Raw genomic sequence first — 284,479 nt, 5'->3', positions numbered from 1 at the left:
GTTTGAATGGTAGTCTTCTAATGCCTTTTTTCCACTGTTCTTGATAAGGTGTCGATGGTTCAATCTTTATGTCCCATGGTGCCAATGTATCTCCTAGTGGCCATATATCTGCTGGAATAATTCTATTTACCTGGCACAAATATTTTTGTAAATCCTTATAATTATAAGGATTTGAACTAACCTCTGAAAAATATGTTTTATGTATCCAGGCACTAGGGAATGACCCTAATTGTGTTACTGGACCATTCTGCATAAAATACTGAGGCTTGTAAAAAATAATCACAATATATTGTGCCCTGATATCTTTGAGCTGTTCTTTCATGATCATGTCAATCCATTGTTCTAAAGGATAAAACCATTTAAAGAAAATGGCTAAAATTTTCATCTCTAGACTAATTTCATCTTGAGCATCCATAGTCAGAAAATAAAAGATCTTCAATGAAGAATTCTACCCCAATATGAAACAGGTGTGTCAAATACCACATCATCCATTTTAATTCGTCAGGAAATTCAGTGAATTAAATTTTAAGTTGATGAATGAATGGATATTCTGGATGAAGTCCTAATGGTTTAAGACATAGTCTGCCAAAATCTCGAAAGATACTAAGCTGGTAAGAAAGCATCATATTTCTGACCTTTTTGTGGAATCTCTTTTCCATGATTAAACTCAACACTTCTGGAGGATGTTCTGGGTGTGAATTTGAAAGGTAAGGTATAGAAAAAGAAGAATGTGAGGGCTGAGTTTTCTTGGATTTTGATGATGAAGGCTTTATCATGAAATTTTCAGAGGGTCTTGATAAAATATCAGCAAGAATATTGGTTTTCCTTTTAATGTGTTTAACATCAAAAGAATATTTGGAAAACCATTCTGACCATCTGAGTAGTTGAGGGTGTGAATTTCAGAAAAAAGAAGATCTTTAACTTTCTAAAATCATTCAGAAAGAGAAAAATCAAGTGCGGAAAAGACTGATCCTTCTACTGCCCCACTAGAAAAAAGAAGCATTTCAGAAAAAAAGAATATCTTTAACTCTCCAAAATCATTCAGAAAGAGAAAATCCAAATAGAGATTTTTAAATAAGAAAAGGTCTTCCAGAGGAACTAAATCAACCCGCTGTTATATCTGCAATCAGAAAAAACATTTTGCAAAATCATGCCCCAATAATAAAAAAAGAGTAAAAATGATCCAGCAGATACAACAAGAATCTAGGATAAAGATCGGCAAAGATGATGATCTTGAGTCTCTATTTTCGATTGATGAGAAGCCAAATGAGCAGTCACTATGTGCAATTCAAACTCTTGAATACAGTGACTCTGAGTTATCATCAAGTGAGATATACATGATGCAGTCCTAGATACTCTTAACAACCTAGGTTTCTGTTGCCCATATTCCAGTCTCAATCTACCTTGATAAATACAGTAAGCCTATTAATGTTATTACTTTTATTGATACTGGAGCAGCAGCAACAATCATGAATCCAGAAATTTTGCCACCAGAATGGTGGAAACCACACCTTCGCTACTTTAACTTTGCAGTAGACAAAGTATTTGCAACATATTTGGTGAGCAAACCCATCAAAATTTAGTTTTTCTCAAGATGTGCTGTGACTACAACAGTTTTAGGGTCAAAACTCTCAGGTAAAGATCTTGTTGTTGGTTTTGATCTCTATACAAAAGCCAAACAATTAAGAATTTTGCCTGAAGGACTAAGGTATAAACAAATGTTTAAACCTTTTGTCCAATCCCTAAATTATTTATAGTCCACTCAGAAAATATCCAAGAAGTTGTTGAAGAATTGAAGGAAAGATCTTGTGCAGACTCTCATTCAGAATTTCTTCAGAAATGTGAAAATCAATTATGAAAAATTTTGAATTTTTTTATCAAACTTTCTTTTAAAAAGAATGAAGATATCAATCCTACCAGAGCTAGTCACACTGGAATGAATCCAGAACATCAGAAACTAGCAGAAGAAGAATGTCAGCAGTTGCAACAATAAGGATTGATTAAAGTTTCAAATTCACAATGGGCATGTAAAGCTTTTTATGTCAACAAGAGATCAGAACAAGCAAGAGGAAAGTTGAGGCTAGTAATTAATTATCAGCCTCTTAATTATTTTCTTCAAGATGATAAATTTCCTTTGCCCAACAGAAATTCGCTATTCTTCAGTCAAGCAAAGGAAAAAGTTTTCTCTAAGTTTGATATGAAAGCAGGATTTTGGCAGTTGGGCATAAATCCAGAAGACAGGCTTAAGACGAGTTTTTGCATTCTAAATAAACATTTTCAATGGACATTAATGCCTTGTGGGATTAAAACTGCTCTATCACTGTTTCAAAAGGCCATGATAAATATTTTTCAGCCTATTATGGATCAAGCCATGATTTATATAGATGATATCCTTCTTTATAGCCCAGAACAAGAACAACATGCTAACATTTTGGCTCGATTCAAGCAGATGGTCCTTTAATATAAAATCATGCTCTCAGAAAGGAAAATACAGATCGATAGAGAATAAACAGAATTTATTGGTATGAACATTAAAGATGGAAAATATCAGCCTGACAAACATATTCTAGAATAACTGCAAAAATTTCCAGATGAAAGTCTATCCAAGAAGCAAGTTCAACAATTTTTAGGAATTGTAAATTATCTCAGAGATTTTATTCCAAAAATTTCTAAATTTACAAATCCTTTAAGAAAAATGTTGAAAAAAGATTCTTCTCCATGAAATGTTAGACAAACCCAAGCGGTCAAAAAGTTGAAAAAAGAGTTACAGAATTTGCCACCTTTACAGATTCCATCAGAAGGCAAAAGAATCTTGTAGACAGATGCAAGTGATAAATACTGGGGAGCTGTACTTTTTGAAGAAAGAAATGGTAAAAGACAACTGTGTGGCTATAAAAGTGGAAAATTCACCAATGCTGAAATCCGTTACCACTCCACTTTTAAAGAAATCCTTGCAGTAAAGAAAGATATATCTAAATTTGAATTTCATCTTATTGGAAATCACTTTCTTGTTGAAATGGACATGTCCTCATTTCCTAAAATGCTAAAATTCAAACAAAAGGATATACCCCACCCTCAACTGCTCAGATGGTCAGAATGGTTTTCCTTTTGAATCATCAATGATTTTGACACCTGTTTGGGTGGAAAAGGACTTTCTTTTTTCTATATTTTCTTCTTCAACAGGTCTTTTCCCTAAAGCCTTTTCTTTTTTGCATTTTTTTCTTCTGCCTCCTTTCTTTCTGTTTCTTTCTGAGCCTTGATCTGTAAAAATAGATCATAAGTACTGGATTTTTTCTTTTCTTTAGGAGGAGGGAAAATTATACTTTGAGTTCCGAATGATAGAGATGTATCCAACTGTCTTATTGAAGAAAATAGTTCAATACCATTCATAGAAGTATCAAGAGGTGGTATCTTTCCTGTTTCTTGTAATATACGGATCTGTTCTTTGAGATTTTGCATTTCCTTTTCTCTCTGTGCAAGGTGAGAGAAAAAAACCTTATCCTGGCGCGGAAGGTTCACTGGCGACTTCCTTTAGTCTTTTTTGGAAAAGCTGAATAAGATCTTTAATCATCTTTGAATTTTCATCAACTCTGGTTTCAACTTTGGACACTTTTGAATCAATTTGATTGACTTTCAAGTCTATTTTTTTCAAAACAGAATTTTGAGCCAAAGCATTTTCTTTCTGCCAGTTGAAAGTAACATGTGCCGCCACTATTTTGGTTGGTTTTCCTTCTGGATTTGCTTGTAACTTTGAAAGAATTTTTGGAGCATTAATATACTCTTTGTTAGAAAAATTTTCAAGAGGAAGAAAGTCTTGATCATAAGAAGATGCTACTGGCTGATACATGCATACTTCTTAACTTATCTGAGATGGAGTTGAAATCTGAGCTTCTTGGGAGCAAGATTGAATTTGATTTTGTTTTTGAACCCATTTATTGATCCTTTTATAACATGGATGCTTTAAAGGCTTGACCAACCATTTTTGTTGGTCTTGAGGATTTTTCTTTGGTGGTGGAGGAGGTGTGGAAAAATGTTGCTTAGCTTTTGGCATTTTTTTCGGCTTATCAATAGAATAATCAACAAGATAGACAAATTTTCCATTATCCTCTCCCAGAGGACCAATATTTGGATCACCATTTATCCACCGTTTGTAAAACTCATACTGTGTTGATTTCTTATGAGATTTTTTATTGTGAGGCTTGTAAGCTTCATTATCCATGCCTGTAACCCATTCTTCAAATTTTAGCTCATAGCACAGTTCACAAGAACACATAAAATCCCATGGACAATGTCCTGTAATAGGATCTTTAAAATAATATAATGGTTTTCCATCTGCTTGAAAACTCTCTATAAGAGCTGACTCTGGTCCTGGACTTCCAGGTTGAAAAGGTTGCATCATCAACTATGTTAGGAAGATTGGTGGTGTAGCCTGATATCTTAGATGACTGTGATCAAATCGAACTTCACTGGTTCCATCTGATTTGGTGATGATCTGACTTTTGGTTGATCTGGTAGGTTGATCATGCTGATGGATTTGCTCATAATTTGTTACCCACTTTTTCTGGCAAAAGTTTCAACAACTCTTGCTTGGGTATTTGTTTTGGTACATGCACACAGTGAGGTTCTTCTATACTATTGACAGTAATGAAAAGGGAATCTTCAGAACCATGGTATGACAGCTTAAAGGTGTGATCCTGAACCCTATACACTATCTGATAGTGAAGGGTCGTTGTTACTGCTGATTCGACCATTTCAGCACCAATAATCTGGATCTGAACTCTTAAGGCATTCAACAAATTTGGATCTTAAAGGGACATATTAAAATTAGGAAATAAAGTTACCATCACCATTCCTAAACTTAGAGTGGCTTCAACTGTACTAATACAGTTCTATATAAAGTTATTTTGTAAGAGAACGTGAGAATTAATTGACGAAATAAATTATTATCGCGGGAGTTGCTTTCTTAACGATGATATATCTTTACACCACGTTTGGTTGGGTGTAATGGGTATGCCATTATAGCCCTATTCTATGGGCCCCACCTATTTCGTCGTTTGGTTGGGTGTAATGCCCTATTACGGGCTTATTACATTACGCCCCTATTCCTAAAATCTGTTGCTTTCTATTCCCGAAGGAAAGCTCAGTTTTGCTTCCATTTTGGTTCTCCTGATTTCATCTGCCCTGTTTTACCCTCCCAACCCGAAAGCCACATCCACCCTCTCCCTCTCAACATCAAACAGAACCTCCCCTTACATTTTCCTTTATTTTCCTTCTTTATTACAAGTGCAAAAGAAATCTGAGTCAGATTTGTTCTTGAAGGTAACTGCAAAAAAAACTGGAGGACCGACCACACCAAGTGAGTTTTTCTCAGATCTGATAACTCCCCATCTTTTTCCCGTAATGAATCAATTCAATTAATAATTTTGAGGCCCGACAATTTTTCTGCTTGTTTATTGTTAAAGCTCTAGGAAAATCGAAGAGGCCTCATCGTTTTCGAGCAGGAACTAGGTCTCTTCAAGAGATTCGGAAATACCAGAAGACCTCAAATCTACTCGTTTCTACTGCCAGCTTCATCAGAGAAGTGAGCACTCTTCCTCATCTTCTTTATGTTTTTGGTGTTCCAACTCTTCATTTTTCTTGAAATTTTCGTGTTTGACATGTTTTTAGACATGGGTTCGGGGTATCAAACATTTATACCTGAATCTGAGCAAGATAGCTTTGATGTGTCTGTGATAATATTTTGTATGTTTTATGTAGATTTTCTGAATAGTCTTTCTATTTTTAGTTGCAACATATTCTTGCTTGATTTTGGATATTCCGTGGACTTTGTTGTTCGGTTCTTGATTGGCGTCAACTTCGTTTGCAGTAATTCTTAATTTTTAGTTTATGCACATATGCGATACAGAACAGTTGCTGCAGTATATGTAACTGTAATATTATTATGGTAAATTGAGATTAAAATAAGCTCTAGTGGCTATGAGTGCATGAGTTATGGTTGAATTTGATTAAATGAGGCATCTTATTAAATTTTTATATTTGACTCTATAATTTTACAATTAGCTGATATTAACATCTCTATAGTGACTTATCCAAATCATCTCTGCGCGAATTATGCAGCACCTTTCAACTAAAACTAGTATTGATTTTTATAAAACTTACCGATTTTCAGTATTAAACTTATAGAGTAGTTTAGGGTGAAAATTTAGGATGGGAATCAGCCTATCAGGATATGGAGACTAATCTAGCATTATTGTACAGGGGTTTGCTAGTGAGAGTAAGAAAAAGAGAGAGGTTTAATTTTGTTGGCATTTTGCCAATATTTTTCGGTGAATATTTTTTGTCCTTATTTCACCCTTTTCTTTTTCCTGCTATCTTTCTTTGCTCCACGATGTGAAAGGGGAGGTTTGATTTCTACAAAATTGTTGTGGCTGCCATGCAAAATTAGTATCATCACTTAAGCTTTGTTTTGTTGTATGCAAGTCTTATAGTTTATTAAGAGTGTTTGAAAAATGAGAAAGTTACATTAAAAAAAATAAAAGAGAGTAGAAAAAGAAGGGTAGGAAATTAGGAATGGGGGAGGAGGTTGTTGAAAGGGTCAAGGCCAACAACAACCAACAAGATGGGTGTGTCGGATTAATGGATCCCACAAATCACAACCAAGATTTGTTATTGAGAGAGGAACTGTGATGTATGATTATATTTTGGTTAAGGGAATTGGAGGGAACTATGATAATTATTATTAATTTATATATGTAAGTCGTCTTGTTTAATTTTTTGTGTTTTTAGAAATCAAGCTTTTCCCTCTTCTTAGTTTACTGTTTGTATGAATATCTGCTCCCACTTTAACTACAAAAGTAAACTAAAGCAAAAAGTAATGCTGGGATTTTCTTTCCTTTTACAATACTCTATAAGTTCTCCTATCCGTTCTGTTAATAAGGAATACCTGGTTGTATATAATCTGAAACTACAACTTTTGGGATAAGAAAATCCATAAATTTGAATGTGTTCTATTTTGATGTTGTCAATATTTCTATCAGAAGCAAATGTTCTGTCATCCAACTTTAATTCTAGTTTATTCTTGTGCTTTTCCTTTGCTGCATGGAACTTAAGTAGGTTATAATTTTTAATAGGTACATTTTATCATTTCGAGGGAGTCTTGAACCTCCATGGAACTTTTCTATTCTGCAGATAGAGCCAATCCCAAGTGGAAATCTGCCTCCTGGTTTTGATCCTATTGAAGGTTGCAAGCGTATCAGAAAGGAAAATGTATTATTTTCAAGATTTTCCCTCTTCTTTTTTTTCCCTTTATGAAGCTGTGAGGGTGCACTATAATGAATATTTTATATGGAGCTTTAATTCTCTGCCTCTGGAAGGTACCTTTTTTTGAAGCAATGTAGGAATGGGATAGCAATGTAGGGTGTTGGATTTATTTTTTCTTAATCAATTTATATATATATGATTTTGATAGAGTGATAAAGTGATAGATGTTGCTCCCTTGAGGAGTTATATCGACCATGATGAGTATTTAAGGGATCATGGGCTCAATTACGATACTTCATCATTTAGCTCAAGTTTCGGTGTCTATGAGAACTATATGTTCTTCTTTTTTATAGTTTACTCCATAGTAATGTTTTTCTTTATATTTTGCCAGTGGTGATGTAATAAGTTGATTTTTATTGGTATTGAAAAATTTGAATTTGGGATCAAATTTCTTAAGTTGAGCTAGTTCGAAAATTTTAATCGAGCAATTACAAGACCTGTACGAAATTATAGGATCAAACCACTAGTGATTACTTAGATGAGTCGTTAGATATAATACAATGAATAAATTGTAAGGTGATTAAAATTTAAGGAATTAATTAGAAATATTTTATTAAAAATAAAACTAATTAAATGTGTATATTCATATACAACGCATTAATTAAAAATATTTTAAATAATTAAATTTAAAAATATTATTTTAATAATATTACATATATATCAACTTTTGAACCATTATAAATTAAACCCAATCCAATCATGAGTAAATAAAATAAAATAAAATTGGATCATTAGATATAATCAAGTAAACAACTTGATTAAAAACAATTATTCAATATATTAGTGGTAAAAATTTTCAAATCCACATTGAAGTTGAGAAACTATCACTTTATTCTTAATTTTCATTTAAAATAAAAATAAATAATGAGACACATGTTGATTTCATAATTTTGGTTGTAGTACCAAATAATAATCCTAATTAAAATTAACTAAAATGCTGGATAAATTCCTTGTATAATAGATTTTTTAAAAATATTTTAGCATTTTAAGAAGTTTAAATGAAGTTTTGGGTGTCTCAAGTTGAGTTCCAAATCGAGCTTAAGTACTAATTATTCATTGTTATTATGATTGAAAGTGCTTTTAAAAATTGTTTAAAGGAAAATGTGGTTTGTTAATGTTAAATTTGTAACATTGTTGTCAAAAATACGGTTAAATGTTAAAATGTTCTTCTTAGAGATGATAGTGCAAAGTAAAAGATAGTTAAGTTACATGAGATTTAAATAATTTAATACAATGATACACGAGATATAAATTTTAAATATTCTTTAAGTAATTAATATAAATTGTTTATAAAATTAATGAAACACATATCCATATAAAGAAATGAAATTTAAGTTGCAAAGATAATTTTAATTTCTATTTTTTGCTTCGTAAAGATTCTAAATTTGTATTGTTCATTTTTCTTTGATAGTGTGTTATTGCTTCCTATTGAAGCGGCTTGTTTGATTGCTTCCTCCACCCACAGTTGAACGTCTTCTTTTCACACAATCATTGTAAGTTCTTTGGCAATTAAATCATTTAATTTTATTTTACTGTTATTGAAATTATGATTGGAGAAATGTGACACTTTTACTACGATTTGACAATATGGAACACATTAATATCTTGCAAGAATGGCTCAAATCGCCTTTAATTGCACAAAGTGTGAGGCGAAAAGAATTGGTATTGCATTGACAATATGGTTGCAAATCTGTAGAATTGCGAGTTGGTTCTTGCTTACATTGGGTGCCAGCCATAGCCTACATACTTATAGACCAAGGATTAGGTCCTATATTTTAGATTTTTATGCACAACGGGATTATGTGAAAAGGCTTATATATGCTAGTGATGAAACCTGTATTGAACAAGTTAGGATGAATATATTTGCCTTTTTTAAACTATGTGAGATGTTACAAACGTTAGGGGGATTGAAGTCGTCAAGGAACATGCTTCTTCATGAGCAAGTGACAATGTTTTTACATATCATTTCCCATCACTTTAAAAATCGAGTTATCAAGCATCACTTCAATAGGTCCGGGGAAACTGTTAGCAGATCATTTCATAGTGTTTTAAATGCTGTCATATGCTTACAAGATGTGTTATTTAAAAAGGCAGAGCCAATTACAGCTAATTCTTCAGACACAAGGTGGAAATGGTTTAAGGTATTGGACTGAGTTTTATATATAGCTTGTACATAATTTAGTTGATTTAGATTTAAATTTAGTATCCTAACTCAAGATTTTATAACATGTGATATAGAATTATTTAGGTGCTCTTGATGGAACCCACATCAAGATTAGGGTTCCAACAGTTGATAAACCTAGATATCGAAAGCGAAAAGGTGACATAGCAACAAATATGCTAGGTGTTTGTAAACCTGATATGCAATTTGTTTATGTTCTTCCTAGTTGGGAAGGTTCTGTTGTTGATGGATGAGTTCTTCGAGATGCCATTAGTAGGAGACATGGACTAAAAGTTCCTCATGGTAAAGTGGATAGTTAGAGGACTTTGAATTATTTATTAAGATCAAACTTTTTTTGGGACTCTTAATCATTTTAAAAAAAGTTTTTTTATAGGTTGTTATTATCTAGTTGATGCTGGATACACAAATTGTGAGGGATTTCATACACCTTTTAGAGGACAACGATATCATTTGACTGAGTGGCATCAGGGTTCTCAGCCAAGTACTCCGCAAGAATTTTTTAATATGAAACATGCCTCAACACGTAATGTTATTGAAAGATGCTTTGGGTTATTAAAACTTAGATGGGGAATACTTAGGAGTCCATCATTCTATCCTGTAAGGGTGCATAATAGATACATTATTGCATGTTGTTTGCTCCATAATTTTATTCGAACCCATATGAGTATTGATCCTATTGAAGCGGAGGTGGGAGAAGGATTACCTAGTAATGTGGTAGATGACGATGAACCGAATATTTTTAAATATTCATCCATCGGATGCTTGGGCTATTTGGAGGATGGAACTAGCCAACCAAATGTTCAATGAATGGCAAGCATCTAGAAATTAGTTAGGTTTAGGGACAAAATGAGTTTGAGTTAATTTGTTTATGTTATTTTATGTATCTATTTTGTGAAACTTTGGTGGTGTTTGAATTGTTTTTTTTATTGTACTAAACTTGTTAAATTATAATTTAATTTCTTTTCATTCATCATGTGTTATAATTTTATACAGTGTTGAGCTTTTGATTCATGATATTGAACTTAATTTCAATTTTATAAAGTGTTCACCTTTTGATTCATGATATTAAACTTAATTTTAATTTATTTTTTTCTTAAGATGATTATGTCAGGTGTTTCAGAATCAAATGTTTCTTCCCAAGCTTCTCGAGGAACAAAAAGGAAATGGGTTCTAGAAGAAGATGCAACATTGGTTTCATGCATGGTGGACTTGCACAATGTTGGAACATTTAATGCTGATACGGGGTTCAAAGCCAGTTATTTAAACGAGTTGGAAAAAATGTTAGAAAATGTTTTACCCAATGCAATGTTGAAGGCTAGACCTAATATTGAATCGAGGATTAGGTTACTAAAAAGGAATTGGTCAATCGTGTATGACATGCTTAATGGCCAAAACAATAGCGGTTTTGGTTGGGATGAGCATAGCCAGCTCGTTGTTGCTGAAGATGCGTTTTAGGACTCTTATTTAAATGTAAGAATTATTTCAAGTCTTTATTATCTTATTTTTACCAAACTTATAACTAATATGATTTCCTCATTTTTATAGAATCATAAAGAAGCCGGGTCAATTCAGACATCGTAGTTTCCCTTACTACGACCAACTTACTGCCATCTACGCACGAGATCGAGCGACTGGTAAAGATGCTCAAACAGCCGCTGATGTTATTGAAGAAATAAATGTTCAGGATGTACCTACTACAGATGTTAATGAAGAAAGAAACGAATTTTATGATCATGAGTGATGTCTCTTTGGATGACATGGATATTTACGCTCTCGAGCGCAACAGATAGAAACCAAGGGGGTTCCTCATCTTCAAAGAAGAAAAAGAAGAATTCTGATGCAAGTGATAATATTTCTTCTTCATTTCATGATGCTGCCACTTTATTGGCGGAAAACATGCGGGCCATTGGCGAACAAATCAGTAGGAGTATTGCCTCCGATGTGGTAGTTCAACAGAAGTCAGAAGAATTCCAGATCATCCAAGAAAAAGCTACAAATTTATATCCAACCTTATGTGAAATAGAATGTTTAACTGTGGATGAGCGGTATCGAGCTTTGAGTAAAATTCAAGATCATCCAACTCAAATGCTCATTTTCTTTAGTTTACCTTCTGATGTGCGGTTGGTATGGGTCAGAAGATTTCTTGCTGACCATTAAAAATCATGGTTCTCTTGATGATATTTTCGTAACTTTTTATGTTTGTAATATTTGGGATGGTATGTCACTACAATTTTCAAATTTTTTGATGTTGTAAAATTGTATAACATATGAATTATGATGTAGAATTTCATTTTCATCTAACCTTTTGTTAATATATGAAAATTATGTTTATGCAAAATATAATTATCAAGTTATTTATTACTGCTAATATTTTTTATTGTAGAATAATTAAATTATTTGTTTCACTAATGATATTTTAGCACATTAAATATGTATTGCGTTTAAAAATAATAAAGTAGATTATAAAATATATTTAATAATTATTTTAAATTATATTTTATAGTATTATATATTATGATTTTAGTAAATTCATATAAGAATATTTAATATTAAGAATTTTATTAAATTACATATTTTAATTAAAATATATTTAATAATAATTATTTTAAATTATATTTTATAGTATTATATATTATGATTTTAGTAAATTCATATAAGAATATTTATTATTAAGAATTTTATTAAATTATATATTTTAATTAAAATATATTTAATAATAATTATTTTAAATGTGATTAAATTATTTATTATTGATATTAATTATCTTATTAAAATTTGATAACAACAACAATAATCATTTACCTAAAAAATTTTTGCTAAGGGTATTATAGTCATTTTAGTTTTTTCCCTTATGCTATTACAACTTCATTCCATTCAACTAAACACAAGAATACTATTACAGTTCTATTTCATTCTATTCAACCAAACAAAAGGATTACCTATTATGCCTCTGTTTCATTACACCTTTAATCCATTGCAGCGAACCAAACGTGCTCTTAGATGTAATGTAAGCAGTTACATTATTATTTATTTTAAAAATGATAGTTAAATTACAAAGTTGTTATATATTTATATATATATTTTTGAAAGAAAACTCTAAAATTGAGATAATTTTCGTGGCAGTGCATGAACCGCAGACGTCGAACTTGACATCCTGTCCCCTCGTCTCGTGCTGCTTAGCCCGAGAGGCCGATATTAGTGCATGACTTCGTATCTGACCCAAAGGCCACGTACCGGTTGCCCATGCTACGCTGGCGCAATGCCATCCACTTTTTCATACTTGGTGGTACGGATGCAACCGGGGAAAACTGGCAGGCGGCGAAGTCACACGTCAAAAGAGGGTCCCACGTGGCATATCTGGAGGCGCTTTTACGGACTTAACCTCACAGAATGGGAACTTGTGGCTGAGATTTGAAGTGAATGGTAAGAAGCAAAGCAAACAAGTTGAAAAAAAATAGAGAAAAAGCGCAAAGGTGGGCTACACCTAAATGAGCCACTAAATTACTGCCAATTGGCAGCATCCTGTTGCCTCTCTCATTTCTGTTTACTGTTCACCGTTCATTCTCTTTCTCAGCCAGCTCAAATGAATTCTTTCGCAAGGTTGAATTTCATTTCCCACTCGTACATTCCGATTCTTCCTAATTACTCTTTTTATCTTTGCATCAAAACAAAATTGAACTCGCCCAATTTCCTTTTTTTTTTTTAAGAAAATAATTCCACAGGAAATTGTAGTGGCTGAGATTTCTCCTTACTCCTCCCCAAACTGTTGTTTCTGGTGTTTTAGGTCTCACCAGAAACGAGCCAGCTTTCATCTTCAGCTTTATTTCTTCACTCTCTTCTAAATATTTTATCCATTAAAAAAACTGTTTTCAGATGTCGATTCCGATCTCTTCATTGCCGGAAAATATGATTTCGCTAACAGGTCCTTGTTGAACTCTTTCTCTCATGCGTGATCGTTGCTTCCAGAATTATCGTCTTCCATGGCTATCTCTCAAGGTATTTCCACCGCATTTTCAGGATTTCTTTCTTTATTTTCCGTTTGGTTGCCACCTAAAATAATTTGCTTTGTTAAAAACTCTGCTCACCTGAGTTTAAGTTTATGTTCCTTATACGCAGTTGAGCAGAGTGACAAAAGAAAAAGTGTTTGATTTCCCCCCCCCCTCTGGCAACCAAATAGAAGGTAAAGGATCTTTTTTTTCCTCAAATTTATTTATGTTTTTGGTTGCTAAAACGGCAAAGTTTTGCATTTACCGGAAGGATGTATGTGCAAGTGTCTCGTTAATTACTAATCAAAGTTTTTTTTCCTCTCATTTCTCGAAAGGTTTTGGCGTCTACGGGTTCGTTTTGGTGAGGATTCTGAGTAAAGGAATTTTCTTTTAATCTTTGGGAGAAGCCGTTTCTTCTCTTTGTTACGGTGGATGTCCTTTATTTATTTGTTTGTTATTTTCCAGAGATTTAACTTTAGTTCAAAGTTTACTATGTGATTATAAATAAAGTAGTTCAGTCTGTTTATTAATTATTATGATTATGAATGATGAGGAAGTAAAATTAATTGGAATGAAAAAAAAAACCAGAGACGGATATCTATCGATTGTTGTTGGCTTTTGTGTTTTGCAGCAGTAAATAGCTATCATCAGGTTTTTTGGAGTTCAAAATCGGCATTGCTATTTATAGTTTTGGATGTCGAAATAAATGAAAGGAGTTTCGCGATTTACCCGTTGCTCGTTACAGAGGATTTGAAGCAGCGGTAGAGCTCCCAGGTCCTGTAAATGGACGCATACTCCTCCGGAGAAGAACTTTTAATTAAGGTATTAATTATCAAATGAGGAAACTGTTTTCTATTTCTTTTAAATTATGCAATTTGAAATTGTAAAAAAATTGGAGTTCTTATTGTTACAACCTCAATTATTTAATTAATTTTCGTTTTGAATGGTAGACTAGGAAGCCTTATACTATTACAAAACAACGTGAACGATGGACTGAGGAGGAGCATAATAGGTTCCTAGAGGCCTTGAAGCTCTATGGACGAGCTTGGCAACGCATTGAAGGTTTTCACTTGTTCTTCCATCTTATTATTTCTTTTTGTTGGTGGGTGGAGGTGGAAGATACAGAAATATTTCAACTGCTGGATTGGAGCTAAAATTTGTTAGTACTTAGTAGTTCCATATGAAATGCTTTAGTAATTTACTGTTGTCTTAACTAAATATCTGTTTTTTCTCTCATTTCTGTTTACTTGGTGATTCGCAGAACACATAGGAACTAAGACTGCTGTCCAGATCAGGAGTCATGCTCAAAAATTCTTCTCTAAGGTCATTTGGTGCCTTCTTGCTTATGCTTATATCCAATGTATTTTTCTGCTTCTTAACTCTTGTTTCTGCTATAAGTATATGAAATGTTGATCCCTCAACTGTTGGGAATATTATGGTTACTCTCTACTTTATAGTTCATATTGTTTTTAACACTTACTTGCAACCAAGAGAATATTATAGAGGTTCCCCTGGCACATCTGAATAACATATTGAGGAGAAAGAGTTGAACCTAATACATGTAAATACTCAATAGCTTTCTGTTAAAACATTAGTTCTGTAACAGTGATCAGATTTATAGCCAATTATGCGAACAAGCACTTCTATCATATCTAGAAAAGGCAGCAACCTTGATACTAATTTTATAACCAAAGTAATTTTGCTACCACATTTAGGTGAAGCCTTTCCCCTCTCTAGAAAGATGCTTTGTTGTTCTGGAGATGTCGGCTACTTCACTTCCATTTATTTGGGTATGAAAACAGTGATCAGATGTGTGCATGGAAGGTTTTATCTTCATAGGAGTCTGATCTGTGAGAAAATAAAGGAGCGTGGCTCCATTTTTCTCCATTGTTTTAAATGGTTACTTCCTTGTTGGAATTTCATTTTATGCACCAGGCATTCACTTGTCTGTTCACTTTTTGAACTTGCTGATGTAATTTTACACTTAATCTACCATAACAGAGGATTTGGATTTAATATATATGGGTTTTTGGCATATAAAAGTCACGTAGCGACATATAGCCTGAATTATTATAGAGAATGAAGTACACCCATTTTGAGGTTGTAAGGAGAGAATTTGGGCTGACCCGAACTAAGGCTGCATCAGGGCTAGATTATGCCAAAGTTTTGACTCTGCTTCAACTTGAATTTTTCAACATCCATGGACAGTGATTGTCAATTACTGTTTCCTTCATAATCAGCTCTATGAAAATCGAACTTATTCATCCTGAACTTAAACTGTGATTCCTAAGAAACCACTGGTAATTTTCTTCCATCTATACGTAGACTGATCCTCTCGCTCCCCTATATTTATGCCATTTTAAAGCTTTCTCCTAATAAAAATTGGGGGCTGGTTTAGCCAAGCAGTTAATTTAGTCAATGATTGTGCATGTATGTTCAATTGTGGCCTTTTTGTATGTCTGCTACAGTCAAAATGTTATATCGTGTAGGATCCTTTTGAGAGAATTCAATGTGGATTTTAAGGACTGAAAACTGTAAATAACTCTTAAAAGGTGGCTTATGGAATGAGCTTACCTGATTTGAAAGCTGAAATTGTGTGTATACTTTCTTAGGTGAGGGTAGGAAAAACTGTCACAAAATTGTCTGATGTATGTAAAACAGGCCATATTGACAGCAAGTGTATAAAATTTTGCGTTAACCTCATGTAAGAGTTATAAGTAGATGTTACAGAAATTTTTCATGGACTTCTAGTTTCCTGATAATGCTTAGTATTATTCTAGTCAGATTATATTTTTTTTATTCATATTAGAAAAACAACTTTGTCTCCTTATCTAAATTAATTCCAGAGAAAATAAATGGCACCATCAATGACTAGAAACATTTTACTTCTCCATTTTCATTTGAGTTGAGACTGCTAACAAATATTCCATTCTCAGCTGGAGAAGGAAGCACTTACTAAGGGCATTCCAACTGGTCAAGCTCTTGATATAGAAATTCCACCTCCACGTCCTAAAAGAAAACCGAGAAACCCTTACCCTCGGAAAATGAGTGCTGCTACCTCTGTGCAGATGGGAGCAAAGGATGGAAAATCTGAAACTCCAGTATCTTCTTTGCATTGCAAACAGGCTTTCAACTTGGAGAAAGAACCACTCCCAGAGGTTAATTTCAGTTCCTCGTATACCTCACTTATCTAATGCATGTCCTTTGTTATGTTCCACATATTGTCTAATCTTAATATGTTCCTTTTTCTGCCAGAGATCTAGCAGAGATGAAAAATCTTCAAATCTGAAAGAAATTCTAGATGATAATTGCTCTGAGGTTTTTACCCTTCTCCATGAAGCAAACTGCTCCTCCATGTCTTCTGTGAACAAGAATTTTATACCAACATCAACAGTGCTTAGAAATTCTTGCCCTCTTAGGGAGTTTGTACCTTCAGTAAAGGAGGTAGTAAATCATGATAAATATGAATTCTATCCTATGTCATTCTTGAACTTTAAAAAATTTATGAGGCTTATAAACTTGATGTCTTACAGACAATTAATAAAGATACAAGTAAGCCTTCAAACTTGGAGAATTCTTGCACTTCATATGAGAAACCAGCTCAAGTTCAGAGAAAAGATGATATGGACGGTGCTATATGTACAGATGAGATGCAAGCCACTCATAATAATCCTCAACATGTTGCTGTGCATGTCCTCGATGGAAGCCCAGGAACATGTGCTCCAAATCCTTCCATGGATATAACTTTTCAGGATTCTATATTTCACCCTATGGGTGATATTCATGGACAAGTTAACCTGTTTGCAAATCCAGCGGCATCTGCTACCACTGCACATCAGAATAATGCACCAAGATCAACTCATCAGGCGTTTCCAACGTTTCATACTCCCTTTATGCATCTTCAGCCCAATCAAGAGGACTACCGATCATTTCTACACGTCTCTTCCGCTTTTTCAAGTCTCGTTGTATCTACTTTATTACAGAATCCAGCTGCTCATGCTGCAGCAAGCTTTGCAGCTACATTTTGGCCATATGCAAATGTTCAAAATTCTGATGATTCTCCTGCTTGTGACCAGGAAGGTTTTCCTTCTAGACAAATGAACTCTGCTACAGGTATGGCTGCAATTGCAGCTGCCACTGCTTGGTGGGCTGCGCATGGACTGCTTTCCGTATGTGCTCCTCTGCAGACTGGCTGTACTTGTGCTCCTGCATCCACTGCTACAGTAACTCCTATGGAGAATGGTGAAGCTCCGGCTGCAAAGATGGAAAGAAAAATGTATGCTGGTCAAGATCCATCTATGCAGGATCAACGGTTGGACCCTCAATATGCTGAAGCTATGCAATGTCAACGATCAGCATCTAAATCACCTACATCATCATCAGACCGTGAAGAGAGTGGTGAGGCAAAAGCAAATACTGAAGTGAAAGCAACTGCAGTAACTGAGCCTCAAGATCCAAATAAAACAAAGAATGGAAAACAAGTTGACCGATCTTCATGTGGTTCCAATACACCTTCTTCTAGCGACGTGGAGATGGATGTATTAGAAAAGAACAAGGAAGACAAGGAACAAAAGGAAGATTCGAAGGCAGCTGATGCAAATCATCCACAAGTTGAATGTAGCAATCGCCGTGGCAGAAGCAGTACCAACCTGAGTGATTCTTGGAAGGAGGTATCTGAAGGGGTGAGTTGATGTGTGTGTTTTTTTCATGCAGCTTTAATTTTGTTTTCATTCCATTTTTATTGTGATATTGTTACATTTGTGGATCCACTACTATTCGGTAGCTATGTTTGTTTTTGTCAGGGCCGACTGGCTTTTCAAGCTCTCTTCTCCAGAGAAGTACTACCACAAAGCTTTTCTCCTCCTCATGACAGAGAGAATACGGAGAAGCAAAAGGGAAGTGTAGGTGCAGATGAGCAAAATCCAGATCAGAATAATGGAGAGACATCAGTTTTACACTTCTCCAGCGAGGCATGCCGATCTTGTTCTGATAATCAAGGAGTCGAGAAAAAAGCGTTGTCAAAAGCTAAGAACATTGTGGACGAGAGCTTGCTGACGATTGGGCTAGGACATGAAAAGCTTAAGGCCCGTCAAACAGGATTTAAACCTTACAAAAGGTGTTCTGTGGAGGCCAAGGAAAGCAGAGTGATGAACACAGGCAGTCAAGGTGAAGAGAAAGATCCCAAGAGGATACGCTTGGAAGGGGAAGCACTGACTTGAATTACACTATTGCATCCAATCAACAAAGGAAAATTCTGTTTGCTGCTTGTGATCTCTAATTTTCCCCGTGTCTGATTTACTATCATGTTTAAATTTAAGACTTGCAGCTCACTAGACCTTATGTCAAAGTGTGTGTACTATATGTCTATATTGGCTTAATCACTTTCCTGGACAATGCAGTTGTAGTTAAAAACTCCTTTGAAATAGACTTAGATAAGAAGCTTTAAGTATTGAATGGCCCTTGCTTTGGGTTCTTTTCAGCATATATACGCCCTTGTGTTTACTATTCTACTCTGGTGATCTTATTCACTATAACGTTTTAGATGCATTGAAACGGCAAAATGAAAAGTAAAGGTTTGCTTGCCTGCCTTACGGTTGCAGCCTGCAGGACATCCACTGGTTTGTAGAAACTATTTAACTGCTCTTTTGCTTTTTTTATTTTGTTCTTCCTAGTCTTAACTAGATTTTTTTTGGGTGCAAAAGAGGTCCTGCCATGAGAAATCAGTGAAAGGTGATATTGATGCTGCTATTCATGCTCAAGATCAACTGGATGTTTGGGTGCGCTATTCTTGAAACTTGATTATATGGTTCTTTATATTCTACTTTTGGAATCAATTCAGTTCTTATCTCCTTGTTTCCATTGATGAAATCCAGACAGTGCACGAAATGTGGAGTAGGCGAGTGACATTTTCGACATAATGAAAAAATGTCACCTGATGCTATACAGGTCTGCATATCCCTCATCCTTTTATTCTTGTGGAGAATGATTTCGATTTATCCAATTTATTTCAGGTACACGATTTCTCCACTGCAATTTAATTTCAGAAGACATGGGTTACTGGGTTGAGTCTGCCCCAACAATTTGAGACAGGTTCTATCCTTTATCAACATCTGATAGTGGCTCCAACAATAATTGAAAGAATTATATCCATTTATGGAAAACATGACTGTACAGGTTACATTTCTATTCAAATTTACAGTCCATCAAGAGAGAGAATACTATTATTTACATCAAACTCCTATGGAACATAAGATCATTTTGTTCGATTGCCAGTATTTGTTAATATAATTTTTTTTTTCTGTACATTAGATATATCAAGTTCAAGTCTATTCATAGAAAGACATCATTTAGTATTGCCCATTATATACTCGTAAGACCCAGCTCAAAACTTGCTGCAGTTTTGAAAATACTTTTTTACACAAGCAGAGCACTTTCATTTGGTGTGGAAGTCTGCAGACAGCTTAGGAAACGGTGCTGATGTTAGAAACTGAGATTGATGAGTCTGCAAGTTGTTAATGTATGCCTGAATTCGCTTCTTATTGGCAGGAGTCAACGAAAATGGCGGGTTCAATGGAAGACTTGCCGCCTCTCCTACAATAAATGAAAGTAAAACCATTGCTTTAGAGTACAATGCCGCAGCACTACCTTTGTTCCGCATATACTCATCTACCTAAAACAAGTTCATAAAAGATCAAGAAAAAGAAAGCATTTATGTTAGTCACAACTACAAAGGGTAAGTAAATAAATTATGACGTTAATGCAAGTTACTCACAGCGCCATTTGTCCCGATCGTGAGTGCGGTTTGATATATTATTTCCATGGCATCAGGCATCTGTGCTGTAGCTGAAATTATTTGACCAATCAAAACCCCAATTAAGAGAAAGTTATAAACAAAGTGTTATTTCATATTGACAATCTAACCATCCATATCTCGAAGATGACATGACAACTTCTCGGCACGATCATAAGCAACGATAAATCCTTGCTCTGCCCAGATGCAAGCAGATGAAGGCTTGTTTAAATCTACATTGTCACCTGAATTTGGAGCCAAGTCTGCGCTACTCTGAATAGTGGTAGTAGGTTGATTGCCTGAATTGCTTCCAGGTGATTCATTGTCTGGAGCAGAGGTTTTCCAAGAGCTACAGATCTGAAGAGCTTTCTTCCATATAGCCAAGACAACAAGTTCAACTGAAAATGATTCTACAAATAGTCCTGCATTATACTGCACCCAACTGATGTTAGAGAGATGTTTCACTCAATGCAATAATCTGCAACAACAGACATGCAGATGTTTTTTCCTGAAAAAACTAACAGGCTTTGACTCGGCCATAAATGGAACTCACATCCTAAAATATAACGAGTATTAGTTAACTGTTTATAGCAATCCAATGTTTCTAAACGGAAGCATTTAAAAATTTCACCAAACAGAAAAGCAGGCTTTTCCGAAAGTTGAGCGGCAAGTTCGAATAGCCAGATCATCTATGACCTAGATAAGGACAGATATAACTGGGGAGCTACTACTTCACTATTCTTCTATAACTGACAAAATTTCTGCTACTAGAAATACAATATCCATTTCTTCTAGGTCATGCAATTGCCTGTCTACAACAGATAGGCTGTACTTATTCAGAAGAAAACAATAAAAGATCACCTTTCCTTGAGCTATTTCTGCAATAGCCCGTGCATACTGATGCAATAACTGCAGCCTAGTTGAGGGATGCAATATGTTAAGTCTCTGTACTTCCCTTAGCATAGCTGATTCAGATGATGTTTGCACATCCAATCCCTGAAACTGTGGAGATTTTGCAGAAGCGGCAGAACTTTCAGCGGTCTCCTTTTCCAGAGAAACTGCTGGTTCCTGGTCACTCTTCTTTGCTTGGCACTTCAAAGTTGAATAATCTTGGAGGGACGTCTCAAGGTAATAAGAGAAAGTCTCCATCGATGTGGAATGAGAATTGACGAGAACGTATTCCTTCTCAATACCTTCCAATGAGTCAGCTACTGGCCATAGAAGGGAAAAATGAGGAATTAGAAGGATAGAAAGAAAAGAAAAGACAATGATTAAAAGAAAAGAAAAGAGCATAGTGGGAACATTGTCTAGCAGAAGAATGCACCTCTGAGCTGAGCTGGTGAACACTGGTTATCAACAGATTTTCCTTTGCTATCACATACAGTAAGAGCCACTGCCCCAAGAGCACCTTTGACACTGGATGAACACTCGTACTCCTTTGTTTGTGATACCGTACCACATTCAAATGAACTAACTGATTTCTGATTTATGCTAGATATGTTTATGACATCCCGATAAGGTAATGGAGATTTATTCTCAGAGGCAGAAGAATCAAACTGCTCAACCATTGCTTCTGATTGAAGACGTGATGAGTCCAGCTCAAGGCCCACCTTTTTGCTACAGATAATGATACAATAAACTTAATCCAAGCTGCTTTGCCTGCTAGACAACTTTACATAAAGGAATTTGAAACAAGTAGCATCAAAAGCACCAAAAGCACCAAAAGCACCAAAAGAGGATTTTACCTTCTCTCACCAAGGAACTTGTGATCGAAAAATTCCCTGAATGTCAGTCGCTCAACTGCAAATTGAAGTTAAATTTTAGATTGCAGGATTTACAAGTACTGCAAGTAAACTAAAGATCCCAAATATTTGCAAACTGCAGGCATAATTATTGGTACCATATAACCCAAAATCAAGACTGTTAGTAACCAGTACCCGGATCATGTCGTAACAGACTTCTGCAGAGATTAACACAATCAGGATGTAATTTTTCCAGGGCTCCTTCTGGAAACTGCAATTCAGTGGACCTCAATATATTCTGGAACAGCTGCATACAGAAGAGAATCACAATGAATATTTATGAAGCATTTAAGCTTTGATAATAAGCCAAATAGATCATCCTACACATAAACCTGTAGTTGATTATTGCCATCAAATGGTGGCTTCCCAGTGACCAGTTGAAATAAGATTGCCCCAACACTCCACAAATCAGCCTGCATTGATCATTACAGCCAAGTAAAAGCTAGCTAAAGAAAAATAAATGGAGGTGGGTGGACTGGAGGGAGTAAAATCCATGCAGTTCTTTCACCTTTGCATCATACTTCTTATTCTGAATAATCTCAGGTGCCATGTACAATGGTGAACCACATAGTGTATCAGCCAAGTTTTCAGGTGTCAAGGATCTGCAAAACAAGGTATATCAACAGCTTTCTATGAACAACTTTGATCCCTGTGTCAAAATGTTATATAGTTATCTAAACCATAACTTGTTTGAATCATTTTGGGTCATGACAAGAGAATACGACTGACAGATGTTCCATGGAAGTCGGAACACATGTTTCTAGATAGCCTAACTTTTCTAATTTTAAAAAAATGAGAAGAGAAAAAAGATCTCTTCCTTACAAGCATCAAAAGCAAAAAAGAAACAGATTAAATTATACTGCATGTTGCAAAATGAAGCCATATCCATGAACTAAGCATTGTGCCAACTAGAAGGCGGCCAATTAAAGTGTTCACCTTGCAAAACCAAAATCTCCTATCTTCAATTGCGGAGTTGATCCTTTAGTTAACAGTAAGTTCTGCAAAGTTACAATAAATTTAAAAGAAATAAATGATCTAGTATTCATCACATACAAACTACAGAGGTTAGCTGCCAGTTAATTACGAAATAGATCTACTAACATACAACAAGACAGAATGCATTGCAGTGTCCTATAAAACAAGAATGCCTGCATTTCTTTAAACATGACCCGTACTACTGAGAAAATCAACATCCTACTAAACATACAAAGAATTAAACTAAGATATTGAAGCACCATACCTGCGGCTTTAAATCCCGATGAATAAGGTGTTTTTCTTGAAGAACTTGCAATCCTGCAGCTGCACAAGATAGTCCACCGATCAGGGCATTCCAGATTTTTCTGAATAAGCTAAATAGAAACGAATGTAAGCAAAGAAAATTGGGGATATGAGGAAACAATGGGCTCCAGTTTGGCATCATATCCATTTGACTAACAAAGCAATTAAGAATATCTTACTGTAAATCACACGTGAAACAATAATAGCTATATAAATTGCAAATCAATTGCCTTAACTATCAAACATTTAATTTAAAAGCCGTTACTACTTAAGAAGCAAAAGTTTGTGCTGTAACTGTTGTCATGAGGTTTCCCAACAAAAACCCACATGCAATATCCAACTAGAATTATAAGTTTAAAACAAAAACAACCCAATCATCAAATTTGTATTTAATAACTGTTACTACCATCAATGAGGTTCAAAGAAGCAATTGTCTAAAGATTCTAAAAGAATTTCAAAACAGAGTACCCAATTGCCTCATAAGATGCCTGGCAACTTCCTCCGATACTTTTCCATATCTTTGAATATAAGCAGCGAGATCCCCTCCATCGCAATATTCCAACACTAGAAATATCCTATCTTCAGTCTGCCACAGCATTACTTACGCATTAATCAGTCATAAAATAATTCAAATTTCCAAAGGAAATAGAAAAAGTGGGTATATCAAAAATATTTTTTTTGAAAAAAAGAAAGACCTCAATGGCTTCAAAAAGTTGGATGATATTGGGGTGATTAATAGTGCTGAGAATGGATATCTCCTTGAGCAGACTTTCACTGACTTTGGAGCTCAGGAGTTTCTTATCAATCTCTTTAACTGCGACTTCCAACCCATGTTGTCGATGCCTTGACCTCCAAACCACCGCGAATGAACCCGACCCGATTCTTGGACCCAGAATATAGTCTCCGACTAGTCGGACCTGGCCAGGACCCGGTCCCCCGTAATCCACCCTCGTCGTCATCATCAACGACCAACCAGTTGACTTGCTCCCTTTACTGGGTTTTTGTTCCTTGAGTTGAAAACATCATCGTGTCTTGTCTTTTAGCCTTTTATTCCCCAATACCAGAATTGCCCAATTTATCTAAAAACAAAAGAAAATACAAGGAAAAGGGAAGACGAGCAGGGAGACAGAGAGAGAGAAAATAGGGTTGGTTTATTGGACCATTTTGTCTATTTCTTCTTTTTGCTTTTATTGAATTATTTTTGTGTGGAAACGACGCCGATGTATAGTAGTAGAAGAGTTTTGGTTTGGTTGGATTTGCACTTGGACTTTAAGTTAAAGCTAAGTAGGATTGATATTTTTGTATTTTCATTATTTTTTTATGTATTTATAAAATTTTATCACAATTCTACTTTACTATTTTCTCTAAATTTATAATGTTTATGGTTATTTTAAATAATTTGATCTAATTTAACATACAAAACAAGTGTTTCGTTCTATTTAATACCAAAATACCGAGCCATTAGTCATTTAAGATATTTTAATATGTTTTCTTATATATGAATTTAAATTGAAATATTGTTAATCCAATCACTTGAAAGCCGAGTTAATGGGTTAATCAATTAATTAAATTTGTACTCTTTTTATGTTTGTTTTTAATTTGTAGAAGTTTAGAAGAAGGTAATTTTATTTTGATAAACTCTATCTATCATTTATAAAATAACAATTGTTTCACTTTTGTTAAATTTTATTTTTGTTATAAATATTTTATTATAAAGTGGATGTTTATTAGGATAAAAATTTGATATATTTTAGGACTCTAACGTTCATTAGAAGTAGAATCATATATAAACACAACTCACACATTATCATAGTTTGCCTCATAACTATTTACACAGAATTCGCATATAATTATCTTCCAAGTCAAATACAGTGATAGTTAGCACATTCAAGTAATCATATATGCCTAATAAGACCTAAATACATTCACCAAGTATTCAAGTATAACAATGTCAATTCTGTTAAACAAATGCTTCTTTCGTTGCTTGCTGCATTTCCAACAAACACATATATGTATATGATAGCCATTCAAAATCCAAGCCATATTCATGACCAAGAATATCATAATTCGACATCTCATAACATCATGTTTTCATGCAAAATTGTAGCTACAAATATCATTTGGATTTTATTCAAGACATCGCATTAAGCTATCACTCAACCATCACATATTGAAAATTTGGCCACCATACACACTTATATACATAACATGTATACATCCAAAATCAAGTGCCACATATGCTCAAATTCATGAGCAATCAAAATGACACATGTGTAATACGACTCCTGTATACATGCCACATAACTAAGATCGAAACGATTAAAAATCTATCGAGTTAGAAGCTAGATAGTGTGGACTTCAATTTGATTCGACCGATGCGTTCCACAAAAGACAAATACAAGACAAGAAACATAAATGAGTAAGCATTACGAGTGCTTAGTAAGTTCATACGAGCTAGAATAGTAAACTCACCTCAAATCACAACTAACATAATGAATTAGCTAACCATACGACTTTTCTGTCAACACATCTCATAGCAGTAAGGTGAGTTCATCATATACAATTTTACAACATTTCAATACGTACAATACATTTCCAAATACAATACATAATATCAATCAGATATTTTCCGTTTTACAATAATTATATAGCCTGATGAACTACAATAAATAGATATGGATATGCGAGGTAACCACCAAAAACACACTAAATTACTTGTTCAAGCGATAACTTCAAAACACACCTGAGCACCGAAGTGCTAAGTGTAACAGCCCGTTTTCAGTAAAATCAGAACAGTGGTTTCGGGACCACAAATCCGAGTCAAAAAGAAAAATATTTTAATATTAGTACATGGTATGCATTATGATAGAAATAACGTATGAAAATTTTATTAATAAAATTTTACCGATTACATGTCTAATTTAATAAAGGACTAAATTGCATAAAATGCAAAAGTTGAGCTTTAGTAGCTATAAGTATCAAATAACTATGGAATTCAAAATTTGAGGTCCTTATATAGCAAATAGACCATTAAGAGGAGTTAGTAGATAAGTTTGATGAATCATCCATGGAAAATTAGAAAAGAAAAGGACTAAATTGAAAATTAAAATAATTAAATATGATAATAAACTAATATCATCTTATTTCATCATCTTCCCAAATTAAAATACATGGAAACCCTAGCTAAGAGAAAAGAACTCAAGCAATCTTACTTGGCTTAATTAGGTATGTTTTCTTGTCCGCTTTTTAGTAATTTTATATTTCCTGACCATAATAACTTAATCTAGCTATTTTAGGGATTAATTTGCAAAGTTATCAAAGTATTAAAGTTTTTCCATGGAAGAATATGAAAGAAGTATGAATTTTATGGTATAAATGGAAAGGTTGTTAATAGATAAGCAATTTTGTAAAGGAAATTTTCATGAAATTGTGATTTAGGGACTAAATTGAAAAGATGTAAAATTTGTAGAAAAATTCTAATTTTTGTGAAATACATGGACTGTTATTGTTATATAAAAAATTTGGCTAGGCTTAGAATAAGGGTTAAGTTGCATGAAATTTATTTTCCGAGCCTAGGGACGAAATTGGAATTAATCAAAAGTATAGGGGTAAAAATGGTACTTTTGCCTAAGATGTGGATTGGATTGAATTGAATATGAAATGTATTAAATTGATGTTAAATTCGTTTATATAGATACGGAAAGATCAAATAAGGAGTTAGATTGAGGAAAAAAAAGTGTCGGATTAGTAGGTTTTTGTACACGAGAAAGTGTTGAGGTAAGTTCGTGTAACTAAATTGTATATTTACGTGATATGCTTGATTTATATGTATGTGATTTGTATAATTGTTAAGTATGAAAATAAATCACATATCCGACAATGTCCGACAAGAAATAAATCTCGTTTGAACAAATGAAATTAGATGGATACAAGGTTCCCAGAGTGGTTGTGGTTCTGCATATGTTGCGAACACACCATAGCTCGTAAGAGCATCCCGTTATAGCTCACATGAGCATCCCGATATAAGCTCTCTTGAGTTTTCTGATACATGGTTCTTTTAAACTTCCCGTTTATATGCTCTTATAAGCATTCTGATCAGTAGTGATCCTGCATGTGTTGCGGACACACCGCAGCTCTTATGAGCGTCCCGATATATGACTACCCAGAGTTTCTCAATTAAAAGCTCTTTCATAAGCTTCCTGATAATAGCTCTACAGATTTACCTGTTAAGCTCGCATGAGCTTTCTGATTTAAGATCTTATGTGCTTCGTGTTATTAAGCCAGGATAAGCTTCCTGTTACAAGCTCACATAAGCTTTCTGTTATTTTCCTTGGAAGAGCTTCCTGTTTAAATGCTCAATGAGCATTCCTGAATATGAATTGATGGAAAAATAGTATGTACACTTTGTGTGTACTAACCATGTATCTATCGATATTATAAGTGGTTCAACGGGTAAAGTTATGATAAATGATAATAATGAATTTGTGATGAAAGATTAAGGACAAATATTTGACTACAAGAACATAACTTGCATATGAAGTTTGTATACAAGATATAGGAAGTGTATGGAAATGATATTTGCTTGATATACTAAAGCATAAATTGGTTGTTACTTGAATGTGGAATTTGCTTGATGACCTTGTTCATCCATGATTAAGGGTTATTATATATAATTACTTGACTAACATGATGCGGATATATGTTTAGGGTAATGATCAACTTGCTTGAATATATTATGTGTATTTACCTTTAATACATTTGAATGGTAAGTTAATTCCTATTATACGAACTTACTAAGTATTTAAATGCTTACTCTGTTTTATTTCCTCTGTTTTATAGTAACCCGGAAGCTCGTTAAGGTTGGAAGCTAGTCGGGCCACATCACACTATCAATCACCCTTTTTCGGTATATTTATTAAATTAACTTTAATATAATGACATGTATAGGTTAATTTAGCCATTGATGGCATGTAATATTTAGTTGTGATTAGCCATTTGGATGGCTTATATTTGATACATTTTGATACATAATAGTATATGGTATTATCATGGTTGATATGTGTTTTGCTATAGTTGATTTATAGATAACTAATAAGCAAATTGTTAAGCATGGATATTTGAATATATAAGATAATATGATATGTAATAGACTTGGTTTTGGCTTGATTTGTATATTTTTTGTTGACTTGGGAATGTGTTAAAATGTCATTGTAGGTGGAAGACAAATTGGGTGAGAAAAGTGGCCTTGAAAATGGTCTATTTTTGTCCACACAGGCAGAGACATGGGAGTGTGTCTCAGCCGTGTGTGACACGCGGCCTAGCATATGGGCGTGTGATCTGGCCGTGTGTCTCTTACATATTTAAAATTTCAAAACAAAATGCTCAGGTATTTTCACACGAGTAAAGACACGGGCGTGTGTCTCAGCTGTGTGTGGCACACGGCCTGGCACACGAGCGTGTGACATGGCCGTGTAGCCCTTGCACCTAATTAATATAAATTAAAATGTTCACACCGCCTAGCACACAGGCATGTGACTTGGTAGTGTGACCCAAGTCAGTAACCACCCTAATTTGGACACGGGCTGAAACACGGTCGTATGTTCCTATTTCGAATGTCCACACAGCCTGAGACACTAGCGTGTCTCTTGACCGTGTGAGCTACACGGCCTGACCACACAGGTGCGTGTACTCTGCATATAGGAAAAATATTGAAACTTTGTGAAAATTTCTCTGAGTACCGAATTAGTCCCGACTAATTTCTATTACATATTTTGGGCCTCGATGGCTCATATAAGGGACAATTTATGATTGATTTCTGATATAAATGATATAAAATATCTGTATTTGATCTGTTTATTCTGGTAATACTCCATAACCCTGTTCTGATGACGGATATAGGTTAGAGGTGTTACATTTATTGGTATCAGAGCTACGGTTTAGTCGATTCTCAGGCTAACTTAGTGTATACGAGTCTAGATATACTTGTCATTATATAATATGTGATAGTGTGATATCTCCTAACCATTTTAAATATGTTTTTCATATAGCAATGTCATCCAACTGAGCTGAATCTGAAGAAACTGAGAGCAATGCTCAAGCTTCAGTACAAAGAGCATCATATAGTAGTAGAAAGCCCGTATCTGAGGGCCGAGGAGGAAAGGCAGAAGAAGTCTTCTTCCAAATGATGAATGAATGGTTTACAGAATTTGTAAGAACAAATCTGGTTGTACAATAACCTCCACCCCTTTTGTTTCTCAACCGGTTCCTGATATGCCACAAGGCACAAAACTTGTTAAAACTGGTAAGCCTCCTGTAGATAAAATCCATAAGTATGGAGCTGAAGAATTCCAAGCAACAGCTGAAGATGATCTTAAAAGAGCTGAGTTTTGGTTAGAAAACACTATCAGAGTTCTTGACGAATTATCTTCTACACCAGCTGAATGTCTAAAATGTGTTGTATCTTTGTTAAAAGACTCAACCTACGAGTGGTGGAACACGTTAATTTCTGTTGTACCAAAAGAATAGGTTACTTGGGAATTTTTCCAAATTGAATTAAAAAATAAGTTTATTAGCCAAAGATCCCTTGATCAGAAATGGAAGGAATTTTTAGAACTTAAATAAGAGAATATGACTGTATTTGAGTATGAAAGAGAATTTGTTCGACTGAGTAAATATGCTAGAGAATGTGTCTCGACTGAAATTGTAATGTGCAAGTGGTTTGAAGAAGATTTAAATGAAGACATGAAATTATTAGTTGAGATTCTTGAATTAAAAGAATTTGTTGTACTGGTTGACCGAGCACATAAAGTTGAAAAATTGAGTAAAAAAAAGAGACAAGCTGATATTGAAGCCCGAACTTCAAGTAAAAGATTTACCGGAAAGTCATATCAGTTTTCCTCAAAGAAATCAAAGAAATATCATGACTGTTCCACTACTTTTGCTGGGTATTCTAGGAAAGATAGAGGTATATCATGCTTTAGTCTAAGATCTCATGCTACATCTGTAGCTAGTGCAGACAGTGTTAGATGTACCAAAACTAAGTGCAAACACTGTAATAAATTTCATTTTAGTGAGTGCTGCATGAGGAGCGGAGCATGTTTTAGATGTGGCTCTTTTGACCACTATCTCAGAGATTGCCCGAAAAAACCTGAGAAAGATATTATACAGACTCTAGAGCCAAGCAACTCTGCTACAAGAGGTAGACCACCTCGTAACCCCACAATGTCAGTGGTAGTCGAGGTACGATAAAAGATTCAACTGTCAAATCTAAAGCACGAGCATCAGTAAGGACATACGCTATTCGTGCACGTGAGGATGCCTCTACACCCGATGTTATTACTAGCACTTTCTCTCTTCTTGATACTGATATAACTGCTTTAATTGATCCCGGTTCAACTTATTCATACATTTGTACAAATTTAGTGTTTATTAAAAATTTACTTGTCGAGCACACTAAATTCATGGTTAAAGTATCAAACCCCCTAGGCCAGTATGTGATGGTGGATAAAATTTGTAAGAACTATCTGTTAATGATACGGGGTTTCTATTTTCTGGCCGATTTGATGTTATTACCATTTAATGAGTTTGATGTAATTATGGTTATAGATTGGTTAACTCAGCATGATGCAGTGGTAAATTGTAAACAGAAGCATATTGTGTTGAAATGTCAGAATGATGAAATACTCTATATTGAATCTGATAATTTAAATGGGTTGTCTAATGTGATATCAGCCATGTTAATACAGAAATACGTTAGAAAGGGTTATGATGCTTATCTTGCTTATGTATTGTACACTAAAGTATTTAAATCAAATATTAAGTCAGTACACTAGTTTGTGAGTATCCTGATGTGTTTCTAAAAGAGTTACCCGGATTACCGTCGGTCAAAGAGGTTGAATTTTCTATAGATCTTGTTCCGGGGACAACACCGATATCTATAGTACCATATAGAATGACCCCTATAGAATTAAAAGTGTTGAAAGCACAGTTGCAAGAACTGACAGACAGAGGTTTTGCTCAACCTAGTTCTTCACCTTGAGGTGCGCCGGTTCTGTTTGTTAAGAAGAAAGATGGATCTCTGATATTGTGTATTGATTATTGGCAACTTAATAAAGTCACAATCAAGAATAAATATTCACTGCCTCGAATTGATGACCTGTTTGACCAATTGAAAGGTGCCACCATGTTTTCAAATATTCATCTCTGTTCTGGCTACTATCAATTACGAGTAAAAGACTCAGCTGTACCGAAAACAGCTTTCAGAACCACGTATGGACATTATGAATTACTTGTGATACCATTTGGCTTAACAAATGCACCTGCGGTATTTATGGATATCATGAATAGAATTTTCAAACCGTATCTAGATAAATTTGAGGTGGTGTTCATTGATGATATTCTAGTATATTCCCGAGATGAAACCGAGCATGCTGATCATTTGAGAATTATTTTACAAACACTGCGTGAGAAACAGTTGTATGCTAAATTCGGTAAATGTGAATTCTGGCTTCGGGAAGTTGGTTTTCTTGGACATATAGTATCTGCTGAAGGCATCAGAGTTTATCCAAATAAAATTTCAGCAATTGTTAATTGGAAACCATCGAAAAATGTGTCTGAAGTCAGAAGTTTTCTAGGATTAGCTGGTTATTATCGGAGATTTGTACAAGGGTTTTCGATGATAGCTTCTCCTAATGCCACGGTTGTTGCAGAAAGATGTGAAGTTTGAATGGACCGATAAATGTCAGTAGAAATTTGACAAATTAAAAACCTTGTTGACTGAAGCACCAATTCTAGTTCAGCCTGAATCGGGTAAGGAATTTGTGATTTACAGTGATGTATCATTAAATGGTTTAGGCTGTGTATTGATGCAAGAAGGTGAAGTAATAGCCTATGCTTCTAGACAGCTAAAACCACATAAAAAGAATTACCCGATACATGACCTGGAATTAACAGCTATTGTCTTTGCACTGAAAATTTGGCGACATTACTTGTTTGGTGAAAAATGTCATATATTCACCAATCATAAAAGCTTAAAGTATTTGATGTGGCATAAATATTTGAATCTGAGACAGCGCAGATGGCTTGAATTATTGAAAGATTATGATCTGGTTATCGACTATCATTTGGGAAAAACAAATGTGGTTGCAGATGTTCTGAGTAGAAAGTTTATGTTTACCTTGCGAGCGATGAATACTCAATTATCATTGTCTGATAATGGCTCAATCATAGCTGAGTTAAAAGCTAAGCTGACATTTCTACAGTAAATCTGTGAAGCTCAGAAAAGTGATAGTGAATTACAAGCTAAACGGATACAGTGTGAATCGACTTCTGATTCAGAATTTTAGATTGGACTTGATGACTGCATGTTATTCAGAGGCAGAGTATGTGTTCCAAAGAATTCAGAACTTATACAGAATATTTTACATGAAGCTCATAGTGGTACTATGTTTGTTCACCCTCGGAGTAATAAAATGTATAATGATTTGAAGAAGATGTACTTGTGGCCAGGAATGAAACACGACATTTTTGAATTTGTATCTAGATATTTGATATGTCAGCAAGTTAAAGGTGAACATCAGATACCTTCGGGATTGTTACAGCCAGTCACGATACTGGAATGTAAATGGGAAATAGTTACTATGGACTTTGTATCAGGATTACCCCCATCACCGAAAAAAAATACCATTTGGGTAATCGTCGACCATTTAACAAAGTCTGCATATTTTATTCTGGTACGTATGGATTTTTCCCTAGATAGATTGGCTGAGTTATATGTTTCTAAGATTGTTAGATTACATGGAGTGTGTAACAACCCGTTTTTAGTGAAATCAAAATAGTGGTTTCGGGACCATAAATCTGAGTTCGAAAGAAAATTTATTTTAATATTATTTTATGGTCTACCATATAGTAGGAATATCGTATAAAAATTTTCTTAAGAAAATTTTATCGATTTCATGATTAATTGAGAAAAGGACCAAATTGCATAAAATGCAAAAATTGAATTCTAGTAGCTAAAAGGATCAAATAGCTATGGAATTCAAAATTTGAAGTCCTTATATGAAAAATAGACTATTAAGAGGAGTTAGTAGATAAGTTTGATGATTCATCCATGAAAATTTAAGAAAAGAAAATGAATAAATTGGAAAGTAGAAAAATAAAAGATGATAATTAATTAAAAGACAAAATATCATCTTATTTCATCATCTTCCCCAAATTATTTTCATGGAAACCTTAGCTAAGAGAAAAGAATTCAAGCAAGCTTAATTGGGTAAGCATTCTTGTTCCGTTTTTAGTAATTTTTATATTTTTGAAATCGTAATACTAGCTATTTTGGGGACTAATTTGCAAAGTTATCAAAGTATTACAGTTTTTTCCATGGATGAATATGCATGAATTATGAAATTTATGGTAGAAAATGAAAGGTTGTTGATAGATAAATAACTTTTTTAAAGTGAATTTTTATGAAATTGTGATTTAGGGACTAAATTGAAAAGATGCAAAATTCATGGAAAAATTATGATTTTTGTGAAATAAATGGGCTGTAAATGTGATATGTGAAATTATACTAGGCTTGAAATGAGGATTAAATTGCATGAATTTCATTTTCTGAGTCTAGGGACGAAATCGTCATTAATTAAAAGTGTAGGGGCAAAATGGTAAGTTTGCCTATGATGTGAATTGAATTGAATTGAATTGATTATGAATTGTATTAAATTGAGTTAAATTTACTCGTATAGATCCGGATAACTCAAATACGAAGTTAGATCGTGGAAAAGAAAAAATGTCGAATTAGTATATTTCAAATACACAACGTTTGTCAAGGTAAGTTCTTGTAATTAAATTGTATATTTATATGTTTAAATTGAATGTTGTGTATGTGAATATTTGTAATTTCCAAGTACGAAATTAATTACATATCCGACGATGATTGACAAGTATTAAGTCCCATTTGAATAAATGAAATTCGATGGATATAAGGTTCCCGAATTGGTTGTGGTCCTGCATGTGTTGTAGACACACCACAGCTTGAAAGAGCGTCCCGTTATATGGTTCTTGTGAGCTTCCCATTAATAACTTTTCGGAGCATCCCGATTGGTTGTGATTCTGCATGTGTTGTAGACACACCACAGTTCTTCTGAGCGTCTCGATATATGACTCTTCGTGAGCTTCCTAATTAAAGGCTCTTTGTGAGCTTCCTAATTAAAGGCTCTTCGGAGCTACCCGTTATTGACTCGTATGAGCTTCCCGATTATGGCTCTTATGAGCTTCTTGTTATACAGCCCGGATAAGCTTCCTCTTACATGGCTCACATGAGCTTCCCGTTATATTGCTCAAGAGAGTGCTTCCTGATTATGTACTCTAATGAGTACCCCCAAATATGAATTGACAGATTTCATATTCGTACACTTCAGGTGTACTACCTTGTATCCATCGAGATTTTATATGGTTTAACGAGAAAAGTTCTAAAATGAGATAATATAGAATCAGAATGGATTATTACCCCAAAGTATTTGAAATACATGGAAATGGTTTGTATATGTTATATGATAATGTTGTTGTTATGAGTTCATATATGTTCCTTGATACCTCTATGAAATACATAACTAACATGTTTGATGAGGATATGTATTTAGGCTATTGGTCAAATTGTTTTGGATATATTGTGTGTACTTATCTTAATGAAATTGAATGGTAATTTAAATTCCCGTTATACGAACTTACTAAGCATTAAATGCTTACTCTGTTTCATTTCCTCTGTTTTATAGTAATTTGGAAGCTCGTAAAGGTTGGAAGCAGGTTGGAGTAAGATCACATCATCCTTCAGCTCATTTTGGTATAACTAGTAAAATTACCTTTGGCATAATGGCATGTATAGGCTAAGTTAAGCCAAATGATGAAATGCTTTAGTTGTAATTAGCCATTGCAATGGCTAGTGATGGTATGTTTGATTTATATATGCATGAGGTAGTAATATGTTTGGTATGTGAGTGTGTTTGGATTGGTATTTTAGGTATAAATATGCTTAAGTAAGTAAATGATCAATTGAGTAAGTTGGAAGTATGAACAAATGTCATGATATATCATGTATAAGACTTAGTTTTGGCTTGATTTGAAGGTTATTAATCGGCTTGTGAATGTTTTTAAACGTTATTGTAGGTGGAAGGCAAATTGGGTGAGAAAAGTGGCATAGAAAATGGTCTATTCTCGTCCACACGGACGGAGACACGGACGTGTGTCTCAGCCGTGTGTGACACACGGCCTAGCACATGGGCGTGTGTTTTGGCTGTGTGTCCCTACATCTTTAAAATTGCAAAATAGAATGCTCATGTATTTTTACATGGGCAGAGACACGGGTGTGTGCCTCAGCTATGTGTGGTACACGGCCTGGCACACGGGCGTGTGACTTGGCCATGTAGCCCCTGCACCAATTTAATGTAAATTAAAATGTTCACACGGCCTAGCACATAGGCATGTAGCTTGGCCGTATGACCCAAGTCAGTAACTACCCTAGCCGTGTGTCCCTATTTCGAATGTTCACACGGTCTGAGGCTCGTGTCTCTCAACCGTGTGAGCCACACGGCCTAAGTACACTGGTGTATGTACTTTGCACCTAGGAAAAATTTTGAAAATTCACGAAAAATTCTCTGAGTACCCGGATTAGTCCCGACTTATTTCTATTCCATATTTTGGGCCTCGAGGGCTCATATAAGGACAATATGATTGATTTTTGATATAAATGAGAAATGATATAAGATGTATGTATTTGATCTGTTTATTTCAGTAATGCTCCGTAACCCTGTTCTGACGATGGATACGGGTTAGGGGTGTTACATTCCGATTTTGGAATAAATTACAAGAAGCTTTTGGTACTCAATTGCATTTCAGTACTACATTCTATCCTCAAATAGATGAACGGGTAATACAGATTTTAAAAGATATGCTTCGGTGTTGTGTTTTAAAATTCGAAGGTAATTGGGAAAAGTTTTAGCCGTTAGTCGAATTCGCATATAATAACAGTTATTAGTCAAGTATAAAGATGGCAACGTATGAAGCTCTGTATGGTCGTAAATGTAGAACTCCGTGTATCTTGACCGTGTGAGCCACACGGCCTGACCATACGGGCGTGTGTACTCTGCACTTAAGAAATATATTAAAATTTTGTGAAAATTTCTCTGAGTACCCAGATTAGTCCCGATTAATTTCTATTGCATATTTGGGCCTCGAGGGCTTATATAAGGGACAATATGATTGTTTTATGATTGATTTCTGATATAAATGAGAAATGATATAAAATGTCTGTATTTGATCTGTTTATTCCGGTAATGCTCCGTAATCTTGTTCCGGCGACGGATACGGGTTAGGGGTGTTACACTAAGCCTGTAGGCATCATATGTCATAAGACAATGCAACCCCCCAGAACACACCAGGGTCTCCGTAGAGACAATCAGTAACAGTGGTCTTCGTAGAGACGGAACATGGTAATCCGCAATAAATATTGAATTCTGATTTAAACAATGAATTCTTCGTACATTAGTATCATCTCATATCATATACTGTACAACGCGCAATAATCCTAATGGCGTGCCAATTGTATCCTATCATTTTTTGCATTCATCTAGGCACACTTAACACATTAAAATGATTTTTTACAATTCAGTCTATTTTTCACCTTTTGTACTATTTTGCATACAATTCAAAACACATTCAAAGTATATAGATTCATAATTCAAACACATACATTAAATTTGCATATAAAATTATATCATATGAACTTACCTGGCAAAAACAATAGTAAACAAGGTGTCGAGGACTAATCCACAATTTTCCTTTTTCCTCGATTATCTACTAGTTGATTCAAATCTTGATTTATTTAGTAATTCATCTCAATTTATTAATTTTAATCACTTATACTATCTTATTCCATGTATATGACATGTTAATTTCATTTTCACAATTTCCTAAATTTTCTCATTTTATTCAATTTAGTCCCTAAAATCGAAACAATCATAACTTTTACATTTAAGTTTCATTTGACAATCGATTTCAATTTCATCCTTCTATAGCCCTCTAAATTCAATAATTATAGAAATTTCATGTCAATTTCAAATTATTTTCATTTTAGTCATTATACTCAAAACTAGCATTTAAACTTTACAATTTAATCATTTTTTCAATTCTAAGCTTAAAAGCTAACATTTAAATACCAAAATCTTCAAAATTCATCAATGGTAACTTTTATAAACTTTAACAGTTTTACGAATTAATACTCGGGTTAGCTAAATCGAGCTACAACGATCTCAAAAACATAAAATTTACGAAAAATAGATTTTAGAATCACTTGCATGCAAGGGCCGAATGCTAGGGAATTTTTGAAGCTCTAAATTATTCATTCAGTGGTGATATCCAGTGGAGAAGATGAGAATGAAACTCATTCTCTTTCTTTCCACTTTTGTTTCTTTTAATTAATGCCTTGATTTCGTTAATGTATCTTTAATTTTTAACAAAACAATTGTTAAAATCATGCACCAACCTTCCATACTAATATATGGTCTAATTTCCATTTAAATCCTGGAACAATTTTTATTTAAGTCTTTTAACAAATAAAATCAATAGCGATTTACTTTTATGATTTTTACGATTTAGTCCTTATACTTTAATTACTAACCGTTTAATAAAATTACAAGATAAAAATCAATATAACACTATAATAAGTTAAGTAAATATTAATAAATAATATTTTACGACTCGGTCATCAAAAAATAGGATTCTAAAATCACTGTTTTTGGTACCACTGAAAAATAGGTTGTTACATATGAAATGTGATAACACTTGGTTACTAACCAAGTGATATAACTTTTGGTTACTTATAAATTTTCAACAACCATGGGAATACTATATATTTTGAAAATATTCCAATAATCTCCCTCTGTTTTCAAAATATTCTAGATTTTGATAACTTGTAAACAATTGCATAAATGAAGGTGTCTTACGATTGAACCTTTACTTAGTGAAAACAAGTTAAAGTTGATGGAAATTACATCATAGACTATGCTTTGAACCAACTATTTTATCTGATTAACCGAAAACATCTCACATAATGATTTCAACACCAATCAATGGACAGTATCCAGGGACATTATTTGGCCATGTGTTTATAACCTCTTTTCATGAGTGTTGTAAGAGCCAAGCCCTTGAGCTCCTAGAAGCGATCACATTTCCACTCACATAGGTAGATCCTATCAAGAGTGTTCCCGTAATTATAACACTCTTAACATATTTATGTTATGGGTCTATTAAGAGTTTAATACCCTTATCCTTTCCTTATCATTATTGAGTTAAGTTTCCATAATGGGTGACTCAAATATTATAGGCTTGTATCGCATCCTTAAATTTCCAAATTTGCAGCATAGTTATGTTAATTATCTATACCACATGGTGAAACTCTATATTTATTTGTGTCCTGGAAATTCAAAAGATGAACATCCCACCATGTTCAATTATCCATTCTTTCACAAAAGAATGCTATCAATGATATCATTTCTCTTATTGTCAAATTACAGTGATCACTTTATCTTTTTTTTATCATGACAATTTCATATTTGGATACTTTGTTTATTTATTGATATATAATAAATTAATTTCACAATCACCAAAAATGAAACCATGCATCATGCCTTTTTCACCAAGTAAGTTGTGTAAAGGGGCCTCAAATCCCTTGGTGAAACTAGACAACATATTTGCTATTTGTCATAACTTATTTTCAAAGTCAATACATGACTTTAAAATCTTTTTGCATTCATAGTCAAATAACATTATTTTTCTTAAAACACTATGTATATGCAGGGGTGTAAAATATATAGTCATATTAAAGGATGATCAATTGTTCAATCAAATGACTATAAAATCACACATTTATTCACCATTCACCATGGACATTTTCAATTATTTTCTAACTATGATCATAATTATGTCCATCACAATGGGTCAAATAGCATTCATATTTCTATTTCCATACTCATAATATCTTTGATTCTTTGGCTTCCAAAGTAAATTTCTAAATTTACTACATCTCAAAATTTTATAGAATCACGAGATTATAGATCATATCTAAGCCATATATAAAAATTACATGTACCGTCATAAATATGCACAATATGATCTCAATTTCAAATATATGATTATCACGTTATATATTCTCACTAAAAGATTTCATGCCGAATAGTGATCTTATTATATAAGTCAATGTTTTCCATTATTCTACATTGACTAGAAATTAATTTTAACCATATATGTGCATATGATTTATTTCATTTTCAGTAAAAATCTCATTAACTTTCTTTCTTTCTCCTTTTCATGATTGTAAAAATATATGCATATCATATATATATATATATCATATATTTATGTACCAATCATAATTATGCATGTATACGATGTATTTAATAAACCGACATGCTACTTTATCAAAAACTAATCTATTAGACACTTATACTTTTTGCATAATATAATTAATCTCAACAGAACATAACCATGAAATTCAATTCATACAATAATAGTAAACCAATAATTTAATGTACCACTTATTGCTACAAAGATTTCTTCTAAATCAATAGTATCTTCTCTAATTTCTCACAAATTGCAAAAATAGAACCTTAAATTGTTGGTGTGTGAGAATAAGAATGAACTTATAAGAAATTAACGAAGGCTTCAAGGCGTGTATTAATGTCACTTTCTTTAAAGTTCTATTCACCCTCACTTATATTATAGTGTGCAAAAGATCAGTTACTGGTAAATGAACCTCGAGGATATAATGAAACCCAATGATTGTCTACATTTTGCACTGACGGAAACAGTCCACTGAACACTGAGTGGAGCATAGTAAGGATACAAATTTTTATAAAGAATTTAGAACAATCTAGGAATATGCAAAAATTCTTTATAGATTAATCTAGGGATATAAAAGATGGTGGTTGAATAGAAAGAAACGTTTGATGTGTTTTTTTGGTGTGTTAGACAAATGAAATTTGACTCTTATTTATAGGAGTTTTCATGTCTCTTTATAGGAACACAACTATCTAAATGGATAGTCATAACTTTTAACAATAAACATAAATATTCAATAGATGTCTCCTTAAATAATCATGGTTCATTGTTACTAATAAAATGATATAATTTTTAATTTAAGAGACATACTTCATCACTATGAAATGTGATAACACTTGGTTAATAACCAAGACTCTAAGGTTTTCAAGCCTCTAATCAGATTTATGTATTCGAGATTATAAAATAAAATTTATTCTCTAAAGTTTTAAACATAAGATTCGAGGATTTGTAAAAAGTTCTTTTAATAAATCTTAACCGTGTTAACAAATATCTTATGTTTATTTTTCTCCTCTTATTTGTTTATTACCATTTGTTTTGTTCGAACTCGTATTCAAACCTTTGTCTGAACATCAAACTGGACAATGCATACCAAAGTTTTTAATCCTCCCCTGTGGATTTCTTCTATCAACAAGCATCATAGTAGTAACGAATGCAATATCATCACAACTTAATCAACTTGCAAGCAATATATTCTCCCATAGATAGTGACCATATAGTCATATTTAGGAGCAAGAACTAGCTTACTGTTAGCTTCAGATTTTGTCATTACAATTGAATAAACCCAGAATGTGTTGCACTGCATTCCCAAAACAAGAACTAGTCTCCCCTCAGGTCATGTTCAATATCATAAGCAAACAAGTCCAACCCACGCATAAATGTTGTATTGGAGCAAAATCAAATTAGATTATGTGCTTAAAGAAATGTCAAGGAATGTAAAAAATACTCTTTACAAGAAGAATGAATTTAATTGTAAAACAAAAATACCCATTACATTTGCCATAAGGGACGAGTATTATCTATCATTCAACCAGTGGTTTGATTGATAAACCTACTTATTATTATCTATAATCTATCTATCTATATAGTTTAGAGAAATTTTAAACTATCCATAGTCTCTCCCCTACCCATAAATAGGAAGATAATGCGCTTCAACGCATTCGAACCCACGTCCTCCTACATTAACAACAATGCTCATGCCAATTGAGTTAAGACTCAATCGACTGTTATTTATTATTTATGAAATTTATCACATTTATAATTTTAATTTTAGTAAAATATTTAGTTAAATAAATTTACTTAATAAGAAAATCATCATAATTATAAATAAAAATTCTAATTTAATTAAAACACTTTTATGAAATGAATTTATATAATAAATAAAAAATTTAAGCTTTATGTTGAGTTAATCTATATTTAAATTATTATGTTTTCAATCTTCATTAATCAAAAGGAAATTTTATTATTTTAGTTTTAAATAAAAATTTTAATTATTTATACAATAAGTAACTTTATATTCCATATATAAAATTTATAAATAATACATTTATATAATCTATTCTAATCTATTATAAATATATTAATTGTATATTTCTGGTTAATTTATTGACTATTAATGAAAGAAAAAATAAAAATTAAATAATATATATTTTAATATACAATATCTTATTTTTTGTTATTTGTACAAATACTTTAATAATTAATAGGAATTATTTATTAGTATTATATCTAAATGATCGAAATAATTGATATATGTTAATTATGTTTATTAACTATTATTTTAAGACTTAAAACTATACTCTCTTTTTAAAAAAAATCTTAATGAATCATTTTGTAACAAGAGAAATTTACAAAATTAAAATATCTCAAAAAGATAAATATTATTTTCTTAATTTTTAAAAATAAAACTTATGTTTATTTATTTTATTCTTCACTCAAAACTTCGGTGACAAAAAAATTAAGAACTTGTCAGAACCACAACTGAGTTTTTTTCTTAATTTTTTTTAAAAAAATGCTTATAAATATATTCATCTATTTTGTTCTTCACTCAAGAACTTCGATGACAAAACCATTAAGAACTCGTCGAAAACTCATCCAAACTTAGTTTTCAGTGGCAAACATTGGATTTTGACGAGTTCCTTTTCTATTTTTAAACCTCAATTTTAATTTTCTTCTCACTCCGATGTATTTATTTTTCTTAAAAATAGTTTTCTTCTTTCTTTTTCTATATACTGTCCACAAAATAGCTAATGTTAGGTAAACTTCTACAATAAAAACTTAGATAAAGTAAGAAACTCAAATAGTAAGAAGAAATTGAGTAGAAAGAAATGGGAAGAGTATTGCAATTAACAGTTAAAAATGCATTAACAGAAAAGAAAGAATCGTGGTGGGAAAGGAAAGCGTGTAAAAAGTGAGAAGTTTTAATTTAAATTAAATTAATTTATTTTTTATAATTTTAACTTTATTTATATTTTTTTTAAATGTCACGTCTCGTAAAATGATTGACTAAAAGGTTTTTTAACGAGGGACAATTTGAATAATGGAGTATAATTTAGATATCGGTTGGGGTAATTGAGTATATAATTTATGTAACATTTGTGACAAAAAATAATCTAAGTACCAATTTGAAAAAAATGGTTTAATTTAAGTATCAAATTATAATTTAAGCTTTATTTTAAATAATGTTAATTTGTATCAATTATATAAGTAAATTTAAAAATTTGTTATTATAAGTTAAATAAATTCACCTATTTTAATTATGTTCAGCAATTCGAATAATGGAGAAGAATACACTATTTTAAAAATTAGAAAAGAAAATTTAAAATCACATTAACATTAGAAAAAAAGGACAAAAATAGCAATCATAATTACAAAAAAAAAAAGAAGCTTTTATATGGTGTGAGAATTGAGAGTTGAGAGATAGTGTAGGGGCCCACAAAGCTGACTTGTTGATAGTAAACATTCTTTAATGTCATAATCTTTTGCCACGCAACCGAGTTGAGATTAGCAAATCAACTCAACTCTAACTACTCATTTCGAGGCCGCAGCACCATCTCCCACAATTATCTACACCTCACCACCCCCCTTTGGACTTTAGATGTCCAACATCCTTTAATTACACAACTCTCCCAATGGGAAAGCGAGTAACATCATTTCTCACCCCCAAAGCGCGTATACTCCGGAGTTTGGAAATCTTTCTTTGGCATTTAGATCTGACATTCCGTAATTCTCAAACCAAATTTTGCATTGCATAGTTGTTTTGATATTATCAAAGCTTCAAAAACCCATGCAAATTGTGTTTAAGGGAAACAAGGTGGTGAAAAATCATGTGTTTTAATGAAAGCGATGAGATTGTTTAAGCCTGTTTTAATTCAATCGAAATAGTCCCCCACACTCACACTGTCCCATGATTGTGAGGTTCGAATTTGTAGCCCATTCCACAGACCAATCTTCTTCACTTCCCCAACTTCCATGCCTCATATTAACCCCCTTCATCTCACCACGTGCCTTTTTTTGGTTCTACTCTTTTCATGGCTGAATATGCTTGGCCCATCTTTGGGGAAAGATGGGTATGTTTTGTGTAGTTAATGTTTTTAGTATTTCTGAGAGGAAGCCATGAATGTGATTCCTTTAAAAAAAAAAGACCTCTTTAGTCTCCAAATATTCTCTGAAACAAGTAGAGTCAACAGGAGGCAATGTTACCTCTACTTTTAGTTTGGTTTACTCTCGTATCTCTTAATCAACCAGGCATCTGTTTGCAACATCGTCAGCAACTGCAACCAGTTTTGCTTCCAAATGGGTGCGATGACAAATGCGGCAGGTTGCACATACCATTTCCATTTCATTTGAACACTTCATGTGCCTCTGTTTCCAATGCTTTCCATCTTTCTTGCTTGAATTCAACCACCCTTTACCTCCACATCGGCATTCAAAGCTACCGAGTCCTTGACTTCTTCTCTGATGGTATACTCGTAGACTTTCCTGGAACTGGAAGCTCCACTTGTCGTCAATACAACGGCTTGAATTCCTTCAATTTTGCGGGAAACGACTACTTGGGAATCTCTGATGATAATGTGATAGGTCTATATGATTGTGAAGACTCGTCACTTTGTAAAGCAGATTGTGAGACAAACGAGTTGCCTGATTGTGATGGAAACAGGAGTGGAGCCCTGGCATGCTGTTATCCACTTTCTGATCATAGCAATTGGCATTCAGGGGATGGGTTTTCGAGTTTTGCCAAGTTTGGATGTAGGGGGGTTTCGTCGTGGGTAGTTCCGAGGGGAACCAACAGTGGGAAGCGTGGGGTTAAGTTGGAGTGGGCAATTCCTAGAAATAAATCTCAAGGACTTTGTGCCAGCAATGCAGTTATGGTGAGTGCTACAACGGTAGAAGCAGGGGTCAGGTGCTCCTGTCAGGATGGGCTTGTCGGTGATGGATTTGCAAATGGACTCGGATGCTTCAAGTGTGAGTAATCTATTATTTATTTATTTATTATCATCTTTATTAAGCAAGTAACACTGATAATACTCTCATCTTGGCTGATTAAATTAGGCTGATTTGTAGCTAAAATGATATTACTTAACTATTTATCAATTATTCCTTTTTTGGTATCCGTCTTTGACAGCCTGCATCAAGGAGGGGCAAGAAGCATATGGTGGGGAATGTGACAACAGCCCAAAACGTAGTCAAAGGAAACTTGTAATTGTGGCTGGTATGTTATCAGGAGATATCATTACCGTTGTAAATCTTCTCTATCTATGATGATTTGGAAGCCAAATCACATAATACGATAGGCATGAATGTATGTATATTTGTGTGTGTATGTGGTCATTTTAGTTTCTTTCGTGAATGGAATTCAACTACTTGTTGCGAGAATTAATATCTTTATCATTTTTGACTTTCAGGTGTTCTTGCTCCAGTTTTCATCCTTGCTTCCTTATTCATGTTCCTTTGCATATTGAAACGACCTGTTAAATCAGGTGCATTTGATATAGACCAGGCTCATTATCATAGTACCATTTCATTTCGGAAAGCTTGTAGGACTAGATTATTCAGTTACAGAGAGCTAGACGAAGCAACCAGAGGGTTTGACGATGGTCAGAAGCTCGTAGATGGAACAAATGGCACAATTCATGCTGGAGTCCTTGGAGATGGTTCACATATAGCTGTGCAGAAGGTGCAGTGCGAGAATGAAAGAGACCTAATTCATGTCCTATCCAGAATTGAGCTTCTATCAGCTGTTTTACATAGGAATTTAGCCCGACTCCTCGGGTGTTGCATTGAATCTGGTTACACCCTGATGGTGGGCTATGAATATCCTGCAAATGGCACCTTGGAGGAACATCTGCATAACAACAGTGGACAAGAATTTGGCCTTGACTGGTATAAGAGGCTAAGCATAGCCGCTGAAACTGCAAGCATCTTAGCATACTTGCAATGTGAAATTTCTCCACCTATCTTTCACCATGGCCTCAAATCATCCGGATACATATTTCTTGACGTGGGTTTCTCAGTTAAGGTTGCAGGGTTTGCACTGCTTTGCTCTAGTTCCAACACTGGCCCCCTTGTTCAGAAAAACGATGTGTATGACTTCGGACTGCTTTTGTTAGAGATAATTTCAGGCTCCAAACATTCAGACATGCCTTCACTAGCCTTGCAAAAGATTAAAAGTGGGAAGCTAGAAGAAATAGTGGATCCATCTCTTTACTACCACGAGCAGCCTATATTTCGAAGAGAGCAAATAGAGATAGTTGCAGACATAGCAACCAGGTGCTTGTTGTTCGGTGGAGATGGCAAAATTGGAATGGTTGATGTCGCAAAGGAGCTGTTTCACCTTGCAAAAGAAAGCACCGATGGAGGAAGTAAAAAGGGAAGTGCATTGGAAGAAACATTTTCAAATTCAAGCCTGCTTCAGATGATATCCATGTCTCCTGACTCTGTACATTTGCCTCGAATTGCAGGACCAGTTTGATAAAATCAGCTTGTTCGTCACGTAATGGCTGCAAATATGCTAAATTAAGTTACCTGCATTCCTGTCTATACAAATTGTGGATTTGGGAACTTGTTTTGTTGATTTACAGCTGCTGCTACATAATATGTCAGTAACATGGTTATGCTTGTATTTTCAAAATCATGAAATGAAAATTTCTGAAACATGATCATGAATGTATCAGTAACTAAGATTTCAAACTTATACTTTCTCACCGCTATTTCCCCACTTTTTTTTTTTTTTTTTTGTACTCGTTACAACTTAGTTGAGTTTTTTTTTTGACAACCTTAGTTGAGGTTTTGATTTATTTGAATGTTCTGTGGAACAACAGTTGAAACCAATGAGTGGGTACAACAGTTGACTTTTCTAGTAATTCTTTATTTTTAAATAATTAAATATTTATATAACCCTTCTAATACATTAGTTTTGTTTTAAGATTTTAGTCATTTAATAATTTCTCAATTGAATTATTATCCAATTAATTTCTAATTAAATAATAGTATAGATATAAATTTAAAAAATTAGCATATTTACTCTTTTTAAAGAAAATTACATATTCCTCAAAACACTATTCACTTTTCTAAAAGAATTTCCATTTAAAAAGAAAGAAAGAAAAGGAAACCACCCATATATTATATATTTTTCATCTATAAGGTGCACATTTATATTTTTCACCCAAAAAATAACCATTTATTTTAAAAATACTTCTTTATATTTCTTTCAAAATATAACTATGTTTTTAAAAATAATTTTTCATCCACAATTATGAGTTCTAATACAGTAATAGATATTTTATGTTGTGGAATAAAACTGGTGTCTTAAGAGGGAGGGAAAACGAAAACGAAAACAGAGTTATGGGGCTTATCTGGGCTTAAAATTTGATTGGGTCAAAAACGTCATCTAGCACTGATCGGTAAGCTGCCCAGCCTAGGGGTCAGGAAAACCGGCTGTACATCCGAATGACCATGGGCCTACACCCTCCTCATTGTTTGGGTCAACTTCTAAAGTAATAGCCATTTAGGTTATAGGTAATAATAGCAGGCATAATCATTTATTTAACATTCTAACTTTATAAAAGAATTATTTTAACTCTCCATTTAATTTTTTTATTTTTTTATCTTTAAATTTATATTTTCTATCAAATTATCCTAAATAAATGAAAAACATACACGTAGATTGTCGCATAGATGACACATCAACATTTAATTTTTTTAAAATTTTAAAATATTTTTATATTTTTATACTTTTAAATAATTTTAAAAGTTTTAAATAATTAATTAAACACTGATGTACCATGCACATGGCAACTCATGTGTATACCACAATAGCAAAGTTAACAAACGTTAATATGTCTATCTATTTTGGGGTGTTTGACAGAAAATATAAATTTAAAGATTAAAAAATTTAAAAATTAAATAGAGAAATTAAAATAATTTTTTTATAAAGTTATAGGTCTAATTCATAATGCCTTAGCAGTATAAGTTTTAGTATAGTGAGCATAATTGTGGTTAGCGAGTGAGCCTATATTTTCAGGCAAATGACGAGTGTGAGGTCATAGAACAGACAAGAGAAAATCAAAGATCCCACATGGACTGTATATATTTGTTTGTGGACGTGAGAGCAACTTATATATGCAAGTACCAACCATGTTGCATGTAAGTCGAAAATAAGAAAAAAGAGTAGATTTTGGTCTTAAACTGAGACCATAGGACTGTGATGCTAAAAAGAAGTCTTAGTTCTTTCTTGTTATATAATACCCGTCCTGCGAATCTGAAACCAAAGCCACGTGAAATAAAGTGTATTCCGAATACCCGCCAACACCATAGTTTTTCAAACTGCATCTCCACCACCTTTTCCTTCACATTCTACTAAACATCATTAATAAAAAGTAAATTTGACTGTGATTTACTAGTTATTGTGGTAAAAATATTTTATCCAGATTAATTGTTGAAGTTTCATCATCACTATAATTATATGGGTTATTTACCTTGTTCCAATAAAAATTCTACAAGCTGATTTACATCATACAATGGGTCTTTAAGATGTAGTAAAATAATAACATAATAAAATAAATATATTTGGCAACTTCAATTCATTTATTGATTCTATTTTGAAAAATCATTCTATGAATGAGATCATATAATTTGAAGAAAAAAACAAGATAAAAAACACTTGTCATAGGCGGTGAAGAACAAACTCCATCAACACAACAAAGGTTTCAACCTCATCATTAATAAAACATTATGACACATTGACAATTACCTCTGTTACAACTCAAATACGACAACATGTAATGAGATATATTGATGGCTTGTTATATACATGTAAATAGTTTTGATTAATGCTAGTGTGATTTGAGTTTTTGACGAGGATATAAACTGTATGAAATAAATTGATGGAAAGACAATTTAAAAAAAATGATGCTTATTTGGGTATATATAAATTTTTTTAAGTTTTTATTTGGGTAACTCGTAAAAATTACATATCCTCGGACTCTAAAACCAAAGCCACATGAGAAATGTGTATTATTCCAAATTAAGACCCACCAAGACCTAGTTTTTCAAACTGCCAGTCCATCACGCTTCCTTCACAAAATGATCGCAATAATTATAAATATACGTGTGATGTGAGGTTTTGACAGGGATGTATAAACTATGAACATGATTGATGAAATTGAAGACCCAATATTGGAAGATTCAAAGTAATTGTCTTTTCAAAACAAGTGGTTTAGATAAAGAGGGTGGAAGTTAATGGAGCAGGGAGTCTTATGGTTGGGGGCATCAATTTATGCGTAATGCATCTATTCTGAGTGGTTTGTTTTTTCATGGAGAGACAATTAATGAACAAAAGGCAGAATAAGATCTATTCTGGACTATAATAAATACCAAGAGAAAAAAAATCTCGGTTAATCAAAGATCACTTGCTACATAACAAACTCCATCCATCCATTCAGCTCTGGGAGAAACTTCAATTAAGTGACATCTAATCACTTCCAGCAAACCAAAAAGCTCGACCGAATTTATGGTTGCATGCACCTTGCACGATATATATATGAATTATGTTGGCAGCTCAATTGATTTGAATACAAAAAGGTTCATGAAAAGGGATAAACTTTATGTAGTTTTTACACCCGAAAACATGAATAAACGAAAAGAGAGCTTTAGCTACCTAATGGGCTAAAGGGGTGTCTAATGTTTAAAAAAAAAAGGGGGACCAAACTCAGTGAGGCATTTTATTATATATATATATGCTGCTAAACTGTAGTATAAGCAAGAAGCCACCAGGGTATTCTTTCAAGTTCCTTGACATAAAGGTCCATTGTTTTAGACTCTTGTATTTGCAATACCACTAAATGATTAATCTCTCAAACTAGACAGCATAGCCTATATGGAATTCATTTGTGTATATAGCAATCTTATCTAGCTTGCTTTACTTTACTTTTTCTGGTATGGGGCATGCCAGTTGTCGTTTCCCTAGTTTTAATTTCCTAGGGGGGTTCTAAATTTTATCAGTTAGAGTAATTAACAAGATCCATTAATTATATCAGCATTATTATTTTTCAATATTTTTATCACACAAATTATAGCTAGATCCTTAACATTTAATTATAACCAAAGAAAAGAAATCCCCACATTATGGCAGTGAATCAGGGGGAGAGTGTGAGTTGTTGAACTAAAAGAAGTAACAAGAAAATGATGGTCTCTGGACAAGGTAAGGTTACACACATCTCTGAAGATGATAGAGAGATAAGGGGGACAAAAGGCCAGCAAAAGAATTATGATTTATGAAACAAAAAAAAAAAAAAAACAGCCAACTGGATCGGGGACTGAGGAGGGAAGAAGAGAGAGCCGGGGAGTGGTGGGGGTAACCCTAAGTAAGAGTGTGGTCCTCACCCTATGATATATATATATACACACACATGCATGCATGCATACATACATATAGATAACCTGTTGTGTCTGAAACTACACAGTTGCAACTCTAAATACAATTTTAATTACCAGACAGTAATTAATAAAGAAATAAATTGGTACTACTACCACTAACATATTAATTTATTACCTGTAAAGAAAGCAGTATGTGCAAAAGCAAAACGATATACAAAATGGTGGAGTACTGTGAGGAGCTTTCATCTGATCTGAATACAAGATGAAAGAGATAAAAAAAAAGAGGTCCCCCAATATAGGGTTTTGGAAATAGGTTGCTTTAGCTTTTACAAACAAAGGCATGGCCTTTATCAGTTTTTGATGTTAACTTATGAGATTTCCTCGTAAATTCCTCGGTAAACGTAACTTACGGACCTGTTTGCTTAATTATAACCATATTCATATGTGTTTGGATGAGAGGACTAAGGAGAGTAGCTGTGATGAGCCTTTTTTATTTCTTAAGCACCATCAATGCACTCCACTCTTTATACATTTTACACCCAACTATTGAGTGTAAAGTAAATTGAGCTTCCTCCATTTGTTTGCTCTTACAGTTTCCTTCATTCATTTTTAACCAGTTACCCTTCAGATAGGAAAATCTTGTGTAAATCCCTTGTATATTTGATTTTTTTTATCCCATGTTCATGATATTATATATTTATATAAATTTCAATACATTTTTCGGTAATACAATACATTATGTTCGTATGTTGTTTTTATTACTTTTACATACCGTTTTATGTACCATACATTAGTTTATGTAATTCTTATACACGATGATCTTGTTCAAAGTACTCCACCAAATGAACCACTTGAACCAAAACAGCATTTACCTAACTAAATCTCTTATATGTTTATCATTTAGATCGTAGCTATATCATAACTTTACCACTAGCTCTATAGAATAGGATCAAGTCACGTCTTATCACATTTTAATAAAACACTTGATAACATATTGGCAACATTCTATGGTCTTGTTACCAACTTACAAAGTAAGACACCGAGTCAAATGGGATCACATCAGCATTCATGTGTACGATGCATATAATTGATCTCATAAGTTTATATATATAGGATATTTGAAGATCACATATGGGTGTTTGTTATGAGAACAAGTATATTGAACATGATCCCTTAGGAGAGTCTATTTGGTTTTTCACTCAAGTGTTTATGGATACTTGCTATTGTCTCATATGTCAATAATGTAAATAATCCTTTAAGAAGTGTTTGGTTGGGTGGAAATTTTGAGGGATGGAAGGAGGAAGTAAAAAAATGAAAAGAAAATAAATTTTGAATGTGCTTGATAAGTAAGAAAAATGAGATGAAAGAAAATCGTAGAGATGACCATTTCTCATCCTAATGCATAAAAACAATCCTTCCAAATTTGAATGACGAGAGGTGAGAGAATGCTAGAGACAGAGATATTAGTTCAAGATTATACATTTTTTGAATATTTTTTTATTTTTTATCTCTACCAAGCAATAGATGAATAAAAAATATTTTCTCTTTCAGTTTTTCTTTCTTATTAAGCACACTTATAGAAAGAAAAATTACAATTTCCATTTATTCTATTTTTCTACACTCTCAATTTTTCATCTTTCCAATTTTCTTTCTACACTGCCCAGCAAAGCGTTAGCTTTCAAGAACCTTACTGAAAATCTTACCATATATAGTTGAATCATCCTTAGCATTTCCAACTTTTTTATCAATGGTAATAATAAGATGCATAAGATTATGGAGCATCCTCCCTCTCTATGGTACTGCATTATATGGTGCAGCTTGAGCTACATCCACAGTGCCATTTTGATTTCTGTTGAAGGAAAGATTAAAAGTACTTATGTAAATGGTGTGTTGATTCAGAAATGCATGTACATGGGTATTACCTATGTCTTTGTCTATTTGTAATAATTCAATACCAGTAAAGAAATATGCTTATTAAGCATTAGATATGATATTGGGTTTACAATTGTGTTCCTAAAAACATCACAAATATTATTGAAAATCACCGTATTTTCTAGAACACTTTTAAATGTGTTCCTTGCACATTCCTGCCCTACACCATCAAAACTAGCTGGCTGGAGTTATAAATTTACTAATATTATATCATAAACATCTGAGCCTATTTCAAATATACATTAGAAATAAATCATTAAATTTTCATTTCTGAAAATATATAAGTACACTTACTTCTTATAATTAAAAGAAAAAGTAAATGATGGCTGTCCCGAATGGTCCAGAGTCCAGACAAGTGGGGTTACTGATTTTTGTGGACACTAATTGCAAGTGTGAAAATTAAATTTGGCATGCAAAGCAAATTAAATTCCCAACCGGCCAATAGCTGTGGCTTGCCCTGCCGTCTGCCGACTGCCGGGTCCGGCCGCTGCTGCTTCCTATAGCTGCACCTTTTAAATTAACGAAACAAATGCATAGATTCTTCGTATAAATTATTATTTTATTTTAATTTTCGAGTTATAAAATTAAATATTTTTATTTAAACATTCTGTTTAAAATATGCCAAATTTTAATTATCATTCTACTTTTTCTATGTTGGGAATGTAAATGACACACATCCTTAAAACTTGTTGTACATTGCAATAGATTAGAGTAGAGTAGAGTAGAGATAGCTAATTAAGCTGTGTGTTTAATTACGGTCTATTAAATAAATATATATATATATATATTCTCAAAAGTAGGTTAATGAAAGCCATTAATTATTTATTCTATAAATTCAAGAAAATACATATATTATGTGGTATTAGTGAAATTCAGATTTGGACCACGTTAATAATGAATAGCCACATCCACCTGCTGATGACTAATTATGTTTTGATGAAACCAAATTTCAGTGTAGGTTTTAAATATTATCAATTCACACCCAAGTCTTTGTCGAACCCAACCTTCTATATTTTGCGATTTCCTTTCTAAAATTATTTTTTTTCTGCCATTATTATTTTGGGTGAATAATTAAATACATTTTCTATGCCCCCCAGCACCCCACACTTTAAGCTCTTAGTTTAGATATAGTACATATGGTGCTGAAAACAGATTTACGATTCGCCATTGGGGTTGAATTAAATAATATGGAATATATATATATTTATTGTGATTTTGGTAGAGTTGAGAAAATTGAAAAATCCACTGCATCAATATGTTTGGAGGTTTATAGAATATAAATTAAAAATCATAGTTATTCAGAATTTAATCAAATTTTATTTTTATTTAATTTATATTTTTATAATATAAAAATATTTTTATTTTAGAATAGTGAAAATAACGTAAAATTTTTGTATAAAATATTTTTCAAAAACATCATATAAAAGTTTTTATTATTTTTATTTACTTGAAAATTGTTATTCTTTTGAAATATTTATGAAAAATTAAAATTTTGCCAAATAATATTAAGAAGTCATAAAATAAAGTTTATTTTGTCAAAATGAATCTAAAAATTCAAAATAAAAATAACTTGAAAATAAAAATCAAATTGAACAGAATCGAAATGATTGATTTAAAATTATAAAAACTCAATTAAATCAAACTGGGAAATTTTAAATAATTATTAATGAAATTAATTATAGTTATTGATTTACTTAAAAATAAAACTCTTCTTGACTACCAAAATTACACATGACTAAAGGTGTATTTGAAATTCAAATTTAAAAGCTGCCTGCCTAAGTCCCACTCCACTCTTTTCAAGTTCTAATAAGTGATTTACAAAAAATGATCATTATAATCATTGATTCTTTCTTACAAAAAAATCAAATCATTAAAGTTTCATTTTATTGGTGTTTAATTTTGTTGTTGTTTTCTAGATTTTTTATTTTTATTTTAGCTTAATATATTGTTTGATACTTAGGTTTGATTTTTTTATGGCAGAAAAGTTCTAACTTTTAGTACCTAAAAGTAATGATGTTAAAATTTTAGTGTTCAATTCGAGCTCTAAGATTGGTTTGATGAAGTTAATTGTTAATATTATTATGTTTGAATTCTTCATGACATTGTTAATCAAATAAATTTAATGTTAATTGTGAATTTATTTAATTTTGTGTTTAATTTGTCAACGCAATCCAATGAATGTGATTTAATTTGGGTTTTAGGGTTTATTTGATGAAGTTAATTGTTAATATTATTAGGTAATTATGATTTTCATCAAATCAACTCTAGAACTGAACTAAACACTAAAAGTTAACATTGTTACCTCTGGTATCAAACGTATAACTTTTTCAAATACAAATACCACATTGGATCGAAAATAATGCAAGTACGACATTAAAAAAGTGTCAAACTCAGTTACCAAATTATGTATTAAGCCATTCATCTTTATTAAAAAAAACTAATGTAATACTATTTTTTTTGCTAAAAACTAATGAAAGTACGAAAAACAATAATTGATAAATTCAACAATTTAATTATTAAAATAAAAGTTGTGAAAGTAATAAGCCCTCCTCTATTTTAATACATATAATTTATTTTATATTAAAAAACACATAAAAACATGCAGTAATTACTAATAATTGATGTACATATTGACTATAGTGATGATAAAATATGCTGATCAACTTTTGTTAAAAACTATCTTGAATCTTAAATTTTGCCTTTTTTTAACCAAAAAAAATGTATGTACATATATATTCAAGTTATGCTTGGGCTTATTGTAGTAAGCTTGTGGTTAGTTGTTATAATTTTGGAGGGTAGGACCATTTATCCCTCTCTATAGTTTGAGCTAATCTTATAATTGTTGAGATGTTAATACTAGTATTCAGCCGAATGTAGTCACAATAATTAGCGAGTTGCAATTTAATCCACTACATTTTTTTGTCAGTTGAAAGTCATAATTGAAATCACTTGCCGTCTTAATTGGAGACAGTTCAAAAAATCAGAAAGTAAATATTCCAGGGCACATGCAACTGTAATTGGTATCAAAATATAAAATGTCGCTGTAATTAAGTATATGTTTCGTTATGGGAGTGTTTGTATAAGCATTAAGATTTATTAAGGGTAATTTAGATATTTTATAAAATATATTTTGTTTTTTTTTATAAATTTTAAAATTTATCATTATATTTTAGTTATTTTTGTATAATTTAATTTAATTGTTTTCGTTTTTAATTCATTGTTATCATCTTAGACTCGCTTGTGGAAATTTTTTACCTGCTTGTGGAAAAACACTCCCTACTTGAAGTAGGATTAGGGTGGTGACACACCCCTAGTATTCCTACTAGGGTTGCCACCCATTCATTTTCCATTAGGGGATTTTAGGCTTATCCCATATCGAATTCAATTACAAGTACTTTCTCGACTTTTCGACTCAATACTTTGTAATCTGATCCAACTCGATTATATTTTTCTATTTTTCAAAATTAAATTCAATATTTATATTTAATTAAATATTTTTCTCATCTCAATTTTACCTCTGGTAAATTTATGATGATTTTACCCCTAATAAAATTTTCGAGAAATATATTTAATATTTCTCATTTTCATTCCTATTTTGAGAATTCCTTATTCCTTATTCATTTCTCATTTTCATTTCTATTTTGAGAATTCCTTATTCCTTATTTAAAATTTTAGAATTCCTTATTCCTTATTCATTTCTCATTTTCATTTCTATTTTGAGAAAACCACATTTATTTCCAAATGATTTCATTTTCATTTTGGAGAAAATCATAATCATTTCCTGAATGTTTTCCATTTCTATTCATTCTGTTCATTTTGATTCAACACACAATTCATTTCTGGTTTCAAAGAGCTAGCGGAGGGATCGATTGGATATATGCAATTGAGGCTCAAATGATTTATAATTAAGTTTTAGTTTTTCATCTATTAATTATAAACTCATTTAGTCACGAAGTCATTCCACTATAGTATCGTGACCGAGCTCTCCCCAATGACATACCATTACAAAAGCAACTCGATTAGTATGCGTCCAATGACCTTGTCATAAGTGTGTTACCCTCATAAGATATCCCTAATCTCTTTGAGATAATATCCATTCTCTTAATATGATCCTATTTTATCTTGTGGTAATTATTACATGTTCCTTCATGAAAAGTCAATTACTATCAAATAGTAATCAAGTTATTCATCACAAAGACAAACGACCAATGACCACATTTACTTTTCATCAACCATGTAACGCTAATGAGAGGATATCATTTACCCATGTCTCGAGCTATGAATTCCACTGTTGTGAATGGCGCTACATACTGTAGAAATCATACACCCAACGCACCAGTTTTTGGTTCTATATCTATTCGAACTCAGACTTTTACTTACATCAAAATGTTCGAGTCACACATACATAATCTTTCATCCACTCAGGATTTATGTATGCCACACTATGAACGTCACAAATGAATAAATCTATAAACGAATTCAGAATCTATTCTTCTAGGTCCTATCCGATATATTGTCAGTTTGATCAGTCACATCATGTTTTTATCTTCTAGGAGTCATCCACTCCGATGCCCAAGGCAAAAAGTCTCCATAATTGGAATTTGATATATGGCACATTAGTCTTTCAATTGATTTACTTGTTTTCGATTAGACTAAGGATATGTTTATGTTCATCTACTAATACAAACTATTTTTTCGTATTACGATCCGACTACGTAATACCGCTTAGTATTAGTTTAAATGTTAGACAACCAATGAGCAACATTTATTTCCATTTTGCTTTGCGTGCAAAAACCATATGAGGATAATCATATAAAGTATATTAATGTAATCCATGAATTTGTTTTATAATTCAATCTATTTGAAAATTTTACAAGTTTACAAACGAACATACTACACTTAGGGCACTAGATCCAACAATAAGGTCATTGGACAGTCATTTAATAAGTAGCTTTTGTAGTGGTATATAATAAGGAGATCTCTGTAACACCCCTAACTCTTATCCGTCGCCGAAGCAGGGTTACGAAGCATTACTGGACTTTACGTATTAAACGCGAACATTTCATAACATTTAACATGGATATCAAGAACCAATCATAAACACTTATATTGTCCCTTATATGGGCCTTCGAGGCCCAAAATAAGTGTTAGAAATAAATCTGGACCAAACCGAAAACTCAGAGAATTTTTCTCAAAATTCTAAAAATTTTCCTAAGAGCAAAGAACGTCTTACGGATATGAGTACATCGCATACGAAAGCCCGAAGGCTGCACAGAAGCAAATAAGTGCTAAACGGAAACCCGTAAGGGTTAAACGGAAGCTCATAAGAGCTGAATGAAAACCCATAAGGGTTAAAGTGAAGCTTAAAAGAGCTGAACTGAAACCCATAAGGGTTAAACTAAAACTCATATAAGTTAACTGAAGCTCATGAGAGCTAAACAAATAGCAAACAAGGAAGTTTGCAACAAATACTAAACCTCGGTTTACTTGGGTAATTTACCGTCAATTCCTCATTTACACTGAACAACTATACTCAATCTTGCGTTCCGTTCATTTCGAACATTCACTTTAATTTCATAATTTAAAAAATAATTTTATTTTCACAAATGATATAAATAAATATATATTACCATTCATAAAATTAACATATAACATTAAAGTTTAACCATACGAACTTACCTGGGTTAAATTGTAAGTTTGTAGTAGATCAAGGATTATTCTGTTAATTTCCCTTTTTCTCGTTGATTTACGGGCTCTGATCTAAGATATAAAATTATTCATGCATTAGCATATATTTCAGTTTCAATCCACTTTATAATCAGTACCATCCAAATTTTAAAATTACACAATTACCCCAACTTTTAAATTTTTGCAATTTAGTCCCTTACTAATTAGTCTACCAAATGAACAAATTTTTCTCAATTGACAACTTATCTAAGTATTATAGGCTATATTACAGCCTTTGATATATAAAATTTAATAGCAAACCCTAATTCTTAAATTCTTTACAATTTAGTCCTAAAATCAATATCTATCAAATTCACTTTATAAAATCATCATATAACAAAATTAAATCCCTAAATCCATATTAATTCATCACAAACAACCAGCACTCATCAATGGTAACTTTCAAAATCACTCAGAAAATTAAAACTAATGAAGTAGATAATTAAACCTAATTGTAAAAGTCTTAAAAATACAAAATTACAAGAAATAAGTAAAATTGAACTCAGTTGTAGCAAAATAAAATAAAAACCAGGTTTAGAAGCTTTCTCCCATGCCGTTTTTGCCAATATTTCAAAGAGATTGTCTAGAAATCTCTTTCAATTTCTATTTATTTGTTTAATTTTGTTTAATTTACAATTTTGCCCTTCATTTGTTTTATTTTAATGTTTTACATTAACATGCCGTCCAGCCATGCCAAATTAGGCATATTTTTTCTTTAAGTCCTCCATTATTTATTATTTAAATAATTTACTCACTTATTTTCTTTAATTAATTCAATCTAGTCCTTTTTATTTAATTAACTATCAAAACAATGATATTTTCTAACGAAATTTTAATACTAACTTATTGACACTCCGTAAATATTTATAAAAATATTTACGGCTCGATTTAAGAAATCGAGGTCTCGATACCTCGTTTTCAAAACCGCTTAACCTAACACTTTCTTCTAAAACACAAATCACTATTTCAAAAGTCTTCCTAAAATCATATTTAACTCATAAATACTAAATAATAAAATTTTTGAACTCACTTGTCGAATTTAGTGGTCTCAAACACTGTTTCCAACACCACTGAAAATTAGGCTGTTACAATCTCAGTCATAGTACATTAGTAGAATGATTTCATGACTAAATAACGTTGTAATTAATAGACAAAGAATCAAAATTTAATTACAAATTACTTGAGCCCTGATTATATATGTTTAACCTATCATTCCGCTAGCTCAATATGACCTTGAAAGTTTTGTATTAGAATCCATGAGATGAACCAAATGAAAACGACGAATTAGAGAAGTAAATCACATGTATCACTATCCGCAACAAATACATTTTGTCACAATGAACAAGAGATTACTTAGAGATCAAATTAATTACTTTGTATTATTTTTTAATTATTTGTAGTTAAATAATTAAGTTTGAAGTGGAAATTAAATTAATTAGTCACTGTAGCTTTACTGAAAATGTTAATTAAATTTATTTTCTGAATTTTTTAAACTCGTGTTGAAGTTATATTTTGTTTACCAATTAAAGGGTCGGGACGACTTTTTTTTTAAATGGTGACAGTTGGAATAATGTCACATATGTGGTGGGAGTTCGGAGAACAAGTATTTCATACTTTTTTCATAAAAAAATTGGTTTATATTTATTTGATTGATACTTATAAATATATTATATGAAATGGGTCGCAGGGCGGGTACAGCTGGAATTAGGTGGGTCTAGGGACCCATGTGGGTGGTGGGACGGGGATGGGGATGAAAATTCTTGGCGGGGATGGGTGTGGAGGGAGCACCCCCGCACCTGGCCCGCCCAATTGACATCCCTAATAAATGATTGATATTGGAATTTATTTAAAGAAATTATAAAAAAAATTTGATTATGTACATGTTTTAAATCCTTTCCTATTATTTACTCATGTTCATATTTTTCTGTTATTTTTAAGGCATTAGATGGAGGTTGCATCATTTTAGAAAGAAAAGAATTGGATACAAAAGATTAATTAGACTTTTAAAATTAGAAACGACACTGAATATTGGTGTTAACAAATTTAATAATTAATTAATTTTTTTGAAAATGCGCCATCTCATTATTCACTACGAGAATAAGGATTAAATTGCGTTCAAATCCTGCTCGTTATTCCTTCCCTAATTTTATAGGAAATTTAGTTATATAGGAAAACATATGGCAAAAGTATTCAAATTATAGAAAATACTTAATATAAAATAAATAATCTTATGCTTGTTTTACTCGATAAAAATATTTAGGGTAAACTATTAAAATAGTTACTTTTGTTTACTTGAGTTACATTTTAGTCACTTACGTTATCGTGTTGTAATATTTTAGTCATTGAGCCGTTAATTGCCGTTAAATTATACAATTGGTCTCTCTATATTTTTTCATTTTGAGTAATTTAATTTTTTCTGTTATTTGTTTTAACTTCTTTTTTCATTTATTTGTCATTCTCTTTTGTTTCTCCTCTATTTTCCTCTATTCTCCATTTCTTTTAACATAGTTTTCCTATGTTTTCCGTTTGTTAAAATTAGTCTTTATACTTTTATTTTGGTATTGGATATTTCTTGTACATTCTATTTGATCTTCCTTTTGATTAGTTTTTAATATGTTTTCAACTTAGGGTAATAATTTTGTATTGATCTTCAATGAAAGCCTAGAATAAAGAGTTTTTAAATATTTTTTTGCTTATTATAGACAATTGTGAAATGTGATTTCTATATTTTATGGTTATTGTTAAAGCTATGCAAAGGATCCTAAATTGGATTATTGTGGTGATTTTATAGAATTGCTTGGACTGATATTTCAATGAAGATTCTCATGATATTGGTTAACCCTTCTTATCCCATTAGGGTTAGCATGGTTTCTAGTTTTTAGCACCAATTTGGTAAGCAAATCAATGTCTTTGGTAGAATTTAGCTTGGTGTTCTATTATATTCCGAAGAAGAATCGATATTGATTAGTTCAATATAATCTATTTTATTCATCTTCCAGTGATCGAAAATGGTCTCTGAGTTTACACATAGAGTATGTAATCAAAGATATTTGGCTTTAACAAATAAATAAATAAAAGAAAAATAAATTGTTCAAAAAAAGTATAGGGATTAATTTTAACAAATGAAAATATAGAAAAACTACGTTAAAGGAAATGTAAAAGGAGAAAAACAGAGAGAGAAACAGAAGAAAATGGAAAACAAGAAAAAAAAGTTAAAAGAATGTAAAGAAAATAATTAAATTGCTCAAAACGAAAAAATATAGGGACCAATTGTATAATTTAACCTAAAATTTTTGTTTAAAATGATGATTTAACCTGCCACGTCAGCTTACCGTTACCTTATTAACGGCTTAATGGCTAAAATATTATAACACGATAACTTAAGTGACTAAAATGTAACATTTCAAACATAAATAACTAAAATGTAATATGGGGCAAACGAAAATGACTATTTTAATAGTTGACCCAAATATTTAATATTATAACTCTTTGCCAGTGATAAAGATTCCATACATGTTTTTTTATTAAAACATAAATTTAATAAATAAATATGTAAAATATTAAAATCATATGTTTGTTTTAATCTATAAATATATTTAATATTATAACTCTTTGTTGTGATAAAGATTCCATACATGTTTATTTTATTAAAACATAATTTTAATAAATAAATATATAAAATGTTAAAATCATTTTATTACCTTCATTAGTTTCTTGTATGATGTATGTTGCACGTGAATATATGCATTTTATTTTTATTATTTAACGAAATATTTTTATTTTATATAATTGAAGATGGATTACTTCAACATTTATTACGAATTTGAATAAATGTAAAAAACAACTCTATCGTAAATATCTTAAAGATTGAATTCAATAAATAAAATGATCGAGGATTAAGATTAGAGTTTGATTTAATTTGTATGTTTACCATAATAATAGATAAAATTAACTATGCTTTTAGTATATTGAAATTATTGAATTAACCATTAATTTTTAAATTTAATGTTAAAACATTAATTTAAATTTAGTTTTAATATTAAAAATATTTTTAACATTTTATATTTTAAATGCTTTTCATTTTAAAACCAAATAACAATATTATTAATTAAAAAGTAAATTCCAATTGTATTAAATATAATTAAATTTAAGTTTTGTATGTTAAAAATAACTTGTTTAATTGGGATGAAATTATTCTAATATATTTTTCAAATTAATATTTTGTTTTGTAAGTAAAAAAACAATTGAGATTAAATCATCTAATTGTATTACGAAAAAATAATATGAAATAAATTAAAAGTCCAAATTCCTAAAAAATTAAAATCATCATAATACTTCTTTATTTTTGAGATACTTTCAACTTATAAATGTTAATATATAATTCTTTTAGGCTTATAGAAATAGCAAATAGGTTTGACTAAACCATAAAGCACGTCAAATTCATGGTAAAGTACTAAACCTATCATTCATCTTAAAAATAATTTCGATATTGCTCCTGAAATGTTCATTCTTCCGCCTTTAAACTTTGTTTCATACTCGTGGAGTTGCGTGAATAATGCTAATATTTTTTTAACAAATAGTAAATCTTAATTATAACACTAATTAAATGACAAATAATTTAAATTAATATATAATACTCAATTGTGTAGTTCAAACGAATACAAGTTTTATTATACAAATAAAAAATATTATTGAATGCTGGTAAAAATAAATAAATTTTTAATGGCAATTAAGTAATATAATGAATAATGAAGAGTATTCTCATGGATTCAGAAAATTTTTAAATTTGTGCTTTTATACTGATTATAAATCAGACTATTATGAGTAAAAAAAATGTTACAAATATATTTATAAAACAATTGAAGTAAAAGCGGTTGAAATGATAAAGTTAATATATTAAAAGTCATAGTGACTTAGGTTCAAATATCATTATGTGCAATTTTCTAGATTTTATATAAAATATAAAATGATAAAATACTTTAATAATAATATTTGTTATTTTATAAAAGGAATGCGATTATGACCGTGTGCTTTGTTGGTGAATCTTATATTATGGCTCACTATGTTACATTTTGGAATTAGATTACATTGTTTGAATTTCCAACATTCCCATGAACTCGATAATATATTTAAATTATAGTCATGATCTTAAATTTTAGACCAAATTATATTATATTTTAATTTATTTTTTCAAATAAAATTTAAGATTAATTAAAAACAAAAATATCTTTTCTCTTAAAACTGAAATTGAAGATCTCATTCTTTAAAAATATAATTATTATATTTACTCTATAATATATCCATTAGCATATTAATTATGGTTATAATTATAATTATAAAATTGATTTTAAGATTATATATTTATTTATTAATATATAAATTATAATAAAAATAAGAATGGTAATAATTTTATAAAAATTAAAATAAAAACTAAACTTATTTTAAAAAATAAATTCTATAATAAAAAATAATTTAATAAAATATAATCCTACTTTCCTTATACCAAACTGAGTGTAGCAATGCAAGGCCAATAAACTGTAGTATAGTAGTAGATTAATGAGTGAAAGCTAAAAAGAAGGGAAAAAAAGAAGGAAAAACAGAGATAACCATAAATGATACAGTTGGACAAGAAAAGAAGAAAGACATGGGATTTGGGAGAGTAGAGGGGGTCGAAGGTGAAAGCTTGAAAAAGGGTTGATGAAGTTCAACTGCAGTAATGGGGGGTTTGGTTAGAAGTATGACAATAGAGGAATCTTTTTCTTTGATGTTGTTGGATCGAATGAAATGAAACAAATGGACTCAACTTTTTCATCCATTAGGAGCGCAGGACCAGCAGACAATGAATGCCACCAAAGTCAAAACTCCATTCCCGACCTAACTCTAACACTAACATGCTCCCTCCTCTCATGGTAATTGGTAAGCAAACAGCAGTAGCAGTAATAATAGACATAAATATAATAATAGTAAATAATAATGGGAATGAGTTTGTGGGCACATTTTTTATCAGTACAAAGTTGATTGAGATTTGAGAGTTAAAGACCAACTGGCCATTTGTTCTTGGTGGAGAAGATAATAGAGAGAGAGAAACCAAATATGATGAAAGGAAGAGCTCACATGAGTCGAACCAGATCATTCATGGGCCCCTACGTAGGATGAGTATTTACCTCCTCACCATTCTCCTTCTTTCTCTCTCTTTGACACCCCCCCCCCCCAAAGAAAAAAAAAATCAGCTTTGGCAGTTTTCTTTAAAAGAAGAAGCTTCGATGGAGGCAGAAAAAAACTGGGTTTAAAGCCCAATTCCTCCTCCTCTTCTTCTTTTTATGCTTTCTCTCTAAGCTAAATGCTAGGTCAATCACGAGAAACAACCTTATCCTGTTGATTCTCCCACGACCTTAATTTAACTCGTTTAGGGTTTTCACTTTTCATCGTTTTCTTTAAAGAAAAAAAAAAAACAAAAGGGTCAAAGAAAAAGCACCGACCCTGGGTCGTTTTTGCCCTGAGAACCTGTATTTTGCTTCCCGCGGCCCTCAAAGATCTCGAAGAAATCATGAATACTTCCAAGAAGCCATTATTTGCAGGTCAGGCTTTGTTTCAGTTTTATTTCTGCTTAGAAACAGAAAAATATTAGCAGTAGCAGCCATATATCTAGACCCAAAATTTCTTTTCCTTTGTCTTTCCCCTCATTTTGCCATCAATCTAAACCATATTATCTAGTGTGATAAAGAAGGTAATTTTTGGTGGTGGTGGGTCATCCTAATGAACTTTGTGCAAGATGAAGATCATGAGGAAAACGATGATGAAGTGACAAGAGAAAATACGAGCAACTTCCCGTTTTCCTCTTCCTCTTCTTCTGCTACTTCAAATAACAAAGATACTGTTGCTCAGCAACACCAAAAGCACCTGTGGTTGGGAACCTTAGATTCTCGAGAAGATTACAAAGTCCAAGTGCCTGCTATCAAATTTGACAAGAAACTAGGGCAGATGGACTTGTCACTTGGCAACAACAATGAATATCAATCAAATATTGGAAGCTGTATAGGCGGAGATAGTGGTAGTACTATTAGGTGTATTGAGAAAGAGCACATGTTTGATAAAGTTGTCACACCTAGCGATGTAGGCAAGCTCAACCGCCTCGTTATTCCAAAGCAACATGCCGAGAAGTACTTCCCTCTCCACTCTTCAACCAATGAGAAAGGGCTGTTGTTGAATTTCGAGGATCGAAACGGCAAGTCCTGGCGGTTCCGCTACTCGTATTGGAATAGTAGCCAGAGTTATGTGATGACCAAAGGGTGGAGCCGTTTCGTCAAGGAAAAAAAGCTTGATGCTGGTGATACCGTCTCCTTTCAGCGGGGCGTTGGGGAGTCGGGAAAACACCGCTTATACATCGATTGGAGGCGCAGGCCTAATGCACCCGATCCAACAACGCTTGCACATATACAGCTCCAAAGTCAGTTCAACTTTCCTCACTCTGTCCGGTGGGGTAGCCTCTACTCCATGCCTCAACCCATGTGCGTGCCTCGGAACTATGAGCCTTTGCATCGCTTGAACTACAGCATATATCCTAACACTCATCGCCAGCGTCAGGCAATTACTTATGGCAATGCGGGGCAGTATTATCCAAGGTCATCATCTGGGTCACATCATCATCAAATTGGAGCAGTGCAAGCAGGAGGAGCGGAGCCTATGGTGATTGATTCGGTGCCGGTTGTTCAGGGTAATAAAACTGTAGCTAAAAGGCTAAGGTTGTTTGGTGTGAACCTGGAGTGTCCTAATACTACACAAGCTGAATCTTCCTCCGGTTTTCCTCATGGCACAATAGGTTCAGATGACTCTCCTCATTTCTCTTCGTTTTCTCGACAATCAACATTGTCCAATAATAATACTTTGCGACAGTCCGGAATGCAAGCTGAATATTCAAAGAAAGGAAAATCTTCCTTGTCCATTGATTTGGATCTCTGATGAAGAGAAGATACAGTGAAGGGTTGCATTTCCTCTTCTTTTTGTTTGCCTTATCAGCAACATTGCCACATGCGCTGGATTTAGGAAAGAGGCCTGAATGATATTAATGAAGATCAGTCTTTAGCAGCCATCCTAGTTTTTTTTTTTACATATTGTTTTAATCCATTACTTTGTTGAGGTTTGGATCTATGAGGAGCTAAAGCTGAAAGAAGTTGCAACATAATTGAAAATCGTGTATAATACATATACAGTTATATCAGCATATTACCAACTTGTTTATCAGAAAAATCATATTTTTCTTTACTGGAGAGTGGAGATAACCATGGCCTTTCCAAACTGCATCCATGGCTTTTTTCCTAGTTTGTGCAGTGTGTGTGTATACGTGTATATATATCCCTCTCTTCTTTAGTTCTCATCTTAACATCAGTACATTCTCTTCCCCCTCTCTGACTGACAACATTTACTTGTTTTCTGATGCATGTGTAGCTGACAGCATATATAGTCTATAAAGAAGGCCTTTCTTTCTCTCTCTATCGTTTCTCTATGTTAGGTTAACAGGATATTAACTATTATATACATGTATATTCTTGGCTGGTTGCCGCTGAACAACTAAGCTGCAGGCTTGCAGGTAATGCACAGAAAAGTTGGAGCACTGTAAAGAGGTATTATCAGTATTTCTCGTTGTTAATTTGAAATTTTTTTTACTTATCATAACATCGATCATTATTGCCACTTTACATTTCCTTTACAGCCATGATCTTATCTGGAGTGGACTGCTACAGACAAAAAATAAATAAATTAAATAGGGTTTAGATTCCCCCTACTGATATATCAACTAAGACTGGACTTTCGCCCAATATATATTTGTAAGAACTCACATAACCTTGTTTGCAATTTTTTTTTAGGTTTATATGTTTGCATCATAATATCGTACAGTATATCTAATAAGTATGATTAAGTTTCAATCAGAACACTATAATTATTAATTACATAAAAAAAATATAGCTTCCAAAATGACTAGAAATGGTTATGCCATAATTTTAATTATAAGAAATCATATACATTAGTAGCCCTTGAAGTATATCTTTATTTTCTTGGTGTATACATATTATATATATGCATGCATGCTGACTGAACTACTGGAAACCAACAGTACTAAATATTTATTGTAAATACTCGTGTTTACTGAACGATACGTCCAGTCAAAATTGACTAAAATAGTAGTAAAAGCATAAAAAAGCAGTGAATTCACCCTTGAACCCTTGTTTTTCCTGGTTAACCGAACTGCATTGAATTCAAGAATATATAGATATAAGACCAGGTGATATTCATCTCTGTCATATTGTCACTTGTCAGTATCTATAAGATATAGAAATGTATTGTTCACTTTGATGTCTATAGATACTGCTGTCTTAGTCTTGATGAGAAGTTTGATGACAGATTTTTAAAGTATTTATATATGAAAGAAAATTATAAAAGCTTTTATGGCATTCGGTTCAACAATTTCTAGGTACTTTGTCTTATTCCGATGATTATTGAAATCCCCAAATCATGCATTTCATGCTTGGAGCTAGCCATGCAAAATACTTATATATAATGCATAGAATTGACCGTGTTAACTGTAGAATACTTAGAAAGTCTGTAATTTGTAAGACAAATAGGAGAAGACAAAGAAAAGCTTTGGGATTGCATTATATGCGGAAAATCAGTTAAAACGTCAGAAGCCGAAAATGTGAACAATGCATGACATTTTCATTTCTGAACATTGTTTTCTGCTTATGGAAGTATTGTTGATGGCTTTTTCGGTGGGAGAACTTATGGGCAGAACAGAACAGGACCCACAAAGCGCAAACCATGATCAAAAGGATGTCGGAGTTTGTGCTAGTCTATTGCCTAAGAAGGCGGAAAAACAAAGGAGCCAGTAGTATAATTTGATCATCTGTTGTTGCCTGTAGTCATGCAGTGCAAATTTGATTTTTTTTTAAAGAGCACTGTTATAACAACAAACTAGAAAGGTGGTACGTATGAGGTAAGATGTTGAAGAAAAGATATAAAATACCATACATTTATCTATATGTATTGATGGTGGGGGTATGGATAATGGATCTATTATATGCATGCCTTACCTATATACAGTTGCACTTGCACTACATTACGCAAAAGAATAGAGGTTGGTAATGTTTGAGAGCCATTCTCTTTACATGAAATACGTAGCTAGCTAGGCTTTTCTTTTGCCATGGGTTACATTAGGACTGGCAGATAACTTGTATAGATGAACACACACAGAAAGAATTCTTTTTGATAATTGGGAGAGGGAAATGGGGTTGTTTGGGATTGAATCCAAGTTCTTATGCATTAAACATAATGCTTTTGCGACTAGACCGAGAGATTGTTGGCAAAGTATATCAATATTATGTCCCTTCATTTGTGTTTGAAGATTACGGTTTCATTATTTCTAATTCTAAGAAAGGTAACATACACATGTATAAATCACATTAGGACTGTTAGATATGAAATTAAATTTGGTGAATGGTGACTATTCTTTTTGCATAATTTCTAGACCATAGAAGAAATATTCTAGGCCAACACAAAGATCAGACATGGGTTCTGAAAAGGAAAGCTAATGGGAATCCTTTAATGGCCGCATCGTTTCATATTTTTGTTTGTGCTCCATTGGTTATATATATGTTTATATTGAAATCATGTGAGGCTATATCTCGCATCGATTCCCGGTAAGCTTAAAGGACTCGAATCAAGCCATTCTATACGTGTTTGCTGATAGTTGTGATGATAGTGCAATGGGAATTTTCTGGAAAATGTTCTTTTGCCACTGTAACAGGCACTGATAAACCCGCCTTTGATTCTTCTCACCATGAAGTGCTATTTCATCTTCACTGTGTGCCATCTGAGACAAGCCTTTTAACCATAGATGAAATGTCAGAAAATTCCAAATATAAGCATTATCTAAAAAATGAAATGAAATATCTATATATTATGGATTAGCATCAAGGAGACCTATAATAATATTGCAGAAACAAAGCAAAATTTATGGGGTACCCCATTTTTTCCCCCCACATTATATACTAATAGATTGTGCAGCTTTTTCAGAATATATATATTATGGTAGCTAAGATTAAAGCCATTGATGTTGGAAAGATTTTGCATTAAAGCAAAAGGTGTTATTATGTTTAATTTTAATAATAGTAAATATGAGAGACAAGATGGGTGGAATTATTGTTAAATAAGGATTTCATTAATTTCAGTCACAAGATTCCTAGCTACGCTCAAAAAGAAGGGGGGTAAAAGTCATTGAAATTTGAAGTCCCTTACACCTATAAAGGGTGATATACATAGGCTAGGTTTTACATAGGCATAATTGATGATAATAAAGAAGCCGCATGTGCGAGGGTACAGATATGATGAACAGAAAAGATCCATAGCCTATTAAAAAAAACACAGACATAGAGTGGCTTCTTTCATTCTTGATTTCACTGTTAAGTTTTTCCTTTAATCTTCTTTCCTTTTTCGGCACCTTAAACATTATTTTTCACTTCATACTTTATAATTTTGAGGCTGTTGCAGGAGGCGTGAACCGTCCAAACTCTCTTTTGGGTGTCTTATATATATATATATGTCTGTGTAGGAGTATAGGAATAGGATGGTAGGCTGAAAAATATTGCATGGGCCACGTTGTTGATATGAAGTTAATGCCATATCTAAGTTTTGATAAAATGGAAGATATGCAAGAAAATGATATGCTTTTCGCCTTCATGAAAGCTTTCTTTAACTGTCACTATATATGACTGTATGTTTGATTTCTTTAAAAGATTTATCATTTATTAGAAGAAAATAAGTAAATAAAATTATGTGAGATGGGATTCTTTTCAGCTCTCATTATACCTAAAATGTAAATATATTGTTTGATATAATAGGGATAAAAATAATAATGCCAAAGTGCAATGTTGATGCCGCGAGGAGGGTCTCGGTGGGTTTCGCTGCTGTTATTCGGAACTGTAAAGGTAGGCTAGTCGAATGTTTTTCCGGCTTTGTGAATGCTTATTTTAGTCCATGTCTGGCCGAAGCTTTTGCAATTAGGAGGCGCTATCCTGGCTTAAGTCATTGCAATTGAATAATATTGTGGAGTCGAATCGTCAAGTGTTGGTACATGCCCTCGCGCGCTCGCTCGATGATGATTTTGAGTTGGTTGTTCTGGTTCGTGATTGTCTGATATTTCAAAGTCAATTTAAATATCTGTCTTTTCATTGTACTCATGAGTGTGCTAATAAGGTAGCTGAATTTTTGGCTCGAGTTATCTTATGTTATAATATTTATTCGAAATAGGAGTTTTCCACTTTTCTTCTTTCTTTTTTTTTTTATAAGATCAGTTGATTTAAATTATTAATTACTTTTCTCTGCCGATTTTAATTTCTGCTTTGATTTAATTTATAGGTTTATTGGCTTAAAATAAAAACAATATCTTATTTATTTAACTTTTAATTTATAATAATTATTCTATATGTTAAAATTAAAATGGTGGAGAAAAAAGTCAAAGCAATTGTAGTTCGGTCCATTGCTAATGCCATATATATCCATTATCCATAAGAGTAAGAAGGTAACCTGCTGTATATAAAATTTGTCCATTTATAGAAAATTTTGCCTGTTTTTGATGGGGGCAAAGAGCTAGAAGACTTTAAAGAATTTGTAAGCCTTTAGATGGTTATAATTCCTCCAAATAGATTTTGATGATAAGACAATTAATAATGCTTTTTTAAATTTAATCTTTTTGGTACATTGGGAAATGTAAATGTATAATATTATTAGAGCTTCAACCTTAAATTTCCAGGTGTAAACATAAAGCTGTTAACCACTTCTATTTTAGATGGTTGTTTTCTTTTTGTTAAAATTAATTAATTCAATGCACTAATAGGTGAAAATATTTTATAAAACAATCATTAGATTAATAATAGAAGCTAAGTTGCTAATGCAAGAGGACGTGGTTTCGAGTGTGTTGAAGTGCATTATCCTCCTATTTATGAGTTGAGAAAAGACTAGTTCTAAACATTGTGTCCCAATAAACAGATATTATCAAAATCTACAATAAAATTATTATAAAAAATAATCTTATCAATCAATTAATGAATATAGGTTAAAATATGATGTTACTTGTATAAAATTTGATTTTGGTCCCTATATTTTAAAAATTAAGAATTCAATCCTTTTATTGTTTTTCAATTTAAAACCCTAACCCAATTAATATTGTCATTGATAGTTTCTATAAAATTTGTCAATTTAATATATTTATTTTATATCAATTATATGCCATGTCCAACCTAATCAAAATTTTAAGTTAATAAAATTTGACTAAATATTTACAATTTTAATGATTGGCTCATATGTTTCAAGCAAAAAACGTATGACTTAATTATCAACTTTTTAAGCACCGAGACTAACAGCATATTTTAACTATAAATAAATGAAGAAATAAGTATGAAAACTCCTAGACAAGTCAAATGGGCTTTCCTCATATACCTCCTTTGCAAACATCGGGGAGCGGTTAGGCCTTTCCCTAAACATTGGACCTTTACAAGAAAGTTAATGATCCAAACAATGTAATGGGTCAGATCCGGAGTCTGTTCAACCCGATTATTTCCAAAAGAATGAGGTTCTGTTTCCTTTTTTTTTTCTCACCGTCAAATTTATTTTAGTGAAAGAAAAAGCATAAACGAAAGTTGCTAGATTTTGTTTTCTCCTTTTTCTCTTTCGTGTTAATGGAATACCGGTGTGTCCAGTGCGGGTTTCGGATCAAAACCCTATTCGTTCAATACTCACCGGGAAACATTCGGTTGATGAAATGTGTAAGCTTTCAATTTGTTCCTTATTTGAGAAAATCAGCTTCTTTTGTTTTCATTGACTTATTAACTTTTGCATTTGCATTTGTTTATAGGTGAACTGTAAAGCAGTTGCTGATGAATATATTGAATGTGAGCTCATGGTAAAGACCTTAATTCTTTTTATGAAAGTTTTCTTAAATTCCCCTAATATTTCTTTGTTAATCTACGGGAGTAATTTTTACTAGAATAAAAAGAAAATTGGGTTTATTTTTATTTTTAAATTCGTGTAGATTGTTTTGATTGATTTAATATTGCACAAGCCAAAAGCATACAGACATGTACTTTTCAACGTTCTCAACCATGAAAGAACCCATTTTCAGGTATAATTGAATTGTTTGGTTTTACACTGTTATTCAATTTAGTTTGGCTATTTGTTTAGTTCCTGAAACATTAATTTTGGTCTTTTGTTTAATTATCTGGACATGCTGCCTCTGACATGGAATTGGGTATTTTGAAAATTTTGCAGGGTCTCTTGTGGAAGTCATTAGTTGGTTTTCTTGTACTGGATGCATGTATCCATATGGTAGCAAATTTTACTTAATAGATATTGTTTGATAATACTGTTCAGTAATTTTTAGAATTCTTTATACTAAATGGGGTTCCTTAGCGGTCTAAGACAGAAGTTTGCTTGTCAAAAAACCTGAGGAAGAATGGGGCACATCCATGAGCATTTCTTCAATTTTTTGGATATATCGTAAGGTTTGTTCATCTTATGGAACTGCAAATAAATTTCGGATTCAATATTTCTAATGTTTGGCCCTTTAGATAATTTCTGATGAGTGTCTTTGCTAATGTCAATTGTAGATGTTGATGGATGTATTTCTTGGGAACTATATGTTTCTGTGTTCTTTCCTTTTTGCAATCAGGAGCCTGCTCAAGACATCAGCTCAATTCTCCAGGTACGTATTTGCATTTCTTAGTTGGCTATCTCTGGCATGTGAACTTTGAGAACAGGTTAATCATTTCTGTACTCATTCAAATGGTTATCATGGAGTAACTATTTATTGTATACACCTCTGTTTCATTGCAATTAATGTACCTTTTTGTCTCTAAACTTCATAGGTTCAGAGATCTGTTGCTTGCAGTTCTAATTTCAAGTTACTTCAAGATTCTTCTCACTGCCATGATGGTTTGCTTTCTAATGCCACTTGGCCTACTGACTAGAAAACATCACACTGGCTTCATTTTTTTCCTTGTATCCAAAGATCATCCATTTTACTCTAGCTTTTCATTCTGCAGGTTTGGGAGTTTCCACCTGCAGTGATTTACATCATTGATTTATTTGTTTTATCATCTAATACAGTGGCACTAAAAGGTCAGATAATCAGTACTTTACAGTTTTTCACATGACAAATAGCCAACATTTGTGTTTATATACATTCTTCATAGTTGTGATTGTTGTTTCCAAACTACTGTGTGTCTCCTGCATGAGCCTTGAATGTGGTAGAGAACATGTATTTGCTTTCTTTTGAATGTGATAGCTTTCAGTAATCATGGATAATACGGGCAGATTAATATGCCCCTGGTGGAACATGGAATTTAGACAGTATTTAGTAATTGTCATAACTGACTCAAGCTGAAAGGTGGGGAGTGGGAAGGAATGAGGATATTATGAATGATTGAAGATTCTATTCATTAAAAATATTGCCATTTGTGTTGCTGGATATCATGTTTCTCTTTTGATTTTGGTGGCACTTTGGTGTATGATATCTCAAATGTTTTCTTGAACAAACTCTGTGTTAGAAACTGATGAACTGTTTCCTTGTGAACCAGTGATAACCAAGTCAACTATGAATCGATGTATAGGAGCCTGCTTCATCGCACATGCCATAAAATTTTGTATAACACAAGCATTTGCTTAAGACATTGAGATACCGATATATATATTTTTGAATGTTCACGCGATATTGAAACTAAAAATAGCTTTTGATCTTTCAATCTTCTGTTATGTGTACTCTAAATTATTTGTAAAGGCACTCATAATATACATATATCAATATTCTCCTTCAGACATGGTTCTACTGTACTTATTTTATAGCTTACGTACACTGATACACTAAGGTCTCTTTGACCTCTCTAATTTCCTGTGAATTGTATGTAGTACTTCCATTTTATTCAAAGGCTGTTCTATCATAAGAATCAGCTGTTCGGTAATACAAGGAGAGTACTTTTCCAGAACTTAAGCCGCTTCAATGTCCTCAACACTGCTTAGCCCTCATGTTCGACTCATGGCCTTTTACTCGATGACTGAATTGGCCATGAATCATTCATTGAGAAGTTGAAGCTCTGATTTTTAGTAATTAAGTTGGGCTGCTTGCATGTGAAGATTTCAGGATAATCTTCAACTTAATCGGTAGTGATGAAAATTGAATTACAAAACTCATCCTGTTCATTGGTGCTAAACTGATGATTTTGAACCTCATCTGGGTTTTTAGGTGGTTCTGGCAGGGGTGATAATTCAGCCATGAATAACCCATTGTGTAAGAACTCATCAAACCCTGATCCTCCCTGAATCATAACCCCCCCCCCCCCCCACAGTTTAGTTATTGCTCCATTCATCGCCACATAATTTTAATTGAAAATTTACTCTCAACGCTTACCATTGAAATGGAATCCACTAGAACATGATTTTCGAAAGCCAAGCTAGAGCCCTGCTCAGCAAAAGAAGTATCATGTTGATTGTTATCTCCATTTGAGTACGATGGATCATTAGCTACCAGACCCGAACTGCTCCCTACTTCATTCATGGTCCAAACACGGTCATTGGGTGTTCTTAGCTTCTGATATGTTAGATCACTAAAGCCTTCCTGGTTCTGAATCATAAAGTAAAAAATGGTTTTAGATGCCTTTTTCATAAGTTCATCACCCACACGAAAAAAGGAAAAGAATGAGTCGAAAATAAAAAGAAAAATGCCCCAATCTTACTTTTGGAATATCAGTATTGGCATTATAAATTTGGAAGTCAGAATATACCTTGGGGTCTTGTTTGTCATGAACAAAGTAAGGTTGGTTGCTGTAGAACTCATCATTCTTAATAAGAAGAGAATCCACAAATTCATCAACAGTCTGTTCATTGTTGACTAACTCAGATTGAATTCCACTATATTCACTGAATGCCACCGGCTCTGTAGAGTTTAACTGCTCCTGAATCATACGCAAATAGGTGGTGAACTTTTGATTTGTCCATTATCATTAATGTGAAGAAAATTTTAAAATTTTAAACCAAGTGTTGTTAGTAGGAATTAGGCATCTTACCTTTGGAACTCCGTTGTTTGTACAGTGGTTTTCTAAGTTGGAAGAAGGCAAATATTGATTTGATTGCTCTTCTTCTCCGATCGAAACATTTATCTTCCCATATTTTTTCTTCAGTTTACAAAGAATTAAACTTTTCTACACAAAAATTAAATGAAAAATAAAATCTATCATACTAACAGAAAACAGAGATATAAAGGGTTAAAAAAAGAAGAAAAAAGGTGATCCCATCCATGCATGGTGGCAGCTAGAATACAATAGAATATGTACATAGAACATACTTGGTTTGGAAGATTAAGAGTGAGTTCAAACTCATGCATGACCCACAGGGTCTTATTTGCTTTTTTGTTTTTAACACAAACACGACCTTTGTAGAACACCAAGGCCTGTCTGGTTCCAGTTATCTTCTTTCCATCGCATGTTGTCACTATTGTACGAGATTTCCCGGTTGGATTCCAGTAACCTTGCTTCGTCACCCTGTTTTTTCGTTTACTATTGCGGTACTTGTATCTTGGTGAGCAGAAGAAATACCAGACGTTGTCACCTGACACTAACTCCGACCGCCCTGCAACCCACGATCAAAGGAAACGAAATATATATATTCCAAAAAGAAACAAAAACCCTTTCCAGGACATGCAAAAAGTGGGTTTACCAGGCAATTCCGCAGGTTCGAATTTGCAGATGTCATTGAGCTGAGTAATGACTGGAACGAGTGAATCACCGAGTTGGACAAAAGAATCACGATCGAGTTGTAGTTTTTCCCATAGAAGCTCGATGGCTTCAGCATCTGTTGGGTGGAACCTGAATCCCTTGACGTAGTTCATTTCTTCCAAAGTAGCTAGTTACGTACAATATAATCCTCCCCCCAGTACTTAAAATATTATACTACTGGCAAGCGGTCTTTGTGATAGCACCGGTAAGTGTGCTCAAATTAAAATCAAACTAATTGCAAATGACAATGCCTAAAATGTCCTCACTGTTTATATGTGCAATGTTTTGCTTTAATATAAAATTTATATCTAAGTTATCATACGATAAACTTGAAGCAAGAAAACAACAAGACATAATTTAATTTTTGATAGTGATCAATAAATAATGGAAAAGTAAGTGATGAGGGAGGGAAGAAAATATGGTGTGGAGGATTCAAAACTAAATGGAGTAACCAATCATCTGAAACACTTTGTATCTAAGTTTGGAAAAAAAAGGAGCACTGGAAGAGTGAATTGCAAGTTTGGCTTGTGGAAAAGGCGCAACATCTGACCCCACTAAACCGCGTTTGATCATCAGAGGGGTTTGTTTTTTTCTCATCTAGTCTGTATAAGATTGGGGTTCAATTGTGTGCAAGAGGGATGATGGTGAAATGGAATATGGTCCATCCTCCCATTTTCACTCTTTTTTATGCTTCACTTTCTGGCCTTTATTTCTCCAAGTTTGTTATGCTCCCCACTAACTATATATGATCGATGCCTTTATTCCACCAATTTAAAATAAGTAATTATTATCTTATGTTAAACCATTAATTTGGATCCTCAGCTTTGGGATTTGGGGTCTTCAATGTTCCATGGCAAGCTTCTTGTTCCTTGATGACCATGCAGCCTCTTCATGAGTTATATTTATTGTTCATTAATGTATATATTAACTTGATATGATTGAAACTATTTTTTTATATAATCTTGATAGCCTTTAGTAATTATTTTATGATTTTGAAATCAATTTTTTTACTATAATTTTAAACTTTTACAATTTAATTTCAATTCAGTTAAAATTTATTTAAAATTTTAATCAAATATTAACATAATATTATTTTGCCTTTTGTTATTTTATATAAGAGAGATAAATTTCAAAACCATACATAAACTTTTGTTCAATGTGCAATATATACATGGATTTTAATTTTTTGCAATTTTATACATTGCCAACTAACATCATTCTTGATATAACACAATTTTTGTTTACATATTGCATACCAAATAATTATACTTTTCAATATAAAAATAAATTACGCATTTACTTCTTTAAACAAAATCAAAATTTCATTATGTATACATTTGAATCAAAACCAAATTTTAATGTGTATAATTGCACAAAACTAAAATTCATATATCAAATTACATATTAGATACATAATTTGATATTTATCTTTAATTAAAAACCAACAACTACTAAAACTAATTATGTATACATGCAAAATTCATATGCCACTAAATATACTCTTTAATTGGAAAATTGCATATACAATTATTGCATTTAATTTTTAATTCCAATATGATAATATATTAAATTTCCTATTTGGGTTATATTTATGTTTTAGAAATTATTAAATCAATTTAATATCTTTGATTTTTTTATCTAAGCTCTTATACGTACAGTATCATATTGGCAAACATATCTTTAATTTAATTCCTTAATTTTTGTGGTAAAAGCTTACTAGAGACCTCAATAAATAAATTCGTAGAAACTTTTGATTCTTCAATTATTTAATAAACTACTTATAATACTCTTAAAATTTTGGTAAATATCATTATTATTTTAATATTATTAAATTTTATTAATGTATATTAAAGCTATTCATATGTCAAGCGATTTTTTTGTCTGAGTAAATCCGTTTAGATTTAAGTTATTTAATTTCAAAGTCCATCTCACTCAACCAATTTTACTGTTTAAAAATAATTTTATATTAATTTACATATCTAATTAACTTTAATTTTTTATTTGTAAACAGTAAAGATAAGTCATTCGGATTAGCTGGACAGAGTCAAGCTTCGACTCGAGTGCCATCAGCAGCTACGTCATATACAGCCATAAATTACTTCAAATTACATTTATCAAGGACAGCATAGAAACCTAAGATTACAAATATCCAAATTCACACAAGCTAATCATATACAGCCATAAATTACAAACTAGTCCAAATCCAAATAACAGCCATATTTTATCTGAAACCCTTCCTTTTGTTCCTTGTAAACAAAGCCTTATTGAGACTACGTGTCGAAGCCAAATCCTTCATAACAATAATCAGTACGTGACCTTTTCCTAGGTAGATTTAGGGCATCAGGTGCAAAAGGCAAATTACAGCCACCAGTTATAGGTGTTGGATTTTGCCCTTCAATGCTGCTACTACTACATTGATTGTCAAAAGCATTGGGTATTCCTTCATCTAAAATCCAACCATCAATCATTTGCTCAATCCTGTTTCCTTGGGCCTGAATCACACAACAAATTGAACATTTTTTTTCCAAATGTTTATATCATTGTCTATGAACAATTGGAAAAAAGAAAAAAGAAATCTTGCAGAGCAACTTACTTCTGGAAGTGCTTCTAAACCTGCAAAGACCTCTTCATCCGTTGATGGTCTAGCAAAAGTTGATAAATCCTGTATCATAGAGAAAAACAATCATTTATTTTTACACAAATGCTTTTGATTACCAAATGAATATTACCATTTTAACTGAATCTTCAGCTGCATCATTTTCGGAATTAGATGGCATGTTACATCCATCATCGTCCATGATTAACTTATGTTGATTGCTTCTTTCATCACCAGGTCCTAACTCCCCTAAGTTGCTGATGTCTTGTTCATTAGTGCCTGATTGATCTTGAAGTACCTCTTGCCCCATTGGTATCTCAGTAAGTAAGTGATGCTACATCATACAAAAGTAAGAAAAAAAGAAGAATTAAATGTCAAAATTCATTCACCAACATGAATGAACACCTCTCCCCTAAAAAACTTACATTTGCAATTGCATTTTCCGCACCATGGGTTCCGAAATCGCCAGAGCCATCGTGCTTAGGAAAATCACCACCAACATATGAATTCCACAACTCTATATATTGATGTTCTAGCTCCTCATGATCATTAAGAGCTTCCAGCTGTGTTAACATCTCATTAGGGTTTGAGTTGGCCTGTGTCATTTACAGACAAATAATAAATTCAGGTGCATATACATGTTCATCATCAACATCTTAGACTTTGGGAAACAGAGAAATTATAATGATAAGCATCATGAAATTACCGTAAGGCATCTAGCAGCTTCCGCCTGATTTGCATTATTTGCAATATAATTTCCCAAAGTAGGAGGCAAATAGTGACTTGATTGACCTTCATCAATGCACGAAACCTCAGCCTTCCCGAACTTCCTCTTCAATTTACAGAGAACAAAAGTTGTCTGCACAAATCAAAGAACAAAATAACCCAAGTACTATTATTATGTCATCAAACTTGATTAGAAAAAAAAACTTGTTGATGTTAACGTTCTATCAGAATAAGTTGTAGGAAGAGTGATTAAGCAGCATATGTACCTGGTTAGGAAGAGTAGCAGTGAGCTCATATTCATGCATGATCCAACCGGTCTTCATTTTGGTATTGTCACTAACGTGTCCCTTGTAAAAAACCAACGTCCTTTTCTTGCCGATCTCGATATCCTGGTCCATAGCCATTATCCTACGAGGTTTGCCCGTCGGTTTCCAGAAACCTTCGTTGGTTGTCCTGTTGATCCTTGAACTGTTCTGGTACTTGAAACTTGGCCGGTAAAAGAAATACCAAACGTGATCGCCAGAGGGTACATTCGAATGTCCTACAAATTATGGAATTTTACAAAAAAAGAAAAAGAAAAAAGAAGGGGGTATCTGAAAGTAGACCAAAATGGTGGAATATAAGTAAAATACCAGGTAATTGCCAAGGCTCTAATCCACAAATATCTTCCAATTCAGCGATAGCTTGGACCAGAGAATCACGGCCGAGATTTTTGTTTAGTAGATAGTAATTGAGGAGCTCGAAATCTGTTGGGTGGAACCTGTAGCCCGTTATGGTGAGAATTTTTTTCCAGAGATAGTAACCAACCGCAACCCAGAAGAGGTAATAGCAATAGTAACTGCTAAATCGTTCTTCATTAGGAATCCGGTGAATGATATGGTAACCCTTTTTGTTCCTCATTACAGAAAGTAAGAACAATGAAACAAGACAAAAGAGAGCAAGAGTAGTGGTCAGAGAAGTGAGGATGATAACGTGAGTTGCAAGAGCAGAGAGTGGAGTATTTTATATGGAAGCTCCTCAGAAACAACACAAGTTAAGTTGTGACTTGTGGCACAAGGTTCTAAAAGTGAATGGGACCCACCCTCCTTCCCGAGAAACCGTGTTTTCACTTCAGTTTTTCCAATTCCAGGCTTAGATCCTTGCTCCTACGTGGACTGGTAAGTCAGCAAAGCTAAATAAACGAAGAGGAAGGATCGAGAATATTGACTTGCTTTGTAAAAATAAAGGAAGTACTACTTGTATTTTTTTTTTTTCCAATAAAAATTTAATGTTAGTGAAGTTGCTGAGTTAGTGCAAGAGTCGACCCCACAATCACTCATCTTTCTTTTTCCGTACCATCTATAATCCTAGAATTATTCAATCCATCATCCAATCACTTTCCTTGCCTTTGCTTTGTCTTCATGGTCCTTACTCCTTTTTGTTCCCCTATTATCCTCCAATGAATATAAAATAATAGTTTTAGACATTCTAGAATCTTCCATGCCACGCTGTTTGGGTTCTTTTCATTGGCATGTCATGCATACCATGCAACCAGCAGTGGCCCATTCATCAAATTTCTCTCTTGTTTGGGACAAAAACTTGCCCATTTGTAGCTGCACCATACGAGATCAATTTCAGTTTCCTCTTCCTTTAGATGCACAAAGCACAATGACTGCAGATTAAAAAGCTCCAAATAATTTCTTTTATCAATCATCATAAAGTGCAGACTGCAGGTTGATAATGAAAAAGATATTTAAATAATTTTTTCTCAACCTTTGCCACGAAGGGGTGGTGGCGCAGTTGGCTAGCGCGTAGGTCTCATAGCTTATTGGGTTATCCTGAGGTCGAGAGTTCGAGCCTCTCTCACCCCAATAATTTTTCAAATCCATTTGAATTAAGCATAAAGCAATAATATTTAAGGATGCATTTAGCAATGCTGAAAAAAAGCTTTTTTGATTTCTGTGCTATACAAGTAATTTGGGCTGAAAGGAAATGAGTGACTTCTTAAAAATATTTTTACTCAGATTGCAAATCCATTTGAAATTAAGCATAAAGCAATAATATTTAAGGATGCATTTAGCAATGCTTAAAAAAAGCTTTTTTGGTTTAAAAAAAAAAAACATTTGGAAGAGAAATTGTGCTATACAAGCAATTTTGGCTGAAAGGAGTGACTTTTCAAAAATATTTTTACTCAGAAGTTAAAATTTTAGCTTTTATTGAGCTAAAAGTACTTTTAAAAGCATTATTATTTTTCATCCCTATTTTTCTTTTCCTAATTTTATTCCTTTTAAATTGCAAATGCTAATGTAAAATTTGTTAGGTTTATGTTTTCTATTATGTAAATATCTAATATGGGTTATATATTCAAATTACATTTTAAAATAAAATTATTAATTAAAAAGTATTTATTAAAATAATACAAATGTGTTAATATCTAACTACAAATATTTAATGGTTATATTTAAATATTTGAAATATAGTTTATATATTTTAATTAAAATTTATAAATAATTAATATTAATTGCTTAAAATGTTAAATTTTATAATTTATATATTAAAATATTAACAACAAGTTATAATAAATTATATTTTACTAATTTTAACATTATTTAAATGCATATTTGTTACTTTATAATACCATATCTGAAATAAATATTTTATTTCTCAAAAATATTTTTTGACAGTAATACTAAACACTTAAATCTTAAGCCAGACTTTTAAAAAGTATTTCTCAAAAATATTTTTCCACAACACTTTTTAAAAGCAATGCTAAATTAACCATAAATCTATTCACTGTTCACTTGGCTGCCAAGAATTGTAAAATGCCACCAAACTAATCCCAGAGGAAAGTTGATTCACTATATTTAAATTTGTAATTGTAAAGGTTATATTTTTAATAATATTTAAAGTATTTAAAAATAATTAATATTAATAGTTGAGAAATATTTAAATTTTATATTCTATATTTTATATATTAAAATATTAATAATTGATTACAATAAATTATTTTTGTATTTTCACAAAAAATTCACTAAAATCTTAAATCAAAATTTTTCAAAACAAAAACTTTCTCATGAAAATCTAACCCTGAAATTTCGTTGATGAACAATACTACTTAATGAATTAACTATTATTATTAAGAAAAATTATTAGGTTATATATTCTAATTGCAAAGGTGAGGAGGGCATAGCTACTATTAATGAAAATATATAAAATGGACTGGCCTAAAGTCAAAAATGTTCCATTTACTTCATATATCCTGGAAATTTGAGGTGACAATTATGAGCTTAGCTTAGCTTAGCCTAGCCTCGCCTCAGACTCAAATATCCAAAGTTTTTGAGACCCTTCCCCCCCATTTTGATTTCATTCATTGATTCATACAACTGTCAGCTACAACCCGACCCAGCCTGATTAAAATTTATGCCAGGCCTATTCGTGCTTTGATTTTTTTCATCAAATAGCTTAGCCTCATCTGCTTGAACACTGCAAACTTGTTGTATAAACAAAAACAAAAGCTGATTTCTCTTTTCTGCTATCAACAACCAGTCTACGGGCTCTGACGTGGACACCGCAATCTCACCGGTGAGAACACAGCGGTTAGCCGGGCATGATCAGAAAGAGAGTAGTTTTCCGGCCATATCCCCTTCTCTACTTCACGGGGGAAAAGAGCAGCATTCTTTACTGTAAAACCGACAGTCTCTTCCTCATTACCTTCATTTGAGTCATCCGAGCTGCAATCTTCGTCCATATGATCTGACCACGTTGAGTTCCAGATTCTCTGTAGTAATGTCAACCAATTATTAAATGCTTTATTCTATGAAAAGAGCACATAAAGATTTACAGCATAATAACCCATGACGATACGTTTGTTTTCTTGCTGATACGTTTCCAGATGTTGGTCTATTAGTTACAAGATAAAAGTTGCTTAAATACTACATTGACATAAAGCTAATTTTGAGGTTGAAATTAAATAATGTTGCCAAAACCTATTACAATGACAAAATAGTAAATGTTTTCTCATATTATCATAAATGTCTCACAAGGTTTCTCATATGACCAAAGTTTCACTCATATTACCACTTAATCACCTTAATTTTAAAAAAAAATGTTGCATCAAGTGACTTATAGGCCATAGCTCAACTACAAGTAAAAAGGACTGAACCTAATAAAGGCACAAATTAGCGTGAGCTGCAAACCTTAAATTCTTCATAGTCTAGAACACCATTTCCATCAAAGTCTGCTTGGACCCAAAGATCTTTCGTGTCTTGGAAACTTAGTCCATAAGAAAGACCGGTTAAATTTACCTGTAGATGGTTCAGAAAGGGTGAGAATTTTACCACTACCATTATACTAATTATATAAAGAAAGTGAATGGAAAGTACCTGTCTAAGAGCATCACAGAATGCCGAATAAGTTATATGGTCGACACTGTTGTCAGCCCTTAGAAAGGCAAATGCATCATTTTCAGCCAAAGAAGCCTTTTGAAGTTGAAACTGGAACCAAGAAAATGGAAACTAAATTTTAGACGTGGAAGTATGTATGATAAATGGTGATCTTCATTACCAAAAGAAAAGGTAAAACAGGTATTTTCCATCACATGCCTAATCATAAGATACGCTAGTGTTGTGTAAGAATCACAAAGATCAGTAGTGAAGTCAGATTCCAGAATGTCACTTGGCACTTTTGTCAACAAGTGAAGCAATGTCACAGAGTTGACTAGTTATAATGCATAAGGTTATCAGAAATCCAGCCAAGCACCACATATGGCCTGCGATGTAAATATCCAATGACTGCTCTATCTATAGAGAGCACGAGTAGAAACTTGAATATTGACATAATAACTAAATAGGCTAAAATGTGAGCTAGAAAGACGGGATTTGAAACAATATGAAAGAAATGTTGAACTAACCTTTATTATGCCAAAAGCTGCTTCAGCCCAACTTATCTTCAATGGTTTTCGTGACTTATTAGGATTACGAAGCCATATAAAATCGACACCACAAATGTTTCCTCTATGATTCCGATGACTAATCCACTGTGGGATATATGAGTAGAGCCAACATATTTAATCAGTAAGCATTGCAGATTCCAACCAAATAGTATTTTGTTGATGAAGAGATGCTAAAATCTGAAATCGAATACCACTAACCTTGTCAGCATCTGCCTCACTGTCTGAACATTCATGAGCAATATCATAAGATGATACAAATCCCTGGGACCTAAGGAACTTGTAGACATGCCCACGCTTGCTTCCATTCCAGTCACTGAAAAATAAATAACATTAGGGAAACAAAATAAATTGAGATCCCCCCCCCCTCCCCCCAATGATAAAGCTTACCCGCAGAGTATGACAGGCATCTGGGTGAGTTTGTTTTCTTGTTGATACGTTTCCAGATATAGTAGTATTTGATAAACCTAAGAGAAGAATACCAAAACTAGAGATTAAGTGCGGTCTGTTACCTTAGAAACAAACCAAAAAAGAAACTGGAGTTGTATATGGACATGCACCCAAAGAACGGATATCTACCTGGTGCAGTCTTGCAATGGATAAACTGGAATCATGAGGAAATAATAGGTGGGTGTTCACAATAAGGATTTCTTGTTCAACACAGTTATTCTGATTTATTGAAAAAGGGACAACTGATTTAACATGCAACAACTGAGCAACTCGGTCTCCACAGTCATTGAAGAGCAATTCTCTATAATTTAAAACCTTGAAGTAGTCCTGGTGTATAGCAGTCAATAAACCTGGGAAGTAACATCAATGTAAGTTCTCAAGCCTACAATTATTAAGTACTTAAACAAATATTTAGCATAGCAACAAAAAATATGAAAACCAAAGTAAATGAATTAATCTTTGCAGGATGGCCTACACACATTATAAGGACCTGCTAACAATAAACAGCCTATAATATATGACCATCCTCTTCCCCTGTCACTGGCAGCTGAAAAGATAGAGCAAAAGCTAAAATATGTGAATTATAAAAGAACCAATTCAGCTCCCAAAAGGTGAGAAAATGGTCATTCTTCTATTTTCCCTGTCCTATAGAAGCCAAGTGAAATGGAGTAAGTATATACTGAAAGTGGACGAGTTAGACATGAATTGCCAAACTAAAGAGCCCCAGCTGCATGGAACTACATCTTATATTGCAAAATTTTGTGTCAAACTCTCAAATTGTCTAATAATTTCAGTTTGATTCAAGCTTCATCAGCTCCTACTCGGAAAAGCAAATAAGAACAACCCTATCTACCCAATTTATAAATAAAATCTTAAAATTTGCTTCCAGTATGAGAATAAATCAGTCAAAGAGCCCATACCATCTCCTCGGTTGTTGGTCCTTGCAAGCTTGAAGGTCTTATAGCCTGCAGCACTAAGCCTCTCTTCAAACATATGCACCAATTCTTCGTTTCCAACCCAAAATTCCTATTATTGAACGAAACAAAAAGGCATTAAAAACGGCTTATGTCACCAGAGTTGAAAAAGGGCTGTTAATGGAAGGAAGGGAGTCATTTCTTCAACAAATCATTTTCAGAAAGTCAAAGGGATGAGAAAGAGCATAAAAGACACGGGAACATGAAACCCACCTGGAGACATATAATTGAAGAACTTTCATAAAGCAACCAATCTACAATCCTCTCGTTTCTAGCTAACCAAAATGCTCTAAAATCACTCTCTCGTACGCTCTGATTCTGTTTCATCATCACCCAAAATGAGATCAGCAAATTTTACCAATGAAAAGACGCATACAAAAGGGACGAAAACAAAGAAGAAGAAGAAATCACCTGCTGATCCAATCGCTTGTAGATAGGAGCCAGAATGTTGAATGTGGTACATGAAACGCAAGGCTCCTCCACTGGTGAAGAAATTTTACCAGACTTAGTCCTCAAAATCGTTCCTTTAAAAGGAAGAATAGACTCATTTTCACTTGAATCCACATTAGCAAATTCAGGGTCATTATAAAATCCTGCCAACACCTTCCCAAACAAAGCACCATTGCAAGAGAGTAAATTGAAAGAAAAACAAAACCCAGAGTCCCAAACAAGACAAATATTCCAAATTTCCACATACCATTTCAGAATTCTTGCCACTTTCACAATTTTTCTTCTTGTCCTTTGACGTAAACAATGAGAGAGAGAGAGGATAAAAGGGAGGAAACGAAAGCCCAATTTTATGAAGAGGGTGCTTTCAAATTTTAGATTCTGGCGTTTGGGTTGCGGACAGAGTTTGAATTTAGGGTGAAGTATGCGTTGGTTCAAATGTTCCAGGATCCAAGTTGTTTATATAGAAAAAGAAATTTAAAAACAAATTGATGGAGAAATGATTGATCGAATTCAGGGAGAGGGAGGCAGCAGTGGAATTTTTTTTTTTTCTTATTTCGTTCATGAAAAACAAAGAATTGATTCCATTGTTTAGTGATTTTCTCTTAGGTAAACATGAACAGCTGGCTAAGCCACGGCTGCGAGTCCCTCTCCCTCATGCGTATCTTTTTCGTGGAGGGGTATTTTAAGTTTTAACGTCCTTTTTTGTATCTTTATCTTTTAACTGTAAAAACTAACAAGAACATACATTCCTCTTTTCATCTAGGGTGATTAATTTTACTGTTTAAAGTGGGACTTTATTTTATTTTCCTTTTCACTTTTATTTATTAAATATTTTTATCAACTTTTTAAGGAAAGGGTAAAGAGAATTTTTTTTTGATATATTTAGTTTTGGAGTGCTAATTTTATCTGAAGGAAAAGAAAAGAAAAGATATAATTTAGTAAATGTATGTCATTTTTTATTTTTAATTTATATAGAATATTAAGGAGTTCAAAATAAAAATAATACATCATTTTAATAATAGAGTCAACTATATAAAAGGATAATTGCTTGTGTTATAATATACTTTGTGGATCTTGACTTTTTCTTTTAAATACACATTACAACAATTGCTTCTTCTTCTTCATTTTTTTTCTTTTTTAAATTTGCAAACTCAATGTTAAAAGTATTTAGAATGCCCGTTAAAAATAAGGATTAATGAAGAGAAAAATATAGAAGACAATATTGATATCAAGTCATACCAAAAAAAAAAAAACAAAGGAGAGGAAAGGCTTAGCTGAGTGAAAGGGAAACAGGCAAATGCAAGCTATGCAACCGCGTGTCCGGTGTTGCAAGTGATGTATCCATCTGTCTTTGTCTAATCAGGTACGTAGGGAATAATATTTATATGCATAATGGCTGACGGCACCGACAGCATCGATACCCCTAACTGGCTTAACCTTAAGCATCAATGAATGTGCGACTATGAACGGTTCATGACTTTACCGAGCTATGCATTGCCCACTGAAATTGATTTACAAGAGTGACTAAAAAGGAATAGGAGGTGCCATCCACAGCAACTGATTCGTGGTGATCATCCTCCCCAAATATGGACCGATTCTATGTTGATATAATGAATTGATTCGATGCTGATATAGTGAATAGTTGATATTATAATGAAAGGAGAACCAAATTGGTATATTAATACAAAGAATATGATTTACAGTAATACAGGTGAGAAAATGACATGGTAGGCAAATAGAATACAGATAGAATCCGAGAGAGGAAAAATAACACACACAAAAAAAGTCTCTGTTTGGAAAAATTAGAAAAGACCACACAATACAGAAAAGCCAAGCAAGACGAGCCAAACAATATGAACCAAAAGCAGAGCCTGACCAGGAAACGACGCGCTACCTCCGCTCCCGACCTCACAAAATCCTACTTTGGCCACGCGAGTACCGGCACATAATGCATCGGCGCGACCGCACCAGTAGGTGACGCCATTAACGCCGCAAACGGGCTCCGTTCGGAAGCAATTGACCGGGCAGGATGACGGCTTATTGAATCGAGCGGAGACGCCTTCGTTCTCATCGGCGTTTGTAAATCCGTCGGAAGGTAACCGGATAGATCCCGAATTATCCGGCAAGGATCGCGCGATCGGCGCCCAGAAACAGAAGAAGAGGAGGACGGTTAGGATGTTTAGTTGAATTGCCGTGAAGCACGGCATATGTGTCGTGATTGAAAGGATTTGCTGCAACTGCTTCTCGATTCCTAACCGCAACCTTTTTACAAGCGTTAACACTTGACCAACTTATTTTCTTCACCACCGGGCAAAAGTCGTTCAACTAACGTCTACCAGAGCTTTCAATTCTTGTTTCTCAATAAGCCCAAAGCCCCAAACCCATTTTAACTGGGCCTGCATCTATTACTTAATAGACAAAGCATAGTTATATGAATTTTATTGGGACCAAAAACCGAAAAGAACTCCCTATAGAGCCAAAGGGTTAATTGCATCAGACCCTCAAACTATGACAAATTTTTAAATTAAGTCTCAAACTTAAATTAATTTTACAATTATCTCAAATTCAACCTAAAACATATTGAAAATACATGAATAAAAATATAAACGCATGTATACCTACTACGGACATAACAACTCGATATGCTAAAAAAATAGCCCTAAACTATCTCTGTATATACACGAATTTATATAGATTTAACCCTTGGTTAAATAGTAAAATTATATTTTTGACTCCTCTCAAAATTTAAAAAATCATTTTAAGCCCCTTCAACAAAAGTCTTTAAAATTAACCCAATAAAATTTCTGACTTAGTACATTGAGGTTTTAAAGTTTAAAAACCCGATCGGTTGAATTAACCCAAATTTGTTTCGGCTACCATGGCAACTATAAGCTTTCCTTCCATGTGGAAACTTTAACTGCATCAACATAACCATACCAGATTATTACCAAAAAGAAAAAGAAAGCATAACCATACCAGATAAATATGACCTAGAGATCTACATATTACAAGCACATGCCAAAGTCATACAATGAAAACAGTTTTTATTACAAATAATTTACTTGATTTCATAGAGATAGAGGGATCTCTCTTTGACTACCACAGATAAGAACCATTTCCCCCCCTCTCAAATAGATAGCAAAAAAGGATAACAACCAACACAAGATGTTTGTTTCAATGAAACAAAAATAGTCAGATCAAGTATCCTTATCCTTCACTGCTATAGCAGAAGATCTGAACCAAGGTACCCACACTGAGGTTGTCTTTTGGTATAACCTGTATGCTTCAGCTCTATACTCTTGCTTCAACATCCGTTGCTCCACAAGCACAGTAACATAAGCAAAGCACATACTGTTGATCAAAGACCCCACAAAGGTCCATCCATGACCCAAGTTCCATGCAAATACAACCAGCCCCCACCACCATAACTGCTCGCCAAAGTAGTTTGGATGACGGGAGTACTGCCATAAGCCCCGGTCAAGGTTGGGAACCATGGGTTTTCCGAGCTCTTTCAGCTTGGTATTTCTAGTCACAAAATTATGCAGTTGCGTATCTGCAAAGTATGCTATGACAATGCCACACAAACAAACTCCAGCAGCAACCAAATCCCAGATATTCATGGGCTTATCAACCGAGTGCACCACATACAGTGGAAGACATATCCCAATCAGAAATATCTGCAGTGTTTAATCACCCATTAGTTCATCATCTGTTTTTTTTATTAATTTGTTTACCATTTGATAATTACTTGGTGTGATATTTGCTTCTTTCTACTTGAGGTTCAAATTTTTACTTCTGTTTCTTTGAACAATGAAATTCCCATCTTTTACCTATTAAAGAGAAGCTCTTTAGGCACTTTATCGAACAGATTTCCCAATTTAATAAAAAAAGGGGGTCAATTTAGTTTCAGAAAGAACCAAAAACTGATAATGGAAAAATATCTTTGGAAACACTCGCACCTGTTGAGAAAAGTAAACAGAGAAGAAGGAAATCCACCACCAATGCTTGCCATACTGTAGGCGCATATCAGCGAACCTCCAGTCTTCTCTGGCACCCCACTGCCATTTTTCTCGCCTGAAATAGCTATGGGTCAGCCTAATACTCCAAACCCAGGTCAAAACTATCACTATCTTTGATCTCAACCCATCAAATTGCGCCGAAGGGTGGGTTGCATAGTAATGAATTAGCAACACCGGTATCACAGTCCAATACAAATCAATCATCTGAAACAAACAAAAGAGAACCCATTAAAAATGTAGTAGAATTTAAATTATTCTTAAAGAATTGCTAGTAATTAAAAAAAAAGACTGACCCAGTTGCTGGATTGGATGTGACCGATGATCCAGAAGAGGACGTTGACATTGAAGAAAAAGAAGACATTGGCTAATAGGAGAGGGTGATGGAAGCACCACGACCAAAGAGAAGAAAGAGAACTACTATTACTGTGGAAATGGTCAAGGAAATAAAGATAGAAGAGAATTGAAGGGAGAGGAACAAGAAATGCTACTATAGCATTTTTCAAGTTACCACTTCTGCCCATGTTTGTTGTGTTTTCCCTTTTTTTCTCTCGGGGACTTGAGGGTGAGTGTTGGTCGGAGGCACCACTTTTATAGCAACAATTTTCACTTCTTTGTGGGACACCGCCAAAATACAAGTCCAAATGATGAGCTCAATTTTTACCTTGGCGTGCAGGGAGGGTGGCGCATGGGTTCCAGCCCCACGCCTCAACAGAAATCGTCTAATCACCGATGGTTCGTAATCATGACTTTCGGCCTCTTTGTGATAAGGGACCATTTTGGTTTGGCATTGTTAATTAAAATGTGAAATAAAAAATTAGGCATCCTACTCATTCCATCAATTTAGCTTTAACCCAAACTATTAAACTCCTTTTCTTTTTTTCTTCTTTCAATTTAACCAAACAAGATTGTAATTAAAAGAAGTATATGATTGGGTTGATTTGATATTCCAGAACTGCAGATATTTGATCATAATTTAAGAAAAACGTTCAAAACCAACAATATTAGCAGCTAAATTTGACCAAAATTTGGGTGCAAAATCATCATGAGCATGAAACCAAAAAATAAAAAAAAAATAAAGCAATGCAGAGATTGAAGTGCATGCAATGATGGGTGCAGCTTGTAAAATTTAATTTATATAGGTTGGCTTGGAACCCACAGGTTATAATCTCTGGCCCCCAACTCCAACCTCTCCCGGCGCAGCTCCAACCTGAACAAATCCCCGCAATCCACGCACCCAGGGAAAAAGGTAGCATCAGTGGCTGGGGCCACACCTTCCTCGTTATCCTTAGATGCCCCCTTACACCTTTATGAGCTTAATCTACGGCAAAAGGTCCCCAAGACGAGCTAATGCTTTTCCTAACACACGAGAATATGTTACGAATAGAATTAAGGAAAATAACGGAGGAAATTGTAAATCCGTCTCTGAACAAAATCACCAGTACAAGTAGTTTGTTCGATAAAAGAATCAAAAGAAATGGACGGGAATACATGGAAGTGAAACAAAAGAACCATGGCTTGCATTTAATGCTTATATCCTACAATACCTCAACAATATCCCATCCGTCCAACCACTACTTACTCTGCCTCCCAAAACCATACTTATAGCAAATAGCAAAACCAACTTCAGAGGATTCTTTGTACTTTTTACCAAAAAAATAGAAGAAAACTAAAATATTATATAGAAACTTTAACGAGACCAAATGCAACTTGCATTCCAGCAGTTCACATTCATGTGGCTCTCATATAGGCCCGTTGCCAGTTGCAATATCCCTTTTTATAGCTCCTTGAATCCATTTGATAACAAACCACTGTATCAACAAAAAAACATAGGCATTACAAACTTTCATTTGTGTTCCAATTCAGCCCAAAACAGAAACCAATAAACTGTGAAAACCTTACCTGAAGCCCAAGAATAACTGGAATCCACAATTTTCCTTTCTCACTAGCGTCAGACCCATCTACCAGCTTCTTGCTAACTACAATAGCTTGACTCTTATTTGTTGCAACACTTGTGATGGCTTTTACTAAGTTTGGGATCCAAGCATCATCATTCGGAAGAATCTGTATTGAAATAACATGTAATTATCAAAGAATTAAATGAAATCAATTATATGAAAGGGTCATGAACAGAGAGCACAAGATGGAGGAAGAGGGGGGGGGGGAGGAGATCAAACCTTTTCGTCACTGTCATTTTTATTGCACCTCCCACTATTTTCAACCAAAACAACAGGAATGACAGAATCCTGCAAGCATCAAAAGTAAGGAAATATCTCAAAAAAGTAATCACAGAAGTCTAAGCATACCATCAGAAAAGAAATAGTAACCAATATAGATAAGCTTATCAGCTAACGTATCCTTTTCAAACGATAAAATCCAGTTTTAAACTACCGGTTGATTTATTTATTTATTTTATTTTCTTCCAAAATAACTTCCCCACTGTTTATGCTTGAAGAATGATTTTTTACACACAATATTCGATAACATGAAGTAACTGCTCGACCATCTCATTTTAAAACTGTGACTCTCAAAATAATAATAACCAACCAGAAGCTATCCATCTAGAAGCCAAACAGCTATGATGGAAGTATATTATACATTAAAGGCTGATAGTGAAATCCCCCCCCCCCCATCTCTTAATCTTCCTCTCCCACAACTAAATAGTACCGATTTTCCCCTGTTTGGGGAAACATGGCATAAATTGCAAACTGAACTCCCTACTTCCACAACTTACAACTAACAAATGAGTGACAAAAACATGCACAGCTACCACAGAAGCTTATTAACAGATCACCTTATCTCATCATTTCAACCTATCCAATGCCTTATCCATATGTCTCAGACATATAAATTTGAAAGAAAACATCTACCACAAAATCTTTATCTCCCCAATTTAAATTCAATCAAATAATTTTGAATAATTACAGAAGCGATCAATCAAGCTTCCATGGGAAGTGCAACAGAATTCAACATTTCTATCTGTATGACTGATTAAGGGTAGCTGATGTTGATGGTCTACAGTTAGCACCAAACATCCAAAATGCAAATAAAATAAAATGAAAAATGCTCTTACAGTTGGAAACTACACGAGAAAGAAGAATAGAGCAGCAACAGCTAAGGAAGTGAAAATGTTTGTGAATTGTGGTAGTAATTTGGTTCTAAGGGAAGTGTCAACAATTAGAAGATAAACTAATTTCTAGCATAAAAATTCAAAAGAGCTTAACCACTTCTATATCTAAAAGAATTTTGGATGTTTTGAAGGATCATATCCTTAAATTAAAGGCAAATCCTACAAGAGTGAAACCACCCACAACTCTTCTGCTATTTTATAACTACCAAGTACTAACTGCTTCTCTCCAGTGGGTGGAATCATTCAGCTCTATACTTCAGGCAATTACAAGTTAGCGACAAACAATATTTTGGTCAAAGGCTTTATGGGGGCAAACAAGCTTATCTATTTTATTTAGGCAATCCAACATGTGTTCAACATAAATTACTTGAAAGATTATACATACATCAAAATCCTTTTTCCTAATACGAGCTCCGATACGGATCGCCTTTAGGACACCCTCTGATCTTTTAGAAGAAAAAACATCATAACTCAGTCCATCTGGTGGACAAAGCTGTGCATGAGTGAGAACAAGCAAACTTTTGCGCCATATTTCTTTTCCAAAACTGTTTGTGATAGCTCTGATGATCTGCTTATCCAAGTCATCCACTCTATAGGCGTCCAGGCGATCAACATAAAGCAAAACATCTATGGTCTTATTCAAAAGAAACCTGAATGATGATTAATAGACTTTGTTTTTGACCAAAATAAACCATAACAATGTAGTAAAAGTAAAACTAAAATTACTAGCTTCATTGAGAACTAAATTCATCGTGGAAAAATAATAAGATTCTAAGTTAGACTGCTTCATCAAACTACAAACCCTTTGATCAACTGAAGAGCTTGGTGATTGACATAGCCAGCCTCTACAAGTCCTGGTGTATCAATTACATTCAATGTAAACCCTGCCCAGGAGCGTGAAGCCATTACGGGTCTCAGCCCCTCTGACTGCAAAATACACAAATATAATGAGAATTCAAGCTTAAGAAGCCAAAAGCAGCATAAAAGAACCAAGCTAGGAAGCCAAAGGAACAGATAAAATCAAATCTTACCTGGAAAGCAGTGACTCGAACAACTTGCTCCCCAATAAGAGAATTGATAGTAGAAGACTTTCCTACTCCGCCTTTGCCCATAACTAGGATAGTCAAAGTATTGACATTCTGCATTTTTATTTTCGACCACAAAAAAAAAATCTTGAGTGGATATGTTATTAAGACAAAGAAAATGTAAGAGAATAAAGGGTTTATCAAAAACCTTTTGCTTCAATTTTCCCAACAACTCAAACAATTTCGTCTGAGTAGCAGCGGGGAATTGTTGAAGGCCGACCCATTCACGAGGGAGAGGAGTACCCATTACCGCAAACTGCATAAGAAATCAGAAAAACCCAATCAATAAAACCTCCAAGAGAAGCGGTAACCTTAAATCCTAAAAGCGGATAGCATGCTAAAACATTGACCCGTATTAGAATATGCAGCCAAAAAATATAAGACGGGTCCGTTCTTTAGACAGAATGTGAAATAAAGAAAGAGAAATGGAGAAGGACTCTGTGTGGGATTTTACCGGCCTATCTTCGGGGATGCAACTTGAGAAGGATGAGAAAGGAAGGGAGGAAGAATTTGGGGAGGTTTTTTGGTGGGTGGATTGGATTTTGTGGGGCAGGTGGATGAGGAAATGCAGGAAAGAGAAAGGATGAGGGATTGGGATTGGGATTGGGTTTGGGTTTGGGTTTGGGAAGGCTATATTATCGAAATTCACGGGTCTCAAGTAAGGCTACATAATCTGCCCACGTTCACTCTGCTGCTTACCCGTTCCTTATTCCCAAGTCCCAACCGATCAATTTGCTTATGTATTTGTAACAATAAGTGGGCTCAAGGTTGGGTTAGCTTCTTCGGCTTGGCATCGATTCACGGCTCTCTCTAGTATTGCTAATGCTTTCTTTCTGACGGCTTCCATTTTGAGTGTGAGCCACCAATTTTATAAATAGTACTAGATAGCTTTTCACGTATTTGAAATTGGAACCTATTTCTTCCCAAAGTTCCTGAATTTGAGTCAAATTATACATGTTTTTGCATCGTTTACTTGAGTTTAAAAGTAAAACTCAGTGGTGCTTTGGTGATCATCTTGTGTCATTGGAAGGCATGCCTAGCTTTGTTGATCTAGTTATTCCTAAAGTATCACATCAAATGCGTTAGCTCTTTCAACAAAGTTTATGATTGTTTCCCATTATATTTTATTTTAAATTCACTATCATTTTTTAAATTTGTCGTTTTACACAGTTGTTTATCATGATTGTAGGACACATATGAAACTGATATTATTTGGTAATCTCATATTAAAAATTCGATCAAAACAAAGTCACCCAAGTTGATCCCTTAACTGTGGACACTTGGATTGTATCAAAACTCTATGGCACTATGCGATTAGCTATTAAGAATTCACGTTTGTTTTATTCTATAATATTATATTGTAAACAATTTATTGTATTACTATCTTAATGGGATTGTTATAGATTTTTTATGTTAACAAGTCTTGAATGGAAATCTATTTAAGGGAGAGACTTGAAGTGAGAAACTTTCTTTTAGAGTGTAAATTGTTAATAAAACCGTTTGCATTGTGAAGTTCGTAGGGGTGAACTTAGAAGTGAGACTATTATTCTTCAAAGTTTGAAAGTAAAGAAAATCGTCACAGTGTGAATAAGTAAGATTCACTTGTTGTACCTGTTGGAGAGAATACATATTTCTCATTGAGTTAAACTCGTTTATGTTTATCGTGTTTACTGTTTCTCATTTTTGGTGTTAGATCTGTCACTCCTTCCCAACATTAAGTTAAGGTAAAAGGTTTATATAAAATATATAACATAATAACATAAAATATAAAATCTTTGAGTATAACATGAATACATGAATTATCAAGTTTACTTGTACGCCTATTTAGAACAATTGAAGAAAGGAATAATATATAGAAACATTTGGAAGCAGTATGGAAAATTCCATCAATTTAGATTTCTCCCTATCGAGCTTTTATTTCCGGTATATGATGAACAAGAAGTTGAAAGGGCGTAAAATTTGAGGGGTAAACTTTGCCAAGTACTTAAACCATTCTTTTCCGTAGTAATAGAGTTCTCAAGTTCTTTGTAACCATCTTTCATTGAAGCGGGGGGAGGCAGTCCTGAAGCAGTGTCATTGTCCTCTGCAGGCTTACTGCCATCCGTATCCTTAACTGCCTTGTAAATGAGGACCGCCAGCAATGGATAACTCAAAGTGGTCAGCACCCAATTCACAATCAGCTGGTTGAGCAAGGGAATCTTTTTTTTGCCGACTTGCCAGGCAACTGCCGCTCCTGCACTCTGCACTCCCTTGTAGAAACCAGCATATCTGCATGTTTTACATGGAGAATCTGTAAGTTAATAGCTTTATGGCTTATAGCATTCACATGTAATTATAGACTTCAATTATATGTATAATATCCATTTCCTTGTTGATATCAGGCAAAGTGTAAGGATCCACGAAATAGATGGGGTGAAATGGGAGAAGTAATTACCTGCTGAGGGTCTCTGAGGTATCAGCTAATGCTCCAATCACCCAATCCAATAACCCATAGCTAAAGTACAATACGAACGGTCCAGCGAAATCGCTTCCGCATCTCTTGAAGTCCAACCGGTTGGGAGGTTTGTCAAAAGAGTAATTCAACTGGTTGGCAAGGCCACCCGCCCAAATTACCGTCCCGAGCACAGCAACAATTCCTACCCCAACCAAGCCTCTTGTTCTTCTGCTCTTGAAACTGAAGTCTAAAATATATCCAATTCCCACTGAACCTATCATTTGAGCCCCCCAATAGAATACATTGTTAAATCCTCTTGTTCTCAGATTAAACATCAAACCGTTGACATTATCGAATTGGTAGCTGTAGAAGAAGTTGCTAGCCCAGGCAGCTGGGATGATGAGACGCAGCTTCCAGTTACAAAAGAGCTTAAGGATCTCAATAGCTTCAGTGGTAACATTTGAGTATTTAATGTTGGTGCAATGAGTACCATCGTCTTTGACAACACGATCAGGGGATAAAATTGTGAATGAGATGAGGGTACCAGCTGACATGAAACACATGAAGACAATATATGTCATGTCGTTGACAGTTTCAGCCTTTTCCTGCCGGTGGTAGTTCAGGATGAAAGGTATGAGTCCACCAATGACACCACCCAAGTTGAAAATAATCCAGAAAAGAGAAATATAGGTGCCTTTACGAGTAGCAGTGGGATAGGAAGTCATGATAGCCCCTTGTCCAGCCCAAAGAAAGCTTGCACCGATACCGAGCAAAACACCAGCAAAGATAGCAAAAGTCTGGTCTTGCTGGTGATTGTAGTATAGGAAAGAGCCAGCATAAAGGACATAAGTGGAGCAGCCCATTGCAAGGGTAACCTTTGGTCCAAAGATGTTGTAAACACCACCACCAAGGACTCCAAAGATGGAAAAAGTTGTGTACAGAGCGGTGTTAGCATTATTTGCTGCATCAGGGTTGACTTGACCACCACCTCCCATGCCTGTAAGGGCATTGAACATGCCAGGACAACAGAAACATACTAGACCTATTAAGCTAACCTGTACCAGGGGTGAATTGTACCGGAAAGGAGATGTTACAGGCACTTTGGCTGCTGCTTCCTCTTCTCCTTGGAATCTCATGATTGATTCATTTGCTTTAACTTAAACGTGATTCTCCTGGTGCCAAGGAAGAATCTTATATAACAAGCAAATATGGCACGTTGGTTTCTTCGTAGGGAAATTTGGATGGAATTCACATTGTCTTCCGTTAGTAACTAAGTAGGCAACCTTTGAGCTCTTTTTTTTCTTCTTGTTTTTCCCATTAATCAGATAAACATGTTATCCCAAACATGTCAGCTTATAATCATGGTAAGTTAATCCTCAAAACATTTATATATATTTAGTTGAATTTGAGCAGTAGCTGTTCAGATTGCTTAGTTGTGCAACAGGATCTGAATATTTTAGGCAAAAGACAAATAAAAGGAGTTCCAAAACACCAATAAAGCAGAGAAGACACGATTGATGGACATGCAAATTTCCAATTGTTCCAAAATACCGATGTCAAAACTAAAGCTATTCCCAGGATCTTGATGACTGTTTCCACCAAGCAATGCCTTTTGCAATCCATCATCAAACATTTCAAGTAAGTTGAGGGTCGCAAAGGGCATAGTTGAATTCCCATTGGATGGAAAGATCCAAAACAAGAAACAGCACAACTCATAACGCCAAAGATGAAAGTCAGACATGCTAAGAAGGAATACTAGTTAATCACTTAAAGCTTATCATAACAGTCTAGCAAACATGTAATGTACAGTCCACTTTACGACCAATCAATTTATCATAATAGTCCTAACTTGCTTCTCAATAAGTAGCAGAATTCATCTAACAAGCAATGTCGGGTCGGGTTATCTCCGGCGGATTTTCTTTTGTAAACAAATATCATAACATAAAAGAGAAAACCCAATGCAAATGGAATTACTAATTAGTCTATTAAGGACTATATAAACAAAACAAGCAACGGTTAAAGCTGTGGACAAAAATCGAACCCAAAATTCTATCCTTTACTAACCGGATTCAATTTCTTCATTTATCAACGGTTGTTTGGGGCAAAATTCATAATCCCCATTGTTGCCCAATCTCTGAAACGTCATGGAATTAGCATTTGCCGCTTCAGTATACCCAACAAATGTGAAGAGAGTAATCTACGAGATAAGACCTCACAGCTCAAAACTCGTTACCAACAAGAGACGGTCTTTTCACAAGAAGTTTCTATGCTCAGTAGCTGTTGCTCCTGACAGGAATCGGGTTCTAATTCTTGTGTCGCTTACCTTTATTTCTCTACTCATCCTGTTTTAGAACATGTTTTCTCCTTATTAGCATTTGCGGTAGTGATGGGATTTGCTTTTCTGGATATTAGGTATCCGAGGTTGAGTTGGAAAACAAGAAACACAATCTTCTCCTGGCTGTTCAAGACACACAACGGGGACTTGCTGCAACTGCTGATCAACGCTCAATTATCGAGGAGGCTCTGGTATAATCTCTTCCCCAAAACCCCCAATTGGAATTTGTGTAATATCTTGAAGTAAAGGCCACGCCTTTTCCTTTTTCTTCCTTGTGTGTGTGTGTGTGTTGTGAAATTTTGTAGGTGAGTGTAGAGGGATACAACATGGGTGCACCACTTGACATGGCGGTGTTGGATGGAACTTGGCGCCTGCAGTACACTTCTGCCCCGGATGTTGTCGTTCTTTTGGAAGCTGCTGCAAGGCTTCCTTTCTTTCAGGTGCCACCACTGAAATTCTTTCATCGGATTCCTTTTCTTCTTCTAGGAGAAGGTTTAGTTCTCAGCTGCTACAAAGTTTAGGCAATGTTAACTAAAGTTTTGTTTTGATATCTTGCTGTCAAATTGGGGTAGGTTGGGCAGATCTTCCAGAAATTTGAATGCAGGGATCAGCTCAGAGGAGGTGTTATCCGAAATGTTGTTCGATGGAGTATTCCGAATTTGTTAGAGGTAAACTTCTACTTTCAATCTCTACACCTCTGTTATCTTGAATTGGGTAAAATATAGATCCTCAAGCAGTTTATTTCCATTCACTGTTATTGGCTTGTGAAACTTTCCTTTTTGTTTCAGGCATCAATGCTAGCTTCAAATATGTCCACCTCAAAAAGATACTCAACTGATTAATATTGTTGAAGAAAATATTTTATTAACAAATGTTGTCTTCCTTTTAACATTACAGGAACAAGAAGGTGCCACTCTGGTTGTTTCTGCTAAGTTCGATGTTGTTTCTGTGCGGAACATCTATCTTCAGTTTGAAGAGGTTACCCCTGTTTTCCAGTTTAAAAACCTGTATTTCCTAACAAGTTAAGGTTTGTCACATGCAACTGTTTTTCAACCTGGGACGTTAGTCAAACATGGAGGAATATGCATGGTAGCAATTCATGGTCATGTAAAGTCGATTGATCAGTGACATCTTCCCAGGTTTGCACAAGCCATAAACAGTTTGGCCGGAGTTTTTTGAAGTGTGACTGCCTCTAGGATTTTTATAATCTGTGCTAGAATTAAATAGTCTTAACCCTTAAATGTGTCTAGTTAGTGTTTAAAATGAAGCTCAGGAGATACCACATGCATCACTGTCTTTTTGTGAGACTTTGATACGCATAAACTCATCTATGATCACGTATTATTTGTTTCATGCCCTTCTATAAAGCTCTAGTTTTATACCCTTATATTTGCAAAGAAAATACTTATCTCAGTAAACAGGCCTTTTAGTACTGTTTCCAGATCATGCTTAAAGATTTTCTAAATTTACTAGTGGAAGTTAAAAGTGGATGCATATACATTCATTCATGCATACGTATATACATATATGCAAATAAATGATTTCACGTCTGCAAGTTGTATTTGACAGATAAAAGTTCAAGATATAAACATCAGTGAACAACTGCAAGCTCTGATTGCTCCAGCACTCCTTCCACGGTCATTTTTAAGTCTACAGGTACCTAATTATTGCCCGGATTTCTGGTTGGAACTTGCATTACTTAACTTTGTATTCTGCCATTTGCATAATCTCCATGTTAAGCTTGAAGTCCTACATCCAGTTATATTCATAAATTTAGATTTTGGAAGATCTTCTCTGATCTTCGGATGGACTGATGTATTTAAGAGCTCAAATGAACTGATGTATTTTGTCTCTGCTTTCATGCTTCGTCATAATATGTATTAACCTATCTCCGAAAAGTGATTTTCTTAAAGTTCATATTGATGACTCAGCAAATTCAAGTCGTTAGATTGTCTAGCAATCATATAGAAGTGCGTTTCCACATGCATTCACAGTTGATTCTACATGAGTATTTTTTTTTTCTGATCAACAAGGAGAAAATAGAAGATTACAACGAAGTTAATCTAGACCAGGTTACTCCACTGTAATCATCATGCAGTGCTTTGAGAACAGGATCAGGGGGATTAGCAAAAATATGAATGCCCAGCGGTAAACTTAAAGCAAAACTTGCCAATCCATAAGCTATTTTATGTCCTCTATACGTATGCACGACCTCTACTTCCCGGTCCCTATGCATCAACTCCCAGATAGCCTGTAGCATTGTGTTTAGACTTCTTCTCATTTCCCATACTGTTTATCTGCTGTGCAGCAGCTAAACAGTCCAATTCAAGGATCACTTGACGTCCTCCAATTTTCCAAGCTTGATCAAGACCACCAAGTGCGCCCCATGGTTCATACTCATAAGTGTTACAATACCCGATATTGCGAGCAAAACCCCACAACCACTTACCAGCAGAATCCCGAATAACCGCTCCTGATGCCGCTGTTGCCATGCCATCTTTGAATGCTCCATCAATATTAAGCTTCCATTTGTTGGATGGGGGAGGCAGCCAGCCACTGAATGTTTAATGTTTATGTGCAGATTTTGCAGTTTCTCCGAACCTTCAGAGCTCAAGTTCCTGTAAGAAACCCTGGGACTGGAAGGTATATCATCAACTTCATGTATTACCTTAGCTTAATCCTATTCTGATTATGGTCCATATGAATTTTTAAGCATGGCTGATCGCAGGAGATCAGTAGGAGGACTTTATTACCTTTCGTATCTGGATCAGAATATGCTGTTGGGCAGAGCTGTCGGCGGTGGCGGAGTATTTGTGTTTACGAAGGCTCAACCTCTTGAGCTCTAAAGCACGAGGGCCGGAAACAATCAAACAGTTGTCATTACTCGTTAAGTCCTAAGCATCCAAAGGATAAGTGTAACTAAAATGCCTTCTAATTTTCCGGAAGTGATGCAATGTTAATAGTAATACATTTTTTACGGTGAATGTACTTAAAAAGGTTACTTTGGTGGGATCAAATCAAATTAGTCTCTCTACTATTAAATATATTAATTTAGTCTTTGTATTATTAAAAAAAAATCAAATAAGGTTAAATTAGAATATTGTTAACATTTACGGTTTAACGAAGTTAATATTTTTAATTTTTCTGGTTTTATAAATAAAATATTTTGTTTGGAATTGAATTACAATTGAAAAATAATAATTTTAAGACATTTTTATACAATAAGTGTTAATTCTATCGCAATTTAAATTTATTTGATTTTTTAATGGTATAAAAATTAAATTAAGATATAATTAATTTGATTTAATCCCAAAGACTTTCCAAGTATTTTATAACCCATTTTCCTACTAAATTCAGAGAAAGTAAAGTAATGAAATATACTATTTTCAAAGAATTAATTATTTATTGCCCATTACATGTAATAATTAAATAATAATTATATATTCTAACATTTCATGGATAAGCTATGTAAATTGGTATTACGTAAAACATTTTAACAAGTTTTTTAGTACTACCCTTGAATAACCCTTTCATTTGCAATAACTACTATGCTTCTTACGCTTGGGCTGGTTATTGATTATTTATTTGTCTCTAATTTTAGAGTTAAAATATGCTTTTATATATTTAGAATTTAGTTTACTTTCGTTTTTAAAATTCAATTTTTATAATTTAAATTTAAAATTTAGGTTTAATTGTTATTATTGTTGAATTTTTCTATTAAATTCATTAGTGTGACATTTGAAAATTTAAAATAAAAATTATCACTTCATAGTTATGTAACAACAAAAATAATGTTGAAAATATTGATGTGAATTTTCTTAAAACAATTCATTCAAATTCGTCATAATAATCTTTTTTGTTTTGTTTTTGAATAGTATTATTAAAAAATTAGCATCGGCATTTTAATTGAAACTAACTTACTATTTGAACTAATTAATAACATTATAAAAGTACAATAACCAATTTATATTAATGTGTATAAATTAAATCTCAAGTTTTAGCATAATATTGGGGTCAAAACTGAAATTTTACCATTGCCTTATGAAAATGCAAAGCAAACCAAAAGAAAGGAGAAGCCACGTATCTGGTCCCTAAGACCATTATAGTATTTAAATTACATATAATCACTTAACATTTTTTATCAAAAAGTTAATATTAACTCTTCAAGTTAATTAATAACATTATAAAAATATAAAAACTAAATTATATTAGAAATTAAAGTATATAAATAAAACTATTTAAACTAATAATATCTTTAAAAAAATAGGAGACAAAATTATATAAATTTAAAATATAAAAATTAATTTTTTAAAGAAATACTAAGATAATATAAAAAATGAAAACGATGTCGTACAACAACAATCACAAATTGAAAAAAAAAACCAAAGCCTAGCAATAGAAAGCAAGAAACCTAATCCTAAAACAACAACCAAACATAGACAAAAGCAAGAGAAAAAAAACCCAGCCACAACCTTTGAGCTTCCCCCATCCAAAAGCAAAACGACAGTCTATACAAAATAGAAAGCTTCTAAGAAAAACTAACGATCTCTCAGAGGCAAAGGTATAGGAGAGACCCACTGTTCCGGTAATCCTAGCCTATCGTTGATGTTGTGTGTCATCGACCAAATGGACACCCACCAGTGCATCATGGGAGCTGACCTGAAGAAGGCAATCAACGAACACCCAACAGATCTGACCATTCGCTCACGAGCCCTATCCTTCCCACTGTCCATCACGTCTGTCGATCGCGTCGAAGCACCTGCATCGAAGTTAGAGGCAAGAAGCGGCTGGAGCAACAAGCACCTGTTCCTCAACCACAACCTCCCAGATGGTTATAGGACCGTCCTCCACCCACCAAGATGCACATTGCTGACGCCAACCTTATTTTACCATCAGGTGAGCAACTTTGTTTAATGCCCCAGATATGCATGCTAATTGTCAATCGATCTATACTTGTAGATTGAAACTTTGAAATAGCCACCAAAAAATCTCTTTCCATTTCCACTGACCGAAAGTCCAAATCCAAAGCAAAACAAAGGGCTTGCAAGGCTGCCCAAGCCTTAGCAATAAGTGGACTTTGGGTAAACTCGTTCCAAAAACAAGCAACCCCTATGAGTAGGTCGTAGCTATTCCGGATAACAACCCTCGCATAGGTAGCCCCTAAATCCTTGTAGTATAGAGCATCAAAATTGACCCGAACAAAAGGTTCTACATGTGGCTATCACAGCACTAGATCAAATGGAACCAAGCACTGTTGGGATCCATACAACTAATCAAATTGTCGAACATAACCCAGAATAAATGTAACAAGTTCTGAATTAGACTGTCGTTTCCTGTCATGAAGTAAGATATTTCTCGAGTATCATACTGCCCAAATTGTGATTATTACCGTCAGACATTGCAAAGGAGTGCTACTGAAAAGTAGGTGTTGCACCCATCCTTCAAAAGTGTCACTCGTAAAGTCTATTTGCTAATGGAAACCAAGATCTTTCCAGATAATCAACACCAAAAGACAATCACAACACGCATAAAAAGCGGTTTCAGCACCCATGCCACATCAACGACACACTGCATCCCTCCGAAGGCGTCACACATATAGATTAGAGTTAGTAGGTACATAATTGTTAAGGAATCTCCAAATTGTAATCTTAATTTTTTTCGGGCCCTGTAATTGCCACAAATGTCTATACATACACCTAGTAGCAAGGTCCACATCAATGTACGTATCCTCCACGGATCCAGAGAAGCCCTGAAGAAGAAATCGATACCCATTGCGCACAATATATTCCCCACAACTCTCGAGACACCACCGCAACCGGTCCATGGCTCATTCCTGCAGCAGTGCTTACTAGTAAGTAAACATCAAAAGTACTACTTTCGCATTCTATTTTCGCCTTTACATATTAATAAGATTTGCAACCTTAGTAATTCCACTAACCCGAATGACTCAACCATACAGGGATGATCACTCGACAACCATGGCATATCCCAGATGGAAATTAAATTCCCATTGCCCACTAGCCAGCTGCAACCTTTGGGAAAAAAGTCCTTTGGCAACCCAGATGCTCCTCCAAAGAACAGATGGTCAGTTCCCTAACTAAGACGTCATAAAATCATAATGCGAAAAATATTTAGCCTTAAGGACCCGTGCCACCAACGATGATGGGTCATATGCAATGTTGAATTTAGCAAGGTCACGGAACCCCATCTCTCTAATTTCTTTCAAATCGCAAAACACCTCCCACAAACACCAAAGAATACCACGCTTAGAAAGAGATTTCTACCACCAATATCGACTAAGAACCCCTTCTAATTCCCGACAAAAAGATCCTGGTAAAAGAAAACATGACATAACATATGTAGGAATCGCTTATAGAATTGATTAGATAAACACCTCATTCCTTCATTGGGACAAACAACGAATACAATCTTGCATTGGATCTTCTCTTTAATATTACAGAAAGCCACCCTTTTGTTACTTCCAACCACAATTGGCATACCAAAATAGTTACTCGGATCGATCAAACACCGAACCCCTCCCCTCGTCTTATATTGACATTTCAACAAAAACAAATAAGGGACTTCTCAAAATTCACCATTTTTCCCGAGCACCTTTATATTCGTGCAAAATATGTTTGATGTTATCAGCCCCACTCAAAGTTTCACCACAAAAAATCAGGCTATCGTCTGCAAAGAACAAGGAAATCATCGAACCTGATCTGGACGCCTTAACCCCATCACCAATCCATCACGTATTGCCAAGCGCAATAAAGAAAATAGACCTTTGCTACAATAAAGAAACAAAAAAGGCTCAATGGATCACTTTATTAGAGTCCTCTAGTCGAGATAACATGTCTTCGGACCTTCCCACTGATCACTACATAATAAGTAATTGATCGCACACATTTCATGACAAGGTCCACCCAAATGGTAGCGAATCCCAACCTCAACATAATCGCCTCCACAAAATGTCACTTCACTCAATCATATGCCTTACTCATATCGAGCTTCGAAGTAAACAACCCTTGCCTACCCCCTCGTCTCATTTGAAAAAAATGCATCAATTCAAAGGTCACTTCTACATTGTCGGATATCAAACTGCCTAAGACAAAAGCACTCTGAACCTCATCAATATAGTAGGGTATGACAACATGTAATTTGTTAAAAATGATCTTAGAAATAATTTTAAACATCACATTACAGAGGCTAAAAATGCATCCAACTTGATTCGAAATAAAAAAAAAATGTTGGTATGATTAATTGCAAGCATAGACAACTCCCCGTTTAAAACACCCAAACAGAATTAACTGATCTCGGTGCCAATAATGTACCAATAGGTTTGATAAAACAAAGCAGATATACCATCCACCCCTGCGTCTTATTAGGGTTCATGCCTTATGCTTCGAAATGTCGTAACTATCTCTTCCTCTCTGAATCTAGAACATAGAAAAGCATTCATGCCTTCAGATATGTGGGGAGAGATACCAGAAAAAATGCGGTCCATATCGTTTTTGTCTTGCGACGTAAAAAGACCAGAGAAGTAATCACATACAACTCGTCCAATCCCCTCATCATCTTTAAAAACCCGCTCATTTTGATCAGTCAATCTCTATATTCTTTTGAGTCTATTACAACATGTGGCAAATTAGTGGAAAAAATTTATGCTCTGATTCTCATGTCAAAGCCAATTGGCTCTCGCACACTATTTCCAATACTTTTCTCCTTTATCAATTTTCATATTTAAATGCATCTTTGTAATGATTAAGTCCTTAAGAGTCTCATCGTTCGGATCCACCCTACTCGGCTCTTCAACTTGCCTTTGAAGATGAGCAAGCGCCCTCTTATTAGATCTCTTTCGATCACGAGCTCACTTCACCAAACCTTGACCTGCAAGTGCAATAGATGTGAGAATGTTAGCCTCTGTGTCTAACCAAATTCGTCGCACCACTTCACCATACGACTCTTCAAAAACCCACGCAACCTTAAAGTGAAAAAACTATAAATTAGCCCTAAAAAGATTACTATCATTCCTCATATCAAATAACAAAGGTTAATTATCAAAGAATGAGTGAGCCCAATACGAAATTTGAGAGAGAGGGAATATTTCACGCCATTTTGTGTTGACGACACCACAATCTAATCTTTTCCTAATATTTGTATGAGCAAAATGACCACGCTCCCACGTATACCATCGACCCTCAAAATGTAAATAAGAAAGATCACAGTCATCAAGGCACATCGAAAAGCCTCCATACCTCTAGCATATCTCAATCAACCTCCATGTTTCTTATGAGAAAATGCAATTTCATTGAAATCTCTCATACCTAACCATGGACTCAAAGCCCCCTCTGAAAGCTATCGAAGTAACTCCTAGGAATGATATTGATTAGCCTTCTTAGGATGATCGTAAAACCCAGTAAAGCGCCACGAAGTACCTTTCATATTGTCATCCACCATAACATCAATATGATTCTTAGAGAAAGAGCGAAGTGAAACCACACACTTTTTTTTCCAACACAACGACAAACCTTCTCTGCTGCCATCACTACTCATATCTGAACCCTGAAAATACCCTCAAATTTGCCTAACTTTCTCCATACTTGAACTCTGTAGCTTAGTTTTTATGAGAAATGCTACAATAGAATTTGTCTCCCCCAGTATTTGTTGGATGTAACGGACAACCTAAGGATTCCTCAATTCCCAAACATTGCAATTAAAAATTTTCATGGCGCTCGACTACCCTGCCATGTAGGGGTAGCCGATAAGTTAGAAGCTGGACCAATATCCTGTTCAGCCAAACTCATTGTTAAAGTTGTTACAGCAGAACCCGAAGAGAATTGCATAGTGCGAAGCCATTTTTTACCATCACTTATGGGGAATTTTCCAGCACTGTGGGATCCTTTGGATTTGATTTCTCACCCTCCTCCCATACTCTTTCACGTTTACCATTCAAATTGACCACAAGAAGTACACCTGCCCAATCTGGTAAAATGATATGATAAGTTAACTTTTTATATTATAACTCAAGAAACTCCTGAAAACTCTCATGATAAGGACAAAAGTCATGTTTCCTAGTCTTGCTACATTTTTCGTGTGTTGCTTCTTGCTTTTATATAAGATGATATGTTTGTGTATGGGTCATAAAGGTTCGTGGTTATAAGCCTGAGTTAGTTGTCTGCGTAAATGGAGTAAGGGTTTTTCTTTTTTAGAATGAACAATATGAACTGAGTTATGAAAATAAAACCATGGCGTTGTCTTCAATGAAATGAACATTAAACTGACAAATCGTAATGCATGAAAAATAATTAAGTAGCCTCTGGTAGGGCAAGAGTTATTGCAACTAGATTGACAAATCGTGATGGAACAAATAAAATTAATGTTAAGGCTTGATCATGGACTTGGATATGGCTAACATGAAGAAGGTTTTCTGCTAAAGTTTGTTTGTATATGACATTTGCCAATGGGCGAATTGTATGACTTGCTGAGTTGGAAAGGTTCATTGGTATTGTGTATATAGTTATTGAGATGTTTGTTCTTGAATTCACTAAGTTCTTTGAACTTATTTAGTTACCTTTCCTTTTTAGGATCGCTGACGAAGTAAAGGACCTTTCGAAGACTACACCAGAGGACATCTATTTCGTGAGATTTTTAAGTATTTTGTATTATGCATGGCATGGAGGTGGTGTCATGATGGTGTCATTTTAAAGAATAGATTTTTTATTCTAAAGTTATTCTTTTGAAACCATTAATTCAATGAAACCTCAACGAAGTGATTATGTTTTTTTTTTTTGCAAAGTATCGAGTTATTTATGTTGAATGATTAATGTCTGTCTAATTATATGTATATGTATACGACGTTGTAGTCAAATATAGGTTTATGCCAGACATGGTTTTAAGAGCTTTCAATGGAGCCTTTATGTTTTTCATTTTCCTTAGAAATGTATAACCTTAACTATCTATAATTTCGCAAAAGGGTTTACAAATCATATTTATTTGAACTATATTTTTATGAAGATCACATCTGTACAAGTTTAAAGGAAAATATTTTAAGGCAGTGACGCGCCAATCCTGAGTCCTCCTTAAGGATCGAGTTTGAAGCGTTACAAGAATCGTCCCTTTCCTCTCAAAGCCAACAACTCCGATTCACTATACCCCTCATTGGTACCGCATTGATTGACAGGTCCCACTCAAATGATATCTCTTTTGAGCCATACACAATCTAAATTGAACAAAACCCCTTGCCATGTCTCAATCGCCCACACAAAAAGCAAAAACAATTGACAATCTCTCGTATTAGAATCTAACATAAATTGATTGTTTGTTGGACAATACTAACTTCTTCCTCATTTTCAAAGGCCCCCGAATATCTATCTTAACTCGAATCCTCGATATCCCCCAATACCCCTACGAACAGATGTCGTATCATAGGTTACAAAAGTCCCTAGGAAAGCCCCAAATTGCTTTGCCATGCCCTCAGACACTAACCTTGCTGAGAGATCATGGATTTGCACCCAAAAGCTAACATAATACAGTGGCACACTCTCAGGATCCTTCTCCAATGTCAATCTATGGAAAACCAAGAGATGATTGTTGAATGTTCATGAACTTCCTTCCACCACCCATTCAATATCAATATCATAGTAAAAGCGAAACAAATATCGTTTGTCTTCCAAATCCAAAATCGATATTCCCCTAAAGAGGTGTCACAGATCGACCAAAGTTGTGTATATAGCCTGGAAATAGATAATACTAGCAGTCAAAAATTTGCCCACAAAATAAAGACTATCACTAACATCTCCAATCCCATCATTAGAACTGAGTTGCCACGCATCTTCCTCCTCACCCTCTATGGAGAACACTGCCAATTCGGCCTCCATACCCGTCATAGAATAACGGAAACGAATCGAGCCCTACCTAAATATGAAAATCCGATGAATAAACCACCCTAGAAATTGCCTATGGTGCTAGAAGAAGCAGACATAAAACGTGCCAAAAAGCAGACTTTCTAATTTTTAAATTTTATAAAATTAAATCTTAAATATATGCACAATAAATAGAAGAAATTATGATCATTTTACAAAATACAACACTTACATGTGTCAGCTCATGAAAAAATAAACCTCCTATTGTCGTATTCAATTTCTACATCTATTATTAATACTCGAAATCAAATTGGAATAGGTATTTTTAACACAAATATGAAATTAAAAAAATGATTAAATTCACATAAATATTATAATTGTTGAAACTGACTAACTTGATTAACAGTTAAAATTGTTGGATTATCAGCACGTGACATTATTTTGGCAGAGTCACGTGGGAGTCTGAATGTACAGTACAACTTTAAACTAGAATGAAGAAATCCATTAGGATGGAACACATCTATATTCCGTGAATAAAACAAAATATGCCATTATTCCATGTAGTTATCCATAATTTGAGATTTAGTTCTGTATTTTAAAAGTTGAGGGCAAATGTTGGGTTAGATTTTTATAATTAAGATTAAATTAATACAATGTATAAATACCAAAGGTTAAAGTTGTTGTTATGTCAATTTTAAAAGCTATTATTATTAGTCAATTAGTGATCAAAATAGACAAATTTAAATAGTTGTGTGACAAAAAAAATACTAATAGTTGGGTGATTATTAGTGTAGTTTACCCATAAAAATATATCAATATTACTTTTACAATTAAATTTAAATATAAAAATATTTTTTATTTTTAAATAGTAAAACAGTCCATTTGAGTAAACGAACTTAAAGATAGAAATTTTCTTAAAATCAAGCTTTGGATTAACCTTGCCCATGAACACATTTAATGGTAATAAGATCTCTTCATAGTCTGAGCTATTTGTTCAATTCATATTAAATTATATTTGGATAAATGTTTTAATTAATCCAAACCATTTATATATCAAAATTTTTAATTAAATTTAACTATAAAGTATATGAAACATTAGTATAATTTTTTTAAAACAATGATACAAACTCTATATCGGTTCAAATTAAATTTAAATAGATTATGTAATTTTTTTTTTCAAAATACACTATATAAAAATTTCAAAACCTAGACGAGGAATAGGGCATGATAGCTTTTGTTCTTTATGTGGACATGAAACAAAGGATATCTTACATACGCTTCAAGATTGTTCGGCAAAGAAACAAGAGTGGATGCAAATTATCCCTTCAGATAAACAACACATGTTTTTTTCTAAGTCTTTACAGATTTGGTTAACTTCTAACCTTCTGTGTTACAATATATTGCTTAGACAAGGAGTAATATGGGCTTGTCTTTTTGGAATAATTGTTTGGCGTGTTTGGAAGAATAAAAATCTATTTATCTTCCAAGGTATCTCTTGGAATGCTCTCGAAATTATTAAAGTCTCTTATAGTTGGGATCATTAGTATGAATGTAGCCAAAGTGGATTCAAGAAATTTAACCATTCCTTTGGCACACGAGTATTGTAACGGCCCGATTTTAGCTAAATCGGAACAGTGGTTTCGAACCACACATTCAAAGTTGTAAAATTATTTTAATATTATTTCCAGTATTTATAGCATGTTATTTGATATGTGTTAAAATTTCGTGAGCTAATTTTATCGTTTAATTGCTCAATTTGAAAAAAAAGACTTAATCGCGTAAAATGCAAAAGTTACATTCTACTTATTAAAGGTATTAAATAGCTATGGAATATTAACTTAGAGGTCCTTATGTTGTAATTAGACCATAATTAAATTGAGTGGACATTAATGGGCATAATATCATGAAATTTGATGGTTTTTCATTACGGTTAATTTAGTAAAATGATAAATAACATAAGTTAAATAAAACAAAAAGCTAAAGTTTGGTGTTCATCTTCTTCCTTAACCGAAAATAAGAGAGGAATACACCATTTTTGAGCTTTAAAAGTTTCAGCCATAGTTCCTTATGTATGGTATGTATTTTTGCTCAGTTTTTGATGATTTTTATATTTTTGTAATCGTTGCAGCTCAATCTAGTTAGCCCGTACCTTTAATTTCAAAATTTTTAAAGATTTTGAGAGTTTCCATTGTTGAATATATGTGTTCTTTGATGTTTAATGTTGAAATATGAAAGCTTGATGATAGTTTTACATGTTTTGTAAAGTAATTTTTGACAAAAATGTCAAATAGGGATTAAATTGAGAAATGTGTAAATTGAGTGATTGAAACTTGAAATAAATGCAAATTTTGGGCTGCTAGGGACCTCTAATAAATTCGGCTAAGCATGGGTGTATTGAAATTTTGTGTAATTTGTGAAATAGGGACTAAATTGAATAAATGTGAAACTTTAGGGGCTAAAGTGCAAAAATGTCCAAATAGATTTTTTAAATGAAATTGAATGAATAGGTGATTAAATGAACTAAATTTGAATTCATATAGATCAAGAAAGAAAGAAATCGGATTTAGATCGGGGGAAATCGAAAGTTGACGAGTAGTCGATCCGATCTGTTCATAGTATATACGAGGTAAGCTCATATGCAAACAAATACCTTTAAATTGATTTATATATGTTTATTTATTATGGAATTGCTTGGATGCTGAATATTTGAATACGAGAAAGTATCAACCGAATTACGATGTGCGAAAGCCCCGTATGAACCATAGGAATAGTATAGGATACGTATGTCATGACATTAGGATTCCAAGGTGTGATTTCGTGTAAGACCATGTCTGGGACATTGGCATCGTATATGATTTCGTGTAAGACCCTGTCTAGGACAGTGGCATCAATATATTATAACATGTAAGACCATATCTGGGATATGGCATTGTACGAGCTTTATGTACTATCCGAGTATCCTTATCAATTCCGAACGGTTCAACGGGCAATGTTGAGAAGTGGATGAATATGAGAATGAGTAATCAATTCAGGTATGTATGATGTTATATGAAAATTGAAAGGTTAAGGTAAGTGATGCTTATGAATCATTAACAAGTGAGTTAGATGAGGAATGTGATATTTATACATGTGATTAGCCATGATTTTTCATTGATGAGTTGGTTATATTTACTTCATGTATTATAAGTTTATTTGTATATGGCTTACTAAGCTTTTAAAGCTTACTATGTTTATTTTTCACTATTTTATAGATTATCGAAGCTAGTTTGGACTCGAGAATCATCGGGAAACGTCTTCACACTATCGATCATTTTGTTGGTACTTTTGAAGCTTTGTATATATGGTATATGACATGTATAGGCTAATGAACTTTTGGTATGTTTTGAATTGTAATTCTAGCCATGTGAGTTGGCTTGAAAATGATATATCTTGTGTGATGGATGGGAGCAATTCGGTTTGTGTGATGATAAGATGCTGTCTAAATTGGTGCTTAATTGCTGTCCATTTTTTAGTATATTAATGCTGTGCAAATTAGTGCTTAAATGCTATCCATTTTTTAGCATATTAATGCTGTCCAAATTAGTGCTTAAATGCTGTCCATTTTTTTTAGCATATTAATGCTGTCCAAATGGATGCTTAATTGCTGTCCATTTTTTAGTATATTAATGCTGTCCATTTTTGTACAAATCAATGCTGTCCGAATGTTGTTACTTTTGTCCAAATATTTGTGAATTAATGATGTATGAATGTTGCAAATCAAAGCTGTCCAAAACAAGACATGTTTCCTATGATTACCTAGTGTAAATGCTTGTTTAATTGGAGTATAAATGTTGTCCAAAACAGGGTAGGTTACCTATGTTTTTTATTTTACATGCTTATTGTCCAAATGTGTTGTCATTTATGTGGTTTTATTTAACTAACTAAGTTGTTCAAATGTGTTGATTTTCACTGACCAGTTGTGATGCTGTTATGCTGAGGAAAACTTATTGACTTAAATGCTATATGTTGCTGCTGTTTATTGAATTAACTGCGAAATGTTAAGTACTGCTCGAAAAAAAATAGGGATTGTCCGAATGTTGAAATTTCGACATTTATCTTTTGATTATAATGTGTCTCGCTAGGTTAGTATGGCTTGGTATGCGAATGTGCATAGGTTTATAAAATAGAATGATTAGTAATTTGTTAATGAAATAAATGTATGCAAATGGATGTTTTGGCATATGCTCAGTATATGAAATGTAATGATATATGCTTGAATATATTTTAAGTATTCGAATGACATGAATTTGATGGTAATGAAATGGTTGAATTTCGAAACATGATTTGAAAATGTGATTTAATTAGTAAAACATGTTTGTTTAAATTAGTTATGTGTTTTAATTATGTGTTTTATTGATATGGTTAAATATTGAAATAAAGTTCGATTATGTGAAATGATTAGTAAGGCATGGTTGATTTTTGGTTGGCTATGAGAATCTAATATGCGAATTCGGTTTATGTGAATAGGAGAATTGAGGTTAATTGAGTGTAGAAAATTTTGTAAAGAAGTGGATATAAATTTGAGCATGAAATGTAATAAATGATTGTGGATATAAATTTTGTAAAGAAGTGGATATAAATTTGTTCGGTAATGCCTCATAACCCTAATTCGGTGACAGATACGGGTTAGGGGTGTTACAAGTATCCTTGATAGATAAATCAATACATCTTTTCATTGATGGTGTGGTTGATAGAGGTTTTGGAAACACTGGTGGGGTCTTACAAAATCAAAATGGAAATGGGATCTTAGGTTACAATCACTATCTAGGAAAATTTTCAACTTTGAGGCTGAATTGTGGGGTGTTCTAGATGGCATTCTTATTCTGCGTAGCAAGGGATTTACCAAAATAATGATTCACACAGATAATTTAGAGGTGGCTAGAGCTCAGTATGATGGTATGTTGGTGGATGCGGGTATCACTAGACTCGAGAGGGTTTAATGGATTATGAGAACTGATGGCCAATGGTCTATCAGGTATATTCCTAGAGAGAATAATCTTGTTGCCGACACCTTGATTAAGTTGAGCTTAGAATGGAAATCAGGACTACAAGTTTACGACGACAACCCTAATGAAGTCTTAGATGTACTAAATAAAGAGCAAGCCAGTGATGCTTTTGTCTCTCTAATTTAATGTGATTTCTTTATTTTGTTTTTATTTCACCAAAAAAAATTCAAGACTAAATTTATTAACTTTGTATTCTACTAAAATGGGTTATTTTTATATAAAATTCTTTTAATATAATGTATTTTGAACAATAAATGATTAAGTTTAATCTAAATCGATTTAGAGTTTGTACCATTATTTAAAAATTATTTTATATTAATATTTTATATATTTTATAATTAAATTTACATAAAATTCTTTTAATATATAATTAATATGATTTAAATTTAAAAACCTTGTTCAAATTTGATTTAATATGAGTCGAACAAATAATTCAAGGTTTGAAGAGATCTTATTATTATTCATAGAGTAAATAGTACGTTTCTTTTAATACTATGAAATTTTTATATTTTTCATTCTTTTTTATAATTGTTTATGTATGTTTAAAGAGTATGAACTAAATGGCAAAAAAAAAATAATGAGGGCTAAAAATTTATTTTACTTTTTTATAACAGCCACTTCAACAACGCTAATGACAAAATTGACATAGGGACCAATATTTTTAAATCAGGAAAAGTCTAGGGATTCAAGGTATCAAAATTAAAATATAGGAATTAAATTGTAAATGTTATAAGAGTACAGAGACTTTTTAATATTTAAACCCAAAAAATAACTTAACCGCAGAAAAAACAAAAAGAAAACTGTAGAAAAAAAAGGGGAAAGGAAGTAAAATAAATAAAACTCCAATTGGCAGCTTTAACGCTCGCCATTTTCTCTCCAAATGCAACAAAAGCCAAAAGGTAAAGGAATGAAGCCACTCATGTATCCCTAGATTCACGCACTGTTGCCTTATTGTTCCTTCGCTCAATTCTCCAACTTTCATACACGAATTCTTCCTTCTTTTTTAGTCCTGGAGGATTTGCTTCATCCCTTGATCATCTCATTTGCTTTGGCTAACCTCCAATTTCCTACTAATCAGTGAGTGTTTCCTTTTTCTTCTCGTAATCTTTAGCTGTCGTTTGCTTTGATCTCTCTTAATTGCTCGAGCACTTGGTATCTTGAAATTTTTGTTCAAAATTTACTGGATTTTTCTAGTACTTAATCTTATTATCTCTTGATCTAATTGATTCATTTTCTCTTGATTAAGAATTTATGATCTCAGTAATAAAAATTTATTTATTGCCTTCTTTCACTGGCTTCTATTTGAACTGAAATGAACAGTGTATTGGCAATGTATATTTCACTGGAGTATTGTTATGAATAATTGATATATTTATGTTATTTCTATACACAAATTTCTTTCTGCTGTGGAAGCGCTCTGCTTATTGTAAACTAAGGGGGTGGAATTTACAATTGAGATGCAATGTTCTTCTCCTGCAACAAACTTTTTTTAAGAAAATTGTGTGCTTTGCAGGTAGATTTCGTGTTGCAATCAAGTTTTTTCTTGGTTGTTTGCCTTTTCCATGTAACTAGATTGTAGACCAGAGCATCCTTTTGGTTTCAATGGGCACACAGAAGATTTGCCTTTGGAAATCAGGGGTTAGTAGTTGCCAAGGTCACATTCCTGGCTCATTAAAAGGTGAGGCGAAGGAAAAGGAAGATGACCCTCTCTACGGGGCAGACTCGGGTGATGATCTGGATGACTTTGACTTCAAGGGAATTAGCAGTGAGCTTGGCATGGTGGAAGGTCAGGTTTGCAGTATACCATATGAACTTTTTGATCTACCAGATTTAAGGGATATATTGTCATTGGACACATGGAACTCGTGCTTGACAGATGAAGAACGGTTTTCTTTATCTGCCTACCTTCCTGATATGGATGAATGGACCTTTTGGTTGACTATGAAAGATCTTTTCAGTGGTAGTGATATGTATTTTGGGAATCCCATGGATACATTTTTCAAAAGATTGAAAGGTGGATTTTATCCTCCAAAGATTTCTTGTCTCAGAGAGACCTTACAGTCTCTTGAGAGGAGAAAATATTACCATGCAATAAGATCTTATCATTACAGAATGGTTCAAATGTTCACAGACATGAGAAGGTTGTGGGATGAATGTGATATGAGTGCTGGTGTTTCTGAAAGACTATATATGTGGAGAACAAGGAGGAAATGCGGGGATGTGAATGCCGATTTGCTTGACCTGAATGCAGTTCCTAATGATGAATATCTGTTAAATGAGGATGTTAAATCGGATGCACTCATGTCCCATTTACCAAAGAGAATAAAGACTTGGGAAAGTGTTAAAGAAAAAACCAATGTTGTCAGTCCATCTGCCAATGGCATGAACTTTATTGCCCCAAACTGCAGCACAAGGGGTGTTCTGAAGGTTAAAACTACTGGCAATGCTACTCACAATCACAACCAAAAGATGATTGTAGGTGACATATCAGAACAATGCCGACCAGTACCGAAGGGCCTGTTGAAAGTAGTTCCAAAAGTTCCTTCTGTCCTACCCCAAGTATCAAAAGTGTTCTCAAGAAGGTCACAGAAGGGATTGCTTGCGGGTGCCCAAGATTTACAAGATCGCACGGTGCCTAATTCAGCAACACCTACATACTCGGAAAATGCAGGCAGCTTTAGTAGGACACCATTTCTATGGCAAAAGGTTGCTGGTGGCAAAATGAACCCTGAGCAATCTCAAAGTATGTTAGTTTATCAGGATAGTGCTTTAGGAAGCAGTAGATATGTACAAAACTCTAGTGAAAATAGAAGCAAGGAAGTTGGCATTGCTGATTCAGGTAAACATAAATTGTTCGAACTTGATGAGGAAAGTGTTATTGGTTCAAAGAGATACAAATTTGGTCAGAATTTGTGGCAGAACTTAGACAGGGGAAAGAAAGGATTGTTTTCATACCCATTTACTGACCAATACCATGAAGGAGAGAGGCAGACCAGAAACTTGCAAAAAGAGTGTGTGACTATCCTTCCAAGAGTTGCTGAAGCAGTCTCAAGTTCGGGAATTGAAGGAGGTTTGCAGGAGAAGTTAATTGTTTTTCCCAGCCAAATGAAGAACCCGAGTGATTTTGAAGCTGAAAATTCAGAGAAGCCAAGTAAACCTAGTGGTTCGGAGAGGCTTAAGTATGATCTTACCCTTCCTTTGACGTACAAGCGAAGAAAGTCTCAAGTAAAGAACTCATCAGGCTTCACCAACTCACTAATAACCGGTACTGATATAAGACCTGGTAATCCAAAAGAACCAAACCAAGCTTTGGGAGAGAATGCCAAGGCATTGAAGATAAAATTCATGGGTTGGGAAAATATTCCTTTGAACAGGGATTCTTGAACAGCGTGTCAAGGACTAGAATGTTGTTAGCTCCTCCTTTCTAATATGAAAACCTGCCACATCTTGTGGTGAAATCACTCCTCTGTTAGAGGCTTCGTCTCTATGTATAAGTCAGTATATATCTCAGAGAAAAAGCTCTTATTATCAAGTCAGATGGTTGTCATCTGTTCTCCGCATATATTTTTTTTGGTCAATCAAGTAAGAGTAATATAATATGTTTGACTGCCTTTGCATTGCCATTCTCCAGTGGTATGCATATAAGATTTGATGAAAGGTATTGGACCAAAGTCTATGTTGGGCTTCCAAGTTCCACACATAATCATCTGGGTATAAGTTAAACAGTCTGCGAAATCGAGATCTTGCATGGAAATATATATCATCTAAAGCTAACCCATGCACCAACTAAACATCATCTAAAGCTAACCCTAGCACCAACTAAACATAATAATACTACAACAAGGTAACCTATGGCTTAATATCTTAAGCTATCAATCTAAATTATAAAAACAAATCTATTGTCTATCAATGGCTTCTTGATCAGGTCGCCATCAAATTACCTAAAATTCAGATTAGCAGCTTGGCAACTTGGCTTGTCAAAACTAATGGCAGAAGAGAGAAAAAAAAAGGAAAAGGAGGAGGTATCTCTGAAAGATTAGTCGTATTCCTTTAGGCTGCTTCTATATCTATTGTTCTACATTCTCTGCAATATTCTCTTCCTTTTTGGTACATTTTATTCCAACTAGTTATTCCTTTCTCACAGCATCAACATCGTCAGACTGTTCAAGGAACTGACGCTAATTCATCCTTTTGGAAATTCCCAGAACAGACAAATTTATTTTAAAAAGGGGTAATTTCTCTAGTGGAGAACCCAACAGGAAAAAAAAAAAAAAAGCTTTAAGCATCAGTTGAAACGACTAAACCGGTGCTACCCCATCCTCAACATCCATCTTCCTCCTCCAACAATCAATTCAACATGGCTTCTCACAACAATAGTCCTTACCTCTCCATTTCACCAGTTCCCTCATCCGGCAGCAGTAAGTTCTATTCGATCTTTTGCTCGGGATTGATCTTGAAACTGCGTTGTTGACTGGTTTGTTTGTACTTTTACAGGGCCAATGGGTACGTTATGCAACGCCTTGAACCGATGCGCTAGAAAAGCCGAGGCCCTTGCTGACGACTTTTGGAACCACTGTGAGATTTTCTCGATACGGCTATTTAGCAATAAACTAAGATTTTTGTATGTGGTTATGGTTCTTATATGCAATCTTATTTTGTCTGAAAGCAGTGAGGGTGAGCCCTAGTATTACTGATGCTGCAGTGGCAAGGATTGCCCAAGGGACAAAGCTACTTGCAGAAGGAGGGCATGATAGGTTGTTCAGACAGACATTTCAGATCTTGCCAGGGGAAAAGCTCTTACATTCATACGTTTGCTATCTATCGACTTCCTCTGGACCAGTCATCGGTACTCTTTACATATCCAATAAAAGAATAGCGTTTTGTAGTGATTATCCCCTTTGTTATTATGATGCACCAGGTTACCAGCACTGGATGTATTATAAGGTATCTCCTTCACTTTTGATTCTATATTTTTTAGCTTTTGTTGTTTAAGTCCACCTAATACTAAACATATTCTTGCTGCCGTGCCTCGCTTCAGTGGTTATATATTGCCTCTATCTTTTGTATAACAAGTTCAATTACACCTCACAGTTAAGACAAATCCGAAATTTTCAGCTTTGGAAAAGGAAATAAATGTTAGGGTAGTACCATTATACTTGGTTCTGTTTTGATGTCGTTTGAGTTCTTTTGGTAGTTAAACTTATGATATAGCACGGTGATATCCTTTGTCAATCATAGCTCGTTCCTCTTTTCCCTTTCCAACTCGGAAGAATATCGTCGGTCACTTAGCATAGCTGCCCTGAGCTTTAAGCAGCTCCAAATTTGGTAACCAATGGTTATACTAGCATCAAACCCAAGTCCAATCCCGAAGTGTGGAACTACACAGCACTGCAGCCACCAAATTGTCCTTAATTCACTAAGTATAAGCTGCATAAATTTCTATATGAGCTTTCTCTGATCATTTTTGTCTGATTCCAATCTTACCTGGATTACTTTCGTATTCTCATATATCTTTTTCTTCATTGTTGCTACTGTTTTCATTTCTGGTTGTCTGGACTGCATTGCTGCTGAATTTAAATTTCTGAGAATTGATCTATGGTATTGCCATATTGCTATAGGTGGTGATTGAGCTTGATAAGTTGGCTACAGTCGATCCTTCGGCAAACAGATTGAACCCTTCCGAAAAATATATTCATATGATTACCAGAGATGGCTACGAATTTTGGTTTATGGGGTTTATATCATACGACAAGGCACTCAAATGTATAAATGAAGCTTTGCAGCACAGTTGCCGCACATTATCACTGTTCTAAGACAGTCACTCAGGTCTTTAGTATAGAGAAAGTGGCATATGTGGCCATTGGATATTGCTGAAGTGATAGAGACGAATCGGATATATAAATATTCTTATCTTTTACTTACAAGTTACGAGGTCGAGGATCTGTTTAGACAATTGCACTAGTTTGTCTTTGTGTTATTAAAGGTTGCAAAAAGATTGTTTATCTTGGTTAAGGTGGGTATCTGATCTTATGACTGCTGAAAAGGTGGATGTTATGTTCGAGATGGGGTTGGGGGAGAGGAAATTAATGAATGATGGCCTCATGGGTGTATGTATTGGTCCTTATATCTGTTTCTTCCCTCTTTTTCTTGTACTATACTACTATTAGATTGCTTTTTTAAAAGAAAAACTACTATTAGATGCTCAGTTTTAAATTTTATAGGATTTTGCTAATAAGTGTTCTAAAAACAGTCTGTTATTACAATATCTAATACAATAGTATGAAACTGATCTAGGTTGGGAATGAAAGTCACATAGATTTAACCCTGAGTTCATTTTTAAATCTTGAAATAAATATGAATTTAAAAAAGAGTCAATATCTTACAAAAATTGATACTTTTTAAGATTAAATTATAGTATTGTTATGAAATAAAGAACAATGAAAGTAAAAGCAACTAGAGGTAGGAGAGTAAAAAGAGATGTACTATTATTCATTAATAATGTATTTACAATGTTTTTTAGAAGTCTTTATTTATAAGCATAAATAATAAAACTTCTATTTTAAATATACATTTTGGAGAAATTTTAAAGTCTTCATGATTTTTATTTTAGTATGATTTATTTTTTTACAAAATTTTTGTTTAGCAAGTTTTAATCGTTCACTTTCGAAATTGACAGATTACGGGATCTAATATCACTGTTACCGCTATTTTTACCCTAATTACAGATAAATGTCTTATCCATTCAAAGAGGTCCAAAATTACTCCAATTTTTAAAGAAAAATTAATTTGCTCAATACTATGAGAGAAATTAGAAAATTATTTTTACCTAGCAAAATATAACCTAAGTCAACTAGTAATAATTAGATTTTCTGTAGTTAAAATATAATTACCAAAAACAACATTGAAAGTCTTGTGTTTCTTCGGTAAATAATAAAAATATCTCAAGAGTTAACTAACTGTCAAGGTCATGGAAGTCCAAGAAAAGAAAAAACGGTCATGGGAGGGAGCTATCAAGCCTCGAAAAAAGGTCAGGTTTTTCCCATCCCTTGGACGTCATTGCCACTTCAAACAAGCCAATCAATACCGTCTTCCTCAACTTAAATCATTGTTCTTCAGAACTTTTGCCAATTATCTAATCTATTTCTCCCTCCTCCTCTCCCTTTAACTTCATCTAATAACAACTACAAGGGAAGGTCTCAACTCAAGATAGAACCCTCCCTTTAATCCCCGCTTCTCTTTGCTCCTTTCTTCAACCTCGGAAATGAAGAAAATGGCGACTCCTCTGCTCTTTTTCGCTACCTTTTTGTTACTTCTTGCCACGGTTCACCCAAAGGTATTATGGGATTTCATGTTTTTTTTCCCTCTTAATTTGGGTCCCATTTATCATTTTTCGGATCGTAAACTTTAGTTCTTTTATTGTTCTGTTCTGAGACCTACAATCTGTGTTGATAAATGTAAATATTATGTGAAGATGCCATGATACTTGTTTGACTTTGATAAATTGTAATAGTATCCAGAATCTGAGTTCTAGAATATTGTCTTCAGTCTTTTCTATTGAAACTAAACTTTCTGACTTTTTTTGGAGCTGATAGTGTTGAAAAGACAAAATTTTTCTATGTTGTCCTGTTAGTGTTCCTCTCCAAAATCTGTTCTTCGGGATTCATGTAGCTTGCTTGCTTATGCACGATGAGTTGTGACCCAGTTTGTGATGAACTGAAAAAAATGTTTTTCTCAACGGGAGACTTTTGGGGAATCTTATTTATTGATACCTGATTCTTAGAGCGCATTGCTGGTAGCCTGGTAGTTTTGCTTTTATCTGTGGTTGCCATCATTGGTGTGCTAGATTAGCTATTGATAGATTCTTGTACTTGTGCTTCCAGTATTCTATGGTAAATTAGATATTTTTCGTGTCAATTTCATTACCATTTGTTGCTTTATTGGGCATGCATGTATAAATTTTTATAAGTTCTATTGGGAACTTAGTTGATACCTGTATTGTCAGCAGGTAATTGCTGTGGGACAACCTTCTGAGGTCAAGCTTAACTCTCGAATCCTTCAGGTATTTCCCAGTTGAATTTCCTTAAGCAAAAAACAAGGGGGTAAAAAAAAAAATAGTTCTTTACTCTCACCATGATCATGTAGGATTCAATTGTCAAACGAGTAAATGAAAACCCCAAGGCTGGATGGAAAGCTGCCCTGAATCCTAGATTTTCTAATTACACTGTAAGTTGTCTAGTTTGCACCTTTGGACCGATCTTTGATCTTTCTTTCTATTTCTTAGAGATACGTGTGTAGACCTGGATGCTTACTAGTTCCAAATTTGTCATTTTCGGTACAAAGGTTGGTGAGTTTAAGCACATTCTTGGAGTCAAACCAACACCGAAGAAGGAACTTCTGGGCATTCCTATTATAAGGCATGGTAAATCCTTAAAGATGCCTGCCAATTTTGATGCTAGAACAGCTTGGCCACAATGTAGCACAATTGGAAGAATTCTTGGTGAGTTATGTGCTAGTTTATAAGATTTTGCTGCTTCTGAACAAAGGACTGATGATATTCTTTTCTGTATGATCAATCAATTCTTGGACCCATTTCCAATTTGAAGATCAGGTAGTTCCATTTCCATTTCCCTCGATTTTTATATCTCATATTTATGTAAATTCTTATTTTGTTTAGCTGATGATGATTTAGGGTCACTGTGGTTCTTGCTGGGCTTTTGGTGCTGTTGAATCACTATCTGATCGGTTCTGTATCCATTTTGGCATGGTAAATGGAACTTCTGTTTTTAAATAAGGAGGAAATCACTTACAGGTCATGGCAAATTTTTCAGTACTCAGAGTATTTCATTGCAGAATATATCTTTGTCTGTTAATGATCTTCTCGCATGCTGTGGCTTTTTATGTGGAAGTGGTTGTGATGGGGGGGTTCCAATATCTGCTTGGCGATATTTTGTGCGCTCCGGTGTTGTCTCTGAGGAGGTATTATTATTGCTATTATCATAACTATTCTGCTACTGCACATAAGGAGGGAAGGATGTAATTTGTTCTCTGTAATGAACAAATTCTTCCTCTTGCAGTGTGATCCGTACTTTGATGATATTGGCTGTTCTCACCCTGGTTGTGAGCCTGCATATCCTACTCCAATGTGTGAGAAAAAGTGCGTTAAGGGAAACCAGCTCTGGAGTCAGTCCAAGCACTATAGTGTCGGGGCATATAGAATCAACTCAGATCCAACTGATATCATGGCTGAAGTTTATAAGAATGGACCTGTTGAGGTCGCCTTCACCGTTTATGAGGTAAAGAAAGCATATGTATTTTTCTAGTTAAATTTGCTGCTTTGCTTTTCTTCGTGAGCAATTTCAATGTGGTCAGCTTGGCTTTGAAACTAGTACTATGAGACCCCTAGGGGCAAAGCTGGCATGTTTTTGGCCCTTAACCATCAGATTAGTTGTTTGGTTTGGTTTTCCTTGATAACTGCTGCTTATTGCATATTACTTAGCTCTTCAAACCCAAAATGCATGAAAATAAGCTTAAAGAAGAGAGATGTGGTGGTTGATTTCCTTATTTATTTTCATGATTCTCCAGGATTTTGCTCACTACAAATCTGGAGTTTACAAGCATGTGACAGGCAGTGTTATGGGAGGTCATGCAGTTAAGCTTATCGGGTGGGGAACTTCTGATGATGGGGAGGATTACTGGGTATGTTTGACTGATTTTATATTTGGGAAAATTATCTAGGAATCATGTAATTTTTTATTGAGTTAAATATTTTAATATTCTAATTTTCTCCCTATTGCAGCTCCTTGCAAACCAGTGGAATAAAGGCTGGGGTGAAGTATGTTTTTACATGAAACTTTTTCTTCATATTCATTTAGGAACAAAAAGAAAAATGTGTTTAGGATGCTTATATATTGATTATCATATTTTCGAATTGCAGGATGGTTACTTCAAGATCAGAAGGGGCACAAATGAGTGTGGAATCGAAGATGATGTGGTAGCTGGTTTACCTTCAACCAAAAATCTTGTGAGAGAGGTAGCTGACATGGACAATCTTAAAGCTGCTTCATTTTGAGAGTAATTCATCTAGTCATGTCTATTATTATTATCCCTTATCAGCCAAGATACCTATATATATTGTTGTGCTTCACCATAATAATAATGTACCCACATGAACTCTTAAACTTCTGATATAATATAAAAATGGATTGCTACAGCACTTTGTTCCATTTCCTGTTTGAGAGGATTTCTTTAATCCTGTTGTTTCTCTTTGCCATCCCTTCACTCTCTTTGAGACCAAAGGAACCAATTTCAACCTGCACTTTCTTTCTTCATAGGGGGAAAGGTAATTACTATTTAATTGCCAGAGTTGCTACCGTTGTATTCATAAGGATGAGTGAGTTGTGGATTTAATCTTTATATTTTTATTTGATCAATTTTTATTTTTATATTTTTAGAAATTTAGGTCAAGATTTAAACGGTGATGATTAAATTTGTTTGGTTAAATTTTGTCATTAATTTTATTATGTATAAAGTTGTAGATTTAGTTCATGTTATTTAATTTAATCATTTTAATCCTTATATTTTTAAAATTTAAAATTTTAATTTTGATGCAAAATAGTTTAAATCCATTAACTAGTTTTTAAAGTAATATATGAAATGACAAGCTGATATATATGTAATAATATGTTTAGAAATGATATAATTTAATGAATTTAATGAATATGATTTTAAAATTCAAAAGATATAATAATTAAAATTAATTAATTAAAATATAAAGGATAAAACAATAATTCAAATATAATACATGTTCTAACATCAGAATTTAACCCAAAAAATGAAAGTTACAAAAATGGATGGTGGATGACAACAGGAAGTAGGTGAGATCATATAATGACACAAGAAAAACCATATAATACTCTGATACGAAAGTGTCTTAAATCAAAGATAGGAACTAAACTGGAGTGGTTGAAGTTGAAGAACAGACAAGTAATCTGATGATGTAATGAGATCATATCAGATAAGATATGATGGACACTGCATCACATTGTCACGCGTTAATATCATTATAAGACGCAATTTGGAACCGACATATGCAAATATCCTGCCTTTATTATTTTAATTCCATGCAATATTATCAGAAACGACAAACATTAGCTTGTCTAAGTGCTTTTTCATTATTGTTTGTATAGCAAGAAAGAGAGCAAGGGAACGAATCAAAGAAGGGCAATTAAATCGTGAACTAAGTAAGATGAATTGAATATGACAGTTTCTTTTGTTCTTCTTTATGACTTTTGAAGACACGGTTCCCAATCTGACAGACACATTTTGGAAAATTTCTAGATCGAGCTAATGTTTTAATAATTGGTAAACATTGAATTCTTTAAAAAATGTTAGTTTATGTTTAAAATAAGTTTATGAGGGCTAAATCAGATTGAAAACAAATAAGAAAATTCATTTTCGGAAGCAGACAAATAGAGTGTTATGGGGTGAGAGAAAAACAGCATATGCTGTGCACTCCATGCCAGCCAAGCCAGCCAAGCCATGCCATGCCAGCATTAGCATTAGCATTAGCTTCACATTTCCCATTTACTTCTTAGGATCAATGAGTTGCTGACTTTCTATGAATTTCACGAAAACGCAAAGCCCAAAGAGATAAGGAAGCACTGTGTATTTTTTGCCCATTTTAAACACGAGGAAAGCAAAGCAAATCTAATATAATTTAATTGTTGAAATGTTTTGATTAGAGTGGATTTGACGAAATAATAATCCTAATGGCTAATAGTATACCATTAATTATATCTCTCTAAAAACATGTCTTCCACGTTGCTAATCTGTTCGGGAAGAAAAAACGGACAAAAAAAAAAGGTTCACATCATTCTGTCGTAAATGGATTGATTCAACAAGAAGGCTCCCTTGTCTCTCTGTTTATGTTATTTAGTCTTAAAACATGCACCAAAAAAAGTCCATTTTTTTTTAAATCTTCCGTATTCTCTGTTATGCTAGTATTACTACCCTTTACTTTGCCATTCTTTCAAGCTAAAAAGTAAAAGTTTTGTTTTTTGCCATTGGTTTCTTAGAAATATAAAGGAGAAGGGTCAAGTTCCAATCTGGAAACGATTGAAGTTGAGCCGTTTTCTTGGCATTATCAAACTCTTTCTTCTTTTCATTTCTTTTCTGGCATTGGGTTCCTTAGAATTATCAAGTAAAGGGGTATAGTTGGAATCTTGGGAGGGATTGAAGTGAATTTTCTTTGCATTGTCTTCTAAGCTGGTATTGGGTTCATTAGAATTTTTAAGGAGAAAGGGTATAGTTGAAATCTTGAGGAGGATTGAATTGTTTTGCATGAGAAGATGTCGATACCAAAGGAGATAGAGCAAGTGATGAAGATGAGAGGGGGATCTGTGTTGGGTAAAAAGACCATTCTCAAGAGCGACCATTTCCCTGGTTGCCAAAACAAGCGCTTGTCTCCCCAGATCGATGGTGCTCCCAATTACCGTCAGGTTCTTTCTCTTTAATTCTTCTTCTTTTTTAAACCTTTCTAGAGATTTCTCGACACATTTACAGGTTAATAAGTAGAAGGGTGAAGTAGTTCACGTCCTTCTTAAGTTCTTAATGGATGGTTTCTGTTGGATATTGTTTATACTTAGATAAGCAGTGTGGTAATATCATAGGTGCTTTAAATTGTAATTGTAGTTATAGGCTGAACTATTGAGATTCTGGTTTACTATGCCCTTCTAAGTATATTTGTGATGCAGATGCTGCCATGCTTGCATAATGGAGTGCCAGTTTGATTGATAACGCTTTAACTTACGGCATGATCTATTTTGTTAAATTTCATTCTTTTAAGTCCTTTCCTTGTCTTTGTTTTCTGGTCTACTATTAACAGGCAGATTCATTGCGTGTTCATGGTGTTGCCATTCCAACAATTGTTGGAATTCAAAATGTCCTTAATCATATTGGAGCTCAGAAAGATGGGAAACAAGCACACGTTCTTTGGATTAGTCTTCGAGAGGAACCGGTAAATTGATATCTCACCAATTGATTTCTGTTTTTTGATAAGGCCCTGGACAGGGACAGACTGCATAATTTAGTTGACATTTCGGATACTTCGATCCATCACTGAAAACATAATTATTTTATAAAAATAAAATTTGAGAATTGGGAGAAAAGTAGAAATCTGATTTAAGTTTCAGGATGAGTCATGATATTGAAGATAAGATTAATGTGGAAGCATAATATAAAGTCAACACTTGAAAGAAGCTGATAGCTTAAACGAAAGTCACTGGCCACAAAATAACCAAAAAATGGCGAGCAAGACTTACGTATACCTGGCTGAACCTGCTTCTTCTGGAAAACAATTATTCTCTTTGCTTCTTCCCTGTTGTCATAGATCTAGGTGAACTAGTAGATTCAGAGGTTGTAGGTCAGTGTTACTTTCTTCATAAATCTTATTTTATTTTTCTAAATAATTTCAATGAGTTAACTTTGAACCATAAGTTCTCTCCTCCATGCTCCAATCATCCTGCAAAAATGAAAAGCAATTTTTCTATGCCAATAAAAGATAACATATCTTATTGCTTTCTATGGTTTTGTTGATTTTAAAAATGGAAATATAATACATGTATTCATTATTTATTCATCTGAAACTTTATGATGAGATTGTCTTGATTGTATTGTACACATTGTTTTACATAAAAGTCAAACTATTTTAGACTTTGTCAATTTAACAATTTGCTTCTTCTAATTATATATGTTTTCTTTACGCTTAAATAGGTTGTATATATAAATGGACATCCCTTTGTTTTGCGTGATGTTGAAAGGCCCTTCTCCAATCTTGAATATACGGTATGTTAGCATGAGGAAACTTTTAGATCATTCTTCTAGTTTTAACATCTGGTTTCTGGCTCTATCACTGTTTCTTTATTTCATGAACAATCAATGGTCCCAATAGATACTTCATTTTTGCAGCGTTGCCACGTATGCTTTAATAGTTTGTGTTTCTATTATCAACTAGTCATTTAGTTTCCTTATCTTGCATGAGTTAATGGTGCCCAAATGATTAAAAATGTACTGTGGTTTTAGATACAATGTCTATATCCATATCATACAGTGTGCATGCATGTGCTAGCCAGCTGACATGTAGCCTTTATATTGAATAGGGAATCAATAGGGATAGAGTTGAGCAAATGGAAGCTCGATTAAAGGAAGATATTTTGATGGAAGCTGCAAGGTATTTCCTTTGATCCACTTTTTGTAAATGTTATGTGACTTTGATTTCTTTACCATTGGTTTCCTGCTATGTGTGGTAGCAAATTTTATTTGGAAATCTGACATGGCAGATATGGAAATAAGATCCTTGTCACTGATGAACTGCCAGATGGTGAGATGGTGGACCAGTGGGAACAAGTATCCTGTAATTCAGTGAAAACACCATTAGAGGTATAAGCTTTGGAAAGTAAGAAACGCTAATGATCTGCTAAAAGTTTGAATTATCATCTCAAACACTTTTTGGTTTCACTAGTATAGGTGTATGAGGAATTGCAACTTGCTGGGTACCTTGTTGACTATGAGCGTGTGCCTATAACAGATGAGAAGTCACCAAAGGAGCTAGATTTTGATATTCTGGTGAGTTCCAAGTTATTGGCCTTATTCTGCTTGTTGTTTTGAATAATTAAAATCATGTTAGCATTTTCAGTCATCCTCCTTCGACTTTGTTACATACTTTCTACTAAATTTCTTCTAATACATGGACAACCCCATATCTCCATCCCAAATTTATGTCTTGGTGTGTTTTGGTTTGGTACTGTTTGACTGCAACTTTTCTTTAACAGCAATGGTGGAGGGCTTTTGAGAGATTGAATTTTCTGTGAGTTTTTCTCTTGGGTTGGCTGATTGGAAATTAGTGGGTACTTTTCCCCTTCTTTCTTTTGAGCTCTGTGACTTATGTAGAAACACATAGAAGTGCTGCAAAAGGTCTCATGTAGTAAATAAATATCTAGTTCCCAATGAACTTATTAGATAGTTTTCCTATTAAAAAAAGAAGTAAATAATTAGGAGAAGCTTACGTATTTACATGTTTTGCATATGTCAGGAGTATGGTGACTCAAAATCTTGATTTTTCATTTTAAACTGAAGATCATCATAGAAGTGCCAGTATTTGGTGCTCGGATATCTTCTATATGGAAGCCTTGGTACGGCCATGGCAGTATTTGTCTATTGGATCAAATTCTTTGGTTACTTTACTTTAATGATCATTATATTTTGTTTTCTGCATAAGGAATATTTGTATATGAAGCCAATTTTGCGGTTTTATGATATAATCAAATATGTAAGAATTAATATCCACACATTGAACCATTCTGATAAGTATTTTATCATCTCTTTCTTCCTTTCTGTTTCCAGGTTAATAAAATTTCTCAAGCTGACATAAGCACTGAGGTTATTTTTAATTGTCAAATGGGACGAGGAAGAACCACTACTGGCATGGTTATTGCAACTTTAGTTTATCTCAACAGAATCGGAGCTTCAGGTAGTGGTGTCTCTTTATTTGTGCAATTTTAACATAAACAAGCTACAAATTTTCTATCATTTATGCCATCCCTGATGTCAATAAAAATATCTTTACATTATTCTATTGGGATATTCAGTTTTTGGTTTGCTTGAAATTTCTCATTTCATATGTTTTGTTTGCACTTTTTTTATGCCAATACTGACCTCATAACAATATATGACGACATAGGTTGCTGACTGGGCCAATCCTTGTAACATTTGTGACTGAAATTGATTAGATGTTAGAAGAAAGAAGGGTTTCCTCATCTTTCTCACTTTGTATTGGTCAATCAAATCTTTCTTATTGTCCTTGAAAAGCTTTCAAGTGAAATGTTCTTTGAAAGTTACTGATTCCCCTTTCTATATTAAAATCTTTTGTATTAATTTATTTAGTGATAACATGCTTCCTTGAATGCAATTGTTGCTTCTCTCCTTAGAACCAAATTCGTCCTCGAATTGCATTAATTTTTGGATTGAATACTTTTTACGATTTATGGCTAGTAGACTATCGGATCCTTTGTGATAGTGATTTGAATTTGTAGCACCAAGAGAATCCTCATGTATTTGAAAAGGCACGATTGTTGAGGTGAAGTACCGTTGGAATTTTGAACTTGAACTAACTTCTTATTTAGCTGCGTGTTGTCTTATAAATCTCTACCATGCTACCTAGTAGATGAAGCAAAACTTTGTTTTATTTTTACTCTCTTCTGCTTTTTGAACTCTTTTGGGTTGTCTTCTTTGAAGGTTACTATTAGGAGTTAAAGGTGAGGCTAAGTGCCCTAAAGAGCCATTTAGAGAACTATAGTAACATAGAGAAAGAAAAGCTTGTGATTGACTAATCTGGTATGGTTGACTGGAACTTGAGAAAAGAGAACCTTTACGAGCTATGAAGCTATCTTGTCCTCTGTTGAATGGTCTAGCATGAATGTATGTTGAGTCCTCATTTAAAGAGTCTAGCGTGAAGCTACAACATCTCTGTTGACTGAATATTTTGAAAAACAAGAAAATGCAAGATGATCCTCCACTTTATAGAAATGGTGCTAGGAACCTCTGTTAAAAATCATAACCAGGTTTGCATCAAGTTTATTATTTGTTATATGCAGCTTTACACTGCTTTCTGATAATATTTGACTTATATTTACTTCATCTGTGTAGTGTAAATGTGTAACAGGATTTAATGTAACATTCAGATTTCTAATGTATTTATATCTAATACCTAGGCATTCCAAGAACCAATTCAATTGGGAGAGTTTTCAACTCTGGTTCAAATATCACTAACAATCTGCCCAATTCTGAGGAGGCAATTTGTAGAGGAGAATATACACTCATAAGGAGCCTGATTCGGGTCCTAGAGGTATTTAATGCTGCTACTTGTTCTTGGTTGATTCTTTAACAATCTCTTGGGTCTTTTTTTCTTATAAATAGTGACATTCCCTTAGGGTGGTGTTGAAGGGAAACGACAAGTGGACAAGGTCATTGACAAATGTGCTTCTATGCAGGTAGATGTGCTTCCTTTAGGGTTTTTAAGAATCCATTCATTCAGGTTTAGCTTCCAAGTTTCTGCTCTAAAGCTTAATGCAAATCTTCATTTGAGATAAAATTTCTGCTGAGCAGGCAATTGCCATAATATAGTTTTTGTTACAAGGTTTTATGGTCGTGATCTGCAAGGCATTTAGTTTTATAATAGGTAAATACAACTCATGATGTTTTTACTTTAACTGCAAGCACAGAACCTCAGAGAAGCAATTGCCACTTATCGCAATAGCATTCTCCGTCAACCAGATGAGATGAAGAGGGAAGCATCACTTTCATTTTTTGTGGAGTACTTGGAGAGATATTACTTTCTTATATGCTTTGCTGTATATATTCATTCAGAGAGGGCAGCTCTTCGTTCAAGTTCCTTTGATCATACCAGTTTTTCAGACTGGATGAAAGCAAGGCCAGAGTTGTATAGCATTATTCACAGGTAAAGATAGAAATGGAGTAGTGTTATAAGAAGTTTCCTAATTTACTTTCTGGAACTTGTGTGAATCCTTTATGATGGTGAGTTTACCCTTGCAGTAGTAGATATAGAAGTATTAGTTATTGAAAGAAAAAATAGAAGGGTCATTGAGTGAGTCAGGTGAAAGTTTTCAATAATTTTATTAAGTAAAGAACTGAATTTGAATGGAGGACTCACAACATAATTGGGAAAATAATTCCCTTATTCTAGTAAACTACTAAAAGATAAAAAAAATATTCCTAGAAAATCTCAATTGATTATTCTAAGATTTATCTATCTAGATAACATTAAAAAATATCCGGGGTTTCAACACGTATTTCAACACCATTCCTCAAGTTGGTGCATATATATCAATCGTGCCCAACTTGCTTACAAGAAAATCAAAGTTTGTCTTAGAGAGCCCTTTGGTGAGTATGTTAGCAATCTGTTGTTTTGAAGGAACAAACGGCATGCACATTTGGCCTTTTTCAATCATCTTCTTGATAAAGTGTCTATCAATCTCAACATGTTTAGTTCTGTCATGCTGGACTGGGTTGTGAGCCATGCTAATGACAACTTTGCTATCATAGTACAACTTCATTGGTGAAGTTATTGGTTTCCTTAGCTCTTCCATAATTTTTTTTAACCACATCATTTCACAAATTCCTTAAGCCATTGATCTAAACTCACCCTATACACTACTTCTTGTTACAACACTTTGTTTTTTGCTTTGTCAAGTCACAAAGTTTCCCCAAACAAATGTATAGTACCCTGATGTAGATATTCTATCTATTACTGAGTCTGTCCAGTTTGCATCTGTATAAGCTTCAATTCCTCTTTATTCGGATTTCTTGAAAAATAAGCCCTTGTCAGGTAAACTCTTCAAGTATCTCAGAATTCAAAACACTGCTTCTTCATATTCCTCCATTGGGGAGTGCATAAATTGACTCACTAAGCTTACTGCAAAAGCTATGTCTGTCCTTGTATGTGATAAGTAGATTAACTTACCAACTAATCTGTAGTATTGCGCTTTATCAATTGATCTTCCTTCTTTATTTCCGAATTTTACATTTGGATCAACTGGTGTGTCAATTGGTTGGCAACCACTCATCCCAGTCTCCTTTAAAAGACCAATCACATATTTTTTCCGAAAGACCACAAGACCCTTCTTTGATCGAGTAACTTCCATTCCAATGAAGTATTTTAAAGGATTTGATCTTTGATCTCAAACTCCAATGCTAGATGCTCTTAAGTCGCCTTATTTCATCCAACATCATCTCCTGTAAGAATGATATCATCGACATAAACTATAATAACTGTTATTTTACCTCTTTGTAAGTGTCGATAGAACATTGTGTGATTAGCTTGCCCTTATGAGTAACCTTATTTTTTAACAACCAAAGTGAACCGTTCGAACCAAGCTCGAGGAGACTGCTTTAGACCATACAAAGATTTTCTGAGCTTACATACTTGAGTTCCAAATTTTTCTTCAAAACTTGGAGGAGGATTCATGTAAACTTCTTCTTCAAATTTCCCATTTAGGAAAACATTCTTCACATTGTTGTTGTAAAGACCAATCAAGATTAACAACAATAGATAAAACAACTCTAACAGAATTTAACTTAGTTACTGGAGGAAATGTCTCAAGATAGTCTATCCCGTATGTTTGAGTGTACCCTTTAGCCACCAGTCGAGCTTTGTATCTGTCTAAAGATCCATTCGATCTGAATTTGGTTGTGAACACCAATTTACAACCCATTGTTTTCTTTCTTACAGGTAATTCCACTATTTCTCATGTATCTGTTTTTTCAAGAGCACGCATCTCCTCTAAAACAGTCTCCTTCCATTTAGAAACCTATAAAGCATCTTTGACATTTTTTGTTATTTCTACAGTATTGAGACATGAAACAAAGGCTAAGAATGTCAAAAACAATGCTTTATAGGAGACAAATTTAGACATGAGATATTTGATAGCATTTCTAACACATTTTCTTTTAGCAATAAGAATATCTAGACTAGAAAATTTATTGGTCAGATTACGAGTTTTACCTGGACTTTTGACAATATCCTTCGGGTCGGATTCTTGGTGATGAATCTTGGTGGATTCCACCTTCTTGATTTCGGTTTCTTCTTGAGTAAATCAACAACTTTGTTTCTTTCCTGTTTTCATGATTAGACTCTACACATTCATACTCCTTTTTATTAACAATATTAACATTATTAATTTTTGTGTCGATCATAAATTCACCTTCCCCATTATTAGAACCCTTATGTTGTATATTCCTAATCTTTTCTTAATCAATTATTGATTCTTCCTTATAATAATTCCCTGCTTAAATATTAGAATCAAAGTAAGATTATGTTTCAAAAATTTGACATCCATGGTAACCATAATCTTCCTATCAATCGGATCATAACATTTGTAATCCTTTTTATTAGAAGCATACCCAACAAAGACACATTTTTTTGCTCTAGGATCTAGTTTACCCTGGTTGTGAAGATGAACAAAAACACTACACTCAGTAAATCTGTGATCAATTTAGAGTTAGGAAAACTATCTTTAAAAAGATTGAAAAAAGTTCTATAGTTTAGAGTTTTACTGGGCATTCTATTAATAAGATATGTAGTTGTTGGTGATCCTCTTCATGCTTTTGGTGAGCAAGACTAATATCTTTTTTATCTCATCAATGTCCTCTATTGTTTGTTTCACTGTTGGAATAACCTTTTGAGCAATGAACGCTACGTTCTTTGGCAAACCCATTTTGTCACTTTTTGCTTCATCCATATTCAGCTCCTCAAAGGTTTGGAGTGAGCCTATTAACTTGTCTAGCTTGAGAGCGGTAGTTAATTTTGCTTGATAAATTAACCAAGTAAAAAATAATTAGTCTGCAGATATGATAAATTAATTTTGCTTGACGTTTGTTGTAATGTTAGTTAGAATGAAAACAAGCAACAAAAAAAGAAAGAGCCGAAAAGAATCGGCACAACTGATCTTTTTTAATGCAATTCAGTCACAATAGTTCTACGTCTGCATAGCCTTGTCCAATGAATGATTTTATTCAACAATTGTCCAAATCACCTATTAGCTTAAAGCCCAATCTACTTTTACCCAGAATTAATTGCAGCCCCAAACAGTTTTGTTATATGCCACATTCAATCTCAACACAAATGAACAGTTTCGTTATAATAGAACATAGAACGAGTAGCAGCAGCTTTCCCAACCTATGTCTTGAAGAGATGCTTTAGTGAAGGAATGAAGAAGCATAAATGCATTCATAGCAACTTAGTATGCTTAGAAAATTATTTTGGATGAATGCTAAACTTGACTCATTGTGAATGTTTATTTTCTTATTCTCAATGCAATGCTAAATTTGATTTCAAATTCATTTTTAAAAGAAAACAACCCAAATATGGAATGTGCGTTAGTGCATGCATTAATTGACAATGTATTGGCTCAGGTTGCTTCGGAGAGATCCTATGGGTGCACTTGGATATGCAAGTCTGAACCCATCTTTGACAATGGTTGTTGAATCTGCTGATGGTCGCCCTCATGAAGTGGGTGTAGTTGCTGCTCTGAGGAATGGGGAGGTTCTCGGGAGCCAGACTGTCCTAAAAAGTGACCACTGTCCTGGTTGTCAAAATGCAAGCTTACCAGAGAGAGTAGAGGGTGCTCCTAATTTCAGAGAGGTCCCTGGGTTTCCAGTTTATGGAGTTGCAAATCCAACTATTGATGGAATTCGATCCGTCATTCAAAGGATTGGCAGCTCCAAAGGTGGTCGTCCCATTTTTTGGCACAATATGCGGGAAGAACCTGTCATCTACGTTAATGGAAAGCCATTTGTTCTCCGTGAGGTTGAAAGGCCCTATAAAAACATGTTGGAGTACACGGTAAATTATGTCTACTTATTGTTATATCTGTTACAATTTTGTTCAGGATCTTGTGGAGTAGCTATGGGACAAAAGGATCTCTAGTTGAGATGTTTCTCACACATTATAGTACGAGTTATTGAGCTTACTGAAGCATCAGTTCTGATTTGTCACTCATTGCCATCATATATTAGTATATGTGTAGAAAGAAAATTAGTTGATCCATATCCATGTTGCTTGGTAACATTTTTCTAAAAAATGAAGTGGGCTCTCAAGGGAAAAGGCACTTTGTTGAAGCATGCAATACGCAACTGTCTCGACTGTTTATTGCAGTTTTATTTTTCTATAATAATATTTGAGAAATAGGCTAAGCATGTTATAAAAACAGTTGATCAGAAAAATTCTTAGATACTAGGATGCTGACGCTAACTTATGCGTTTATATGTCATCATGAGATGGTGGAGACATTTATTTTATTTTGTCCAAAACGCAGTAAAAACCACATGGACTATCCTATAGAATGGACTAATCAGAATTGTGTATGCCAGGAATATAATAATTTGATTGGCAGTAATTGATTGAAATATTGGCAGTTATATATGAAATAAACATGGGTATTTCAAAAAGAGTGGAGAAAGTTGATATCTCCATTCAATTGATATATAAATTGATTGGCAGTGGTTGCTGGAGTCTAAATTGATATCTCCATACAGGGAATTGATCGTGAGAGAGTGGAAAGAATGGAAGCTCGACTGAAGGAAGACATCCTGCGAGAAGCTAAACGCTATGAGGGTGCTATAATGGTCATTCATGAGACAGATGATGGGCAAATATTTGATGCTTGGGAGCATGTCAACTCTGATTCTGTACGAACTCCATTAGAGGTTTTTAAATGCTTAGAGGATGATGGTTTTCCTATTAAATATGCACGTGTGCCCATTACAGATGGCAAAGCTCCCAAAAGTTCTGACTTTGATACAGTGGCTAAAAACATTGCTTCTGCTTCAGAGCATACTGCTTTTGTATTCAATTGCCAGGTATTTCATTTTAAAAATTGTTTTGACGTACTATATGGATTTGAGAGGATTATTAAGTTTCTCTATTTGCCTTTTTCCCCATTCTCTCCTAAATGTGATTGTCCCTTTCTTTTCATAGATGGGAAGAGGGAGGACAACAACTGGTACTGTAATAGCTTGCCTTGTGAAGCTTCGAATTGATAATGGGAGACCAATTAAAGTTCTGCTTGATGAGATGAACCATGAACATCCAGATGGGAGCACCTCAAGTGGTGAAGAAATCAGAAGTGATGCCACTAGATTGACCTCTAGCACTGTTAAAGTAAGAACTAAAAATGAGCATGGCCGTGCATTTGGCATTAATGATATCCTACTGTTGTGGAAGATAACAAGATTATTTGATAATGGAGTGGAGTGCCGTGAGGCCCTAGATGCAATCATTGATAGATGTTCAGCACTACAGAACATACGACAAGCAGTTCTTCAATACAGGAAAGTATTCAACCAACAGCATGTTGAGCCTAGGGTGAGGAGAGTAGCACTGAACCGTGGAGCTGAGTACTTGGAGCGGTACTTTTGTTTAATTGCCTTCGCTGCATATCTTGGAAGTGAAGCATTTGATGGGTTTTGTGGACAAGGAGAATGCTTGATGACATTTGAGGATTGGTTGCATCAGAGACCAGAGATCCTAGCAATGAAATCGAGTATAAGATTAAGGCCTGGGCGATTTTTCACTGTTCCTGTAAATCTTTTTCTGTGTCTAGAATCTAGTAAAGGCTTAATGAATACATTGTTTCTAAGATTGTTATATTTTTACATTTTCTAATTTTTTTTCTTTTAAATATACTTTTGTAAAAAATTTTGGTTTTTTATAATGCAGGAGGAGTTGAGAGCATCACTTGAATCACAGCATGGTGATGCTATCATGGAGGCCATTGTGAAGGCACGCAATGGTTCTGTTTTAGGTAAAGGTTCTATACTTAAAATGTACTTCTTTCCTGGTCAGAGAACTTCCACCCACATCCAAATTCGTGGTGCACCACATGTGTTTAAGGTATGTTAAAAAAGAAAAATTACTTTCTTGAGTTGTATGCATAAGTTAAGGCCATCTTATTTAGGTCCTTCTACCTTGGAGTTGGATATATTTAGTATATTCAATAGATGTTTTAAAAGTTATCTTTTTGTAATAAATGTTGTCCATGAGATAGGTATTTCCTGTTAAATCTACCTGATGCATTGAAGATTTGAAGTGAATATTTACCTTTCCAAGAGTCCATTTCAAAGTTTACTGGAATAAGATATGTAATGTCTTACTCGACGTGGTTCATCAAATTGTGTCAAAAAACTTTTTATATGGTAAATGGAAATATGGCTTTCCTTTTCTTGATTTTTTTCATTTGTATCAGATTGAATTTCGTCAATAATTAGGCTTGCATTCAACACACGTAGTTAAGTTAGTGCCTCTTATCCTATTGGTGTCACTCCTTTGCAAAACCCTTATATTATATGCCTCTGAACCTATTTGTTCCAGGTGGATGGATACCCTGTTTATAGCATGGCTACTCCAACAATTATTGGTGCTAAAGAGATGCTGGCATATCTTGGTGCCAAGGTCAATGCAGGATTTTCTGGTCAGAAAGTGGTGGTAACTGATCTGAGAGAAGAGGCAGTTGTGTACATTAATGGCACACCATTTGTACTGAGAGAATTAAATAAACCTGTTGAGACCCTAAAGCATGTTGGAATTACTGGCCCTGTGGTATGTCATCCATGAAGTGGTTTGCTGTTTGCGATTAGTTATTTAGCACCAAATATTTAAGTTAGCTTCTTGCATTATGGTCATAATGCAGGTGGAACATATGGAAGCACGGCTAAAGGAAGATATATTGTCTGAGGTTAGACAGTCTGGTGGTCAAATGCTTCTGCATCGTGAAGAATATAACCCATCATCAAATCAGTCCAGTGTTGTAGGGTACTGGGAAAATATCTTTGCTGATGATGTGAAGACACCTGCTGAAGTATATGCTACTCTAAAAGATGAAGGGTATAATATAGTATATAAGAGGATACCATTAACTAGAGAGAGGGAGGCTTTAGCTTCTGATGTGGATGAAATCCAGAGCTGTAAAGATGAGTAAGTATATCTAGATAATGTGTCATTCATCATTCTTTTGAAGTTATTTCTACGAAGCTTTGTTTGCATCTGGTTCTACATAAGTTTGTCAATATGAAGAGATAATTTCATCAGCCTGATATACAGAATTTCTTTCAAAGTGGGGGAAGACAATAAACACTGAACTGCCATAATTTTGTTAAGAAATTGCTACTGCCAACTAAAATACCCTTACTATTGTAGTTTCAAAAAAGCTCAACAGCATTTTTTTTCTCCTTATTATGATACCATGAATTTGGAAAGCTATTTTCTTTGTTATTGCTTATGGGGGCTTTGAGGTAAAGATTTTATTTTAACCAAAGAGAAGGAACTGTAGTCGTCGATATGTTCTAAAGCGGTTCCTTTGAATTAAATCATTTTTTCTGAAGCTGGAATGTCTTCTACAGCTCCTCCGGGTGTTACCTTTATATATCACATACTGGGTTTGGCGGAGTTGCATATGGAATGGCAATTATCTGCTGCAGACTTGATGCAGAGGTGAACTACGGGACATCCAATGTTACACAATCATTGGCTGATGCTCATCTACATTCTCCACCTGAAGAAAGCATGTCACTTCAGACTTCTGAAGAAGAAGCACGAAGGATGGGTGATTATCGTGACATACTAAGCCTTACAAGAGTTCTCATACATGGTCCGAAAAGCAAAGCAGATGTTGATATCATTATTGAAAGGTGTGTCTCATTTCTTTTTCTCTTGTCCCTTTATTTAAATCTTCAAAGAATTGGAATGAATATTTATCTACATGACCTCCTGTTGCTTTTTTTTCCATTGCTTTTAGCTTGTTTCATATTTTTGGGCAATGAAATTTTTTTATCCCCCCAAATTGTTTAACCAGCAACTTCTTGGCTCTGTTTACCCTTTAATGGTGCTGAGCTTCTTCCATTTTTGTGAAGGTGTGCTGGTGCAGGGCATTTACGAGATGATATCCTTCATTATAGTAAGGAACTTGAGCAGGTTCCCCATGATGACGATGAGCATCAAGCATACCTAATGGATATGGGCATCAAGGCTTTAAGGTTAGTTATAAGCATCTTGATTTTACTGCATTCACTGAGTGGCATGGCTTTGTGATTGATGGGTCCAGCTTCAAGGTCGCGGTACTCTTTAGTTAATTATTGCTAATTAAACTTGACGGTGCCTAGAGTGGATCCTTTTTCCTTCATTTACGATTTTGAAAATTATAGTATGCTAGATTGAGGAAGTTCCTTATTTTGACGAGTTAACATTATGACGCCATTATGACGCCTAGTATTTGTTCATTTGCAGGCGTTACTTTTTCCTCATCACATTCCGATCTTACCTGTACTGCACATCTCCAAATGAGACAAAATTCACATCTTGGGTGGTTGCAAGACCTGAACTTGGCCATCTCTGTAATAACCTTAGAATCGATAAATAATTTTCCATATTATAATCCTCTTCATAATTGAAAGAGAATGCATGTACAGTACAGGTCCTAATTCCTCTTGTAATACTGCCCCACCCCATTCAGTTCGAGTATGGGGCATAAATTAGCAGGTACAAATTCACAGGATCATAAGTTAAGGCAACTCAAAAGACTAGGGGATAAGTGTCCAAGTTCTATGTTGCTGAGATTCAAGGAGTAGAGTCAATACACCATTTTTATTCAAGGAAAAAGAAAATACAGGATGACAATTGTACAGTCCAATATTTGCCCGGGACCAAAAAAACAGACCCGGCCCATTACAAACCCACCTAAAATCTACCCAAAACCCAATTACAACCCGGGGCCCAAACTAAAGGACTAAGCCCAAATAACCCCAAACCCAGCAAGGAGTCAAACTAGGGTTTCAGAGACTGAAACCCTAGTGCCGCCGCACCTGTCATGTCAACAGCAAGTGGTGCACTTGCCTCTGCCACCGACCCACCGCCATTGCCTCGCCATCGAGTACCTGCAAGCAATTAAAAGGAAGCGACAGCACCAATGATAGACGGATGTATAAAAGCCGAACTTGGCTATCATTTTGGGGGTCTTCTTCTTCCCCTGTTTTTGTACAAACATTACTTAAAAATACAAGAGCAAAAAACAGATTCAGGCAAAGATAAAAAAATTGCAAGCAGTAAAAGGAAAAGTCCAAAGGAGCCAAGGTTTCTTTCTTTATTTTTTTTTCTATTCGAAACCATTCATAAACGACGTCGTTTAAGTGCCCTTCAAACGACGTCGTTTAAGTTCCCTCCAAACGACGTCGTTTAAGGGCTGATTCAAATGGCTCAAAACGGCGTCGTTTTAGCCTTAGGATCCGCGTGTTGACCCGACCCGCAAGGAGGATCCGCGTGTTTTGTTGAAAGGAGGAAATTGTGATTTTGGCCCCTTCGTGTTTTTAATGTTTCGCAATCGGATTTTATTATTTTTAAAATTTACCCTTTAATTTGTTTTGATTTCTAATTTGACCCTCCCTTGGACGACGTCGTTTGAGAAGCGTGGGGGTATTTTGCTCTTCAGCCCTCTGCTTTTCACGAACATTATGATTTAATCCTTTTAGTTATTTTTATTTTTAATTTCGAGCCTAAAGTTTAACTTAGTTTTCAATTCAATCCTCCATTTGTTATTTAGGTTATTTTATTAGTAAATTAATTATTTTAATATTATTAATGCTATTATGTAATATTATTATTATGATTATTATTATATTTATGTATTTATGCACATACTTACATATTTTCCATGTTTTATAACCTTAAAATATATACATACATATATTCCTCTTATTTAATAATTTTACACATACTTATATATATTTTATATTTTGTAATCTATATACATATTTAGGTATCTTTACATACATATTTTAATTCATATACATATATATATACACACGTACACATGTTTTATAATCTACACATATACGTGCATTTTCTTTATAATTATAAAGCATGTGCATGCATACATTTTCTTAATACGTATACATATTTTATAATATATATATATATATACGCATTTATCCTTTTTTATTATTTTATAACTTATATACATATTTACGTATTTATATACCTTTTCATATCTATATACTTTATATCTTATATATTTTATCTATATATCTTTATATACATATTTTAATTTTCATATATATACATGCTTGCATATTCCTTATTATATCTTATACTTTATATACATATACATATACCCTTTTGCATTTTTATAATTATATTCACTTATTTATTTGTTTATTCGCGCTTTCATTATTACTTTAAAAAAAGTGTTTCACTCTTATCTGCTTATATACTCGTTATTCAGCGTGCTATTGATTCGTCTTTTTTTTATATTATTTTTGTCACTATCGTTCGTATTACGTTACGCTATCGTATTTATTATTGTTTCGTATGCATATCCACGTTTTCGCATTTTTTTTATGACATCGTGTTTTACTTTACTCGATATATCAAAATTTATTTTTTCGTATTTTGATATTCGAAAAATCGTATCCTAACTTACGGGATTTCGATTTTCTCGATAAATCTAAATACGCGAATCATTTCAAACAAAGTTTTTAAATGCTCTCGGGAATTAACAAAGATCGTATTCTAACTCACGAGACATGATCTCTTTCCTAAACCCGAGATAATCAAATATCTTTCAAAATAAGTAAATTCTTTTTTGGAATTCATTTTTGTATCGGGAATTCTAGACATTGCGTCCTAACTTACGGGATGTAAATTTTTTTCTCGATCAACGTAAAATATGTCTTTTTCTCGATTTTTAGCATTTCACTAAAGGATCGTATTTTAAATCTCTTTAAAGTTTTCAACTTTTGACATTAAGACGTTAATTAGTTAACTAGGTACCAATTTTGGGCGTTACGAGGGTGCTAATCCTTCCTCGTACGTAAACGACTTCCAAACCCGTTCTTTTGAATTTCGTGGGCCAAGATCGTTGTTTTAATAAAATAAAATCATTTATTGAAAACAACCGTTTTACGAGGTGACCCGATCACACCTCATAAAAAAGGATCGGTGATGACTCCCATTTTCATTTAAAAAAAAAATTCAAGTCGATCTTCTTTTATAAAAAAAAAAAGAACAAAAACAAGTTAAAACCCAAACAGAAAACATTGAAATATTTGTTAGACTGCAAGAGAATTGTTTATTGTTGATCAGTTTGCAATAATAGAATTGTACTATTTGGCTTGTAAGGATACAGTGTATCTAAACATCAATTTAAATGTAAGGGGACAAAAGGAGAATGTTTTTAGAAAGGAGGGTTTTCTTAGGGAAGCAAAACAAACGTGAATTAATTTCCCCTTCGCAATCCGGGCGGGCCTTGCGGAGGACAAAAACTACAAACTTAAATACTATATATAAAAAAATTATCCATACCATGTTAACAAGCGGGGATAGCTCAGTTGGGAGAGCGTCAGACTGAAGATCTGAAGGTCGCGTGTTCGATCCACGCTCACCGCACAATTTTAGGCCCAAGCGTCTTACCCACAATATCGATTTTTTTTTTATCCTTTGGATTACACCCACATTTTGACATTATTTTCCTTATCTTAGGCCCAAGTGTCCTACAATATCGATTCTTTTTTTGTCCTTAGGATTAGACCCACATTTTTAATTCTAAAATATCTGACCTTAGTAATTTATTCAACTTAAGCCCAAAAGTATAAAGATATAGTTTTAGCAATTGAACTGAATCTTTCAGAGACAGATATGGGATGTGTTGTTATATCTATTTATCTAATAATTTGGTCGAATTTGTAATTATCTTTTAATATCAATCTTCTTTAACATCTTAAATTAGTTTCTTAAAAGTTATATGAGAAATAAGAGATGTATCTTTTTTTCTTCTTATTTTATTTTTAATTATAATTAAAAGTATTAATTATATTCTTGAAAAATATTAGAGTTTATTAACTTATTTTTCAAAAATAAACTTTTAAATCTAAACAATAATTTTAAACATATAAATAAATATTCGGTTTGGATATATGAAGTCTTGAATATTCTCTTAATAAGTAATTTGAATTCAATTATCTAAAATATTTATATTAAAATCAAAACAAATTTAGGTAATGATTTTTTTACCCGTATGAATTATAAATCAATATACAATAATAAATTTAATAGTCAACATATAAATCGGTAAAAATTCAATAATGTCAAATCTTTAAGTTTTTATTATATATATTAGGAGGATTGTGTTAGATATTGATTGCTTTAGGTCTAAATTCGAGATTTAACCTTAAAACTTTTATTTGCTATAATTTTGGTATAGGATAAGAATTGTTTGATCGCAATCTAATAGAAAAAAGAGTGCAAAAGTGCAAAACGAGGAAAGGGCTTTAAGACTTTTATGTTCAGGGGAATGATGGGCATGGCAAATGGCGGGTCATTCTTCACAAACTATGGCTCTGCTTGTGAAGAAGAGAATTTGGAATAAGTTAGAATATAGAGCAGACGTCTCGAATAGGGAAGAAAGAGGCAGTAGTTAGTGGAGTCTAAAATGAAATCTCCATTTAAGGAATTGGTGGTGAGAGAGTGAAGCTGAAGGCTATAAGGGTGCTACTGGCTCTGCTACAATGGTCATTCACGAGACAGATGTTTCATGCTTGGGTTGGGAGGATGTCAACTCTGATTCTATACAAACTCCAGTAGTCAGAGGATGATGATAGTTTTGCTGCTAAATATGGATGTGTGCCCATTTCTGATGCCAAAGCTTCCAAAAGTTGTGACCATCGTACACTCACTGGCTCTGGCTGCAAACATTGTTTCTACTTCAGATCATCCTGCTTTTGTATTCAATTGCCTTGTGAAGCTTAAAATTGATAATGGGAGACCAAGCTGTGGTGGATGAACGGCCAGATCAGAGCTCCTCAAGTGGAAGCAATGCCACTAGATTGATCTCTAGCACTGTTAAAGTAAAAAGTTAAAAATGAGCAATTGATGATATCCTACTGTTGTGGAAGATACCAAGATGATTCGATAATAGAGAGTAGCACTGAACCGTGAGCTTAGTATTTGGAGCGGTACTTCAATTTAATTGTTTTCGCTGCATATCTTGCCTTGCAAGTAAAGCATTTGTTTTGTCGACAAGAAGAACGCATGGTATATAATTATATTTTATATGTGATCTCTACAAAAATAGTTCGTGAGGATAGCTCAGTTGGGGTAGTGATCTGCCGTAATTTGTTGTAACAAGTTAAACTACATTTTGTACTTAATGAACTTATAAGAAAGCAATTTTGTTATGTTTTTTTTCTTTTTTAGTTTTAACTTTTAGTCTTTAGGTAATAAAATGAGTAAATTAGGCGATTTATATGAGCTTGTATGTTTGGAGAGTGTGCAAGACATCATTCAAAGGCACAAAGACAGTGGACTATATCGATGTTGCAACATGAAGCTTCGAAGTCGCAACACAGTAAACATAGTACCCAAGAAGCAGTCTGTCATCAATGTCATGACACAAACCAGAGGGTGTCATGACACAGCCCTAAAGAGATGCCCTAATTAGAGAACTTCCACCAATGTCGCAGTACAGGCCATAGGGTGTTGCGACACCGACATGACGTGTAACACCCCTTACCCAATACCGTTGCCGGAGTCGAGCATGAGGCGCTACTTGACTTAACTTAAAAGTTCGGGGCATAAAAATTTACTTTCAAATTTAATTTCATCATTCATAATAAAGCTGTCCACCTGCGCAGCAGTCACTAAAATAATTATAATTTAAGCTATGAAACTCGAAATTTAGATCTGTAAATTTTCCCTGAAACTAGACTCATATATATATTCACCATAAATTTTTCAGAATTTTTGGTTTAGCCAATTAGTACAGTTTATTAGTTGAAGTCTCCCCTGTTTCACTGATCGACTATCCTGACCACTCATCACTAAAATTTAATTATCTCTTATTACAGACTTCATATGGTGCTTAAACTTATTTCTACTAAAAATAGACTCATTAAGGAATCTATAAATATAAATTATAACTCATAATTCCTTCTGTACAGTTTTTAATGAATTTCTAAAGTCAGAACAGGGGACTTCAAAAACATTCTTACCCTGTTTCACTAAAATTCAAATATCTAAAAGTATATAATTCTTTTGCTTACTCCACTTTTTTCATGTGAAAGTAGACTCTTTCAGCTTTGATTTCATATCTCACTCAACTTCTAATTCTATTTCCACTATTTTTGGTGATTTTTCAAAGTTACATCAATGCTGCTGTCCAAGAATTGCTCCATTGCAATTTTTAAAAAAAATTCAATATAACCCCTTTATAATTGTCTAACCTTCCCTGCAAATTTCAAATCACAACCAATTCCAGTATTTCATCTACTTCATTTAAATACTAATGAAGTTCAACCAATCAACCATTTCAAACTAAAAACATGTATATATTTCGATATCTAACACAACCATAACATTCAAATTTACTTTGCATACTTAGTCATTCATTCTATTACTTTTTACTTTAATTCCCTATACATGCCATATAAATCCAAAAAGTTGCTTAACATAATCTACCGGAGTATATCTGGATAGTGTGATTCTTGATGTAGATCCGATCCTCCGAATGTATAAATACGTTAATCTACAAAAACAATAAACACACACATGTAAGCTTATAGAAAAGCTTAGTAAGTTCATAGGCATAAAACATAAATCTTACCAAACACTTGTACACTTATACAATATACACCATTACTAAATTTACCTGTCAACCACAATCTTTGGTGAGTTCCTTGGTATAAACTCACTACTACTTATTATTTTACCATAATTCCTTTGGGCCCATTTGTTACTTACCATCATTGATCAAAATTAAGGAACGGTCACGGAAAATTGAGTACTTCACTTTCACTTTGCCATAGTATAACTATGGTCTTACGTATGATCATTTATCATTTGTCCCTGATCAGATAAGTGTAGCCAAGCTACCACTTATCACTTTGTCACTTGATCAGATAAGTATACCACTTATCACTTTTTCACTTGATCAGATAAGTGTAGCTAAAGCTACCACTTATCACTTTGTCTCTTGATCAGATAAGTGTAGCACTTATCACTATATCTCTTGATCAGAAGTACTCAAATCCGGCGTTTCGCTTAATTTGATCATTTATTCGATTTTCGCATTTTTATTTTACTCTCTTTTCAACACTAAATACATTTCATCATACATTATATAATTCATGAAATTAACATTTAATCATTAAATTTCAGCCATATGAACTTACCTGGGTCGATTTGCAGAATTTGTAAAAGTTCAGGGACTAATCAACTACTTTTTCTTTTCCTCGGCTTGCTTCGGGTTCTCGATCTAAAATACAAATTTATTCATTCATCAGCATATAATTCTATTCTAATCCATTTCACAATTTATGCCCTCAAATTTTCGAAATTACACGTTTACCCCAAACTTTACAGTTTTTACAATTTGGTCCCTACTCAATTAACCCCTCAATTGATCTAATTTTTCTCAATCAACACCTTTTCCAACTATTTTAGACTACTACATAGCCTTTAATATTCAAAACTGCAACACCAAACCCTAATTCCCAACTTTTTCACAATTAGGTCCCTAAAATCAATTTCTATCAAAATTACTTTAATAGAATCATCATATAACAAAATCAAAGCTTTAATTCCATGCTTATTCATCATAAAAATTCAGTACTCATCAATGGTAACTTTCAAATCAGCCATAAGATCAATAACTAATGAAACAATTAGTTGGACCTAATTGTAAAAGTATCAAAGCCACAAAAATTAGAAGAAATAATCAAGAATTAAACTTACATGATTCAAATATATGAAAAACCAGCTTGGAGGGACTCTTCAATGGCGTTTTTTGGCTGATAATTATGAAGAATTTCCTAGAAACTCTTTTAATTGAGATTTTTATTTGTTAACTTTTACAAAATTTCCAACTTTACCCTTATTACATCACTTTTCCAGATTTTTCTTGCCCAACCGTCCAGCCCATATAGTTTGGGCCTAATTACCTTTTAAATCCCTCCTTTTTAATCACTTAAGCTATTTAATCACAATTTAACAAATTTTACACTATTTTCAATTTAGTCCTTTTTAGTTAATTGACTATCCAAACGTTAAAATTTTCTAACGAAACTTTAATACCAACTCAATGACACTCTAAAAATATTTCTAAAAATACTTATGGCTCGGTTTAAAATCTTTGAGGTCTCGATACCTCGTTTTCAATTTTAATTATTTTAATATTTATTCCTAGTACACTATTCACTATTTCAAAAATTTTCCAAACTTCACATTTACTTATTCTCACTAAATTAATAATATTTTCTACTCATTTGTCAGATTTAGTGATCTCGAATCACCATTCCGACATCACTGAAAATTCAGGCCATTACATGACGTGATCATTTAATGGGCCAAGGGTGTTTTCATCTGCACAATGAATTTTAACGAAGATTAGTCAACCGTTTTAAGTCAAGGACCAGTTGCTAACCTTAGGCCTATAAATACAATTGCTCATAATAGTTTAAGGGGGGTTTACTTTGTTTAATTTTTATTTTTCATATGTAGTTTAGATTTCTTTACTTGTAATTTTTTGTTTAGTTTTTATTTCGTTCTTTGCGGGATTTGGATTGTAGATCTATCAACTCTTCACGGATTACTGTTCGCGCCACAATATTTATATCAAGATTTTTCTCATCTTTATTTTTGATGTTTTACGAATGTTTATCTTTCAAATCAATTCTATTGCGTGTGTTAGATCCATAGGGAACTAATCCGATAGGGACATTAACGAGTGAATGTGGGATTAATTAACACCTATGAAGGGTCTCTTAGAGGATCAGTTGGTTGGGAAAGGAAGAACATAAAACTCTAGGATTGACAACCCTAGGAAGTCATGTAGGTAGGAATGAACCCGAAATCAGTAATGTCAGTCGTGAAAACCTTACCCCAACTTGGTCTAACCTGTGATATCGAGAGGTAAGTAATTATTGCCGACTCATTAGGTTAGTGGAAGGCCAAGAGGCCTTGTTAGGTTAATGACTAGCTGGTTGGATAGAACTCGAAGTAGGAGTTAATTATGAACACCGAAACGAGTTAGTCTTCTGTTGTAAAATTGATAAGTTTATAATCCAGTCTTTCGTTATTTTATTATTCTTATAAAACATCTTTTATTATCACCTTATGAATATTCATAATATAATTTAATTAAAGTACTAATTAAATATGTTAAAGTAGGAATTAACTTTATTTTCAAGCCTCCTTTGGGTATGATCCTCGAAGTACTTCCAGTACTTCGTTGTACAAATCTATATTACAACCTGACCCGTATACTTGCGGACACCGCCTAAATATTTATCTATTGTAGCAGTATTCTCACTTCCGACGTTGGTACATCAGGAGGTGGTCAGGTAGCCTTAGATTGAAAGTTAAATAATAAGGTAAACTAAGTTATTAGTTACCAAATTATTAGTAATTTCTTTTATCATTTAACTATGAAAAGTTACAACATGGTCACTTGATTATCAATTTTTTTTTTGATCATTCAACTATGAAAAATTACAAAATGATTATTCAACTATTGATTTTTTTAATATATATATTTTAGAAGATTTTTTACCATTCAAGCCATAAATGTAAAATGAATTACCATAATATATCACTATTAATTATTTTTGCTTATTATATTTTTATTAATAAATTTAGTATTATTATTCTCTTTTATTATATTGAATTGATTTTATTGTAATATAATTTAGCATAATATTGCTTACACTAATTCTTATTTGATTAAATTTTATAAAAAAAATAATGTTAGAATTCACAGTAATAGTGCTTGCGAATTCGAAGGATTTTGAAGTTGTTTTTGTTTGTTTGTTTGTTTGTTTGAAATTGGGTAGGAACAACAGTTGTTTTTCCTCAACCTAAAATAAAAAGTATGATGCATGTTGGTGCAATTTGATAAAATATTAAAATAGTAACATTGTAACGAAAAAAAGATAAGATCATGGTTGTGTAAGTTGATAAATGGAATTATTTTAAAACATTAATTGAGCTTTTTGTTACATCTTGCTATTATCATACGAATAATTAAATTCTTTAGTGGTACAAATAATTTCTTTTAAAATGATTCCTCATAAGAGCTTTTCATTTTACAATTTGCTTGATAAGTGAACTTCCTTATTTACCATCTCATCAGATTTCAATTATCACATTTCATCTGAAATGACCCAAAGCACAATAGGTCACTCTATCTAAGCCTATCACACTAGGCCACTTACCCTTCATCCGCCAATGGCAACTTGGCACGTGGCACCATAGGATAGGAAACGACAAGTATATAAGGGTTTGAGGCCTAAAAATGAGACCAAGCTACCTATATCTCCTCTTATTCCAGTCAAGGTGAGGCTAAAAATTTTAGATTTTGAGATCAATTTTCTAAAAATTAAAATGTCTGAAAACTCATATAAATTAATGCATAACATCAACTCGATAAACTAATGTATGATATGATTAAATGTAAGACTATTACAAAACTATTAAAATAGTACCTAAATAAATCTAAGTCTAAACACATAAAAATTATTAACCTAAACTAGTCGATAATTGCAAGAAATAGAATATTTGAAATAGAGGACAATAAACTGAATATGCAATTCAGTTTCTTTATGTCTATGGAGCCTAACTCAATGAGATGAATTCACTATATTTGAAATGAATACAACCAATGAACTTATTCTAACACATTCTAGTGAAAAATCCTCACTCTTGTATATTAAAGACTAAACCTCTCACCACTAAATTCTCCCATTGAGATTTTTGTAACACCCCTAACCCTTATCTGTCGCTGGAATAGGGTTACGGGACATTACCAGACCTTACAGAATAAATACGAACATTTTATAACATTCAATAAATATATCATAAACCAATCACAATTCACTCATATTGTCCCTTATATGGGCCCTCGAGGCCCAAAATACGTGTTTAAAATAAATCGGGACCAAACCGGAAACTCAGAGAATTTATCCCCAAAATTCTAAAATTTTTTCTAAATGTAAGGGACACACGCCTGTGTGGCCAGGCCATATGGCTCACACAGCCAAGAGACACGCCAGTGTCTTAGGCCGTGTAGGCATTCGATGTGAGGCACACGGCATATCCCATCTCGTGTAACTCTCTGACTTGGGCCACACGGCCATGCCACAAGTCCATGTGCTAGGCCGCGTGTAAGGTGCAGGGGTCACACGGCCAAGCCATACGCCCATGTGCTAGGCCGTGTGCAAAAACCTGGGCATTCTATTTCTAAATTTTAAGATACAGGGGACACACGACCGGACCACACGCCCATGTGTTAGACCGTGTGAGCCACATAGCTAAGACACATGCCCGTGTCTCGGCATGTGTGGACGAAAATAGGCCATATTAAGGCCACTTTTCTCACCCATTCTTGATTTCAACCTACACATCTCAAATTTCATACTCATAGGCCATATCAATACCTTCAAAACAACCAAATTCCTAGCTCTGATATTGTCATATTATCACATACCCTAACATTCTAATTTACCACCTTAGTCAATTCACTTATATGCCTATAAGTTAACCATCACCTAACTACTCCAACACATGTACCAAACATAATTAAACCATACATAAATAAGTTGATTAGGAATATAACAAAATGTAATTCTTAACATTTACATAAACCAATGCAACCTTATACATGCCATATAAACCATAATATATGTTGCAAAAAATACCGAAACAAGTTGGATAGTGTGGCTTGATGTGTTGATCCGATCTCCCAGCCTCACGTTAATCTACAAGAACATTTAACAATACAAGTAAGCTTAAATAAGTTTAGTAAGTTCGATGGCTTAAAATATAAATCTTACCAACTAAAATAAATTCATTCAATATACTTTCCCTGTCAATCACAACTTCAATTGATGAATGTATTTAGTTCATAACAATTCCAATAATAACAATAAGCCTTCCAATAGTAATTTCATAACTTCACTTACCAATCCTTACTGAGTCGGAGAACGACTTACGGATATGAGTACATCGTATTCAGGAGAGGTTGCACAGAAGCACATAAGTGCTAAACAGAAACCTATAAGGGTTGAACGGAAGCTTATAAGAGCTGAACGGAAACCCGTAAGGGTTAAACTGAAGCTCAAAAGAGCTGAACGGAAACCTATTAGGGTTGAACAGAAACTCATATGAGTTAACAGAAACTCATAAGAGTTAACAGAAACTCATAAAAGCTAAACAGAAAGTAAACAAGAAAGTTCGCAACAAATGCTAAACCTCGGTTTACTTGGGTAAATTGCCGTCAAATCTTCCTTTGCCGGACAATGATTGTATTCAATCTCGCATTCCACTTTAACTCGATATTCATTTCCATTCATGATTTCCACAATATTTTTCTTTCAATAATAGATATGAATACATACATAATTTCATTTATCAATTTAACATATAAACAATAAAATTTAACCATACGAACTAATATTCATTTCATCTTACCTGGATTAAATTGTAAAATTTGTAATAGTTAGGGACTAATATGCTAATTCTCCTTTTCAAGATTATCTACGGGCTCTTGATCTAAAATATAAAATTATTCATTAATTAGCACATATTTCAATTTCAATTCACTTCACAATTAATACCCTTAAATTTTTGTAATTACACAATTACCTCAACTTTTACAATTTTGCAATTTAGTCCTCACTAATTAATCTACCAATTGAGCTAATTTTTCTCAATTGATAGTTTATTTAAATATCCTAAGCTATTTTACAGCTCTTGATATTCAGAATTTTAATACCAAACCCTAATACTTAACATTTTCACAACTTAGTCCTAAAATCATTATATATCAAATTCACTTAATAAAATCATCATACAAAAAATTAAAGCTCTAAACCCATGTCAATTCATCATAAACATTCAATATTCATCCATGGTAACTTTCAAAATTACCAATAAAATCAAAAACTAATAAAATAGATAATTGGATTTTTTTGTAAAAGTCTTAAAAACACAAAATTTCAAGAAAAGAGCAAGAATTGAACTCACATGATGTAAAATATGAAAAACCAGCTTTTGGAGACTCTCCTATGGTGTTTTGGCTGAGAATTATGAAGAATTTACTAGAAACTCTTTTAATTATTGTTTTATTTGTTTAATTTATAAAATTTACAATTTTACCCTTAGTTCACATTGTTTCCTTATTTATTTTCTACAATCATACCGTCCAGCCTTCTCATTTTAGGCTTATTTACCCTTCAAGACCTCCCTGATTTAACATTTATTCCATTTAATCACTATTTCTTTAACTAGCAAGTTTTTCACCTTTTTCAATTTAGTTCTTTTTACTTAATTAACTCTCAAAACGTTAAAATTTTCTAACAAAACTTTAATACTATCTTAATGACACTATTTAAATATTTATAAAAATATTTACGGCTCGGTTTATAAAATTGAGGTCTCAATACCTCATTTTCAAAACAACTTACCTAATAAATCCTTCTAAAACACAAATCACTAATTCAAAAATCTTCTAAAATCACACTTGACTCATAAATAATAAATAATAACATTTTCAAACTTACTCGTCGGATTTATTGGTTTCGAACTACTATTTTTGACACCACTAAAAATTGGGTTGTTACAACTATCCCCCTTTTAGGAAATTTCGTCATTGAAATTTGTTTCCTGAGAATAGATTTGGATATTGTGATCTCATCGATTCCTTTGTTTCCCAAGTAGCTTCCTCCGAACCATGACGATGCCATAATACTTTTACTAAAGGTACTCATTTGTTTTGCAATTCTTTAACCTTTTGGGCCAAAATTCTCACCGGTTCTTTCGAATACGTTATATCTAGTTACAGTTCAATCTCACTGTAAGGAATTACGTGTAAATGATCATATCTATACCGTTTGAACATCGATACATGAAACACGTTATGAATTTTCTAAGTTCCAGAGGCAGAGCTAATTTATAAGCTACAGAGCTGATTCATTCAATAATTTCATACGGTCCAATAAATATTGGACTCAGTTTTTCTTTTCTGCCAAACTGTAATGTTTTCTTCTACGGTGAGACTTTTAAGAATACTCGATCACCCATATTGAATTCTATATCTCTTCTTTTCAAATTTGCATATGATTTCTGACGGTCAGAAGCATCTTTCAAACTGTCCCGGATAATCCAAACTTTTTCTTCAGTTTCCTGTATCAAGTCAACTTCTACTAACTTGGATTCTCTCAACTCAGACCAATACAATGGTGTCTTACATTTCCTCCCATAAAGAGCTTCAAATGATGCCATTTTGATATTGGATTGATAGCTATTATTATATGCAAATCCAACCAACGGAAAATACTTTTCCCAGCTACCTCCAAACTCAAGTATACAACATCTTAACATATCTTCCAAAATCTGAATCACTCATTCTGATTGCCCGTCAGTCTGAGGATGAAACGTTGTGCTAAAATTTAACTTTGTACCCAATACCTCCTGTCGTTTACTCCAAAATCTAGATGTAAATCTCGATTCCTGATTTGAAATAATAGATGTTGGGACCACATGTAACCTCACAATCTCTGATATATACAATTCTGCTAACTTCTCAAGTGAAAAGTCTGTTCTGACTGGAATAAAATGTGCCGACTTAGTCAATCTATCAACAATCACCCATATTGAATCTTTCTTTTTCGGAGTCACATGCAACCCAGATACAAAATCCATTGTGATATGCTCCCACTTCCATTCAGGAACCATAACAAGTTGTAGTAAACCTGTTTGAACTTGATGTTCTGCTTTCACTTGTTGACAAATCAGACACTTTGCTACAAATTCACAGATTTCCTGTTTCATACCCAACCACCAATACATCTGTCTTAAATCACAATACATCTTCGTGCTACCCGGATGAATAGAGTACTTGTTATTATGAGCTTTAGAAAGAATATCATTTTTCAAATCCGAGTTATTCAGAACACAAATTCTATTACGATAATGTAACATACCATCATCATCATTGCTATACTTTGAACTCAAATTGTCCTGAACCATTTGTTGTTTCAACACCAATTTCGGATCATCATCTTGTAATTCTTGGATTGTTGGAGAAACAGAGGTTTCGTTCTCAATTCTGCTAATACAGAACCATCTTCATTAAGAGATAAATGAGTGTTCAATGCTCGAAGTGCAAACAATGACGACTTTCAACTAAGTGCATTCGTAACCATATTAGCCTTTCCCGAGTGGTAGTTAATAACTAGATCATAATCTTTCAGCAATTCTAACCACCATCTTTGTCTCAAATTCAGCTCTTTCTGGGACATCAAATACTTCAAACTTTTATGATTTGTGAACACATAACATTTCTCATCGTATAAGTAATATCTCCAAATCTTCAAAGCGAATACGATTACAGCCAACTTAAGATCATGTGTAGGATAATTCTTCTCATGCAGCTTTAACTGTCGAGAAGCATAGGCCACTACTTTACCTGACTGCATCAGTACACAACTTAAACCATTCAGATACGCATCACTATAAACAACATACGGTACACCCGATTGTGGTTGAGTCAAAACTAGAGCTTCTGTCAACATTTTCTTCAACTGATCAAAACTCTGTTGACACTTTTTAGACCAAACAAATTCCACATTTTCTGTAATAATTGGGTCAACAGCGAAGTAATCATCAAAAAATTCTTAACAAAACGTCGATAATAACCTACTAGACCCAGAAAACTTCGCACTTTTAAAATATTTTTAGGAATTTTCCAATTCACCACATCAGAAACTTTACTCAGATCAACTCGAATCTCATCGGCTAATACAATGTGACCTAGAAATCTAACCTCGTGAAGCCAAAATTCACACTTACTAAACTTTGCGTACAACTGCTTTTCTCTCAAAGTCTGTAGCACAATCCTCAAGTGTTGCGTATGCTCGAATTCTGTCTTGGAATAGATCAGTATATAATCGATAAACACAACCACAAATCTATCCAAATAAGGTTGAAAAATCAGATTCATTAAATCCATGAATGTAACAGGGGCATTAGTTAAGCCAAATGGCATTACCAGAAACTCATAATGACCATATTGAGTTCAGAAAATAGTCTTCGACACATCACACTCTTTAACCTTCAACTGATAATACCTGGATCTAAGGTCTATCTTCGAAAACACTGCGGCACATTTCAGTTGATCAAACAAGTCGTCGATACGTGGCAAAGAATATTTATTTTTAATTGTAGCCTTATTCAACTGTCTGTAGTCTATACACAATCTCAAAGAACTGTATTTTTTTCATAAATAAGGCAGGTGCACCCCAAATAGACATACTCAGTCTGATGAACCCTTTGTCTAATAACACTTGCAACTGTGCTTTTAAATTCCTTTAACTTGGCTATTGCCATACGATATGGTGTTATTGATATAGGAGCTGTTCCAGGAATCACATCAATCATAAACTCAACTTCACGATCAAGTGGCAAACCTGGTAATTCTTCAGGAAATACATCAGCAAACTCATTAACAACCAGTAACTGTTCTAATTTTGATTTAGAATCCCGAGTATCAAGAATGTAGGCTAAAAATGCCCCATTACCTTTTCGCATTAATCTCTAAGCTGAAAAAGCTGAAATAATTCTAACAATTTCTTTTGGATTCTTAGACTCAATTGAAATTACTTCCCCTGTCTGACATTTCAAATCAATCCATTTCTCTCTACAGTTTACTACAGCATCATGCTTCGTTAACCAATCCATTCCCAGAATAATATTAAATTCTTGAAAAGGTAGTAATATTAAATCAGCATGGAATTCACAGTCTCTTACTTTCAGTGGACAGTCACGACACACTAAATTAACTATTACACTTTGGCCTAATGGATTAGTGACTTGTATATCATAATCAGTAGGTTCAACAGACAATTTCTTTTCTAATACTAACACAGTGCAAATATAAGAATATGTAGACCCAGGGTCAATCAATACATATACAGTGAAATTAAAGGGATAAAATGTACCAGCAATCACGTCTGGAGCCGTAGCTTATTCTCTCGCTCGGATGGTATAAGTACGTGCAGGTGCCCTAGCTTCTAATTGGGTAACAGAATCTCTCATACCTGAACGAGCAATCCCAGTAGCACTATTCTGGCCCAAATGTCTACTTCGTTAAGAAGTGCCACTTACTTTTCTTTCTGCTCTTCATTCTCTTTTCGCAATTAAGGACAATTTCAAATAAAATGGTCAGTGACTCCACATTTATAACAAGCCCCCGCTTTACTTCTACATTCACTGGGGTGGTATTTCCCACAACACTTGCATTTAGGCCTGGGAGCATTTTGCACACTACCCACACTAACAACGGGTCTAATAGATACCTCGTAATCTTGTTGAATCATCTTGTCATGTTTTATCGTTCAGGCATTAGGGTGGCTCGACTGAAATCATCTCTAGACTTTTGCGCAGGTAAAGCTGAAATCGACTTTAAGGAACTTCTTTTATAAGACTCTTTATTTTGTCTATCTCGTTGTATTTTTTTTGTTGTACACCTCTTCCATTTTCAGAGCACAATCTGACAAAATGACAAATTTCCGTATTTTCGTGCCCCCAATCATCATTCTGATTTCATCATTTAACTCTTCTTCAAACTGAATACACATTTCTTCTTCGGTTGGTACAATTTTTCGGGTGTATCTACTGAGGTATACAAATTCTCTTTCGTACTCGGCTACCAATCTGTTTCCTTGGCCCAGGTTAAGAAATTCTCTATTCTTTTTTTGTCTAGATACCTCTTGCCAACGTATTTATTTTTAAATTCACTCTGAAAAAATTCCCAAGTGATTTTCCCTTTCGACATTACAGCCACTATAGTCAACCATCAATTATAAGCTTCTTCTTTCATTAGTGACACAACACACCTCAGATAATCTTTGGGAGAACGAGCTATTTTTTAAAAAACTCTTATCGTATTTTGAAGCCAATACTCTGCTTTGACTGGATCATCATCTGACCTACCTCGAAATTCTTCGGTCCCACACTTTTTGAGTTTTTCAATCGGAGTACGTTTACTTAATTCAATCGCTGGAGGAGGTAGAGGTGTAATCGGAGGCTCTACAGATGGTACAGTAGGGGGAAGAGGTTGTTGAGCTAAGTTTCTTTCTTGTATAAACTCACTAAACCATTGATTCATAAACCCAAAGAATATATTTTTAAGTTCTTGTTCTTCAGCCGGAGGAATTAGGACATTACTACTTGTCCCATGTTCAGATGTTTGTGCTCTATTATTAACTTCATCATTATTAGCATGTTCGGATCTTTCTGACATCTTTACAGCATATAAGTAAACAAATGTTAGATCAGATCATACACATCATACTATCACATATTTATATGGCATGTATTTTTAAACATTTTACACTTTACGTTCGTTTCCAAGAATCGACTCAATTGAGCTCTGATACCACTAAATGTAACACCTCTAACCCTTATTCGTCGTCAGAATAGAGTTACAGGATATTACCAGACCTTACAGAATAAATACGAATATTTTATAATATTTAATAAACATATCATAAACCAATCACAATTCACTCATATTGTCCCTTATATGGGTCATCGAAGCCCAAAATACGTGTTAAAAATAAATCGGGATAAAACCGAAAATCAAAAAATTTTTCCCCAAAATTCTAAAATTTTTCCTAAGTGCAAGGGACACACACCCGTGTGGCCAGGCCGTGTGGGCATTCGATGTGAGGCACACGACCATGTCCCATCCCGTGTCCATACCCGTGTAACTCTCTGACTTTGGTCACACGGCCGAACCATACTCTGATGTGTTAAGCCGAGTATCACACACAGTTGAGACGCACGTCCGTGTCTCTGCATGTGTGGACGAAAATAGGTCATTTTAAGGCCACTTTTCTCACTCATTCTTGATTTCAACCTACACATCCCAAATTTCATACTCATAGGCCATAACAATGCCTTCAAAAAAAACTAAATTCCTAGCTCTAATATTGTCATATTATCACATATCCTAACATTCTAATTTACCACCTTAGTCAATTCACTTATATGCCTATAAGTTAACCATCACCTAATTACTCTAACACATGTACCAAACATAATTAAACCATACATAAATAAGTTGATTAGGAATATAACAAAATGTAATTCTTAACATTTACACAAACTAATCCAACCCTATACATACCATATAAACCATAATATATGTTGCAAAAACTACAGGAACAAGTTGGATAGTGTGGCTTGATGTATTGATCTGATCTCTCGGCCTCACGTTAATTTACAATAACATTTAACAATACAAGTAAGCTTAAAGAAGCTTAGTAAGTTCGATGGCTTAAAATATAAATCTTACGGAACATACTATAACACATCAACTAAAATAAATTCATTCAATATATTTTCCCTGTCAATCACAACTTCAATTGATGAATGTATTTAGTTCATAACAATTCCAATAATAATAAACCTTCCAATAGTAATTTTATAACTTCACTTACCAATCCTTATTGAATCAGAGAACGACTTACAGATATGAGTACATCGTATTTAGGAGCCTGAAGGCTGCACAGAAGCACATAAGTGCTAAACAGAAACCGATAAGGGTTGAACGGAAGCTTATAAGAGCTTAATGACAAAATGGGTGAGAAAAGTGGCCTCAAAATGGCCTATTTTCGTCCACACGGGTAGAGACACGGGCATGTGTCCCCTGCTTCTAAGAAAATTTTAAAATTTTGGAAAAAATTCCTGAGTATCCGGTTTAGTCCCGATTCACTTCTAAGGTGAATATTGGGCCTCGAAGGTCCATCTAAGGGACAATATGAGTGCTATATGATTGATTCTTAATATGTGTAACAAAAGTTTAGAAATGTCCGTATTTAATTCGTAAAGTTCGGTAATGCTCCGTAACCCTATTTCGGTACCGGATAAGGGTTAGGGGTGTTACAATTTTAAGGCCACTTTTCTCACCCATTTTGACATTAACCTGTACTCAACATTTACATACACCAATATATCCCAACCAAGCAATCAATACAAGCTAAAACATGTTCTCAACGTGACATAACATCACAAATATTTTATTTACTTATACCTACCTATTTAACTCATTTCATTGATTTATCAAATTCTACTACTAATTACATGCATACAAACATTTAATATTCACAACCACAATTCAAACTATTTCATTGCCAAACCAACCCTATACATGTCATATAAACCAAAATTTATATTGCAAAAACTACCGGAATAAACTAGATAGTGTAGCTTGATGTGTTGATCCGATCTTCCAACTACACATTAATCTACAAGAACATTAAACAACACGAGTAAGCTTAATGAAGCTTAGTAAGTTCAATAGGTTAAACATTAATCTTACTGAACTTAATATAATATAATAAATTAAATTGTAAATAAATCATACATTTTTCCCTGTCAAATACAATATAATCAATAAACACACTTCCTTCAGATCAATATCAATAATAATTTATAAATCTTTCAATCCAATCACATAAGTCTCTTACCATTTCTTATTGAATCGAAAAACGGCTTACGGATATAAGTACATCGTTCTTTTTGTGCCATAGTCCAATTATGGTCTTACACATGCATTGCCATGGCCCTGCCATGGTCTTACATTTGTAGTGTCATAACCCAGTTATGGTCTTATCATCAAAATGCCATAGCCCAGTTATGGTCTTACACATGTATTTATACTGCCATGGTCCAACCATGGCCTTACGTTCAAGGTGTCATAACCCAGTTATGGTCTTTTCATTAAAATGCCATAGCTCAGCAATGGTCTTACATTTAAACATTGCCATGGTCCAACCACGGTCTTATCCGTTAAATTTATTCTTTTCCACGGAACGATCGTACTCAATCTTGTGTTCTACTCGTTTTAAACATTGAATTCAATTTTCATACTTTTACAATAATCTTAATTTCAACAACAAAATATGAAGAAATATATTATACCATTCCTAAATTAACAAATAATCATGAAAGTTTAATCATATGAACTTACCTGGGTTGGATTGTAAAATTGGTAATAGTTCAGAGACTGTGTAAAACAAATCTCAGCATCTAGTAAAACTTGTTTCTTCTTATTGATTTCAGGTTTTTGTTATGTTATTTATTGGTTTTCATATCCGATAATTTAAATATAAATTATTCAATTTATTTTATTATATATATATTTTTATATTTATATTTATTTATTTTTGTTCGCTAACGTGTATTTTTTCCAATAAATTATATGCAGCTCTCTGCAAAAATCGAAAACAAAACGCTAACACGAAAACAATACTTTTAATTGTTGAAGATTTAATTGATTATCAAATAAACAACATTTCAAAAACTTCTTTCCTCAATTTTATATCCCGTGAAATGCAAGGAGATCGGATTACCGCTTATTTATTGGAAGACCGGGTATAGTCTAGATTAATTAAAAGTTGATTGGTTTGGACAAAATGACAAAATATGAAATAGTTATTTTGGCTTTAGTACCATTATCATATGATAATCTTTCAAAGTTTCTAAAGCAGCCATGCTTATACGTCACATGATATCCTTAAACAAATATAGAAATTTAAATTTAGTAATTTATGATTAACTAAATCCATGAATTGCCTTTATATTATTCAATTAACTAAAACAGCCATTTCAGGAATTCAATTAAATTCTCAAAGTGAAATTAACACTTCTAACATTATCATTAAATTCCTAACCACAAATAAACATTCAATAATTTATGTAAGAAATTAACATAAAAAATTAGTTGAACAGTTTACATATATTAAATTAATAAAATAATAATTTTTAAGTTTATGTGTTTATCAATAGCTAGATGAACTAAACAATTTTTGTAAAGTACAAATCAAAAATCAATTTGAATCAAGTTGTTTGGATCGTTTACAAAATATAAGTTAAAAATTATGGTTACGAATCATTTTGTAATGTAAAATAAATATTTTATATTTAAAATTTTGAAATAACTAAAATATATTTTTACATTTATTTTAAATAAAATTATATAAGAGTTATTGATTTTTATTTACTTGAAAAATTAACTTTTTTACTAATATTTATGATTTTTTAAACTTTATCAAATAATGTTGAAAAGTCACAAGATAATATTCATTTTGTCAAAATAAATCTAAAAACTCAAAACTCAAAAATAATATAAAAAAATCGAGAACCGAATCAACCCAACTTAAACATATACACCCTATAAATTAAAATAATAACTTCTCAAGTTTTTATAAAATAGGGAGGTAAAATTCATAATTAGATATAATCATGATTGGGCTACTAAATTTTAAGCTTTGCATATTCACGCATGCGTGGTCCTCTGTGCAACACATTTTAGACTACAGCTAGCATTTTATCATGCATAAAAACTTTGATGATTGCGGTCTGCAGGTTTATTGGTTAAAACTTAAGATGCATCCACAGTCCACACCCTCCCCTGTTGAATTCCTAATTCAAAATCTATCATTTATTATTATTTCTCATTTGGTTAGATACAGTAGCCTTAAAAATTAATCATATTGTTGGAGTAGAGATCATCTTCTCTTTTGACGAAAGCTTAGTTAATTGTTACATCCTAATCAACCCCTTTAATCACCCTATCATTATTCACTGCAAACCAAATAATGGTCAAATATACCAATGTCGACACAAAACTATAATTTCACTATCATCCATGTTGTACAAAGTTGGCATGTACCCATAATTCACATACAACAATGACGAATGCTTTCACTTTCACACCCACACACCAATAAATAAATCAAGCTATAAAAAGTAAAAGCAAGACATAAACGACAAGCATACCTATACCTTACCTATGATAGAAAATGGGGTTTTAAGGCAAAACCATGAATGGTGAGAAAGAGAGGCTAAGATTGGATGTGTTCATGGCAAAGTCAGACCAAACCACGGGCCAATTTTAAAAAGAAATATAGACCTAAGACCAGTTGGGCCAAACAAACTTATTCTACTATTTAAAAATAATAAAATATATATATTATAATAATATTATAGATTTTGTAATTAAATTTAAATATTTAAAATATATATATAATAAATACAAAATTTTTGTCCAAATTTAGACTGAGTAAATCACTGGACTCGTAAACAGATCTGATTAAGGTTAAAAGGTGTTTCTAGAAACACTGCTATTTAAATTTTAAAATTTCCATTTCTTAAACTTGACTTCGTATAAGCCTTAGTTAATTTTGTGGTTTTTTCAATATCCAAATATATATATATATATATTATTGCTTAATTAGAGAAACGTCTTATTACATCATGTAAAAGATTTAAAAAATTAATTCCTTGGATTTCAAAAATTTATATTTTAATTAAATTATGCAGGATACATTCAGTTACGGAATCAAAAAAATTTTTGAGGCCAAAATTAAATTGTATATTTTTATGATAGTAAAATATAATTTTACTATTTTAATAGTCTATATCTTTATAATTTTTAAAGGATTAAATTAAATTTTATTATTTTAGGAGGCCAAAGTGCAATTTTACCATTACTAATTTAAAATTTTATAAACTATAAAAGGTTTAAATGGAAATTGTTTTATTTTAGGGCCCTGAGTACATCAATTGCCTTTAAACTTTATATAAAATTACATTTTGATCACCCAACTTTTAAAACTATTAATGTTATCGAGTTGTTACATTTTTGCCACTCATCCGTTATCTCTCGTTAAAATGATGATGTGACATTAATTTAAGGGGCTAATAACCAATTTGGTCACTGAAATATGAATAAAATATTTTTTTGATATATTTTTAAATATTTTCTTAATAATTATTCTAAAAAGTTTTTTAAAAATTTTAAAATTAAATTAAATTTATTAAAAATATAAAATGTATTATAAAACATTATCTTATCTTAAATAAAACAACTATATTAATATTTAAAAAAAAAAAAAAAACCTTTTCCCCCACCCTTGTCCCTCACCTCTCCCCCACCATCTCCCCTCCTACTCCCTCTTCCCCACCGTCTCCCCCTCACCTCCCTCCCTCTCCATCTTCTCCTATAGTGTAGTAATCGTACAGTTTTTTGGACTTGCTTAGCATTGAGGACTATTAGTATTATTTTTGAACATTTTGAAACCTCTAAGAAAATGGAGGAAAGTTTTGAGGAAAGGGGAAAAGATGGAGGGAGAGGGCGAGGGAGAGGGAGAGGGGAGGGTTTTATTAATTTTATTTAATATTAATATAAATTTTTATTTAAATTTTACAATAATAATTTATAATTTTCATAATACATTTTATATTTTTAACAATTTTAATTTATTTTTAAGATTTTAAAAAAATAGAACAATTATTAAGAAATTATTTAAAAATATGAAATTAATGTTTTATTTATCTGCGAGGACCAAATTGGTTATTGGCCCTTTAAATTAATATATTACGTCATCATTTTAATCGAAGATAACAGATGAGTGGCAAAAATATACCAAATCAATAATATTAATGGCTATTACATGAGTTTGAAAAGTTAAGTGACTGAAACATAATTTAATAAAGTTCAAGAACAATTGATATAGTTTACCCATATTAAATATACCTACTTGCTTGATTAAAAATAAAATAGAAAGAGTTAAACTAATATTGGATTGGATTATTACGGACCCCATTGGTGAAAAAATATTTAAATTATATTTATAAAAAATATCTATGTAAAAAATTTAGTTAATATGATAAAATTATGATGATTTAAGTTTAAAATTTATTATACTTAGTCATTTTATAGGTTTTTATAATAAAAATCCTCATAATAGTGTAAAAAGAGGTAGTTCTTATTTACTTTCCAATTGGATGGAGTTCGATTAATTTGTGATATTAACTCATCGGATATATTATATAAAACTAGAAATCCTATCACATGCGTATACGTGTAGAAATCACAAATTTAGAACATAAATATGTATTTTAAAATAACATGCAATAAATAATGAATCGTATGGTTTGAAATTAATTAATAATAACACATGAAATATGTTTGTTATTAAAATGAAAAAATAGATTAAATTGTTTATCATGGTGTTATCATCAATCTTGAGTTGGTGTCGAGTTAACTTGTGACACTAACTCAATCAAATGCATTATTAATACCAAAAACTCTATCACACGTGTATGTGTGTTGAAACCATGTATTTAGAATATAGAATTGTGTTTCAAAATAACATACAATATATAATGGAATGTATGGTTTGAAACTAGTTAATAATAACACATACGATAAAAAATAAAAAAAATAGATTAAATTATAAGTAAATGAAATTTAAGCATATGAATATCTCATGGGACTAGAACTTTAGTCTCGCAAACCGCGCGGCCTTAGGCGATTTCTTTGCTCCGAATCTGCCTAAGTCAACCTAACTCTCGAAAGATGAGAATTCTCCTGAAAATTCTCTAAGGCTCCTAAAATATAGCGAAAGCAGCTCGAAACGAAAAAAGCAATAAGAGAGTTGAAAATCCACAAGAAAGCAATGCACACCAAGAATTTGAGTAAATGCTCTCAAATATATTCTTTAACTATCAATGGGATGAATACAAATGAGGGGGAAAGCCTCTATTTATAGTTGAGCTCCCCAAAAACCAACGGTACAAATTGAGTTATATCGACGGTTGAGATTAAAGCCTATCTAAAATTAAGAGTTGATGTGTCATAATTTGATACGTCAAATTACGCTCTCCACTACACTTAAAGAGCTTTCTCGAGCAATTTAGGTTTATTTTATATGTTTTTGTTAAGTTTTGGTTTTATCGTTAATAAATAATTTTTATTAGTTTTATGTTATTTTTGAGACCTGAGTTAGTCAAATGTGTCATAGCGAACTTAATGAGTTAATTAAATATTGTAGGGCGTCAATAATGACCCGAACGTGAAGAAAATACCACTCAAGAAGGGGATATCCCGATATCAAAGCATGAAAGTCGTGATACCCCTGGCAGTGTTGAAATGAAGAGAATTGAGGTCAGCTTCAGTGATATCGCGATACCAAGGATGGGTATCGCGATACCATGACACCCCAGGACCCCCCATTGCAAGATTGACATGGGTATCATGATACCAAAGTCTGGGTATTGCGATACCACTATTGAGTGGAGACAAGAGATTACTATAGGGATAGTCCTTGTCTAACCTCAACACCAATCAAAATTAGACGATCAGGGGCATTTTGGTCACATTTGTTAGGTCTGTATTCTGATATTTTAAGCCACTTTTGGTTGGATTAAAAATGAGGTACCTTCATTCTTATTGCTAGAGCATCTTTTTGTTAATTGAGCTAATTAACTATCTTTTTGTTGTGATCTTCTTCTAGCTTTCTAGGGTTTAGTGTTTTTTTGGTTTCTTTAGTGCTCTAGTTAGTTAGTTAGTTAGTTAGTTAGTTATAAGTTACTGTAGCTTAGTGTTTTTTACGCATTTGATGCTTCCAACTCTTTGTATTTTCAGTTCAATCCATAGACTTAATATAGCTCAACTTTTTTTAAATTTATCTAGTAAAAATCTTATCTTGTTTGTTTTTTCCTTTACCACAATTGTTGCCATTGTTGTTTACTTTAAGCTCTTGCAAGAAAGGTAAAAGTTTTTCTCATCTTTTTCTTGTGCTTCACTTTGATGAATATGTTACGGATGATTGCTTGTTTGGAAATGAGTATGAGTAGCTAAATTTAAGGTGGTTGGTTGATGAAAATGTTGGCTAGTTAATTTTTGGTACAGGGGCTAAATCGTAACAAACTGGACTAAATCGAATAGACTTCAAAACTTAGGTTGCCCCTAAGGTAAAATTAAGATAAGTGAGACCGAGAGGAAATCTTATTGGGCACCAGTTTGATAGTCTCGGGTTAGTTGGGTGAGGTCGAGAGATAAACATGACTAATTTTTCTAACTTGGTAAAATCGAGATCAAGAGGTAAAATTGAGACAATTTAGGAGTTTAAATGATTTAGTTAATTAATTCAAAGATTAACTAGCCACATGGAAATCAACCAACCAGTGTTTGTCATTGATTTGTTAATTTCGTAAGTTTATCAATTTTTACAATTTAGTCCTTTTTAGCATTAGATAGTTAATTAGCTCAATTAATCTTGACCATGACTTGTTGTAATATAAAACTTAGTGAGTGATTAGCTAGACTCTTTGATTGCATGCTAATTTTTTTAGAAATCACTTAGTTTCAGAACTCTCTTTGGTTTGATCCTTGGAATACGTAGGTGTTCCATTGAAGCACTACAAATATTACAACTGACTTGTCATACTTGCAGCACACCGCACTTAGATTGTTTGTTTTAGTGTTGATTCTCAACCTCGGTGCACACACGTCAAGGCGGCGGTCAAGAGTCCTAAATGATTTAAACTCTATACAGTCTTATTCCTTTAGGATTTACCCTAACCCTGGTAACTCTAGTTTTACTGGAGTGTTTCATTGTGTTACCAAGGCTTCAAGTAGATGGACTCCAAATATCATATTAAAAGGTTAGACGGAACAAAAGTATAAGTATCAAATCGGACAAATTAAAACTACAGATACCATATTGACAAATTTATTAAAGTAAAAGAATATTTCTTGCCATTATCCCAAATATTAAAATAAAGAAATTCACTTTAGAGAAATTTTATTCCATTACTTATTTATATTTTAATTTTAAATGATGTATTTAAAACCATTATACTTTTGGACCTTTTAACATAAGCAACTAATTTTTTTAAAAATATTTAAATAATTATTTTTGTTTTAATTTTTTTATCATTTTCTTATGACTTTATAAAACTTTATATATATTTCTATATATTTTATAATTTTTACGATTTTTATAATCTTTTTCTAATTTTAATAAAATTAAATATTTCTTATATTTTTTATTAAAAATTAAAAATTTTTATAGCTTTTTATTTTTATCAGTTTTTTGTCACATGTCACGTTGTGGTTGTGGCACGTGGTGACTTTAACTGAAAAAAATTAGGGGCGGTTGGCTTTAACGGCCAACCGTTAAAGTTAACGGTCAAAGGGCCTTTTTGATGCATTTTGGCAGTTCAAATACCTAATTGAGTGAAAAAGAACAGAGACTTAATTACTTTTTTTGAAAAAGTTTGAGGACTTTTTACACCCTTAAACCATTTAATTAGAATATAGTATGTTAACTTATAATTAAGTTATTAAATTCTAAACTTTAAAATTATTTTTAAAAATAAAATTTGTCAGAGGTAAGTTTTGGATATTTAATACTTTATGAAAAAAATGATAGTGAATGGACATATGTGGAAAATTTATATATAAATTTAAAATTTTACGTAATATGTTAATATAAATTATAGGAAATTTTACCCTTTAAAAACATAATCATTTACATTAAGTTTAAATTAGGTTTACAATTATAATTGTAAAAATACATAAGCTAATTAACAAAAATTAAAACAACGTTATATTTGGAGACATAAAAAAGTATAGCATAATATAATATCGTAATTATACTTTTAAAATTTGAAATTATTTCAACTTACGTTTTAATTTATAAAATATTCAATATTTTAAATAGAAAAGGTTTCAATCTTAAATTTAAACAGATTAATATAATTAAATTTTATTGATTTTAAACTAGACTAATATAGTAGTAACTCTAATTCTGAATTTTTAATGATTTTTTTAAAAGTAAATTCATTAATTCATTCAATAAATGGAATCATATAATTTAGGAAAAAAAATAACAAACACTCGTTGTAGATGGGGAAGGACAAATTCTATCAACACAGCAAAGGCTTTAGCTTCAGCATCAATAGAACATTCTCACACGATGACAATTGGTTTTGTCACAACTCAAGCATAACATATCTGGAGTGATTGTAAGCACTTAACACGATAAGAAAATCAGGCTCGGATGGTCTAAAGCGGCGAGCAAAAATCGACAAAAGAATCGCGCATTCACCAAACTATAGAGGACGACAACAAAACTATCCCTAAAATCACTTGTAAAACTAAAATTACATGCATAAGCAAGACTAAAAACCGTGCTATAAGAACACACAAAAACTTCTAAAACTAAAGACTTATTAAATAATGGGAAAACAAACAAAAAAATATAAAACGTAAGACAACACGAGTCCAAATCGACTCGTGAAATCATTTATTATTCTGAAACATTCTCAAAACAGAAACAAATTAAGAAACTGATGAAGAGCCACCCACTAATTTCCAAAAAAACTACTGGTAGCTGGTGGAGTTTTAGCAAACGACAGACATCGTCATCTATCCATCGTAACTTGTGAAGACAATAAAAATACTCACAAAATAGATCTGCAAACTGAAAAAGAGAAAAGGCATGTGGAATAAATGAGAAGAAGAAAGGAAGAAAGAGTTAGTGAGGGGAAAAAATTGTGCGATAACTAGCCCGGACCAAAAGAAAAGAAACAAATTAATGGCTTGGAGAAAAAATTTTAATGATTTTTAAATTGATAAAATAATTAAAGTACATATTTTAAAAAGATTAAAAATTATTTTTAATGCCTCTAATATTTTTATATTTATTAGACTAGTTGATACTATTATAATTAATAATCCTGATAATTAATTAATATTACAATCGAAAGCTCTATATATAAAAAAGTAAAATAAAAATTAATTTTTATGGTTCATGTAAATAATATAATGAATAATGAAAGGAGTCTAGTTCTCTCCAAACTAAAATATATACTAGGCTCAATGGAAGCAATGCATGCACAAACTATACGGTTCTTATTTCTCATGCATCCAGCTCCTTGAAAAAAGTCTCTTCTGCGGAAAAGAAAGATGGGGCATGAACTAGGGAAGCATGACATGATGGAAGAGCTGGCTGAGACAGGGAGAAACCTCGGGTCATCTTTTCGCCACTTATCTTCAAGCTTCAGGAGTACTACCTCGGACCTCGCTGTGTCCTCCTTCAGACAAAATAATGACGACGAGATGGAGTTGCAGTGGGCTGCAATTCAGAGACTGCCCAGTTTTAAGCGCTTAAGAACCTCGTTGTTTGATCACAAGCTTTTAAATGAAACTACCAAAGAAGAAGAGGAAATCAAAGTTGACAGGAAGAGGAAAGTGATCGATGTTACAGAGCTTGGAGCATTGGAACGCCGCGTTTTCATCGAGAAACTCATTACCAAAATTGAGGACGATAATCTCCGACTGTTAAAGAAACTGAAAGAAAGAATAGACAGGCAAGAATCCATATGTCTTTCTTTTTGTTTTGAAGCAGTTGTTACTATTCACGTATGAAAACCTGCATTCAACAGAAAGCTAGGGGATGATGCCTTGCGCTTCCATCCTTCTTTCAATAACTGCTAAAAGACAAAAGGAGTTTCGCATCAGTAGAAAATTACAAATAAATAAAAAATCAATATTTTTTAACTTAAAAAGTAAAACATATATTTAATCAAATGCTGAAAGAAGCAAAACCTTTTAACCAATGCTTTGTCTACCAACATCAACTTGAAATTGATTTAAGAATAACTAAAAAGTCAACCAAAAGCTAAATTATTTTATAGATACATGACTTGCAACTGAAAGGGACATTTGTGTTTAGAGTGGGGCTGGAATTTCCAACTATTGAGGTGAGATTCCAGAATTTGTCAGTGGAAGCAGATTGTGAAGTAGTTCAAGGAAAGCCCATTCCCACACTTTGGAACACCATCACCAGTGTATTCTCTGTAAGTTTTATTCCCCAGATCTTTGCAATATGTCCCGCTACTTGTAATATATCTTACTAAATATAATATCTAAAAATAGGCAATTAAATGACTGGAATCATCTTCTTCTGACTGAAACACTTCCCTTTATTAACACTTAGAATAGTAACATATAGGCTTGACCTTCCTGAAGTGTCCTCTTCTTCACTAAAATTTGGATATATATATATATTCTTTTCACTTCCTGAAAGTGTATATATATATTCAAATACTCTAATGGGAGAAATTTAAGATGTTGAACAGGCTTTAACAACAGTTAGAAGATGCAAGTCTCAATCGTACAAGATAAAAGTTCTCAAAGATATCAGTGGCATCATCAAGCCCTCAAGGTTCATATTCATGTCATCTGTGAATGATCTATGAGTTTAGGCTATTTCTTTTTTAGACAACAGCTATACCAAACAAGTAATTGATAAGCTGTCGTAAACTCACTTTTTTATGCAGGATGACTCTATTGCTTGGCCCTCCGGGCTGCGGAAAGACCACTTTGTTACGGGCGCTTTCAGGGAAGCTTAATCCATCTCTCAAGGTTTTCTATTTTCCCATCAAATCCCTCTTGAATTAGCAATGTGAATAATCTGCATAAACTGACACTGGAAATACAATACAAAGTTTTAATGACTGATTCCAAAACTACAACCAAATGACATGTAGTATCTAATAAGTCCAAAAATAATGAAAAGTTTGTGGATTGGACAACAATCAGTCTTGAGGAATACTTTTATTTCAGGTCACAGGGGAAATATCCTACAATGGTTACAAGTTCACAGAGTTTGTGCCTCAGAATACATCAGCTTACATAAGTCAATATGACCTACACATTTCTGAAATGACTGTAAGAGAAACACTTGACTTCTCAGCTCGTTGCCAGGGCATTGGAGGCCGAGCAGGTATACATTACTTTGCATCTTGTACTAACAATCAAACCTTCACAACGGTAAACTGATCTTAAATGTTGTCTATGAATAAAGATATGTTAAAAGAAATTAGTAGAAGGGAGAAGCAATCTGGCATTGTCCCGGAACCAGATATAGACACATACATGAAGGTAATTTGCAAGTATCAGTGATCATGTCAGCAGTTAGAAGGGGCTGGATAGTATTGCCTTTGGAGCCACCTCTGACTATAATTTGTGTTAACAGGCAATCTCTATTGAAGGACTAAAAGGAACTCTCCAGACAGACTATATATTGAAGGTAATTCTCTCAAAAGAAAAGAATGTATAAAATGAAACTCGTGTTCTTCTCTAACAGTTTTATACATCCGTAGTCTTCTCTTAACAGTTCCACAATCATTCATTTCCTTTCAGATTCTTGGACTGGACATTTGTGCTGATACTATAGTGGGAGATGCAATGAACAGAGGAATCTCAGGTGGTGAAAAGAGAAGGCTGACAACAGGTTGTGCAGATCTATCACCTTCCAATTAAAGTTTTAAAGTTAAAGGGAACCGAGATCAATGTTCCATAAGGCATAAAGCCCTTGCAAATAGCAAGGGACCTTGCTGAAACCCTGATCAGCATAACTCCCTGAACAGTACAACATCATGTCAATCTAATAGATTTTCTATGTTCTCTTTTGATAGGGGAAATGATAATTGGTCCAAATAAAGCTCTCTTTATGGATGAAATATCAACTGGCTTAGACAGCTCCACTACCTTCCAAATAGTTACCTGTCTACAGCAACTAACCCACATAACAGAGGCAACAATTCTAGTATCGCTTCTTCAACCACCACCAGAGACTTTTGATCTCTTTGACGATATTATTCTAATGGCAGAAGGAAAGATTGTATACCAGGGACCACGCAATTATGTTCAAGAGTTCTTTGAACATTGCGGTTTTAGGTGCCCTGAACGCAAAGGGGTTGCTGACTTCCTCCAAGAAGTATGTATCTTTAATCTACTTTGTACGTCTATGATATTTTCCTTTAACTGATATTTTAAAATAAATTAATTTTAGGTGCTTTCTGAAAAGGACCAAGCACAGTACTGGTATCGTAAAGACCAACCTCATAGTTTTGTTTCTGTGGACAACTTCATAGTTGCATTCAATAAGTTTCACACAGTCCAGAAGCTAAATGAAGAACTGTGCACACCTTTCCATAAATGTGAGAGTCATAAAAGTGCCTTGTCATTCAACATATATTCATTGGGAAAATGGGAATTACTCAAAACATGTATGGCAAGAGAGTGGCTTCTCATTAAGAGAAACTCATTTGTTTATGTCTCTAAAACATTACAGGTAATAACAATCATAATAAGCATAAATGTATAATATCAAACATTGGCAACCCATCTTACCCACTAACAAGCCTTGGATGCTTCCTACACGCAGCTTGTAGTTATTGCACTGATAACGATGACCATCTTTATTCGCACTCGGATGAAGCTTGACCTTGTCCATGCAAGCTATTACATGGGTTCCCTGTTTTATGCTCTCATAAGACTTATGACGACCGGAGTTGCTGAGTTGGCATTAACTGTTTCCCGACTTTCAGTATTCTATAAGCAAAGAGATTGCTACTTATACCCAGCATGGGCTTATTCCATTCCAGCTGCTATTCTAAAGATTCCATTTTCATTTATAGATGCTTTTTTGTGGACAGCTCTAACATACTATGTGATTGGTTACAGTCCTGAACCGGAAAGGTTTATTATGTTAACTCAGATTATCATAGATAAATATCTAACAAATGTTATCATCTTCTAAGCTGAGTATTATTTTCAGGTTCTTCCGCCAACTCTTCCTCCTTTTCCTTATTCATCAAATGGCAATATCACTATTCCGTTTCATTGCTTCAGTTATTAGAGATCCACCTTTTGCAGCAAATTTTGGTCTTTTTACAATAATGGTGATATTTTTATTCAGTGGCTTCATAATTCCACAACGTAAGGCCATTCATTACTTATCTGAGGAGATTAGAAAGTTGTAAAGAAATTATATTAACGATCCAAACCTTCCCTGCAGCTTTACTACCTTCTTGGCTCAAATGGGGCTTTTGGCTTTCACCACTTGCATATTCTGAAATAGGTATCGCAGTAAATGAATTTCTAGCACCGAGGTGGCAACAGGTGAAGGGAAAACATTTTATATTTTGTTGATCAAATGCAGATCAGCATATCTACTCTGACTCTCATGTTTGCTGGCCATTGTTCACTTGCAGGTTTCATCTTCAAATGCCACCTTAGGACAGCAAGTTCTAGAAAAACGAGGGTTAAACTTCAGTGGCTACTACTACTGGATATCAGTAGCAGCATTGATAGGATTTTGGATTATTTTTAACATTGGATTCACCTTCGCTTTGAGCCTTTTAAAGCGTAAGTTGAACCTTCGCAAGCATGTACAAGAAATAATGATAGAAAAAGGAAAATTGAGGTGAATAAAATCTTTAAGTACTAACCTGTATATGTTGTTGCAGCTCCAGGGAGTTCTCGGGCTATTATTTCTCATGAAAGATTTTCTTACCTAAAGGCAAAAGAGGATTTGAGTGATACAACTGAGGAAAAAGAATTGCCTAATGCCGACTCTCTAAAAGCTCCAGCTGAAACAAAAGTTAAGGGTGAGAAGCTCTTGTTGTTCATGTAGTACTACTTTATATGATAGAGCTTTTACTGGAGGTCATATAAAGTAAACATATAATATAGATTGGCATGCCAAAATACTACAATCACGTCTTTTTACTACAGGTATGGTTTTACCTTTTAAGCCCATATCGATATCGTTCGAGGATGTGCAATACTTTGTTGATACTCCTAAGGTAACTACTCAAGCCCACATTTTTCAGAAATAAATAAAATATTTTTTAATGTCTTCTATGTATTCCCAGAAACTGAGAGAGCAAGTGTGTCCTCAAAAAAGACTACAGCTACTTCAAGATATTACCGGTGCATTTAGACCAGGAATTCTCACAGCTTTGATGGGTGTTAGTGGAGCTGGGAAAACAACACTAATGGATGTCCTTTCAGGAAGAAAAACTGGCGGTTATATTGAAGGAGAGATAAGAATTGGAGGGTACCCCAAAGTCCAAGAAACATATGCTAGAATATCAGCTTACTGTGAGCAAACTGACATCCATTCTCCAATGATTACAGTAGAGGAATCAGTGATGTACTCAGCTTGGTTGCGTCTACCAACTGAGATTAATAAGCATCAAAGATTGGTAAGAAATGTTCAAACCTTATTCAAGTTTACAATGCTCAATTAAACAGCTGGCAGTCGCTAGGCAAAGATCGAAAATTCAGACCTATCCTTGCCACATGACCTCTATATCTAGAAAGGATCAGTTGCAGCAGTGCTCTTATACTTTTGCGTGGAACTGGAAAAACTGTATATACCTTATGTAGAGAAAAAAGAAAGTGTAAAAAATTGAAAAATAAGTAGCAAACCATCACCTAGATAGGTGTGACATTGGCTTAAATTGTCCCTAAGACTTTGTATACAGGCTAAGATTATATCATAATTATGAATAACATGACTAAAGTGTTTAACTCACTTACCTATCCAATAGGAATTTGTAGCAGAGGTTCTTCAAATGATTGAGTTGGATGAAATCAAAGACGCTTTAGTTGGCATCCCCCATGCAAGTGGAATATCACCAGAGCAGCGTAAACGGCTAACCATAGCAGTAGAACTTGTTTCTAATCCATCCATAATATTTATGGATGAGCCTACTTCGGGTTTAGATGCCAGAGCAGCTGCAATTGTCATGCGAGTTGTGAAGAATATTGTTAACACAAAGAGGACAATTGTATGCACCATCCATCAGCCAAGTATTGACATATTCGAAGCATTTGACGAGGTAATTAACTGGCAGACTCACATAAATGGTAATTGTTTCTTGTAATAAAATATAAACACAGCATTTCAAGAGAACTATTCTGGTTTTTTCTCTTCCACGTTTTAAATTACATGTACATGTAATTAGATGTAACTTAATCAAGCAGCAGACATGAAACACCAAAGAGCAAATAGAAGCTAGTATGTATTCTTAAATCTTTAGCTCCTCATCATAACCTCAAATATCCCTTGGTTTGTATTAAAGGAAAAATCCTCACCAAAAGTTAATTGGATATTAGGTGCCAAGCTTCTTCCTTTTTTTTTTTGCATAACGTGTACATTTCCTTACAGCTTATTTTGATGAAAAGAGGAGGACAAATGGTATATTCCGGAGAACTGGGTCAGCATTCTAGTAGGCTTATCGAATACTTTGAGGTAATCCTAAAACTCAATATCACTAAGTTTATTTTGCTTTACTTGTCTACATCCTTTCTAGCTAGGACCTTACTCCGAATGTTTGACTTGAAAATGGTATTACAGTAAAGGAATAGCACCCTAAATAAAATAAATGGCCTTTCTATGGTGACTCTCTTTTTAAGTCATCCAATGATCGTGATAACATTTTTACACCCTTCTGGCAGGGTATACCTGGAGTACCAAAAATTAAAGAAAACCATAACCCAGCAACATGGATGTTAGAAGTCACTAGTACTTCTGTGGAGGCTCAACTTGGAATAGACTTTGCCCTTATCTACAAAGAATCCCATCTCTACAAGTAAGTCATTATCATAAATGTGTTAAAAAACTACTAAGTTTTCATGGATTCATATTTTCAAAAGAAAAAAAAAAGGTTGTCATGGTTTCATCACTTAAAGGGTAAGTACGTTTGGGTATTTTGCAGTTTTTCTTTTGATTTTAGTTCGAGGAGCCATAAACACTAAACAACATTTGAATCAAACAATTTTTTTAGTTTTCAACAAATCACTGAACCATCCCCATTTAGTTCTTCATAGAACTTACACATTCAGTTTAAGTGTTTAAGCATGCACCCTCTTTGCTTTCTTAGACCACTTCCCCCCGCCACAAAGTAATTGAACAAAGCTTTTATCAAATAAGGTTTTGCATGCCTAACTTTTAATTATCATACCAAGGTATATAATGTTCCTTCTCTGTAGGAGAAACAAAGAAATAGTTAAAAGCCAAAGCCTTCCAGCACAGGGTTCGGAGAAACTACAGTTTTCTACACCCTTTCCGCAAAATGGATGGGAGCAATTAAAAGCATGCCTTTGGAAACAACACTTGTCCTATTGGAGAACTCCCAAATACAACTTGGCACGCTTGGCTTTTACTCTTTCATCTTCTTCGTTTTATGGAGCCTTACTCTGGCAGAAAGGACAGAACCTGTAAGCTGCTTTCTAGCTCTTTTTTCTCCCTTCTTTATTACTACTACTACTATTATTATTAGCAAGATATATGCCATAGAGTTAACTAAGTCGATCATTGGCACAAGCCCTTCCACCCCCACCCCCCAAAAAAAAAATTTTTTTTTGAAAGTTAAAGGAACCATTTAATGAAATTTTATTTTATTATTTTGTTAGTCTAATACTCTCAAGCATTCTAACAAACGTAACTACGTTTACATTCAAATGGTCATATGTGTACTGTCTTCCGTTAAGGAGATAAATAGAATGCTAAAGAGACAAGGAAATGATATTAGTAATAAAAACTTATCTCCTCGTGCTAAAATTTAAAGAAGATAGAGGAGGCGAGAGCAAGAGAATGTAGTCAGGACATTCAAAATAAAAATCAGCAAATTAGCAAAAATTTAAGGAATGGGATTGTGTCATGACTCACTAGCATACCCTGACAATTCATTTTCCACAAGAATGCATTAAATTCCTAGCACATAGTTATGGAAGTTACTTGGTGGAAAGAGAAAAGACTTTAAATTCAATCTAGAATTGTATCTATTGAAAACTTGGGAGTAAAAACCACAAAAAATAATTGCTTGGTGTATATTAGGTTATATACGTACTGTGTGACATGCTGACATCCTATTCCCCTTTCTGAAGACATGATGAGCAGGATTTTTTCAACATAATCGGATCAACATATGTTTTCATCATATTCACTGGAACAAGCAATTGTTCATCTGTTCTTCCATTCATATCTACTCAGCGTACAATAGTCTACCGTGAAAGGTTTGCCAGAATGTACTCTTCATGGGCATATTCAGTTGCACAGGTCAAAATTTTTATAGAATGCCTTCTAAGCATTTACAAGTATTATGACACCTTTGAAGGTCGCATGTCTTGGTATAAATTTGCTCCTTCATATTTGCAGGTGATTATTGAGATTCCTTATATCTTTCTTGAAGCAGTATTATTCCTGACAATCACTTATCCAGCTGTAAACTTCTATGGATCCGCTTACAAAGTATTTTGGTACTTCTACACCGTATTTTGTACGCTGCTCTATTACAAATATTTAGGCATGATGTTGGTTTCTTTGACTCCAACTTACCAAGTAGCTACAATTTATGCAAGCCTCTTTTACACTTTGTTAAGCTTGTTCTCGGGGTACCTCATGCCAGGACCGGTAAGCCAATTCTATCCTGTATTGCTGACAGAAAACCAATTTCAATTCGCAATTTTTACAATTCTCGATAAAATGCTTAAATACTTCACCAACTGAATTGATGCTTTATTCGCATTATAGCAACCATCAATAGTACCACTTATTTGTATAGATATATTAAGCAACACATATCTGTTACTACTTCCTTGCAGAAATTTCCTAAATGGTGGGTTTGGGGATACTGGATTTCCCCAAGTTCGTGGTCCCTGAAAGGTCTCCTCACTTCACAATATGGAGATATAAAGGAAGAAATTGTAGCATTTGGAGAGAACAAAGCACTCAACGCCTTCTTGGACAGTCAGTATGGCTATAAATATCAAGATTTACCCATAATAGCCATTGTACTTCTTGCTTTTCCACTTGTCTTTGCATCTGTTTTTGCATATGGTATAGCTAAACTAAACTATCAAAGGAGATAACATGCTTCTACTTGAATTTCTAGCCAACTCTCAGGCGAACGTCAGTAAAAAGTATACATTCCTGCAATCAGTTTTCTTAACCCTTAACATACAATTCTAACCTCTCTCTATATTAACTGTTAGTCTAACAAAGAAAGGTTCTGCTATTGAGCACTTGTACATGTTAGTGTCATCCTATTCTGCTTTAATTATATCTTTTATATTATTATCACTTTTTAAGTGATAAAAGATAGTTTGCACCATGAAAACAGAAACTTACGCAACTGGAACATGTTTAGAAAATCATCAGGGGATTGTAATAGTCATTTCAAGGAACAGTTGACATGGTGTTGGGTGCATCCCTCCTTAATTAGGAATTAGGGAGATGAACTTTGTTCCATGGTGTTGGGTGCATCCCTCCTTAATTAGGAATTAGGGAGATGAACTTTGTTCCAAGAGAGGTGTATCACATGTTTGGAGATTAATTATCCACATTCATGTATGTTATTAACTCAATTTACATTTTTCGAAGTTCATCAATTTATGGTGGATTTGTCTAAAAACTATGAATGATGTTTTTTGGAATCCTGTTGTTCTACTATAAATATGAGGCTTTGGAGAGGCTTTTGGTAGAGAGAAAGAAGCATCAAAACTCAATCACAAGTGAGTTCATCAAGAGAGGGGAAAAATAGAGAGAAAGCGCCATCAGTATGAAAATTGTAAATCATCCTAATTGGATGAGATACTGAATATAATCCTACTCGTATAATAGAAGTCAAGTTTATATTGGACTAAAGTCTCACAGTTTTTCTCATTTAGGTTTCTTTTCAATTTTCACCTATTATTGCCCATTTCAGTTACACCAAAAGGGAAAGAAGTAACATACTCGTTCTTCTTAACACATGGATTGTTTCATTGCAATGTAACGAAAAAAAAAGTGAAAAAGTGCTCACAGAATAAAGGGCTTTTATCTTCCATTGGTGGATAATTCTTCACAAGTTAGCTCTGCTGCATTTGTATGTGAAGAAGATTAGCCGTTATGGTAGAATTTGAAGCTGACATTTCCGTGCATTTGGCATTGATAATATTAAAGATTATTTGATGACGGAGTGGAGTGACGTAAGGCCGTAAATGCAATTTATTGATACATGTTCAGCCAACACCACGGTTAATTTTTATTGTAAATTTTTTAGAAAGATCTCTCCAGTTATTTTTAATTTTGAATTTGGATAAACTGGTCCGTCTATATAAAAGAAAATAAAATAATTTAATCTCTGTCTAGTTCGAAAATGAGTGAGCAATTAAGGACAATTAATAATTTTCATTTATTTTACATGATATTAATTGATATAATAACAAATGGCTCTCAACCTTTACATGTTTTGTTAACTTAATCTTAATTTTAACAAATTAAAATTGATTTTGATTAAAAAAGCATATGAAAAATAAATAAGTTTTTTAAAATCTAAAATTTTAAAATAATATATAAAATAATTTAAGCTTCAAAAATAAATAAAACTTCTCTATCGGTTTATCCTTCAAGGCTTCAACTTTTACTAGCTTTTGAGTTCGGGTTTTAAGTTTGAAGGTATTTTTTTGTGTTAAGATTGTTGTTATTCGTGTCAAGATTGAAAAATTAATATTTGAAAAGTATATGGACTAAGAATGAGCCAATTAGAGAACATGGGTTAAATCTACAATTTTACATATAGTACAAGATTAACAACAAATTTTAATAACTGAATTTAATCATTATTGTTTGGGTCGAGATTGAAATTTTAAAAACTAAAAAGTACATGAAGTAACATTGATAAGTTCAAAAGTATAAAATTAAATTTGATCAAATTAAGATATAAAAACTAAATCCACAACTTATCCATAATACATAAACTAATAGTAAAATTTAACCTAATTAAATCTAGCATCCTTGCTAAGGCTTGATTAATTTGTGTGTGTTGCGAACAAAACTTTAACATTGAAAAGATTGATGCCTTCAAATTTTAAGTGTTAAAATTCAAGTTCATGATAAGTAATCATATATCGATTCACAATTTAAATTATTTTTATTCAAATTTTTATCATGTGTGATTCCTATAAAAATATATGAATAATGAGGTCCAAGTATTTCACTTTTAATTTTTATATATTACAAATTGAAGGAAAATGAATTTCAACCCTGATTTTTTTTTTTTGAACCCTGATCTTAAATATACATTTAAGCACAGCTGTCGGAACTTTTGATTTTGTTCAATATTTATTTATTTTATTAATTACTTTCGTATGGGATGCTGTCCTATTTTGTCTTCCTATTATAAAAGCATCTCAATTTTATTTTATGATATTATTAATGTGCTTTAGTATATTATTTTAAATTTATCGATAGTTTTTAGATATTTATAATTTAATTTATAGTTATTTAATAAAATATTATATATATACATATATAAAAATGCGAATATCAGGAAGGTAATCAAAATCAAAAGGGTTAAATATTGATTTAGTCCAAACCTTTTTTTTTTCTGTTAAGAAAAATATCAATTGACGGAGCCCATTACAAAATAGTAATACATGTCAATTCTATTCTAAATCTGAAAGTTCTACTTGAAATCAAAAAATTTCACCCAGTCAATTTGAACTTGACCCATCTTGATTTGACGATCAAAAGTTAACAATTTAAACCCGAATTGACTTGAACCTAAAATTAATCCAACCTAAAATTTACTTGATCCCAAAATTGACTTGACTATAAAATGATTTGAACCTATTATGACATGGGAAAAAAACTCGAAATAACTTATACTTAATTTTAGTATAATTTTTAAAATAATAATATTATACTTGTAACTTAAATTATATTTTATTTTGGTAGTAAATTACAAATACATTAAACACTTAATGAAAAGAATATATATCATCTTTTTGTTTACAAATTAACAAATAAAGGAAATTATCAAAATACATTTTAGTCTGCAAAAAAAAAACTACTATCATACAACGAATAAACCTAAAAGAATTAAAATTATATCGGCAAAAAAATAAAAAATATATTGTAAAGGTAATAAGAAAGAGATGTATTATAAAATCTAGACTTCAAAGTAAGTGGTGGTGTCGAAAAAATTTTTGAGACCGGAATAGTAAAAATATAATTTTATTATTTTAATAGTCTATATATTTATAATTTTAAAAGATTAAATTAATTTTTATTATTTTTAGGATCAAATTATAATTTTATTATTAATTTAAAATTTTATAAATTATAAAAAATTTAAATGAAAACTTTTTATTTTAAGAGGTGTGTCACTCAGCCACTGTTCAAAGTTGAAACGAATCACCTATTCGTACAGAAATAAAATCAAATTTTAATATTAAAAACAATTACAATAAATTGATAAAGACAATAAGACATAAAAGAAGGGGATAGAGTAACCTTTAAACTCTAAACTTCACAATTTTTTTTTAGTTTCGTCCTTGAACCTTTGTTTTTATCCACATTCGACTCCCAAACAATTTAATTTACTTTTCAACGACCTAAAAGGCTTACAGCTTGAAATTAATGCTGGAATCGAATCACAAAAAATCCGGACATCATGGAAGAAAGAATAAAGATCAGACCAGACAACTACTGCGAGGCTCATTTATTGCTTAAGACACACACAGTTTGCGCATCATCTCTTACAAAACACGCCTTCTGTTTGCCTCCCATTGGTTAAATTGGAAGGCAGTTGCCAAATTATTTAAATGTTCATTGGTTAGGGCAGAATGATATGGTGAAGATTTTGTAGCTTCAATATTAATCTACCATATGTCATACGATAACACTTCATATTTTTCTAAAACAGCTGTACTTATACATCACGTGATATGCCCCAAATATATATACAGAAATTTAATGCTAGCAATTTATGATTTAACTAATCCCAAAAAACTGCACTTATTTATTATCCAGGTACTCTTTGCTGAAAACAAGTGCAATGGGGGAGTTTAGTAGAGGTTCAAGGGTCATAAGTTTAAAATTTTTGTAATTTAGTCCTTTATAGATATACTATAGTCCTCCTAAAAATATAAGTAGATCTTAAGTTTTAATATTTTTGCAATTTCTCCTTTGCATATATATATTTGTTTTTTATGATCAAATTTGGTTGATTTTGAATGATCATGAATTCGTCAAATTTGGAATGAACCGATTGTAATACTAGAATATTACTTTTTTTAATCGATTATTTTTATATTTAAATTGATTGTTATGTTAGAATACTACTTTTTTGAATTAATTGTTTAAATTGGTTATCATGTTAGAATACTATTTTTTAATCGATTATTTTTATGTTTAAATCTTATTATTATATTAAAATACTTTTTCTTTTAAATTGATTGTTTATTATGTAGTAAGTTGATCCTCCAAAATTAAAATCCTAAATCCTCAGCTAAAGAAGCGTGCATTTCAAAAAAAAAAAAAGTTTGCAAACATAGATTCATTTATTACTCAAATCAGGTGATATAATAATTAAATCCCCATTTTCGGTACTCCACAAGACATCTGCACGCATTTCAAGATTCAATTAATTTGGAAAGTCGACGTTTAATATATATAAATTTCAAGCTTTGCCCGCATTCATGAACGCATGACTTTCTCCTTTGACGCATTTTAGACTTTGATAGTAAAGCCGTAACCATTGACCCTAAACCTCCCTTCCACACCGAACCGCAGCCTGCTGGTTTATTGGTTAATTATGACATGAACCCACATTAATCAAGTTTAGGAATAGATATATGAACAAAAAAATTTAAATGAACATTTTAATATTTTTATTTAATATTCTTAAGTAAACCTTGAAATTATTGCTCAATTAATTTTGAAATAATGAGTTCAAAGTCAGAAAAATACCAACCTTCGAGTATACATCTATCATTTTTTTTCTCATTTGATTGCTATAGCAACCTCAATTTTCATATGATATGAAATTTTGTTAAGTGGTACATCCTAACCAGAGGAGATTCTAGGGGGTGGCATGGTCGGCTCCCCTAAAATAAAAAATTACCATTTAAGTTCTTTAATTTTTTTAAAATTTTAAATTAATAATGATAAAATTATACTTTAACCTCTTTAAATTTATAAAAATTTAATTTAATCATTTAAAAATTATAAAGATATATACTATATAAAAAACTAAAATTTTATACAACCCCTTTCACCTCTGATCCTAATCAACCCTTTTTATCACCTTAAATTACCCATTATAAACCAAACCATGGTCAACGTACAAATGGAGCAAAAACAGCGGATGTTAATGGGAGCCATGTACTTTCGCCTTCCAAATTTTTCCAACTTTTATTAGTAGCCTAAAATTTTTTGAAAAATTTACTTAGGTTTTCTTAAAATCTTTCATTTTGAAAATTTATTAAGATTTTCGCAACTTTTAAAAGTTAAACCTCCAATTTAAAACAATAATAGTAATAAACTATCAAAATAGTCAATTTTGTTTACTTTATGTTACATTTTAGTCATTGATGTTTGAAATGTTACGTTTTAGTCACTTACGTTATCGTGTTGTAACATTTTAGTCACTGAGCCATTAATTGTCATTAATGGTATAACGGTAAACTGACGTGGCACGTTAAATCATCATTTCAAACGAAAAATTTAGGTTAATTTATACAACCGATCCCCATATTTTTTCGTTTTAAGCAATTTACTTTTTTTCTTTTATGTTCTTTTAATTTTATTTTTTTCTTTATTTTTCATTTTCTTCTGCTTCTCCCTCTATTTTCTTCCCTTCTTCATTTCTTTTAACGTAGTTTTTCTATATTTTCATTTGTTAAAACTAGTCTCTATACTTTTAATTTTTAAAACAATTTAAATTTTTTGAGTGAGGCGAGCTTATGGACTAATTTTAACAAATGGAAAACATAAAAAAAAACTACGTTAAAAGAAATAAATAAGGGAGGAAAACAGAGAGAGAAGTAGAAGATAATGGAAAATAAAGAGAGAAAAAAAGAAAAGTTAAAAAAACATAAAAGAAAAATAAATTGCTCAAAATGAAAAAAAATATAAGGACCAATTGTAAAATTTAATCTAAAATTTTCGTTCGAAACGATGATTTAATGTGCCACATTAGCTTACTATTATATCGTTAACGACAATTAACAGCTCAGTGACTAAAATGTTACAACACGATAATGTAAGTAACTAAAACGTAACATTTCAAACATAAGTGACTAAAATATAATCTGGGGCAAATAAAAAAGACTATTTTAATAGTTTACAAAAAAAATGGTTGAACCCTTAATTTTTTAAAATTTTTAAATTTCAATTAGATTTATTGTCAAAATTCCGCACTACGCAAAACTATAACTTGGCAAAATGTTGGATCCTTAATTATAAAAACCATCAAAGTGGACAACATAAACTAAAGGGAAAAAAAGCACTATAATTTCAAAAAATCCAATTTTGCAATCGGCGGACTATAGTGCTAGTCTGACGCATCAGGTTATTAGTTTGAGGATGTTCACAGATCCTCCTCTACTGATACAAAGTTTTCTTGATGAGGATTTGATTGCTTTATTTAAGGCAAAGTCCTTGGAACTTTTCATATGAGGTGTTGATCCTCCTTTTGTGTTATGCAAGCGGTTGAATTATAGCATTTAAGGTTAAATAAGATCTGCAGTTGAAATTCTTTATTATTATTATACATAAAAGTACATATATTATAATATAAAATTAAATTAATACAAATAGGAAATGAATAAAGAGTCAAACAAAACTCATATATAATATATACACATGATTAATCGAAGATCACATGAAATTATGCTTATAATGTTCAAAATTCAAAACTTCCTCTAAGTTGTTGGAAAATACTTATTAATTTTATTTTTAAAATTTATCATGACTAATATATTAAAGAAATCTTAAATTACCACACTTTATTTAAATACGCTCTTAAATTATTTTTCCTTAAATAAATAATATAAGGGCTTGTTTAAACAAAATATAATAGTTTAAGGATGTCTCCCACAAAATCCCACAACAAACATTTCACTTTGACAACCATACAAAAATAATTAAAAAAACAATTGTTGAGTATGACTTGTATTTATTTGTTTAAAGATGTCTCCCAGTTAAACTTTGTTTATTTGTTTAAATCGAACTCTAATTAGTCTAGGTTATATTTGACCCATTAAAATATTAAAACCCATAACACATTTAGAAAATTTTATATTTACATTTTGATGGTTCTTTATTTTCGAGGTTTTATTTTTATCTCCATTTTTTACTTTTTATCATTTTACCATTATAATAAATTTATCTTTTTCATAATTTTTATCCTTTTGTAAAATATTTTCACGTTAAATTTATATATTTAATTTCTCAAATTCTTCCCCTATATTTTATCCGCAATCTTTTGTACTCACAACAAAGCTTTGTTTTTGTTTCGTATTATTTTGACCAAATAATTAAGGCAATATATATAGTGCACACATAAAGCAGCCCCATACTGTAACTTTGACCGAAGCTCAAGATTTAAAAAAAAATTGGGCCTCGCTGTATTGCATTCAACGTAGTAACGTAAGCAGCTTTAGCCTTTACTTGATAATAAAGAGATAACTAAGAGGCAAATAGAAGCATGCAAAAGCACGATACGGTTCATATTTATCATCCAACTCCCTGAAAGAAAGGTCTCTCTTTAGCGAAAAAGAAAGATGGGGCATCATGAAGTAGGGAACCATGACATGGAAGAGCTGGGTGAGACAGAGAGAAACCTGAGGTCACCTTTTCGCCACTTATCGTCAAGCTTCAGGAGCACTACCTCGGACCTCGCGGTGTCGTCGTCGTTGAGAGAAAATAATGATGACGAGATGGAGTTGCAGTGGGCTGCGATTCAGAGACTGCCCACTTTTAAGCGCGTAAGAACCTCATTGTTCGATTTCCAGCTTTTAAATGACACTACCAAAGAAGAAGAGGATATCAAAATTGAGGGGAAGAGGAAGGTGATCGATGTTACCAAGCTGGGAGCATTGGAGCGCAGCGTTTTTATCGAGAAACTCATTACCAAAATTGAGTACGATAATCTTCGCCTCTTGGAGAAACTGAAAGAACGAATAGGGAGGCAAGAATCTATACGTCTCTCTCTCTCTCTCTCTCTCTCTCTCTCTTTTGCTTCGAAGCAGTTATTATACCATTTACCTTTCATGCTTGAAAAACTTGCAGTTAACAGAAAAAGCTAGCGAATGCCTTGCGCTTCAATCCTTTTGAGTCTCGCTTCAGTTGAAACTAAAAAAATATTAATTAGGATGTCACAATATTTTCTGGTTTCATTTTTTTTTTAAATTTAAAACAAGTTTGGTAAATAAAAAATTTAGTTATAAGTAATGAAAATATAAAACACTTTTGGCACACGTGTTCATAGTTGAGTCAGTTAGATTCAACCAAATTTGTTCATGGTATCATATCATACATATAGTTATTTAAACTGGGATAACCTAAAATATGAGTTTCAAAATTCACTCAAATTTATCTATGTTATTATTATTTTTAAAACTTTTGAAAGTATGATTATTTTATTTATTATTTATATACATCTTTCACTATCCTTATATATTTTCTATTAAAATTTTAAAGATAATTACCTAAAAATCTAACATAAATAAATTAAAATATCTTTAAATATTTTATAGTATAGTATAGTATATTTAATCAATTATGGAAAAAGCAAAATCATAAGGATTATGGTTTAATGCAATGCTTATGCATGTAGTATATCTAATAGTATGAGTAACATCAATATATATGAAATTGATTTATGAAAAATAAGTCAATCAAAAGATAAAATATGTTATAGATTCCTAGCTTGCAGCTGACAGTGACATTTGTGCTTAGAGTGGGGTTGGAATTTCCAACTATTGACGTGAGATTCCAGAATTTGTCAGTGGAAGCAGATTGTGAAGTAGTTCAAGGGAAGCCCATTCCTACACTTTGGAACACCATCACCACTGTATTCTCTGTAAGTATTTTTTGCAATATGTCCCACTACAATTGTTTCTTACTAAATATAATATCTAAAAAGACTATAGAAAATGAAATATCTAAAACTTCTATTCATAATAGATTACCTTACCCATCCTAAAGCAAATCAATAATACAGGTTTTCTTCCCAAATCTTCGTAGCTTTTTCAGCTTTATATGCTTAAATAATGGGAAATTCTTTGTTTTTAGAAAATTAAATAACTGGGATCATCTTCTTCACTCTCATAATACATAAAATTGTAATATTTTGGTTTCATCTTCCTGAAATGCGCTCTTGTTCATTACAATTTGGATATATATCACCCTAATGGGAGAGATTTATAATGTTAAACAGGCTTTGACAAAAGTTAGCAGATGCAAGTCTCAATCACACAAGATAAAAATTCTCAAAGATATCAGTGGCATCATCAAGCCCTCAAGGTTCACTTTGGCTATCGACTTCTACATTCTTGTCGGCTATGCATGATCTATGAGTTTAGGCTGCTTTTTAGAAAACAATAGATATACCAAAAAAGTAACAGATAAGCTGCCAAAAACTCACTCTTTTTATGCAGGATGACTCTATTGCTTGGCCATCCAGGCTGCGGAAAGACCACCTTGTTACAAGCACTTTCAGGGAAGCTTAATCCATCTCTCAAGGTTTTCTATTTGTCCATCAAATCCCTCTTGAATTAGCAATCTGAATAATCTGCATTAGCCGACACTGGAAATACAATACAAAATTTTAATCATTGATTCCAAAACTACAACCAAATGACATGTAGCATCTAATAAGTTCAAGAATAATGAAAAGTTTGTGGATTGAACTACAATCAATCTTGGGGAATACTTTTATTTCAGGTCACAGGGGAAATATCCTACAATGGTTACAAGTTCACAGAGTTTGTGCCTCAGAATACATCAGCTTACATAAGTCAATATGACCTACACATTTCTGAAATGACTGTAAGAGAAACACTTGACTTCTCAGCTCGTTGCCAGGGCATTGGAGACAGAGCAGGTATATTACTTTGCATCTTGTACCAACAATCATGCTTTCATAACAGTAAACTGATCTTAAATTGTCTATGAATAAAGATATGTTAAAAGAAATCAGTAGAAGGGAGAAGCAATCTGGCATTGTTCCGGAACCAGATATAGACACATACATGAAGGTAATTTGCTAGAAATAGTGTTCATATCAGCACTTAGCGAGGGCTGGATATCAAAGCCTTTGGAACCACCTCTGACTATAATCTGTGTTAACAGGCAATTTCTGTTGAAGGATTAAAAGGAACTCTCCAGACAGATTATATATTGAAGGTAATTCTCTCGAAAGAAAAGAAATGTATAAAATGAAATCCATGTTCTTCTCTAACAGTTCCACAATCATTCATTTCCACTCAGATTCTTGGACTGGACAATTGTGCCGATACTATAGTGGGAGATGCAATGAACAGAGGTATCTCAGGAGGTCAAAAGAGAAGGCTGACAACAGGTTGTGTAGTTCTCTCACCTTCCTATTAAAGTTATAAAGTTTAAGAGAACCGAGATTAATGTTCCATAAAGCCCTAGCAAATAACAAGGGACCTTTATGAAACCCTGATCATATAACTCCCTGAGCCATACAAAATCATGTCATTCTAATGGATTTTCTATGTTTTCTTTTGATAGGGGAAATGATCATCGGTCCAAATAAAGCACTCTTTATGGATGAAATATCAACTGGCTTAGACAGCTCCACTACCTTCCAAATAATTACCTGTTTACAGCAACTAACCCACATTACAGAGGCAACACTTCTAGTATCACTTCTTCAACCGGCACCAGAGACCTTTGATCTCTTTGACGACATTATTCTGATGGCAGAAGGAAAGATTGTATACCAAGGACCACGCAGTTCTGTTCAAGAGTTCTTTGAACATTGTGGTTTTAGGTGCCCTGAGCGCAAAGGCGTTGCTGACTTCCTCCAAGAAGTATGTGTTCATTAATCCACTTAGAACGTTTCATGTCATTCTTCTTTAACTGATGTTTTAAAATAAATTAATTTCAGCTGCTTTCTGAAAGGGACCAAGCACAATACTGGTATCGTAAAGACCAACCTCATAGTTTTGTTTCTGTGGACAACTTTATAGTTGCATTCAAGAAGTTTCAAGCAGCCCAAAAGCTAAATGAAGAACTGTGCACACCTTTCAACAAACGTGAGAGTCATAAAAGTGCCTTGTCATTCAACAAGTATTCAATGGGAAAATGGGAATTACTCAAAACATGCATGGCAAGAGAATGGCTTCTCATGAAGAGAAACTCATTTGTTCATATCTTTAAATCGTCACAGGTAATAACAATCATAATAAGCATGTGTATAGTATCAAACTTTGGCGATCAACATACCCACTAACCAGCCTTGGATGCTTCCTACATGCAGCTTGTAGTTATTGCACTCATAACGATGACCATCTTTATTCGCACTCGGATGAAGCTTGACCTTGTCCATGCAAGCTATTACCAGGGTTCCCTGTTTTATGCTCTCATAAGGCTTATGACGACCGGAATTACTGAGTTGGCATTAACTGTTTCCAGACTTTCTGTGTTCTATAAGCAAAGAGATTTCTACTTCTACCCAGCATGGGCATATTCCATTCCGGCTGCTATTCTAAAGATTCCATTTTCATTGATGGATGCTTTTCTGTGGACAGCTCTTACATACTATGTGATTGGTTACAGTCCTGAACCAGAAAGGTTTATTATGTTAACAAAAATTATCTAATGTTAAAGTAGCTAAATTTTAACAAATGTTATCATCTTCTAAGCCTATTATTGGTTTTCAGGTTCTTCCGCCTGCTCTTCCTCCTTTTCCTTGTTCATCAAATGGCAATTTCACTATTCCGTTTAATTGCTTCAGTTGTCAGAGACCCACCTTTTGCAGCAAATTTTAGTCTTTTTACATTATTGGTGATATTTTTATTCAGTGGCTTCATAATTCCACGGCGTAAGTCCATTCATTACTTATATGAGGAGATTAAAAAGACGTAAAGAACTTATATTAATGTTGCAAACCTTTTCCGCAGCTTTCCTACCTGCTTGGGTCAAATGGGGCTTTTGGCTTTCACCACTTGCATATTCTGAAATAGGTGTTGCAGTGAATGAATTTCTAGCACCAAGGTGGCAACAGGTGAAAGGAAAACAATTGTTATTTTGTTATTCAAATGCAGATCAACATATCTACTGACACTCCCATGTTTTCTGGCCATTCACTTGCAGGTTTCATCTTCAAATGCCACCTTAGGAAAGCAAGTTCTAGAAAAACGTGGGTTAAACTTCAGTGACTACTACTATTGGATATCAGTAGGAGCATTGATAGGTTTCTGGATGATTTTTAACATTGGTTTCACCTTTGCTTTGAGCCTTTTAAAGCGTAAGTTGTACCTTAGCAAGCATATACAAGAAAATAATGATAGAAAAAAAAATTGAGGTGAATAAAATCTTTGAAGTACTAACCTGTATATGTTGTTGCAGCTCCAGGGAGTTCTCGGGCTATTATTTCTCATGAAAGATTTTCTTACCTAAAGGCAAAAGAGGATTTGAGTGACAAAGCTCTGCAAAAAGAATTGCCCAGTGTTGACTCTCTAACAGAAAGAAAAGTTAAGGGTGAGAAGCTCTTGTTATTTATATAGTACTACATTATATCAGAAAGCATTTACTGGATGCCATATGAAGTGAACAAACAATATAGGTTCGCATGCCAAAATAATATAATCATGTTTTTTTATTACAGAAATGGTTTTACCTTTTAAGCCCATAACGATATCATTCAAGGATGTGCAATACTTTGTTGATACTCCGAAGGTACTATGTTCATTCTCAAGCCCAATTTTTCAAATATAAATAAAATATTTTTTAATGTCTTCTATGTATTCCCAGAAACTGAGAGAGCAGGGGTATCCACAAAGACTACAGCTACTTCAAGATATTACCGGTGCATTTAGACCTGGAGTTCTCACAGCTTTGATGGGTGTTAGTGGAGCAGGGAAAACAACACTAATGGATGTACTATCAGGAAGAAAAACAGGTGGTTATATTGAAGGAGACATAAGAATTGGAGGGTACCCCAAAGTCCAAGAAACATATGCTAGAATATCAGCTTACTGTGAGCAAACTGACATCCATTCTCCAATGATTACAGTAGAGGAATCAGTGGTGTACTCAGCTTGGTTGCGTCTACCAACTGAGATTAATAAGCATCAAAGATTGGTAAGAAATGTTCAAACCTTATTCAAGTTTACAATGCTCAATTAAACAGCTTGCAGTCGCTAGGCAAAGATCGAAAATTCAGACCTATCCTTGCCACATGACCTCTATATCTAGAAAGGATCAGTTGCAGCAGTGCTCTTATACTTTTGCGTGGAACTGGAAAAACTGTATATACCTCATGTAGAGAAAAAAGGAAGTGTACAAAATTGAAAAATATGTAGCAAACCATCACCTAGATAGGTGTGACATTGGCTTAAATTGTCCCTGAGACTTTTTATACATGCTAAGATTATATCATAATTATGAATAACTTGACTAAAGTGTTTAACTCACTTACCTATCCAATAGGAATTTGTAGCAGCGGTTCTTCAAATGATTGAGTTGGATGAAATCAAAGATGCTTTAGTTGGCATCCCGCATGTAAGTGGAATATCACCAGAGCAGCGTAAACGGTTAACCATTGCAGTAGAACTTGTTTCTAATCCATCCATAATATTTATGGATGAGCCAACTTCGGGTTTAGATGCCAGAGCAGCTGCAATTGTCATGCGAGTTGTGAAGAATATTGTTAACACAAAGAGGACAATTGTATGCACCATCCATCAGCCAAGTATCGACATATTTGAATCATTTGATGAGGTAATTAAATGGCAGAATTGCATTCATGGTAATTAGTTCTTGAAATAAAAATTACAACTTAGCATTTTGGGAAAACTATTCTGGTGCTTTTTTTTTCACATTTAAATGAAATGAACTATCGTATGTTATTAGATGGAACTTAATCATGCATTAGACAAGAAACACCAAAGAGCAAAGAGAGCCAATTATAGATTACTTCTCAAATCTTTAGCTCCTCATCATAAGCTAAAACATGAAAAACCCTAATGGTTTATGTTAATGGAAAATTCTCACCAAAGTTAACTGGATAGAAGAATTTGGGCCTAAATACATTTTATCAGGTCCAACATTTGTTTCTGCATAACATGTGTGTATCCTTACAGCTTATTTTGATGAAAAGAGGGGGACAAATGATATATTCTGGAGAACTGGGTCAGCATTCAAGTAGGCTTATCGAATACTTTGAGGTAATCCTAAAAATCAATCATTATGAAAAGTTTATTTTGCATTACATGTCTACATGCTTTGTAGCTTGGAGTCTAGGACCTTAATCCCTATGCTTGACATGGAAATGAAAGTATAATAAAGGAATATCACCCTAAGTAAAACATATGGCCTTTCTATGGCGACTCTCTTTTTAACTCGTCCAATCATGACAACAATTTACACCCTTCTGGCAGGGTATACCTGGAGTACCAAAAATTAAAGAAAATCATAACCCAGCGACATGGATGTTAGAAGTCACCAGTCCTTCTGTGGAAGCTCAACTTGGAATAGACTTTGCCTGTATCTACAAAGAATCCCATCTCTACAAGTAAGTCATTATCATAAATGTGTTAGAAAACTATTAAGTTGCCATGGTTTCGCCACTAACTAGGGTAAGTATTAAAGATGTCACATTTGGGTATCTTGCAGTTCTTATTTTTTATTTTTGACCGAGTCACTGACCCCTCCGCATTTAGTTCTTCATAGAACTTACGCATTCAGTTAAGTATTTAAGCATGCACCCTCTTATCTTTCTTAGACCACTTCCCCCACCTAAAAGTAAATGAAGAAAGCTTTTATCAAATAAGGTCTTGCATGCTAACTTTTAATACAAAGTGATATAATGTTTCTTCTCTGTAGGAGAAACAAAGAAATTGTTAAAAGCCAAAGCCTTCCAACACAGGGTTCAGAGAAACTACAATTTTCTACACCCTTTCCACAAAATGGATGGGAGCAACTTAAAGCATGCCTTTGGAAACAGCACTTGTCCTATTGGAGAAGTCCCAAATACAACTTAGTACGGTTGGCATTTATTATTTTATCTTCTTTGTTGTATGGAGTCTTACTTCGGCAGAAAGGACAAAACCTGTAAGCCGCTTTCTAGATCTTTTTTCACCCTTTACTATTATCGCCAATCATTTAACACCATGTTCACATAGCTATACCAAGAAATGTTCATTTATGAAGCGTCACTAAGATTTATCTGATAGAGTTGACATAAAATGTGTGTTCATTAAGAAAATATGGTTGTTGGATATTCTGATTCCTGTACGTAAGTTTGTGTTCTTTTACTAGTCTAGCTGATGAAACTTTCCTGTTCAATTTGCTAGCTTACTTACAAGGATAAATAGAATGCCAAAGAGACAAAGAAAAGATATTAGTACTAACAACCTGTCTCCTCATGCTAAAATCTAAAGAAGACAGAGGAGGAGAGAGTAAGAGAGTTAGTAAGGACATACAAATTAAAATTTAGCAGATTAACAAAAATGTAAGAAATGTTATATCAAGTTAATTAGTAAGTGCAATTAGCACACCTGACGATTCATGTTAGAAAAAAATGCATTACTATCCTAGCACATAGTTATGAAAGTTACTTGGTGTAAAGAGAAACGAATCAGATTTTATATGAATGTCAATTCATACTAGAATTGTATCTATTGAACTGAAGTAAAAACTACAAATTTTAATTGGTTGGAGTATATTAGATTATATACTTACTGTGTAACATGCTGACATTCTATTCCCCTTTCTAAAGACATGATGAGCAGGATTTTTTCAACATAATGGGATCGATGTATGTTTTCATGATATTCACTGGAATAAGCAGTTGTTCATCTGTTCTTCCATTCGTGTCTACTCAGAGGACAATAGTCTACCGTGAAAGATTTTCCAGAATGTACTCTTCATGGGCATATTCGTTGGCACAGGTCAAAAATTTTATAGAATGCCTTCTGATACTATGACACCTTTGAAGGTCGCATGTCTTGGTATAAATTTGTTCCTTCATATTTGCAGGTGATTATTGAGATTCCTTATATCTTTCTTGAAGCAGTATTATTCCTGACAATCACTTATCCAGCTGTAAACTTCTATGGATCCGCTTACAAAGTATTTTGGTACTTTTACACCGTATTTTGTACGCTGCTCTATTACAAATATTTAGGCATGATGTTGGTTTCTTTGACTCCAACTTTCCAAGTAGCTACAATATTTGCAAGCCTCTGTTACACGTTGTTCAGCTTGTTCTCAGGGTACCTCATACCAGGACCGGTAAGCCAATTCTGTCTTGTCTTGCTAACTGAAACCCAATTTGATTTCACAATTTTTACAATTCCCAATAAAATTAATCAGTAAGGCACCTGTAAAACGTAAATAGAAGAATGGCTAGATTAACCATAAGAACATGCTTCAGCTTAAATGCTCACCAACTAAATTGATGCTACCACTCAATTTTTGTAGATAGCTAAAGTAACACATATCTGCTACTTCATTACTTGCAGCAATTTCCTAAATGGTGGGTTTGGGGCTACTGGATTTCCCCAAGTTCGTGGTCCCTGAAAGGTCTCCTCACTTCACAATATGGAGACATAGAGGAAGAAATCAAGGCATTTGGAGAGCAAAAAGCACTCAACACCTTCTTGGACAGTCAGTATGGGTATAAACATCGAGATCTACCCATAATAGCCGTTGTACTACTTGCTTTTCCGCTTGTCTTTGCATCTGTTTTTACATATGGTATAGCTAAACTAAATTATCAAAGGAGATAACACGCTTCTACTTGAATTCCTAACCTCTCAGGCAAACTTTTGTAAAAGTATAAATTTATTTGCCCATTAATTGTAAATATATATTCCTACAATAAGTTACTATGATCCTAACAAACAATTCTATCCTCTCTGTATAGTATCTGTTAGTCTAACAAAGAAAGTTTCTGCCATTGAGCACTTGTAAATGTTAGTGTCACCCTATCCTGCTTTAATTATATGATATACACTGTCACTTAAAAAGTCATAAAGCACCAAGAATACAGAAATTTATGCAACTAGAACACGTTTAATAAATCATCAGGTGAATTGTCATAGACATTTTAAGGAACAGTTAAAGTAACTGAATTCATTCATTGCAAAGTGACGGAAAAAAGAGTAAAAATGTGCTCACAGAAGAAGGGGCTTTTATCTCTTCACGTGAATTACGGGTATGGCGATCGGTGGGTCATTTTTTACTTCTCCAGTGCAGAATTACCATACCAAACCATTCATTGGAGAACCCTAGGCATCAGTAATCGATCAGCGTTGAAATCCTTTTCAAACCTGATTTGTGCCCATAGGAAAAATTGATCTGTCGGTTGTTTAACAACAACTTTTTAAGATAAAGATTATTTTGCGATCCTGAATGGGTTATCGTGTATATAGTTGAAAAATGCAAAAGATCGTCAAATAAGATTAAGATTAATCAAAATCCTCCAACATCATGATCAGTGCAACCCCTAATGTTACCAAGGTCGAAGTCGAGAATTTCAAAGCCCAGAGAGAGAGAGAGGAGTAGCATGCATGATGTATAATGTTAATATATTGATAACATTCCATTGACGACTGACCCACAAATAAATATGTATGCTACGTGTGTGTAAACAATATTACTGCATCCGGAACTTGGTCCAAACACTGGTGTTATACACCACATCTCAATTTTACTTTTACAATCTACCGTAAAACGGATTACAGATACATACAAGCCACCTATTAAATGTTAACGACTTAGGAAGAGTTATTGGACTTCAGCTAGTTCCATAGTCCAACAATTCCCACCTGAAGGGACGGAAAACATACAGAACTTCAGGACAGCTCTTAAATAGTAGAGCAACACACACGCATACTGCAGCTATTGCTACCATTGATAGCATCGCAGGCCTGTATGCCAATGACCTGCTGGCTGTTCCATACCCATAGGCCAGCTTTTGATCACAAAGCTTGCAATGTCGCTTCATGGACCTTAATTCTAGTTGGCCAATCTCAAAGCTAGAAGTTGACTCGTTATTTTGCTTCCTGTTTGTGCTGCAATCAGAGAGGGGACCGGGAACGTCAACCACCACATGCTCAGAATGTCTCTTATTAATTTTCTTCTGTACGAGGTGGATGTATGAGTAGTGGCCACGTAGACGAGCATAATCTTCAGGTGTAGAGCCAGTGCTGTCTCGAGCACTCTTCCAAGCACCGATGCCGACCTGAATAGAAAATGAACAGTTGTTCTTCAAATGAAATTCAAGCCCCCGAAAAAAGAGAGAAAAGAAGAGAAATATGTTCAGATTTAACGTTGAACACTTGGTCCCAATTTCAGAGAATTCTGAAGCAAACAACTCATGTTCAAATCCTTGTAGAAGTGTAGGGGGAGTGTCTTGGCAGTTTATCACAAGAGTGCACTCTTCAAATGGGTAATAGAGACCTATAAATTATGAATCAAGGAATTGTACTCGTGGCAGAATCCAGATTGAGTGAAGAACAGGGAAATGCATTTCAGAATATCATCAAAACCATGCTAGAAAATTAAAACAATTCTTGTAGTTCCCTTCCTGGAACGCTCAGAAATAAATGAATAAGGGATTACCTTTCCAGGATCATCAGTTAATGCATCCAGTACGTCCTCAGAATCATCTTTACCAGCTGCAATGTGAAGAGGAGTCAAACCTGAAGGGCCTAGGGCATCAGGCCTAAACAAGAAGCTTTCATGAATCCCACCAGCTACCATCTCGTTCTCCAATCCTAATCTACTTGAACCTTTCTCAGGGATGAATCTTAAAAAGAGTTCCACCAGAGGTCTACAATTTTTCCTAACAGCTCTATGAAGAAGACCCATCTCTGTTAATGCAAGGTTAAGTGAAGGGTGCTCTCCTGAACCCACTACTCCATCAAGAAGAACATTTAAGAGTTTCTTTACAACAGCACACCATTCATGGTCCATAGAGAACTCCATAAGCCACTTAAACCGCCTTAGAGAAAAGGGTTCTGAGTTAGGATCCAAGTGGCCCAATCTAGACTTCAATTGACTTCTATGAAGCAGCCAACCAACTTCATGAATGAAGTCCATGGCTTGATTTTTGGCTTCCATTTTTCCAGTTCTGTCAACAGCTGCTTCAGCGTCAGTAATCTCCAGTAAACTCTCAAGCATACGGATCTCTGAACAAACATCATCCTCCGCAACTATGAAAGGAAAGAAACTGCTATTATAACCATCATCTTCAATCTGGAGAAGATCAAGGAAATGTCAACTTCAGCTATTGAAAGGCATATTCAGAATAAATTATATAAGATGCATCTTATGACATGGATGTACGTAAAAGAAAAGAGAAAAAGAAACAAAAGCAAGTATTACAGTAGATTCTATTTATTTCCCACACCATGAAATGAACATAGTGACAGGAGAACACAGTGCAACTGGAAAACCAGAAAGAGTCATGCCTCTACATTTTCACCATAAATACAATAGCCACAGAGCTAGAAATGAATTTATGGAAGTTGTGGAAGCACACAAGCATCTTCTACGACCCACTGTAAATACTTTAACTTAGATAAAGTTCACAACATTTCATTAAACACTTATAGCCCTAGGACATGTCTCTTCCTCCCACCCACCCACTTCCCCCCCCCCCCCCTCCCCAAATAAAAAAAAAATGGAAGTCCATGCAAGGAATTACCTCAAACCAGTATTTAACACCAAACTTGGATGAATTAAAACTACACCTATTATCCACAATCTACATTGTAAACTCTCACTCCATTAAAAAGGAACTTCGCCGGAATTCACATATAATCCTTGTCAAAGATAACAGCAAGGAAGGAGGGAAAACAACAGGATCAATTATAAGTAAAAAAAAAATCACCTCAATGAATCCTCTTCCAGTCACAGTGGGGATAGAGCAAGAAAAGTTAAGATATTGAAGTTCATCCTGCGCCTTGAACTCATCATGGCTATCCATCAACTCATGAGTAGCTTCCTGGACCAGATACTTCCCTTCTACTGCACAGAGCAACCTGGGATAGGAAATGCAAGAAAATTTTAGGCTCTAAAGCAAGCATAGAAATCCAATGCAAAACATACAATGCAGTAAATCTATATCTAATTTTATACACACTCTTAAGCCATTGAGGGTTACAATGACACAAGAATAATCACTGCAAGAATAAAGTAAAGAATACCTTGTGGCTGGCTGAGACAGATTGACACCTTTAACCGAAAATTTAGCTCTCTCAGTTGCACATAGAGCAATTGGCTTGACACTCATAATTTTACTAGAATGGTTGCTTCCGAGAGGTAAAGATGTATCTACGACAACCTGACCTGTAGCATAAAAAAATTGGTCAAGACATTCGATCCTGCATTAAAAAATGCTTCCCGTGGCCAATCATTTCAACATATCAATTAAATAAACACCGATAACGATAATGACCAAACAGACCTTTATAAATGAAAGCTATCTGATCTTGAACCCTTGTACAAATCCATCCAGTCCTCCAGAAAGTGTCATCTGAACAATCTAGAAGCCGATTCAAACTGAAACTCAGATCACAGCAAAGCTGACAGAAGATGACATAGGATTAAAATTATGAAGAAATTGACAGAATTTAAAAGCAAAGAAGATAAAAATCCGTAGTTTCACATAAATCAAGCTTACCTCATCCCATGCAGCCTTGGATTGACAAAGGTAAATTGTCAGAACAATGCAACCGGGCCTAATATAGCTCTCGATGTCAGTGGGACTATGAGATAGCCAGTCAAGAATCTGGAAGTTCAAACATTTTCATAAGTATATTTTTAAGCAATAAAACCCTAAAGTATAGTTGCATTCAGAAACTTTTATGTACCTGTGCTCGCAAGAGCAGAGGAAAATCATTTGGTTCTTTCCCAAATAATTTAAACACAATCCTATCGGTACGGCTCTGCAATGGTTAAAGTCAAAAACAAATCATCAGAGGTTAAAGTTTTAATAACATATAACTTTATGACACTATGCATATTGCTCGAGGACAGTTGACGGGAGATAAATTCCCTGCCTATGTAATTTTAAGCAGAAATTGTCCAGAATTCTCAGAAGTAAATATTTGAGGTCAGCATAACATGCTAAACTTTGTGGTTCATGATTCCTTAACAAGGCCATAACCTGGCTCACTCTACAACTATTTGAGGAGTTGGCTAATTCATCTTATCCCACATCTATCAAGTATTTTGGGTTTCTTGTGGTCTTATACTTAAGTTGGATTCCTCAATCTATTGCTGTGGTATCAAAGCTCGGGTTGTGTTCTGTTTTCTTCCCATCAAACCCCATGTGAGGTTGTCTACACATAAGCCTTGTTGAGCTACAAGTAAAGGGGAGTGTTATGCGATGTCATCCCCCCACATCTACTAAGTATTAGGTTTTTGCACTCTTATATTCAAGTTGGGCCCCTTTACCTATTGCAAATTGGATTTAGGTAGGCTGCTTAACAAAGTCTTCACAGATTGATCTCAGAGAAGAGGCTTGACTACAATCTATTGTAAATCCTAGAACACAAACTTGTGGCACAATTTGAGCTTCCTTCAGAAAATTAAGCCATCTAGCAAATGTCCTATGCGTGAGAGAGAAATTCCATGGAATTTTAATCGACCATTGGCATTCGATCAAGCATATTATGCAACATAGAGATACCTGAGTATCACCACTAGAACTAGAAGGTGATTGGGCAGATACTGAATCTGAATTCCCACTGGTCTGTGGTGGACTTGACTGATGAGAGTCTTGTTGGACCCATGAAGGGCAATCAAGAGAGCTAGTCCCCATATTTAAGGGTGCAGGAAACCCTTCTATGTCATCTGCACCATCGTCTGAGTCAATATATGTGTCATTCAAATCAAAATTATTCATCTTGACCGATCCAGCTGCATTGCCCTGGACATTGGTAACCCTAGCATCATGAGAATGAACTCCTTTCTGTGGCATCTCTGATGCAGCTTCAGTGATGTGCTGCCTAAAAGGCCGAGGAGGGCCTTCACCATTCAAAAACAAAGCCGAACCAGCTTCTGAACCTTTAGGTTCTGGCAAAAGCCCAGATATGTTTCTTCCTCCTTGTTCATCAGTATGGTTTGCAAGGCTCTGTAGAAGCTGAGGTAGCACATCCTGATCTGTGGTCTGGTCAGATCTGTTAGCTGTAATATAAGAAAAACAGAATCATCCACCCCATGAAATGCAAATACAAAATATCCCAGGCAAAAATATGATAAACAGAATCATGCTACTGTCAAGAATGATTCCAGCTCTTCTGTGTCTTAGTTCTAAGTTTTCTTCTGATGGAAAAAAGGAGAAAAAGGAAAAGAAAGAACTCCTTAAGTTCACCTAGAACATAAATTTAGAGAAAGTATAAACTAATTGAAAATTCCTTTAGCCTTGCTTGTTCAAACATGGCCATCAAATCGCCTTATACACACATACACACACACACACAAAAAAAAAAGGATTTGGAGAATGAAAAACCAGTCCCATTATTCAGGAAAATAAAATGAACAAAGGTTATTATCAAGACATAAACCCATTAGCATTGGTTGTAGCAAAAAGCCATTGAGATACTTACAATGCATGTTTGAAAGTATTTTCAAGAGACTTAACAGTAGATAACCACTAGTCTGCTCATCATTCAGTGAATTGCCATTCACAACAGTGGCAGGGTTAGTTTTCCTCCTCCTTTTATTGTGGCCAGCCAAACGTCTGCGACAACTTCTCTTACCATCATCAAACTCTTGAAGAACATGAAACCTACAGAAAAAGGAGAAAAAACAAATCATCCAAAATTTTTATTTTTGGATTGGAGTACACAAAATCACCAGACTTTCTGTCTGTCAGAACTTCTTCAGATTAAACTAGCCTCTCTAATTCATTTCTACAAAGCAGGGAAAATCTTAAATGCTTACCTACTACACTGCTGACAAAATCGCTGCATGACATTTCCAACCAGTGCCTTGCTAGCCTTAGAATGCATCTCACAAACTTTATGCCGTCTATGATAATCCTTGGCATTGGTCAGATCAGCCCCACAGTCTTCAACCTGACATACTGCACGATTTCCAGATCCTCCATTCAACTTAGTCTTCTTCCCACTAGTTCCCTCCCAATTTTTCATCTCCCCTTGGCTGATTGGATAGCCATGATCACCTTGCCCCCCAAGCTTCAAAGTAAGGCTACCTGTTTCCTCATTCAAACTGTCATCTTCTACAACAGTAACCCTTCTCTTCTTCCCCAATTCCCTTTTCCCTTTCTGAGCTTTCGGATTCAATTCATCAGAGCATGATGAAGAACTATTGGATGAATTCCCAGGAATCCCAGACCCCAGAGGAAAAAACTGCCTTCCCATGGTATCAGCAGACATCGGATTTATCGAGCTAGCAATGAAAAGGTCACCATCCCATTTCCAGTCATTCAAATCCCACTCCACTGTCCTTTTCCCGACTGCCCGCAAATCTGCTGGACTCATACCATAAAAATGATGAGCTTCACTTCCAAATCTAGCCTCCATTTATGAAACCCAGATAACGAGAAGATCCAAACCCAGGAATTTAACCTCAGAAAACACAATTTAACAAGAAAAACCCCGAACTTTAACGCTATCCCAGCTAGAGATAGCTTCAAAACCCTAAATAGAAAAACTATAATAATTAATTACAACCGATCAGCTTCAGCTCTTCCCCAAAAGTCCAAAAACAGTACACCAACGCATCCATGATTCCAATTAAGAACAACCCACATACCAAACCAAGTTATATATGAAAAAGAGACCAGTTTTCACAGAACCCCAAAATCAAAGCACTGAGCTCTTTTCCTCCCCTTACCTCACAACATTTCCATCAAAAACTGAAAAAAAAAAACTACAATTTAACCGCGCATATAGAATCAAAGATAAAGATTAACAGACTTAACGGTTACTTGCTAAGATAACAGCCTGCAGGAAAAAGTAAGGGAAAGTGTTCGCCGGGAAGTGAACGGCAGTTGAGACAAGTTCTAAAAGGTTTCTCAGAGGATGATGAATGATGATGGGAACGTGTTTGTTTCTTTGTAGGGAAGTGTTTGGGTAATGGTTTGGTGTGGTGTGGTACACAAAAAATCAAAAATTTATTGATTTTAAAAATATAAAATCACTGATAAAAGAATACCCCTTTATTTTACCTGTTCGATGAAATTCGTGTGAGAGAAAGAAACTCGAAAATAAAGAAAAAGGGTGAGAGAGGAACAGACAGAGAGGAAAGAAACCTAAATAGTGGGTAAAGGTGCACACCGCATGTCTACAAACATAATTCACAAAATACCAAATAAAAAGTGATTAAGATATCATATAATATAATAAACGTATATATTTATATCAATATAAAATAAAAACTCGAAAAACTCTTTTAAAATAATTAAAATATTAATTAATTCAATTTGCAATAATTAGATAATAGAAAATTAGTTCAATTATGCTTTTAAATATATTTTTGGTCAAATTTTATGATGAGCAGTTAGATGCTGACCTAATGGTTGACATAATATTATTAGTTTCACTAAATTTCTAATTATTTTTAAGAATTTAATTGATTTTTATAAATTATACAAAATTTTGTTTAAAATATAGAAACAAAAAAAGACTATAAAGAAGTAATAGAAAATTAATTAAAATATTAAAATGATAAAAATTATCAAAGTTATTATAAATTTATAAAGGAAAAGTATTTTTTTAATTTTATAATATTTAATATTTTTATTTTTATAACTTCTTACAATTTTTAATAATTTACGAAAAAATTTAATAAAAAATTATTATTCTTTTTATTTCCCCTCTACAGCCTTACATCATATCATACCTTAATCAATCTTTATCAATTTTCCTCGCATCATTCCTCCTCGACTAAAATCATTGTTCTCCACCCACCTTAAGCCACCAAATATTAAATTAATTGTCACTCAAACACATCACTCGAAACCCCATACAAATCCCATCAACATAACACTTCAAGCTTATCGATTCTCTTATTGTCAAAACCAAAGACTTCAAACCTTCAAAATAACAAAATTTTATATATTTTTGTAACTTTTTAATAATATTTAATGTGTTTTAAATTTTTAATATTTTATAATTTTTTATTATGTCAATAAATTTTATATAATTTTCTATAACTTTTTATAATTTTTGTAAATTTTATAATCATTCATATTTTTATAATATATTGATAATATTTTATAATATCTAATACATTTAATAAATTTATTTTTCTTTCAAAAAATACATTTAATATTTTTATGATTTCTAACTTTTAAATTTTTTCATTATATATGAATAATATATAATTTTTCTAAATTCCATTATATTGTAACAATTTTAGGGTTAAATAATTAAAAATCAATTAAACCCTCATAAAATATTAAAAATCAATTAAGTCATTCACGTTAACAATTTTTAATGTCAAATGCTACGATAGTCACCATGTCATCATTTTTTTCCATGTCAATTATCATGGTAATCTCTATTTCAACTAACAAGTCATCACTTAATGGCCCATTAGGAACTCCAACAGAAAGCAATATTTCAAGGACTTAATTAATTGCTAACTTTTGATCGATGGCTCAATTAATTGCACATTTCAATTAGAGTCTTAATTGATTTTTATAAATTATTTTATGGACATTTTATAGCATTTAAACCTAAAATAAATATAAATATTTCAAACTTCATATAAAGTGATATTCTTTTCTTCTCACTAAATTTGTCATAGTTTAATTTTTGTGGTCAAAAATTCAACTTTAACTTATTATTTTTAAACTTTTTATGAGTAAAATTTTTAAAATATATATTATAAAAACTTTTAATGAAATAAATTCTAAATTAATTTTGAAAATTTTAATTGATTAAAAATAATTAATATAATAGCCTTTTAACTCTATCTATCATATCTAAAAATTTAACTAGCTTTTTCATATATGAAATATAATTATAATATAAAACAAAGATTGGGATTTGGTCTAGTGAGTTTTTTTTTTTCCTGCAACATATCTCATTTTCATATATTTTTTCTCAAAACTTCACTAGCATATAATATGCTAATGATAAAGTGTTTGAGTTCATTATCACCAATCAAGTCACACTAACTAGGTGAAGAAAAATTAAATTGTAGCACATGGGGTGAAAACATTTGTGTGGCAAATATTTTATTAAAATTTATATAATAATTAAACAAAATTTTGTTAAAATGATAAAGTTGAAGATTTAAAATATAGTATTTTAGGTTTAAGTTTTATTATGTGTATGTTTTATTGACTTTATATAAGTATAAAAGACAAAAAATTACTTTCATAATATAATTTACTTGTAAAAAATAATTATTTCACAACCGAGTTGGTATTTAGCTAACTCGTGACATCAACTTAATCAATAATTTTAAATATAACATAAATATAATAAAACCACTAAATCATAAAAAATAATATAGTAAAGATATTTATGGATGTTAACTTATATATATTTGAAATTTTATACAACTATAATCTTTAATATATATAAAAATATAAAAGAGCACATATGTGAAGAAACGTTTGAACTTATAATAATATCATTTATCGCTCTTTATATTAGTAAGTTGATATTAAGATAATAATTTATTAATATATTACTAACTATATGTTATTATTAAAAGTAACAGCAATTATTAATTTATTGAATATAATTGGATAAATTAAAATAATAAAATTTATTATAAAAGTGATATATAGATATTACTTATATTATTAATGAAGGAGGAATCCACTTATATTTATGTAAAACAAAAGTAATTTTACATCCTTTTGTATATTTTATATATTTAATATTTGAAAATAAAAATAATTAAACGTGTAAACATGCGCTTAAAAACTAATTTTTTACGAATACAATCCCATTTTCGTAATAACATTTTAATTAAAAATGAGTACTTTATTTTTTTGTCAAATATAATGTTTTTTTTATAAAAATAGACCAACAAAATGAATTCTAATTATCTACAATTAATTTCCTTCAAAAAAAATTAAAATTGTATAGAATTGCGATAATGACCCATGGGCCATAACCATGTTGAACGGAGATGGCCCCATCTTCACACCGCCACGATCCCCTGTTTCTTATTTTCTATGATTTCTCTTTCAAGGAAGGTTTCTTTTTTCTGGTGCTTCGCGCACTTTGGCAAGTCGATGCGGTGGACCTGTACGGAAAAATGTTGAAAAGTAGAGTAATATTTCACTGCGACTGTTTGTAGAATATGATTCGATTTGAGATGTCGTGATAGAGAAATCACAGCCCTATTTGTTTGGTGACTCTATCACTACACTGTACACGATCATCATTGTTTGGCATTTACAATCATTGGTCATACTAGACTGATTAATAATTTGTCAATCAATTTTTTTTCAACAATACATGATTACTATATGCACAAACTACCATAGAGACATCACCACGGAAAACAGTCAATTATTGTAGCATGACAGGTGAAATTTATTTTTATATATAATAATTAATTTTTAATAAGGATGACATTTTTAATAAAATAATTATTATTTTTTATTTAATGTATAATAATTAATCTACTTATTTTTTGAATAAAAATAAAATACAATTAATTTCTAATACAATGACCTCTATAATATTTTTACCACAATTATTTTATAATAATTAATGTAGTAAAAATCTTCTATAAACAGACTTAAAACATACTAAATATAATTTTTAATTGTTTTATTTTTTACTATACCCAACAAACAAATCATATCATTTTGTAGAGTTTTTTTTTTTTTACTATACCCAACAAACAAATGATATCATTTTGTAGTTTTTTTTTAGAAAGGGAGAATAAAACAGTTTACACCCTGAAATAGTGTTACAGTCATTACAGAACAAATCGTTAACAGAGTAAGGAGGCTTCTCAAAAACTTGTCTGTTCCACTGAAGCTTCGACGCAAATCGGGGCATACCATCCGCCACCTCATTCTTTGTCCTCAATATGTGCACTAGTTGAGCCTCCCATAGCTGATTAAGAAGCTCCCGCAATCTGTTGACTATCGCCAAACAACTTACACCATAGCCCTGCAACAAATCAACCGCCTGCAAACAGTCCGTCTCTAACTCAACCCTCCTACAACCCTTTTCCCAAGCTAACAACAATCCTTCAAACGCTCCCACAGTTCAACAATCAACGGCGGACATGATCCAACCCCTTTGGTGAACCCCCACAGCCAGGAACCTTGGTGATCTCTAGCAGCGCCACCCACAGCAACTATGCCAGAGACACTCTCCCCAGAGGCATCCGTATTCAACTTTAACTCGTTTCTAGAGTTTTTTTTTTTACTTCATTAGCGGTGCATAAAATAATCATTCTTATTATATTGTGTGATATGAAATCTCAACTTACTGCCCATTATCGAAAAAAAAAAATCAATTTCTATTATTACTCTCTGTGTTTCAAATAAATTATGAATTTAGTCCTTATACCTTAATTTTGTCAATTTTAGTTTCAACACTTTTGAATTGATTACCATTCCATATATTTTTTGAATTTTGAAATTTCACTTCTAAAAGGATAGCAGTTAAATTTGTTTGGTTAAATTTTGCTATTAGTCATGTACAATGTGCAAAATGGTAAATTTAGTCCATGTTCTCCAATTAAATCATTCTTAATTCCTATAAATTCAAAATTTTAGTATTGATATAAATGATGGTCGTTAAATCCGTTAAATAACTTGTTGTGAATAATATGTGAAAATAATAAATTGACATAACATTATACATGTGATAATATGTTTATTGCATCAAATTTTGAAAGATAACAAAATATAATAAATTTAACAGCTATCATTTGGTTATGACTGAAATTTTAAAATTCAAAAATTGTAGAGACTAAAACTGACCAAATTAAAATGCATAGACCAAATCTACATGTAACCTCCCAAACCTGGCCTAGAAGTTGTGGTCGAATTCGAAAAGTTACATTAGTCACCGAAATGGCCTAGTACAACTACCGGAGTTTACAAAACAGTCATTTTATAACTTTTGTTTATCTTAGTAGAAAAACTTATCATGTTCCTAAGATATACAATTTAATTTCAAAAATCGATTGATTTCGATGTTTACTTGGCAAAAGTTGTTTTCAATTTATTTCCTACTTAAAACTCATTTATAATATTGCATCAGAAATAGTGATATTCGACAGAGTTTTAAAAACCAGATTTTCATGCATCAATAATTCAATTTCCAAATTTCAAATCTAAAATCAATTTAAACCTCATGCATGCCAGACTTAACCTAAAATCCAAGTTCGTTCAAAATAAAGCAATACAGTTCTCAAATAACATAAATTATAAATAATATGTCTAGAATACTTTTAAAAAATAAACTACCAGAGACGAGCCCTCCGAATGCTGAGTCCGTGCCCTAATCTTGAGAATTATCTGTAAAGATGGGAATTAAAGGGGGTGAGCTTAAGAAGCTCAGTGTCAATCCAATCACAAGAAAATCAATGTAAAACAGTTAACAGTAGACAAAGCATACGAACTAACAATTCTTAGAATAATCACAACCATATAGCAATTCAAAGTATCAGTTTTTCAGATCAACACATCAGTATAATATTTTAGAATCCACAATTTTGCATGAACATGCTTATGAATGACAATGCAATTTCAGTTTATCAGAAAGAATCCTTCTCAACTCCGCTACACACTACAGTAAGAATTCCCCAAAACTCCTCAATCTGTTACACACCGCGTTGTGGATAAACCACCACTGATTTACTATTAATCTGCCAGTAAAAATTGTGGGTAAACCACTAGTATTTTCAGATAAACTGTCACTTGTTGTGGATAAACCACAACTGTTTGAAGATTATTAAATTGCCATTTCTTCTTTGTTCATATCGTCCTACCCGATGACATGCTTGTAACAAAACAGTGCAGAAACAATAGACATGCTTAACATGTATTCAGTTCAACAGTAATAGTAGATCTATTTAACATGTACTCAATAGAGCAATAACAATATTAATAGTAACAGGTTGTCAATATTACAGTGATAGAAAGCCTATAACATTAACATATCATACAATATAACTGTAGCAATTCAACCATTAACTCACAAATTCTAGAATAAACATACTATTAAGAACCCAATTGAGTGAATAAAAACTCTAAAAACAATTTAGGGTCTATATAAGGACTAAACTAAACAATTCACAATTTCTGGGTAAAATTGTAAAACATGGGTCACACGGTTGTGTGGCTAGGCCGTGTAACAACTTGATATCGTATGAAAAACAATAATTTACCCTATAGGAAGGACACGACTGTGCGGCAAGCCGTATGATAGGCTGAAGCCGTACTGATGCAGTGTGGTTCACGAAGTCCTTAAAATCTACAGGTGCACATGGTCGTGTGGTCCACACGCTTGTGTGGCCCTAAACCTAGTTAAGATTGCCATCGATTAACTTGGAAAAGACATACACCTCTCACCGCATATCTAATTGGCATTCCTCACGATCGATTTTGGTCTGATTCACCTAGATCCGTTCCTTCAAACGACAACCATACAAGTATTCATATGTTAAATTCGACGGTAGGGATTCCGGCGAAATCCAAAAGAAATCAATTAAACGAATAGAAAATATTAATATCAGGGATTGACACAATGGATATACGATATCTAATCATTGAAACGCAACATACTTACCAATTCTTGGGAAAGGTAACTGTAATGACCCAAAATTCACGGGCATCAGAAAAGTATGATATCGGGCCTCCGTCTTAGTAAATTGAGTTCGAAAATAATTATTAGAAATATTTACGAGACTAGTTGTGTGTTTAATTAAGTTTTAGATAGGTGAATTTAGTCTAATTAAGAATAATTAGGAAAAATGATTAAATAGAGTAAAGGGTAAAAGTTTACTTAAAGAAAGTATAAAGGACCAAAATGGCAATTAAGCCAATTCACAAGTATAAAGCGGCATAAGTAGGTAAGATTGAAGACTTTTATGTGATATTTTTTTTTAATTTCATTAATAATCATTAAGGTTTAATATTAAATAATAAATTATATTTATTATTATTATTATTATTATTATTATTATTATTATTATTATATTATGAAATAGTTAAACAAAGACAAATGTATAGAAGTGATTTAATACAAATGTATTGATAGAAGTATATACATTTGTAATAATTATATTAAATTATTAGATAGATATTTATTAGATAAATAATTAAATTATAAGATTTTTGTGTGATAAATAAAATAAATGATGACAAGTGTATGGTATAGATGATATTGTACAATTATAAATAAAATATATATGTACATTTGTAATATTATCAATTGTTGTTAAATAGATTTTTATTAAATAAATAAAATGATTGAAAAATAAATGGTATAAAATTTATACAAGTGTAATAAAATAAATATGTACAAATGTAATTAAACAATTGGTTTACTTAATATTTAAGCATAAAATATTTTATATTAATATTATATTATTTATTTATTTAGTAATTAAAAACAATAAAGCAAATAAAATAAAGTATCAAAGCACCCAGATTCAAAAAGGAAGGGAGTGTTTTCCAAAATGAATTCTCCTAGAACTTCTACTACTAAAGCACATTTATCTTTACCTAGTTTTCCTTTGAAATCTCATTCTGCTAGAAAAATTTCTTCTTTATATGAAGTTGAGTACTTCACTGAAGAAGAAAAGGTTCAAGCCACAGATTTGCCTTTTGTAAACCCTTATTCTACATACCAAAAGCCTATTTTTTCTCCTATTAAAAGTATAAAATATTTAATTACTACCAGCAGAAAAAATGTTCGTGAATATGAACAGTCCTCTAAGTTTGATAAGCATCTTATTTATGGTGGTCAAGAAGAACAGTTTGTTACTCTCGAAATTCTTCCAAATTTTCCACAAGAATGGAGTCAGTATGGATATTCTCATATCCATTTTGGAGCGGTCAGACTGGCTGTAAACTATCATGGAACTTCAGGGAAACCTGTTGTATCCAGGATAGCTCTTTTAGACTCCAGATACAAACGCTATCAAGATGCCTGCATCGGAACGGTTGAAGCCACTCTAAGCTCAGGAATGGACATGGTAGCTTTGTTTCCTAATTTTACCATGTATCTACAAGATCCAAACCTGATGGATACTTTCAAAGTTTAGATTCAAATTATTGGAGCTGAGATGGTTGAATCGGCAGTTACAACGACTCTTCACTATCAAATAGTGTACAGAGTCCATGATCATGCGTTCAAGTTATTGAATCAAGGATCTGAAGATTCTCTTCTCATTTCTGTAAATACAAGAGAAGAGCCACACTGTGTTCATGTCCCAAAACAAATATCCAAGCAGGAGCTATTAAATCTTTTGCCAGAAAAATGGGTAACTAACTATGAACATATCCACCAACATGATCAACCGATCCGTTCCACAAAAAGTCAGATCATCACTAGGGCTGATGGAACTAGTGAGATCAAGTTTGATCATAGCCACTTGAAACAACTCCCAACCCCTCCAATTTTCTCCACCCAGATGATGTTACAACCAATACCCTCTGATGGTTCAGAACCTGGCCAAGAAGCACCACTCATACAGAGCTTCCAGCCAAATGGGAAGCCTTTGTATTTCTTCAAAGATCCTACAAGACATTGTCCTTGGGATATAAATTGTTCATGTGATGGATGTCAAAATGCAACCTTTGAGGATTTAGATGAAGAAATTCAGAAGACTCGCAGGAAGAAAAACCGTAAAAAATCAACTTAGATAGAATTTTATGAACGATGGATGAACGAAGATCCAGACATTGGTCCCTTAGGAGAAGACAATGGTAAACTTGTCTACCTTGTAGATTATTCTACAGGAAAGTCAAAACCACAGCCTCCCATGATCCAAGAACAACCTCATGTACCTCCACCATCACCACCAAAGAAAGACCCAGATAAAAAATGGCTAGCTAAGCCTTTGAAACAGCCATGCTATAAAAGAATTAATAGATGGGTCCAGAAGCACAACCAATTGAAGTCATGTACTCAAGAGGAAGAAAAAATTGTTGCCCTTGTACAGAAAATTCCAGAAGTTAAAATGTATGAGGCAACTTTTTCTTATGAACATGAATTTCTACCATTAGAAGAATTCTCAAAAAAGGAATATCTTCATGCCCTGAAGATTCCTTCGAAATTGCAAGCAGATGCGGAAAGCCGACAAGTGAAGATTGCAGCAGCAGAAACCACTTTGAATTGGCAGACAGAAAATGCTTTGGCCCAAAATTCTGCATTGAAAAATAAAGATCAGAAAGTCAGTCAGATAGACACCAAAGTCTCGAAGATAGAAAAGACAACTGATGCAAACTCCAAGATGATCAAGAATCTCATTAAGCTTTTCCAAAAAAGGCTTAAAGAAGTTGCAACTGAACCAGCTGCTCCAGGACAAGATTTTTTCTCTCATATTACCTAAAGAGAAAGAAATTCAGAGACTCAATGAACATATCAAAGCCCTGGAAGCAGGAAAAATACCATCTCCTCAACCACTGAAAAATGGTATTGAATTATTTTCCTCGGTAAGGTAGTTAGATAAGCCAAGATCATCCGAAAACGTGAAAATAATTTTTTCTCCACCTGAAGAAAAGAAGAAACCAAGCACTTATGATTTGTTTTTACAAATCAAGGCTCAAAAGGAGGAAGAAAAGCGAAAAATTACAGAAGAAAATAAACAAAAAGAAAAAAACTCTAGGGAAAAGACCAGTAGAGAAACATGAAGATGAACATGAGAGTCCTCCTCCATCTCCACCTAGACAGGTATCAAAATCCTTGATGATCCAGAAGGAAAAACAGTCTATTAAAAATCCCTTAACAAATTTTTTGAAGGATTATAGTCAAGAAGTGCTTCCAAAGATATCTGATTATAGTCAAGAAGTGCTTCCAAAGATATCTGTTCTAAAAGAAACTGGAATAACTCCAGAATCCCCAATTAAAATGTCAGAATCTTCAGAATCTATTTCAAAAGATTCAGAGACATCAGCAAGTTATACTGAAACAGACTCAAAAGCCCTAAAAATAATGGTCACAACACATCCAGATGTCAAAATTGATGAAATGTTAGAAGAAAAAACCACTGAAGTTGGAGAACCTTCAAATGTAATATCTGCATCCCATGTTTCAACAGGGAAAATGATTTTTACTCTTGATGACATTCCAACAAACAAATGGCTAGAAAGACTACAGGAATTCCATGCATGGCTTGAAACCAGAAATTTGACAGAGAAGAGCCATTATAATGTCCTGGTTGAATTTGTTTCACGATGCACAGGGGTGTTAAAAAACTGGTAGAATTCCATTGATCAAGCAAACTAGATGCACTTCTTAGTGTTAACGGATTTATCTCAAGCAATTAGGATTATCCATAATCATTTCATTAGAAATCCTGATGATCTGTTAACTCTAAAGAAAAGAGAGTTCTTTAAGAGAAGATGTTGCTCTTACAAGAAAAAAGATTTGTATAAGCATTTTTATGAGATGACAAAACTTTTCTGTACCCTTGGATTGGATCCCAGTTTGAAGCAAGCAGTTGTTGCGTCTATTCCAGATCCTCTCCAGGTAGTAATAAATCAGAATCTCTACAGGCAAAACAAAAATATTCTCAACCTGATCATTGGAGAAATCCAGCAAGAGACGTATATTGCTTTAGAAGATCTGTGCAACAAAAGAAAGGTCTTCAAAGATTATCTACCTGGTGATAGAAGATTAGACAAAGCCTGTAATGACTCGTATCTTAAGATTAAGTGTGGACATGGCAAGTCATGTTATTGTCCTACCAAGAAAAAGAAACATTTCAGAAAAATGAAGAAGTTTTCTCTAAAAATTCCCAAGAAAAGATATAAATGGAGATATCTCAAGAAAAAGAAGAAGAAATTTCACAAAGGAACAGAAGCCACTCGATGTTACATCTGCAATCAAAAGGATCATTTTGTGAAGTCATGCCCAAACAATAAGAAAGGCGCTAAGATGATCCAGTATATACAACAAAAGTCAGGAATCAAGATAACTGAAGAAGATGATATTGAATCCCTATTTTCTATTGACGATGAGCCCAATGATCAATCAGTGTGTGCAATCCAAAGCATAGAATACAGCGATTTAGAATCTTCATCAAGCGAGATACTCATGGCACAACCTCAGGTTCTCTTCTATTCTCTGCTATCAAACTCACAAATTCTTTCAACCTCAGAAGTTTTGGTGCCATATGTTCCTGTCTCTATCTACTTGGACAAATACAGTAAGCCTATTACTGTAATTGCGTTCATTGATGCCGATGCAGCAGAGTCCATTATGAATTCAGATGTTTTACCATCAGGATGGTGGGAGCCTCATACCAGGTATTTTAGCTCAGCAGCAAATAAGGTTTTCACAACACATTTGAGAAGTAAACCCATCAAAATTCAATTCTTCCCAACATGCTCCATTACTACTACAGTTTTGATATCAAAACTTCATGGAAAAGATCTTATTGTTGGCTTTGATCTTTACACTAAAGCTAAACAATTTAGAATTCTACCAGATGGATTAAGGTACAAACAAATGTTCAGACCTTTTGTGCCTATTCCAAAGATATTCTCAATACATTCTGAGAAGATCCAGGAAATTGTGGAAGAGTTAAAAGAAAAGTCATGTGCAGAATCTCATTCAGAGTTCCTTAAAAAATGTAAAAGTCCTTTGTGGAAAAACTCTGAATTCTTCATCAGACTTCCTTTTAAGAAGAATGAAGATATCAATCTGACTAAAGTTAGTCATATGGGGATGAACCCAGAATATATGAAGCTAGCTAAAAAGGAGTGCCAACAATTACAAGATGACGGATTGATTGAAACTTCAAATTCACAATGGACTTGTGAAGCATTCTATGTCAACAAAAGATCAGAACAGGCCAGAGGGAAGTTAAGACTGATAATCAATTATCAGCCTCTTAATCACTTCCTACAAGATGACAAATTTCCCTTGCCTGACAAAAATTCAATATTCTTAAGTCTCGTAAAAGCTCGAGTTTTCTCTAAATTTGATTTAAAAGCGGGATTTTGGCAATTGGGAATAGATCTAGAAGACAGGCCCAAGACAGGATTTTGCATCCCAAACAAACACTTCCAGTGGACAGTTATGCCTTTTGGGTTAAAAACTGCTCCATCACTGTTCCAGAAGGCCATGATAAAGATTTTTCAGCCTATAATGGATCAAGCTTTGATTTACATAGATGACATTCTCCTATACAGTCCAGATCAAGAAAGTCATGTCATCCTCCTTGAAAAGTTCAAGCAAATCATTTTTCAATATGGAATCATGCTTTCTGAAAAAAAAATACAAGTTAACAGAGACGAAATAAAGTTCCTTGGTATGATTATCAAGGAAGGAAGGTATCAGCCTCATCCAAGTATTGCAGAAGAGTTGAAGAAATTTCCAGTCAGAAACTTTTCTCAGAAGCAAGTTTAGAAATTCTTAGGAATTGTAAATTATCTCAGAGACTTTGTTCCAAAAATCTCAAAATTTACAAATCCTTTGAGAAAAATGCTGAAAAAAGATCCTCCTCCATGGGGAAACAAGCAATCTCTAGCAGTCAAAAAACTCAAAGAAAAGCTAGCTCATCTACCACCATTGCAGATTCCTTCAGAAAGAAAAAGAATCTTGCAAACAGATGCCAGTGACAAATATTGGGGAGTCGTCTTATTTGAAGAAGAAAATGGTAAAAGACGACTATGTGGATACAAAAGTGGGAGATTTACTAATGCTGAAATCCATTATCACTCCACTTTCAAAGAGATCCTTGCAATCAAAAGAGGTATTTCAGAATTTGAATTCCATTTACTTGGATATCATTTCCTTGTTGAAATAGACATGTCTTCTTTTCCCAAAATGCTGAAATTCAAACAAAAAGAAGTACCTCACCCCTAACTTCTCAGATAGGCTGAATGGTTTTCTAAGTTTTCCTTCAATGTTATTCACATAAAAGTAAACACCAATGTTCTTGCTGACATTCTTACCAGACCTCTTGAAAAATTCCCTGGAAACTTCATGATCCAACATTCATCATCTTCCAAGGCAAAAGGTAAAAGGAAAAACTTTCAAAATCCACCCTCACCATTTTCAATACCTTGCCAACTAAATTCTCACACTGACATCCTCCAGAAGTTCTAAGTTTGATCTTAGAAAAGAAATTGCATAGGGAAGCCATGAACATTATGCTATCCTATCAGCTAAAAATTTTCAAAAATTTTGGTGGATTATTTCTGAAACCATTAGGTCTTCATCCTGATTACCCATTTATCCATCCCATAAAATTCCAATTTACTAAGTTCCCTGATGAACTGAAATAGATGCTTTGGTATTTAACCCACTTGTTTCATATTGGTATTGAATTCTTCATTGAAGATCTCTAATACTATTTGACCATGGCTATACAAGGAGAACTTAGTCCAGAAATGAAGAACTTAGCAATCTTTTTTGGATGGTTCTACCCATTAGAAAAATTGCACGAATTGGTTGGGCTTGAATTCCTTAAAAACACAAATGCCCAGTAGATTGTAATCATCTTTTACAAACCACAAACTTCATGCAGAACGGCCCAGCAACTCAACTAGGAGCATTCCCCAGCGCATGGATTCATAAAACTTATGCCACAGAAGTAAGTATGAGCCTTTGTCGCTACAGGAGTTTACAGAAATACTTATGCCAGATAAACAGGATTATTCCTACTAAAATATGGCCCTCAAAAAACACCCTAGCACCATGGAATAAAGATAATCCACTAACACTTATCAGGAACAGTTAAAACAAGCTTTAGTGGAATATCAAACAAATATCCCAGATCCGAAAGAATGGTCACAAGAGTATCCAATGTATTGTAGCCAAGCAACTCAAGCCACGTCAGCATAGAAGGATATACATGAAGACACATCAATCTAAAAATATATTCATGAAGTGACACCACCTGATGACTTAGAAAAAAGAATTGAACAACTGGAATTAAAGTGCTACAGAGCAAGAGAGGAAAAGAAGAGAAAAGTAGAAGAATTGAATATCACCTCCGACATAAGTACAGACTATGATACTGACTAAAGACTGATTATTTTGTTCTGATAAACGTCTTTGCTTAAAATTAAGGGTGAGTCATTGTACTAAAAGCATATTCATTCTTATCTACTTTGTCCTTATGTAAATTATTGTACTTTGCTTTTTAAAAAGGTGTGATGAGTCATTGTATTAGAAAGAAAAAGCAGATTCCTTCTTATCTGCTTATTTAGGTTTCCTTCTCTATATAAAGAGTAAGGATGTTCAGTTGTAAGATATAACCAGTTTAAAAAATAAAAATATTCAGAGTGTTTTAAAAATCATGTCTTGCTAAATCTCTCTGATCTCTTCCTGCCTGAGTATGGCATATCTGTGAAAGAAAATCTTCCATTAGTTTAAAAGTATGCTCTGTGCTTGCCATACAATAGATCTTGCAGATCAGAAATTAAGCTTAGACCAGGGATACTAAACTCAGATGAGTTTGAAGAAGTAGTCTAAATTAATGGTATTAACAGATAAAAGGCAGTGCCTGTTTAAGTGGCCAAGAGGAGAAGGCCAGGCCTTTGTTTTGGCATAGCATACCTGCTGTTATGAGCCATTAATTTTAGATATTCCGTCTTCATACTCATCTGCTGGCTTTGGAAACAGGGGAAAGAAAAGAAAGAAAGAGGAAAAAGAAAGAAAAAGGGAAAAAAGGGTTTTTATAGCTTGGAGTTTAATTTGGTAAGTCAATTAAGCCCTTTTCTTTTAATTTTGATGTTTTAGAAGCTTTAGAGTAGAGTTTTGATGAAATTAAGTTGAGGTCTTGGAAGTTTATAGGTTTTTAAGCATGGTTCATGTTGAATAAATTGTTGAATTAGGGATTTAATTGAATAAATTTTAAGTTAGAATTGATAAAAGGATTAAATTATAAAAGAAACTATAAGTTTTATGTTTTAGGATTAAATTGAGGAAATTCGAAATTAGGAAAATATGCTGAAATTTTTAATAGTTAAATTTGAGTTTGGATGAAATTTGAATAGAAATAGCGTGTGAATTTAATTAGAAAAGTAAGAAAACTTAGTTAGGATTAAATTGAGAACAAGGTAGGAATCGATTAGAAATTCAATTATTTATTATAATTAGTGATGTAATTAATAGTGTAAATTATTATTATTTTCGTAGCTAACAAAGAACCCGAGGCATCAGCATCAAGAGAAAAGGAGAAAGCTATCGATGACTAAAACAGGAGATTTACGGTTTGTATTACTATAATTCAAATTATTTATTATTAAATGCTATATTTAAATTTATATGTATGGTAAGTGAAATATATGGTAAGTATTATTATTAAGTTGAAAGAAATTCAATTGAATGATGAATATATGTGTGGAATTGAATTGAACATTGACTTGAAAAATGGAAAAGTGAATTTTGAATTGAATTGTGATTGAAAGTGAAAAAGTGAAATTGAATTGAAATGTGAATTTGGAGACCCTATTAACTAGTCGGGCTGAGTCGAATATAGTTGGCATGCCATATGAATGGAAGAGTTCAGGGATACTTTGACCTCGAGTCGACGAGACACTAGGTGTCACTATATTTCTTCGGATAAATTCGATGAGGTACTGGGTACCAACTTTCTTCGGCTTTGCCGATGAGACACTAGGTGTCAACTATTGCTTCGAACTATCCGATGAGGCACTGGGTGCCATACTGGAGTGTTTGGTTGGATTCGTGTATCCGCTAAAGTCCGAGTTTTGTTAATAGGGTAAATAATAAAATGATAAACTGAATGAGTTGTTCAATCGAACTATTGAAATGAAATGAGAAGTCGAATTGTAAATTGAAATGTGATATGAGATTGAGAAATGAATCTAAGGTTCATGATGTGTCCAAGTTCCAAATTATGGATATATGATATTAATTGATGAATTGTTATTGTGGAAATATGAAATGTGAGTTTAGATTTGTATGTATGATTTTATGCATTACATGTTTATTAATATTATAATTTGAATTATGGTAATACCACTGAGTATGAAATACTCAGCGTAGGGTTGTTTTCGTGCGCAGGTCATTAGAGTTCAAGGTCCAGTTCAACATCTAGAAAGATCCCGACTCCATCAAGAAAATTTTGGTGATGTATTTCTTCCTTTTGTTTAAGTGGCATGTACTAGGTGATTGAACACGAGTTGTATATATATAAATATATATATGCTAAATGATCTTGGTTGTGAGTAAATGGTTATAATCTTTTGAATGATAAATAAAATAGTGAATCAATTTATTAAGCATGATTTAGTAGCGTTTTAAGGTATAAAATCATTGATTGAAATATTGGTATTGGTTTGTTTTTGGTTTTAAGTTTGCAGAGGGTTTTATGTAAAAATAAGCAGAAATATTGTCGAAATTTTTAAAAAAAATGAATGAAGTCAATTAGCATAAATTTATATGAATTTATAATCATTTTATAATATGTTTGTTATTTATTTAAGAATTATTTGTAAATTGTCTGAGATATCCGGTAATGCCTCGTAATCCTATTCCGGTGACAGTTTGGGGTTAAGGGGTGTTGCAGTAACGGATGCTACTAACGATAATCTAAATTCCAATATAAATTAATGAATGGGGAACATTTCGATAGGAGAAATAAATAATTAACAACACAAAGAAGAAAATAAGGTGCAAGAATGAGAAAAAAGAAGAAAAAAAGATATGAAAAAGAAGATGGAGAGCAAATTCTATTAGGATTTGGAAAGGGACAAGATGTAAATTCTAATTAGGAAAGAATTGATTAAATCCCTAGGGGCATTACATGCAATTTACCCCAAGGCTTGCTGAATTCTCAATTTTTTTTTAAAAGGAGGGCTCGGGCTCAAACCTAGGACTTTTAGGAAGGAGTACTAATGCTTAACCATTGAGCCTATTGCTCATTTCTTACTTAAGTTAGATATTGAATCGTACATATATTTTGAAGTGTGACAATTGAATTGCCGAAAATAATGAAAACATGAGAGGGAGGGGGTTTGAACTCTAGTCTCTAGAGTGGATTTACTAACACTTAACGATCAAATCAATACTTTCTTAATTAATAAATGCACAATGATGATTTTATAAATCGAGGTGTGAACACTCTTAGCTTCACAAACCAATTCCACTAACCCGATTTTTTGGATGTGACACTACAACTTGCACATAATATAATTACTAATAGTTTAATTTAATAAAAATATTATTTTAATATATTAATCAGATAAACAGTAAAGAAGGGTTAGAAAATAAAATAAATGAAAATTAAGGCCAACTTAAATACATTCCTTGGTGAAGTCTTTTGAACTGAAAAAAATCATAAACTTAGTAATTAATATACTAAGCATGCGAATATTACTACGTACTACATATCTTTTTCAATGTTTTAAAGAATAATCAAATTCAGAAATAATGATATATTAAGCAAAAAGTTTTGTTAATTTCTCACAAATTGATCTGTTTTGTTATTATTTTCGTGCTCACGCATATAATGAGCTACACAAATATGTCTATATACATTCATTGTTTAGGTTGATTCCAAATGCGTATATTTTTACTTAATTTATATATTTTATAATTTTAATTAAAAATAATATAAAATCCTGATATTTAAAAAATCTAGTTTTTTTAAAGAAAAAATTCAGTTTTTGGATTTTTTATATTTTTAGAATTTTTATAGTGAATGAAGGTAACTAAAGATAAAAAAAATCATATTTTTATAACATAAATATTAAAATATTATAAAAAACTATAAAAAAATATAATCACTGGTAGACTTTGAACAAAATGATTAGGGTCAAACATCCACACCCGAAAATTTTTGTGTTAATTGACATATTTTATCTTGTTTCAATTTTATTTATTATTTTCATATATTTTGTGATTTTTGTCATTTTTATAATAATTTTTCGAACAACGTTTTAAAGAAATATTGGAAAATTGTAAGGATATTTTTTGTTTTTATGTTTTAAATTTTTTATCAATTACCACGTGATCAAGCCAGTGAGCATAAAGTTAACAACATTAAAGGCTTCTACAAAGAACATAATTTTGAAGGCTTAATTAATTGTTGGTTTTGATCAAGAACTTAATGAGTGTTTTTTTCCTTTATTATCGCTCAATTGATTAATCATTTAATTCGTAAGTGCTTTTTACTAGTTGAGCCTTTAATTGCCATTCGATATTCACAATTGAAAAAATAGGAGATTTTAGCATATGAAAGATGAAAAATATTGAAAAGAACAGATATAAATGTTAAAATATATATATAAAAAATTCTATTTCTTTATAGAAAATACGCCTCATTGAAAAAACCACTAATCAAGAGAAGAGTGGAAAAAATGCACCATGAATCATTCATTCAATAATAATATATCATACAAATCTATCGTTTGATACAAGATCTTTCCATATCTTAGTCGAAGTATTGTAGATAAGTTTAATATCTAAAAAATAAATAAAATTTACATGAATTTGATATTTATATAATCTTAATTTATTAATTTATTCTATTTTATAATACATAACTTTTTTTTTATTAGGGAAGAGAGTATAAGCTATTACATAGCAATCAATCTAGGAAGAGATAAACCAATAACATCCTCATGCAACACATTCAAAGCAAAATAAGGAGGTTGGGACTAAGAGTAAAAGCCAATAACCATTCATTCTGCAGTTTTTGCTAAGCAATCAACTATCCTATTGCATTCTCAATGCACATGCCTAATATCAATGCAATAGGTCTCGGATGGCATAAGTGACATACGAATCCGGTTGATGTATCATCAGGGTACCTTTAACATGATGTAACGCTTCCAAATAATTTATTTTTAACAACACATCATAGCAACCATGCTCCCAAGCTTGCTCAAGACCATCAAGAATACCCAAAGTTCTGTCTAATAAGCACTGCACATCTCGATATTCTATAACAACTCGTTTTTCAGTGGTACTGGAAGCGACGATTTTGGAACTCCGTATTCTAATGATTGAGTCGGTAAATATTATTTAATAACATTTATGAGTTTATTTTAGTGTTTTATTAAATTTTGATCTGATAATTTTTATTAATTGGTTAGTTAGTCAAAGTACAAGTAGTGCGTACTGAAAGTCAGTGGTTTTAGAAAATAAGGTATCAGGACCTCGTTTTCATAAACCGAGCTCATAAATAATTAGTGTTGAATATTTATGGAGCTATTATATAAGTGAATTAACTTTTAGACTAGTGATTTTGATGTTTAGTTGGTCAATTAAGAAAAAAAAAGATTAAATTGTAAAATACATAAAACTTAATCACTATTGAATTTTATTAATTAAATGATTTATTTAATAATTGTGAGAAGACTTATATGATAATTAGACCTTTTAAAAGTTAGTGGGTGGTTAGTGAAGGAAATTAAGTTAGAATATGAATTATATAATATTTAATTATAATTAAAATATATGTTAAAATAAGTTTAAAAAAAAACTAATTCATCTTCTCCAATAGCTCACCCCACCGAAATTAGGAAATAAAAACACCATTACCAAGCTTTGATGTTCATCCAGCACAAAGCTCTTGCATGTAAGTCAAAATCGAGCCCGTTTCTTGTAATTTTTATAATTTTGAGATCGTTGCAACTAGGTTTAGCTAACTCGTATCTCTGTTTTCAAAATTGTTAAAGATTTCTAAAGTTACTGTACAAGCCCAATAATGCCTGGGCCCGTACAATAACCCAAAATAGAAAATTGGGCCTATCCTAATCCAGCTACGAAGCCCAATTGGCTTAAAGCATCAGAAACCCTAGCAGGTAATGCGCCGCAAGCCCCTAGCAGTCTCCAGCAGACGCCCGATTGCCGCACGTCTCGGCCTCCCCCCAAGACTGCTTGCTTCACGATTCTCGCAAAACGGAATCAAAGAGTCCAAAAGAAAAAAACAAGCAAAATAATTGTATTTTGTTTTTTTTTCGCCTATAAAAGGCCATTTTAACATGTAAAGGGAGGGAGTATTAACGAGAAATACAGGATATTGAAAGAAACACTGAGATTACAAAGTCCTTAAGGTGAATCGGTTTTTTTTTATATGCTTTATTCTTTTTATTTTGTTTTTAAGAAATAATACGAAAAAGGGTGAGGGGTTTACCTCAAAACTTCGCCGATGAAGCCCAAGTTCGCCGCTCAAATCAAGGTCCCATGGAGGCCGAGGCTCGTATGCGATATGGCGTGTTGGCGGCATGAGGACGCTAGGGGTGAAACCCTAGCAGAGCACCAGATAAGCCTTTGTTTTTTTATTTTTTATTTTTTTTCTTTCCTTCGGTTTCAAATGAATTTGAAGGGCAAAATCATTTTAAATAAGAGACCAAAACGACGCTATTTAAGTTAGGTGCGACCAGCATGGTGACCCGACCAAGGGGAGGATCCGCCGCCTCGACGTCACATGGTCTATTTTGCATAATTGGCCCTTCCTTTTTGCAACGCTTTCAATTAAATTCTTTTACTTATTTTAGAATTTAGGCCGATATTTTACTGCTTTGATTGGGTCCCCTGCTATACTGAGTTTAGGAAGGACGGATAATTTCCTTTGTTCCACCGTAGTCACGCGCGCATTCAATTGGGTCCTTTCTTTTTAATTTATGCTAAATCCGCCCATTTCGTCATTTTTTAATTCAATTTAATCCATTTTAGTTTCTTATCATAATTATGCTATACCCTTATTTTATTTTATTGTATATATTATTATTATTATTATTATTATTATTATTATACTTATACATATATATACGCATATGTTTGTATTTTATATATGTATATATTTTAAATGTTTTTGAAATACGTGTACATATTTTCGTAGTTTATTTATATATTATATATATATATATTTTTGTTTTTGTTTTTCCTTCTAAATATATACACATATATATACTGTTATATTCTTATTTTATTTTCATATATGCACATACACGTATTTACACGATTTTCCAATACATACATACTCATACATTTTGTAAATATATATACATATACAAACATTTTATTTTTATACTTTATCTTTATTTACTTTATTTTTATTTTGTAAATATATATATCCCCATACTTTCATAGTTTATTCCCATGGTTTTTACATTCATATATATACATATATACATACCTATTTTTCCTTATGCACACATATTTGATATAGTTTGTTTTCATGGTTTTATAAATAAGTATATATATATGTGTACACTTGTATTTTATAATACATGTGCATTTTCCTTATTCTTGCACATATACATTCTTTTAGAAGTTATTATATGTGTTTTGTTTTGTATGTATATTTATATATATGCTTTAATATATGCCCATATATTTTCGAATTTACTTATATTGTACTTGTATTTATATATTTTGCAAATACATATACATATGTAGTTTAAATTGAAATAAGGGATTCATGCTATGCATTAATATTGACCACGTTTCAAAAGAAAATATATTTTGGTCTTGACCGAGTATCCAAATCATCCTGTTTTATAAATTCCAAAATATTTGGTATTCGTGGTTCTCGAGGAAGGTCGTGTCCTAACTTACTGGATCGCGATTATTTTTCGATGAATTTTGAAAGCCAAGTATTTGTTTTGCAATAAGTTCAGAATTTTAAATAAAAGCTTATTCTCGAATTCAAAGTGTTGGGTCCTAACTTCATTGGTCATGACATTTTCTTCTCGAAATAAGAATTTTCGAAACAAAAGGCAATATTCGGTATTTCAAGATTTAAAAACATTGTGCCCTAACTCATTGGGTGTGGTGTTTTATTTCTTTGAAATAAGAATGTCTTATTATTTTGATTCATTCATGAAATAAAAAGTTTCCTTTTAAGATCTTTTCAAATTTTCGACACCAAGGCATTCAAAAAAATCAATTTGGTACCAATTTTGGGCGTTAAGAGGGTGCTAATCCTTCCTCGTGCGTAACTGACTCCCGAACCTGTTTTCTCAAATTTCACAGACCAAAATTATTTTTAAGGTGGGCCGATCACATCTTAATAAAGGATCGGTGGCGACTCCAGTTTTTATTTTTAAGTCAAAACTAAAATTTTTGTTTTCAAAAAACGGTTTCGACAGCTTGGCGACTCCACTGGGGACGTTAGAGAGTCGAGCCAGAAATTGATTCATTTTTTTTGTCTTTGTGTCGAACATCAAAAGTTTTTAAAAAAAATTCATGATTTCCCTTCATTTTTTTTACCATGGTATGTTGGAAACTTTGCATTTGCATTTTGCATCTTACCCTTAAGTGGGAGCGAGAAACTAGTCCTTCGTGAGGTTTTCACCTCCGTGCAGGGTAGTGGACCGCTTCCGGGATACATCCATACCTAAGTCTTCGTGAGATTTTCATCTCCGTGCACCATAGGAAATGTGTCCCCGAATCGAACTCGATCCGTATGAGCCTATAATGGGTGAGGATCGAGGAATCTCTTTGGTTCGGTACCTTACTCTAGAAACTAAACCTCATATAGTGAGCTTTAGGAACTTGCCCTAGGTAGAACTATACCGAACCCTAGTAGATTCCTAAATAAGTATTCTTGTTATTTTATATTGGATTATATTTTTATATGTGATACTGACTTGGGTTTCTTTTGTTTTGATTGCATGACATTATAATTGCATGACATTTCATTATAAAGGCGTTGGTTCATATTCGGTTGCCATATAGAAAGTTTATCATGGGAAATGGGTTTCTTGATAGAGTGGAAGACAATGCGGCTGTCTGGACTTGGTCTGAGAAGATACAGCATGAAAAAGGTGATAGTTTGGCCGTGGCATATGTATCAGAGTTATGGGACTTCACTCGTGTTAGCGTAGCTCAGAACAACTTGCAGGAATTGAAGGAGATTTGGGATCAATGGGATAAGGAGGTTAGGCAGCTATTCTATTCAAATTATAGTGATTTACCTTATTTACTTGACATGAAGGTAGACAAGCGTCTGTTTCGAGCTCTTGCCCAGTTTTGGAATCTGGCCTACAGTTGCTTCACATTCGGAAAGGTTGACCTGGTGCCTACAATAGAGGAGTACACGGCTTTACTTCGGTGTTCGAAGGTACAGGTGGATAAAATTTATTCGAAAGCGGTGAATGTACCAACCTTCTTGAGGAAGTTGATGAGTATAACAGGGATGAGTGAGCAATGTGTTACAGCTCGGATTAAGCAAAAAGGGGATAGTAGATGTATTCTTTGGAAAAGCTTGAAGGACCTCATTTTAGCACACCCAGATGCGAGGAAGAAAGTGGACGTCTTTGCTCTAAGTATATATGGTCTAATCTTGTTTCCTAAGATTTTGGGACATGTTGATGAGGCAGTCACTGATTTATTCGACCGGCTTGACAAGGGAGTTACGCCAGTTCCGGTGATTTTGGCAGAAACCTTTAGGTCATTAAATGCATGCCGAAGAACGGGAGAGGGCAAATTTATTGGATGTGCGTAGTTATTACTTGGGTGGTTCCATTGCCACTTTTGGAAGGTTGATAAGGTTTCATATCAGGTTTTCTCTGAAAGTTATTCACCGTTGAAAGAGATAGTGGCTGCATCAAGGAGAGATGATATTACAGAGGAGAAATGGATGGCAATCTTTCAGAATCTGCAAGAAAAAGATATCGAGTGGAGAGCTCCGTGGTTGCTTCCAGATGAGATCCTATATAGGTGTGGCGATTTCGACTGGGTTCCGTTGTTTCTGGATTTGGGGAGTGTTGGTTATGCCCCATTGCTAGTGTTAAGACAGTACAAGTCAAGACAGTTTGTGCCTGCCGCTCAAGGACTAGCTGAGTGTGAATTCTCATATAAGGATGATGGCTACAAAAGGAAGGCTCGTGAGATGGCCAATGCGTGGAATCAGACTCGCCGAATGAAGAGATTAGCCGTGGGTCCAATGACAACTTCTGAATATAACGAATGGCGTGTTAGAAGGATTAATGACAACATTCCCGGGCCAAGTTCAGAAAATAGTCAGTCGATAGAGGAGAATTTGCGCGTCGTCCCTTCTGAGCTAGAAATCATAAAGCAAGACCTCGAAAGAAGGAATGCAGAATTAGAGAAGAAAATAGAGAAAATGGAGGAGGAAAAGGTAAATTTAAAGTTGGACATAGATGTTCAAAAGCAGGAAACCGAAGGCCTGAGAAAAGGGAAGCGCAAAGTCGAGGAAGATTTGAACAGCTTGAAGACGGATTATAAGAGACTACGTCATCAAGAAGAACTCTGGTTGGGAAAAACCTCGAGCAAAGGGCGCCAAGAGGTTCAAGAAGAAAAAGCCAAGGCTGGCAGATGGGAAGAAAGATTCCAAGAAGCCCAGATGCAAAATAGATCGCTTGAGAAGAGTTTGTTAGAAAATCAAGATAAAAGGGATAAACTAAGGGCTAGAGTGGCCGAACTTGAGAAAATTGTTCATCAATACCGAAATCGTAATTCAGTGGTGGAACTGCAAGCAAGTTTAAGTAGAATCGAGCAAATGAAGAAAACTATAGAAGAACTAGAGGTGGCATTGCAGAACTGTGAAGCCAGGATTGAGTATTTGGAGGCAAACAAAGATCATCAAAAAACGACTTCACTATCTCCGTAATCAGTCGAAGCAAGGATCGTGTTATGGGACAAGCCTTGGTTCAGATTCGAGAAGTAGCTGATCACTTACAAACTCTGGCAGTACAAGCTGACACGTTGAGCGTAAAGTATGAATTGGAGTCAGACCGGGGATGGGAGTTAGCCTCGTTGCTTCAAAAAATCAAGGTATTAAGTATTAGGGCGAAGTCGTATTTGTAGTCTATTCTATGTAAAGAGATTTGTTTTCTAATAAAGTTTTCCAAGTGGAATTGAATCATAATTAACGCCTTTTTTGCATTCACCTCATGCATCGCATCACATGCATTAGCATCACATCATATGCATTAAAGACCTTTATTAAATCCTAATAAGTTAAAATTATTGCTCAGTTAACCTGAAAACCAACCAACCAAACCCGACACCGTCAAGACTCGAGCAAAGACAAAAGATATGGATCAGAGATTAGAGAAGCTCGAACAGTACCAGAAAGAGATGCAAGACCGGCTTCAGCTACAAATGTAGGAGCGGTTAGACAAGATGAAGCAAGAAATGTCTGAGAAGATGCGGGAATCTCAGGAGGATATAGTGGCAAAGTTAACCCGACTGATAACTAAGGGAGGTGACAAAGGAAAGGGCCCCATAGCAGATGTCGATGAGGGAAATGATGATGAACTTTTATATCCTCCAGGTTTCACCCCTCCACATGAGCGAGCTCAAGCTGAATACCCACGCAAATCTACTGTCACCATCATGCCTCAGTAATTTCGAGCTGGTGTTTCGAACCTCTAAACTGGGCCGGGTTTTAATCCCGAAAATAATCCTATTAACTCTGCCATTCCGGACTTTAACGAAGTGGCTGAGAAAGAAAGAATAAAGGTGGAATTACCGAAACAGTTAGAGGATCGATGCAAGTGGCTCGAGGAGAAGTTCAAAGCGATGGGAGTCACTGAAAGTTATCGAGGCATTGACGCAAAAGAGCTGAGTTTAGTGCCAGATCTTGTTCTCCCTCATAAGTTTAAGATGCCTGAATTCGAGAAGTACAATGGGACGACTTGCCCAGAGGCTCATATCACCATGTTCTGCAGGCGAATGACTGGATACGTTAATAATGACCAGCTATTAATACATTACTTCCAAGACAGCCTTGCAGAGGCAGCATCCAAGTGGTACAATCAGTTGAGCCGTGCCACGATTGGTTCATGGAGAGACTTGGCACAAGCATTCATGAAACAATATAGTCATGTGACAGACATGGCTCCTGATAGAATCACCCTTCAGAATATGGAGAAGAAGCTGAGCGAAAGCTTTAGGCAGTACGCGCAGAGATGGAGGGAGGTCGCGGTCCAAGTTCAGCCGCCGCTCTTGGAAAAGGAAATGACTATGTTGTTCATTAACACCCTGAAGGCACCATTCATTACACATATGTTAAGAAGTGCCACAAAAAGCTTCCCTGACATAGTCATAAATGGTGAGATGATCGAGAATGCCATCAGGAGTGGGAAGATCGATGCTGGAGAGGGTAACAGAAGATCAGCATTGAAGAGGAAGGAAAACGATGTGAACAATGCGAGCATGTACAACAAGGGTTACTCGAAGTCAGTAACAGTGAGTCAGCCAGGAAAGGCGGCTGCCAATCAGCAAAGCTCGTCGAGACAGGAGGTCGGTACAAGGCAAAATACGGAGAGGCCCCAATTCACGCCAATTCTTATGTCATACAGGGAACTATACCGAAATTTATTTGACGCACACATAGTTTCCCCATTCTATCTGAAGCCCTTACAGCCCCCGTACCCCAAATGGTACGACGCAAATGCACAGTGCGACTATCATGCGGGAATCACGGGGCATTCCATAGAAAACTGTACTGCCTTCAAGAATGTGGTTGAAAAGCTCATTAGTATGGGTGTCGTTAAATTTGATGAAGCCACCAAAGCAGAAAATCTATTACCAAACCATACTGACAGCGGAATAAATATGATGGGCGAGGACAGAAAAATCAGGGCAGACATTGCGGACGTGAAGACTCCTTTGAGATGGGTCTGGAAAGAGATGGTGAAAAGGGGGCTAATTGTTTCGAAAGAAAGCTGTGAGAAGAGGAGGAATTACTGTGAGTTCCACTGTAAAATGGGGCATGAAATCCAAGAGTGTACGGAGTTCAGAGCCGTGGTACAGGGTATGATGGATAATGAGGAGATGAAATTTTGTGAGGGGGTTCAGAAGGAGAATTATGTATGTACGTCAGAGTTGGCATTGGGAGTTCCAAAGGCTAACCATCCTGTGGTTATCATCTCACGACCTAAGAATAGTGAGGCTGGAGCGCGAGTAGCACCAAAGGTCATCATTCAAAAACCGACCGTGTTTACTTACAAGGATAACAGGAGGGTCCCTTGGAATTACAATTGTAATGTGACAATCCCAGGGAAGGAGGACCATGATGAAGGAAGGTTTGACAAACAGGTGAAGGCTCGAGTAGAGCCAATAAGAGAAGAAACTTCGATTGGAAAGAAGAAGAAGGCAGTCGAACCTGAATTGGTGGTCAATGAACCAATCTAGGAGGAGGAAGCTAGAGAGTTCTTGAAGTTCATAAAACATAGCGAGTACAGCGTTGTGGAACAGCTGCACAAACAACCAACTCGCATATCTGTGCTAGCTTTACTCCTGAACTCGGAGGGACATCGGAATGCACTACTGAAGGTGCTAAATGAAACTTATGTGGCCGACGATATCTCTATTAACAAGTTGGATCGGCTGGTTGGTAATATAAGCGCTAATAACTTCATCTCTTTCAGCGATGACGAAATACCACCTGGGGGTATGGGATCTACTAGAGCTTTACACATCACTGCAATGTGTAAAGGGTGCATATTACCGGGGGTTCTGGTAGACAATGGATCGGCATTAAATGTATTGCCCCTATCCACGCTCAACAGGCTACCTGTGGATAGTTCGCATATGAAGTCGTGTCAGAACGTGGTTCGAGCATTTGATGGTACTGAGAGGGGAGTCATGAGAAGAATTGACATTCCCCTGTTAATTGGCCCAACTATTTATGAGGTGGACTTCTTAGTTATGGACATCAAGCCTTCTTACAGTTGCCTATTAGGAAGGCCATGGATTCATTCAGCAGGTGCGGTACCGTCATCGTTACATCAAAAACTGAAGCTGGTGTCAGAAGGCGGGGTTGTGACGATAGACGCTGAAGAAGATATCATTGCATCTGTGACGAACGATGCGACTTATCTAGAAACGAGCGATGATGCAATCAAATACTCTTTCCGTTCCTTAGAGTTTGTAAATGCAACATTCATCCGTGAGGGAAACAAGATCCCGATGCCGAGAATATCCAGGACCACAGAGATGGGTCTGCAGTTGACTGTTGGAAAGAGAGCTTTGCCAAAAAGAGGATTGGGGAGATATCTTCAGGGCCGAGTTGAGGCTCCAGTGTTGAAAGACAAGCAGGACCGTTTTGGCTTAGGATACAAGCCAGATGCTAGGCAGAAGAGAATAGAGCAGGAAAAGAAGCGAGTGAGGAGAAGGGCTCGCTTGACAGGTGATGAAGTCAAATGGGAACCCATGACCTTTCCTCACCTATCCAAGACTTTTCTATCGGGAGGATTCGTCTATCAAAGAATGTTAGGGGTCAGAAATATTAACACGGAGCTAGGGAGTATTCATGCCGTGTATGAAGAAGCGACGCGGGGAAGAGCTTTGCCGGATATTCGTCCTTACGAATCGGAAAGGGAGCTAAACAACTGGACTGCAGAAGAAATACCTGTAGTTTTTAGGATTTCCTCAGAGTAATGTCCAAAACACCCTTATTGCTTTTTAGCCTAGAAGTGATAAAGATTCTTTTGTGAAATAGGCTCATGTCCAGAAAATCGTTATTTTAATAAAGTTCATGTTTGCAATCATTTTTGGAGCAAATCTTTCTTTTCATACGAGCAGTAATTTTAAGTTTCTCTTAAACTACACTTGCATTTCATTCATGACCATATTGAACCAAACAAATTCCTGAATCCATATTGTTTTTCATACTTATAACAGGTCCCACGATATCAATGATACGAATGTCACTCTTACAAATTTAGAGTCTCCTTTTGAACGAAACATGTGTTTAGAGGAATCGCATGATTTTGAAGACAACGAAGACTGTGGTTTGCCTCATGACTTGTTAAAGATGGTAGAAAGGGCCGAGAAACAAATCCTACCTCACAGGGAATCAATAGAAGTCGTGAGCTTAGAGGAGGGTAAAGAGGTGAAGATCGAATCGGTTATCTCTACAAGGACAAGGCAGGACATCATTGAATTACTCCGAGAGTTCAAGGACGTGTTTGCATGGTCATACCAGGATATGCCGGGGTTGAGTACCGACATGGTAGTCCATCGTCTCCCTATAAGAGAAGATTGCAAGCCAATGCAGCAAAAACTCCGAAGGATGAGGCCTGATATCGTGTTGAAGATAAAGGAGGAGGTCCAAAAGCAGTTTGATGCCGTCAGCAAGAAATTTACTGACTGTGAAATGAGATATTCACCTATTAAGAAATTATGCTGTGCCTTGATTTGGACAACCCGAAGATTAAGGCAGTACATGTTATACCATACGACTTGGCTGATCTTAAAGTTAGACCCGTTAAAGTATATGATGGAGTCAGCTGCTTTGAATGGGAGAATGACCCGATGGCAGATTTTATTGTCTGAATTTGATATTGTCTATGTGAACCAAAAGGCTGTGAAAGGGAGTGCAATTGCTAACTTTCTAGCTAGTAGAGCTCTGGAGGACTACGAGCCGTTGAGTTTTGATTTCCCAAATGAGGACCTGATGTGTGTAGCCGCTACTGAAGAAAGTCCCCAAGAAGGTCACAGTTGGAAGCTAAACTTTGATGGAGCCTCGAACGCTGTAGGCAATGGAATCGGGGCAATCCTGGTGTCCCCAAATGGTGATCATTATCCTTTCACTTGCAAATTGGATTTTGATTGTACAAATAACATGGCAGAATATGAAGCATGCGTCATGGGTATTCGTGCAGCTATAGAGCGAGGAATCAAAGTGTTAGAGGTCTATAGAGATTCAGCATTTGTGATATATCAGCTCAGGGGTGAATGGGAAACGAGAGATCCCAAATTAATCAGTTATCGAAAGTTGGTCCTCGAATTGATTAAGGAATTTGAGGACATCACTTTTTGCTATCTCCCACGAGATAAGAACCAGATGGCTGATGCACTAGCTACCTTAGCTTCCATGATCAAATTGAACAGACATGGGGATATGAAACCAATCCAAATGAGTATCTATGAAGACCCGGCTCATTGTTACAATATTGAAGAAGGGGAAATCGATGATAGTCCTTGGTATCAAGATATACTACGGTATGTAAAAAATCGTGAGTATCTTGGCTAGGCAACGGAGAATGAAAAGAGAACTCTGAGAAGACTAGCCATTGATTACGTCTTAGATGGGGAGATCTTGTACAAGAGGGGAAAGGATCAGGTACTGCTAAGATGTGTGGACACCGTAGAAGCAAAGAAAATTCTAGAAAAAGTCCATGAGGGCATCTGCGGAACGCATGCCAGCGGGTTCACAATGGCTAGGCAGATTATGAGATTCGGGTACTACTGGTCTACCATGGAAGGGGATTGCATCAATTATTCCAAGAAGTGCCATAAATGTCAAATCTATGGTGATAAAATCATGCACCTCCTTCACCTCTTCATGTCATGACTTCTCCATGGCCTTTCTCCATGTGGGGTATGGATGTTATCGGGCCAATATCGCAGAAGGCTTCAAATGGGCATCGTTTCATATTCGTGGTTATTGACTACTTCACCAAATGGGTAGAAGCTGCTTTGTATGCTAATGTTACAAAGTCATCAGTCAGTAAGTTCTTGAAGAGAGAGATCATATGTCGGTATGGAATGCCTGAAAGAATCATATCCGACAATGCGTTGAATTTGAACAACAGCTCAATAGCAGAGGTCTGCAGTCAATTCAAGATCAGACATCACAATTCGTCGCCGTATCACCCGAAAATGAATGGTGCAGTAGAAGCGGCCAATAAAAATATAAAGAAGATTGTAGGGAAGATGACTGAGACTTACAGGGACTGGCACGAGAAATTACCGCTTGCCTCCTTGCTTATCGAACGTCAACGGGACCTCCACCGGCAACGCCTTTCTCCTTAGTTTATGGCATGGAGGCGGTCTTGCCCATCGGGTTAAAATCCCTTCTCTCCGGGTTTGTCTCGAGCTACAATTGGATGAAGCGGAATGGGTTCAATCTCGATCGATCAGTTGAACTTGATAGAGGAAAGAGGCTAAAGGCTATTCAAAGCGGTCGGATGTACCAGAAAAGAATGATGCGAGCCTACAACAAGAAAGTCCGACCCAGAGAATTTCACGAGGGGGACCTGGTGTTGAGAAAAATTCTTCCTCTACAAAAGGATTTTAGGGGGAAATGGATGCCGAATTTGGAGGGTCCTTATGTTGTTAAAAAGGCCTTTTCTGGAGAAGCCCTGATCCTGGCTGAAATGGACGGGAAAAACTTGCCTAATCCGGTAAATTCAGATTTGGTGAAGAGGTACTTTACTTGAAGAAGGGAAGGAACCAAGGTGAAAACCCGCAAAGGGCGCTTTGATTCCAAAAAAAAGAGAGGAGAGGCTAAGGTGAAAACCCGCAAAGGGCACCTTAAGACCAAAGGGGATTTGAGTTGAAAACCCGAAAAGGGCGGCTCAAATTTTGATTGTCACATGGTAGTCTTGCTGTACCTAAATCGGCAGAAAGGAATAGACGACATCTTGGGGCATCAACAAAATACTGTGAATTTCCTAAACACGTGTTGAATTCAAAAGGGTCTTCGAAAGCTGTATAGAGAAATTCAAGCAGAGATATCTGGGGCACATGTTCATAGTATTTGTATTGAATTCATTGTTAAATTATGTCATTTTTTTTCAATATAAATGTCCCCAGACAATTCCTCTATCATTGACAATCCATTGCGAGCTATCCTCCCAGACTAATTTTGTTTATGTTATCGTTATGATCTTTTCGCAAGTATGTTGCATTAGAATGACGATTAATGGACTAGTAAAACTTTCACAAGGGAAGTTTTTCATATTACTCTAGAAATCTTTAAATAACTCAGGAACCTGAAACATGACTATTGTTTAGACCTTCACCGGGTTAAAAGGTCGGAGATATCTAGGAGCCAAGAGTCGAGATTTTAAAATTTTCAAGTTTTGACGAAGCGTTGTTGCCACGAAGGAAGCCTTAATGAGCAATAATGACTTTAAACATTCAATATACATTTTTCATGACATAACATTCAAATGTCATTTATACACGCCTAGTTACGAGCATTTGATTCATTCTGATCATGACATCCTAATCATTAGGCATAATTAGGCTCATAAAGTGAGTCATACAGGTCATGTTCCATAGAGAGCAAATCGGTGAAATCATAAAGCCTTGTCTCCCTGAGTAACAATGGAGCGGGTTGAAAATTAAAAAGATTGAAGCCACAACGACGGATCTTACTTTCTTAGCAGTGCAGTGGAACAGATTGAAGCTACGACGGCGGATCTGGTTTCCCTGATATTGCAATTAAAAAGATTGAAGCCACAACGGCGGATCTTACTTCCTTAGAAATGCAGTGGAACAGATTGAAGCTACGACGGCGGATCTGGTTTCCCTGATATTGCAATTAAAAAGATTGAAGCCACAACGGCAGATCTTACTTCTCTAACGGTGCGGTGGAACAGATTGAAGCCACGACGGCGGATCTGGTTTCCCCGACATTGTAGTTGAACAAATTGAAGATTATAGATCTTATCTCCCTAAGCAGTAGTGGAGCAAATCGAAGATGGCGGATTTTACCTCCCTGAGGTTGCAGCGGAGTATATTGAAGCCAGTAATTCTATTCCCATGGTTGGCAGTGGAATCGATCAGAAAAAGAAGATATTGTCTTCATGTATTGGCGTGAAGTAGATCGGAAAAAGCAGATCTTGTCTTCCCATACTGGTGGTGAAGTAGATCGAAGATACAAGTCTTATCTCCCTGAAGTTGCAGTGGAGCAGACAGAAGTAACTAATCCAATCTCCTTGAAATTGCAATGGAGTGGATTAAGACCACAGATCTCATCTCTCTGAAGTTGCGGTAGAGCAAATCACATCAGATTTACCCTTAAGTTGTAACAGAACAAGTTGAATCTATAAGTCTTATCTCCCTGAAGTTGCAGTGGAGCAGATTAAAGATAGCAGATTTTGTTCTTTTGAGAAGCTACAACATATGAATCCTATCTCCCTGACATTCCAGTGGAGTAGATTGGAGCACCAGTTCCTATACCTCTGAGGATGCAGTAGGAAGGAACAAGACTACCTGAAGAAGAGAAGCATTAAAGAAGTTAAGGCTCAGTAAGACCAGACATAATTGGGCCTTGTAGTCTTTGCTTTATTCCCGTTACACGACAATGAGCAAAGAGGGGCAGCTGTACAAGCTCAATAATGCCTGGGCCCGTACAATAACCCAAAATAGAAAATTGGGCCTATCCTAATCCATTCTGAAGCCCAATTGGCTTAAGGCATCGAAACCCTAGCAGTGTAATGTAGTAAGCCCTAGCGTCTCAATGAGACGCTTGGATTGTCGCACGTCTCGGCCTCTCCCGCACCGTTTGCTTCACGATTCCCTGCAAAAACAGACTCAAAGAGTCCAAAAAGAAAAAAAAACAAGCAAAATAATTGTATTTTGTTTCTTTTTTACCTATAAAAGGCCATTTTAACATGTAAAGGGAGGGAGTATTAACGAGAAATACAGGATATTGAAAGAAACACTGAGATTACAAAGTCCTTAAGGTGAATCGGTTTTTTTTTTATATGCTTTATTCTTTTTATTTTGTTTTTAAGAAATAATACGAAAAAGGGTGAGGGGTTTACCTCCAAAACTTCGCCGATGAAGCCCACGTCACGCGCTCAAATCGAAGGTCCCATGGAGGGCCGAGGCTAAATGGCGGCGTGTTGGCGGCATGAGGACGCTAGGGGTGAAACCCTAGCAGAGCACCAGAGAAGCCTTTGTTTTTTTATTTTTTATTTTTTCTTTCCTTCGGTTTCAAATGAATTTGAAGGGCAAACTCTGTTTTAAATAAGAGACCAAAACGACGTCGTTTTAGCTAGGTGCGACCCGCGCGGTGACCCGACCCGAAGGGGAGGATCCGCGCGCTCTGACGTCACATGGTCTATTTGCGCAATTGGCCCTTCCTTTTTGCAACGCCTTTTAATTAAATTCTTTTTACTTATTCTAGAATTTAGGCCGCATATTTTACTTCTGTTTCGATTGGGTCCCCCGTTGCGCTGCGTTTAGGAAAGACGGGATAATTTCCCTTTTGTTCCTCCGTAGTCACGCGCGCATTCAATTGGGTCCTTTCTTTTTTAATTTATGCTAAATCCTCCCCATTTCATCATTTTTTTAATTCAATTTAATCCATTTTAGTTTCTTATCATAATTATGCTATACCCTTATTTTATTTTATTGTATATATTATTATTATTATTATTATTATTATTATTATACTTATACATATATATACGCATATGTTTGTATTTTATATATGTATATATTTTAAATGTTTTTGAAATACGTGTACATATTTTCGTAGTTTATTTATATATTATATATATATTTTTTTTGTTTTTGTTTTTCCTTCTAAATATATACACATATATATACTTTTATATTCTTATTTTATTTTCATATATGCACATACACGTATTTACGATTTTCCAATACATACATACTCATACATTTTGTAAATATATATACATATACAAACATTTTATTTTTATACTTTATCTTTATTTACTTTATTTTTATTTTGTAAATATATATATCCCCATACTTTCATAGTTTATTCCCATGGTTTTACATTCATATATATACATATATACATACCTATTTTTCCTTATGCACACATATTTGATATAGTTTGTTTTCATGGTTTTTATAAATAAGTATATATATATGTGTACACTTGTATTTTATAATACATATGCATTTTCCTTATTCTTGCACATATACATTCTTTTAGAAGTTATTATATGTGTTTTATTTTGTATGTATATTTATATATATGCTTTAATATATGCCCATATATTTTGAATTTACTTATATTGTACTTGTATTTATATATTTTGCAAATACATATACATATGTAGTTTAAATTGAAATAAGGGATTCATGCTATGCATTAATATTGACCACGTTTCAAAAGAAAATATATTTTGGTCTTGACCGAGTATCCAAATCATCCTGTTTTATAAATTCCAAAATATTTGGTATTCGTGGTTCTCGAGGAAGGTCGTGTCCTAACTTACTGGATCGCGATTATTTTTCGATGAATTTTGAAAGCCAATTATTTGTTTTGCAATAAGTTCGCAAATTTTAAATAAAAGCTTATTCTCGGGAATTCAAAGTGTTGGGTCCTAACTTACTGGTCATGACATTTTCTTCTCGAAATAAGAATTTTCAGAAACAAAAGGCAATATTCGGGTATTTCGAAGATTTAAAAACATTGTGCCCTAACTCACTGGGTGTGGTGTTTTATTTCTTTGAAATAAGAATGTCTTATTATTTTGATTCATTCATGAAATAAAAAGTTTCCTTTTAAGATCTTTTCAAATTTTCGACACCAAGGCATTCAAAAAAATCAATTTGGTACCAATTTTGGGCGTTAAGAGGGTGCTAATCCTTCCTCGTGCGTAACTGACTCCCGAACCTGTTTTCTCAAATTTCACAGACCAAAATTATTTTTAAGGTGGGCCGATCACACCTTAATAAAGGATCGGTGGCGACTCCAGTTTTTATTTTTAAGTCAAAACTAAAATTTTTGTTTTCAAAAAACGGTTTCGACAGTTACCATTAATGAATTTTATAGTTTTTGATGCTATTATGTTAGTGGTTAAACTTGGAGATGAAATAGGAACTAAATTGTAGAGTGAAATTGTTAATTTTGAGTTTAGAGATTAAAATGTAAAATTTGAAATTAATGCTAATTTCTATAATTATAGAAATTAGATGGCTGCATAATGAGGTAATTGTAATTGTATTAAAATTAGAGCTCAAATTTGATAGATATAATTATTTTGATTTTAGGGACTAAATTGAATAAAATGTAAAAATTTAGAGCATATTTGAAAAGGAAATTAAATTAATTCACGATTACAATAGGTTGTTTTGAGATGTTTGAAATTGATTAATTGAATTAAATCATATTGAAAATTGAGATTTGAAACAATCGGAAAATAAACACAAAAATAAGAAATTTTGCTTGAAAGTCCTTGGTGTAGTATTAGTTGCGATTTTGATTAGGTAAGTTTCATATAAGACTTAATTTTTAATGATTTTTATAATTGTGTTTTTAATCGCTTGATAGTTTAATTGTTGTAATACAATAATTATTGGCATCGAAAGAACTATAGCGCAAAATACGATATATGTGGCAAACACGAATGGTTATATGATATGGAACAGTTATGGAATATTAATTGGTTTAAATAACAAGTATATGGTTACTTGATAAGTGAACAAAAATGAATAAGTATATGGTTTTTTGATATGTATACGAAAATGTTAAAAAGAATGGAAAAGATTGAATATGTGATACAGGGCCGCGTGAACTTGGTGAATAGTTAGGACACAAATGACATGTTATTAGGGTTTATCAGGTACTATGTGCCAATGATTACAATTATCAGGTATTTTATACCGGTGTTATAGTATTAGGCACTCTGTGCCGGTGTTATATATATTAGGTATTATGTACCAGTGGTGGATATCATACTGATGACTAGAATCTAGCATTTGTTGTAGAGTCTCAGCAACTTGTGTGAGCAGCATTGAGTAATGATTAATGTCCTTATTGCGAGCTTGTATGAGAATTACTATCCCGTTTATTTGAGGTATATTCTATAGTTCTCCGGGCAATGAAAATAAACGTGATATGAAATGAAATTGTTTAAATAATGTGAATATTAAATCAAATGAATACATGAGAATGGAGTGATATAAATGTCGTACTTGCTAAAAGTTTTTTTATATAGATTAAATGGTATCGTTGGAAATGTTATTTGATTTGTTGTGATAATCTCATTTGTTGTTGTTAAATGTGAAAATTTAATTTAATGTTATTTTATTTTAAGTTGAAAATGATAAATAAACAAAATAATTCGAGTTATAATTGGTCAAATGTGTTTTGGATACTACTAAAGATAAATGGTTATATTATAAGCCTGTGTAATATAATGTATTAACCTCTAGAAGTGTTAAATGATGTACTTGTGGATGTAACAAGATGCCAAATGATATTTATACATGTTACATTAGTTTTTCATAATTTATTTGTAAATTTATTGAGGTAGGTTAAATGAATTTCATACGAGCTTACTAAGTATTCGTAATGCTTATCTTGTTTTCCTTTCTTTCTCTAAATAGGTTATTTTGTGGAACGCGTCAGTCAGATCAACTCGGAGTTCACACTATCCAGTCTCTAATTTAGTAATATTTATTTATTCCAGATTCAGTTATATGGCATGCATATAGGGTTGTATTTGCGTTTAAGTTATTTTGGATGTTGATGATCTTGGTATAACGATGTTGATGATCTGGATATAAGTGTAATGTTTGGAAGTGATAATCTTATTTTGGTTGATTTGCAACATGAGTTGCATATATGTTTTGGTCAATATGATATATTTTACTTGATGAGTATTGACACTTAGAAAAGAGGAATTTTGTTGATGAAATCTTGACATTTGAAATGATAGACATATGTGAATGTTAGGTATGAATATTGAGGCATGGATAATGATGAATGGTAGGATATGAATTGTTGAATTAAGGTGTTAATTGTGACATATTGGTTAAGCACTTAGGATGAATGATATAAGTATTGTTTTGGTATGCTTTTGATGTCTTTGTACAAATTGAGAAATGGTATATGGCATGGTTGTGGTATATTTGGATGTTTGGTGTGGTAACTTGCATTGTAGGGTATTATTTAGGCATACACGGTCTGCCATACGACTGTGTGCCATATACGGGCATATGGCATGACCATGTGGCCTGTATGTTTTGGGTAACAAATGATGCACACAACCATAGTCTTTTACACAGCCTGGCGGCACAGCCGTTTGAATATTTACAAAGTTTTACAATTAGGTCCAACACGGTCACACTTAGTTACATGGCTTGTCACACGATTTTAGTTCCCATGAAAGGTTGGGCAACACGGCTGTGTGTTTTAATGTAACACCCCTTACCCGTATCCGTCGCCGGAATAGGATACGAGGTATTACCAGATTTTACCGATTTTTTTTTAAAACTCAATATAACCCCTTTATAAATATCTAATCCTCCCTGCAAATTTTAAACCGAGACCAAGCCAATACAACCAATCCATTTCAACATATTTTCAAGATAGATTTATTGTATTCATAAGATAATCTCATCACATGCCAAAACCAAAATTTGTTAGCCATACCAATGGCTAACCATACATTCATTTCACATTAACATCTACTTTACTAGCTTATACATGCCATTGATTTCCAAAATAAAGTTTCTTTATATACCGAGAATTTGAGGTTGATAGTGTGATGCGTCTCCGACCAAATCCGACCTCCGAGCCCTTAACACTACAAAACAGGGGAAAAAGAAACAGGATAAGCACTTTGTGCTTAGTAAGCTCATGTAACAAGAATTATACTTACCTAATATTTTCTTTACAATGTAATAAACATTCATACACCCATTCCATACATTATTCCCCTATCATGCACAAACTCAACATTCAAATTAGTCCAATAATTTCCATGTATCAATAATTTATACCATGATTAATGAGCTCATCAATTCCATGATTTCCATTTCCTTGTTATTTTTCTATATTTATCCCATTGAACTACTTGGAATTTCGATGGATTTTCAGAGGTACACTTTAGTGTACAAATCCGTCCGTCAATTCATATTCATGTGCACATTTCCATTTCAGAGAGCACACTCCATGAACCTCATCCTTACAATGGGATTACGGTCAAAGCTAAATCCTCAGTAATATAAACTCACGAGTATTGTCGGGATTACCGGTCCGAGGCTAAATCCAACGACAATTACTCTAATGAGCTTGGATCCGAATTACCGTCAAAGCTAAATTGAGACCTAATTCGGATTACCCGTCCGGGCTAAATCCATTTTCCACATATTCTTCGGGAGGGCTATATCAGAATAGGATCACCCGTCCGGGCTAGATCCTTTTTACCGTCAATTCCTTTTCAGAGATCCATCGAATTTCCTTTTCATTCAACCAAGATTTATTTTCTCTTTTCATCAAGAATATCATTACTTCATCAATTATCATACAATAAACATCCAAATCATATTCACATCAATAACAAACATTTCAAGCATTTAGGAATATAATTCAAGTTACACGAACTTACCTCGACACTTGTTCGTAACTAAAAATCTACTAATCTCGAACTTTTTCTTTTCCTCGATCTTGCTTCGTATTTGAATTTTCCGGATCTAAATAAATAAATTTAATCATTAATCTAATACTTTTCATGTTCATATGTGACATTCTCTATAATTCCATTATTATTTGTAGTGCATTCAAAGCTGTCTCACTGAGTCACAATCACTAAATTATTTATATCTCATGATTTACAATTCCATTGCTTACACCGTTTCTTTTATAAGAAACTAGACTCAATAAGCTTTAATTTCATATTTTATTCATCCTCTAATTCGATCTCTACAATTTTTGGTGATTTTTCAAAGTTAGAGTACTGCTGCTGTCCAAAACTGTTTTAGTGTATGATGTTAATTACCATTTTTCCCTAAACTTTCAATAAATGATAATTTCATCCCTGCTCAATTAACCTCTCAATTGAGCTGATTTTTCTCAATTAACACTTTATCCCATCACTTTAGACTACTTTATAACCTTTGTAAATCAGAATTTCAGCACTAGACTTTGATTCCAAACATTTTCACAATTAGGTCCTACAAATCAATTTCTATTGAAATTACCTAATAAAATAATCTCACAAACAAATTAAAGCTTCAATTTCATCCTATTTCATCATAAAATTCCAGCACATATTCATAGAAACTTTAAAATTCATTCATAAAATCAAAAACTAATGAATTTAGTAATAGGACATAGTTGTAAAAGTCTTAGAAATACAAAAATTACAAGAAAAAGGCAAGGATTAACTCACTTGGTGCAAAAATTATGAAAAATCAGCTTGAAAAAACCCTTAGGATGTTTTTGGCTGATGGGAATGCAGAAAAATAAAGAGGAATCTAGATAATTCCACTTTAGTCCTATCTTTTAAAGTAAATTTTGCAATATTCCAATTTTACCCTTAATTCTTCAATTCTCCTGATTTTTCTCAGCGTATGCCGCCCAAAATATCTCCTTTTGGGGTTATTTTCAATTTATGTCCCTCTTCATTTAACAATTGAGCTATTTAATCCTTCTAATAACTTTTACACCTTTTTCAATTTAGTCCTTTTCACTTAATTGACTACCCAAACATTAAAATTTTCTAACGAAATTTTTATACCATATTACTAATATTTCATAATTATTTATAAAATTATTTTTGACTCGGTTTTACGAGATCAAAGTCTCGATACCTTATTTTTACCCAATTTCTTCAATAATTTCTTTTTCTAACTAACCACTAAATTGGTAAAATTTTTCTATCGATATTTTCATACGATTTTCCTATCATATCAATATTCATGCAAAAATATTAAAATAAATTTATCTTTAAATCAGATTTGTGGTTACGAAACCACTATTCCCATAATTTTGAATTTGGGCCTTTACATTTAATCCCACACGGCCTCAGCCTGTCACACAATTTGGTCATATAGCCGTATGACCCCCTGTTTTTGCTTTTTACCTATCTTTTCATAAAAGCTTCAAATTAGTCTTGATTTATTTTCAAGTTGGTCTAAGAGCTTCGTAAGCTCGTTTGGGACTCAAATATGTTTATAAGTCATATTAGGCTTGGATTATATCATGTTAATTATTTAATGGAATGTTTAAAGTCGAAATTATTTGTGATATGCTTGGTTAATTGTGGTAGCATCCTATAGCTTGGGTCCAGTGACCAGATCGGGTGAAGGGTGTTACATATTCCTTGTAAATCCCAAGCACCACGAACCAAATGCACATCAAATCATACAATTTACTTGTATATATATATTTAGAAAGCCAACATTCATTTAATTTCAAGCTATGAATGCATCATAAAAGAGAGGTTATGAGTCACACAAAAAAATACACTAAACAAAGAAACAACAACAAGCTAGGAAGATAAAAATATGGCAGAACAAACAAAAACAATCAATATAACCAAGCAAAGAACATCCAAACAAGGACATCAATCAAGACCTCATAAGTCATGTTCAACCAAAGCCTAAAAAGCCACTAGTCACTAGCTCCTAGTAACTCTCCTCTAGTGCGTTGAAATAAGAATCCAATTTCTTTCATAGTGATTAAACCAAAGGTAAGGTGGCCTAAAGTGTCGGTGGTTTTTAACATTAATCTCATACAAACAAAAGGAAAAGATTCCAAATAACATCATGAGTTTAGGGGTTTCTCATAAAGTATCTAAGAGCATCTAAGACGGTCCAAGTCTAGATCTTATGTCACCTACGCTTCTAAGCCACAAAAGTGACTTTCCATCTTTTTGTATAAGACCTTTTCTTGAATTTGTTTGCTTTTGACACTTAATTTTTTTTAAACGATTGAGATTTCTTAGATCCCTTGATTGTGCAAAAAAATCTTTTCATGAAGCCTTTTGTCAATAATTGGGAGAAGCTATCTTAAAACCCACGCAGAGGAGGAAAACTCAAGAAAGAAGTAACACATTGTTAAAAATGACAAGACCTTAAGCAGGTGAGCCAATTTGAGCTTGAAAATGTTCCACTTCTCAAAAGCAAGAGAGAACAAATAAGCATAATCTAATTTAATATATAAACAAACACATATACGTAACAAATTGTCAACAATTTAAAAATATACCTAGTAATTTATCAAAAATCTTGCCAAAGCCCTTAATATTGTTTAGAGGCTCTCTCTATCCACCAACACTAAAACCAGTAACCCTTAAAATAGACACAACCATGCTTCATGATAACATATGCGTATGTATATATTCTTTGATGCGTGAAACTACTTTCTTTTAAGGTTTTATTTTATAATATTTTAGGACTTTTCAAATCATAATAATGAAAATAACACAAGAAAGTGAACTTTATATAAACAATGTAAAATTAATAATTAAAATGACATGTTTATATATTAAAATTACAGATTATATCTATATATATATATATATTATGACCCAAAAATTATATCTATATAATTATAGTCCATATCTATTCAAGAAATAATTATTAGTAAAAAAATTAAAGTTTAATAATTCTTAAAGTAGAGTTAGTAATAGTAAAATGCCATATATCTAAAGCACATTTATGGTAAATGAGTTAATTCATCATGATCGTCGTTGTTGGAATGATGAACTTCTCAATAAATTTTTCTCTCTTTATGAAATATTGATTCAAATTTTTCTCGTAAATTCTGATTTCATTGAAGATCGATTAGTATGGCACTTTCACTAGAGATAAAACTATTCAATTAAATTAGGATATGTCTGCTTCCCTAAGATATCCCTATCCATCTAGAAATATGAAAGATAGACAAACAGTTTAGAATATCATGTGAAAACTTAAATACCCACAAAAATTATAAAATTTTATTTGGAGATGTTATTGAGATGCCATTGCTTCAAAAGAGAGTTTCCTTAAACTACATAAAGCCAGTATGGAGAAATGCCATAGATGTAAGAGTATGATGTGGAACCTAATGAACACTTAGCTTTTCTTTTGTCCTTTAGCTAAGGTTATTTGGAGTTGCTCTAAGTTTGGATATAACCCATCCACTCTAGGTTTTGATATTGTCTTGACTTGTGGATCCACATCGTTAAGATGTTTAACAATCATAACCAAGTTGACGGTCTTGACTTAGTGGCTTTCATTTGTACGGAAGTTTGAAAAGCAAGAAATGAAGGTTTTTGAAGGTAATAAGGTGAATCTCCTCCAACTTTGGCTCAAAATAAAGAATCAGCTGAATTTTGTAGTTGCTATCATTTTCCAACTAGCACTTGGACGTCAAGGGTACCCTCTACTTAATGGAATCCTTCTCTTCCAATAGTGCTCAAGTTGGACTACAGCACAATGTTTGATAATCACAATAACTAAGTTGGTTTAATACTTGTGTTCCGAGGTAAAAAGGGTCAGATGATTGATAGCGATGATAAGATGACTTTGCTCTAGCTCCTTAATCATTGAGGTCTAAGTGATTATCTTGAAAATTGGATGACAATATGTGATCATTAAATCTAATTACCTTGAAATAGTCATAATTTTGAAGGAAATAACTACGATTTCATGCAAGATTAAAGTCATCCCTTATGTGTAAAAATATCTTTTATGCATTATCATTAAAACTAAAATAGTGTGGTTGATTGGGTGGTTACTTAGGCCTAACTTAACTATTGTAATCAAATACATTTTCATTATTCTAGAACAAGAAAAGGCATGTAACTTAATCCGATGAATTTTGAATTTAAATCCTTGCAGCCCAAATATATATAGAGCTATGGTACCTAAATCTTTATTTGTGTTACGACTCACGTATTGGAACACTCGATCCTAAACGTGGATGTGATCTAATTTGATGGAATTACTGTTCCACTAGCAAACAAATCTAAAAGCTTTTATGAGAAATAGAGAAAATAAATGCAATTTGCAGCAATCCACTAAGCAAACAAACCTAAAAGCTTTCATGAGAATCGGAGAAAATAAAAAAGAGGCGCAAGTTATTTATTTAACTTTTCATAAATAAAATATGTTTTAAATTTAATTTAATTTTTTTATCAATTAATCGTAAATCAAATTAAGTAGTTGGTCATAAATTCCTTTTTTATGACCGGTTGTTTTATAAAATTTTATCATAAAATTTATGAAAATAAATTATTTTTATATGTAAACTATAGGAAAATATATCATTTTAATTCAATTGACATATATATGTAAATTATATAAATGTTTTACCTTTCACTAAATTGTATTTCGTTACTATTAAAGGAATCAAGGAGATTGGGAAATTCGGGTCAAACATATCTACAGGGAAGCGAACACAGTGGCGGACTACATGCCTAACGTAGCACGGTCGCAGATGTTGGGAGTTCGTATAATCCAGGATCCTCCATTAGAGGTGATGACTCTCTTACAAAGTGATGTTGAGGGGCAGGTTGCTGCTCGAAGGATAATGATATAATGTCTTCTTTGGTCTTCTTTATCCAGAAAAAAGAAGAAAATGACTAGTTTTTTATTGGTACAAGAAGACTACCCTATTGAATAACTAAATTGTATTCTGTTCTTACTAGACCACCCTATTGAATTAGGTTTTGGATAATTAATGCTCTCTATTCCGATTTAAGTTACGCGTATTTTAGCTAACATTGCTGCAGAGTCAAGTCTGGCTACCTCAGTGTAGAACAGAAAAAAGAAGAAAAAAAGAAAAAAAGAGAACGTATATGTATAGATAAATCATGCAATAACGCAATCTAAGGGAAACTGCAAGCAAAAAAGTCAAGACTCTGATGTTACATTTCATCCCACACACCCATCGGTTTTCGCCAAATGTACGCAGCTTTCGCTGGGTTCAGCGTCTCAGACCTCCCGCTTAACTAATACGTATAGTCTCGTATTGGACTGGTCCAGCTATAAGTACTTGCTTCACTTCATCGGCGTCAAATATCAGGTGATATTTTACATAAACTTTTTCTACTTTAATTTTACTTTCGTCCTTTTATTCTAATAGTAGGTTCTAATAGTTGGTGAGTTGTGGATTTCTGACATTTTCAATCTGTTGCCATGGCTAAAAAACCTAAGCTAACTTCATTTCTAATGTGTTTTCATGCATGTGCCATTTCAAGTTTGATTGTGAGCATAAATTCATGTGATTGCTTTGGATGTTTGTGTATTTTATGCTGCATTTGGATGAACCGATGAAAGGTTTAACTCATCTTACCTCTCTTTTTATATGTAAGAATGAAATGCTACAATTTTGTGAATTTACAGAATTAATCTCATATGCAGTCCTAGGGGTTCTGTTTTGTTTTTGGTTTTATGCCTTATTCAGATCTTGAATGGAAATGCTCATTATGCTAAAAGAAATGAGAGTCTGCTTTGGGGCCTTCTATTTAGATTTATAGAGACCAATATATGATTAAACATTCAGCAGTTGGTTGAAATTCAGATCAAGCCTGATAACAATGCATCTCTGTCTTTTTATTTACTCGATATTACTGTATCGAGAAAAGTAGGATAGCATAAACTCCTTTGGTGCTTATGTAAATATTCAGTTGGAGTTTAGTAATAATTTATTTATTAATTTATTCTATGCTTTTAGATTCTTATTAGCAGGAATGCAGGATATATGTCTTTTTTTTTTCCTACCTATTTTGTTTTACTACTAATACATGTCTGTTCTAATATTATCCTTTGCATATATGTTTGGATATACCTTTTGTTAGCTGTACTGAAGCTATTGCTGTAATCTCGGTTGAATTTGATCATGCAGGAAATGATGTTATGCAGGAAACTGCATCAAAGAATGCTTAAATTGTGAAGGTTTCAGCCTATTGAAGCCCTTGCTATTCCAGCAGATGAATTGAAGGAAATCACAGATAAGTGATAACTTTGGTACAAATTCTTTGATTGGAGAAAGTTCATACGGTCGAGTTTATTATAGACTCAAGACTGGACAGGCTTCAGCCATAAAAGAAGTTAGATGCCAGTAAGCAACCTGATGATTGGGTTTTTGACCTAGGTTCAACCGACAGTGTTAATTCATTGCATTTAACCCTTCTTCAAAATTAGTTTTAGAGTTTCAGCTCTATATCCATTTGTGCGTGTATTTTTAAGTTTCTATGGTAGAACTTTGTCCAGTTGCTTGGTTACTGTATTGATGGGAGCTCCCGTATACTTGCCCATGAGTTTCATCTAATGGCTCATTGCATGATATTCTCCATGGTATGTGTGAAGATGCTTCATTTATTGCTCCAGTTATACAAAGTTGAAAACTGTTGAGGAGTGTAATGGTGCTTGAAGTTACTCCCTATATGGAAACAAAGTCTGTTGTAGCGGTTGGTAATATTTATTTTATTGCTACATTTCCTTTAATGCAGGAAGAAAAGGTGTTGAGGGAGCTCAGCCATGCCCTGTTCTGACATGGGCACAAAGAGAAAAAATTACCGTAGTAGCTGCAAAAGGGCTTGAGTACTTGCACGAGAAGGCTGATCCTCGCATCATTCATTGTGACGGTAAGTCTTGCAATGTGCTAGTATTTGATGATGTGGCAAATATTGCTGATTGTATTCCTAATATTGCAGCCCGTCTTCATCTTACTCGTATACTTGGAACTGTTGGTTATCATGCTCCTGAGTTATAGTGAATGCTTTTTGTACTACCATCTATTTTATTTATTTTTTCAAAGATCATTTTGCTTGTTGATGATAAGTGGCTTTGGAGAAAGTTGCTCTACATCTTATGACACCGTATTTTATATAACAATCATAAATTGCTCTAAGCCTTATAGTTGAGTAGTTCTTATTTGATTACTGAGATGTTTCTTGCTAAAAGCCTAAACTTAATATCCTTAGTTTTCCCTTATATAAATTAATTTCAGAATGATCATCTTGAACCCTGCCTGTCTTTTTATTACAATTGGCAAATATGGGCAATTAAATGTCAAGAGTGATGTGTACAGCTTTGGTGTTCTGCTGCTTGAGCTTCTGACTGGGAAAAAAACCTATTGATCATACTTTACCTCATGGACAACGAAGTCTTATGACATTTCTGTTACTTATATTCTTATATTCAGCCTGCGTTTCATCATTAAACATTTCAGACATGACTGATTAATGAGTTGTGAGTTGTGTTATGCTACACCAAATCTTTGTGCAAACAAGATTAGGCAGTTTGTTGATCAAAGACTAGGTGGAGAATGCTCCCAAGGTTGTTGCGAAGGCATTAAAATGCTTAGTTGCACCTGGTAGTGTCTGTGTTTCTATTAGCACATGTTCTCTGTTAATGTTCCTCCTTCCTCAAGTTTTCAAGTAATGCTAAATTAAGAGGCTGCATTGACCCAAATACCTTTTTAATTTTGTATTCTTATTCGCTAGAGAAAGATGAAAGAGCTGGCACATGTTATTTGCTCCTGGATATCAATTTCATCCATCTCTAAAGCATTTAGTTGTTTAGATTGCAGATGGCAGCTGTTTCTGCATTGTGTGTGCAATTTGAAGCTGATTTTCGGCCAACTATTAGCATTGTTGTCAAAGCTCTTCAGCCTCTGTTAAATGCTTGACCTGGACCTTCAGGTGAAACACCAATCACCTCTCTCTCTCACACACACACACGCACGCACACACTCATTTCCTCTCCCTTTCTATCTCTCTGCGCCTGTGTGTGCGGAAGTGCACTCACTTTGAAGCATTCAAAATATATAATGAGGGGACGAACTCTAGAAAGTGATGACAATTTGTTTATTCAAAGTTCCATATGCATGCATTATATACTTTGTGTTCAATTTGTTAATAATGCGTAAATTTTTTTCTTTCTTTGCATATTTTCTTTTTCTAAATTATTCCTAACCTTTCTTCCTCTTATGCTCATCTTGTCCTTTACTTTAGTAATGGTTTCGCACCTTTGGTTGCTTGGATTACAAGAAAATCGTGTAGAAAGAGAAAGAAAAAAAATGGCAGTAAGGCATATAGAAACTTCATTCATCGGGTTAGGTTGGTGAGTATTAGAAGAAAGGGATGAGAAAATAGTTAAAAAGATACAATTCCGGGTTGCAGCATTCTTGGGGTAGGAATTAATGATTGATGATGTAGAAAAATATAAGTTTAGAGATGGAAAGAGTGGGGTATGATTGCCGGACCCAAATGCTTTGTTTGAACATTTGAGAAAAGAATAATGGATTGGTGGGGGGATTCGTTGGGTTTTCGGATATGTATGTCGTGTCATATGCAACGACGCATCTTTAGTAACAGTCTACAGTTGGAGTTGGGTGCGAGGACCGGCCCCCGAGTGAGGTGTTAATGAATAAATTACAAAAGCTTCTCCTTGGGGCCGGCAATAATTTGCTGATTAGGTAAAACAATACAACCTTGTTTATACTAATACTGCTTTAGTCTAATTAACTATCTAAATAAATACATCAGCAATGCTTTACTCTAATTAAACAATATAACATTTGTCACACAATTAAAACTTTATTTACTATTATTGAAAATAATAATAGCAAATTAACTTCCCAATGCTTTTCACTTCGAGGGTTTGTTGCAAAAGATGCTATCAATTCAAAGATCACAGATTGCTAATTATTATTTCACTTAAGAAATTTATAATATTTCAAGCTCTATAGATATCAAGTTTATAATTACTTAACTAATTTTAGAGCCGACTAAATCTTAGTTTGGATGGCATTGTTGTTGTAACACATTGGATGATTTAGATTTGAATGTGCTTAAGCGCTTAATATTCTATTTTATTAGAGGATATTGTGGCATTCATTAATAATTTTTATGCTATCGCGATCACTATTACTAGATACAAAATTCAACAAGTATTTATATTTATTATAAAATTTTTATTGAGTTGGTGTCACCTAATACTAACTCAATTGAGAAAATATTGGTATACTTATTTTTAAAAATGATAATTAATATTATTATAATGATGTTTGTCTTTTATATTTTTATATATTCTTTACATGAAACAATTAAAACCATATATATATAAGGATTGAACATGTATCAAGAAATATTTATATTTATGTTCTTTACCGCTCTGCGTATAATCAATGTTGAATAAAATTTTAAAATGTTTTATTTTTGTTACAAACTTAAAAAGAGAAAAATGAATGAATTTCAGTGTGAAAGAAAATTATTACTTTTAATTTACATTGGGTTACATAATCTATTTATAATAGAAATTAGATACACAAATAAAAAAGATATAATATGATATAATATTATACTAATAAATTAGATACAAATAAAAATTATATGATATAATATGAATTAATTATGTAAGGTATCATATTAACACTTTTATTTATACAATAAATGTGATATAATTTAATATAACTTTAAATAAAAATAGTTTCATAGGTGGATACTTAAATAATTTGATTATATAGGTTGAGACTGAGACTTCAAGGGTTTTTAAAAAAAAATCAAAAGTTCAATATGATTAGTGAAAACTCTTGCAACGAGTGTAGACGACGAGAAAATAATAAATTTAGAAAGTAGTTATATTTTGAAAAGAAACTTCCATTATTATTTGAATAAGAAAATATAATAAATATCTTAAAAGTACAAACTAGGGCTTGCTACGAGTTATGATTCTTGCGTGAGGCACCTGCAAGCAATGGTTCCAAGTGATGATTTTATGATTTTGATGTGTATATGCGTATGATAAATTCTTTAGTTTATCTTATTATTTAAATTTTTAATTGAGTTAGCGTCAATTAAATATTAATTCGGTTAAAAAATTATAAAAATATATTTTTGTAATTAAAATAAATAATATCATTTGAGGAATTTTAGTTTTTTATTTAAAAACAAAAAATATATATGCATATTGAAGGATTTGAACTCATACTACTTAGGATAATAAAACCGTTATTTTACCTATCATCTAAAGAATTATTTTGGTATTTTTATTGATCACATTTTATTAATTTCAACAATTGTATATATTTTATGTGTTATTATTAATTAGTTTTAAATTATACGTTTGATTATTTATTATATTTATTTCTAAACACATATTTGTATTTTAAATTGTGGTTTATATATGATTTTAATATAAAAAATTAAAATTTTATATACTTGAAAAATAAGATTGTTTTTAGAAATAAGAATAAAAATATCCTTATTTGGAAAATAAAATTTCATAATATTGAAAAATACTCGGAAGATGAGATGTATTGTACTATGTTTCCTGAACTTTCTTTGCGAGATCCAAGCAATGAATGAAGTTTAAAGACCTAGCACATATCATTTAAAAATTTAATATATTATTTAATATTTAAATTTTGATACTTTTCTTAAATGTGATATCTGTCTTTTTTAATTTAACGTGGTATCTATTTTTGAGAAAAGTTATAGTATGTGAAGGTAATAATATTAACTTTAGTATTTAATTTAGATTTTAAGATTATTTTCAATGAAAAGTTAAATAATATTATCAATTATTTTTATTAAATTAATTTTAAAAATTGAAAGAAGACTTCACAATAATCAAATTGTATTTAATGAATTAAACATAAAATTATATAAAATTACAATAAAAATAAATATATTCTATTAATAAAATTAATAGGAAAATTAATAGGAAAATTTTAAAAATTGTGAAACTCAAAATATATTAAGCCATTCTTAAAAGAAAAAAAGAGGGAAGATGAGGCGTCGATTGACCATTTGGCGTTCTCCCTACACCATGCCTTAGTGCATTCAATCTCAACCAACAACCATTGGTGCAGTTAACGCAGTGCCGCGTTAATCAGCGAAAAGGAGAAGATAAAAAAAGAAAAGAAAAGAAAAAGACTTTTAAATGCCGTGTTGAATGGTTGAGTGTACATATATTCCAAGTCTCACCCCACAAGCGTAATCAAAGGGTTAGAAAACTTACAACCACGAACCCCCCCTTCTTATCTATATTAGAAATTAGATCCTTCACCAAACTAGGCTTAAGCAAAAGCACAAAGCAAAGTAGAGATTCATCATCTTTAGTCTTCAAGACTCACTCGAAAGCAGAGCAAGCAAAATAATATAAGAGAAGATCAGAGCTAAGCAATTCAAAGCAGAGCAGAGGCAAAGGGAAGCAAACAACCCAAGCCAATTTTTTCTTTAGTTCTCTTTGATGCTATCTTGCGCCTAGCTACTGTCTTTTTTTTTTTACCATTCTATCGTGCGCCACTCATGGGAGGAGATGTAACCGGACCAATCACCTCCGCCGTCGTTGCCACCTCGGCAGCCGCGGCTGCCCCACCCTTTGGTGGAGGCGCGGCTGAATCTCAGTACGTTGCGGCGAAGACGTCGGTTTGGTGGGACATAGAGAACTGCCAGGTCCCTAAACATTGCGACCCGCACGCGATCGCGCAGAACATTAGTTCGGCGCTGGTTAAGATGAACTACTGTGGGCCCGTTTCCATCTCCGCCTACGGCGACACCAATCGGATTCCTTCTTCTGTACAGCAGGCGCTTTCAAGCACCGGCATCGCACTCAATCATGTCCCCGCTGGTAACATAATCAACACCACCTAACTTCCTTTATATCTTAATTTTCTTAAATAATAGTAATTAAAGCTTGAATCATTGCTGTTTATTGTGTTAATTTTGCAATGATCAGGAGACATTAAGGCAATATTTTAGAAACGTGGTTTTTCCCTACTGATCTTTGAAAAAATGGTTTACTGTGCTCCTCCGCTCGAGGGTTTATTTTATTTTTGTCTTGAAATTCTGAACTTAAGATGTTATAGAAAAAGAAGGTTGTTGATTAATTGAGGTTTCTGCATGGGCAGGTGTGAAAGATGCGAGCGATAAAAAGATTCTAGTTGATATGCTGTTTTGGGCAGTTGATAATCCGGCTCCCGCTAATTATCTGTTGATTTCCGGCGATAGGGATTTTTCTAACGCTCTCCATCAGTTACGCATGAGGAGATATAATATTCTCTTGGCGCAGCCTATGAAGGCATCAGCACCCCTGGTTGCTGCGGCCAAGAGTGTATGGCTTTGGATGAGTCTTTCAGCTGGTGGACCTCCGCTTTCGAGGTGTGAATCAACTAAACTTGCTAATGGTCACAATAGTTTTAACCCTGAAATGTATAACCCGATTCCTGAAGTGGTCCAGTATAGTCAACCAATGGTTTTCAGTTCTGAAAATGGTACATTGGGGAATCAAAATGTGCCTAGTTCTGGAAGGAATGGCGATAGCAAATATAAAGGGAAATATATCAGGAAAACCCCCTATCAGCCAAGCATGTCAAGAGCCTCTAGTGCGCCAACAACTATCATTCAAGAAAATACTAACAATGGACACCCTTACCATTCAGAATATTCACAGGCAATGTCATTTAAAAAAGCACCGCATGAATTTTATGGTGGCAGTGACCCTGCTGTCTCTGCAAGCAAGTCTACTCCTAACTTCTTTCCTAGCAATCCTAACCATTCAGGGAGTAACAATGGTAATTTCATGGGCATCCATCAAAATCATCATCCTCATTCATTGAGGCCAAATAACCTTCCTCTGCAACCAGTGTCTGCACAAGATAATTTGTTACCCCCTAATGCACAAAGTCATGGTTTCCGTCCAATGCCTCCTAGAGTGGAGGGGCCTAGATATTTGGCCCCACCAAATATGCCTGATATTGGTAAGTTAAATTTTTCTCAGCAGTCCAATTATGCTCAAAAACCTTCTAATTTTCCCCATCGAATCGGAGAAGAGTTTAAAACAAGCTCTATCGATTCATTGCCTAATCAAGGTATCTTAAGTGTACCGCAAAAGAGCCATGTGTCGCACAACAGCCAAGCAAGCCAGCACATTAGTAATAGGTATCCGCGTGGCCCTGAATTTCTACCTCCATCATCCTCACCAATTTCTAACAATGGCACTTGGGGAGCTCAAGGACGCTCACCACCATCTGAATATGTGCAAGGTCTAATTGGTGTTATCTTACTTGCATTAAACACACTGAAAAACGAAAAAATTATGCCTACTGAAGTGAACATTACTGATTGCATTCGTTATGGAGATCCAAAACACCGCAATACTGATGTAAGGAGGGCTTTGGATAGTGCAGTTGAGCAACATATGGTATTGAAGCAAACTTTAGGTTCAATGCAGTTGTATGTTGGTAGAAATGAGAAACTATGGAAGTGTGTCAATCCTATTGGTGGGAACCCTAATCAGTACTCGAAGACGACATGGGAGGGGATACAAAAGTTTTTATCATCCCCTGCTGGACGATCAGCAATGATGGCTTCTCAATGCAGGTAACTTTGCTTTGATGATCTTCTCTCTGTTTCTCTTGTTTTGACTTTTTTAGTAGTCCAGCCCTAGGTTTTATAGTGGGATTCCTTTAGCCTAAATTTTTATCAAATTTGCAGATATGAAGCGGCTTTGGCTTTAAAAAAGGCATGCTTGGAAGAATATGCTTTAGGTGATGCTCTCCTGATCTTGAATATGATAATTTCCATGAAGAAATGGATTACACTTAATCAATCAGGATGGCAACCAATTACAGTCACCCTTCCAGAGGCAGAGTCGATTACTGAAACGGGTACTGGAACTGCTGCTTGATCTGATCAAGAGTATTTTTGGTACTGAAAGTGATTCTAAGGTGATGAAAGACGATAAGCATTGTGTTTGGGGGGGTGGGGGGAGGGGGGGGGGTGGTAAGAAACAAGGGTACTTAGGCAAAAAAACACAAATAATCTAGTATCAAGAAAGGTGGTGGTGGGGCTGTGATATTTGGATCATGACGAAAATAAGTAGGAATAGATTTTCAATCATTTCATGTATTTGTTTTGTTTTTTTTTCCTTTTATCTCGATTTGCTGCGATACTATATCGGGGAACTGCAGAAGGGGAAAAGGGTTTAAGAAGAAGATGGAGTTAGGCTGGAAATGATCAGGATCAAGGGTCAGATTTAAGTAATGAATTCATTCTCTGCGACCATGTGGATTTGGTATATGTACGAGCTATCGCTAGTATGTTTGGTTGTTGCTGGTATTGATTGAGAAGTCATATGCTAAAGGCTTTCTTCTCTCCAGCGCAATTTATTCAGAATTTTACTGCTAGGGGTAGTTGTAATCTTTTGTTTGTTTCGGCAGATGCTTACATGTTGCTTTATTGAGCTTGGTTCTAGTTTCAGCTTGTGTATATACCATCTGCAGTATCTCCACCCGTTTCAGCTTTATTTGAGATATAGCGAGGCTTCCGGATCCTGTCAGACAGGTTCTTGTTCAGTTGCTGCTTTATAGTGATGGAAATGACAAAAAGTGGCAAAGATTCATGCGACTCTAGACCTTATCAAAGCTGTCAAAATGGAACTTTATTTATTCGGAGGTCATGGAATGTTAGTATGATAAGGGAGTTTTATTCCTGGCGCAGTACATTGTAAGTAATTTTTAAGCCTTTATGGGCCAAAATCATGGCCACTACTACTATGAAAAACTGAAGTGAATTGTATTAGCATGAGCCTTGGAAATGGTTGTTCTTGTATCCTTGATTCCTTGAAGTACATACTTGGAAAATGTTTTACATTGAATGGATTTGGCTAGTTGCAATTTGTACACATTTGGTCACTTAATTCGAAGCAAGCAGTGGAAGCTAAAATCTTCAAAAGTAGAACAAACCAAATTCATTAATTTCAATCCAAGTACAAGAAAAGTGAGGTAAATAAAAAAAATCTAAAAGAAACCCTAAAACACCAGAGCTAAGAGCAACATAAAGGAGTTAAAAGAGGGAATGAAACAAATAATTTAAAATAAACTAAAAGTGAGGATTGTCTTGTACGTTTTTGCATTGTTTCACTCAACTTTATAATTTGTTTATAAACATAATTTCAGTATGTGTAATATTTTTCGTATAATTAATAAAGATAATATACATAACCTATCTCGTATATTAGTAGAGCAACTTGAGTTTTACCCTTCTTACAATCACCCCGCATTTTACTGGGGCTGAGTCACCTCATGATTTTTTTAACTTCCGGTGTTGTGTTCTTAACTTTTCTGGTAATAGTGGGGAGGTTTTAAGGGTTTACTGCTGGAGTGATTGGCATGTGATGTGGTCGCCGCGGGGCTCACTCAATATTTACTCGTACAGTGAAACGTCGACTTCATGTTGGAACAACTTATGGTTTCATTGGATCTGAAATCTGAGTTTCTGGGCCTCTTTATTATCCATTCCTAGATGATACCTGGGCCGCCTGTTCCTGGCCCTTAATTTCCCATCACCTGAAGACGGAACCAAGTCCCCAACTCGCAAGGCAGGCAATTCTTCCGCCGGAAACTGAACAACAAACACAGCTTAGCAATTCATAAGGCGAACTGAAGTAAAAGAAGAAATAGTAATGAAGAGACTCAGTCGAGGGCTTATCCTGTGCATGAATTCATTGAGGCAAATTCAAGTAGCAAAATCAAATCCCCATCCTCGTAATCAAAGATCATTTGTTTTACCCGCGATTCCCAACATTTTTCTTTCTTTTTGTCGCTATTATTCCACCGGTAAGCCTTTTTATGTACTTACCAGATTATGTTTCAGAAGAAAAAAAAAGTGTAGCTTTCGATTCATTGGAACAATATTCTCGTAATGGGCAGAGCTGCAACCTCAGCTTTCTACTGACCTCCTGAAAATAATGGAACAAAGATTAGTCGCTATTGAGCATAGGAGTGCTTTTCTCGAGAATTTCATGAACCAGGTAATATCTTTTAATTTCAAATTCTTTTATGTTTCTGTTTAATTGTATTTTGATTTTTTTTTTTTAAATTGAGCTTGTGGGTGTTGTTTGAAGACAGCCAGAAGCCTCACCTACCGAGTATTCGAAGGCTAACAAAGAGCTTCATAAACTTAGGGACTCAATGGACCTCATAAATGAGCTGAGAACCAAACAGAAGGTATATTTTTGTCTTCATTTTCTGTCTTGTACTAATGTTCTGTCTTACAGTTTTATTCTGTGTCGATGAATCAAGCTTTTGTCCCTTGTCTGAAGGTATCATGTATCTTGTATATTTCCGTAGCTTTCCTAATTAAGCCTTCAGTAAGTTGACCTGTGTTGATAAATGATGACATTGTATACATACTATGACCCTAGAGGTATCTTTATGCGTTATCCTATTGTTTCCTATAGTTGCTATTATGTTGTGATTTGGTCCAATGAGGATGCTGTTTTAAGTTTTCCTTTTTGTTCCCCATTTTAAGTAGGAGATTGATAGTTTGAGGTCATTGATGGCTGAATGCCCCAATGATAAAGACATGCTTGAGATGGCAACTGAGGATCTTGGTAAGGCTTTGGAAGAAGAGAAAAGACTGCAGAACTTGTTACTCAAGTCGTTACTTCCTAGAGATGATGCTGATGAGAGGGACTGCATTTTGGAGGTTAGAGCAGGTAATAACTGTATGTTGAGGTGGCACATGAATACTGTTTTTTGTCATTGTTTTTTGTTGAATATTTTTCCTGCTTTTTTAATCAGGAACTGGTGGGGAGGAGGCTTCTTTGTTTGCGATGGATGTGTTCAAAATGTAAGTCAGTACAACATGGTGTCATGGTCCGTGCATGAATCACGAGTTTTTTTCAGAAGCTGCTTATCTGAGAATTCTTTACTTGGATGGTTACAACAGGTATGAGAGGTACTCACAGAAGAAGGGGTGGAAGTTTGAAGTGGTAGATATAGCAGAGTCTGATCTGAAAGGGTATAAGGTATCTATTTCATCTTGTGTGTTTTCTAGGATCTTGGTCTTTCTAAAGTTTATGGAATTATCTTGTGGAGCTTATCTCCTGTCCGCATCACAGAACCTTGACTTCTTGTTCTCCTTATCAGGAAGCTAGTGCAGCAATCTCAGGAGCTGGTGTTTATGGGAAACTTAAATTTGAGAGTGGAATTCACAGAGTTCAGGTTTTTGTTTCCGACTTTTTAACATGCAATATAATGCTTTAAAGCCCAACATAAACGGCGTTTTCTTTTGGCAGCGTGTTCCTGTGACAGAGAAGTCTGGACGGATCCACACTAGTGCTGTATCAATTGCTGTTCTCCCTCAGGCTGATGAGGTGCTTAAGGATATGTTTTGTGTTTCAATTGTTTTTTTTTATCTGTTTGGACGATTGTTAGATTATTTTGTTGGGAGTTTTGTCGGATTCTCAGACTGCTCATACTAGTTCACTCGTACTTAAGTATTGGACATTCCATTGTCACAGTTTATCTGATTTATATTTTTAATTACTATATCCTTTTTGCCTTCTCTGATTGATGTTCTTGTTGAGGTTCTGCAGGTAGATGTCCGGTTAAGGAATGAAGATTTGAGAATTGATACTTACAGGTCTGGTGGTTCTGGCGGTCAACATGCAAACACCACCAACAGTGCAGTTAGAGTCACACATTTTCCCACTGGTATAACAGTAACTATACAGGATGAACGATCCCAGCATATGGTAAAGAGTACTCAAATGTTGTAGTTTGGATTCTTTTCTGTTGAGATCTTTTTCTTTGAACTTCATTTTTTCCATACTGTGCAGTAGTGTGCCAAGACATACTTGTGAAGTTTGCAGCCTTTCTTAGGTTTTTTTTTTCACCTTGGCGTGATTTATTTGTTTCAATATCATCTAAACAGAGAAAAGAGTTTTTCGTTTGAAAAGTTAATGATGCATGCTTAATTTTTATCCACATTGCTAGTTTCAGCTTTTTGGCAATTTTACTGCCCTATCATGTAATGTCTTTAGAAACTACCTCTACTTGTTTGCATATAGAGAAGGCACTTTATCAGTTGAAACTTGACTTTCAACCTGGTCTTAGGTATGAATCTCAGCATGGGGGAGAGTTATCTCTATTTGTGTAAGATCTGTGGGTATGCGCATGAAGTAGAAAAGAAGCTAGTCTTGCATAGATAGCTTTGTATTTCTGTATTGACTTGATTGCATCCATGAGGACAGAAAGTCATAAGTCTTTGAAACTTTCTGGTTACTGATATATATGGCATATTTAAGGTCTCTTAAGTAAAGCATGCAATCTATGGTTATATGTTAGATATGGACTTTAACTTGAAAGCACTAAAATATGAATTTGGATGGTTTGCTAAACAGTATCATCCATCGATATTTTTATCCTGGTGCTTTCGTAACTACCCCTTCTTTTTGCTTCCTATGACAGAACAAAGCTAAGGCCCTTAAAGTACTGTGTGCAAAGCTGTATGAAATGGAGAGGTCCAGAATTCAGACAAGCCGATCAAAGCTTAGATCTGAACAGGTATGGGTTACTAAGAGATGAAATTTTAGATTCTGTCCTTCAGATCCAGATGATTGGGTATTAATCACTTTGATATTAATAGATTGGTAGTGGAGATAGATCCGAGCGCATTCGAACCTATAACTTTCCTCAAGGGCGAGTCACCGATCATCGTGTCGGCATCACTTATCATGCAATAGATGATGTGATGCAGGGAGAGAATTTGGATGTCTTTGTGGATGCTCTTCTTTTGCAACAGGAAATGGATGCAATTGCAACCTTCAGTTCTGATCAATGACGTTTATTACGGGTAATGTCTTACCCGTCGCAGAATTTTATTTGCCTCATCATTTTCACACATGAAACGGCCATACCCTTTGTTCTCTTGCAACCTGAATCTTTAAAATATTCAACTTCATATTGGTGATGCATGGACTAACAGAGAGGAACAGGCAATTACACTTTCATGACATGTGCTATCGCCTGTTGTATCTTTTACTGATTGTTCTGGGAGCAATTACAGCTTTACAATATTATTATGTAGCGTGTTACACAGATATTATAGGCTTAATTAGAGTTGACATATGTATGGTTGCCCCCACCTGATTTTTAGCAGACTCGATAGCCATGTATTACAAGTTTGCAATTAATATCTTTTTCCCTTACTAAAGCTGTGACAGAATGGTTACTCAACATATTTGCATCCAAACTACCAACTGGACTAGTATTAAATTGTATTTAATCTCATCCAATCCCTGTTTAAAGAAGCTCGTGGGCATGAGATTGACTAGTTTTTAAGTCGTCCTTTGTTGGCATGTGAGCCATTTGGGCCACCTAGACACCGACCCTATATAAACCGGTAAGATAACACCAATCGAGTTGCTTCCACCCAAGAGAAATTGATGGCTCATGCCACTAGACAGACAAAATTCCATGATTGCAATCCTCCGGCTCCTAAACAAAACCAAAACTATTAGAATCATATAAAATTAGATTGCCTAAAATAAAAGTCTATTAGTTTAGCATTAAAATCAAATGACGAATATGACTGGATGGGATTTGGTTGATGCGTGGGCGGTGGGGTACGGTTTTCACCTTTCTTACTCGTCCGGCTGAAATCATTATGTGGGGGCAACAACTTCGTCATGGAAAATGTCGCTACTTCTTTTCTTAAAATGAAATCTTCCCACTTTTTAATTCTTGACTTGAAATAAAAATTTTTACAAAAAAAAAAAAAATTTATCGACCAATATCACGTGAAGCGATGAAAAAAATCATTATATTTTTAAATCATTGAGTTGTTAAGTCTTTTTTCGAAGTCGACTTACGAGTTTCAAGTGACGAGTCAAAAATCAGTACAGTAGATCAGTATCCATCAATAAGTAGAAGATTGTACTTTAAATTCAAAGTCAATTTAATGATTAGTATCAGAAATTGAAGAAGAAAACTGTTTGAGTTTTGGTTTGTAAATTCGTGACGTTTAAAACTATTTTTGAATTGTAGAAGAGAAGTAAAATGATAGTTTTCAATTGGTGTAATAATTTTAATAGTCTAGTGGCTTAAATGAAAACCTTTGAATAATTCGGTGATCATTTTAAAGTTGGGTGATCAAAATGTATATTTAATAATAGTTTAATGACTTTAGGTGCAGTTTATTATATGATGCTAATTGATGTGTCTATTAGGAAAGCCCTCGAATATGGTTAAAATCGATTGGGGGGTCCCAAAAGTGTCCGGACTGAAGGAGACAGGTTAACACATCAATTAAAAAAGCAAACCAAAACCTTACCCTTAGAAATGAAGAAGAAGAGTTTTGAGTGGCAACGACGGGGTCCAATAAGGGAAAAAGAAGAGAGGCGGTAAATGTATGTTTTCTTCTGCAACCAAGTCTATTCTACCCATTAAAAAGTCCTTGAAAATGACCCCCCGTTCTCAACTGTAGTAATTACTTGAGAAAAATCAAGCAAAGATGTAATCCTGCCCACAAAAGTCTCTTTCTTTAGTTTCAAGGTAGAAAAATTTGGGAAAAATGTGATAACTTTTTGTTGGCTTCAAGATAAAATCTTGGTAGATTCGTTTCCATTATTGGTTTTTATAATTACTTTAATATTGCATGTAATGCTGTATTTGCCGGATCTTACAATATTTTAGAATCCGATGCAATGCAATACGCATAGGCAAGAAATGGTTAGTGAAAGTCCTCAAGTTTTGTCTGTTTTCCGCCATTGATTCTCCTGATTTAGACCCTGATTGATTAAATTAATGGTACCATTATTTTACGTTGAGTTCATTTTTAACTTTTTTTAATATTTTTTCATCGCCCATGGTTAGATCTAAACTAAAAAAAAATTCCACCCTGTTGTATATTTGACAAAAAGACTCATCAAAGAAAAAAAAAAAAAACAAAAAAGGGGAAGATTTGCTGCTCAAAACAGGTATCTGACACCTCCCCAAAGACATAGGGGTGTTAGAATCTGGTCTGGAAAATCAAACTTAGTTTACCCTGTCCATTTTTTTCTTCGATGAATCCTAGAATGCAAAGCAATTATTATTAAGTCTTTCATTAATTGCCTCAAAAGAACCATTATTGAATTCGTCAAAGGAAAAAAGGGGTGACATATGGATAAGTTCCCTGATGTTCTGTGTGGTTGGAGCTGGGAGGAGAACAAGTTGTTTGAGCTGGCTTTAGCAGTGGTCGATGAACAACACCCTGATCGTTGGGAAGTGGTAGCCGGCATGGTTGGAGGGGAAAAAACTGCAGAAGATGTGCATAAACATTATGTCATACTTTTGGAGGATTTGCAGTTTATCGAATCGGGTAAACTCGACCATAAACTTGCCGAAACTCAGTCCTGTATTCAACTGGACTGCACTCAATCTGTATGCTGGACTGATGATGATAACAAGTACTCACAATTCTTTTTCTTTATTTTCTTCTTCTTCTACCAATTCTTTTTTATTCTTTTTCCCCTCTCTAGTCCATATTCCTTATTCACTAGGATCCTTACAAATCACAGCTAAAGAGAGTAAATTTCGATATACATGCATCTGAGTTTGTTGACCCTATCATTTCTTCACGCATGCATAGCCAACTGGGCCAATTCCCCGCTCAACCTTGTCTTGGCCGTTCATAAAGGGACAAATACAGGAATCCTGTTTTCCAGCCCCAGGGAACAGTGCCTCTCAATCTAGGACTTTTCATTGTTTCTACTTACCTTATTTGCTCCGTTTTTTCTTTCTTCTCCTGCATCGTAAATTCATAATGTCAAATTTCATAAGACAGGCATATTTCAGAGTGGTTAATGTGGATCAATGATTCTGCTATATTTATGTGGTTCTACTTCCATGATGATGAATTTTTAAACCATAAGCTTTTGTTATCCTCATTTTCTAGCAATCTATTAGTCTCGTTGTAGGCAGATTTGAAGTTGTTCCTTGCATAAGGCCAATCAGAGTTAAAACAGTGCTTTTTTTAGTTTCTGATGTTTAGTTGTTTCTCTGCGCCTTACAGCTTGCTGGTTCGATTAGACATAAATTGATCCCCAGAGCTACTGTATTGCTGGTTTATTATGAAAGCAGATTTGGTCACTGGTGGCTGTGCCAGAACTTACGTCCCACACGAATGCAGGTCATATTAATATATCAATTCTAATGTTATATCCCTTGTTCCTTGATGTAATCACTCTCTTCATTGTAAAACAGAATTTATGAAAAAAAAAATCAACTTTGCAATTTGTAGATAGTAGAAATGGGTCTTTGGGCCTTGTTTATTTGAAGCTGATGTCCGACACTTGTTATACTATTTCTTCAGTAAAAAAATTCCAGTTTTAGGGTGGATTTCTTTCATGAAGGTTGCAAATAATGTGCTAGACTTGTTTTACTCATCTCCCTAGTGATTATTGGTTTGAATCTTAAACACACTCAACAAAATTCCAAATCATATTTGCTTAATATGGATGTGATTTTTACTCTTTGAAGGTGTCTTCCAATTCCGAAATCGACATTAAGGTACCAAGAACTTGATTTCATAAAATATCAGTACTTTGAAGCTAAAAACACCCAGAATTTAGAGTGATAGTTTTTTTTTCCCGAAATCATGAGATAACAAGACAAAATGGAAGCAAAAGCAGATAACATTACATCTGAGGAAATAATAAATCATCATTGTTGCAGTCTTGTCCATTTGCATGAAGCTAGTTCTATTCAAAACCCAGATCAAAGAACACAAGCTTGTTCCAAGCATAAAACATCCAACAGTAGTTTACAGTTGGTAATTGAGGGTGTTGTCCTGGGGTGCAGGTGTGAAGTTCCATTTTCTGAGAAGAAACTTTCTTTGCCCAAACAACCTGTATCAGAAACCTAGTGGCCATGCCACGGGGTGAATTTAAAAGCTGGATTGTGGCAAACCCTGATATTCTTCCTCTCCTCTATCTATCTCCAGTCTGTCACTTAAAGCAATGCAGCATTTATTCAAGTCTTCTTATTGTGTCATTTCCCCCCAATCAATGGTGATAGTGGAAAAAACAATAAGGTTCCTGGAAATGGTTGGAGAATCAAAATGCAAATTTCCATTACCAGTAAAACGAATAATCTCTATACTTGGAATGAAAAGAATAGAGAGAAAATGAAGAAAAAAGAGCTGGGGCCATTGGGGCTCAACAAAAGTCACCACAATTACCTTGTTAAAAGGTACCTATCATGAACCTGGATCTAAATTACAGTCATAATAATAATGCCAAAATGGAATAAGGTGAAAAAGTTAAATAAAAAAAGAGGGAGGAAAAAAATGGAGGAGGCAGAGCCAGGGAAGAGGCAGTGCATGGGCGGAGAAACAACAGAATCAGTTGGTAGATCCATCCATGCTCAGCCTGTTCCCTGTCTTTGTCTGTCTCTCCCATCTTTCTCACTCTCTCTCAATATTGACTGTTACCTCATCTTGTTTTGCCTCTGTTGGAATGCCCCCAAAGAAACCTGCCACTCTGATGTCTATGGCTCTCTGCTATAATAACCCAAACTCTGAGCTATTTAAGCTAACCCCCCCCCCCCCCCAATAACGTTTACAGTACAACTTGTACTAAACGGACTCTGTACTACAGTACTATCAACTTCTTTGAGTGCCAGTTGAACATACAAGAACCTATTTTGGTGGGATGAATTTGTACTACACTTGTATCTGCTAGTACTCTCATATTCTCCAATGATACGTTGACTCTTACCAAATAAATTACTTCCATAAAAGAATTTAGTGGTGCCGTTAGCCTAATGCATCCACTTCAAATCTTTGAATAAACAGATTCAGCTTGTCTTGCAGATTTCAAATGGTATGTTGGATTATGATGAAAATCAAACATGGTTGTATTGATTGATAAGAACAATTCGTATTCTATCTATTTGGAGAATATTGGTTTCTTTCTGTAAAAAAAGGATTACTATAGGTATTTGGAAATGGCGAGCTGGTGGTGAAATTCAGATCAAATGTTGGCTGTCGATCTAAGAAATCCACATGAATTAGGCCGAGCAACCTTATAGTCATCCAGCTTATTGCACCAAGACAATCACGATATGTAAGCTTTTGATCAACAATTTAATTTTGTTCGTTTATTTTCATTTACCAACTTAAATCAATCAATTTAAACCAAAATTTACTCGGTTTTTTTTTTGTTAATGAACAAACTCATTTATGTTCATTTAAATTATTTAAAGTTCATTTAAAAGCCGATTTATTATTAAATCATTATATATTAATAGAATTATTATCTGGGGGCTTATTTTATTTATTTATTTATTTATAGTATATTTGATTATATCTAAAATATAATATATTTGTGAACATATTCATTTAATGTTCGTGAAATATTTGTTTAACTTAAACGAATAAATATGAGAACAAATAAGCACAAATACAAAATAAAAATTCTTAGTAGGAAGAGGTTTAAAATAACAGCTTTAATCCAAAATTCAAACTTTCAATAAAATTTGATTCCAAGTTGTTTGTTTGAAATTAAATTAAAACTAAAACAAATAAAAAATGAAGGATTTGAATTGAAGAATAATAAAAAGGATAAAGAAACTAAATATAAGTAAAACTGAAATAAATGATAAAATTGGTCTTAGCAACCACGATTATCAGACAATAATCAAATACGAACTTATCAAAATCCGTAGTTAAATATGTGTGTAGGTCGGATCATATAAGAGCTAAACTCATCATCTAATCCAACAAATACATTTATTTAGAAAGTTGAAGAGTGAGTGAAGATAATTTGTATTATGGATCCCTCAATTCCACCTGTAAGATCTCTAAGCTACTTGAACAAGCAAAGAACTTTTGCGAACAAAACGAAAACGAAGGTAAAAGGAAGCATCATCTACGAATATGTATTTACTTTTCATTATATATATTTCAAAAGTGGGGATGATGAATACATAGGCAACAAAGAATTTACAATTCAAATATGAATGAGATCAGAAGCATCTCGTTGCCCTTTCTCTCTTTTCTGATTCCATTTTCTTTTTATATATCACAATATAAAAGTAAAAAAATTGGGATTTCTAACCTGAATGAATGTACAACTCCCCCATGCAAATGCCCTTTTCCAATAACAAGTCTAGAGAATCTCTAGACAAATGAATATAGTTCACTTGGTCTGTTGAATTTCACATTTGATATTTTAAGAGATCAGGAAGAGTGATTTTCCCAGAGTTATTTGTATCCAGCTTGCTGAACTGATTGCATATCTGCAATATATCCTTCTCCCTAACCTTCCCCATTTCTTTGAGCTTGTAAATGACATACTCCGATTTACTGCAACCAGAAATTTTAAGGTGGAACATGAACAACAAAAGCATCACAAGTAAAAGAACTACAAACAAGCCCCATTAGTCTGCTAGAGAATAAATAAACACCCTCATGAATTCATAGACTACAAGCCCTTTAATTTCAAACAAGCAGCACATAGAGTTCATTCCAAAATTACCTAGAAAGATAGAAACCCGACCTGATAAAACCATTGTTGTTTATGTCAGCAGCTAGCAAATCCTCAATAGTGATATCCCTATGTAGTACCCACTTGGCAATCCTCCTATGCCGCTTGTTAACCCTTGCTTCAGCCAAATACAGGAAAGCTCTAGCAACAGCCAGCGTCGAAATCAGGAGCCAAACACCAGCGAACAAGCGTCCAGGCAGAGTCTTAAAGGCCCTGTCCCCATATCCAACTGTGGTAACAGACATAACAGACAAGTAAATAGAATCAACCCAGTCCAAGCTCTCCACAAAGTACAAAATCAGAGATCCGATCCCAATACACAACACCACAACCCCAAGTGCCAAACTGACTTTAAGCCTAATCCTCATCCTTCCTTTGTCCACATCAACAATGTAATCCCTAGCTGAAAACCCTTGTTGTGATTTCTCCATCTGAATCCCAGTTAATATCATGTTCTCTTGCAAGTCGAGGACATAATTCACAACCCCACTCAACAATATATCAATAAAACCAAAACCCACCAACACAAACACACAAGCAAAAATCTTGGTAGCTGGGGTTAAAGGAGCTATATCACCATAACCAATGGTGCACATAGTGACTATACAGAAGTAGAGAGCATCAACAACCGGGTGAGTCTCGATACCCGAGAATTCATCTCTGTTAAACGAATAAATAACAACACCGAGAATTAAGTAAATGGAGAGCAAGAAAACAGCTTGCCTGATAATGGAGCTGGACTCAGATTGAGGTTTAGGCACTTGGGGTGTTTTGGGCTTCAAATCACGCATGACAGCCATGGCCGGAGCCGTTTTACATCGCTTGAGAGAACCGGGCTTCTTTGACCCTGTACTAGGAACAGGATAATCAAAACGGGGAGGGGGTTGAATCTGCGGGTGGTCCTCGATTTCAGATAGCAAGAGGGCTGGTGTTGAGATTGACTGTGGGATTGTGAGATAAAAGCCATGATGAGAGTCATCAAGGATGTGCCGAAATTCGGGTTTTGATTGGGGGGAGAGAAAAGGCTCATCTGCCATCTCAGAAAACCAACACAACAGAAAAAGAAGCCTTTTACTTTTTTGCGTCTTCAAGATCGTGGTGGTTGTTGAGAGGTAGTTGGCTTCAGGTTTAAACTTTCGATATTGTGACATTGCTTTTAAGGAACACACTCAGCTTTCTCTTTAGTCAAATATACATAAAAATAAAATTAAAAATTAAACATAAACACAGTGCACCTTATATACTATAATCGTTGTTTGGACGCAATATGGATTATGTTGCTTCATTTAGTAAAATGGTATAATTAGGTTCCAATTGACAACTATCACTATTTTATTCCTATAAATACCAAACCATCCTTTCTTTGTTTAGTCATCTCATTTCTCTTGCTTTTGTAGTTCTTATCCATTCAATAATAATATTGTTTAGTGTAGACAAGTAAAACAAACTTGGGTTATTTTCATCTCCAATTATTACATGTTAACCAAATTCTTTTAAATTAAATCTAAACAACTTCACTTTTATGCCTCTTTCATTAGTTAGTGCAATAATATTATAACTCTTTTCCTATTCCTAAATAGGAGGATAAAACACGTTTAAATACATTTAAACTCATGTCTTCTTCTAGTGGCGACAATACTGATGTCAACCAAGTTAAGACTTAATTAATTGTATGTAAAACTAATGTATTACTTTATGAGTCTTGATTTGAATAAAGAGATAGCTAAAGCTCTTATCAAATAGATATTTGACATGGACACGAACTAAGTTACCTTCATCCCCTATCTCTGTATAGAAAAAAGTATTTCTTTATGAAATATAACTTTTGTCCAAAAGAAAAAATTCCAATAGGAAGTTATTTTATAAAAGTGTTAGTTTCCGTATTTTTTTAAAATATATATTTATCAAATATATTATCTTTTATAAAATTAAATAAATTTTATTTTTTAAATTAATGAAATTATTTTATAAAACATTTCATCAAATAAAATATTTTACAAAATATTTATAAAAAGGTTTTACAAAATAAAACGCAAAAAGAATTTGGTATGTAATTTTATTGAATAACATATTGAAAAGAATTGAAAGTTGGGAATCATTTAAAATAATAATAATCAAATGTATTCCTTAAAAATAATGTTAGAAGTGCAGGAGAAAAAAACAGAATTTTAATATTAATTTCTGAGTAAGGAACTAAAAATAAGGGAGGAAAAACTTTTATATTAGAATTTATAAATGTAATAGTCTGATTTTCAGTGATGTCGGAAACAGTGGTTCGAGGCCGTAAAATCTGGCGAGTAAGTTCGTAAATTTTATTATTTAATATTTACGAGTCAAATATGATTTAAAAAATTGAATTAGTAATTTATGTCTTATAATGAATTATTAGATTCAAATGATAAAACCCTAGTTCAAATGGTTTTAGAAAATGAGGTATCGGGACCTCGTTTCTATAAACTGAGCTGTATATATTTTTATAAATATTTACGGAGTGCCATTAAGGTAGTATTAAAGTTTCCTTGAAAAATTTTAACGTTTCGACAGTTAATTAATTAAAAAGGACTAAACTGAAAAATATGCATAACTTGCTAATTATAATAATGTGCCTAAATGGCTTGATTAATAAATAAAGAAGGACCTAAATAGAAATTATGCCTAAATGAAAAGATGTGACGCATAACATGGAAAAAAATAATGAAATAAAATAAAATTGTAATTAAATTGAAATTAAAATAAAATAAAAGTGAAATTAGAAAGTTTTTAGGCAATTCTTTATTTTTCTCCCAATTTTCGGTTCAAAAAGAGACATGGGAGAGCTCCTTGAGCTGATCCTTCAACTTTTCTTCGTGTGAGTTAAATTCTTACTCGTTTTTTTTAATTTTTACGTTTTTGAGATTGTTACAATTAGGTCCAACTAAATCTTACTCTAGTTTTTGATTTTGTTAAAGATTTTGAATGTTTCCGTTGATGAATCTATATGATTTTAGTTATTAAATGATGAATTTGAGATGTTGGTTGATATTTAAAAGTATTTTATTAAGTAATTTTGATGAATTTTTCGATTAGGGACTAATTTATTGAAATAGTAAAAATACAAGGGTTTTTGTGAAATTATTGCAAATTTGGGCTGTATTGAATGCCATGAATATTCTGATAGCATGTTTTTGCATTAAAATGGTTAATTTTCATGATTTGGGCTTAGGAACTAAATTGAATAAAAGTAAATTTTAGGGCAATTTTGTAAAATGTAAAATGACCAAATTGCATGAAATGAATTGTTTTATTATTTAAATTAATAAATTGAATGAAACATTAATTTAGATCAAGATCAGGTAGAAAATCGAGGGAAATGGAAAATTAACAAAATGCCCCTATATCTTGTTATTTCTGCAATTTAGCCTAGTAATTTCGTATGAACTATATTCTGTATAATTTTGATTAAAATGAATGTTATTTGGTGATGAATATTATATATATGTGTGTTCTATTGTTGGAATTGAATTATTATTGGAAATATATTATCGAATTTAATACTCAATTTGGATTGAACGCGGGATTAAGTACAATCGTTCTGTGGCAAAGGATAAATTGACGGATAAGACCATAACTGGGTTATAGCACTATGAACGTAAGACCATGGTTGGACCATGGCAGTGTTTATATGTAAGACCATAGCTGGGTTATGACATTCTGATGATATGACCATAACTGGGTTATGGCACTACGAATGTAAAGGATGAATTGACGATAAATTACCCAAACAAACCGAGGTTTAGCATTTGTTGCGAGCTTTCGTGTTTACTTTCTGTTTAGCTCTCATGAACTTCTGTTCAACCTTCGAGCTTCTGAAAGCAATGTACTCATATTCGTAAGTCGTTCTTCGAATGGTAAAATAACAAGAGTTGCTTTTGGATGACATATGTATATGAAGAAACAGTAAGAGAATGATATGTGTCATGATATGTATATATATCAATATCTTGATATGTTGATACATGGAAATTATGTAAGTTGTGATGAGTAATAAACTCAAGTGTGATATGTTGATAAAATAAGTTTATCAATGTTGAATTTATATGAAATATGTTCAAGTATGCTAACAAGTGTTGTTGTTGACGCTTAAACAAGTGCCAAGCTACTGGTCAAATGGTAATATGTTTATTATATGATGCGTTGAAAGGGTAAGTGCTCAAATGAAAATATATTTGTGCTCATGAAAGAATGGTAAATTTTTAGTTATGCAATTTCTTATAAAATGAGTTGTCGTGTGATTAATTCGAAAAAGGTCTGTGTTTAAATGCACTAGCTTATATCTATGGTTGAATGATATGCTTATGACTGGTGTGTTATGCATATGGAATGAGTGTGGAAAGTAAAGAAACGCAAATGAAAATAAAGAAATTTTGGAAAAGTTAAAGTTGTTTAAAATCTTATTATGCTAGGGATATCGTGTGTAAGTGATACTGTAGATTTATTCACTTAGTGAGTTGTTAAATATAACTTCATGAGTATTGTGGTAGCAACATTAGATTATTCTTGATAAGTATAAATTTCATATTTGAAAAGGAAGTATTATGATTAAAGTTTATACGAGCTTACTAAGCACCCATTACTTATGTATTTGTTTTCTTCTACTTTTTAGATTATCGGAAGCTCGATTGAGTTGGAAGCTTGTCGGAGATATATCACACTATCCATTGGTTATATCGGTATTTTCGAATGTTTTGATTTTGGTTATAATGGCATGTATAGGTATTTTGTTTAATGATGGCTTATATATAGTGTGTTGAGTTTAGCCACTTATTTTGACTTGTTTTGAATGTCTAATTATGGCTTGTTGATATATGTAATGTTGATTGTTGATAGACACAAAATTGGGTGAGAAATATGGCTTGTAAAATGACCTATTTTCGTTCACACGGGCAAAGACACGGGCATGTGTCCCCTACTTCTAAGAAAATTTTTGAAATTTTGGAGAAAATTCCCTGAATACCCGGTTTAGTCCCGATTTACTTCTAAGGTGAATATTGGGCCTCGAAGGTCCATCTAAGGGACAATATGAGTGTTATACAATTGATTCTTAATATGTGTAACAAAAGTTGAGAAATGTTCGTATTTAATTCGTAAAGTTTGGTAATACTCCGTAACCCTATTCCGATAACGAATGAGGGTTAGGGGTGTTACATACAATGTGTAAAAACATTTTAAATGATGTAATAGGTATCGAGATTTAATAAAAAAAAACAAATTTTTAGTACTAGACTTGTTTAACACGGATTTTAATAACGTGATCTCATATCTTATTATTAATATTGTATAAAAACTTATTATACTAAAAATGTATTATGATGTTAATACCAATGCTAAATGAGGCATTAATAATTTATCATCGTATTATTCAATATAAAATTTAGTGAGTGTAATTTGTCCTACTATTATAAAATTAAACTAATTGAAAGCCACCTAACATAACTTATTGTGCACGCAACCGCTATTGGGCAAACTTTATAGTTTTCCATTGCCAAATTGAACTTGAAAGCCAAGATGAAGATTAGTCTAGTTTTAAATACAGATATCCAGTATCTGGTTTTACATATATAAGGATGGGTGTCTGTTAAAAGGGCAATCACCATTTTCTTAGCCATATTCTTTACCAATGGCGCTGTGTGTTGTGAGATCAAGGCGAAGCCTAGTGACTCCATCTCAGCAAACACCATCTGGCAAGCTTGACTTGTCATTCATTGATAAAGTGCCGGTTCTAAGATGCTATACCCGCACATTGCATGTATACAAACATGGCCCTGAAGCATCAAAGGTCATTAGGGAAGCTTTGTCCAAGGCCTTGGTGCCTTACTATCCACTTGCTGGACGGCTAAAAGAGTCCGATAACAATCAGCTTCAGGTTGAATGTTCGGGAGAAGGTGCCTGGTTCGTCGAGGCATCAGCTGATTCTAGCCTTCATGCATTCAATTACTTCGACGATGCTAATTTTGACATTCCTTATGATGAACTTCTTCCTGATCAAGTTCCTAACAGTGAAGGCATGGAACCTCTTGTACAAATGCAGGTACCATAATTTTGAATTTAAACCAACAATGATGGTAATGTGATTAAGCCTAATGCATGCACCGTGCATGGGTTTTTCTTTTTCTTTGTCTCAGGTGACACAATTTGCATGTGGAGGTTTCGTCATAGGGTTAATATTTTGCCACACCATATGCGATGGCTTAGGATCTGCACAGTTCCTAAACGCTGTAGGGGAGTTCGCGAGAGGTATGGAACATCTAAGCGTTGAACCGGTGTGGAAAAGGGACTTTTTTCCAACTCCAACACAAGAAGCAAATGTTATCCAATTGGCAAACTTGCCAGTGCCACCACCCCCGATGCCTGGCAAGCCGCTAGAGCATGTGAGCATTGATATTTCCATGGATGAAATCAATCAGCTAAAGAAACAATTCCATGAATCGACGGGGCAAACTTGCTCTGCTTTCGAAATCGTGGCTGCTAATTTTTGGAGCCTTCGAACAAGAGCAATAAACTTGAAGCCAGGTACTGAAGTCCGGCTTCTTTTCTTTGCAAATTGCCGTCAGCTAGTGGAGCCTCCTTTGCCTAAAGGCTTCTATGGCAACTGTTTCTTCCCGATAACAATCACAGCTCCCTGCGACTTGCTTAAACAAGCATCAGCAATCGAAGTGATTAAACTGATACGAGAAGCCAAGACTAAGCTACCTTCTGAGTTTGGTAAGTTCAAGAATGGAGATTACTTGAGAAATGGGAAGGACCCATTTCTAGCACCTCTAGGGTACACCACCTTGTTTATATCGGAATGGGGTAGGTTGGGGTTCAACCAGGTTGACTATGGGTGGGGCCCCCCGGTCCACATGGTTCCAATTCCGGGCTCTAGCATCATCCCTGTTGGCATCATGGGATCGCTGCCATTGCCTAGAAAGGGAGTCCGCTTGATGACATGGTGTGTTGAGAAAGACCATACCCAGCCCTTCGTTGATCTGATGACGAAACTAGTCTAACAAGTTACCAGTGCTTGAAGTCTTGAACTGCTATTGCTTTACCCAACGCCAATGTCAATAAAACAACACAGCGCCACCACATGTTCAAAACATTTGTGCTTTTTATTTATTTGTATTTGGTATAATCTTCAATTTGATCTTGAAAATCTTCTTCTTATTAAAATTATCTCATTCACTTGTGGTCATTTTCAAATAAAATTATTATTTCTCAATAAGTAAATGCCATTGTGTTTAGTTTTATTAGAAAGCAATTTTCTATTTTTATGTTTGGTTCTTATTTAAGACTTGTGATTACCTTTCCCATTAATATTATCTTTTTGAAAGTAGTAAAATAATCATAATATAACAATCACATAATTAACTATATATATTTTAGAAAACTATTGATGGTTTATTTACTTTATAATAATATATAACTAAATTAAGGCTCGCTTGTTTCATTGAAAATGGTTTTGAAAAATGATTTCGGAAAATTACTTACCTTTTGGAATAGTGATATTTTCCGGTGTTTGAATAAATCATGTAAAATATTTTCTATTGTTTAGTAGATTTCTGAAAATATTTCATAAAATTTGTTTTCAATGAAACAAACATACATTTGAGATTTTATTATCTTTTCATTGTTTAATTGAGTTTATTTCATAAAGCTTATTTAGATTTTAATTAATCATGTTTTAGTTTTATTTAATCTTAATTTACTTAAGTAATTGTTAATTTCATACATTAGGGCATATAAATTTATGTTTAATTAATTTGAAAGTGGTAAATATTTATTTTAATATTATTTGGATGAGTAGGTCAAAAATGATTTAATTTGATAAAATTGAAGTAAGGATCAAATTATAAAATTTGTAAATTTTCAATTCTAAGGGTTTGAGTAGTGAAATTGAAACATTGATGTAGTAACTAAATTATATGATTATGAAATATGAAATTTTGGAAAGTTGAGCATAACATAGTGAAGTTTGAAATTATAGGGGTTAAATTGTAAAGATTTCAAAACTTGAGTTTTAGGACTAATTTACATAATTTGAGAATTTAAAATTTTGCAAAATAGAATATGAAAGTTTAATTGTTCAAAATCAATTGCTAACTTTTGGAAATTTTGACAATTTTAGTTGTAAGGACTAAATTATTAAACTGGAAATTTTAGAAAATGGCCTATTTTGCAAAATTGTACAAAACGAGGTTTAGGATTGAACTGTGGAATAAGAAAATCTATTTTGAGGAATTAAATTGTAGAGTACTAAAAATTTAGATTTTAAGGACTAAATTATAAAAATAAAATAAAATTGAAATATGAGGGGATATTTTATTCAATAGTGAAAGAGCTTCTCCTCTGTTGCCTGAAAGCTTCCCTTTTTTATTTCTTCGACAGTGAAGAAAATGAACAAAATCTTATCAGCTTAGAAAGTGTCTTATGGAAAAAATTTGGTATTACAATCTTTACTTCTCTATTATATTGCTCAATACATTCACGGATAATATTACTAATTTTGGCGGCTCTAATAGTTACCATGAGTATTTCCTAATTATTTTTTGGAAGAAAAAAAATAATGCCTACAATCTACAATAAAGTAAAAGGTAAGAAAAAGGCTAATAAATTATTTCCTTCATCACCCCAAACAAGCTAATATTAACACTAATGGTGGGTGCGTAAATGTAACTCGTTGTTTACAGAATTATTTGGAGTTCCTAAAGCTTCTTGTAAAGCTTGTTAAAAAATCCGTTGTCGGACTTAATTAATCGCTCTTTGTTGTTCAAAATAAATGGTTTCATTTTTGTAATTTTCTAATTGTTTCAAAATCTTATAAATTGAATTAATCAAATTCAATTTTTCTCGTTCTATCTCATAGAAAGCTTTGATTTTATCCTCTTTTTGGAGAATGATTTCTTTTGATAATTTATTTTACACCAAACAAACATAAAAGTAAAATGTGTGCAAACTGCAAAATCCAATGGGTGCCAGCCATACTTGAACTACTATTTACCGGTGGCCGGGTTATAAATAATAGTTGTCTTAACAGTTGGCCCATTAGTGTAAGATTTGTTAATTTGAATAAACTCGAAGCCCAAATCTGACTGATTTAGGTCATGAATCGCAGTGTAGAAAAAACCATTGAAGCTGGCCCATACCTAGATGATAATCGAATATTGATGGTAATGACTGATTTGATTTCCTCTTTATTTTTTAAAGATCAAAAGAAAATAATGTTTTATGCTATTCTCAAGTTGAGATTTGGATTTTTTTTGTCCATTTTGCGGATGGCATTGGAAAATTCCCCCAAACTCACCGGAGACGGATGATAATGTCCAAATGCACCCCCACTCCTACTTTTCTTGGTGGGTTAGTCTTTTTAATGTCATCGAGGGCGAGGCGACTACAATGGGAGTTTTATTAGGGAATGATTTTCTTCCATAATTCTTGTTTTACCACTTCAAATTTTCATCCGTATGTGAAGACATGAATTTCAAATAAACGAAAAAAGAAAATCATCAAAACTAAATTATTACAACCCTATTTCCCACTCAAAAGACGTGATTGATCTATAGTTGTAGTTAGTGGTAGAGTCAAGAAGTTGGTAACCGCTCGATTTTCCTAAATTGAAAAAAAAAGTATTTATATTTTTTTATAACCTAAAATATTTTAAATTAATGATGATAAAATTGTACTTTGTTTTCTTAAAAAATGATAATAAATTTATCTAAACACTAAAAATATTAATTTTTCTAAAAGAATAAATTATTTTTCAAACATTATTTTTCGAACTAAATATAAATATTAGGCTATTTTATCAAACTAGTCCAAAAAATATTATATTTACAAAAATAACCCAAGTTTAAAAACAATCACCAAAATAACCTAAAAGGAACAGTAAAATTAGGTTGTGGCCTGTCAATGGCCGGAACTCATATATTTTTTTAAATTGTATAATACTGATATACGAAAAAGGGAAAAAAAGAAAAACGAAAAAAAAATTTTGGGTGTTGGCATGTCAATGGCCGGCACCCAGTACAATTTAAAAAAAAAAATTTGTGTCAGAGTTAGATATCGATATCTAAAAAATAAAAAATTAGGTGTTGGCTTTGTCAATGGCGGCACCAAGACAATTAAAAAAATTTTTTTTTCGTGTCGAATCGATATCGATATCTGAAAAAATAAAAAATTTGGGTCTTGGCTGTCAATGGCCAGCACCTAGTACTAATTAAATTTTTTTTTTTTTTTCGTGTCGAATCGAGATATCGATATCTGAAAAAATAAAAATAAAATTTTTGGGTACTAGCTTTGTCAATGGCGGCACCAAGACAATTTAAAAAATATTTTTTTTTTCGTGTCAAAATCGATATCGATATCTGAAAAAATAAAAAAATTTGGGTCTTGGCTTTGTCAATGGCGGCACCCAATACAAATTTAAAAAATTTCTTTTTTTTGTGTCGAATCGAGATATCAAGATATCTGAAAAAATTAAAAAATTTGGTGTTGGCTTTGTCAATGGCGGCACTCAAGACATTTAAAAAAATTCTTTTTTTGTGTCGAATCGATATCAAGATATCTGAAAAAATAAACATAATTATATATAAACGATAACACAACGGTAACATATAGAATTTATCAACGGTTATTAGCTCTCTATATTAAACATTTTAATAGAACAATTTATGTAAGGTTAGATTAAATTAATGAAAATTTGAAAAGAAAATTTTGTTCTCAAGAAACATTACATGGAAATGTAACTTTTTAATCTTTAAATTTGTATTGCTAAGTGGACCTTAATCGAAGATGCAAGTATTAAAGAAATAAGATTTAAATTCATCATAGAAATTCTGAAAAAATTTAACCTTAATGTATCGAAAAATATGCGCTATTAATCACACAATTATCTAGAAATTGCAAACATTTAGATTTTGTTCACATATTAGTTGCCTTTTTTTTCTATTTCCTCCTATTTACTATTACAAAATTAAAATCCTCCAAGTCCTATATATTTTTTGTAAATTTAGAATTTAGTTTGTATATTTTTATTTTTAAGAATTTAGTCCTTATATTTTTAAATATTACGAAGTCATATATTCAAACAAATAATTATGTTAGATTCATTAAATAAATATTAAAAAAAGAAAAAAAATGTAAAAATAAAAGAAATATTTACATAATAAATTTTAAGAAAATAAAAATTAACATAAAAAATTAAAATTGTCGCGATCCTAAGGACGTCCCCGACGCTGGCGTGTAACGATCCGGATGCTTCCGTCGGCGATGCCGTGCACCTTGCTGAGGCTTTTGATAATTGCTCGGTCCAGAGTCCTATGTCCCTTCCGGTGTAGTTAAAAAGGTGGAATAATTATATTCACCATAATCGGGACTTAATTGGTATTGCTTGACCGGAGGTGCCGATGGAAAAATATCCTCAGTGGTGGGTGTACGTGCTTCGGGGTGGAAGTCCGGGTGGTATGAGGATGACAATCCGGATCCTGTCGGATGTTGACGGTGGAGTTTGTCACCAAAAAAATCTTCAAATGATGGAGGAACTTCATGCACTGGATCCGAATCTATGAACTGTGATGATGAGTCGGATGCTTCATTTTCGGCCCCGAGTTTGGCCCCGAATGGCGGAACTCGGTTACTACGATTAGGCGTTCCTTTTATTGGTGCCGCCATTGACAAAGCCAAGACCCAAATTTTTTTATTTTTTCAGATATTGATATCTGATTCTGACACGAAAAAAAATTTTTAATTTGTACTTGGTGCCGGCACCCAAATTTTTTTTTCGTATACTGATATCTGATTCTGACACAAAATTTTTTTTTTAATTTGTATTGGGTGCCGGCACCCAAAATTTTTTTATTTTTTTCGTATACTGATATCTGATTCTGACACGAAAAAAAAGAATTTTTTTTAAATTGTATTGGGTGCCGACCATTGACAGGCCAACACCCAAAAATTTATTTTATTTTTTTCGTATACTGATATCTGACTCTGACACAAAAAAACACAAAAAAAAAGAATTTCTTTTTAAATTGTACTAGGTGCCGGCCATTGACAGGCCAGCACCTAAAATTTTTTTTTTTCGTTTTTCTTTTTTTTCTCTTTTTCGTATATCAGTATTATACAATTTTAAAAAAATACATGGGTTTCGGCCATTGACAGACCAAAACCTAAAAAATTAATTTTTTTAAGTCTGACACAATTATTAAGCAATCATGGGTGCAAAATACGAGTGGGTTCTGGCCATTGACAGGCTACAACCCAATTTTATTATTCCTTTTAGGTTATTTTGGTGATTGTTTTTAAACATGAATTATTTTTGTAAATATAATATTTTTTTAGACTAGTTTGATAAAATGGCCACAATATTAGAACATGCAACGATTGCCTTTTGGTTTTCATTCACAACGTGAGGAGCCTCTGACGTATCCTTTGGTGTACTTCAGGCCCATATTAGGTGAGGCAATTAGGAATCAGTTGATGTGTATATGATGGAATCCTTACCTATGATAACCGAACGCAAACATTTTATCCTACTAAATATTGCCAATTATTAATCATTTTATTTCGGACTCAAAATGAGATGCAATCGATATATCCCACACTGGATATACATGCCGCCTTTCTGTTGCAATCGGCCATATGCCATTTGGGACCTGCTTCAGCTCATTTTTCTAATTTTTTTTATTAATTTAATACTTGAGTTTAGTTTTAATGTTTTATTTGATATTTGACCTTTTCTTTAATTGATATTTAAGTTTTTTTCTGTACAATCAGTTAAATTTAACTTCAATATTCAATTTGATACATTAATTTTTCTTTTAAAATATGAGATGTATTAAGATATATCACAAAAAAAAAATTAAAACACCAAGAGTAAAATATACGCAACAAAACTATAATATGTGCATTAAAATTTATATAAATTTTAATTGAGCCATTATTTACACAAAATCCGAAAGTAAACTAAAATTAACGTGAATATGATGCATATAAATGAACATGCAAAATCTACATAAATCAAATTGTTAACGTATAAAATTATAATAATTTGAACACACATATGGATGTATGGCCCAGTCTTAAATTGGTTTCTAAATTTGAAATATTCTAAAATATATATATTTTAAAAATTCAATTAAAATATTTTAAAAATTAAAGATTAGTTACAATTAAATAATACAATTAACCTAAGGACAAATCGTACTCTATTTTTCCGAAACACCTTTCCTTACCACCATCTATTCTATGGCTAATTAAATATTTAACATAAATAAATATTAAAAATATTATTATGTCGTCAAATTCTGAAATTCTAGATAGAGAATTTTTGGGAACAACTTTAACATTAGGGTATAGATTTGATTTGAAATTAAAAATTTAATATACTACCCATATATATTATGCCTAAGAATAAAGGAAGGAAATGTTCTTCGAAAACAAAACAAAGAGAGAAGGAAATGTATACGTATGCGAATATCATATTTTAGAAGCAATTTTATATATATTAAATTACTTTATTTGGTTGAAATGTAATTTATGCTGTTTGGCTAGTGGAATGTAAAATTACTTAAAAATATTTTATTAAATTATTTTCAATTATAAACAAATATAAAAAGAGAACAAAAGTTAAATATGAAAATATATAATATACTTTTTTCAAGTGAAGAATGAAAAAGTCACTTATAATAAGTAATATAATTGATATGTGAAACTTTTAATGAACTAATATAATTAATTACAAAAAGTTATTGGATTTTAAAGTTGAAGATGAAAAATGGAGTGTTATTCGTACAATTTTTTAGGGGTGAGTAAAACTCGATTCAACTCGAAAAAAAATTCGAATTTCGAGTTAAACGAATCGAGTTATTCGAGTTAATCGAGTTATTCGAATCAACTCGAATTTTTTTTTCGAATTTCGAGTTCAAATCGAGTTGAGTTTTCGAATTCAAATAACTCGAATAATTCGAATAATTCGAATATCAAACTATAATATTTTACATTTTTACCCCAAACTCCCAAACCTTTTTACTTTTCCCTCAAAACTTTTACTCCTTCTCACTTTTCCCCCAAAACTTTTACTCCCCTCCCCTCCCAACCCTACCCAAAATTCATTTCCCACCAAAATTTTACTCCCAAAAACCCTCAAAACCTTTTATTTTCCCCCAAAATTTTTACTCCCTCCCACTTTTCCCCTAAAACTTTTATTCCCTTCCCATCTCACCTCCCATCTATCCCAAACTCTCTCGCTCCAATTTTTTTTTAATATTTTCCCTCCAAAATTTTACTCCCCCCTTTTTACTTTCCCTCAAACTTTTATTTCCCAAAACTTTTTATTTTTCCCTAAACTTTTACTTCTCACCTTTACTCCCAAATAAAAATTAAAATATCCAAAAAATCACTAAACATAAATAGTAATAATTTTATTTATATCTACTATTTATATTATTAAATTAAATTTCACATTTTATATTATTTATATTATTGAATTGTTTAGTCATATTGAATATTTATATTAAAATTGAATTATTAATTATGCCATAAAATATTCGTGTTAAAATTTTATATTGGTATCAATTTCACATTTTATTTTTAAAATAACTTTTATTAAAAATCATATTTTTACATTTAATATATTTTTAATTCTACAATACATAGTGACAAGAATCTGAAGATAATTGAAACAACTAAGCAAGCAAAGAAGCTAACCAGTATATAAAAAATTAATAAATAAATTATGAAGTGATGAAAGTAAATAAAAAATTTAATTAAGGTGGACAAATTTTATTACGATGGGTGACAATAGTTACAAGGACCCAAATTTTTTTTTAAAAATTTAACTCGAACAAATATATTCGATTCGAATTCCATCTCACTCGACTAGATTCGAGAAAACTTCAAATAAAATTAGGATGATAAAATGAGATTCGAAGATTCGATTAAATCGAAAATTTTAAATTTTTCTTGGCAGTTACTCGGCAGAAAATCCTTATTACAGGACCAAGTTTACTGAGTTCCGTGTCTTCAACAAATATTTATTCCAATTTCAGATGGACAACAACCTCAGTTCATGCCGGCTTCAAGCCCTCCATTCCAACAACAATTAAGGATATGATTTTTCCTTACCAACAAATCCTACCCTTCAAGTTCAAGGCGGTTGGTAAATGCCTAATTATCTATTGGATTCTTCTCCTGTCCCACACCTATCTGCTTCTTTTCATCATTTCTTCTGACTTGTTTTTAGTTTTCTAATTTTATACAATCATTTTTTTCAGAAAACATAAAATCAGTTTTAATCTATTGGTTTCTCCAACATCATTTTTTCTCACTTGTTTTTAGTTTCTCACATTATATTTTTAAATATATCATCAATTCTTTTATACAATTAACCGGTAATTCACAAACATAAAATTTAACTCCAATTTTTCATCAAAAGAGTTCAATTTCATTAACTATGGAAATTCAATTCACCAATTATTCCCATCTCTATTTTTTCCTCAAAAGATAAAAATAATTGCAAAATATAAAAAATTAAAAATGTTGAGAAAGAAGAGATCATTTCCTTTTACGTTTATTTTTTTATTTTCCTATAATTAAGAATAAAAATAAAAATTTATTAATTAGATTCTTAATATTATTTAAATTTTTCTCCAAAAATAAAATAAATGTGATTGGGTTAGGTATAGATTATTTTAAGTTAAATTATGGTTGGGATCTCTCTATTTTGTTTAATTTTAAGAAATGGTCCCTATACTTTTATAGTATCATTAATGAGTACAAATAGTTAACGCTCTTAGTTATTTTGGTTTAATTGTTGAAGCGAAATTTTTTCTGAAAAGTACGGATTTTAATTTATCATATAGAGATAGATATTTTTGCATGGTAGGTGTTTTAAAAAGAAATTATCTCCGCATTTTATCAAAATAGCTATGGATACCATGCATATCTTATGGAATGGAACTCCAACTCAGAAGTTTCGACCGGTAAGAGGTGTACATTAGGGATGTCCATTGTCTCTTTATTTATTTGTCATGTGTATGGGATGGCTCGGACATACTATTCTTTCCGATGTCAACTCTAGGCGATGGATTCCTATTTGTCTATCTCGTTCAGGTCCCTCTCTTTCCCATCTTTTCTTTGCTGACGACCTGATTCTCTTTGGTCAAGTTGAGGAAAATCAAGCTAGGATTTTAAAAGAAGTGTTGGACAATTTTTGTGACTATTCTGGACACAGGATTAATGCTTATAAAACTAATATATATTTTTCAAAGGGAGTGAATGATGAGTTAGCAGGACGCTTATGTCATATCCTTGGGTTTCATAGAGTTCAAAATCTTGGAAAATATTTGGGGGTTCCTCTCTTTCACAATAGAGTGACTAACAATACTTTGCGTTTTGTCGTTGATAACTTCCGTAGTAAATTGCAAAGTTGGGACGCCAGGAAGTTGTCACTAGCCGGAAGGGCCACTTTGGCCCAGTCGATTTTGATGGCGATTCCCAGCTATTTTATGCAATCAATGACGATTCCCAAAGGGGTCTGTGAGGAAATAGAATGAATTGGTTAGACAGTTCATTTGGGGGTCTTCTAATGGTGAGAAGAAATTGGCTTTGGTTAGTTAGGGCAACATTTGCCAACCTCGAGATCATGGTGGTCTAGGTTTCTGAAAGTTGAAAGATCACAACACCTCTTTTATGATGAAATTGGGCTATAATATTATAACTGATTCTAAG

At 33.5% G+C, this 284,479-nt stretch overlaps 27 protein-coding genes, 6 long non-coding RNA genes and 2 other non-coding genes across 58 annotated transcripts; 23 read left to right on the top strand and 12 right to left on the bottom strand.

The window, feature by feature from the left end:
• Positions 1–5,072: 5,072 nt before the first annotated feature.
• LOC105802858 (uncharacterized) lies at positions 5,073–7,467 on the top strand. 2 transcript variants are annotated; one of them, XR_001136313.2, is made up of 3 exons: positions 5,073–5,356; positions 5,463–5,581; positions 7,189–7,467. It is a non-coding gene; the product is annotated as an uncharacterized LOC105802858 (long non-coding RNA). The 2 variants fall into 2 exon arrangements; XR_008190564.1 differs by lacking the exon at positions 5,073–5,356 and having other exon boundaries at positions 5,441–5,581.
• Positions 7,468–13,114: 5,647 nt separating this feature from the next.
• LOC105802855 (protein LATE ELONGATED HYPOCOTYL) lies at positions 13,115–18,970 on the top strand. 5 transcript variants are annotated; one of them, XM_052623943.1, is made up of 8 exons: positions 13,115–13,498; positions 13,824–14,310; positions 14,439–14,550; positions 14,750–14,811; positions 16,425–16,646; positions 16,744–16,932; positions 17,022–18,158; positions 18,291–18,970. In XM_052623943.1, the coding sequence occupies exons 2-8, from the start codon at positions 14,272–14,274 to the stop codon at positions 18,705–18,707; spliced, it is 2,178 nt and encodes a 725-aa protein (XP_052479903.1). In that variant the 5' UTR covers positions 13,115–13,498; positions 13,824–14,271; the 3' UTR covers positions 18,708–18,970. The 5 variants fall into 5 exon arrangements, with proteins under 5 accessions (XP_052479903.1, XP_052479902.1, XP_012490196.1 ...); XM_052623942.1 differs by having other exon boundaries at positions 13,117–13,498; positions 17,022–18,170; XM_012634742.2 differs by lacking the exons at positions 13,115–13,498; positions 13,824–14,310 and having other exon boundaries at positions 14,750–14,848; positions 17,022–18,170.
• A 647-nt stretch (positions 18,971–19,617) lies between these two features.
• Positions 19,618–24,538, bottom strand: LOC105802857 (serine/threonine-protein kinase ATG1a). Of its 5 annotated transcripts, none has more exons than XM_052623945.1 (13): positions 24,054–24,536; positions 23,827–23,944; positions 23,321–23,379; positions 23,017–23,078; positions 22,589–22,682; positions 22,413–22,493; positions 22,216–22,327; positions 22,024–22,078; positions 21,603–21,895; positions 21,140–21,489; positions 20,410–20,710; positions 20,261–20,325; positions 19,618–20,158 (listed from the first exon to the last, which is right to left on the bottom strand). In XM_052623945.1, the coding sequence occupies exons 1-13, from the start codon at positions 24,318–24,320 to the stop codon at positions 19,922–19,924; spliced, it is 2,094 nt and encodes a 697-aa protein (XP_052479905.1). In that variant the 5' UTR covers positions 24,321–24,536; the 3' UTR covers positions 19,618–19,921. The 5 variants fall into 5 exon arrangements, with proteins under 5 accessions (XP_052479905.1, XP_012490200.1, XP_012490199.1 ...); XM_012634746.2 differs by having other exon boundaries at positions 20,261–20,331; positions 21,140–21,486; XM_012634745.2 differs by having other exon boundaries at positions 20,261–20,331; positions 24,054–24,535.
• A 19,225-nt stretch (positions 24,539–43,763) lies between these two features.
• On the top strand, positions 43,764–46,474 carry LOC105802859 (probably inactive receptor-like protein kinase At2g46850). Its single transcript, XM_012634749.2, has 3 exons — positions 43,764–44,703; positions 44,864–44,950; positions 45,144–46,474. The coding sequence occupies exons 1-3, from the start codon at positions 43,935–43,937 to the stop codon at positions 46,208–46,210; spliced, it is 1,923 nt and encodes a 640-aa protein (XP_012490203.1). The 5' UTR covers positions 43,764–43,934; the 3' UTR covers positions 46,211–46,474.
• Positions 46,475–63,980: 17,506 nt separating this feature from the next.
• LOC105802860 (B3 domain-containing transcription factor NGA1) lies at positions 63,981–66,036 on the top strand. Its single transcript, XM_052623115.1, has one exon. The coding sequence runs from the start codon at positions 64,531–64,533 to the stop codon at positions 65,731–65,733; it is 1,203 nt and encodes a 400-aa protein (XP_052479075.1). The 5' UTR covers positions 63,981–64,530; the 3' UTR covers positions 65,734–66,036.
• A 5,370-nt stretch (positions 66,037–71,406) lies between these two features.
• Positions 71,407–73,637, top strand: LOC105802862 (protein ARV 1). 2 transcript variants are annotated; one of them, XM_012634755.2, is made up of 9 exons: positions 71,409–71,588; positions 71,678–71,725; positions 71,855–71,944; positions 72,091–72,136; positions 72,241–72,323; positions 72,429–72,523; positions 72,687–72,753; positions 72,864–72,939; positions 73,398–73,637. In XM_012634755.2, exons 1-9 carry the CDS (start codon positions 71,502–71,504, stop codon positions 73,484–73,486), a joined length of 681 nt encoding a protein of 226 aa, XP_012490209.1. In that variant the 5' UTR covers positions 71,409–71,501; the 3' UTR covers positions 73,487–73,637. The 2 variants fall into 2 exon arrangements, with proteins under 2 accessions (XP_012490210.1, XP_012490209.1); XM_012634756.2 differs by lacking the exon at positions 71,855–71,944 and having other exon boundaries at positions 71,407–71,588.
• Positions 73,532–76,041, bottom strand: LOC105802861 (NAC domain-containing protein 6). 2 transcript variants are annotated; one of them, XM_052624289.1, is made up of 6 exons: positions 75,529–76,041; positions 75,158–75,441; positions 74,880–75,014; positions 74,598–74,762; positions 74,225–74,437; positions 73,532–74,132 (listed from the first exon to the last, which is right to left on the bottom strand). In XM_052624289.1, exons 1-6 carry the CDS (start codon positions 75,698–75,700, stop codon positions 73,971–73,973), a joined length of 1,131 nt encoding a protein of 376 aa, XP_052480249.1. In that variant the 5' UTR covers positions 75,701–76,041; the 3' UTR covers positions 73,532–73,970. The 2 variants fall into 2 exon arrangements, with proteins under 2 accessions (XP_052480249.1, XP_012490208.1); XM_012634754.2 differs by having other exon boundaries at positions 74,598–74,768; positions 75,529–76,037.
• Positions 76,042–77,565: 1,524 nt separating this feature from the next.
• LOC105802864 (NAC domain-containing protein 86) lies at positions 77,566–79,898 on the bottom strand. Its single transcript, XM_012634757.2, has 7 exons — positions 79,542–79,898; positions 79,176–79,450; positions 78,890–79,042; positions 78,609–78,779; positions 78,317–78,517; positions 78,181–78,249; positions 77,566–78,079 (listed from the first exon to the last, which is right to left on the bottom strand). Exons 1-7 carry the CDS (start codon positions 79,807–79,809, stop codon positions 77,858–77,860), a joined length of 1,359 nt encoding a protein of 452 aa, XP_012490211.1. The 5' UTR covers positions 79,810–79,898; the 3' UTR covers positions 77,566–77,857.
• Positions 79,899–80,673: 775 nt separating this feature from the next.
• On the top strand, positions 80,674–80,759 carry TRNAM-CAU (transfer RNA methionine (anticodon CAU)). Its single transcript is given in 2 exon segments — positions 80,674–80,711; positions 80,724–80,759. It is a non-coding gene; the product is annotated as a tRNA-Met (tRNA).
• A 1,354-nt stretch (positions 80,760–82,113) lies between these two features.
• On the bottom strand, positions 82,114–86,379 carry LOC105802865 (uncharacterized calcium-binding protein At1g02270). 2 transcript variants are annotated; one of them, XM_012634758.2, is made up of 11 exons: positions 85,958–86,379; positions 85,672–85,863; positions 85,474–85,578; positions 85,207–85,312; positions 84,416–84,636; positions 84,227–84,303; positions 84,038–84,152; positions 83,798–83,923; positions 83,271–83,381; positions 83,085–83,192; positions 82,114–82,666 (listed from the first exon to the last, which is right to left on the bottom strand). In XM_012634758.2, exons 1-11 carry the CDS (start codon positions 85,958–85,960, stop codon positions 82,436–82,438), a joined length of 1,395 nt encoding a protein of 464 aa, XP_012490212.1. In that variant the 5' UTR covers positions 85,961–86,379; the 3' UTR covers positions 82,114–82,435. The 2 variants fall into 2 exon arrangements, with proteins under 2 accessions (XP_012490212.1, XP_052480145.1); XM_052624185.1 differs by having other exon boundaries at positions 85,672–85,742; positions 85,958–86,376.
• Positions 86,380–87,358: 979 nt separating this feature from the next.
• On the bottom strand, positions 87,359–90,482 carry LOC105802866 (uncharacterized protein C594.04c). Its single transcript, XM_012634760.2, has 3 exons — positions 90,023–90,482; positions 89,670–89,933; positions 87,359–89,387 (listed from the first exon to the last, which is right to left on the bottom strand). The coding sequence occupies exons 1-3, from the start codon at positions 90,248–90,250 to the stop codon at positions 88,908–88,910; spliced, it is 972 nt and encodes a 323-aa protein (XP_012490214.1). The 5' UTR covers positions 90,251–90,482; the 3' UTR covers positions 87,359–88,907.
• On the bottom strand, positions 87,513–87,917 carry LOC105802868 (uncharacterized). Its single transcript, XM_012634764.2, has one exon. The coding sequence runs from the start codon at positions 87,915–87,917 to the stop codon at positions 87,513–87,515; it is 405 nt and encodes a 134-aa protein (XP_012490218.1).
• Positions 90,483–91,115: 633 nt separating the features above from the next.
• On the bottom strand, positions 91,116–94,576 carry LOC105802867 (translocase of chloroplast 33, chloroplastic). 2 transcript variants are annotated; one of them, XM_052624186.1, is made up of 8 exons: positions 94,292–94,576; positions 94,090–94,197; positions 93,888–93,995; positions 93,659–93,783; positions 93,242–93,506; positions 91,904–91,972; positions 91,629–91,790; positions 91,116–91,537 (listed from the first exon to the last, which is right to left on the bottom strand). In XM_052624186.1, the coding sequence occupies exons 2-8, from the start codon at positions 94,186–94,188 to the stop codon at positions 91,469–91,471; spliced, it is 897 nt and encodes a 298-aa protein (XP_052480146.1). In that variant the 5' UTR covers positions 94,189–94,197; positions 94,292–94,576; the 3' UTR covers positions 91,116–91,468. The 2 variants fall into 2 exon arrangements, with proteins under 2 accessions (XP_052480146.1, XP_012490215.1); XM_012634761.2 differs by having other exon boundaries at positions 94,396–94,572.
• Positions 94,577–95,767: 1,191 nt separating this feature from the next.
• LOC105802869 (UNC93-like protein 1) lies at positions 95,768–97,748 on the bottom strand. The gene is made up of 2 exons (XM_012634765.2): positions 96,376–97,748; positions 95,768–96,209 (listed from the first exon to the last, which is right to left on the bottom strand). Exons 1-2 carry the CDS (start codon positions 97,509–97,511, stop codon positions 95,828–95,830), a joined length of 1,518 nt encoding a protein of 505 aa, XP_012490219.1. The 5' UTR covers positions 97,512–97,748; the 3' UTR covers positions 95,768–95,827.
• Positions 97,749–98,360: 612 nt separating this feature from the next.
• Positions 98,361–101,754, top strand: LOC105802870 (probable plastid-lipid-associated protein 10, chloroplastic). Of its 7 annotated transcripts, none has more exons than XR_008191136.1 (8): positions 98,361–98,675; positions 98,788–98,901; positions 99,016–99,150; positions 99,283–99,378; positions 99,608–99,688; positions 100,280–100,366; positions 101,022–101,353; positions 101,439–101,526. XR_008191136.1 is itself a non-coding variant. In XM_052624216.1 (8 exons), exons 1-8 carry the CDS (start codon positions 98,520–98,522, stop codon positions 101,554–101,556), a joined length of 864 nt encoding a protein of 287 aa, XP_052480176.1. In that variant the 5' UTR covers positions 98,362–98,519; the 3' UTR covers positions 101,557–101,754. The 7 variants fall into 7 exon arrangements, 3 of the variants coding, with proteins under 3 accessions (XP_052480176.1, XP_012490222.1, XP_012490220.1); XR_001136316.2 differs by having other exon boundaries at positions 98,362–98,675; positions 101,019–101,353; XR_008191135.1 differs by having other exon boundaries at positions 98,362–98,675; positions 101,019–101,353; positions 101,424–101,494.
• A 1,371-nt stretch (positions 101,755–103,125) lies between these two features.
• LOC105802875 (uncharacterized) lies at positions 103,126–108,641 on the top strand. 2 transcript variants are annotated; one of them, XR_001136318.2, is made up of 3 exons: positions 103,126–104,561; positions 104,670–104,794; positions 108,295–108,641. It is a non-coding gene; the product is annotated as an uncharacterized LOC105802875 (long non-coding RNA). The 2 variants fall into 2 exon arrangements; XR_008191108.1 differs by lacking the exon at positions 108,295–108,641 and having other exon boundaries at positions 104,670–105,150.
• A 3,470-nt stretch (positions 108,642–112,111) lies between these two features.
• On the top strand, positions 112,112–113,066 carry LOC105802876 (uncharacterized). Its single transcript, XR_001136319.2, has 2 exons — positions 112,112–112,198; positions 112,824–113,066. It is a non-coding gene; the product is annotated as an uncharacterized LOC105802876 (long non-coding RNA).
• Positions 113,067–115,462: 2,396 nt separating this feature from the next.
• On the top strand, positions 115,463–118,153 carry LOC105802872 (uncharacterized). Its single transcript, XM_012634769.2, has 2 exons — positions 115,463–115,694; positions 116,131–118,153. Exon 2 carries the CDS (start codon positions 116,220–116,222, stop codon positions 117,999–118,001), a length of 1,782 nt encoding a protein of 593 aa, XP_012490223.1. The 5' UTR covers positions 115,463–115,694; positions 116,131–116,219; the 3' UTR covers positions 118,002–118,153.
• A 515-nt stretch (positions 118,154–118,668) lies between these two features.
• Positions 118,669–120,822, top strand: LOC105802874 (GEM-like protein 2). Of its 2 annotated transcripts, none has more exons than XM_012634774.2 (4): positions 118,669–119,035; positions 119,112–119,192; positions 119,287–119,561; positions 120,236–120,822. In XM_012634774.2, the coding sequence occupies exons 1-4, from the start codon at positions 118,975–118,977 to the stop codon at positions 120,428–120,430; spliced, it is 612 nt and encodes a 203-aa protein (XP_012490228.1). In that variant the 5' UTR covers positions 118,669–118,974; the 3' UTR covers positions 120,431–120,822. The 2 variants fall into 2 exon arrangements, with proteins under 2 accessions (XP_012490228.1, XP_052479877.1); XM_052623917.1 differs by having other exon boundaries at positions 119,287–119,463; positions 120,236–120,384.
• An 804-nt stretch (positions 120,823–121,626) lies between these two features.
• LOC105802873 (cathepsin B-like protease 3) lies at positions 121,627–124,827 on the top strand. The gene is made up of 11 exons (XM_012634772.2): positions 121,627–121,950; positions 122,623–122,676; positions 122,760–122,840; positions 122,958–123,114; positions 123,221–123,225; positions 123,307–123,381; positions 123,468–123,593; positions 123,692–123,910; positions 124,200–124,313; positions 124,414–124,449; positions 124,552–124,827. The coding sequence occupies exons 1-11, from the start codon at positions 121,879–121,881 to the stop codon at positions 124,684–124,686; spliced, it is 1,074 nt and encodes a 357-aa protein (XP_012490226.1). The 5' UTR covers positions 121,627–121,878; the 3' UTR covers positions 124,687–124,827.
• Positions 124,828–126,498: 1,671 nt separating this feature from the next.
• LOC105802877 (uncharacterized) lies at positions 126,499–140,663 on the top strand. Its single transcript, XM_012634778.2, has 19 exons — positions 126,499–127,114; positions 127,501–127,632; positions 128,388–128,459; positions 128,774–128,844; positions 128,954–129,053; positions 129,141–129,239; positions 130,017–130,143; positions 131,384–131,517; positions 131,603–131,662; positions 131,894–132,129; positions 135,603–136,032; positions 136,725–137,048; positions 137,167–137,769; positions 137,908–138,081; positions 138,559–138,786; positions 138,878–139,161; positions 139,587–139,874; positions 140,097–140,219; positions 140,470–140,663. Exons 1-19 carry the CDS (start codon positions 126,965–126,967, stop codon positions 140,600–140,602), a joined length of 3,768 nt encoding a protein of 1,255 aa, XP_012490232.1. The 5' UTR covers positions 126,499–126,964; the 3' UTR covers positions 140,603–140,663.
• Positions 140,664–143,549: 2,886 nt separating this feature from the next.
• On the top strand, positions 143,550–143,622 carry TRNAF-GAA (transfer RNA phenylalanine (anticodon GAA)). The gene has a single exon. It is a non-coding gene; the product is annotated as a tRNA-Phe (tRNA).
• Positions 143,623–170,011: 26,389 nt separating this feature from the next.
• On the top strand, positions 170,012–178,886 carry LOC105802878 (pleiotropic drug resistance protein 3). The gene is made up of 24 exons (XM_012634780.2): positions 170,012–170,457; positions 170,823–170,946; positions 171,229–171,314; positions 171,430–171,514; positions 171,716–171,875; positions 171,957–172,033; positions 172,128–172,181; positions 172,295–172,385; positions 172,570–172,871; positions 172,947–173,228; positions 173,322–173,635; positions 173,715–173,875; positions 173,955–174,058; positions 174,151–174,304; positions 174,406–174,546; positions 174,674–174,744; positions 174,814–175,146; positions 175,495–175,785; positions 176,115–176,198; positions 176,405–176,538; positions 176,939–177,166; positions 177,836–178,007; positions 178,107–178,361; positions 178,553–178,886. The coding sequence occupies exons 1-24, from the start codon at positions 170,054–170,056 to the stop codon at positions 178,817–178,819; spliced, it is 4,374 nt and encodes a 1,457-aa protein (XP_012490234.1). The 5' UTR covers positions 170,012–170,053; the 3' UTR covers positions 178,820–178,886.
• Positions 178,887–188,378: 9,492 nt separating this feature from the next.
• On the top strand, positions 188,379–195,826 carry LOC105802879 (pleiotropic drug resistance protein 3). The gene is given in 21 exon segments (XM_052624260.1): positions 188,379–188,462; positions 188,664–188,823; positions 188,901–188,977; positions 189,072–189,125; positions 189,210–189,300; positions 189,477–189,778; positions 189,856–190,137; positions 190,228–190,546; positions 190,549–190,791; positions 190,871–190,974; positions 191,064–191,217; positions 191,319–191,450; positions 191,578–191,648; positions 191,724–192,053; positions 192,402–192,692; positions 193,055–193,138; positions 193,352–193,485; positions 193,797–194,024; positions 194,692–194,863; positions 194,952–195,206; positions 195,437–195,826. Coding segments are annotated over 21 exon segments (3,834 nt in total). The 3' UTR covers positions 195,704–195,826.
• A 661-nt stretch (positions 195,827–196,487) lies between these two features.
• LOC105802880 (squamosa promoter-binding-like protein 1) lies at positions 196,488–203,249 on the bottom strand. Of its 2 annotated transcripts, XM_052624259.1 has the most exons (11): positions 203,122–203,249; positions 201,873–202,809; positions 201,536–201,717; positions 200,617–201,113; positions 199,796–199,870; positions 199,606–199,713; positions 199,390–199,507; positions 199,130–199,271; positions 198,814–198,964; positions 197,541–198,176; positions 196,488–197,160 (listed from the first exon to the last, which is right to left on the bottom strand). In XM_052624259.1, exons 2-11 carry the CDS (start codon positions 202,472–202,474, stop codon positions 196,714–196,716), a joined length of 2,958 nt encoding a protein of 985 aa, XP_052480219.1. In that variant the 5' UTR covers positions 202,475–202,809; positions 203,122–203,249; the 3' UTR covers positions 196,488–196,713. The 2 variants fall into 2 exon arrangements, with proteins under 2 accessions (XP_052480219.1, XP_012490238.1); XM_012634784.2 differs by lacking the exon at positions 203,122–203,249 and having other exon boundaries at positions 201,873–203,089.
• A 7,929-nt stretch (positions 203,250–211,178) lies between these two features.
• LOC105800939 (uncharacterized) lies at positions 211,179–211,757 on the top strand. Its single transcript, XM_012632294.1, has one exon. It carries the CDS (start codon positions 211,179–211,181, stop codon positions 211,755–211,757), a length of 579 nt encoding a protein of 192 aa, XP_012487748.1.
• Positions 211,758–217,347: 5,590 nt separating this feature from the next.
• On the top strand, positions 217,348–219,266 carry LOC128034542 (uncharacterized). The gene is made up of 3 exons (XR_008190609.1): positions 217,348–217,768; positions 218,210–218,283; positions 219,101–219,266. It is a non-coding gene; the product is annotated as an uncharacterized LOC128034542 (long non-coding RNA).
• Positions 219,267–241,042: 21,776 nt separating this feature from the next.
• Positions 241,043–242,915, bottom strand: LOC128034516 (uncharacterized). The gene is made up of 2 exons (XR_008190569.1): positions 242,866–242,915; positions 241,043–241,278 (listed from the first exon to the last, which is right to left on the bottom strand). It is a non-coding gene; the product is annotated as an uncharacterized LOC128034516 (long non-coding RNA).
• Positions 242,916–246,878: 3,963 nt separating this feature from the next.
• On the top strand, positions 246,879–250,359 carry LOC105800941 (probable receptor-like protein kinase At2g47060). The gene is given in 7 exon segments (XM_052623696.1): positions 246,879–246,977; positions 248,370–248,423; positions 248,425–248,528; positions 248,620–248,729; positions 248,732–248,764; positions 248,920–249,054; positions 249,995–250,359. Coding segments are annotated over 7 exon segments (633 nt in total). The 3' UTR covers positions 250,093–250,359.
• A 3,050-nt stretch (positions 250,360–253,409) lies between these two features.
• Positions 253,410–257,099, top strand: LOC105802882 (uncharacterized). The gene is made up of 3 exons (XM_012634785.2): positions 253,410–254,047; positions 254,328–255,798; positions 255,913–257,099. Exons 1-3 carry the CDS (start codon positions 253,726–253,728, stop codon positions 256,103–256,105), a joined length of 1,986 nt encoding a protein of 661 aa, XP_012490239.1. The 5' UTR covers positions 253,410–253,725; the 3' UTR covers positions 256,106–257,099.
• A 402-nt stretch (positions 257,100–257,501) lies between these two features.
• On the top strand, positions 257,502–261,417 carry LOC105802883 (peptide chain release factor 1, mitochondrial). Its single transcript, XM_012634786.2, has 11 exons — positions 257,502–258,035; positions 258,129–258,229; positions 258,327–258,425; positions 258,733–258,916; positions 259,002–259,050; positions 259,150–259,228; positions 259,350–259,424; positions 259,499–259,576; positions 259,799–259,957; positions 260,673–260,768; positions 260,851–261,417. The coding sequence occupies exons 1-11, from the start codon at positions 257,882–257,884 to the stop codon at positions 261,043–261,045; spliced, it is 1,269 nt and encodes a 422-aa protein (XP_012490240.2). The 5' UTR covers positions 257,502–257,881; the 3' UTR covers positions 261,046–261,417.
• Positions 261,418–262,928: 1,511 nt separating this feature from the next.
• Positions 262,929–264,593, top strand: LOC105802885 (protein RADIALIS-like 3). Its single transcript, XM_012634788.2, has 2 exons — positions 262,929–263,653; positions 264,259–264,593. Exons 1-2 carry the CDS (start codon positions 263,367–263,369, stop codon positions 264,284–264,286), a joined length of 315 nt encoding a protein of 104 aa, XP_012490242.1. The 5' UTR covers positions 262,929–263,366; the 3' UTR covers positions 264,287–264,593.
• A 157-nt stretch (positions 264,594–264,750) lies between these two features.
• On the bottom strand, positions 264,751–266,067 carry LOC105802886 (uncharacterized). Its single transcript, XR_001136322.2, has 2 exons — positions 265,678–266,067; positions 264,751–265,282 (listed from the first exon to the last, which is right to left on the bottom strand). It is a non-coding gene; the product is annotated as an uncharacterized LOC105802886 (long non-coding RNA).
• A 1,049-nt stretch (positions 266,068–267,116) lies between these two features.
• Positions 267,117–268,930, bottom strand: LOC105802887 (two-pore potassium channel 5). Of its 2 annotated transcripts, none has more exons than XM_012634791.2 (2): positions 267,725–268,930; positions 267,117–267,552 (listed from the first exon to the last, which is right to left on the bottom strand). In XM_012634791.2, the coding sequence occupies exons 1-2, from the start codon at positions 268,882–268,884 to the stop codon at positions 267,405–267,407; spliced, it is 1,308 nt and encodes a 435-aa protein (XP_012490245.1). In that variant the 5' UTR covers positions 268,885–268,930; the 3' UTR covers positions 267,117–267,404. The 2 variants fall into 2 exon arrangements, with proteins under 2 accessions (XP_012490245.1, XP_012490246.1); XM_012634792.2 differs by having other exon boundaries at positions 267,746–268,926.
• Positions 268,931–273,290: 4,360 nt separating this feature from the next.
• Positions 273,291–274,981, top strand: LOC105802888 (acyl transferase 4). The gene is made up of 2 exons (XM_012634793.2): positions 273,291–273,800; positions 273,895–274,981. Exons 1-2 carry the CDS (start codon positions 273,390–273,392, stop codon positions 274,759–274,761), a joined length of 1,278 nt encoding a protein of 425 aa, XP_012490247.1. The 5' UTR covers positions 273,291–273,389; the 3' UTR covers positions 274,762–274,981.
• Positions 274,982–284,479: the final 9,498 nt, after the last annotated feature.

This window comes from Gossypium raimondii, chromosome 11 (genome assembly GCF_025698545.1).
Source record: "Gossypium raimondii isolate GPD5lz chromosome 11, ASM2569854v1, whole genome shotgun sequence".
Taxonomy (NCBI): domain Eukaryota; kingdom Viridiplantae; phylum Streptophyta; class Magnoliopsida; order Malvales; family Malvaceae; genus Gossypium; species Gossypium raimondii.
This window is presented reverse-complemented; position numbering and strand designations above follow the sequence as displayed.

What these genes read in the sequence shown, in the direction of transcription:
- LOC105802867 (XM_052624186.1), bottom strand. Translation starts at nt 94,188, where the DNA reads ATGGGTACTCCTCTCCCTCGTGAATGGGTCGGCCTTCAACAATTCCCC. An exon ending in TTAGGAAAAAGGATTTTGAT is followed by an intron (nt 91,973 to 93,241) that starts GTATGTATAATC and finishes TGATGCTTGCAG; the next exon opens with GATTCTGTCATTCCTGTTGT. An exon ending in AAAATGACAGTGACGAAAAG is followed by an intron (nt 91,791 to 91,903) that starts GTTTGATCTCCT and finishes ATTTCAATACAG; the next exon opens with ATTCTTCCGAATGATGATGC.
- LOC105802885 (XM_012634788.2), top strand. Translation starts at nt 263,367, where the DNA reads ATGGATAAGTTCCCTGATGTTCTGTGTGGTTGGAGCTGGGAGGAGAAC. An exon ending in TGGACTGATGATGATAACAA is followed by an intron (nt 263,654 to 264,258) that starts GTACTCACAATT and finishes TGCGCCTTACAG; the next exon opens with CTTGCTGGTTCGATTAGACA.
- LOC105802870 (XM_052624216.1), top strand. Translation starts at nt 98,520, where the DNA reads ATGGAATTAGCATTTGCCGCTTCAGTATACCCAACAAATGTGAAGAGA. An exon ending in TTGCTCCTGACAGGAATCGG is followed by an intron (nt 98,676 to 98,787) that starts GTTCTAATTCTT and finishes TCTGGATATTAG; the next exon opens with GTATCCGAGGTTGAGTTGGA. An exon ending in CAAGGCTTCCTTTCTTTCAG is followed by an intron (nt 99,151 to 99,282) that starts GTGCCACCACTG and finishes AAATTGGGGTAG; the next exon opens with GTTGGGCAGATCTTCCAGAA.
- LOC105802855 (XM_052623942.1), top strand. Translation starts at nt 14,272, where the DNA reads ATGGACGCATACTCCTCCGGAGAAGAACTTTTAATTAAG. An exon ending in TTGTACCTTCAGTAAAGGAG is followed by an intron (nt 16,933 to 17,021) that starts GTAGTAAATCAT and finishes GATGTCTTACAG; the next exon opens with ACAATTAATAAAGATACAAG. An exon ending in GGAAGGAGGTATCTGAAGGG is followed by an intron (nt 18,171 to 18,290) that starts GTGAGTTGATGT and finishes TGTTTTTGTCAG; the next exon opens with GGCCGACTGGCTTTTCAAGC.
- LOC105802880 (XM_052624259.1), bottom strand. Translation starts at nt 202,474, where the DNA reads ATGGAGGCTAGATTTGGAAGTGAAGCTCATCATTTTTATGGTATGAGT. An exon ending in GTTCTAGTGGTGATACTCAG is followed by an intron (nt 199,871 to 200,616) that starts GTATCTCTATGT and finishes TAACCATTGCAG; the next exon opens with AGCCGTACCGATAGGATTGT. An exon ending in CTCTGCTCTTGCGAGCACAG is followed by an intron (nt 199,714 to 199,795) that starts GTACATAAAAGT and finishes TTGAACTTCCAG; the next exon opens with ATTCTTGACTGGCTATCTCA.
- LOC105802883 (XM_012634786.2), top strand. Translation starts at nt 257,882, where the DNA reads ATGAAGAGACTCAGTCGAGGGCTTATCCTGTGCATGAATTCATTGAGG. An exon ending in TCGAGAATTTCATGAACCAG is followed by an intron (nt 258,230 to 258,326) that starts GTAATATCTTTT and finishes GTTTGAAGACAG; the next exon opens with CCAGAAGCCTCACCTACCGA. An exon ending in GTGGAATTCACAGAGTTCAG is followed by an intron (nt 259,425 to 259,498) that starts GTTTTTGTTTCC and finishes TTCTTTTGGCAG; the next exon opens with CGTGTTCCTGTGACAGAGAA.
- LOC105800939 (XM_012632294.1), top strand. Translation starts at nt 211,179, where the DNA reads ATGGTTGAATCGGCAGTTACAACGACTCTTCACTATCAAATAGTGTAC.
- LOC105802869 (XM_012634765.2), bottom strand. Translation starts at nt 97,511, where the DNA reads ATGAGATTCCAAGGAGAAGAGGAAGCAGCAGCCAAAGTGCCTGTAACA. An exon ending in ACCTCAGAGACCCTCAGCAG is followed by an intron (nt 96,210 to 96,375) that starts GTAATTACTTCT and finishes TAAAACATGCAG; the next exon opens with ATATGCTGGTTTCTACAAGG.
- LOC105802888 (XM_012634793.2), top strand. Translation starts at nt 273,390, where the DNA reads ATGGCGCTGTGTGTTGTGAGATCAAGGCGAAGCCTAGTGACTCCATCT. An exon ending in AACCTCTTGTACAAATGCAG is followed by an intron (nt 273,801 to 273,894) that starts GTACCATAATTT and finishes TCTTTGTCTCAG; the next exon opens with GTGACACAATTTGCATGTGG.
- LOC105802862 (XM_012634755.2), top strand. Translation starts at nt 71,502, where the DNA reads ATGGAATACCGGTGTGTCCAGTGCGGGTTTCGGATCAAAACCCTATTC. An exon ending in ATGAAAGAACCCATTTTCAG is followed by an intron (nt 71,945 to 72,090) that starts GTATAATTGAAT and finishes AAAATTTTGCAG; the next exon opens with GGTCTCTTGTGGAAGTCATT. An exon ending in ACATCAGCTCAATTCTCCAG is followed by an intron (nt 72,524 to 72,686) that starts GTACGTATTTGC and finishes TAAACTTCATAG; the next exon opens with GTTCAGAGATCTGTTGCTTG.
- LOC105802866 (XM_012634760.2), bottom strand. Translation starts at nt 90,250, where the DNA reads ATGGGCAGAAGTGGTAACTTGAAAAATGCTATAGTAGCATTTCTTGTT. An exon ending in ACATCCAATCCAGCAACTGG is followed by an intron (nt 89,934 to 90,022) that starts GTCAGTCTTTTT and finishes TGTTTGTTTCAG; the next exon opens with ATGATTGATTTGTATTGGAC. An exon ending in CTGTTTACTTTTCTCAACAG is followed by an intron (nt 89,388 to 89,669) that starts GTGCGAGTGTTT and finishes TAAACACTGCAG; the next exon opens with ATATTTCTGATTGGGATATG.
- LOC105802865 (XM_012634758.2), bottom strand. An exon ending in CTTCAATTATATGTCTCCAG is followed by an intron (nt 85,313 to 85,473) that starts GTGGGTTTCATG and finishes GTTCAATAATAG; the next exon opens with GAATTTTGGGTTGGAAACGA. An exon ending in CCATTGCAAGACTGCACCAG is followed by an intron (nt 84,304 to 84,415) that starts GTAGATATCCGT and finishes TTCTTCTCTTAG; the next exon opens with GTTTATCAAATACTACTATA.
- LOC105802857 (XM_012634745.2), bottom strand. Translation starts at nt 24,320, where the DNA reads ATGATGACGACGAGGGTGGATTACGGGGGACCGGGTCCTGGCCAGGTC. An exon ending in GGAGATTTTGGTTTTGCAAG is followed by an intron (nt 22,683 to 23,016) that starts GTGAACACTTTA and finishes CTTGTTTTGCAG; the next exon opens with ATCCTTGACACCTGAAAACT. An exon ending in TCATCTTCGAGATATGGATG is followed by an intron (nt 20,332 to 20,409) that starts GTTAGATTGTCA and finishes AAATAATTTCAG; the next exon opens with CTACAGCACAGATGCCTGAT.
- LOC105802872 (XM_012634769.2), top strand. Translation starts at nt 116,220, where the DNA reads ATGGGCACACAGAAGATTTGCCTTTGGAAATCAGGGGTTAGTAGTTGC.
- LOC105802860 (XM_052623115.1), top strand. Translation starts at nt 64,531, where the DNA reads ATGAACTTTGTGCAAGATGAAGATCATGAGGAAAACGATGATGAAGTG.
- LOC105802873 (XM_012634772.2), top strand. Translation starts at nt 121,879, where the DNA reads ATGAAGAAAATGGCGACTCCTCTGCTCTTTTTCGCTACCTTTTTGTTA. An exon ending in TTAACTCTCGAATCCTTCAG is followed by an intron (nt 122,677 to 122,759) that starts GTATTTCCCAGT and finishes ATGATCATGTAG; the next exon opens with GATTCAATTGTCAAACGAGT. An exon ending in CCGGTGTTGTCTCTGAGGAG is followed by an intron (nt 123,594 to 123,691) that starts GTATTATTATTG and finishes TTCCTCTTGCAG; the next exon opens with TGTGATCCGTACTTTGATGA.
- LOC105802882 (XM_012634785.2), top strand. Translation starts at nt 253,726, where the DNA reads ATGGGAGGAGATGTAACCGGACCAATCACCTCCGCCGTCGTTGCCACC. An exon ending in ACTCAATCATGTCCCCGCTG is followed by an intron (nt 254,048 to 254,327) that starts GTAACATAATCA and finishes CTGCATGGGCAG; the next exon opens with GTGTGAAAGATGCGAGCGAT. An exon ending in ATGATGGCTTCTCAATGCAG is followed by an intron (nt 255,799 to 255,912) that starts GTAACTTTGCTT and finishes TCAAATTTGCAG; the next exon opens with ATATGAAGCGGCTTTGGCTT.
- LOC105802868 (XM_012634764.2), bottom strand. Translation starts at nt 87,917, where the DNA reads ATGCCGTGCTTCACGGCAATTCAACTAAACATCCTAACCGTCCTCCTC.
- LOC105802877 (XM_012634778.2), top strand. Translation starts at nt 126,965, where the DNA reads ATGTCGATACCAAAGGAGATAGAGCAAGTGATGAAGATGAGAGGGGGA. An exon ending in AGCTAGATTTTGATATTCTG is followed by an intron (nt 129,240 to 130,016) that starts GTGAGTTCCAAG and finishes TTCTGTTTCCAG; the next exon opens with GTTAATAAAATTTCTCAAGC. An exon ending in AAAACATGTTGGAGTACACG is followed by an intron (nt 136,033 to 136,724) that starts GTAAATTATGTC and finishes ATCTCCATACAG; the next exon opens with GGAATTGATCGTGAGAGAGT.
- LOC105802864 (XM_012634757.2), bottom strand. Translation starts at nt 79,809, where the DNA reads ATGAGGAACAAAAAGGGTTACCATATCATTCACCGGATTCCTAATGAA. An exon ending in CTGCTACTCTTCCTAACCAG is followed by an intron (nt 79,043 to 79,175) that starts GTACATATGCTG and finishes TGATTTGTGCAG; the next exon opens with ACAACTTTTGTTCTCTGTAA. An exon ending in AAGCTGCTAGATGCCTTACG is followed by an intron (nt 78,780 to 78,889) that starts GTAATTTCATGA and finishes TAAATGACACAG; the next exon opens with GCCAACTCAAACCCTAATGA.
- LOC105802859 (XM_012634749.2), top strand. Translation starts at nt 43,935, where the DNA reads ATGTTACCTCTACTTTTAGTTTGGTTTACTCTCGTATCTCTTAATCAA. An exon ending in TGGACTCGGATGCTTCAAGT is followed by an intron (nt 44,704 to 44,863) that starts GTGAGTAATCTA and finishes CGTCTTTGACAG; the next exon opens with CCTGCATCAAGGAGGGGCAA. An exon ending in GAAACTTGTAATTGTGGCTG is followed by an intron (nt 44,951 to 45,143) that starts GTATGTTATCAG and finishes TTTGACTTTCAG; the next exon opens with GTGTTCTTGCTCCAGTTTTC.
- LOC105802861 (XM_012634754.2), bottom strand. Translation starts at nt 75,700, where the DNA reads ATGAACTACGTCAAGGGATTCAGGTTCCACCCAACAGATGCTGAAGCC. An exon ending in CTCTTAATCTTCCAAACCAA is followed by an intron (nt 75,015 to 75,157) that starts GTATGTTCTATG and finishes ATTTTTGTGTAG; the next exon opens with AAAAGTTTAATTCTTTGTAA. An exon ending in ATGACAAACAAGACCCCAAG is followed by an intron (nt 74,438 to 74,597) that starts GTATATTCTGAC and finishes TTTATGATTCAG; the next exon opens with AACCAGGAAGGCTTTAGTGA.
- LOC105802887 (XM_012634791.2), bottom strand. Translation starts at nt 268,884, where the DNA reads ATGTCACAATATCGAAAGTTTAAACCTGAAGCCAACTACCTCTCAACA. An exon ending in TCGGGTTTCTATCTTTCTAG is followed by an intron (nt 267,553 to 267,724) that starts GTAATTTTGGAA and finishes TTCTGGTTGCAG; the next exon opens with TAAATCGGAGTATGTCATTT.
- LOC105802874 (XM_012634774.2), top strand. Translation starts at nt 118,975, where the DNA reads ATGGCTTCTCACAACAATAGTCCTTACCTCTCCATTTCACCAGTTCCC. An exon ending in AGTTCCCTCATCCGGCAGCA is followed by an intron (nt 119,036 to 119,111) that starts GTAAGTTCTATT and finishes GTACTTTTACAG; the next exon opens with GGCCAATGGGTACGTTATGC. An exon ending in TGACGACTTTTGGAACCACT is followed by an intron (nt 119,193 to 119,286) that starts GTGAGATTTTCT and finishes GTCTGAAAGCAG; the next exon opens with TGAGGGTGAGCCCTAGTATT.
- LOC105802878 (XM_012634780.2), top strand. Translation starts at nt 170,054, where the DNA reads ATGGGGCATGAACTAGGGAAGCATGACATGATGGAAGAGCTGGCTGAG. An exon ending in GGCATCATCAAGCCCTCAAG is followed by an intron (nt 171,315 to 171,429) that starts GTTCATATTCAT and finishes TTTTTTATGCAG; the next exon opens with GATGACTCTATTGCTTGGCC. An exon ending in TACAGTCCTGAACCGGAAAG is followed by an intron (nt 173,636 to 173,714) that starts GTTTATTATGTT and finishes TATTATTTTCAG; the next exon opens with GTTCTTCCGCCAACTCTTCC.